Source organism: Dermacentor variabilis, chromosome 11 (genome assembly GCF_050947875.1).
Source record: "Dermacentor variabilis isolate Ectoservices chromosome 11, ASM5094787v1, whole genome shotgun sequence".
Lineage (NCBI taxonomy): Eukaryota > Metazoa > Arthropoda > Arachnida > Ixodida > Ixodidae > Dermacentor > Dermacentor variabilis.
In genome coordinates, this window is record NC_134578.1 from 5,212,063 (window position 1) to 5,500,420 (window position 288,358).

A 288,358-nucleotide genomic window follows, 5' to 3' on the forward strand; every position below is an offset into this window, starting at 1 on the left:
CTTGCGAACGGTGTGGCGCACAAACATAAAAACTGCACGACGCTAAAGTTGTGAGCCGTGCAGTACATAAACGGTAAACATTGCGTGACGTACGCCACATGTTGTATTGGATGAAAGTGAAAGCAGTTGTGGTGCATAGCATTTAGTTTTATGACATTTAATTACCGCTCCACGAGAGATTCGCGCCGCATATTTTAACACGTGATCCTCATGTTCAGTCTTGTTAACAGAGAGGCACCGAGCAAGCACAAAGAGCACACGACTCCGTTAAACGCTGTTCGCCGCTCTGAGCAATAATCTTCTCCTGGACACTTGTTAAAGCTTGGCCACGTCTATTAAGCTTCCCTGCCGGGACAGTTCGAGTGAGTATGACTTTGCGAAAATTAATTTTTGCCGAACTGAATGAGGCGGCAGCGCAGCCGCGTGCTCGTGGCGACACGCTCTGCTGCTCGTCGACAGAGCGCGGTGACGTCCAGACGGTGACAAATGGTAAGCGACTTCAAAAAGCGTGAATGCTTCAGAATCTAACAAACTGCACACGCAGTTGAAAAAACAAAAGGAAGACAAAGAATCACTGTCTCCCTACTTTTGTCAAATATCAAGAAGCCACATATATATATACGCACTTAGGACAATAAACGAATGACCGAGCGCTTTCAACTAATTTTGACCTATTGCAGTTCTTTAATGCACGCCGACGTTAGCATAGACAATTGTTTTTGCCTCAAACGAGAAGCTGCCGCCGCGGCAATTAATCGAACCAGCGACCTTATTCCCAGGAGATATAGAACATTGTGAATGGGTCATTGAGTCACAGCGGCAGGTATTTTATGAGCTACAAAAGACGCATCCCAACCGGCCGACGGGCTCGCTCAAATGGACTCGTGGACCACATTTCTGCTCATTATTTAACTTCATGGGGAAGGCAGGGCTTCTCCATCGTATGTAGAAAATGTTTTATGCCGAAGTGCAAACTAACGCCTATCGAAATTAACTTTTGAACACTAGGAAAAGTAGCTTGAGGAGGAGGTCACATCGACTCGTTGATTCTCTTTCTACCTCTCTCCTGAACGCAGCCCGTCCGAAAGAGCATTACGCTGCAAAAAGTGGCTTCCATGCTTCCTCTCCTATGTCCAATTTGTCGCACAAGTTATCCGGCAAGTACATATGCCGGTCCTTTCACATTTTCTTTCTTTCATATATATTTTTTTCCTTTCTATATAATTATAGAGGGTGGCCCCGCTATCTTTAGCCAAGGTGTTAAACGAAAAAAAATATATTCGAAAAATCTGGTGCAAGTTACAATTATAAAGCCTAAGATATTTGGTCGTCAATGGTCTGACGACTAAACACAGCATATATATATGCAACGATAGAAGAATAAATAATTTAGGAAGCACGTTGTACGATATACTCTTAAGACCTACGGTGTTGCATACTATATATATATATATATATATATATATTACCTGAGCGCACGACCTAAATAAAAAACGCCACGTAACCGCCAAGTGCGACCTCTCCGGCGCGCGTGGTCGCGTCCTCGAGGAACTACACGCAGCACCACAACCAAGCGGCGCTGAGTCACACGTAATTACGTCTCTCTCCTGTGGCGCGGGAAGGACTCGACCGTGGTGGCGAGTAGTCGACGCACGTGACCCGAAGGAAAACAAGAAAGCAATGCGAGAAGAACTGCGAAAGACGCCTGGCGATAACCGCAACGGAAGAGGTTTTCTGGGGGTATACGAATGTTCTTTGACTTCCTCCGTGACCCTTCGCATGCCCTGTCCCGTTTGTCGCGGCTCTTATTGAAGCGATGGCCGCAACATCCGCGTGCCGACTCGAAGTCGAGCACAATCTCACGGGCCCCCTCTGCTCAGGCAAAAAGTTGTTTTTTCTTGGTGGCGGTCAAGTGAAATGGTGCAGCAAACTTTTTGCGATAGGTCAAGTGTCGGGTAGTGTAAAGAGGCAAGAAAGAAAAGGAAAACTACAGACTTAGCCAATCCTCCGACTGTGAGCTCGTTTTCTGGGACAGCAGCAGGCCATGAGAAGGCTGTCATGGCAAATCCTGCCCTTATCAAGAACAAAAACTTTTTTTTCAGATGCGCACGAAGTCGCCCTTTTCCGCCGCAGCATTGTACCTGGGACATTTCCAGCGCTTGTTGGAAATATAAACATATCTAAAGAACAGCAAAGAAAAGACAAGGTGTATGTCGCGTTTTCCGTTTCCTTGTAAGGTGTTTCTTTTCCCCCCCAAGCGCTGCAGCAATGTCTCAGACATCTAAATTAGAGCATTAGGTAAAGTATTTCGTGTTGGGCCCTCCAAAATGCATGTACAGGCGCCACTGCTCTCAGTCTGTGTGAAGCGCGAAACATATCAGAAATTGCCAAGCGTCGAAATTGTCATGATCGCGATGGCTATGCGTGGAGATCCCAACTGCATGAATCCGCCGAGACAAGCGCTCAGTGGAGTCAAAGTTTAGTTTTTCTTTAACTTATGACGAAGGTGAAGCGGGTTATGGTGGAGGGGTTCGATGACGATCGACTTGTCCGCGTGACGGATAGCACACTACCTCGAGCTCCTAGCTGCTTACGCAGTGAATATGCCGGGAAATTAGGGGTCATTAGAGAATATATCGAAATGCCGAGAAAGTGCATATTTCTTGATAAGTACTGCTTGTCGGCTCAATGTGGGCAGACCTGGTGAGGGGCCATTTAAAAAGCCGTCATATAGCTCTAGGCCCTTGCCGTTCTTGGAGATAGAAAGGTGACTGTAGAGATAAAAGCAAATACAGAAAGATTTCGCAGATAAGCTACCTACGTGGCTAAGCAGACATCTCCAGGAATATGTTTTCGCTAATTACCTAAAACGCATTAATTGACGTTAAGTTACCAACTTTAGTTACCTTAGTTACCAGCCAACAAAGAGAAGAAAAATACCGAAAAAGAAAAACATTTGATAAACTGGTGAAATGAGCAATTACGAGCTCGATATAAAACCAAAAAATAACCATGGGGTATGGCGTCCCGGAACTGTGCAGTCGGTTATGAGGGACAGGTTATGAAGTGTTGACACGTTCCCTCGACACTATAGTGCGAACAAAACGAGGCTTATCGAACGAGAACGACGTGAACCAAGAAGTGATCCGCATCTAGAAGACCAAATACCACGCGAAGGCTTAGCGTAGCGCGGCCACTTCGCGGAGCAATTACGTCCGCGAGGGCCCGTCGCACAAGCGGGCGACGCTGAGTCACACTTATAATCGCCCATCTCTCGCCGAGAAGTGGCGTGGGAAAGGCTGGACCACGCGGTCATTGACGCACATGAGAAGGGGGAAGCGTAGAAAGGTAAGAAACAAAAAAAAAAGTCACATGACTCACCTCTTTCCTTCTTGCCAAGGTCAGACACAAAGAAGGGTGATGCAAATCGCGTCGTTCTTTGCCACGGGCGTCTTCTGTAACCGGCCTTTCTAAATATAAGTTGTGGGCACATTGCTACGTACGGCTCTGCCATTTGCGCAAGTGCGGAGAAGGCCGCGCGCGCTGTGATCCCTTGGAAATTAGAGATGACCGATGTAGCGCGACATATCCATTATTAATAAACGAAGAGCGCTCAAAGACGCGGGATGCCGCGACGCGTTGACACTTCACGAATTGAAATTATGGGAAAAAAGAAAAGAGACTGCCACCCACAGAAATGCTCTGCGCATGCACGAAACGCAATCACTGCAGCTTGGGTGACACGTCAAGTTATACTCCACTGTACAGGGTGTCCCAAATATCATGCACCAAGATTTTAATATATGCAAATGCCACGTAGCTGGACAGAACCGAGGTAACGTTGTTTGCCGTCGCTTGGAGGTACTCAGATTATTCTTTGCATTCCGCACAATTACCTAATTAGTCTTAATTAGTTAATCGGCTTCTCAAATATTGTGATTTAAAATTATAAAGGTGTCAATGAGAAAAATTCTAGAGCAACATGAAAAACTCCCGATACAGCTTTCTGTTGCTCAATACGTCCTACATAAGAGCGTTTTTCCGAGCTTTAAGGAAGCCCGCAAATGCACGCAAAATTGGTGCGCGACTGGCCGCTCGAGGCAGTCGAGGCCTCTCAAGCGACACCAGAAAGAACGCTTCCACTTTTTGTGGTCGGGTGCGTCGAGGCAACACTCACACACACTGATTCCCTGTTAACGATGTGAACTGACTCCACAAGCTTTATTGCGAACTTACACTTTCTATGACCTAGTATGTTTTTGTCGCGAAAAGCCGGCTCCCACCCAGATTATTTTATTGGCTCCCGTGTCGTTTTTATGCTCCCCGAACCTGTAACTTAGGCATCCGCCCGATCATCTGATATAAACTTTACGACAGCACGGAGGAAGAGGAAGGAGTGCCCAGAGCTCACTGGTGCTCTGGGCCTCTCGCTGTTATGCTTTTTTTTACGTATTTCCCATTTTCGTGAGAGTCACTTCATGAAAGATGAGCACGAAGATGTTCCCACGACCACCTGAACAAGGTCTGTCGTCTGCTTCATCGCTCACTTTTGGACGACGTGCCTTTGGAAGCTCGGACCAGCTCGATTCGTGGGAGAGCTCATCGCCAGAAGCCATTGACTCTGACCGCGAGTACACCGTAGTCATGGGCCGCAGTATTAAGAAGATGCGCCGTATGTCGACTGAGACGACTTCATCGAATAAGAGTGAGCAGGAATCCTTCATGGTTTCTTACGTGCCGCTCTCGACGTCACACAGCATGAACTCCCTCAGCAGGCAGTTTCTAACCGAATATCTTGAAAGTGTGGCCCCTGGGCAAATCAACGAGATCAGGATCAACGCTCGCAAGAACATCCTGACAATAGATGTGAAAAATTCCGCAATACTGGAGAAGCTAAAGACCATTACACAGTTAAGAGCTATCCCCGTCCGCTCCTTTATTACTTACGGGAAGGAGACAACGACTGGTGTGATTTCCGACGTGGAGCTTGACATCAAGCATGCGGACCTGAAGGGTCATTTGAGGTCATCGGTGCGCATTCTTGAGATTCACCGCTTGGGGAACTCCCGATGTATCAATATTTGCTTCTTCGACATTATCAGCGTCTGTCAAAGTGGGCTACGTGATACACCGTGTACGACCATTCGTTCCGAGGCCCGTTCAGTGCCGGAAATGTCTAAATATAGGACACGTGAGCGCTGTTTGTAGAAGTGAAGTTACCTGCTCGCATTGCGGCGGAGAGCATAATACCACTGACTGTGATGCGTCTTCATTTAAATGTCCCAACTGTACTGGCTCTCACGAAGCGACTTCGAAGGAATGCCCAAACATGAAACAAGAAGTTCGTATTCTTCGAAAAATGGCAAGAGACCAATCTTCACGTAAAGAGGCTGCTCAATATGTTCGCCAAAGTGACCAACGCTCGCAAAAGAAGCGCCACAAAGCCATTTCAGAAAAACTACATAGCGGGGCACGGCCGCCACGACGCCTGTGCATGCATCGAGGACGGTAACGGCGCCTACTGCTAATTCAAGATCGATGACAGCACGCGGCAAACATTCATTTCTATTGGCTGATAAATGCACGGAATGGCCTTTGCTGCCCTCTAGGTCCACGGCCATGCCAGCGGGCCCTAGTGGTCCTCTGCGCCATGAAGCCAAGAACGAAGGGCCAATGAAACCAAGCAAGGAGATCGACACAACGAGAAAGAGAGCGTACAGGAAATGCTGAAGCACCTGGTAGAGTCAATGCGTGTGATTCTCGGTGGTCTCAAGAATCCGGCTGCTAAAACTGCCCTGCAGGTGCTCGCCGTTCTGGAGCCGCTTTTCGCAGCTCTTCGCATGCTATAAAGCTTTTGTTTGGCGCTTCTGCTGCTCACGCAGGGGAGGCTCACACACCAGCTTCGTCCTAGCGCCTTTAAGTTCACTTGAATTGGTGACTACTGGCTAGATACGGAACCAGATAGTGGCTTCATGAACGAACTTTCTGGATGTTTATTATCAGAATGTTGAACTTGCTTTCACCGTTGCGCATCGCTCTTTCTATGTCATTATCATCCCTCATCACGCCTTTATGTCTCTGTTTCCCCTTCTCCTGTGCAGAGTAGCAGGATAGAGCGCGTTACCTCAGGCCGACCTCTCTGCCTTCACTCAAATAAATTATCTCTCTCTCATGACAGCACAAGCAAAATCTCATAATACACTTCCGCGTCACAGACAAGAAATCTCTTCGGTGTTTGAACAGATTCTTTTTTCTACTTCTATTGCCCTCTTTTTATTCCTTTCATTTTTTTTTCTTTTCTGCGCGTGTGTTTTTTTCTATGTCCCGTGTTTTTGCGCGCTGTTTAATTAGCCTTCATAAATCCGCACCCATCAGCCAAGAGTTCTTCAGTAAAACCTGCAAGTGCCAACTGGACGGCGACACAAGCGAGATAGAAAAAAAACGACACGCCAAGTATGTCGGTGCACTTATTGTGCGCAGCGAGTCGACCGCCATTTCGGACCCCTTTTGATTCGTCCCGGAGAAGCTCGGGCGATGTGAGCGTGAGTGCCACCGTAGAGCCATATGGTATAGCGGAGAGATGCGGAATAATTTTGACCAACTGGGATTCCTTAAAGTTCGCCTCGGCTGCGTTCACAATGCAGCCACCGCGGCCGGGAATCTATTCCACGATTTCGTGCTCAGCTCGAGAACGCCATAACCAACGAGCCTGTGGGTCGCTCAGGTAAGCATCCGAGGGGCTTTACGAGTCAACGCCGCGATCTCGTGATGAGGCACACCGTTGCGTTGTGCCCCGGCTTCAAAAACGAGAGAGAGAGAGAGAGAGAGAGAGAGAGAGAGAGAGAGAGAGAGAGAGAGAGAGAGAGACGTGCGATAAGATAGCTCGCCAGCTTAGGCCGCGTCAGCAGTTAAAGCGTTACTGTGGCACTAGCGATGCTGTAAAAGCCGCTGCTTCCTGATTATTATAATAAAGGGCTTTTTGGTTGCTTGTCTAAGTGGAAGGACGCACACTTCTTTCCGTCTCGTCGCGACGCAAACGCAGCTTAATTCTGACCACCCGTGGCTCTTCGTGTAACGTGCAAGCCTAAGCCCAGCGCACGAGCACTGCTGCATTTATTCCCCGCGGAAATGGGGCCGCGGCGGGGATCGCACACGCGACCTCAGCAGCGCAAGTGACGCTAAGGCGGTATATATCCCGGCGGTGGGTGACGAGAAGCCGAAAGAACAGATTAGCGTAACGATTGGCGGAAAACTTTCCCCCAGCCCCCCAAAATGTATACATACACGTCGAACATTTATTCTGCTCTAAATTATGGTTCACTCCTATGTGGACAACTCTACGGCGGCAAAAAATATCAACACGTTTCTATTGTTACAGAAGCGAGTTATTTGACTAATTTACAAACTTCCTTACCGCTAGCTCCCATACACAGCCACTGTTCCAAAAGTTTCGAATTGTTGGATGTGATATCGCTGTACGATTTTAGAGTCTCCCTGCTTTACAAGTCAGGATTAAGAAAGATCACACTCTCACTGGAAATATTCAAGGCCCGCACATCGCCACCGATAACTATTGCCCTTTAAAGAGACCACTCACGAAACAGCGTCGCTCCCAGCGGAAGGTACGCATCGCTCGGCATCGCAGCTAGACGCCCCCAACCACCCGCACCACTGCTCCCAAAGCACCCACCAATAATAACAATGAAATAATTGTTAACAGATCGCAACCACAAGACCACAGCTCCCAGTCTCCACCTTCACTGAGCCGCCATATCATCGACTCGCTGGAGTGGCCAAGACTCCCTCATCACCCAAACCTTTATCGTACAACAGCCTCGACGTCCACAGGCACCAATAAATCTAAGCCAGCTCAGTCTTATAATAAAGTTGCTAGAAAGCTAACTCGCCAAACTTGCGTGCACAGACACCTGCGGTCTCTACGCCTGGTGCATAAAAATCATCTGTCCCGCAACCAAAACCAAAACAGATGGCCCCTATGCCCGAACCCTACCGAGCAGCCTGGCATCGCTTGAGGAAAGGCTAAACCGTCGCCTACAAGACGAACTCATTCACCTAACCACCCAGTTCACTCAAACAGTGGAAAATGTTTTCGCCAGGATGATGAGCACGATTTCGCCCCTCCTAAACGTCAAAGCACAACATGGCTTCAGAACCTAAGGGAATCCCTTACGCTATCCTTCAATGGAACTGTCGTGGTATCCGCATCTAAAAAGCCGAATTCTCAGTTAGGATCGCTCACGACTCAGTCCCAGATATTATATTGCTGCAAGAAGCTATCCTCTCGCCCCTCACCCTAAAGGGTTACCGCGTCTTCAACCAGCCTTCTATACTCCGCTTCTATACTACTCAGCTATGCTCGCCAACAAACTCTGCCTCCCCCGGTTTTGCTCACGTTCTGGTGAAACGCTCAATACCGGCAACGCAAGTATCAACGTCTCACCGTAACACAGTGACTCGCGAAATCACAACAGTGATTGTGCAGTTTGGCTCCCAGCCACTGTCTGTGTCATCGGTGTACTGGAAACCTGCTCCCGGTGACACGGACGCGTCATGGCTTTCCAAAATTCCAAACCTCACTCCCCATCTCTGTGTCATTGGAAGTGACTTCAATGTCCAACATCGCGCGTTGAGCTATGGACATGATAGTGCCCGCGGTTCATCTGCTTTACAAGCCGCAGAGCGAGTTCACCTTTCATTGCTCAATCCGCTAAACAGGTCCACCCGTTATCCTCTACATGCGGCTCAATCAGCTATACCACACCGGACCTTACGTGGCTCTTTCAGAAACTTTCCGGTACCTGGAATATCCTTGCAGACGCCAGGGGAGGTATTCTGCAGGAATCCACCTAGTGGACTGTCCATTTCGGCCGCTGCTGATTGGCTGGGGCCGCTCATCTCCTCCTCCCTCGTACAGCTGCATCCAATCAGCAGCGGCCAAAATGGACAGTCCACTAGGTGGACTCCTGCAGAATACCTCCCCAGGGGCAGCGACCACTTCCCTATCCGAATACAACTCGCGTCCCTGAGGCGCGCAAAGGCCCGCTCACCTGTTCCCATTATTAAGTGGGACGCACTCAGAGCTGCTCTCTGAGATCTCTCCCCAGAACGAACATTGTTGGACCGCTTGCAAGAAGCCAGACAAACCGCCACGCGTACTTTGCAGCTTCCCGACTCTGCTCCAGTCCCCGACCAACATCTCCTCAACCTTTGGGCGGCCAGGCAAGAAGGCCAAGATATCTATCTAGCCCGCGGAAAAACCATGCCTGACATAATTCGCCTTAAACGCGCAACTGCCGACTCAAAGGAATACGCCAACCAACTGGCTCGTGAAAATTGGCAGCGGTATTGTGAATCGTTCGACACCCACACAGGAGCCGGCCGCGTTTGGCGCACCTTCAGAAGACTATCCCAACGCGCCTACCTTCGCACAGCAGGAGAAGACCTAGCTCTTTCCCTCCGAATCACCACACAAGAAGTTGCAGATATAGCCGGAGCCGCTTTTTTCCCAGTGAACCCTCCACCCTCATACGATCCTTCGAATATTACTTCAAACCCAAGCCCACCTACGATGGACGATGGCGTGAGCTCACCTTTGACAAAGGCGGAACTTCGTGCTGCACTGCTTTCCACTAATACGTCCAGTGCACCAGGCCCGGACAGCGTTACATGCGCTATGCTCTGCAACCTTCCCGACAATGCCCTGGAGGAACTCCTTGATCTTTTTAATCAGTTTTGGGACATTTGGGAAGCTGCCCACTTCGTGGCAGCTTTCAACGGTCATACCCATCCCCAAGCCTGGAAAATCGCCCTCTGTTCTGAGCAACCTTCGGCCTATATCACTGACTTCTCAGGCTGGAAAAAAATGGCATTGCGTCGCCTTGACTGGCACGTCGAAAGCAACAATGTCCTCTATGCCTGCGAAACTGGCTTCCGCCATCGGCACAGCACGCAAGACAGTTTGGCACTACTCTCGCAGGACCTTGTACACACTCGTCATCGCTTGGATGTGAAGCTTTTGGTTACGGTCGACATACGCAAGCCGTTCGACTCCGTACTTCACCCCTCGATCCTCGATTCCGCAGCTGGCGCCGGTATCACAGGCAAACCCCAGGCATACATACGCGGATTTCTCTATGACCGAGAATTTCAAGTTGCCGTAGGGCAGACACTCTCCACATCGAAGGAATCACGAGTGGGAGTGCCGCAAGGCGCAGTCCTCTCGCCATTACTATTCAACTTGGTGATGGCACCACTCTGTTATCGCCTGGCTCAGTTACCTGGACTGCCTTCAGTGTGTATACTGACGACATCACAATATGGACCAACCAACTATGGACTGGTCTCCGACGGCGACCAGTCCGACGCCATTCAAGCTGGATTCGACACCATTGCCACATTTCTGAAGGAGGTTGGACTCATGCCTTCTGCTGACAAAACTTCGTAGTATACCGAGCACGAAAGCAGCCCGTTCTGCCTCGCAATTTTCGTTCACCTTTGATGGCGAGCAAATATCTCAGCAGTACAGTGTTCGAGTTCTAGGCATCTACATTGATGCAGATGGTGGCGCAGCAACATGGCTTCGCAACATCACTCGGACCTGCCATCAGATACTCCACCTAATCCGCCGCATCGCGTCCAAAAACTGGTGAAGTGAGGAGCGAACTTTCTGTCCCCTCGTGACTGCTCTACTTATTTCACGTCCTGTATACGGCTATAACTTCTACAGTATGGCCCAAAAGCAATGACAAGAACTTCAATCGCTCCACCACGAAGCCATGAGAGTTGTTACCGGCCTGCCGCGTTTCACCCCCTTACACCACCTTGCCCAAATGGCCCAGATTAATCCGATTGATGCAATAGCCGAGGCTGCGAAGTATTCACATCTGTTCCGACTAAGATACACAATATCCCGTCGCAGCATCCTCTCGCTTCTTCATCTGCCAGTCCCCTCAACGGCTCTGCCCTCTTTCCCTGCTCCGCGGGATTGTCTCCTGATCGGGGACTTTGCACCGATTCCCCTAAAACGTGATTGCAGATCACGCAGAGGCAGATGTCGTACGCAAGGCGGCATGAAGCAGAAGTTCGCGACGTTCCTCCCCATCAACACGCTGTCTACACCATAGCGTACGCCATAGCGTACTATTGCCTGCCGCATGTGACGCCGTCCTTAAAGGGACACTAAAGGTTAATATTAAGTCAACGTGTACTGTTGAAATATCATCCCAGAAGCCTCGAAACGCTTGTTTCATGCGAAGAAGAGACTTATTTTAAGAGAAAATGTGTTCTGAAGCGTCCGCGTACCTTTAGCACAGTTCAAATCGCCCGCCCTCCCATCGAGGAGTGGTGACCTCATCGTCTTATAGTGATGTTGCGCCGTTGGTGAGTAAAACGGCGCCCGCAGACGATGCTACGGCTTTTCTGCGCGAAACGCAAACGCGCAGCCAGGAACAGAAAAAAGACAGAGCCGACAGCAGCGCGAAAACGGAACTATGGTGACTAGCGGAAGGGAAAGCGCGCGACGATAAGCTGGTTCTTTATTTTATGGCGCCAACTTTGACGCTCGTTGCAATGGACGACTCTGAAAACGACACATTGGCTCACGATGGTGGGCTCGACTTCAGCGATTTAAGCACTGGTGAATGTGACCTGCCGTTGAGGGCTCGCGCTGCCGGCGTGGTTGCGTACTACTACGACGGCAACTGTATGTCATGGCTGTACATATTCGCAGATTTGTAGCTTTTCCTTCGTGAAAACCAAATGCCGCACTCACCGCCCCATCTTCGACCTGCAGTTCTTGCGCTTCGGAGAATGCAGGCAAGACCGACGGAACAGCGCTACGGGAAAGCATTGCTTTGAAAGGTACTCCACACGACTTCAGTAAGTCGGCGTTGAACTCGTAATCCTCTGGACGAAAGTGCAGCGAGCACACTATGCGATTTTCGTCCCTTTGCCAACGTGCTGTGACAGAGGTACGGCACTTAACCACTTCGAACGGAGAGGTTCACTCGTTGGCACACAGTGATAAGTAACGTTCTATTCGCCGCTGCATCTGCCCTTGACCAAGTTCCGCGGACCGTTCGCGCATCACACGACATCGCATGGACATGGTATTCTCACTGCTTGTTCCAAATGCAAGTTTCGCGAGCCAGCAGAACCAGCGCAGCACGACGCGATAACGAAACAACTGAAACTCCAAAGCGCGCGCGGCGCAGAGTCAAGCGAAAACAAAACCTTTCGACCACCCATACTACTGAAGGGTAACGTCAAAATGCTATTTTTTCTTAGAATCGAACAGAAGTAGACAAGTAGCATTTTCTTCCGTCCTATAACCTAATGAAATTATCTTTTTAATACGAGTGGTTCAGTACTAGTGACATAAATTATGCTGAGGAGTGCCTTCGTCATCGGGCTAGTACCGGAATGTCGCTGGGGGGTCTCAAATCGTGTCATGCATTTACCTCAATTTCTCGGTTACTAAAGCTCTGTTCGCAATAATATTGACGGCTTAGACGTTCTAGAGCATTGCTTTATCACTTTAACTTGACTTCATAGTAAACTTTAGTGTGCCTTTAAGAGGAAGCTTTCTCGGGTGTTCCTATGTAAATACATGTAAAAGGATAATTCATTTTTCTCGGCAACTACTGCACCAAACTTGACGAGGTTTGTTGCATTTAAAAGAAAAAAAATAAAATCTAGTGATTGTTGGTTTCGAATTTCTGAGTTAGGTCGACAATTTTTTATTAAAAATTGGCAATAATCGAACATTTCCAAAAGACGAAACTATCAAGTTTACAACTATGTAACTCAACAACGAAAAATGATAATACAATTCTGTGAATTGCATCTATATATAATAGTACATCTAAAGCGGACAAAATTTATATGTTACACGTGAATATAAAAAAATTGTAATATGGAAATACAGCTTTTGCAGAACCCTTGTAACCAACGTAACAAATTCACGTAAGATGTAAAATGACATAACGAATTTGTCCGCTCTGAATGATCTAATGGATGACGTTTACAAAACCGCGATATCTGTTCTTGATGCAGAGCTATGAATTTGTAAACTTCGTGATTCTATTATTTTTTCAAATGGTCGAATATTTGAAAGTCTTTTTAACAAAAATTCAAGCCCTAAATCGAAATTCCGCTTCCAACAGTCACTAGATTTTAACTTTCCCTCTCAAATGCAACAAATTTCATTAAAATCGGTCCAGGAGTTATCTAAAAAAAAGTTTCTTTTTTTCCATTTTACATGTATTTGAATAGGCCACGTCGGAGTTGGGCCCGAGCTAAAGCTTCCTCTTAAGCCTCCTTTTGCAGACTTCACGCATCACACTACACAGACTCGCAGGCCTCCATAATGGCCTGCGCCGGCTGTACTCGCGCAATGGTGCTGTCCACTTGGTACACCGGGCGATGCGAATCGCCGACGAGGCTGGTCACGCTGTCCGCCTCGCATGGGTACCAGGTCACGCTAGGGTCGCTGGCAAACGAATGGCCGACTCTGTGGCAAGGGAGCTTCTTTCCTGCCCCTCAGAGACTCGGCCACATCTGCCTGACGACTCATACCCCATCGACCCGGACACAGTCCTGGCAGAGGCGTAGGCGGCTCGAAGGGCCGCGCCCCGGAACATCCTCCCAGAAAATACTACGCCTCTGCCGGGGAGGTCCACCCGCGCTGAAGCCACACGCCTGCGGCGCGTCGTCACGGAGACAGCAGTGACACCCGCGCACCGCGCCAAAATGCACCTCCAGACCTGGCGCTCAGCCACTTGCCATTCCTGTCCAGAGCTGCTGGAACATCGACGTATACTCTGGGGCTGCTCGGCTCTTGCCGAGCATCGTGGAAGAGCGACATCCTGCCTGCTCTGAGGCCTCAGGATTTGGACGCCTGGCACCTTCCCACTGGCCCCCCTAGAGGCGGCGCCTCATGTTCAGTGTCATTACTCCGATTTCTAGAAGACCCAAATTGTTGATAATATCTGACCTCACCTCCCCTTTCGTCCCTTTCCCCGCCCTGATGGATCTACTTCCTGGGGACGGAAGCTTTTTTATGGTTATTTTAACAAGCGTTTTAAAAATAACAACAACACTATCACTGACATCGCGAAGCTCATGGAGAAAGTACCAAATAATAAAACACGCCATGCAGAGCATTTGCATGCAAACACTTGCCGCACAAGTTAAGGCGCACAAATGCTTCAGTTTAGGTTACCCGCACTTCTAAATGAACTCGCTGAGAACTATCCCAATAGATCCAGAATTCAATTTTTTTTCGATGGTCCTCGTGAATTATACCTATAAGTATAGGCCACGTTTTACACTGGCAGTTCCCCCTCGGAGAAGCTTGTACAGTCATCTTCGGTCCGTTTTGTTCGAGTTTGGGTTTTGTTTCATTGCCGTATTTTCACTGGACGAATATCCCAGTTTTGGCAGATCTACAACCTGTTACCGTTATGTATGTATATCTGCGCTTTTCTTTTTTCTTGCTGTGTGCTCACCCGAACGTATGTTGTTGTTGCAGTAGTTAATATTCAAGTGGATACTGCTGTGCACTGCTCGTCCATCGAACCCTGGGGGCCACCGCCCCGTCAAGCTCCCGTATGTAGCCGCTATTGTACGGCTGTTCCTACCTTTCGGTGAAGGAAAATAAACATGACTTCACTTGATTTGACTACCGTGTAGACGCGTGTAAGGACCGCGTATGTGGAACGGTCATACCCCCAACTTGGCAGCCCAAAATTTGGGACACAAAGTTTGCAACGGAGAAGCAGTCGCTTTCGGTGCTCCGATGTCGCGCGCGTGCATCGCCCAATTTTCGTGCGTAAATAAAGTAATAAAAATAAAACGAAGAAAAACTTAGTTGAGAGTTGGACGCACGTCCAGCTCCTACTTTCCTCAGTCCTTGTCTCAGCAGCGCGGCCGCCACAGAATTAAAAAAAAAAGCCAGGGAAGAACATCCAGCACGCTACTGCTCTGTAAGCTTTATCAAGACGCAGCCTGTACCTCGAAAAAGAAAGAGCGGTGTTAATGCAAGTTCGCACTCGAAAAACAATCAGTGCGTTATCTCAACAAAAAAGCGTGCGTTATAACATATCGCCAACGAAAACACCTAAAAGACGCAACATTAATAGAGTACTCGCTTTAACAGAGGAAGCAAATTACCTCTCACATGTAATTATTGTTTTGAATGTATATTTGCATTAGGTTTGTATAACTTTGGATAGTTTGCGCATTTTTTCATATCTTGTACAACAATGTGTTGTTATTTGTGCTATCCATGCTATAAGCCAAACTATACCGCGACACGTGCACGCAAATGCCCAAATGCGAGTTGAGACGCTTGCAAGCGTCTCTTGCCGCCTGCACGCGCCGCCTTCGAGACTTTCCACACGACACCATAACCGCGCTCACCCACCGATACTCGAAAGCGCGCGGCCATACTCTCAGTATTTTTCGTGACTCCAGCTGCTCGCGCCGTAACACAGGAAAAGCGGACACACACTGAGCCACGTGCGAGAGGGCACCTTCCGAGAGCCTAGCACGAAACATGTTTTTCTTTTTTACTACGTAGATGAACGAAAGAACAAAGAAAGCAGCTGAGTCATACACTGGACTTCATTTTTAATAGGCGGAAGCTCGGTTACACAATCTATGTATCAGACGAGGGTAAGTCGTTCCCCCTTCATTGCTTTATTTTCAGTAATTGATGCTGTGGACTGCACTTTCTTCGCGACCAGGTGGCCTGGAAAACACCCCACACGGCGACCCATCAATAGTCTTCCAAGAAGGCAAAACGCAAATCGCCTGCGAATAAGCATGCATTAAGTTTTTTCCCCTCCCGGATCCTCGCGGACATCACGTGTCTCGAGAAAAGGCTCGAATATTGCGCCTTCCTTCCTCTTCGTCATCGTGAATTTCGAGCCGCACGCTGACGTTCTCCATCACTGCCGATCAGAGGAAGCCAGCGTCACGTTGGGGAATTCCCGAAAACCATAGTTTTCTGCAGTAATTACTAGATGGAAATCCGGTGCTATAGTGTCTGCAGAAGCTGCTGATACGGTGGTTTAGACAGCACAGGAAAGGTGAACAGCACATAGATTTACGTAAACTTCGTCCTTATGGTTTGAAACGAGTTTGTGACTTTTCAAATTGATTATATCAAATAAAAGTGAGAGAGAGAAACAAGCTTTAGTGACGTGCTGGAGATGTTAGTCTGGCTATTCGCCTGACATGCTACTCGAGGTTCTGTGTGATTTTTATGGTATATACAGTGAGAAATACTTTACAGCACGTACGCATACACACACACACACACCTGTGTATATATATATATATATATATATATATATATATATATATATATATATATACTATAGAGATATTTACAAAGTTTTCTTAAGGCTCGTGGCCCACAAGAACGTCATGAGCAGCGCCCTTGTGACGCGTAACGAACAAGTGGTGCTTTGCCATGGGGGCCGAGTATGTGCCGTAGTGCCAAGATCGAGTCCCGTTGAAGGTGCAGTGACGCGTTCAGAGACGCTCTCTCTCCCTCTCTGACGCGTAGCTGCAGCAGTCGCACAGAAAATGTCGCAGGTCTTCAGGGACATTGCATTCAAAGCACATTGGCGAGTCCGTGAGTTGAATCTTACGCCTGAAGTTTTGTGTAGGCCACGTTGAGTCTTATGCGGTGAAGGCATGCATTAAACAAAATACTACGGTGCACAAGTGGAAGAATTGGTGGGCTGAGTCTCATTGCCTTCGTTCCTAATATAATTACTCGGAAGTTTAGGCCAATAACGACCGACAAACAACCCTAATAACCAAAATCCACGAGAACGACTGTAGCCACAAGCAGAAAGATTAGACAAATTCATGCGCCATACTCGCCATTCCGATGGTAACTGAACGATTCTAGCGCCACAGCTCACTTTGGTGATTTCATTACGAAACTGCATGCCGAAAACTCCGTGGCAAACAGTGGGAATTTGAAGTGATTTCGACGGAGCTGTCAATGAGACACAGAACGAAGCATGGCCAACACGCGGCAACACAGCATACCAGATATTCTTTGTGTAGCGAGAGAGAGAGATTAACGAACGTTGAAGAGTGTCAACTCTTCTGCACGCAGGATTCGATGCTTTAGGAAGCTTTAGCTCGGGCCCACGGACTTCACGGACTTTACGGGCCAGAATCACGATGTGATTACAAGGCACGCCATAGTGGGGCACTTCAGGTTAATTTTGACCTCTTTCGGCTCTTTAATGTGCACCTAAATCTATGTTTAGAGTGCACCTAAATGTTTATTAACCCTCCCCCCCCCCCCCCCCCCCGTGGTAGTCCAGTGGCTATGGCGCTGCGCTGCTGAGCTCGAGGTCGCGGGATCGAATCCCGGCCGCGGGGCCGATGTGGGTGGAATGCAGAAACGCTCGTGCATTGGGTGCACGTTAAAGGAAACCAGGCGGCCTAAATTAAACCGGAGTCCCCTGCTAAGGCGTGCCTCATAATCAAATCGTGGTTCTAGCTAGCACATAAAATTCCAGATTGTTTTTATGTTTATTAGATCCTTATTACGTAGATCCGACGTAATAGGCGGGATCTGCGTAAGATATGGGAAAATAGCAAGGGTTGGTGTAATCAACGTGCCTTTCTTTAAGTGACTGCACTCGAGGTGATACACGTTTGTTGTATAATGAAACGTCACTTGTTGGAGTGTTGACGTATGTTTGTATTACGCCGTTTGGTCGAGATGCGCTGGTCGACAGTGTGCTGATCAAGACTTAAAACAGGAGAAGGAGCCGTGGATCCTCGTGTTGTGGAGGCTCCTCACGAATCAGTGACACAGTCTGTGCGTGCTGTTGGCATAATTGCCGTGTTTACGAGGTCGAGTCCCAGTGTCTCCTTTGCGAGCGCAGGAAACTGTTAGTATGATGGGTTCAGAATGCTGGACGCCAGAGTCACCGGTATACAGCGGCCGTCGACATGTTTTTATCTCGCACACACAACTCACCTGTTCATTCGAATGCGAAAGCACATAGAGTTCTCTCGCATCATGTTTCACAATGCTGTAACGTGTTTCGTGATGCTGTACCGTGACGTTGCATGTGCAATGTAGCAACCTTCTTGCGTAGTAAGCCATCGCCTCCAAGGTGCTACTGAATAGCAAAGTTACGTCTCGGATCTCTTATTGGAAAGCTCTGTGAGTCCACGCGGGTTGGCGGACTCTCGTATCCAGTAGACAATCCGTCGGAAGAGGCCCTACAGTTGTGCACCCCAATTGTTGTTATATATATATACCATGAACTTTCGGGGCAGAGTTGTGAAAGGTAAATAAATCTATAAGCGTTATCGAGAGCCACGTGGTCGAACATGAAACTTCCCCTGTTTGCACGTAAGAATTTTCAGTGATTCTACTACCTGTTTCCTGCTAAACAAAAGCTCTAGCCATATGTTTTGCTTTGAAATAAAGCTGACCGCTAAAAGCAAGAACACACGCCTGCACGCATCCAAGCACACTACTTGCAAGCTTGTTTCCTGAAATGGCAACTTTTCTGTAAGCTGCTAGAAGGCGTGAGACATGTACTTTTCGCGTTAAAATGTGTGCAGTAAGAAAAACTGACAATATAATGGCATCGTTGATATTCGACTCCACTGTCAACTTGTCGTAGCAAGCGCATAAATGTGACCCTGTGAGAGCTCGTAGTCGGCAAGCATTTCGGAATGTTCTGAGAACACCAGAAAACACGTACTTGTTGGTATAATCCAAATAACTTTCTTCAGAAAAACAGGAACAAAAAAAGAAGGTTATAAGAGGTCAATGAATGAATATAGGTTTGTGAATTTAAAACTGACACCTTTCAGGACTCTGCGAGCATTTAACAAAATATACGCGCCGGCATAGGCTTTTCCTTTTGACGACTGCTGTGTGCCTTTGGATCGTTAATCCCAAGAAGGTCCATTAGGAATGCTTTCTTCGAACGAAACATGCTGACGGTACGGCGACCCGAAGCCGTAGCCGAGCCTAGTGCGAAGCCGAGAATACGCAAGACGTTTCAACCGGTCAACGTGCCGATGAAATGTCGAAGCAATGTACCCCATGCTTGGCAGTTGAAATTTAACCGTACAAAGGATACCTTGCGACAACGAATGTTGCCTTTGTTGGACCATTTTTTTAAACCACGTTGCATAGGTTTTTGCCCGGAATATTAAGTGAAAGAGCGACCCGCGTCGAGCTGTAAATGGTGAAGCCTCTCAGAGGTGGCCGCATGGAGCTGCATTCCGAAGGTCTGTATAGCTCGAAAGGGCTTCGCCACAAGAAACCGTGACCAGGTTTTTTTTTCTTTTGTTCATCTATTCGTTTATTTATTTTCACGAGTGAGAGACTGTACAGTCGACTCTTTCATTCTGCTTTTGTCTGGGCACCCGCAAGAAATCCCTGCCGAGACATTTCAGCGGCTGACAAATTACCGAAGACGCGCTATCGACCATGACAGGTGCGCTGACGCACGTTTTGAATTAGCAAGCTTTCTTGGCGAGCCCTCCAGGACTCTGCAGACCGTGGCTGCTCCAGCTTGGTTGCGTTGCCGACGAGCCCAGAACAGGACATCACGCATACGAGTCGGCCTATAGCCGGCTGCGATATGCAGATGTGGCGACTCGGTTCTCTACGGAATGACGCAACGAAACCACTGACGCTACCTATAAGTACTCCAATTTCAACATGTCTTCGAGCGAACTAATTCCCTTACCCGAGCGCACAGCCTTTTTTGTCCCCCGCTCTCGCAGTACACGTGGGCCTCAGCGGCGTACGCACACCAGCCGCCGCCGCGGCCCAGTGGCTACGGCGCTCCGCTGCATCAGGTCGCGGGTTCGATCCCGACCGCGTTCCGATGGGGGTAGGAATTCAACAAGGTTCGTGTGCCCTGCGCCTGAAAGAAGTACGGGTGGTCAAGCTTGGTCAAATATTGCGATGATGGGTTGTACGCGGATTTACCTGAACTTCATCCTTCTGGCTTCAAGCGACATCGCGACTTTCTAAATTGGTTATATTCGACAAAATATTGTGATATAAATGCAACAATTCGCTCTGAGTATGCAAGAAATACCACGTTGTTTGACACTTAAAAAGATAAAGCGTAATAAATAACGCCACAAAAGCGCCTGAAGTTACAAGCACAAAAATTATAGAGAAATCTATGTATTATTCGCGCCATCATTGCCATGGTGGCTGAAAGATTGCAGCGCCAAAGTGGCCTCTAGTTTCGCGCAGCTCATTTTTAAAGCCGTATACTTGAGACGTAGGTTACCGCTGCGGTTTGATGGTTACATCATATAAGCCTATGAGAGAGAGAGAGAGAGAGAGAGAGAGAGAGAGAGAGAGAGAGAGAGAGAGAGAGAGAGAATGGAAAAGACAAGATAGTCAGCCAGACGTGCGTCCGATTTGCTACCCTACACTGAGGCTAAAAGAAAGGGGGAGTAGAAAGAGGAAAAGAGTGAGCACTGCGTGAACGCAGAAGGGCGCGCAGGAGAACTATAAGCTGCCCCTCACACCTGTGAAACTCAAGAACTGCGCCAGTGTGCGAAAATGTTTTTGCGCCAGTGAAGTACGTATGCAGCCACGGTCCCAATATTTGTTACTCCGATAATGATCCGAAATCCAGCCGGTTTAAAGTTAAGTAATAATTGACTAAAAGGAAGCAAAATCACCGCGGTGGGAAGAAAAAAAAAATAAAATGATGGTTATTTCTTGTAATCACCATGTTTCAAGCAACGGCATATAGTTTAGAGGCCCGTAGAGAAACAGTTCATAAGAACCGTGCGTTCAGCTATCGCTATGTCCCTTCTCGCGTATATTTTGCACTATACCTCAGAATTTTTTTATTAATATTATTCACGGGTTTCCGGCATCCGGATCATTGTACGGTGTTAGTGCGTCACAGAGTGCAGGCTTGTCAGTCGCATAACTCGCGTTGCGTCGCATTCAAAAGAGTGAACCGCAGCGATACGCGAGCGATTGAAAAGCGCATAATAGAGAGCGTGCCCCCCCCCCCCTCGTCCCTCGCTGGAGCATTGAACGGGAGAGGAGGCTATTCGGGAACAAAATGCGGTTTCACATGCCACGAGTGGACATAGTGCGTCCAGGAGACGAGAAAATGTTAAAGCGAAGCTGCAAAAGAATCGACCAGCGGAACGGCGCGCTCATTTCGAAATACTTGAAAGGCAGTGCATGGTTTTGAAATATCGTTCAAAAAACAGCCTTGACCCTTTTTCGGGGTTTGCGAAAAAAGGCGTTTCTCTAGCGTTGCCAGCAGCGCAGGCGATACGGCGTAGCTTCTGCTTAATGCTCGTCTTAACGTGCAGTTTTTGAAAACGCGGTGGTATAGCGGTCGGGGATTTTTCGCAAGACGTCCTTGTCAAGTACAGTACGTGGCTCGTCGATTTTCAGAAGCCTCGGCTTAGCCTCGAATCCACGGCTTTGTGGTTGATCGATGAACTTTACGATTAATAGAGTCATCTGTCTGCGAACGAAGATTTGTTGTAATGACTGCATTTTCGTTGGGTAATATGAAAAAAAAATCATTTCCTGACGACATTTTATAGTATATAGAAAGAACAGACGGATGCCGAAGATGAACGCCGCAACTTAAGCGAAACGCAAAGATGAAGAACATGAAAATGTACACACCGGCAACAATTTAGCCTCGAGGGCCTACAAGAAAATTATAAAGAAAGAAATATGAAGATGTGAAGAAAGAGAGAGCGAAAAGGAAAAAAAGGCATTCAATTCATGAAATAAATAAATTCCAAGAACAAGCAGCAGGAACTTAGCACAGTGGCGCGGTCGTCTGAGCACTAAAGGCTGCTCGGAATAAGAACGGGAAGCCTCACCGGCGAAAAGCCTAAAGAACAAAACGCTGCAAACCTGACGTCACTGTGAGAATGTGTGAGACCGGGCCTAGTTGGTAATCCATCATAAAAAAACAGCGCAACAGCGAATGGAGGACCGAGCACTGTGGGCACTGCAGTACAAGCGTTGTGCGTGTCAGTTGCTTAGCACGGCTTTGCCAGAGGATGCGCGACCGCTGACGCGCACAGCTAGCAGCGGCATCGCTCAGCGTGTTCTTACTGACAGCGATCATGAGTCCTCATTCTGTGCAGCTTTTGTAAAAAGACCTTAGAGATTTCTCAAGCGAAGCTTATTTCCTTGCCTAACTACCTAGGGTCTGGCGTGCCGTAAAAGGACACGCGCGTACGTGGCGGCGTCCCTCTCCCGTGCCACAACTGAGCCTCTCGAGGCGGGGCACAATAAGTGCCGCGGGCACGCACGCTGAATGAAGGCCCCTGTACGTGTTGTGGGTTATTCTCAAGAAGAGCGTGCCTTTCATAACGGTATTTTGGGCACAACCGCAGAAAGTGTTCCGTGTCAACCTGTCATTATAGGTGGTACATTATGGCACACATCGCTTCTTTAATGAGCATGCAAGACTTGACGAACGGCGTCCAGTTAGATTTAGTCGAGTCACACTGTGGACCGAGCACGCGCGAGATATCGCCTGGCCCCTCAGCTTGGGACCAACTACGATTTCCTTAAAAGAGAAAATTGTCATTCACCCGAATGTGGCACGCATATACAAAGGAAACCTATTAGGCTTTCTCAGGAAGAAAGCTTCGCAATTGAGGAAAGACTTGTGCTGGTCCGGATTTCGAACCCGGGACCAACGCTCTTCCGGCGCGGTCGCTCTATCATCTGAGCTTACCAGGTGGCTACAGAGCTTTCTTTATTTCTGAGAAATCCGTTTCTTCGGAAATACTGCTGCGTTCGATCGAGAGCATAACCATAACATGTGGTGGGCAAATTGGGCGTAGCTTCGGCCTACATTCGGGTGGATAACAATTTCGCTTTCATAACACTTTCTCCGCCTTGCGGCATTCCGCAAAATTGATTTACTAAACAATTTCCTCGTTTAAAAGTATGTGAAACGCAGAAATGCTGGCTTCAAGGGAAAAACGCTGAACTTATCTAAACAGAATTTGTTTCACTTCGGAAAAGGCATCATTCTCGCTTAGAACATAAACTTCTGCAAAAATGTTCAAGAAATTGATTTTTTAGCGAACCACAAAGTTTGCACCTTTGTCAGTTTGCACCAAAAACTTACATGAACAATATGTAAACTGTACCTGTAAGATCGTTTTCAGCGGACAAATGCGATGCATCAGTTTATTTATTTATTTATTTATTTAGTTATTTATTTATTTGCCAATAATATCAGTCTCATAAGGAACCGTAACAGGAAGGGCACCTTCGTAGCGTACAGGCAATATACTAAATGTAAAACAAAAATGAAATAACATAAATAAAATGCACACAATATAAAACTTGGACAAGTCACGTACGCATAAGGTAAGCAGTTTGCGTTAATGAAGGCCAAAGACAGTCAGAAAACTATAAGTACTAATGATTTAAGAAAAAAAAGAATAGTTGGAAAAATAGTTGGAATTTTGACAGTTTAGGCAGCGCTTAAAGGGAAAACGAAAAAAACGCTGAGAAAAACAATGTGTGTGTGTGTGTGTGTGTGTGTGTGTGTGTGTGTGTGTTTGTGTGTGTGTGTGTGTGTGTGTGTGTGCGTGCGCGTGTGTGCGTGCGTGCGTGCGTGCGCGTGTGTGTGTGTGTGTGTGTGTGTGTGTGTGTGTGTGTGTGTGTGTGTGTGTGTGTGTGTGTGTGTGTGTGTGTGTGTGTGTGTGTGTGTGTGTGTGTGTGTGTGTGTGTGTGTGTGTGTGTGTGTGTGTGTGTGTGTGTGTGTGTGTGTGTGTGCGCGTGCGCGCGCGCGCGCGTATTCAAAGAACTGCACTAATGCATGCTTCGGTCAGTAGAATCAGTTGAGGAGACTCCCTGTTCTGTTGCCTTTTCTTTACTCAGGTTTCCTTTTTCCCGTTGAGCGCTAGGAATGCTTTAGACGTTACACGAAGGTTTCTAGAGCAGAATAAGACAAAACGCAGAACGAGACACTCTAGCGTGCTAGTGCCTTTCGTTTATAATTGTCGCATTCTGCGCTAAAAAGAAATCACGCGATGAGACCGCATTTATTGATTTTGATTGTAATATCTTTTTTCGTTGCTGTGCTACCTACATAGTGGTGGTAAACTTGATGATTCATTATTCTTTACTTTTATGAATTCCGGCGATGAAGTAGTAATTCCATTACTTTGATTCGGAAGTAATTAAATTATTAATCTCATGAAACTAGAGTTGCTTTTTCGAAAATCAAGAAACTGTCGCCGGTATAACCGTCATCTATAATGGCGCACGCGTGGCGTTCGAGCTATGGCGGATACAACAAAGCCCCTTGGTGCCCCCTACACGCCCACAACAACGCAAACTGCAGCCCCTCCCTTTTTGTTTTGTACGTGAGTGAGAATGTATGGTTGCCTCCCATACAGCCTATAATTAGACGAAGTCTGCAGAGATCTCTCCACGGCAAGTTGTAGAAGGTTACGCAATTAAAAACGACGATTAAGATGTAGAGAATCTTGCTGTAGAGTGCTTTGTCAGCATCCCTTCCTTTTCATTCAATCTTCGTTTGAGTTTACACTGCTTGCCTGTTTTGTAATGTCCGTACTTTCTTTATCCTGTCTCGTCTCCTTTGCGTGCTTCCATTCCTTTCTCTTCTCTCTCTGTAGACATCCATGCAGCGAAATTAAGGAAGCGTTATTCAGTTATTTGTTCAAGTTCGGCCAGTTTTGCCAGCGTGTTTTGTCCCTCATGGTGTTCCGTAACCGTATTGTTTGTTTCAGAGCTTCGGAGAGATTTCGCTGTCCATTGCAGACACGCAGCTTATTGTTGCACTTACTGCGTTTATGCAACATTGTTTTCGCCAGCAAGCTCTTCTTAACTGTCTTCGTACGAACCTGAAGAAGAATCGGCAATTCACAACAACGAAACCCGAGGCGGCGGCAAGACCAGAACAGCCTTTTCATTCGGCGATCCGTCTTCTGCACGCACCTGTGGCCGAATCGATGCGTTCGCATATGGCGATCCCGTGTCGAGACCAGTGCGAAGCAAACAGCTTGGATGGCGCGCGGGCTGTCTCAGCAAATGCCAGGCCTAACGGTCACCCAATGAGAACAGAAATGCAATGAGATACTTCTTACGGATTGGAAATGTTGGCATCGTACATATGGTGCATCATATATATGTCGTCGGATTTCTGCAACGTTAAATTACTAAATATACAGAGGAATGCAGATGAAGTGAAATCATCATATATGACATATGGACTGTAGAAGACAGCCTTCCATAGTGTTCACGGGCATTTTATGAACAATTTTTGCACAGTCGCTTTAAATAAAAGAACAATGAACAAAATTGCGCTCCCTCACAGTTTTGCAAAAGTGCAAGAAAATGTATAAAACATTTTCAAAGAAAACACAAAGTCGCGCTTGAATAAGCAACAAACCGAAGGCAACTAGAATATAAGGAAATAACGAAAAATAACAGATCATATAAAGAACGCTGAAACGCGCAGTCTACGAATAAATTATCACTACGTCACCATCTCCTATAGAAATGTTATACCAAAAAGCCTTCAGAGCAGTTAGTGCGCTGTGTGTGTGTGTGTGTGTGTGTGTGTGTGTGTGTGTGTGTGTGTGTGTGTGTGTGTGTGTGTGTGTGTGTGTGTGTGTGTGTGTGTGTGTGTGTGCGTGCGTGCGTGCGTGTGTGTGTGTGTGTGTGTGTGTGTGTGTGTGTGTGTGTGTGTGTGTGTGTGTGTGTGTGTGTGTGTGTGTGTGTGTGTGTGTGTGTGTGTGTGTGTGTTTTCCCTAAGAGCGCGGTTGCAGTCCTTGCCATAAGCAAGAGGTTTATTGGGCGCGTCACGAAAACTAACTTCGAGGCGTGTGGCGGGTGCCTAGTGCAGGTAAAACCATTAGGAAACTCGTACAGTGCTGCGACACACCATCACTCATGACACGCATGAACGCAAAAACGATGTTCAGTGGCCACAACACCTAAGTCGAACTATATGAAGTCACGTCTGATATAGCAGCTCAATTTTTCAACAAACACGGGCTGTGAAGTGGAATCCATGGAGTGATTTGGAAGGACACGCTTCCAGAAAGCCCCAGTGCTTGCGCGCCATTCCTTCTTGTCTTTGTCCGTCCTTCATTTACGCAAAAATTACTTTTTTTCTCGGGCCCCTTCTGTTTTCTATGTGGAAATGGAATTAAAAAAAAAAAAAAAGCTAAAGCGTGATGATTGCGAACTATTACGTGATATCACATTTCAACTATTCCATATTAACTTTTCTGCCCAATGACAAGTTTAATAACTATTAAGCGTTTTTCTTGCTTGTTTGCTTTCTTTCTTTGCTTGCTTTGCTATGCTTTGCTATGCTTTGCTTTGCCTTGCTTTGCTTGCTTGCTCGCTTGCTTTTCAAATCCTCTATATTTTAACAATATTGATGTGCCGTCCGCTGTCACACGATATACTCCAAATAGGAGCTAGCGTGGAGATGTAGACAGACAAAAGAAGCATGATCTCGCTGCAAAATTTGAGCGAGAACGAAGCAGCAGCAGGTCAGGAAACTTTCAAAGTGTCGTTAAATATAAAAGCACGCAACGGCAGTGCAGTGTACAGCCGATCTCGAAGACATCGAGACGAAGCGACAAAAAGAAGCACGCTGCTATACCGTGGCGCCTCGCTGCTCCCTCTCTCTTTCCGGCTGTCAGCAGCAGCAGCAGTGGGCGCTGCTTCCGTCTGCTGCACGCCTGTCGTGAGCAGCAGCACTTGCAGCAGTAGCGACCACACTTACGTAAGCACGGCGCCTTCGACGCTCGCGCATCTGCGCGATTTCGTGCGCGCCTTCTCGTTACGTCGTCCTCGGTCGGAGCTCGACACCCGACGCAGTGTGCGTGGGCGCAGCGTGCGTCACGACCGAAAGATGGCCGCCGGTCACGCCGAGCCTTCTCCGCTGCCGAATCCGAGCAGCGTCTGCCCCCCCCCCCCCTGGGGTTTTTCTTTCTTTTTCTTCTTTCTTTGAGACGTGCATGCACTCTGCGCAAGGTTGTTGTGGGTGTCCCTCCCGCGCCAGCAGACGACGCATTCCGGGAGGCTGTTCCGTTTACATAAGCACTGCACTGGACGTATACACGCGGGACGACAAATGGGGGCCTATTTAGCGCGTAAACGAGGCTAATTTAGGCCACAAGACCTCGTACTACTCACTTCATCATGGTGCTGGCTGACTGACTCTATAGTTGTAGGTGACCCGTTTTGTAACGACGCTCATCTTCCACCCACCCACATCTTGTTGGTGTGCGCTTGTTTGTGCAGAAAGGCAAGAAAAAGGACTACAGGAGATGAGTGCGTTTGTACATTGAGCAGTCGTACGCATACGTGTACTTTTCCAGCCTCCGTCACAGTTAACCCAAGCACCCCTCCCGCGCGTTTTCTCCCGTGAAAGCTGCTGGAGGTTTGTATAGTTGGGGTGACTTTAAAGTGCAAGCTTAATGCGCCTAGAGATGCGGCTTCATAGTTCGGGTTAAGTCTGATGGCAACTGTACATACAGGGTGCTTCGAAATGCGGTACTGTCGAGGCATCCCATAGTTGTTCCGAGTGTTATAAGCGCCTGTTTACTCAAAAATTCATTATTTCTTGTTTCGTGCGAATCTACTTTTGCGGGAGAACGTGGCCCAATAAGTCTACAGAAATAGAAGAGAGTCAAAACATGACATGTGAGTGAGTGAGTGAAGAAACTTTATTGCAGGTCCGGCGAGGACGCGAACTCGTCGCGCACCCGGCTTGTCCCACGTCGGGACCAGCAGGTCTAGCCCACCGACCCGGTCGCGGGCACGCCGGAGAGCCAGGATTTGCTTTTCTAGAGCGGGGCTACGCAGAAGCGAGTCCCACTCCTTGATGAACTTGGGGTATGTCGACCCGCACTCCGAGAGCATGTGCACTAAAGTGGAAGTCTGCCCGCATGACGGGCAGGCGTCGTCGCGATACACGTCGGGGTAAGCCTCGTGGAGAACGAACAGACACGGATATGTGCTGGTCTGTAGAAGTCTAAGCGAAACGGCTTGCGCTCTATTCAACTTGGGGTGAGGGGGTGGAAAGACCCTTCTAGACATGTAGAAGAATTTAATAACTTCGTTGTGAGTAGCGGGAGCGTCCCTGTGCCCGTAGGGAGGAGGGGAGTCGGCGCTCCTTACAGAGTAAGCGCGGTCGGTGAGGTCACGCGCAGCCTCGTGAGCAGACTCATTGAGGTTCGGGGGAGCACCCTCGACCGACCCTACGTGAGCGGGAAACCAGTGGATTGAATGATGCGTGACAGGATGTGGGCTCGAGCTGCTAAGACGACGAGCAGCTTGCTTGGCGATGCAACCCTTTTGAAAAGCCCTTACTGCCGTTTTCGAATCTCTATGGATCTCGGACCCACGACCGTCTAGCAGGGCGAGGGCGATCGCGGCTTGCTCGGCGACTCTGGGGTCTGAAGTGCGAATGGAGGAGCTATTGGAAATCTTGCCGCTGGAGTCGACCACAACGATGGCAAAGGTCTTCCCATCGCCGTACTCCGCGGCGTCGACGAAGCTTGCTCTAATATCTCGTTGCTTGATCTGTTTGAGGATGGCTGCTGCTCTGGCCTTGCGACTGCCCTCGTTATGGACGGATGGACGTTTCGGGGCACAGGGGCCACTTCGAACTTGTCTCGAATGCACCTAGGGATCGGGGTACTGACCATAGGGAATCCCGCAGGGTGGTAACCCAGCTCTTCGAGGATGCGTTTACCTGCCGCTGTGGTGCTCAGGCGAGTGAGTTGCGCTCGTTCTAGGGCTTCGGCAATCTCCTCGGCGGTGTTATGCACCCCTAGCTTGAGGAGATCCTCGGTATGGGTCCTGATGGGTAGCCCGAGAGCCCTCTTGACTACTTTGCGTATAAGAGCGTTGAGCTTGTCTCGCTCCGCTCTGAGCCAGTTGTGCATAGAAATCGTGTACGTGAAGTGGCATAGTTCGAAGGCATTGATGAGCCTGAGGAGATTGTTTTCCTTCATGCCTCGGTGCCGGTTTGCATTCTGCGAACGAGGCGGAAAGCGTTATTCTCCGTCTTTTGCGATGATCTTGCGGAGAGCCGTTCCGTTCCCGCCGTTGAATTCAACAAACATGCCCAGGGCCCGATTAACGTCGACCCTGGGTATCAGCCCCCCCCCCCCCCCCGTCACATGTTCGAAGACTGATGCTGCTTTCGGAGACTGGCTTCCAATCTTTGGGTCTGCCTCCCTTCTCTTTTCTGTAAAGCAGAAGCTCCGACTTGGCGGTGGAGCGTCGAAGTCTAGTGGGCGGAGATACTCCTCGATCACGTCGATCGCCTCCTGCATGGCTTCTTCGACTCTGCCCTCGCAGCCGCCGAAGCGCCATAAGGTGATGTCGTCGGCGTAGATGGTGTGCTTGACGTCCTGGACGCGTGCCAACCTCTCGGAAAGACCAATCATACAGATGTTAAACAGTGTGGAGGAGATGACGGCGCCCTGAGGAGTGCCCTGCCCTCCGAAGGGCACGTCGTCAGAGCGGAAGTTCCCAATGCGAAGCTTGGCCTTTCTGTCCTTTAGAAAAGAGCAGACATAGCTATGCAATCTGGAACCGAGACCCAGGTCTGAAATGGTCTTTACGATGAAAGTGTGGAGCACGTTGTCGAGTCTTCTCGAGGTCCAGACCGAGCAGAGCCTTGACGTCTCTGGAACAGCCATCCACAATCTGATGCTTGATTAGTTTCATGGCATCCTGCGTCGAGGTTCCGGCGCGGAAGCCGATCATGTTGTACTTGTAAACCTCGTTGTCTTCGAGGTACCCGTTGAGCCTGTTGAGGACGACGCACTCCATGACCTTGCCGACGCAGGAGATTGGAGAAATAGGCCTGAGGTTCTCCATGTTCGGGGCTTGCCGGGCTTGGGAATGAGCACCGTGCAGGCTATCTTCCATTCTGCAGGAACAACGCCGCTCTTCCAGGACTCGTTGATCTTGTCGGTCAGAAAGACGATCGACATGTCGTCGAGGTTTCTCAGCCTTCTGTTGGTGACTCCGTCCGGTCCCGGCGCAGACTTGCAGTTGAGTGCGAAGATGGCCTGCCTGAACTCGGCAACAGAGAAGTCTTCGTCCAGCTCGGGGCGTGGAGGGCCTCGGTAGTCCGGGAGTTGGTTCGACGGATCTCCGTCGCGACGGACGGGCAGGTACTTCTGTATGAGTTTTGAGACGAGTTCATCGATCGTGTGAGACCTGGTGGCTTCGTGAAGGGCCCGGGCAAACGTATGCCTCCGGTTTGACTTCGAGCCACTTTCGTCGAGAAGGTGCTTCAGCATATTCCAGGATTTGCCTTTGCGCATCTGTCCATCGATGGATTCACAGAGCTCGTCCCACTGCTGCTGGCATAGCACCTTGCAGTGGTCATCGATGACCTTGCTGAGCTCCGATATCTTCTTTCGGAGTCTGCGATTGAGCCTTTGACCCTTCCATCGGCGGAGCAGGGCGTTTTTGGCCTCGATCCGGTGGGCGAGTCTGCTGTGCATCCGCTCGACGTCCAGATCGGTTACCACTTTCTTGGTGGCCGCGGAACCGTCGTTCCGGACGCCTTCGCACCATTCTTCGAGAGTGGCGGGTGCCCTGGCTCTTCCGGATTCTTCGTGAATCTTGCGAAAATGGTCCCAATCGATGAACGTGAATTCCCTGACTCTACTCCAAGACACCTTAGTTGGTCTCAAGAATGTAGTGGTCGCTGCCTAACTTCATGGTGGTGTTCTCCCAGCCCACGCCCTCAACGTTCCTCCCGAAGGCGAGGTCGGGTATCGAGTCCCGGGTGACGGAGTTGCCGATGCGCGTAGGAAAAGCCTTGTCAGTGACCAGAGTGAGGTCCATCTCGTTGGCGTCTTGCCACAGGTTGTGCCCCTTGGTAGTGTCGTAGACGTAACTCCAGATGCCGTACGGTGCGTTGCAGTCACCGACGATGACCAAGGGTCGAGAGCCGGCCAAGTCGGTCGCTTTATTGAGGATGGTCTTGAACTGCTGGCGCGAGTCCCTGGGGTTGCTGTAGATATTGCGGACGAACACACTGTTTCTGCGCTGATTCCGCCTCGGTACGTCGAGCAGGATCTCAACCACGACATATTCGATTCTACCACTCACAAGCTTGAGGTCGTGGGTGAGATGAGTCAGCTTTTTATCGATCAAGGTGCAAATTCCTCACCCCCCAGGTCGGCCCGACACGGCCCTGTAGCCCTGGAGCGAAGCGGAGGAGGCTAATGTTTCCCGGAGAGCAATGACCTGAGCGAAAGACTTGAAAACTGCAGACTTTTGACAGCGAAAGACTTGAAAAACTGCTGCAGAGGGGCTTTTTTTGTTAGAATACCCCCTGCAGTTCCATTGCCAAATGCGAAAATTTGATCTATCCATTATGGCGAACCGGACGGACTACCACCTAACGGGGCAGTTAGGGCTGCGCAAAAACTGGAACCTGCTGTCGCCGCGCTGGTTGGATACTTAAGTCTAGCTTCCTTTAGCATGGCGGCAACGGTTAGCGGTTGTTTGACAGAAGCGGATGAAGCCATTCGCGCCTCAATGGCGTCGATGCGATCTGCGAGAGCTCCGAGGCCCCTGTTGGGGTCTCCGAGCGCAACCTGAATTTGGCGAACGTTATCGGTGAGGCAACTGACGCTAGCGGTGACCTGTTTGATGCCGTCTGCCAGCCCATATGAGAGTTTGCTTAATCTCGCTGACTTCTGCGGACAGCGCTCCCGATTCACTTGTTTGTCTGACTACTGCCCTGCGTTTGGAGGACGTCGCAGTACCGTCTACCGGAGCTGGGATTGGAGTCTCGGTGGCCCTGCCTGACGCACCGTTACCCGACACATTCGAAACGAGTTTCCTGATCTCTGCCATTTCGTTAACTAGCATCTTGATCGTGTTCTTGAGGTCGTCGTTCTCTTTGCGCAAGCGAATGACTTCCGCATCCCTAGCTTGCTCTGGGGGCGGGTCATTAAGAGGTGCCGGAGCAGCCTCAGTATTGGCGCCTGGGTTGGGACGTGCCAGATCGGCCCAAACAAGGGTCGGCTGCTTCTCGCAACGTGTAGAGGCGGGCTGAGGTCCGGATGCTGGCTGGCTTCTGGAACCCAGGCGGCCCCTGGAACCGGATCTGGACCTGGATCGGACTCCGTATCTTGACCTCGACCTGGCCCTGGAGACGGAGCGGCTCCTGGTGCGACCTCTGGAGCGGTCACGAGACCTGGATCTTCCCCTGGACCAGGAGAGGCTGCGACCGTATCGGCGTTGAGGCGATGCTTGCCGGGCTTGATTCGCGCCCTCCACGGGCGGGAAATGTTCGGCGTTGAGGGCGTGGGAGCGTTCTCCCCGTCCGCGCCTGACGAGATGCGGCGTTTGAAATCTTCGCTTACACTCCTTGGCGGCGGTAAGGTGGCCGCCTCCGCACAGCTTGCATTTGGGATCGCACCTATGCTGAGCGTCGGGGTTTGCTTCTCCGCATCCTCTGCAAATGGCGTCGTTGGGCGAAGGGCAGACGTCGGAACGGTGCCCGAGTCTGCCGCAGCTGTAACACATGTCCATTTGCTTGCGAAATAAAGTGCACCTGACGATAGTGCCGCCGTACGAGACAAAATTTGGCACCCGGCACCCCTCGAACAGGACCACCACGGTGCCGGTGTTCTTGATTCTTTTGGCGCCCAACGCCGTGGGATTTCTCGGGTTGACGAGTTTTTTGTCGATCGCCGCGGGCCCGTCGGTAAGGGAGACGCCTCGGATGACGCCCTTGCACGTAGAGTGGGGCGGCCTCGTAAGCGCTCACTTCAAAACGTTGACCGGCGACGGAGATGCCCTCGATGCCCACGTAGCGTGTAGCGTTGTCTCTGTTTGGGTGTGCTGATCACCATTATATTTTGTTGAAAGTTGGGACACCTCGTGTCTGTGTCCCGCGACGCCGAATCGAGCCCGGCAGCCTGCCATATGGCGTCGGCGACTGTGGTAGGTCCTAACTTGCTGATACATAGGCCTCCCCTGGGCTGCACGACGATCTTTGCCTCTTCCTTGGGCAGCGGAGACATCCTGGCCCCTCGAATCATCTTGCTTTTAATGCCTGCGCGGTCGGCGCGACCCCGAGCATCGGAACCGGTGCTATGCTGAACGTCCATTGCACTGGCATTGGCTGCGTTTCTCATTTTCAGTGAAGAACGTATGGCGGCAACGACCTACCATCCGGGGTCTTTAGTGAAGTCCTCGCGGCTAAAAACTCCCCTTTCACCTCACACTCCATCACAAAGTCCTTGGAAGAGCCTCCGACGAGAAGAGGCGGGCGAGCGATGCCTTGCCGCGCGAACCCTAACACTATTAGGCTCAACACGCAGTCACGGCGTAGTCGAAAGAAAAACGGCAAGAAATGTCACAAAAGTCTACCCACCCATAAAAGTCGGGTATCGGCGTGTTTCTCTTGACTTCACGGATCCGAAAATGTGGAAAGTTCAGGGGTACACAACAGAAAAACATCCGAAAAAGTTGGCAAAAAGCAGGAGCCGAGTGAACCACGTCACATGTGGCTCAAACCCATTACATGTGCCATGACATGTGACATGGAATTAGAATTAGTTGAAGTACCAGTTAATCGAGGTTCGGGATTACAATAGCGAAAACTGCGGAATGGCGTCCTCGCGAAAATGGAGTCGTTGAATTATATTAATTGGCTTACTTGTATCTTCGTTGCCTACTGCATAATTTACTTTGACCAGGGCAGCGCGAAACAACAGAGACGAAAGGAACAAAAACACAGACGCAGCGTGTTTTGTTTCTGTTTTTCCTTGCTTCTTTGTTGTTTCATGCTGCCCACGTGAAGACGCTTTTCCAGCAAACCACCCTTCTGCAGAACATAAATCAATTTGCTCAAAGCCCGTATAGTGACAGTATTTGCGTGCTCGTGTCTTGCGATTGTGTGCCTATAAAAAACCCAACCTAACCTAACCTCACCTATCCCAACCTAACCCAACCTAACCCAACCTAAAAAGGAAGTAGTGTGCGCTGAAATTTTTGTTCTGTTTTATTCGTTATTCTTGCTTGGGTAGATCAATTGAGATGTCAGTCAGGATACCCGGTGACAAAGAGGCCAACATTTCCATCCATTATATATATATATATATATATATATATATATATATATATATATATATATATATATATATATATATATATATATATATATATTGTCGCAGCCTAGTAGAAGACGGGAAAGCCGGCGTAGAGGACGTATGGAAGCACTATAGCAGAGCAGTCAACGCGACGTCGTTGTCGTCTCTGTTTTTCCACTCGCGCGCTACTTCAGCGTCGTTCTCATCGCCTGGCACATACCCGCAGTGACCATATAGGATGTGGCATTTGCCCCCCCCCTTTGAAAAAAAAAAGGCATCGTCCCGATGCACCAACGTCCGAAGGCTGTGCACAGACGGTGCAAAGTTGAGGTCATGAGGAAACGTATGGCTTCATACGAAGCACATGCACAACCTCGGGCAGATGCCGCCGGCGTTTGGAGCAGTTATGGCTGTCGGGGACAACTTCATAATTAACATCGCTGATGCGGCGCAGAACTGTGTACGGGCCGAAGTATCTTCGCAGGAGCTTTTCAGACAGCCCCCGCCGACGAATCGGAGTCCAGACCCACACCTGGTCACCGACGTTGTACGTGACGGGTCTGTGTCGAAGATTGTAGTGTCGGGCATCGTATTCCTGTTGTGCTTTGATTCGCAAACGCGCAAGCTGCCTGGCTTCCTCTGCGCGTTGCGTAAACTCCTCGGCACCAGTCTCGTCGTCACCGCACTCGTGCGGCAGCATTGCGTCCAACATGGTTGTCACTTCGCGTCCGTAAACAAGGCTGAAAGGCGTCACGCGTGTTGTCTCTTGGCGAGCCGTGTTATATGCAAATGTAACATATGGTAAAACCTCGTCCCAGTTCTTGTGGTCGACGTCGATGTACATACTCATCATGTCTGCCAGAGTCTTATTCAGACGTTCTGTCAGCCCATTGGTTTGGGGATGGTAAGCCGTGGTCTTGCGGTGAGTGGTACCACTTAGTCGCAACACGGTATCCAGAAGCGCAGCCGTGAACGCAGATCCTCTGTCTGTTATGACCACCGCGGGAGCGCCATGCCTTAGGACGACGGCTTCGACAAAAAATCGCGCTGCTTCGGCTGCTGTTCCACGTTGGATAGCACCTGTTTCGGCGTATCGCGTAAGATAATCCGTGACGACGATTATCCATCTATTTCCGGCAATAGACAGAGGAAACGGACCTAAAAGGTCCATGCCAATTTGTTCGAACGGCGCTTGCGGTATCTGAACAGGATGTAGCAGTCCAGCTGGCTTGCCGGGTAGGGCTTTGCGGCGCTGGCAATCCAGGCATGTCTGTGTGTAACGTTTCACGATCGACGCAAGTCTCGGCCAATAGTACTTGAGCCTAATTCTTGCTAATGTCCGAGTGTAGCCCAAGTGACCAGCGGTCGGCTCGTTGTGACAGGCGTCTAGGACTTCGTCGCGAAGAGATGCGGGAATGACGAGTAGGTAGCTGCTGCCACTAGGTGAAAAGTTCTTTTTATACAGAACGTCGTGGCGCAAGCAGAATGAAGACAGCCCTCTGGCGAATAACCTCGGCACGCTGCCTGTTCTTCCCTCTAAGTAATCAAAAAGAGGAACCAGTTCTGCGTCCTCGCGTTGGTGGCGTGAAACGGCGACAGCATCTAGCACGCCTAGAAAAGCCGTGTCATCATCGTCGTGCACTGCAGTCTGAACAGGAGACCGAGAAAGGCAGTCGGCATCGGTGTGTCGTTTCCCTGATTTGTAGACAACCGTGAAGTCGAACTCTTGGAGACGAAGACTCCAGCGCGCTAGCCGACCAGCTGGATCTTTAAATTAGTCAGCCAGCAAAGTGCATGATGATCACTGACAACGGTGAAACACCGACCATACAAATATGGCCGAAATTTCAGGACGGCCCACACCAATGCGAGACATTCTTTTTCTGTCGTGGAGTAGTTTGCCTCCGTTCTTGATAGCGTCCTGCTGGCGTAAGCAATCACTCTTTCGGCGCCGTCCTGCCGCTGTACAAGCATTGCGCCGAGGCCGACATTACTAGCGTCGGTATGAAGAATCGTAGGAGCGTCGTCATCAAAGTGTGCGAGCACGGGAGGCGTCTGCAGGCGTTGCCGTAGGTCGTGAAATGCCCGTTGCTGGTCTTCACCCCATACGAAGGGGACATCTTCTCTGGTTAGATGCGTTAATGGCCATGCGATGCGCGAAAAGTCCGCAATAAAGCGTCGGTAGTAGGCGCAAAGGCCCAGAAAACGTCGCACGGCCTTTTTATCTGATGGCGTTGGGAAATTAGCAACGGCAGAGGTTTTATCAGGGTCAGGTCGGACACCTTCACGACTGACAACGTGACCGAGAAATTGAAGTTCTTCAAAGCCAAAATGGCACTTTTCAGGTTTCAAAGTTAGACCAGCTGAGCGTATTGCTTCAAAGACCGTCTTTAGTCTCCGTAAGTGTTCCTCGAACGTGGCGGAGAAAACAATCACGTCGTCGAGGTACACCAAACAGGTTTGCCATTTGAGGCCTGAGAGTACCGTGTCCATTAGGCGCTGAAACGTTGCTGGCGCAGAACACAAACCGAAGGGGAGCACCTGAAATTCATAAAGTCCGTCAGGCGTCACAAATGCGGTCTTCTCACGGTCTCGCTCATCAACTTCTATTTGCCAGTAGCCGCTTTTCAAGTCCATCGACGAAAAGTAACGTGCGTTTCGTAGCCTGTCCAGTGAATCGTCGATACGCGGCAGCGGATAAACGTCTTTCTTTGTGATCTGGTTCAGTTTTCGGTAGTCGACGCAGAAGCGCAGGCTACCGTCCTTCTTTTTCACCAACACGACAGGCGATGCCCAAGGACTCTTAGATGGCCGAATAACCCCGTCCTCAAGCATCGTCTTCACTTGCGTTTGTATCGCCTCGCGCTCTTTCGGTGCCACACGATAAGGATGCTGCCGAATTGGTATGGCGTCGGCTTCGGTGACAATACGGTGCTTAGTGAGCGGCGTCTGGCTGACTCGTGACGTAGATGAAAAGCATTTCTTAAACTCATCGATGAGCTCAAGAAGGCTGTTACGTTCGACAGGTGACGAGGTGGGACTGATATCAACCACAGGGGCCGGCATGGCCACGGTGGCCGTCACGTGCTCCACTGAGAGGCAGTCTTGTATTGAGGTAAATTCGTCGATGTACGCAACAGCCGTGCCTCTAACAATGTGTCGACGTTCCCTGGTAAAATTCGTCAGTAGGAGTTCAGCACGTCCGTCGTGTACGTTAATTACGGCCCTGGCGATGGAAACGCCTTGACTCAGTACCAGTGCGTCGATGTGTTCAGCGACACCAGTCCCGGTGTTCAAGTTGTCGCAGATAACCGGTACGAGGGCACAGCTTCGCGGAGGAAGCGTGACGTCGTCGTCGGCGATACGTAAGCGGGGTCGCTGGTGCTCCGCGGAGTCGACGTCGTCTGAGCTCGTAGAAAATGTGACGACGAGGTCACGGACATTAATCACTGCACCGTACTCTCTCAAGAAATCCATGCCCAATATAAGTTCCTTGCAGCACTCAAAGAGAATGACGAGGGTAGCGACGAAGGTTTCACCGGCGATTACTATCCTGGCTGTGCATTTTCCGATCGGCGTCATCAACTGGCCGCCGGCAGTTCTGATGTTGGGCCCGGTCCACGGCGTCTTCACTTTTCTCAACCTGTCGGCCAGCTTTTGACTGATTATCGAAAAATGCGAACCAGTATCGACGAGAGCGGCCACTTGGTGGCCGTCAATGAAAACGACAAGATCGGCGCTGACGGCATATAGGTGACCATATAGGATGTGGCAATATATATATATATATATATATATATATATATATATATATATATATATATATATATATATATATATATATATTGGTTATTTCTCGCTCCGTGGTATTATCGTCCTACTATCGACGATTACGCTCAGCTAGCTTTTTTGTTGTTGTTTCTTGCGAAAATAGACCACCTAACGGCTGGCTACCGCAGTCATTGTAAATAAACTGTAGTGACTAAAGAGCTTCAAAAATAGAACAAAGGAATTAGCGTCACCTTAGTTTTCTTGAAAGACAGTAGATGATCGTTTGAACGCTTTGTTATTAGTATACCTATTATTATTATTATCATCATCATCATTCTGGGGTTTTAGTTACCAAAAACCATGATATGATTATGAGGCATGCCGTAGTCCGGGTTAATTTTGACCACCTGGGGTTCCTTAACGTGCACCCTATGGACGGTACCACAGGTGTTGTTGCATTTCAGCCCCATCGAAATGCGGCCACCGCGGCCGGGATTCGATCCCGCAACATCGGGCTTACCAGCGCAACACCAAAGCCACTACGCCACCACGGCGGGTAACGCTCTTCAAAGCGTGTCGCAATAACGGACATCATGTGATCACGTGTAAACCGAATATCCAAAGCTGGTGCTATATTTATAGCCGTATCGACAATTGCAACAGAACAGGAAAGCAAGCGGTCCGTGGATTCGCGCACGACGTCGCTAATTGTGTCTAATTTCCTGCAGGACCACAGCTCGCACGTATGAAGATAGCGAGCTTCCTGCAGGCACTGTATTGTTCGCTGCAGAAGCGGCTCTAGTTGCACCATGCACACAAGACGACTTTTCAGCCGAGTTTCGATGCGTAGCCCATAAAAAGAAAACAGAAAAGTACTTTTATTAGATATATAAAGGGCTAAATATCCCATATGCCAAGGATCTTGACAGAATACAGTATTGCTGCAATTATTTGTGGCAGTCTGTTTAGAGAGTTTGTTGCTTCTATTGCGCATAGAGCTTGCGACATGCCATCTGTGGCTGTGAAACGTTCCATGTTGTATACCTACTGGTAGAGCGTGTTCTGTCGGCCTTGTTGGTAAGGCATGAACGGTTAAGCGCATCGATAGATAACGAGGGCGTGGAAGAAGACGCTTGTGTGCATATATATATATATATATATATATATATATATATATATATATATATATATATATATATGTGTGTGTGTGTGTGTGTGTGTGTGTGTGTGTGTGTGTGTGTGTGTGTGTGTGTGTGTGTGTGTGTGTGTGCACATTGACGCGTGTATTCTATGCAGACAACGAAGGTAGGGACATTGACGGACTTCATCTAGTGGGTCAGTGAGATTCGACGAGAACAAAGAAGACGTGTCTCTGGCCTGCTTGTTTCTCAAAAAAATCAAAAAGTAAAAGCACAAATTCATAGTTTAAATCTTACTATTATTATTCAAAATTTAACTTACTCAAGTTTAAGTATATCCTTTTTTTTAGTATTCCTATCAACGCAAGGCTTACTATAGTATTGATCACTGCTTATCTCATGTATTCACAGTTTATTTTTCATTTTGGATTATATATTTATTTTCCCTTTCTTTTGTGTTATTTATTTATTAACCAATTTCTTTTATTTAATCAATCATATACGACCCGATTCGTGGCCTATCCCCCATAGTGGGTTTGTGCCATTAATTGAGGCATCATCGATCACCGCCAGCATCATCATCATAATCTTGAAAAAGTTGTCCTGCTGTTCTTAGAGAACGTCTCCCTATCTACTGTCCGCGTTGTACTGCGACACTGGCGGAGGTGCGGGGTACTGACCGCGCCTGATGCCCCGGAGCCCGTCTGGGAGTCGTTCCTCTAGCCCGGACGCGCTATCGCCAGTTACGACACCCGTGCATCGCTTTAGTCGTCGACTGCTACGCCTTGCCCCGGAGTTCTCCCCTCTTCAACCACCTCTCTCCAGGAGCTCCACACATCTCGCAATGGCCGAAACCGGCCGACCGCAAGCACCCCAAAGCAGCCGGTTTCCCAGTCCACAGAAAGTAACCGTTCTGCATCCTTTGGTTCCCGATCGCTATCGCGGTGCAGTCTTCGAAGACATTGAAGACAGGCTTGACAAGTATGAACGCGTCGGACAGATTAATCAGTCGACTGAGCAACAAAAGCTCTCCTACGTCTATTTCGCCCTTGACGACAGGGGCCGTACTTGGTACGAGAACCGCGAAGCTATCCTAACGACATGGAATGAATTTTGTCAGAAAATAGCGGATACTTTTGCGAGTACCGACCGACGCGACCGCGCCCAGCGGATGATGGAGCTACGGGTACAACAACCTAATGAGTCGGTCACGATGTTCGCCGAGGACATGGCCCGCCTCTTACGTAAAGCCGACCCGAACATGACTGAAGAAAGAAAGCTGCGCTACCTCATGCGAGGTGTAAAATAGCAGTTGTTCGCGGGGCTTGTACGGAATCCACCAGTCACCGTTGCTGACTTTATCAAAGAGGCTACGGCTATAGAGCGGGCCCTTCATCCGAGATGCAGGCAGTACGATCGACTGTCCACCAGCACCACAATCAATGCCACCGCAGTAACTGGCGAGTATCAGAACCCCTTGCGGGAATTGATCAGCGAACTCGTCAGAGAGGAAATTCAAAAGATTTTGACACCGACAGTAGATAGACCCGTAGCGTCAATCGCCAGAGTGGTGCGTGACGAAATCAAGCAGGCGTTACCGGCAGCCGATCTTCAAGATCACCAGCGTCCCATGACTTACGCAGCCGCTGTCCGATGTCCACCACCCGTTACAACCCCGTACCACCAGCCTCCGACAGTCGCTCCTTGGTCGCCGCCGCAAGAGGAGGCTTCGAGGCGAGCACCCGTTATGCAGCTCCAGCCGCCGTTCACAGCGCCTTGGTCAACGCCGCAACACTACACCACGGGACGGCCGCAATTTCGGAGAACCGACGCATGGCGCACCGTCGATAGGCGCCCACTCTGTTTTCACTGCGGAGGTGCCGGCCACATTTCGCGTCATTGCTGGTATCGCGACACATCATTTCAACCTTTTCGTCCGTGGTCCTATGGTCGACGTGCAAATCACGACTCCACGCTACGCCGCGACGAAACTGCTTTTCAGGGACCTCCAATAGCGCACCCAAATGACCAATCCTTGCCGCACGTTCAGTCCGATTTCGGCCGTCGTTCGCGCTCTTCAACCCGTCCACATCAGATGCCTTCCCCTACTGGACGTACTTTTGCTGTCCTCCGTGGACGAAGGCCGCCCAGCCCACGCCGGGGAAACTGAAAGCGGCGACCTCTGGGGGTAAGGTTGCAGGCCCCACCGCAAGACAATAAAAAGCCCCCAACACTCTCGCCGGAGAACGACGTGAAGACGATGAACACCGACGCCGAAGAAAGTGAGAGCGCCGACATTGATGTTTTGGTGGACGGACAGCCGGTGACAGCGTTAGTCGACACTGGTGCCGACTTCTGTATAATGAGTCAGGAATTCGTCCTCCGCCTGAAGAAAGTAAAGACGCCATGGATGGGACCTCATAAGGACGGCAGGCGGGCAATTACTGATGCCTACTGGAAGATGTACTGCTAGAATTAGCATGCGGGATTCTTCTTTCGTGGCCGCTTTCATCGTTCTTCCTGTGTGCTGTAAAGATTTGATTATTGGAATGAATTTCCTGAAAGAATATGACGCCGAAATTAACCGGACCGCATGGTGACGCATTATAAGAGACCTGGTTTAGTCCATTGCTTATCGCCGCAACGCAACTCCTTTCGTCTAGCAGAAGAGAGCGTCGTCATCCCACCTCGATCATGTACCCTTATTTCGGTAGCATGTGACGCACCGTTTCACTGCGAGGAGTTGCCAACCAAATAACCACGTTGTTGCTTACTCACGGTATCTCGGTCGCACGAGGAATCGTAAATGTCACCGACGGGCGCACGAACCTGTTACTAACCAATTTTAGTACAGAGCGACGGTATACTTTCCAAAGGGCACCGCTGTGGCTTATTTTGATGGTGTAGCGGATGTTTGTGGCTGCTGTTCACTACTCGAAGAAGTCCCTACGCAAGACCCAGCTTCTGCACTTGACGTCAGCACTGCTTTGTCGCAGCAAGAACGAGAGCGGTTCCTCACGCTATTGTCGAAGTTCAATGACTGCTTTGCGTCGTTCGCTGCTTTGCGTCGTTTGCGTCGTGCTTTGCGCGCCAAAGTCCTCTACAAAAGAAACTTTTCTTCGACCGGGTCCCCCTATCTGCTCATCATTCCTGCAGCTCTTCGTACGGAAGTACTTCAAGCCTGTCACAACGAGGTGACGTCTCGTCACTTAGGCTACACGAGAACGTTGGCCAGAGTGCAGCAGAGGTACTACTGGCCGAGACTTACCACCACCTTCCGCACTTGCCTCGACTGCCAGAGGCGCAAGTCGCCTCCGTCGAAACCAGCCGGCCTCCTACAACCCGTCCAGGTTCCTCGAAGACCATTTGACCAAATGGGAATGGATATAGTGGGCCCACTTCCTACTTCTACTGCAGGGAATCGCTTTGTTATGGTCGCAACCGACTACCTCACACGTTACGCTGAAGCAAAGGCAATCCAGAGAAGCATAGCAGCCGAGGTGGCGGGCTTTTTCATTGAGCACGTTGTGTTGCGACACGGCGCACTAACCGTCGTAATAATAGACCGAGGAACCGCATTCACGGCTGCGCTTTTAGATCACGTCTTGCTGCTAAGTGGAACGGCTCATCGGAAGTCAACCACCTACCATCCACAAACCAACGGATTAACAGAACGCCTAAACAAAACCATTGAAGACATGCTCTCCATGTACATGGATGTTGTACATAAAAATTGGGGCGACATCCTACCTTATATCACCTTTGCATATAACACGGCCAAACGAGAGACGACGCGCATGACTCCGTTCACCCTTGTTCACGGACGGAATGTACGAACTATGTTGAATGCGATGCTTCCACATGACTTTGACGACACTGATACGGACACCGATGTGTTTACGCAACGCGCAGACGAGGCTCGGCAGCTCGCACGCTTGCGGATCTGCCAGTAGCAAGACTACGACGCAGGCCGCTATGACCTTCACCGTCGAATAGTAATCTGTGACGTCGGCGACAGAGTGTGGGTTTGGACACCCATACGGAAACGAGGCCTCTCCGAAAAGCTGTTAATTAAGGCGATACTTCGGACCATATCGAGTATTGCGCCGACTCAGTGATGTCACGTACGAGGTCGTTCCCGATAGTCCCAATTGTATGCGGCGCCGTACGCACCGTCCTGAACTTGTGCACGTTGTCCGCATGAAGCCGTATGTGAGCGAATAACTATGCGAGAGAGCCTTACTTCCGCAAGTGACACTTCTGGTCTAGCATAGGGACAATGCTCTCTTACGGAGGGACAAATGACGCGTGTATTCTATGCAGACGACAACGAAGATAGGGACATGAACGGACTTCATCTAGTGGGTCAATGATATTCGACGAAGACGAAGAATACGTGTCTCTGGCCTTTCTTTTAAAACAAGTTGTCCTGCTGTTATTAAAGAACGTCTCCCTGTCTACTGTCCGCGCTGTACTGCGACAATATTGTGACGAAGGTGAAGAGCAGGCAAAATTATATTTACAGTATATATATACACAGAGAAGCCACAATCAAGATGGCAGATCGACAACAACCACGAACAAGCTTTGCCAGTCGTCGTCTTGCTGAGCGCTTTCTTCATAATGCGGTAATGGCGTGTAGCAATGTATATTCAGACTATCTTGTGCGAATTCAGGCACGTGCCACGCGCGGCTTCGCGGCACCACCGCTTAATGGCGCACCGTGTCCGGGGGGAAATGCGAGAGGAGCCCGGCTGCTTACATGACACACATGAAGCGTCTCTGCGTTGGCATTACGGTGTGTCGTTACATTGCTTTAATGCTAATCACATTAACGTAGGCATTCGTCGTGAGATGGGTTCTGCCAGAGTGTTAATGCGTGAGCATTCTTGGGGTACTTCATGCAGTTTCCAGGGGCTATGTATGTTGGTGTGTAACCGTCTTCCCGCGTATACGTGGCGGTGAATGGGCAGTCCATGATAGAATGGTTGGTGTACCGGGCTGTCGTGCTGAGGCTACAGGCTTCGAGGCCGACCATCGGATCAATCATTTAATGTTGCTGTATTGATAAGTATTCATATTTTTTTCTTCTGTGTTTATACGTTGATGCACTGTAATTAATTTTATCCCAGTTTTGTTTTTGTATTCTATTTACATTTACGCACTGTTTCTTGCCTCACCACAATCTTTGCTTAAGTTCGTGCTTCGCTTTCATCTATTTTGACGCCAACCAATCAGAGCCGTTTCGCTTCCTCCGGAAAGGGAAATGACAGGAAAGGGTTTCGCGCGTGCTGCGCCGGCTTCGTTTCCGTTCAGTTGTCTCGGAGAACGGATGGAGCGGCCACGCGTTGTGCATTCCCCCCAGGAACAGGCAGCCTTCGACGAGCGGCGGCGAGAACTCGCCCGTGAAAGGGCTCGCCGTCGGCGCGCCGATCCAGCCGTCAGAGCCGCCCGAGCCTAGGCAATCCGACAGCAATGAGAAGATCCCGAGCTGAGGGAGCGGGTGGCTGAAGCGAGCAGCACCGTTGCCAGTGGTTTACTTAATTGTGACGAAGGTCAGGTGCACGCAGGAGAAGCTTCACTTACCCCCATTTTCTGGCAGGGGAAGGGTTGGCCTTCATTTATTTGTTTTCTTTTTCACCTTTTATTCCCTTTCCCCAGCACCGCGTAGTCAGCCGGTACTTACACTGGCTAGCCTCCCTGTCTTTCCTTGCATTTTGTCTCTCTCTCTCTCTTAACGTTTTGCATTTCCTCCCACCGACTTCTCAATTTGTAACAAAATTATGCATAAATGACCTCTTCTTATGAAAAAGCTTTATAAGACATGTAAATTATTTTTGATTTAACTAAATTTTCTGCAACAGCCTTCACATTTTGTAGACTGTGAATACAAGATCGTCGTCATTTTTGTTGGCAGACAGAAAGGGACCGGCAAGAATAATACCAATGTTAATGTGCTCCGTATTCCCTATTAAACCTTCCACGGTACCTAAAGCTTTCCTAGCAAGCAAAAAAAAATATATTGTAGCAATAGAGGTAGAAAGCATCGTATGTGTTTTAAAAACAAGCAGGTATTTCTAGCATACACAAAATTCCAGTATACTTTATAAAGTACACCTGCATTCATTTTTTTACCACGCTGTCAAAATTTACAGTGCGTGCAATGTCATGTTTTCATCAGTTACGGCATTATTTCTTAAAACTAACACATAAATATCAGCTTCGAGAGGCAAGCACTAAAAATGATAAAATATAGCTAGGCTGCGCACGCAGCAATGCTTACTGTATTCACTACTTCGCTAAGGTTGACGAAGAGTATACAAACAACAGCAATATAAACAAAAACTACAATGTGGTCATCATGGCAAGGCCCATTATAGAAAAAATGGCGCACACTAAGTAAAACATTATGTTTTTGTTTTTCAACAATGAAAATGTTGCTGTAGTTTAGAGCGCACAAGGCGCCAATGGGTAAATGTTGTGCACGGTCGGCTGGGCTGCAGTGGTAATCCAACTACGCACAAGAAATCTGCAACGTTGAAAGTACTGACGTTCCCTCCGGCTCTGCTTGGCGTCACGTGTGACGTGACAGTGCTTCATGTGACAATAAAGGTGAAACAAAGAGGAAGGAAAAGCCTCCGCTGAACCTACACAACAGGGCTCATATTCACAGAGAACCCTTACGCTAGAGTTGTTCGTAATAGAAAATTTCAGCCAATCCTGATACTGGACATACTATTATCGAAAGCGGCCGGCCAGTGACCGACTGCCTTCTTTCCAAGTGCCTTACGAACTCACCGGCTGCCATTCGTAAATTGCAGTGTGCCATAAAGTAATAATTAAATAGTTGGTTATTTTTTGTTGTTTAGTCAATTATGCAATTTGATTTTCGTGCATGTCCGCCTCTGATTAATCCAGCTCAACGACTAGAATTACGCTATCTGTCAAAGTCAATTGAAAAAATATATGTATCGTCTAAAAAAAACACCCTTTATGTAGATTCCTCACTGGTCCCTCAACCTCAACGAGCCAGGTACACTCATGTGTAAGGCAGCTTACAGGCGCATCTAAATGGGATACATTGGGCGCAGTAGTCTTTGAAAACAACTCACATTACGCCTGCACGCCTCCGATCACAGTCAACTCCGTTTCTCAGGCAATATTAAGAGACCAGAGAGTCACCGGTTCGCGTCACGTAAAGAAGAAATCAGCTATTTCGCCAAGATAAATTCGCAGTTGAGGTTGAAAAACATTTTTCTAAATATTTTCATTTTCCTTAATTCCGAATCTTATGAATCTATTCGAGGCGGTTGAAACTGTTATATTTTTGCTCCGGAGCTGAACCTGAACCGACTAATATGCAGAAGCCTGAACTAAAATCTGAACCTAACTCGAAAACCGGTTCTACATGCATGGATGGATGCTATGAGCGTCCCCTTTGAAACGGGGCGGTTGGTTGCGCCACCAAGGCCTTGTTCTTATTTCGCCTAATGTCCTACCTATCTCCTTGAGACAAAAAAAACGCACACATGCGCACGCACGCACACACAGAGAAGAGAGAGTGAAAATTCCCAGCATGAAACTTTCTGAACCACCACTGGAAACTGTTTTTGTACGTCTCCGTTGTTTGTATTAGCCCTACTTTTCTGCCATCAAATCTTCAACCCTTTCTTACTAATCTCTATTGCGGACATGTCCACTTTCCCCGTGCTATCCTATAACCCAAGGGCTTGAAGGAGGCAAGAGAAACCTAAACCGACAGCTGGGTAGATATCTTCACATTCTAATAAAACATGCTCCATCGTTTTCCTAGCTTTACTACCACAGCAAGCACATGCTTCTTCTTCGTTCCCATATATCGCTTTATAGGTGCGTGTTCTAAGGCACGATCTCGCTTCGAAAAGGAAGGGGCTTCCCTTTGAGTTATAAATTGTTTCTTTCCCGATTTCGTTTTTTTTTTTCTACATACCCGTGGCAGGTTTCATTTCCATTGCCGCCACCCATGAAATTGTCTCAGCCTCTCTGACTTTGCGTTTGACGTTCTTTATTGCCATGTTGCTTACTAGACCGGTCGCATACTTGCTGGTAAGCTTCCTAGTTTTTTTCCTCCACTGTGAGTCAATGTTTTGCCTGTAGAGATACCTGAAAATTCTCGCAACCCATTTACTTTCTTCCACATTTCTCAGTGGTTCTTCAAGATCAATTTTGCTTTCAGCTTGACTCACTTCAAAGCTTGTCCAGCCTGCACAGCTTCGTGTATAGTCTTCCCGTGACCGTCCAATGCGAGGCGTCCCAGTGACCTTTGGTTGCCATCGAGTCCTGATTGTGCCCTTCAAGCAAACAACCGCATTTCCAAATGTAAGTTCTGAAACCAGTACACCTTTCCACATAACCTGGAGTACCTCGTAATTACTTCCTATAGCGCTCCGTGCTTCATTACGGCCGCATTTCTCGTCGCCTTTGCTATTATTGCTTTTCCCCTCTGTTTCCATATATCTATTGTCTTCGTTTATGCATACACCAAGATATTTTCGCATTGACAGCGCAACATGGCGGCGTTTCTTACGACATGAGAACGCCGAGGCGTCACCGAATTTTGCCACAAAGCAAATTGGATGGCTATGGAAACTGTGGAATTTTATGCCAACGATGGGTTCGGCATCCCTGAGGAATTATCCTTTCGGTCTTGATGCGGTTCGCTGATGAGCAACAGTTGATGATTGTGCGCGAAAAGTTGAGAGCGAGTCGCACGAAAGGATGGCGACATGTTCCTGCTTTCTTTTTCGAAACCCAGCGCCGGTGCAGTGGCTCGGCTTGCTTACGATCGGGCCCGTGTGAATGAGATCATAGACACGGGAACAGCGAGCGGCCCGCCGCAACCAACGCGAGGCGAGATCGACGGCGCGGCTCGTTCTTTGTCCGCACTCGCGCGCCGTTCCTTCGCGGCCCCGCCTGCGCGCGACCCAAATATCGGTGCACAGTAACGAGGCCACTCGGTAGGCTACAACGGCAACTCACCGCATTCTGGATGAAGATTGAAGTTCAGACCGCGAGTTTGCTATAGCAAAGAATACATTTGCTTGGGGGCAGGGTGGCTGCTAAAACCCAACGTCTCCAGAAATACCTGGCTATGTCCTTGCTTTCTGGTTACGATTACAACGGTGCAAATAAGAACATGTGGTAGCGCACGCCACTGGGATGTTTCCTGTTCCACATTCAATTACAGGAACCAAAGATTGAGCACTCAATTCTTCCCCCCACCCCCCATGTAGGCTATGGCCCACCAGAAACTATATTACGGAATATCATATTGACCGCAAATAAAGACGGGGACAGAGGGAGAGAACACGTAAACAGCACGGGCGGTAACAAGAATATACATCAGCTTATCGTGGCAACCAATTATCAAAAAAATCTATTTCCGATTGAAACAACCTAATGGAGGTATCGCTAACAGTCTTTATTTGCGGTCAATATGATATGCAGTAAATACCAACTAGGCCAAAGTGAAGTTCTTCTATATTACGGAAATTAAACTTTTTTTCACATTATATTCCCATCATTCTAGTGTCAGTTCATCAGCTGGGTCACTGTGTTTGAAATGCCTTTCTTCCCTTGTACAGCTGATTCCTTCAGCTTATTTCAATTCTATGAGAACGTGCCTGCCACAGTAAACAGGTGCCACAGGTGCCTGCCACAAATAAGCCGGCACCAGTCAAGCACCCCTTGAAAAAATAATTTTGTTTGAAACAAATTTTTTTTGTGCATTACATTATTGTTAGTTCATGAATGTGTGTACTAAGGAAGCTGGGCAACATTTTAACATTAACAATAAGTATAGGTAATTAGTCTTTGATGTTCTGTGCAACATATCCTTCAAGATATGGCAGCTTCCAAGTGAGAGAATGGCAACATTATTATTGGTGCATAACCAAGTGGCAATGAAAAATAAGCTTTAACAATGTTGACTGAAGACAACACAAAATCATTCAAAGCAATGTCTACAGCAAGCTACGCACTTGCCTATTTTTTCATGATGATTAACTACTGTACTGATGGCTGACCCAGTTATTAATGCCAGACCCAGTTCCTCTTTGTGAAATGCCGACGCCTTATAAGTGTAACACAACTGAACACTCCCCCAGCGTGTGTGCAGGGACAGTTTACCGAGAAGGCAATGATCATGATGACCACTGGTGTGGTGCTGTGTTTCCGTTTACAGTGAATATAACCTACACAAAGGTGCACACTGTGTCCACCACACAAGTGGAGATAATTGACACATTTCACTTCTCTACGACATATCTGAAATGCTGCCTAGCGTACAGCTGAGACATGCTTCCACTAAAATTAATGCTTTATGAAGAGGCAAACATTCATCCGAAAGTTCTGCACAATGTAGCTATAATCCGTGAACTGGAAATGAAAAACGCACGTATGAACATTACTTTATTGCATTTCACTTAATTTAGTTCCCTTTCCTGATGCATTTAGCCTCGCACACTACTTGGAAAGAGACAATCTTGCTAACAGAGAAACCTAATGCAATTAAAAATACACCACACAGGACTCACAGCCTTTGAAAAGCACAGAATACTCAACAAAGAACACACAAGGAACGAGTGATGAGCTGATGCTCGCATATAACTCAAAGTGGAAAACACTTTGGTCAGCACTATGTGATACTGGAAATAGCCTACAGGTGGCACTTCGAGTGCAGTTGCTCTGAGCGAGTTAAATGTGCTTCACATCTGTAGAAACACGCCACACACTTGCTCAAGTTGCTACATTAAGATGTAAAGCTCTCTTAACTTAAAGCCAGAGTTTGAGTTGCAGCATAATTCCTTCTATAACAATGTGCTTTACCCAATGGCACAAATGCATTGAATGTCTTCATGTGCTACCCTGTTATCAACTGTGCCTGAAATGCACTTTTTTTTTACTTCATTATTTTCTGTGCAAAACACCTCGATTTGCATCATATTGCTAAAAAAATTGCCTACCATACTCACATTCACCACTTGGTAAAAAATAAAACAAAACACGGGCAGCTCCATGCAAAGAACCAGATTAACACACAAGGTTTTGCTGGCAAAGTGTTCATAGTGCTCTTGTCATGTAACATAAGAATAAGCTTCTAACATGCAACTCTATGACACTGTCGCTAATATTCTTCTTTTTGCTTGCAAGTCCCGTGTTGTGTGGTGTCTCCTTCCATAATGGAGAATGTAAATAGTCATTGCTTCCTCAATCACACAATCTGCATTCTTTATGAGGTGCTCAATCTCCTCCGCTGAAGCTTCTTGGCGGATTGCCTGAGGCACAGCATTCACAAGTATGTCCGACATCTTCTGAAGCTCGTTGGCAAGCTCGATGCTGTTCTCGCCATATATCTCCCGGATCGCATCAACAGCAGGACTCAGCACTTCACATGCTGATCGAAAGTCGCCAATTGCACAGAAGCATTTTGCTACCATATCCTTGGCTTCCAGAAGTTTTAAGTTGTGTTTATACATCAGCTTCTCCCGTGCCTTCAAGCACTTGTTGAGGCGCTGCAGAGCCTCCAAGTGGTTACCCTTTTCAGCAAGTTGCACACCTTGAACGTAGAGGTCATGCATTCGAAATGCCTTCTGCTCACGTGCAAGGCACTCTTGAGTGGTGCCACAGTCTAAGCAGGCAGCCTTCCCACTATCATCAGGCATGTTCAGTGGCCCATCACAGTATTCGCACTTCAAGGCCTGCAGGCGTTGTTCAGCATCCTCCCCAGCACCACAAGCAGTGCAGTTGCAAGTGAAGAAATACTGCTCCTGCAGTGTCTGGCGCCGTTCTGCAAAGGACATTCTTTGGTAGTGAGGACCATAGCAGTTCAAAACTTCCTCCCCAGCTGCAATATTCCTTACAGCTCTCACCACAAGAGTTGAGCCACAAGGAAAGTTTGAAATAATGTTGGGGTTGCAAGCATGGTTCATAAGGCTTGCACTTGGGTAGATGGCTGTGGCTATACGAACTTGTTCAGTTGTGACCACAACGTCATCCTCCTGCATTGTTCTTGACTCCAGTGATGTGATGGCATGAGCATTGCACACAAGCTGCTGAATGTGGCGTAGCAAGAGACCTCCTGCAAATGTTTTCAAAGCTGCCATACTGGGCTCCTTAATGGGCAGGCCAGGGTGGTTACTTGACCCATTTCTTCCAGTGAGGCTCAGTGCTGAAGCCTTTGAAGTCACTTCATCGAGGCTAAAAAACTGGACCTGATCCAGCAGCATGTAGAGTAATGCTGCTGTCAGGGAGTATTGCAGCATGTCATCAGCATACATCTTGTCATCATGCGTAACCAGCTCATATACAGCATTATAGTTAAATTCCTTAACTTCATCATCCCCCGCAGAGAGAGCTTGAGAAAACCGGACAAGGTTGGCTAGACCTGTTACAAAAAGAATCCTGACAGCCAAATGTGCAATTCCTACAGAGTACAAAAGGTTCAGATTACCACACTCCAAGTCATGATACTGACTCCAGGACTCCTTTGCACAGCTGAAAGAACAGTACCGCACCTGGTTGCACTGTGAGCACGGAACAGCGTTTTGGAGCCTTTTGTGGCAGTGATGACAGTGGGTTTTTGTGTGGCCTGGCAGCAGAACCGAAGCATACGGCTTCTCGACGAAAACTGCATCACCAGTCCGCAGCTCTCGGTTGGCCACCACGAAGCGTCCTTTCTCTGTACTGTACAGAATGTCCACGGCATTGGTGCAGTTCGGTACAGAATCGTGAACGCCGCGGACAACACTGGGTACCTGTGATTCGTCGTCGGGGTCATCTTCGTCACTTGGAACAGGTGGTGTCTTGTTACCGCTACACGCTTGTTTGAACATATCGATTTCCTTCGCCTGCTGTGCGTGCTTTCGGCTGTCCAGACCCGCGCGCCGCAGCGCCTTAGTGGCCAAGTCAAAATTTTCCAGCGCTTCTCTGGGCTTTCCGAGGCGAAGGTAGCACTGACCCTTCCGCAGATACAACTTGTAACGCAGGTGGCTGGGATAACCGAGCTCGAATGCGTAGCGGACGTCGCACAAGGAGCGTTTGTACTTGCCTGCGTGAAAGTAGGCGGCGGACCGATTTGCGAATCCTAGCGACATCTCTTCAGCGTGTCCTTCAGCGTCTGGAGTATCCGGAAAAGGAGCCGAGAGGATGCTCTGCGTGTAAAACTCGGCTGCCTTCGCATACTGCTTGCGGTTGAAGCAGATGTTTCCCTCGCTCCGCAGTTCAGAGGCCTTCTCCCAGAACTTGCGGTGCTTCGACGAGCAGAGAACTGTCAACCAGTGCTTGATGCGCGGATGGGCCACTTCGTGGCGGAGGCAGAACCTGACTCGTTCTTCATTTGTTTCAAGCGTGCTAAAGACGGCAAAACCATTTCCCTGACGTACGCGTTCCGTGGTGCTGTCGAGAACGTCTTGCCAGGTTTCGATCTTGGACATTGTGGCCGGCTGCTCCCAGGCGCTGACCTAAGCGAGTGAACGGAGAACAATACTCATAGTCCGCGAACAGCACTTGCGAGATGCCTGACCAAGCGGGCAGACGGGTCAGCCTTGTGAAACAGACTCGCCACACACTCGCGAACGTCTCTCACAAATGTCCGCGGCAGGAGCGCAAGACTGTCAGCGACTCGCGCCTGCGCACGTGATTTCTGCGTTAAACGTCGTCCGTTGTTTTGGTCGCAACAATTTTCATGCGCCCTGCGAGTGCTCGAATAGAGTGCGGCCTTCAAATCGCCGACGGAACGGCCAACGCAACAGGTTTGACTCGCCACGCTCGCCACACGACACGAGAACACCAACAGTGGATGACTTCCGCGTTTTGGATTGGCTGCGGCTCTCCGCGGCTAAGATCGGCTAGGTTCTTGACTCATTGCCAGACGGGCACTTTTCTCCACCAATGCCTTGTGTCTCCACGGCCGCTAATAGCGAGAATTCTTCGTTTTCTCCCTCCCCACGACTGCGCGCGTCAGGTTCGCCTCATTAGTGGAAGGCATTTCGGTATTGTTGCGCAACCAATTTCAAGTGCAGCCAATCTCGGCACTAAACGCTGCGTTTAAGTGCGACCTAAATATCCTTTCTGCGACGCTGTCGGGAAATTATAACGACTCAGGCATTGTTAACAGACTTTGTGTTGTTCAGCGACGGCGGACCCAGGAACGGCACTTGGCCTCGTGCTCTTATTTCAGACATAGCGCCGAGCTGCGCTCACTTTGCCATCACAGTGCAACGACTTAGAAAATGTCAGGTCGATCGAAACCTCTCTATCGTAGCTTGCACGAGGTCGGCGGAACCGGGTTTTATGACATCTGCAATTATCAAAGCATCAATGACTTCAGGGGCGGGCAATTTTGCCTGTATTCACTGGCTTCTTTCACGCTCGGAAAAACACTTTTATGTAGCACGCATTGAGCAACAGAAAAGCTGAATCGGGAGTTTTTCATGCTGCTCTTCAATTTTCTCATTGACACTTCTCATATTTGAGAAGTTGATTACTTAAGACTAATTATGTAATTCGGCAGAATGCAAAAATACTCCCGAGTATGTTCAAGCGTAGGCAAACAACATTACCTTGGTTCTGTCCAGCTACGTGGCATTTTCATATTTTTAAATGGTGCATGATAGTTGGGACACTCTATATATATATGTATAAATCATTTTCTGACACTGCATGCCAAAAAAATAAACACTTCAGTGTGAATGACTATCTCCCGCTTTCACCTTGTTCTTGTTTTGTTCGTCGTCTTGAATTTCCATCCCCCGCCTTCCGCCTACTTTCCCTATGTCCTACACCTCTGTCACATAGCTGCAGACTTATGCAGTCGTGCAGACGTCCTCTTCTTAAACAAAATCATTCATGGACGTATATCTTCAGATCTACTAGTTTTTCTGTTTCAATGCAGGTTCCGCAGGAGGCTGCCAGGAAACTTGGACCCTTGCACGTTTCTGCCTCTTCCAGCAGACACTCACCTCTCCGGAGAATGCAGACTACACAACTGCCATTTTCTCATGCTAATATCATTCAAAACGTTCATTTTCTCATGAACCTTCTTTCTAGCTACGCTACTATACTGTCATCTCATACTTTCTCTCCTTCGGCATATTTATTTCGTCTGTCAATTGCAAGTTATTGATGTATTGTTGCTCACTATGTAACTGTTTATCCAGTTCTTTGTCGTCTTCTAATTGTTTTATACTAGAACTTTTGATTGTTTTACAATTTTACATTTTTTGTTTTTGTTCCTCTGTGCACCAGCACTCAGACCTCAGTGTCACTCCTGGTCACATTGAATAAATTACTGACTGATACTGAATCACTGATTATTATTAATTATTTTGCTTTTCCTTCCCAGCAATATTCACCCAGTGGCTTCCAACTGTGGCCAAATGACAATCATGGGGCACTATTATGACCTGTTGGTAATATTAGGCTCCAAATTATGTGACTGAAAAGCCTGAATAACCATTAACCAACATAGATAGACCAAAGTAATGACTGTTTCGCTAACACTAAAAGCATTTACGCTTCTTTTTAACCTTGTTGTCTTCCCAATCATAGTCCACAGGCCGACCTAGTGGAATGTTACCTGACCTACAAATCAGGTAACAGATACTCACCACCAAACTACTGTCCGATTTCCACAACAAGCATCCCTCGCAGAATAATGGAGCATGTCATATTATCTCACATAATGTACTTTCTCAACTCTGAAGATTTCTTTTGTCTATCACAGCACAGTCTCCGCAAAGGACTGTCTAGCGAAACTCGGTCATCTTCCTTCATGATTTGCATTGAAGACCTGAATTCTAACACAGAGTGAAGCAATTTTACTCGATTTCTCAAAACGCCCTTTGACAAAGTAGCTCATCAATGCTTGCTTGCTTCAAAAACTTTCACAATTGAACATTCATCCCAATCGCTTCAGAATTTCATCCTAAGAATTTCTGACTAATCACTTACAGTTAGTGCAAGTCAATATAACAATGCTTCTAAACCACTTCCTGTGACATTAAACATTCCACAAGGTTCTTTGTTAGGTCCCCCCCCTGTTCTTAATATAGAGGGTGTCCCTACTATCATGCATCAATATTTAAAAATATGTAAATGTCATGTAGCTGGACAGAACCAATTGTAATGTTGTTTGCCGTCACTTGGATATTCAAATTATTTTTTGCATTCTGCCTAATTACATAACTAGTCTTAAATAATTAACCATTTCTTAAATAATATAAGTAGATCAAAAGTGCCAATGAGAAAATTGTAGAGCAACAGGAACTCCCGACACAGCTTTCTGTTGCTCAATACGTGCTACATAAAAATGTTTTCGGAGCGTGAAAGCCCGCGAATAAATGCAAAGTGCCTCGAGTGGCAACTTTGCGTGTATTTGTGAGCTTATTGGGAGTTTTTCATGTTGCTCTACAATTTTCTCCTTGACACTTTTCATCTGGCCATAATATTTGAGACGTTTATTAATAAATTAAGATTAATTAGTTGGAATGCAAAAAATAATCTGAGTATCTCCAAGCGATGACAAACATTACCTTGATTCTGTTCAGCTAGATAGCATTTGCAGATTTTTGAATCTTGGTGCATGATAGTTGGGACACCCTGTATATGGGGTAATTTTGAGTTTTATGGAATTTTTGAAGATCGCCTGTGGCAGATAGCAGTATTCTTGTCTTTGAGCTGGATTACTCGAAGAGGCTGACATTATTACTAGCATGAGAAATCAACATATATTCAACTAACCAGAAATAAACTAATTAATCTTTTAATTAATTACTTTAGGCCCATATTGCAATTTACAAATTTAGCCAGTGAGTTTGCAAGTCGTATCCACTTGAATTATCACGATGACATCAGTTTCAAGATATTTCCCAAACTGGGATGAAACATGAGTATGGACATTCCAGTTACTTTTGTGCTTCAGTGCATGAAAGAGCATTTTGTTAAAAAGGCAAGTGAAACAACCGTGAACTTTACCGTAAGTTTGATGGCACATATCTTCAAATTAGTGTATTTCTCTTCAAAATTTGAAGAGAAATACTGGTGGGCATTGGGAGTCAAAATGTAACCAACATATATGATGTACTTCCTGAAAACCTGACAAATAAATGGATCGGAATAAGCAGTTTAGCTTCTTACAAGATTCAATTTGCACATAGCAGCAAATGGTTATAATGGAAAAAGAAAATGAACTGCTCTGAATGCTACACCCCAATTGCAACGATGTTAACACAACTGGCATTGCGACATTAGTATGAAACATTTTCGCGTGTTTGGGCCGTTTTTTTCTTCAGCAGGTTATAACTGATTGGGCTGATCGAACCTTTGGTTTCTTCAGAATGCAATATGTAAATCTTTATCTATACATTTAGTCCCGAGCACATGCTGTACAAATCCAATGCCACGAAGAACAATGTGTGGAAACTTCAAGTCTCTCTTTCGTTTTTGCATTTTCCCTGGCGTGCATGACTCCACTCGTTCATGGCAAAACTTACACTTCTAGAATAGTAATGTTTTAAGCCCATTAAACTTCGGTAATTTTCTTTTTAGTTTGCCTCTGAGCATTTATGAGCGTTATGACATACGGGTCATTCCCAATGTGAATTGCACTTACTCTGCACAGTGTTGTCTGTTTTACAAGCTGTTTATAAAGCAGACTCAATTGTAACAAACTTTCCTCACAGCGAACCCTTTTTTCATAGAGAGGTTCGCCATAGATAAGCTTGACTGCATTCTGTGGCCATGCTGCCCTACAAGTCCACAATTCATATGGCGGAACCTTACGCCCCCTACTCTCACCCCCAGTGTAGGGTAGCAAACAGGATTATCTTCTGGTTGACTTTCTTTCCGCCTTTCTTCTCTGCTTTCTTTTTCTCTACGCCTAATACATGATGCAAAACACATTTTGTTTGTCCCAAAGCTAGCTAATCATGTTGCCGAACATTTTCGTTGTGAAGCGATTGTCACGCTGTGGACTCTGGGATGATTAACGTTTTTCTGAATTTTGAGTGGGAGAAAAAAAAAAGTATTTTTCCAGGAAAATTCCGAGAAAAAAATAGAACTCCATTACAAATAGCTTATATTTATTATTTCAGCACTAAAACAGAATTATTCTTGGATACATGCGACGCGACAACTGAGAAAGAGTATCCAAGTCACTCTCGCTGGACACTACACATTAGTATCACTCCAGGCTATTCCCACATTCATATTCGAAGAAAAAACAGCGCTACAAAGACACGGACTAAAAGAACATGTACGATGGACAGGCGCTTGCCCAAATCAAGCTTCTGCTGTTCCACATTCAAATTTGATTGTACGTAGACGAGTTCTTGAATGCACTTACTTGTATGTTGCAAAGCTTGTTACGAACATTTCATATATTTTACATTACTGTTTGATCACAAAAACGTTGCTTTAATATTTATTGCTTCAGAAAAACTATGATCATTACAGTGCTGTGTCCGTGTGCCCCTAATAAAACCCTGGCGAAAGAAATAGACAAGTAATGCGAATCTTGCCCATAAAGATATTCATGTCTATTTGCGGTTCCAATAAACTCAAACTTCGAATTCACTGAAGATTCTACGGCTCTGAGAACGCATGCGACCTGCATTAGTCATAGGAGTGGCTTGTTAGGCTAGTGGGTACACCGGTATTACATGGTGGAATGCCACCAAATGGGGAAACCAAAAAAGAAACCATGAGGCAGAAACAGTGACAGGAAGGCTGCTGCATGGACCCTTCCTGTCCCTTCGTTTCTTTCTCGTGGTACTTTCTCGTCTCCCTGGTTTCTCGCATTCCACCATGTAACTGCATTAGTCACCTTATTGAAAATTTTAACATGCAAATGCTAGTCTCTTTCCATATATATAGAAAAATGTTTGAATTAAGAGTGCAAATTAATTACACCTTTGGATATTTTTTGCTTCCCTTCACACTCATTGCAAACACATAGACTGTGCATTAATTTTATCTGAGCGCATCGTTCACAATGAAGACAAATAGAAGCATTTCAAAGCTTTTTAACTCAAGATAGCTTTTTGGGCTGGTTGATACTTGAAGCCATGCACCGCATCACACATCAAACAAATGCAAAGAACACAGAACCTGACACCACGGGCGCTAAAATCACAGCCGAATATGGCAACATTCATGCCTTCAGGTAGCATGTGCAGGTTTATTGACCAGCTGCCTTCACCCCGAAATGTTCACGTACTGGTGACGCCTGTGGCATAAAAGGGATGTTCCACATCCGCCGCCAAGGCTTGCGAGTGGTGGCACTGGCTAAAACTCCCAAGGTCAGTTCTAGTAGTGAAAACATAAATACCCAAGAAAGCGAATGGGAAAACAGCGCCGCCGTAGCTCAATTGGTTCGAGCATCGCACACGTAATGCGAAGACATGGGATCATTCCGCGCCTGCGGCAAGTTGTTTTTTGTATCCATTTTCATTGCCATTAATTTACCATTTCTTTAATTAGCAAGTACAAGCAATTTTTCCTATGCTGTCCGTGGTGTCTTCGTTGGCTTCTTTAATTGATTAAAATCGGGCCCCTCGGTTAACCCCCTTCTCGTTTAGCCAATTTATTGGTCTCTTAAGAACGCGAGGAACTGCACAATAAACCTTATCAGGTTTAACACAGCAAAGAATAAAAATTTTAAAAATGCATCTCGTTTCCAAATACACACAAAAGTATCACTGAGGCTCGATAGTGCAGTGCCCATGGTGTCCGGTCTTGTGTTCTATTTGCACTGCTATGGGTTCATCAGTGGATATTTACGGGGTGTCAAACACACAAACAAAAATAACTTAACAATAAGCATGATTCAGGCAGTTTTTACAAGCTGAGCTCACCTAACAGCATTTTCTCCTACTGGCACTTACCAAATAAGTGCATGGCGTGTTGAATCCTGAAAACAGAACTATATATACACCATAATACTCTACCAGATGCTTTGGTTTAGTTGGATTTAGCACTCCTGGCCACTGCACATCCCACCGCTTTCTCAAGTCCCTGGTACACTTGATTCTGAAGCTCGTGTCACTTTTTCTTCTTGACAAATTTGTGGTCTTCAGTTTTCAGCATTGTTACTTGGAAGCCGTTGCAATGGCATTTGTACCAGAGCGTCGGCATGGTTAGCCATGCATTGCAACTTGACGAAGCCAGCGCAGAGATCAATATTGGCTGACGGAGAAGAAAGCCTGCTGACCCCACCATATAGCTATCGAGCATGTGGCTGACACCCTGGACATTATTAAGCAGTGTGACAGAGATGGGAAGAAAGCGCATGCTTGTAGTCGATAGATCTCGTGGCAATCGGCACACCTGGCCAGGTGACTGGAATCGACTGCTTGTCACGTGAACGGTCATGTGTTTGAATGCTTTTTCCCAGATTCGTCTTTTTTTTTTTTTTACTACGCTTCAAGATTGTCATGGGGCACTCCCTCCGAAGATACGTTGACAACATTCTTGTCATTTTAAATTTAGACACACACATTTAAATTTGGTGGCTATGTCAGTCATAGTTCTTAGCAAGTGTTCTTCCTCACTGAAGTTCACGTTTGAGCTCCAGCAGGCCTATTTCATTGTTTTTAGACCTTCTGTAATGAACGTGCATCACATCTACTTGACTTACATGCCAAGATCAAAGAAAGTTATTCTACCCTTTGATTCCTCAGATTAGAAACCGATCAAAAGGGGAATCGCAAGATCATGTTTCAGGTCTGCTATTTCGAAGTCCTTCCCGCACAGGATAACGGAAAAATTCAGTCACCAAGTAGACGGGTTGCAGCAGTCTGGTTTCCTACAACCACTCCTCCAAGATCCCACAGAAAGGCTGCTTAATCAGCTGCGCAGAGAGCCTGTGATAGAAGTTGTAGGTACCCCGCAGAAGAGGTGCTTCTTCGAGGTTGTACCATATGTGCACAAGGTTTCGCACAACTTAAGGAAAGTCGCAGGGAAGTATTGAGTGGATCTTGTTTTATGCATCATGCGAGTTGGCACAATTATGCAAATGCATCATGGGTAGTCAGGAAATACTGTACGCCAAAACACGAGTATCAGTATATCCCATGTACTACTTGTGTACAGAATTCCTTTAAGCTGCAGTTGTGTTTACTTTGGACAGAACGGTCAGTGCCTTAATGAACGGCTGTGGCAGCACTTAAAGTGTGTGAAATCAGGGTCAATCTTGCTCTGCACTGCAAAAGTTGAGGTTGCCATCTGCGGTTGAATGCGGAAATTGTAGGCCATAGAAATTAGAACGAAATTAGAACACAAAATTAGAATGTGCTTCTGGAAGTGGTATTAATAGAAAGTTCTGGATATGTGCAATAACATCACTTTTGTGGCACTTTTAAACAAAGTGCATTGCATGCGTAGCCACAGCTAAGCTGGTCCACTAGCTTTGTTTTTATGCAAGTTGTGCACAGTTGACAGAGTACACATACTTCTCATGTATCATATTTTATGAAGAGATTATGCATGCATTTTTAGCAACTTATGCCCCTTCTCCTTGTTTTTCCTGATGCTGTTTGTTGCTAGTTTTGGGGTGTCTTGGCACATGTGCGTTCTGCTGCAGCAAAATTTTTCTAATGAACTTTCAGTTGTCAGCAGCGCTTCTTCTGCATGTCTTGTCTGTTATTGTTGTCTTTTGCACTTCATTGTACTTATATAAATTTGATCTGCATCAGGTTTCGCTTTTATAAAGGCCCAGCATACTTTATAAAGCACACTATTATAATAGTTTCAAAGAATAAAGCGCATCTCATTAAACTTTGGCAGTGCAGTTGCAATGTGAAAAGATCACCTGGTACCAAAAATTAACAAAACTTAAATGGTACATTTTTCTTGCGTCTTATAGTGAGTTAAGGCATCTTAGAAAGGTTCCAAATTTTTTTTGCTGCATTGTTTGTGGAGTGCTACACAATTTACAAACTAGTGTGTGCACCAATTTTTTGCTTTTGCTTGAAACTGTATGGCAAATAAAAAAGGGGGGCATAAAGAGTGAGGTTTGCACTTCTTTCTTTAAGTAAAATGCTTCCAACTTGTAAAATTACTTGAGGACCATCTCCATGAACTTTCTGCAAAAATGTGTCGCTAATCTCCATTAATAATAAAAGCATTCAATGTGGACTAGGAATTTGGCTCTGCTTCACTTTCAATGGCATAAATAATTACCATGGTCGACGGCGTACTTATCCAGATTGTAAAGCAACAAACTTCATAGTGGGCGGTCCTGATTGCAATAATACACACGCATCCTGGGCATTATCACAATACGGGGCTATTTAGAAGCTATCACAAGGCTAACAGAGTTTAATTTTATCAATTGTAACACTGGTAGAAAGGGTGAAAAAATCATATGAAAGTGCAAGGACTACAGCTTCAGGTTAGGGATTTTTAAGTTTATTTGCATCATCCACAACCAGTAATAATCAGTCAGGCAGGCAAGCTTTGTAAACTGCTGGTTCAGTTTCTTCCATTCTTCCTGTGCACCACGCCATTTCCTTGGTCAGAATTCATGTTCTTCCACATGTGAGTTGTTTAAATTGCTTGCATCTGCCCAACACATTTCTATACTTTCTTCCGTTTTCTGACGGCTTCTACTTCATCCTTCATGTGCAATAAGAAAACATTTTTAACAGCCAAAATGTTCACAAAATCACTTGTGCGTTGAATGATCTCGGTGGATGGTGATCGCAGGCCATGTAGTGTGGTTTGGTTTGACATGCCCACCAATACCTTTGCAGGCATTTTCGCTATGCCCTGTAGCTGTGAAAAGCCACTTGGTCATTTTAAGCTCACTGCATTACAACTCGTGCAGTTGGAAGCGACACTTAAAATGGGTGGATGCTCCACTGCTCACGTGTTGGGTTTAAATTGGAGCATAATCCTCAATGTTCGCATTGATTTTTTTTTAGAGCCATGCAAACATGTGGAGTCGTGGCACACGTCATCACCAATCAGGGCATAGTTCCATGTCAATTTTCTTATCATAGCACTATGGCAGTGTCATTTGATGCGCCTAAAAATGCTCTAAGAATGCTCCAATGACAAGCATCATTGTTTCCTTGTTGGTCCCAAGCTAAATGGCTCAGTTCTTATTTATGCTGTTGGGATTACCACAGGCTATGCTCATGAATATTGCAGCCCTGCCCAAAGCGTTATTGTGTGCATACCATACAAGCACGTAAAATACTCGAGTTGCATCTTTTCTTATACTACCATCAAAATTGGTTTTAAATCCCACTATTTCCACCTTGTCCTTTAAAGAACATTTGCAGCGTTTTGCACTGCTAACTAAATTCAAATTGCCTTAATTCCATGTGAAAGGTGGTATAGATGTGGAGTAAAAGGGTTAACATGTAGAAAACTGTTCTCTATATTGCGCAACTTTAAAGTTTGCAACGCTTTGCGATTCGATAACGAGATCTTTGCACCTTGTCTCAGTTAGGGTTTTTTGCGTGTGAAAACAAATGCATTGTAAAGGTAGTTGCAGTTCTGTGGTGCGGAAAGATATTTATGCCTAACAAAAGTTTAAATGAAAATGAATATTCGGGACCTAGTTTGTGACATTCTTCTGAACATGCCCAGCTGGCTCATTCACTGCTGTGGCGTCACTGCGCTTTCCTACTAGGCTGGTGCATCGTTCATGTACACATGAGCATTTCAGATAGCAGATGCAATTAGAGAGAGAGAGAGAATAAACGTTTATTACATAAATGAAGCTTTGGAGAGGCATCATTTCAGAATGCCTCGAGCCGCGTCCTGGGCCCTCTCAATGAGCCACTGCTGATCCTCGAGGTCAGGGCTGGACAATGCTCTCTCCCAAAGTTTGTTGGTTTGATATAGAACAATGCCAGAATTAGGTTCCCCCAATTAATCTTAAAAAACTTGCTGTACACGCTCTTGCGTTCCTACACTGTAAGAAAAGTTTACACCCTTTGGAGTGCTCCTTCTGCCATGCAACGATAATCGTCATCTGCCTTGATGCATTTCCCTTCTTGAAAACGCCGTGCTCGCTACTTTCCTGTCGGGAATGCTATCAAGCTGATAATGCGCACGCCATTCGTTACTGGAAAGTACCGGGCTCGCAGCATTAAAGAAAGGAAACACATCACGGCAGATGACGATTATTGTTGTGTAGCAGAAGGGGCACTCCAAAGGGCGTAAACTTTTCTTTGAGTGTACTACCTCAACATACCATAGTAGGAATATGGATACACCCGCCCTGAAAACTCGAGCTCAAATTATTTTGTGGCTATGAGGCAAAAAGACAATGTTGAGTCACTGTACAAAAAGGGTGAGTTCAGAATTCAGTGTGATCTTTATTTTATTATTAGAACAAGATTGGGATGGCCATACATGAGCCTTTTTTTAAAATAGGCTCAATTTCCTCACTTAATATACAAGGCAACAAGTTTTTGCAGTACTAGATTTACCATTCCTGGGTGGGTATTGAATAAAATGTTTTTAAAAAATGATGTTATCTTAAAACATCCCTAAAATGTTCCAATTTTCACCATTTTTGCATTTTGGGTTTCTATAGCTAAAATAAAGTGGTTGCACACTTCCTTTTTTTAACGAGAAGCCTTTTGCAGATTTGTTAGAAATATTTTTCTGATTCATTGCTTTAGTTAAATTGGCCCCCCAAAACCCGTGGTTTCGGGATGTCGGCAGTTGCTAAAAAATTAAAATTTGGTATTTTTTTAAACATACTCTGAGTGACGCAAGAACTTCCCATGGACCAATAGTACTATTGTAGATTGAGAAAGAAAATTTTGGTGGGGTACAATGCATTAATTTTAGCGATAGACTTTAGAATTTCTAAAATCTGCAAGTCGTTAAAATGCTTTTTGACCTTAAGTGAAACAATCTTTTTCAAGAACTATGTGCCAAGTTTCACAAAACAATGGTTGATTCTTTTTTACCAAGATTTTCCCATCCAATATAAATATTTGGCTGAGAACTGCAAATAGTCGGGACAGCCCTTTGTCTCTCTTTATCAGAACACATGCACACGTAGGCACAGTTGGCTTTTTCATCCAGCCCTCTCAAGTGCAAACTGCACACTTGTTTCTAGATTGCAGCAAAACAAGAAAAAATCTGTCCACTGCTTTTTTTGACTGGCTAGGGATCAGGACAGAGCAGTAGAAGTGAAGATGAAGACAATGCAGGTTTTTTCAACATTTATTTCCAAAGATTGTGAGCAACGACACCATTTTAAACATGAAAAATAGAAACAAAACCCTTTTTATGAACTGTACCTGAGAAATGCTTCATAAAGTGGTACGGGAGGAGAGCTGTGTGCTCACTTTCCACAAGCTAGCTACAGTTTTGCTAAATGCAGACCGTTACACTACTTTAAGGCATGTGCACATGCACAAAAAAGCCACACCACCAACCAGCGTTTTTGATGGCAGCCACTTTTGATCCCGCCACCACTTGGCAATGCGTTTGCTGCCTGATGCCACGGCCAAGGTTTTATAAAGTGTCATAAAGTGCCGTCATTCAGTTGAAACTGTCTATACGAGCCATATTTTCGTAATGAATGCATCTCACCGTGCTCTTCGTGCACCCGCGACCTGCTACTCTCTTAGTGGTGTCATGTATCTAGCTGTGTCCAAAAAATTATCACTTTTACTGAAGTGTGAATTGCCTTGCTGAAACATACCAGCCAATCTCCTTAGCAATACCTGCAGCCCTACTAATCCCTTTAGCCTCATGACTTTCACAGAAGTCTCGGCACATGCAACCACACAAATTAAATGGTAACAGCTGCTGACACTTTATTGCGAGTGCTTGCAGCCTTCCATGTTCACTGCCTTGGGTGTAAAAGATGGTCCAATTAAAACCATTTTTACAAAATTAACCTCTAAAAGCACTTGTTTCAATGATAATTGGTTGGTATGAATTCAAGTGACTAGTGTATGAACCCAAGTGGACAGGGAAAATTAATTTTGCTGTAGTTTACAACAATGTGGTTTGCACATTGTAATTTTGTTCACTGCAGCACTTTGCACACTTAGTAGAGGAAAAACCGGTGTTGCAGCTGTTCAGTCAGTGGTGCAGTGCCATTGCTCCACTTGAAAGGGTCAGTCACAATATATCTAACACAGTCACAACATTCATGAGAAAAAAGCGCTACAAAATTTTGGGCAATACTCATCTACAATTATTATACAAGTATACGAATAGCATTCTTTTGAGAGGGAAATGAATAGAGTGCGAGACAGTTGTTAAGCCTCAATGGTTTATTTCTCAGCCCGCGTGCTGAAGACAATGACGCTGGCCATGATGATGAATATATACATATGAAGAAGATGAAGGGGTAAAATAATGCTCACACAATTTCCCCCGCGCGTGGAAGCGGTCAACCTGGCCGCTGGTTATGGCGGGAAATTTAACGCCGTATGAAAGGCTTTAAACGCGAAACATGCACAATCTCTGTGGTACGGCAGCGGCCGTCCAAAGGCGGAACAACTGGAGTGACACGATAGTTAACTGGCGAGGTCTGTTCCCGAACAATGTAGGGCCCGATAAAACGAGCCTGAAATTTCTCGCACAATCCAGGAGCGCGAACTGGGGTTCACAGTAACACTTCTTCTCCTGGGTGGAAGGAAATGACGCGGTGAGATGCAGCATAGCGAATTTTACGGTCTTGTTGACTGGCGTCGGTGTTGAGGCGGGCACGTTCACGACACCAGGCAATGTGCCAAACGAACTGCTCACACACTGATGTGGACGAAGGCACGGGGACACCGAAGAAAGAAACGTCAAGGATAGTGAGCGGTTGGCGACCGTACACAAGGAAAAAGGGCGAGTACCCCGTAGTGCGTTGGACGGCCGTGTTGTATGCGAAAGTGACGAATGAGAGAAATTTTAAATAATTTTTTATTGAAGAGCACCAGCATTAAGCAGACATTTTTAGACTGAACTATCTTCGGTATCGGCTTATCAAAATGGTGAGATATAAAGCAGGAAGAAAAACTGGTCTGACAATGCTAAGAATGCTATTCACCTTACCAGGACACACACGAAATCCGAGAACAGCTCAGCGCTGTTCCGTATATCCACATCCAGTTTCTTTTTAAGTGGACGCAAACTATTCTCAAATGGCACAGTTTGTAAGGTTATCTCAGCTCACCATACTGAGCGCACGAAGCCTTGGTATATGTGATAATCTTTTCGTAAAAACCACGCTACTATCACAACTTTAGAGCACTCTTAAAATGCACACGATTGCACATACAACAAATTGAACACTGGCTCTGCACGCAGCGAGGATTCTAGAAAATGAAGTCTTCTTGCACAACATAAAAAAATGGGAAAACATTGCAATGCTGTATCCGTAGAGGGCACACTAACCCTGCTGTCCCTCTGTGCTCATTTTGATACTTACCATAACTTTTGCTTGAACAAGCAATACAAGAGACGTAACTCAGGCATGAGGGTACAGCCAAAGAGGGTTCAGCTCTACGTCGCCATTGCACCAGTCCCACACCTGCGTATTAAAATTAGCTAGAAAGCACTTTCGTTTCGTGCAAAATAAATTGGATTGAGGTATGGTCTGCATAGCCACTACGGTCAGCAACTCTAGGCTGGCTGGGCGCCAATCATGAAAGTCGTCTGCATAGACATAAAGGGCGAAGGCATTCGCAATAGACGCGCCCACGCGAGCTGCTGACGAGGTTGCTGCAGCTTTCGCGAATGGCGGCAAAACAAGAAAATCCTACGCAAACAAGCACACCAGCGCTCTTCGCCACGTGGACAGGACAGGCCAGTGTCTGCCCATCATCGCCGAGTTGTTTGCAGGCTGCGGAAAAGAAACAGTGAGCGAGCAAGCAGAATCACAAATGCTTGAGCACAGTGCACCTACTCGACCAAGCAGTATCAAATTATCAGCTAGCACACAATTTTGTTTGCAACGATCGGTTTCATAGCAACTCTTTTTGATCAGTTGTCCAGAAGATTAAGATGTACAATTCAGTACAACTTTTTAAAATCTTAATGTTTTGTAACAGCAGTACAATTGAGCCCAATACATCAAAATACACCGTGTGATAGTCCTGTTTTAGTAGAAAGATAAAAAGAAAAGGTGTAACAGATGAATCTTTTTCTTCATTGCTCATTATTTTAACATGGCGGCCACTAGGTCGAGCAGCCATTGAAGTCCATTCACTAACAAAGATTGGTTTGTTAAATTTTCAATTACAGGATTTAGAACATACATTGTAAGGCTAGTATTGGAAGTCAACTATGCAGAAAGCAAAAGCGACTTAAGCAATTTGAAGTCTGTTGTCAAGATATTTGTGAATATCACTTTCCCACTGTGATACCGAAACTAGGTGCACGAACAGCACCGGAAAAACTGCCCACGTGATGCTTCCCACCTTGTTTGGTTTAGTCAAGTAAATGGATTGGCCACCTGTGCACATGCTATCATTTTACCTCCCGAAGATAAGTTTTTGACTTAGTGTCGCCTGCAGTACAAACACACGACGATGAATTGGATGCCTTATCATCGCAGCAAACTGCTCTACTTCATGACAGTGGTGAGAATGTGGGCACTGTTTGCATGCACTGTTTTGGCATGGGAGTGAAAGAAGGCTCATTTTTGTCTATGAATATCTCAACCAATGATGCTCCTAAAATTGCACACACTTTTGCTTCCTGCGCTGTCCTCTCAACACTACCTCTGCAATGCCGACGTTAAAACTAGCAATAAATGTGTTTATAAAAAAACATTGGTTAATTAGCAAATGCAGCAAGATGGTTACTTGACAATCAATTGTAGCCTGTGCTGAAAAAAAACAAACAGCAAAGAATGCATCCTCACATTGTTTAAATCCTTTTGTAAAAAAAATGTTTCCACTAAAGTATATTATGTATTGCTTGCAGGGCAGCTGGCCACCACCCCTGCTGGACGCAAACTAATAATGGAACACAGCTGCAATAAGCAACCAGCGCTGAAACTTCACATTCCAACAGTAGTGCCACAGCACAGACTGGCGAGTGGAGAATGGAGTTTCGTGCTCACATGCTCACGAGAATCACGTGCTGCAATTTCACGTTGCGGAATTTACCGCTCATCTTGAGGCACACGCGCCCAGCTCCTGACCCAACTGGACGGAGCTTAGCTGCAGGTATTGGGTTAGAGCCAATGTTGATACAGGCGTGTCTGTTAACCATTCAATAAGTTGTGCAATTTTCATAGCCTGTCTACTAGACAGCACGACCATACTTCATTTGCCCTTAAATTGCTTGGATTAATTGTTTGGATGCCACTCTGGCATCGAAACATTTCAAAATTTTAATATCCAAAATTTTTGTCCAGCCTTAAAATACTCAACCCTGTATAACAAGCTCAGGTTGTACCCTTCCAGCACCCCTTCCCTGGCCCTGCTCACAAGATTCAGATGCTTTCCTGCCAGTCACTCCTCCCAATTTTCTGCTACACCATGAGCAACAAAATGAGCTTGCTTTACAGCAGCTCTTGCTTCTGCCAGCAAAATTTCAAAACAGAACCAGTTCTATATAAAATAATTTAATTGCACCGAGTTCCATGATGATCTTGGTAACACCCAGCAGACTCAAAACCCCTCAAAAAGGAGAGATGACATCCTGAAGGTGCTGATGATTCTTTCCAGGTCTTAACGCAGACAATGAACTTCTCTGTGGTGATGAAGGTGCCATAATTTGTCTTGAAAACCTACCTTGTGACACCGGTTCTTTTTTTTTTTTTTTTGAAAAGGACTGTCTGCCCGTTACTCTGTCACAGAAGTGTAAACAAGAAAAAACAAATGCTGAAAAATACACTCCAAAATTTTTCAAAGGTCAAATAAATTCAAATCAGAGCTGACAAGTCACAGAAGACATGCAGCTAAAGAGACTTACGCTCACAATCTTCTTTTTGTGCCGTGCTCTTGAACATACTGGCTTCTTCACGCAGGGCTTCCCCTGCTATTCATATTCTACAAAAATTATCCCTTGCAATGGCTCTCTGCCATTCTCCAGACAATGCCTCACAATCCAAAGCATCATCACACAAATGCTATGGTCTTCCAGTTGGATACTTCAGATACGGTCTTGGTATAATGTCTTTATTGAATGCATGAAAGGCATATTACACAATCAGGAGGGGATCACAAAAGGGGAGACTGGTTGCACAGAGCTGCTATCACACATAGCTGACTGAAGGCAAGGAGTAATTCCCAATGTGTTTACCAGCAAAGGAAATTCAAACAAATGCACAATGTATGCAGTAACAAATGACATAACAAAATAAATGTAAGAAATGCTTTAAAAGATGATGAAAAGAAAGAACGAAACACAGTCAACCACGTCTGTCCCCAATTCATGCTTGATCCATGACAACCATGCCATCGTCGTCTTCATTAGGCGCCACCTCGTCCGAGCATTCATCCACCACCGCGAAGTCTCCATCCAGGACACATTCATCTGCGATTTTCATTTTTAAAGAAATAACACTTTTTAAAGTTGCGTACAAATCTGAACAAAGAAGTGCATAGGTTTACGCTTAGTTTGTATCCAATATTAATGCCTGTTTCTGACTAAATACAATAGCATACATAACAAAAATACAGAGCACGTGGTAGCAACCTTATAAGCAATGCACTATTCCTAACCTACCTATAGTAGCACAGATAAATATTATAAATCAGTACTGTAAGTATTAGCAATAAACTGATAACATATTGTTGCAATATAAAGTAATTGGTGAAGGTGAGCTACACAAAGTTTTAGCCTACCAATTTATCAATGTGAAATAACAGTGTTGTACTGCATTCAAGTTATTACTAGCTGCCAAACCCTCAATAGGGGATATTCAAATGCTTAATGATCTGGCAACACTGGCCGCACCAGCCATTTTCCCAGAGCTGCAGTTGCAAAGAGCCTGTATGGTGTGTGTTTACTCAGCAGCTTGGTGATTATCCACTATGTCACCATTCAGATCACTAAAATGAAACAAACTGCTTTATGAACCTGCGATTAATGAAGAGTGAACTTCATTGTTTTCATGTGATACAATGTTGCACATGTTCTCTCTCATTTGTGTCCCACGCACTGCTTTTGTGCTTCAGGTATTCGAAAGCATTGAAGACTTGTTTACAGGACACTGTTTACAGACCCTGTGGCTTCAAGCACAGGCAAAATCATGAGAAAACCCTGTAAACGCACAGTTAGGCACACTATATATTGCACTGTCTCAGTACAACAGCCAGGAAATGAAGTACACGATAATTAAATGCTACATGAAAGTACCAGAAACAAGCGCACACACTATCCAACTGTGTGCTGCTTGGTGAAGCAGCGACGGCTAGAAGTCAGAGTACGCGGGTCTTGTCTATTCTTATGACTTTGCTTAACTGCTATTAAGTGTAGAGCGACGTGCACTGATGCCGCACCCCATCTTCCATGGTTTCTCATATGGCAAAACCTGCTCTGATGGACTTTACTGAGCTTTCACAACATTTGAGTGAATAAATGGCATTATTAATTACCCAGCTGCACGCTTATGCAAAAATGTCAAAGCGCTTTTGTTCACATTTCTTTCAGTAGAAATCAAAATAAAACTTTTGTTGACGTGCTGTCTTTTAAGAAGTTTCCTTTATTTTTACTTCTTTTAGAAAATATTTAAAGGTGTTTCTCATTCTATTTCCCAAACTATGTTTTGAGCTCGAAGTGTATAAAACCGCAGTGCCTTCACATAAAAGGTCAAACAAAATAGTTGCACTCACATAGACTAAACAAGTGTTCATATTTCCAAAAATTTCTTCTATGGAAGCAAGTGTTTTCCAGCTTGAGCAGTAATTTAAATGAAGCTGACGTGGCAAAAAAAGAATTATGATAATAAAATGAAATAAACTGGGGAGGATACTTTTTATGTAGGGATAGTAAACAAGCAGAAAAGAGGGAACGAAATGGAAAATGTCTGTGCTGACTACTGTTTAGCATGCAGATTTTATATTTTATTCACCGATTTTATTATGCTTACTGCCGAAAGAAACAAGCCTAGCTTGTTGCCAGCATTCCCACAAAGCCCTTGCTTTGCCTATAGCAACAAACAGCACTGGGAGTATACCACAGAACAATGATGAAAGCAGCAGCTATGCATGTAGCCACGCTGTTGAGTGAGCGATTTTCTTGTCGTGCCTTAGGCTTGAAGGCGAATGGCACTTTGATACATGTCAATAGATGGTGCTTGACATTTTGAATATCCCCTATTATAAAAGAGCTTCCACCGGAAAGCATTAAATAAAGTGACAGAACCTGAAAAGGATCTTCAAAATGAATCTCCACATGTTTAGTCAGACTATCTCTGAAGCTTATTAAGTATGCAGCATGTGGTGTGTACATTTTGAAAAAAGAACATTGTAGCTAAAGCCCAATATGATAAAAAGCAGGTAGAATGCACAGATATTATAGCACTTCAACAATAAGAATTATAACTCAACAACCCTGTGTTGTCTAATTTTTCAGACAATTTCTGTTTCAGTAGATCAGACAAAAGACGCTGATGTTACCAGCAAACACACTCCACATCCTGACATCTTTAAACATTTTACCACTATTTTGCTCTTACAAGACTAAATAAAAGACAACTAGACGCACATCATCAGCAGATATACCAAGAGAGTAGTGGGCCACATATGTATCTTTGTGACTGACAAGGAAAGAACTAAATGCACCAAAGATGACAAACAGGACACAACATGTGCTTAGTGTGGACTTTCACCTGACAGTGACATACAAGGTAATTGCGATTTTGGATTATGGTAAATTACTCCTGTTTGAGCAATGTATCCCATAGATACTCACATAATACAACTCTATGCCTCATTAACCATTTAGATGCTTCACTAAAATTTTTGAGAGGGGTATGAAACAAATAAATAGACATCGTTATTAACTTTATTTTTGAGTGCTTACGCGCATACTACTATAGTCCAGTTCCTGCAGTATTACAGGCTAACTGCATCAAAATTTCAGACCATGTAAAACGCCTAGTTTCAGGTAGTGCAAATGTAGAACAGCCAACATTCAAAAACTTTTGAGTTATGAGTGGATGTGCCATGAAAAGCAAAGAAAAACATGTTTTTGACACTAAAATTGTAAAAAAAAACCAAATAAAAGCACCATTGTCATTATGGTTTGTTGCAATTGACACTGGAACCAGAATACTGAAAACCAGTACAACATGTGGGCATAACTTTCGTAATCCGGCAGCGCCTACGGAGTGTTGAAAATCGGAGGTCACTTACTGGGATTTAACAACTAGGTGCACGTGTCCTCTACTTCGATGCTACTAAAAGGCCGTTAATAAGGAAATTCAGCAATTATCACCCTTGCTGCCTTTTCCAAGACTGCTTCAGTAGCTTGTCATATTCATTTATCACTGATTATGCAAAAATCAAATTTTGTTGCAGTTAGCCTTTAAGGGGTCCCTGAAACGGTTCGGACAAATTTTGTAGATGCATAGGGTATAGCTAGAGTAAAATATCAGCACCACAATTTAAGTGAAGCATCTCATATTGAGAGCTATAGATGATTACAAGCTTCCCTCCTCCCTGGTCATGCTTTTCCTCCTCAACTCATTCACCAAGTGATTAGGGCTAAGCTCCACCTTCACTGGCTCTGCGTCATGATGTGATGTCATCTACTTGTGGTTGTCTTGGAGCCAGCACACTAAGCCTATTCAACCTCTCCACTAGCCCACTAGGCATTGATCACCCATGACAGTTATCTAAGCGGCATGCACTGCAAGCATTCTGTCGCAGCACCGAGCGTGTCTGGCATACTGGTAACTGCAGGCGACCTGGGCGTTTTGATGGATGTCTGAAAGTGTAAAGTATAGCCCCTCCATACTACTACCACTGTGATGAACAGGCTTTAGTGTAAATGTGTGTGGCCTGAGTAGCCTGCAAAGGCCGTCCACGTTGGTTACTGCCATATTAGCTTTGTGCTTGTCTGATTGAGCTCAGTGCAGCCGCCTGGTGGTGCAAAGCTTAACCAGCCAAACACAGAGCTACTACTGCTGTAATCAAGTGTAAAACATATTAAACATTTAAAAAGCCAATGTGTTCGATCACACTCCTGCTGAATATTTACGCCAGTAACAAAATAGAATATACTTGGTTACTGCTATATTAGCTCTGTGCTTGTTTCATTGAGCTCTGTGGCTGCATTGTGCAGGCTGTCCCTGTTTGTGCCTCCACTCATTTGGTAAAACGTCCAGTTCACTTGTGCTCACGTTCACCTGAATACTGGACACATCAAAACTTTCTACAGCTGAACACGTTTATAACAAACTCGATGGTTCCACAATAAGTGTTCATTTTATCGGTAGTTCATTATAGTACATGGACTGGCCCTTACAAACGAAAAAAAATTAACCACACTGAAGCTGGCATCAGCAGTTACAATTCGGCAGCACTATGGTCCAAAAACCAGATTTTCAGTGTCATTTTTGTTCCTGGTCCGTTCCCACACCCAGCTGCAAACTTCCGTTAGAAATGTCTATCTAAAGAACAAAAAGCGGCGTTGTGTAGCTCTTTCAAAACAGCACTCTGTTTCGATCACCTGTCATTCAGAAACTGCAAGTGTGGCCACCATTTTTTGTTCGAGAGCTTGTGATATATTTTACAAACAGCGGGACATGACTGTATTCTGCACACAAGAGAGAAGCATTATAGTTGGCTGGAAGCGTAACCTTCGGAAACTACTGCGGCATGCTGCCATTGTGTGAAGGTCTTGGACATCTCGGTCTCAGCATTATGACTGTGCAACAACCACACAAGAGCTGTAAAATTACGCTATGTTGCTTCGGGAAAAAAAGATGTTCGAAAGGTGAAAGATCATCACAAACCATTATCAGCTATTGGCAACTCATAAATGAAGTGCTGCCATGCCAAATCGTGATCTCCTCATAATGGCATAGTAACTGCCGACCATTGCGTGGCGGCATGCCTTCACCCTGGAGGCATGCCTTGAAAACGTTTGACCTTCTTCGCAGCTTCCAGAATCTGCATGAGGCAGTTGCTCGCTCATCTCAAAGGTCGCACCATTGTTGCAGTTGGACTGGAATGGGACGCACTGCTATGCGTCCAGTTTGGTCACGCTTCTGTGCTTTTGGTACTTCACATGTGCCTTTTTTTACCGTGATTGGGTTCGAAGCATTTGTTGTAGCAGTATGGCGATGCAAAAAATGTATGCTATATCTGGAAGCAGTTTCCACAGGAAGGGTAGCGAAATTATAAATGCACTAAATGTGGTCGTTATAACCGATAAATAGTTATAATTGGCATCGTTATAAATGTGTTCGACTTATATTAGCAATACACCAGCCCAAAATGATGGCTGCAAACACGTAGATGCTGGTGCCCACTGGATACCAACAGCCTGATGCGCTGCAGCCACTCCACCCGCATGTTTCATTGCAAAGGGACGCGACGTCGCAGCTTGACATGTCACCTATTGCTATATTTGCAGTCCACAACATAAGGACTGGTTCTCGCAAAGAGGAAGCTCGAGACCAACACTGACGGCGCCGCTCGCGTCAGCGTGAAGAACATTGTAACACAAGCAGACCACAACTGCTGTGTGCCAGAAGTGCTTGAGTGTAGTGATAAATTGTTGTTGTGTATCCTCTGTTACTTCCTTTACAGAAACAAATTAAGCAACATTCCAACTATTATGAACAACATTGTTAACCATAAAGTTGGAAAAATTATCTATGTGGCCTGGGTAGCCAAATGGGTAGGTCGCCCAACTGACATTAATTGGGCTAACACCGTGAATTGGGAGGGGGCTGCTGAAAACTGAGGAGAGACGAACCAGTGCAATCAGCAGCGATACAGTTTTAAAACCTTATAATAAATTACTTTATGCGGCGCACTTAAATCCATCACTTAATGATCAAAAGGACCTACTCTAATGATTCGGTATGTTTGTACAAGATCATCAAAATCGTTTCAGGGTCCCTTTGAAAGGTGCAAGAAACATAAAAGCACTAAATAAACATGGATTTTGTACAAAGTGAACTGCACTTTTTTCTACAAAAGTTCTACAAAGGTTGTTTTAACAAAGCGCATGCCTAGCATAAATGCGTTCGCCAACAAGGCAATATGTGCTTGGTGATATCGCACCTTCAGTAGAAGTTTTGGCATCATCAAGCACTGGCTCAGCAGCACCTAGTGACGCATCTTCGAGTGGCACTTCACCCTGTCGGATTGATCGTCCCAAATGGTTTTGCAGGGACATGGGACAAAAGAAAGAGAACAACAAAGATGCATTTCACGACAACCCAAAATATCATGTGGAGAGTCTAATGGCACAAGTTATTAGGGCAAGCACAATGTATTTCACAAAGAGCACGAAGTGCATCCACTTGAGGGAACAGAATGTGTTTGTTCCTGAAATACTACAGTGCAACCTCATTATAATAAACATGAATATATTGAATATAACAAAGTGAATTTAATATTGTCTTGCTGATATCAGTACGTAACAAATACATGCTTATAAAAAATATTGAATATCCCGAAGGTACCTTCATGTCCCATGCAACTTTGTTAAATGTCCTTACAAAGCTGGCATTGAGGAGAAAGTGGACACACTGTTCCCACAAGAAGGATACTAGCAAAACACACTTGACAAAAGGCCAAGTGGCAATAAAAACAAGTGACCGAAGAAGATACTTACGCTAGGCCATCACATCGAAACATATCGGTTTTAGTGCAAAACAGCTACTTCACGATTCACCGAACTGCTTTGATGGCATCTGCAGTCTAAACCATCCATTGGTGCTTTGCACGAAAACCATCGGCCAACACGCCCCAGATCAGGTGACCTTGCCACATCTTTTTGATCGCTGCTCGCATTGTTCTCCCTGACGACGCTGTTATAAAAACTTTGCTTTACTAATGGAGAGCCAAACTTGTGGTGAAATGATCACGGCAGAGCGTAGTTTTTTGTAAGCTTAGGCGAAGGCAATGTGGCTATGAGGACGATCATTAACGCAATCGCGCAATGCAAACATCACTTCTGGTCGAGGAGGCGGCAAGGTGCCAACATAGACTGCCACCTTGAGCCTATTTGGCATGGACAGATTTTGAACAAACTGTCCAATATTTGCTGAAAGAGAAACAAACGTTATGCAACATTTCCAAGGCACTTCAAACATGACACACTCAACTGCTAACATTCAAAACGCAACATGCAAATGTAACTAGGCAAGCCAGTTTCTCACATAAAACAATATACTGGTGGCTGAAGAATAAGAAGATTGGTTCAAAATTTGTGAACAACATATGTCAACATACAAGATGGTGTGACCTCCAATTTGGTCATTTTACTAGAAGGGGAAATAGATATTGCTGTTTCAAATAATCGTTTGGGCCCAATTTGGGTATTTTAAAATTTTAACATGCAATAAGTCGGGTCAAAAGATGAAATTATTTGTAACAGCTGATTCAGAAGTTTACCACAGGCAAGTTCTAAACTAAAAAAAATGCATTCTCATATATGTGAGCTGTTACTTTTTTAAGCAGAAAGTGGCTTTCTTTTGAATAGTGTGAGAACTTCAGACACAAAGTTGCAGTCGACTTAAGGCAGCATTCTTCACAGCAATACAAACTACAAAAATCAACTCTAGCTGCTAATGAGTTTCTTCCTTGCATCATGAAAATATCAGAAGCATGAAAACTGGATCATGACCATATAGTATGTGCTTAAGACAGCCCTTCCTATAGGGCACAAGATGAAACAGCTCTGAAAAATTAAATGTTGTGATTACTTCGCTACATGCAGCATCATGGAAGTCCACAGGCTGTCATTACTATAGATGTCAACGTTCTGCTGTACGTCCTCAAACTACACACTTAATTATGAGGGATGCCATAATGGAGGGTTCTAGATTAATTTTAGTTACCTGGGGTTCTTTAACATGCAACCTAAACATAAGTACACAAGCATCGTTGCCTTCTGCTCCCGCTGCAATGTGGCCACGGTGGCCAGGCATTGAAGCTTTGACCCTGGGGTCAGCAGCAGAGTGCCATAGCCACCGAGCCACCATGGAAGTTCAAAGTGCCTTATCTACCTCTTGGCGTACCACTTCATATGTTAAATACTCTTGGAAAACGCAGAGAGCAATGAACATAAAAACAGTAACCCACCAGAAATGATTAACGGTAGAGACTGGAAATAATGAAAGGTAAGAATGCTGAGATGCACAGTCCTGCTGGGACTCACCAAATCTGGCTGCAGCAGCTGGCCGCTCGCCTCAAAGTCTCCGTCGCTGGGCTTGTCTTCAGATCCTGCACTGTCTCGAGCCACACCCCCCACAGCCACTGCGCTGACCAGTGGCTCCGCTGAAACAGAGGCGCTGTTAAAGAGTCCCTCCCCTGGCATACTGTCGTCAAGGGTGTCAGTGGCATCCAAAATGGCCGTTTTCCAGTCTGGGCAGTCGTCCAGAAGGCTGTCCAGGCCCAGTGTTGTCACTACGGGCACAGAGCAATCTCCTGCGGTGGACGGCTCATCAAATGATACAAATGGCACCACAGCATCAGCTTGGCAATCAAGCGTTTTGCTTGCACTGCCAAACTCTAGGCAGTTTTCACTTGCATCAGCCATGTGTTCTGCATGTTCTCCTGCTTTGGCTACGCTGCTCAACACTTCCCCCTCTTCCATTACAGTGCTTGCCTCTTCTTCACATTGGACAAACTGTGTTGTAGTGGCATCTTCCATAGCCACCTGTGTGCAGCTGGTGGCACTGGCTGCTTCTACATCTTCAATGAATTTTTCACTGTCTTTGAAATTACCGACAGGTAGATCTGCATAATTCTCAGTGTTGCCTGTACTGTCTACACACTCTAAAACAACTTTTTCGCTCGTGACTGTATTATTTTCCGATACATCTGCAACAATTAGCCCTTCAGTGTTCATGTCTAGCAGCTCTTCCTCTTTGGTAGCGAGCATTGTACTCTCTTCATGAAACATCTCATTCTTTTCAATTGAAGGCTCCTCACTGTCTCCATATTTGACCTCCATTCCACTTGAAACATTTTCCTCAATCTCAGTGGTGGCACTTGAACATGAATCTCCCTCAAAATTCTGGTCTTCTGGAATCAATGTCTCGCCCCTTAAAATACCTGAACTTGTTACAACGTTCTTTGCTTCATTTTCAACATCTGACATATCTTCAGCAGTGTCAGTCTTGTCCTCCAAGCTGAAGTCTGCAATCACATTCTTGCCTGCCGAAAGCTCCTCAGGCTGAGTGTTTCTAGTTTCAGCAAATACGGTTTCCTCACCTGTTCCTATTGATGCTGGACCAGCTTGCAAGCTAAAATCACAACTTAACAGATCGCTTTCTGACAAACTAAAGGCAACTTTTTCTGAGTCATAAGAGGGCGCTGTATGACCCTGTCCCTCACTCACTGTTCCTAAAATGTTTAGTAAACTTGAGCCGCTGCTTTCAATTACCATGTCTGCTTTGTTAGCTTCAATGGTTGCGCTAACAGCTGGGATTTGCTGCCCTTGCAAAGCGGAACTAGAACTGCTAGTTCCAGACTGCTCTGTAACTTGCATATTTTCTGCATCGCTTGTTTCTTTACTATACAGCTGATGTGTGTTCTCATTCAGTTTCAAGTCCTTCTCACTTGTGGAGCTAGCGGTGGTGTGTTCAGCATTAGCTTCAGCGGCTTCTGTCTGAACAGAAGGGCATGGCACTGCCTCGCTCTCCTGATTTAGGGAAACATCGGCATGGACCTGCTGTTGAGAGATCATAGAGGCTTCAAATTTATCTTCGGTCTTATCACCTTCATTTTCAATGGCAGAGCTAGGAACATCAGCCATGGTTGTGCCCACACAGCTTTCGCTTATGGCAAGTGAACTGTCTGAGGATATTGGTGCAACCTCTTCAAGCCCTGTCACTTCATGAGGTTCAGGATACTGTAAGGCTTCACCTTGTGATGGCTCTGATGGTTTCGTAGCCACAGCTTTATTGACTGACTCATTAACAGGCTGAGCGGCACTCTCCAAGGCAACATCAGCAGCAGGGGGAGCAACCTTCACATCCACATCTTCTGCTTCTGGTTTCACAACATTGGCAGCAGTAGCAACCTTCCCATCTACATCTTCTGCTTCTGGTTTCACAACATCAGGAGCAGTAGCAACCTTCATGTCTGCATGTTCTGCTTCTGGTTTTGTAACATCAGCAGCAGTAGCAACCTTCATGTTAGCATCTCCTGCTTCTCGTTTCACAAGATCAGCAGCAACTGCAACCTTCACATCTGCAATTTCTGCTTCTGGTTTCGCAACTTCGGCAGCTCTAGCAAGCCTCACATTCGCATCTTCTGCTTCTGGTTTCATAACATCAGATGCAGTAGCAATCTTCACGTCCGCATCTTCTGCTTCCGCTTTCACAATGTCAGCAGCAGTAGCAACCTTCACACCCGCATCTGCTGCTTCTGGTTTTGCAACGTCAGCAGCAGTAGCAACCTTCACGCCCGCATCTGCTGCTTCTGGTTTCGCAACGTCAGCAGCAGTAGCAACCTTCACGCCCGCATCTGCTGCTTCTGGTGTCGCAATGTCAGCAGCAGTAGCAACTTTACTGTCCGGATCTTCTGCTCCTGATTTCGCAACATTAGCAGCAGTAGCAAACTTCACGTCCACATTTGCTCTTGATTTCGCACCTTCAGTAGGCAGCTCGGTGGCTTTTGCATCAATCACAGTTGTTACAGGCTTAACATCACCTGCACTGGCTTTCTCCAACTTTGCAGCTGCTTCGGTAGTTGTGGCACTTGCATCTTTCCCATCACTGGAGTCAACGGAAGGTTCAGCAGCTTGTGTCAACTCCTGGGGCTCTTTAGCAGTGGGTGTTGCACAACTGGTGGGTGCAGCCTTCTGGATGGGAGTGAGGTTGGTGGGCCTCTGAACAGTCGTGTTTCCTGTTGTTGTTACTGGCACTGCTGGTGGCTCTGGCTCATCAGGTGGTGGCGGGGGTGGCAGCCGCAACACTTGCAGGGGCACCACTGTGTTACATGTAACCCTGTTGTTGTTGGGCTTGACGTAGCCAGCATTTTCCACAAAAGGTCTGCCATGGGTTAGTAAATGAGGCCTCACATGCAAGGTAGCTGAAATGAGTTTTATGGCACCTCATTAGCCGCTGAGAAAACTGGTAGAATGAAAAAGACATTACTGCATTAAGAATAATGCACAATTACCCAAGCGGCACACAGTGTTACTTTTGAATAATTTCTCTAACTGATGTGCTTTGTTTTGACTTACTTTCGAAGCTGACAGCTACTGTTTCAAATGTGTTTGAAGATAATGTCTTGCAAAGACTTGCAGAAATCAAAGTACTGAGCCTAAGCACCATGCACTCATTACATGCCACTGACCTTGAAGACTTCCTATTCTGATGTAAAATAAAGCACAATCAGCTTTGACAAGGTTAGTGCATTATGTTACAATGCTGCATTTTGTTTCAGGACTATCTAGACTGTATTTAGGCTAGGATAGCTTGCATCCTATGCGAACCTGTGCGTCTGTTGCACATGCTGAATGTCAGGTTGAATTCCTTACACATAAAGCTACGCATGCCTCCCAAACTCACAAAAGCAGTCAGGCACAAATCTACTGCTGCAACCTAAGCATTAAATTTTGTGTGGTCATCATGACTACAGCTATTTAGGTTCCAATGCAAGGCTGTAGATGATAGAGAGCTTTACAGCCTAACAGCAGATGTTGGGAAATGATTTCACTGTTTTGGGATGCAAGCACATTATCCTAATCATCAGGGAGGAAGGAAAAGGAACTTGAAAGGGACATTAAAGAGAAAAATAGGTTAATCTGTATTAGCAGGTTAGCCTGAAATACCAAGAAAAGCCACTCTTACTGTAAGAGGAGGCTTGATAAGCCAGAAAAAGCACAATAATGAAAGACGGGCGGTGCCACCACCTTGAATTTCTCACAGTAGCTTGCTGTGACACGATGGATTTTGACAGCTTCTGCTAAGGCCTAGTTAATTTTTTATATGGGCTACACCAAATTCTAAAGGAGCCAATTACTGCACTCAGAAAGTTTCAACAGCTTTTACTCTGCCATGACAGCCCAAATACAAAAATACCTTGAAACCAGCAATGTCACACTTACGTATCAGCACTGGTGTTTCGATGCGAAATTAAAGAAAATATCTTTCTTTTTGACATTCTCTTCTAATAATCAACCTATTACCATGAAATTACCAAACAGAGTTCTGATAGAATACTTTATTAGTCTACGCTGATTTGAGTGTTTCTCCTTGTGTCCCTTTAAAGTGCAGCGTGACAGGTTCAACTGGCCACCTCATTTAGAAAATACTGTAATGAGCTTCCTCCACTTGTCTGCCTTAACCTCGAAGGAAAACCTGAAGCTAAGTGCAGCATCTCTGCCTCTAATCCTGATCTGTATATGCAGCCTTTCATTCACTGGTCTAGCTTGGCAAAGAAGAAGAAGGCAAAAAATTCCAGCGATGGAACTAACATGGCAGCCTGTGCGTACAGCGCAAGAACAAGAATCTCACCTGTGGGTGGCGGTACGTTCAAGGGTGCCAGAGTCGGTGGTGGCACAGTGGCCAGGTACTGTGGTGGTGGCAACAAGGTACGCTTCGGTGGTGGCACCGGGAACATGGGTGGTGGCACCGATAGGTTTGGCAACTGTACTGGTGGCGGGGGCGGTGCTGGACCATATGCTGGTGGTGGCTTTACTGGAGCGATTGGCTGAATATCATCCCGCTCAATGCCAAGAAGCTTCAGGTCCATGTCCTCTTCAGTCATGCTGGCCCCAGGCACGCTTGGCAGTGAAGTGACCTTGGCCACAACTCCAGACTTCAGGGCCTGCTTGCGTGGAGCTTGTGCGACAGACAGCGTTGGAGCCGAGGGCGGCTTGACTGTGGCTGCGGTGGCCGTCGTTGGCACCTGGGCTGAAGCTGCGCAGCAAAAGAGAGACCATATGTCCCCACCTATTGCAGCAATAATATTCCAGCTATTACGAAGTTGCATCTGACACGAAGGTGCCTTCATTATGTCTATATATTATACATTCATTACATACCAATATTGGTGAAAAAAATTTTAAATTTGCTCCATTTTATTTGAGTTCATTATAATGAAGTTTGACTGCAATATTTAAGCAAAAGATTGCAACAATTTTAAGGCACTGAGCATACTAGGAACAATACTTCTGCCAAGGAATTGAGGATAAAGGTGACATGCCACCTGAATAGACTTCGTTCCCATGCAATGCAAACAGCAGAAAAACAATTCAACCATGTTTACCAAAAATAAAGACATGATGGGACTGTAAAGGTTACACCATCAAACACCATCAAAACAAAACAAGCAGGCCCTTTGTCCCATCATGGGAACTCACTTTACACCTTTTGAAATGCACACCCTTCATTCAATTTATGAAACAATTAAGATAACCCTTTAATGTTAACTCTTAGCTACCTTTTACACCCTTTACGGCATCACTGTAGTCACTATACACTTTAAGAAAAATTTGCACTTTTTGAAGCTTACCTTTTCTCCATACAATAAATTATTCTGCAAGCACTCCCTTTCTTTAATGCTGCACTCTTGCTACCGTCACATCAAAAGCTGCATGCACGTTTCCGCGTGACATAGCATGCTTAAGAGGAAAGTATTAGGCATGCTGCGCTAAATAAGGAAAGTGCATGCAAGATTGACAGCGATTATTGTTTGGGGACAAAAGGTTAGCCCCAAAGGCTGCAAAAAAATTTTAGAGCATACTTTCAGGCATTCCCCTTTCACCTTGAGTACACAATGGTTTCCTGTCGAGGACAGCATGAAACAATCTGACATGCAGGGCATTTTCAACCTCAATGCACCGTGAATGCATATTTAAAGAAAGGAAAACCTTCAAGAATGCAGACAATTACTTTTGCACGAAGAGAACAAGCTCCTAGAGGCATAAAATTTTACAACTGCTGTGCACTACCAAACGCATGCTAGCATAACTTTTTTCTATGACCCAAAATAATGGGTGGCACCACATAAAATGCCTGCACAAGGTTCAGGTGATGAAGCGGAACACTCTACATTTGCTTTGACTGTGAAGGAAGCAGATTATGAACGGAAGGTAAATGAAAGGAAGGAAGGAAAGTAGGAAAGGTTTTTGCACCAATTCAATTTCAAAATGAGATTACTAACAGCAGCTGCGGTATCAAGATTAAAAAAGCATCTGCAGAATAGCTCTTAGCTAGTATGAGTGAGCAGAAATTTTATGTTTAATGATGCCTTAAAGCAGTACTGCCATTACATTTACGACTTGTGATCTGATTGTTACATGAAGGACTAAACCCTTTAAACCTTAAAAGGAATGGTGGTACGCATCAGTGTGGCCTGAACAGTTTACTATGATACTTATTATGATCAAGTTTTGTTTTAACTGGAAAGTGCATGCGTCATGATGTCAGACACACTGGCTCACTCCACTCCTGTGATTGCTGCAGCTGCCAAAGCAGAAGATTGGGTGAGTTGGTACAATAGTTGGGATGTTAAAACAGCGAAAAACAATGGGAAACCAAAGAAAGACACACACACAATGCTCACAACTAAGGTTTAATAAGCACAACAGTGCAACATATGCTTACGTAGTCTAAGACAAATGAAGGACAAAAAGGACTTAGAAATATTGTTACTATATAGCTGTACAGAGCATGTGCATAACCCATGCAAAGTCAAGAAACCAGAAAATCAATCTGTTTGCTCAACAAAGCAACTGAAGGCTTCCCGACACGTGTTACCTACCACGATTCTAAATCGAAGACAGCGCAACACCGGAAGTTCCTGGGCAGAAATCTGAGGACATTTTGCTGAGGACTCTTGCTTTTAATGTGCATTTGCATAACTACTATGGAGGAGGCTGCGCTTTGCACTGTTTGTCCCCAGCCTAGCTGTACTACCCCACAATGGATAAATACTGTGGTATAAGCTCACTCTTCATTCGAGTTTCGTGGCACTCTGCCAAAGCATTGCTCTCACGACTAGGATGTCATTCGTTCGAATTGTGTGTTCAATGGATTTAATTAAAAAAAAACATTTCTGCATTATTATACCACCTTCCCCTATGACTTTTGCAGTAGCTGTTCCTTTTCCTGTGCTTCATCACCAGGCCTGATAGGTAAGGTTGCTGCCAAGGGGAGCGAATCAACCAGGCGCAAGATGCAGGGTTTGGTTAGGTAGGTGCTGTTTTAGACGCCATAGACTGATGAATAATAGCATGTTGTTACTGCTAATTCATTTTATTGTAAAATATCCATTCCTGCGTTACACTGGAGTTCTTCGTGGTTGAGTGACAAATATGCAGAGCAGTCCTATGTCCTGTCACCGACGACCCTGCCACTTGAGAAGTGCCAAAGGCGCACTGCGAAGCAGCAAACCTTGTGTGTGCCCCAGTGGCACGGGCCTACCACCGACGACAAAAAACTTTCAATTTGCCATCTACAGACTCTGTATTAGCCACTATGATCACATATGGATGCAAGTTTAAGCAGTGCATAAACACGCCAAAGTGAAACAGTCCTACGTAGTACCTAGGCAAATGCACATTAGAAGTCTCCAGCAAAAAGTCCCCAGATTGCTGCAGCCGAACTTCCTGTGTAGCGCCGTCTTAGATTTGGAATCGCGATGGCGCCTAACCTGCCAATTTAGAAGGCCTAGAGAATATCTTGTGTTAGCTGGTCTTGGTGATGTTTAACAACCTCATTGTTGCACTCATGGAAATGAATGCCAAGGTCACAAGATGTCGCCAAGGGTGCACTACAGGTATGTTCCCTTAACTGCTCATTAGTTTCGAGTCAGTGCTGCGTCTTTCTTCAGCTGGTCTCCTGCTGTTTTGAGCTGTTTTAAAATCTCAATTACAGCTGCCACTTACAAGCGCAGTCTGAAAAGGATGTTCGCACCGCTCCCTTTCATGTTTTTTACGAGCAACATGATCATACCTAGCTTCACTGTTACACGACACCAGTAAATTTTGCTCTGTCATGACATTACAATAGTGTCGATGACATTAGGTCTGGTATTGTGAGACAATTTTGGTATCAACTTCAGCAATGCAACAAACAAGGATAGTTGGTACTTGTTCAAGTTGGTACTTGTTCATAGTTTTTGCGCTTTTGTACCTTCTTTCACATCATCTCTTCCTTGATTCTCTGTGTAAAAATGAAATGCAGGCCAACTACATATTTTAATATCAAATTAAATATCTTTTGCTTCCCAAGCTTCACACTTTTCCTAACCATGCACACCAACTCACCCAACTTTCAGTTCTTGATACATACTAGATTTTATTATTTTGTGCATGAGAAGTGTATGGTAGCTTTTACAACTTCAAAATTATGTGTATCAGTACGCCTTTAATCTCAAAATGTTTTGGGCAGCTATTGCCCTTTCAATTCAAACACAATATAAGAGCAGTACTTGTCAGGCTTTGTATGACTCACCGATGCTGAAAATATGCACATATATATATATATATATATATATATATATATATATATATATATATATATATATATATATATATATATATATATAAATTTCACGGCAACAACATACAGCCTGAAATATGAGGTGCAGTACACAAGTATGTATTCAAATACATGCCTCAATTCCTGGTCGTTGCACAGCCAGCATAAAAGAGAATAAACATGGTTTGTGGCTGCTGCTGTCTCCAAACTTGTGCTTGGGATGGTAAGTAAACAGCCTGCCCAGTGATTATGGTCACAGCAAGTACAACGAAAAAAGGGAGCATGACAGAGACTTTTGCACCTTACCAAATGGAGAAAGTGCTAATTTTCTGGCTTACATGCCGTATGAACAAAACCTACCATAAAAATTTTTTTACTCAACTTCTGAGTTGAGTAAAAAGGCAGAATGAAATATCCGCTCCCGCACTCCAAACTCGAACGCGCGCAGGCGGCCGCGTTTCGAATGCTACAAACGGACTCGTATCCTTCACGAGGCCTACTGAGTCACTATAACTCAGACATCCCGGCAAATTGCCCAGACTGCCAAGAACTCTATTGCTCACTCTCGCACATGCTATGGCAATGTACCGCGTTACCAAAGGGCCCTCTCTCTAGTGAGCCCGAATGGGAAGCAGCCCTCAAAAGCCCGGACCTCAAACTCCAGCTCAAGGCCGTCCAGAGGGCCCAAGACCTGGCGGAGCGTCACCACGTTCCCGTCCCGACTTGGGCGTCGCCTACGGTTTCGGCCCGAGGAGCTCCCCGCATGGGATCTCTAACGGCTTAAAACTCCTCAGGACCTCACTGAAGTTCTTGACTGACTGACTGACTCAACTTCTGAGTAGATGGCTCGAACACACTATGGATGTTTTGAATTAATGAATTATCTCAGGCATGGTCAGAGGTGTGCATTTGTGGCAAGATGAATGTACACAAGTACGGCATTCAAATGGTTAAAGAATGCCAAGTGGTCCAAGTTAATTACAAGCCCTTTACTGCAGTGCATCTTGTAGCCCAAATGTTGCACAGAGATTTTTAACTCAAAGTAACCATCACATTAGGAACATTAACAGTACCTAGAAGCCAACCACTTTACAAAAATGAATAAAACCGAAGTCAGTGAATGTATTCTCTATCAAATGTTACAGCTGATTTTTGAATAGTTGCTCTTAAAAGTCCCCTCACCAGGCCCCATAACAAATTTTGGTTATATGGTGGAAGTTGTTACGTGTCCTCCAGGGAGCGTACTGCTGCAAAAATTTTTCAACTCGGCTCATTAATAGCCAAGAGAGAAATATTTCAGTGCCACAAACCCATGATTTAAGCAGGCGGGCTCCAATGCATAGCGAGACTCTCTCCACTCGCCTCGTCTAGCTTCCGCAAGCGAAATTCCTTCAATGCATTCTCCCATGCTGGACCTTGAAGATTGCGTGACACATACGTCAAGGGCCCCGCCTTCTCTTTTTTTCTGCTCGCCATTTTTTCCGCCGATGCACACTTTCGCTGGTGGCGTTGCACGCGAGCTGTTATCGTTTCGCGCAGCACACGATTTTGCGCGCTGTGCACAAGGACACATGACTAGCGGTATGATTCAGTGCTGCATGAATACTGATGCAGAACAAGCAGATGGCAGAGCATGATCACACGCTGGAACACGGTAGAAAATGGCATAGTTTTGGTACCTGTGCACGTAGCTGCACGACCGTGGGAACAAGCAGACGAAGCGGAAGTACAGTGGAACCGAGATTATACGACTTTCTCGGGACCGCGAAAAAGCGTTGTAAAATGTGGGCTACGTAATATCTAAACATAAGTTATGCCTATAAAAATACTACTTATTTCGCGCGACGGATTTATGAGAAACTTCAATGTAAACTACTAACATACTCTGTAGGGCTTGGAAACCCAAATTACCAAAAAAGTAAATGCGATAAGAATTAATGTTGCAGTACAGGTACCAATCATGCTTTATTCAAACGAACCTTTGTGGCACTCCACTGCCCACTGCCGCAATTCCCGCCAGCCGGCACGAACTTTAAAAAAAGTTGGTAAGTTTCTTTCGGACGTTGTTTGATCTGTTAACCAAGAGCTTTCACTCGAGTTGGGCAACGTCCAAAAGGAGGTTCTCTGCGCTGTTGTGTGAACAGATGAAGTTCCGGATGACGTCTATGTGCCGTGGCACCTCGGCGAACGTGGTAGGCACAGGCACGGTATCTGTGGCGTCGTCGTTGTCCTCGTCCAATGTCGCAGCGGTGTCGGCCCTAAGCAAACCCTCCTCGATGGCGTCATCCAGCGACACCTCGCTGCAGATCGCAACATTGTCGTCGGCCTCCACATACTCGGTGAAAGTCATGGTGAAGTTTAAACGATTGAAATCGTCATCGGCAAAGCCTGCTTCGGCCTCGAGCGGCATCGAGGGTGTTGCGTACCCAGCAGAGGAGGCAGTCTATTGCTTAAAGCCACAGTGCTTGAACGAGTTAGCGATTATGCTTCGCGGCACTGCGTTCCACGAAGTGGTAATAGAATGCATGGTGTCGAGCACAGTCATTTTTTTTTTTCACTCGCTGCGCTCCATAGCCGCCAGCCGACGCTGCACTAACCACTTCCTGTACCCTTGCTTGACGCATTTAATGATGCTGGCATGCAGTGGCTGCAGCTGGCTTGTGCAGTTGGGCGGAAAAAAAGAAAACCTTTATACTCCTCAGGCTGGACGTATCGGGTGGGTGGCACGGTGCGTTGTCCACGAAAAGCAATATTTTCCTCACCTTAGCATCCATTTTGTTATCCAGCTGCTGCAAAAAATTGCTGAAGAGCGAAGACGTCATCCACGCCTTTTTGTTGAAGCTGTAGCTGCACGGCAGCGTCTTTAAGTTCTTAAGCACTGTGGCCTTGCAAACTTTCCAAAAAAATAAAAACATTAAATTTTGGGGTTTTACGTGCCAAAACCACTTTCTGATTATGAGGCACGCCATAGTATAGGACTCCGGCAATTTCGACCACCTGGGGTTCTTTAACGTGCACCTAAATCTAAGTACATGGGTGTTTTCGCATTTCGCCCCCATTGAAGTGCGGCCACCGTGGCCAGAATTCGATCCCGCGACCTCGTGCTTAGCAGCCCAACACCATAGCCACTAAGCAACCACGCCGGGCAAAACTCCAACGAGCACTGGCAGCCTCTTGGAACCGTCCTCGTTAGAACAGAATTGTGCCATCACACGCTCTTTACTACGCTTGCCACCATGACAGTTGTCACCCTTAAAAGCAAGGGTTTGCTCGAGCTGCATATGGTAAAAAATACCGCTCTCACTGGCATTGAAAACGTAGCAGGGCTTGTATGCAGCAATCATCTCCGGCAGCGACTCGTTCCACTCGTTCACCGTCGAAACGTCCACGGAAATGCTTTCTCCGCAGGAGCGACTGTACACAATCCTGTTTCGTTTTTTAAAGTGATCCAGCCATCCGTTCAATGCCTGAAAGTCATTGATGCCCAGACGCAATGCCACAAGGTCCGCCTTTCCTTTAGAATGGCGGAGTTAACGTTGATCGCAGAGCTCCATGCTTGATGCAGCCACTTGACGAGAACTTTTTCAAACTACTCATGCTGTCCTTCCTTTGCTGCTTTCCGCTTGAGCCTTAACTTGATGGCATTCTGCAATATCACCGCTTCATTTGCCAGGATCGTCATAAGCGAAGATTCGGGTATCTTAAGGTCCAGGCAATGCTGGCTTTCGTGGCTCCAAGTTGCTTTTCCGCTTTCTTGATAATATTCAGCTTATAACCGAGCGACAGAACTGTCCACTTTCGGGACATCGTGCATCGCATTGCTCCACACAACTCACAACCTCCACTGAACGCTGGTCACTAGGATTACGACAAAGAACACGTGCGATAAACTTAGGCCTCTCCGCGCTACCTTGTCGGTGATGTGCTGCTGGGAAACTGGAAGAAGCGAAACGCTTTCCCAGTGCGACGAGAGGCAACGCCGCCGAGAAGAGAGGGAGAAAGTGATTGTGGAGAAGAAAACGCGCTATCTGGTGTGGGGGGCAGAGAAACGCTTCCCCAATGCGACACCATTGAGATGAGAGGGAGAAAGTGATTGTGGAGCAGAAAAGGCGCCATTTCAGCACAGCGAGCGTCGTGGGCGGCTGCTGGTAGGGGAGAGAGAAATGAACAATGAGACGAGGCAGGGAAGAAAGCTGTGCCGGAGTGAACTGGTCGAGCGGTGTCAAGCGCTCCGCATGAAGAGAGACGGAGCGAGGAAAAAGACCCGCGGCACTTGTCTTTCATCCACAATTCCGTCCCGCACTTCGCGAGGGTTGTCGTGTAACGCGGGTCAGGCATAAAATTGCATCGGATAACCGGGGTTTTTAATGCACTGCTTCTATGGGGTCTTTGCCGGGACTGCGCTAATCCGTCGTAAAACCCGGGTCGTCGCAAAACCGGGGGACGTATAACTGGGGTTCCACTGTACATCTCTTGCTTCGGTGCAAAGTAAAGGAAAAAATACGCAGACATTTCATTTGTGTGTTTTATAATTTCTCTAAACTTCAATTTGTCAATTCAAGCATCAGATCACACAAATAACAGATGGTGCCTTAAATAATTCTCAAAGTCACGTGCCACCACGAGTGCAAAAACTGATACAGACACAATCGTAGCTGGTATCCATTTTTGTTGTACGTACCCGTGTTAGTTCAGCAAATTATTCCAAGTTAAAGAAAAGTTTACCTTTGCATGAATTTGTTTGTGTGCGTGCTTGTGTGTGGGGGCGGGGGTCTGGAAGCATTCTTGTCATCTCATTTCGGAACCCAAAGATGCTGAAGCATATAGAACTGAGGTGAAACAGCGCGAAAAAGACGAGGACACATTTGTTTCCTTGTGTCCTCGTTTTTTTCGCGCTGTTTCACCTCAGTTCTAATGTGAACCAACTAGCCCTCATCAAGATCTTACTAATGCTGAAGCAAAATGGTCCTTGCAGATAAGTGACTTTCTACAATAAAGCCAGAATTGAAAAATTTTGTAGCAAACTGGCAATAGGAATATGTATTCTATGGCATGTTCCCAGCTCATCAGGTCTAATATGCCAAAGCAACATAGATTCTGTGAGAGACGCCAGAGTGAAAGGCCCTCAATCAACTTAGACGACCCCTTTAATATGCAAGCAATGCTCGACACCTATAGTTAATAAGCAAGTGTTTCTGCATTCCTCCTGAACTGAAATGTTGCTGCTGTGGCTGGAATTTATACCCACAACCTCATACTTGCCAGAAAGTCCCTAGTGGTAAAACATGGCATATTTTTAATGACATTCCCTTTTATGGTCATAAAATTTGCAAATATGATAATGCCAGTACCTGTATTAGAGATAGTCCACACGATCTGCACAGCTCCCAAGTGAGCAACTCCCTCCCTTGCTTTATGTTCTTGACCCAGAATGACACAAAATGGTCATCAACTCCCAAGCAGCCTAAACTTGCCATTCACAAGTGATTGAGGAAGCTTGCACTAGTATACTACACTATTACACACTTCTATACAAAAATGCCACAAGGTCATGTAGGCATATTACGAATATGTGTAATTATGCTGTACATGTACCAACCAAACAGGAAAAAAAACTGAGCAGCCTTCCTGGTAACAAATAAGAAAAGTACATACAGAGAAAAAATTATGGCAGAAACCATCTTTGATGATTATCTAAGCTAAAGCGAAGCATTTCTCCCTAGCATACAGCCTGAAGCTCGAATGAACTTGCGTTTTCACTGAGATACGCTCGCTCAAGGACCGCCACATGTGCGAGCCGTGACACTCTGACAACGCATGATCAGAACTAGAGGCAGTCGTAACCTGCCACACCAAACTAATTTTCAACAAAGTGCCTTTGAAAGCACACGTCTACACCCCGCAAGTGGCGGTCCTCCAATCGGCACCGCTCAGACTCGGCGACCTATTCAGTAGCTGTCCGCTTGGTGTGCCCCTGTTCTATGGACATGCATCGCTTCACTCTTCGCTCACACTCCACAGCTGCGCATGTCTCGTCAGCCCGTCGGTTGGCCTCCTGCCTTTCTACTTTAGCACATATTGCACACCTCTGCAGTTTTTGCAGAGCCTTTGCACTCTTAGGCTCTTCTGCTTGACACATTTGAGGGCTCATTGTTGTATCTGCAAGTAGAGGCCTACGCACAACATGGTGAGGCTAGCACAAATGAATCATGCCTATTTATGGGGCACATACCCACACTGTCAAGTGGAGCAAGGAGAGGAGGCGCCAAGCCAGTAGGGTTGTGCGAGCGGGCGCTTGGGAGAGTGCGCACATGTGCTTGAAGCAAGGAGGGGCCGAGCCAACAGTGGCCAGGGAGCGGGTATATGCGGATCAGGGACAAACTATGCAACCTTGACCTTGGGTGGCCTTGCATTTGACCTCAGCTCCAACACGGCATAAAAAGGCTTTGCATTTAAAGCACCTAGAATTAATGACAAAAAGCTCCTTCTAAATTAGGATAAAAGCGTCTCTAAAGACAAATGCGAGTTTCTCAAGCAAGCTGTAGAATTATGACACTTCTTCCTTTTGCTAGAAATGATCTGCAACAGTTTCTTTCCTGAATTCCAGGTGCAAACATGCTCTCACATGTCAACATATGCATGCTGACGGTTGAACAAGCTTGGCTGGGTCCAAATGATAAACATGCACTTTTAAAATGATGCTCACCTTGGCAAAAGTAGCTGACTGCATGTAGATGACAACTATACAGTGTCGTCCATTCTTAAACAGAACACCTCATTAGCATTTGAAGTGCGAACCTATGCTTAAATTAGAACACAAGGCCTGCAGACCATTCCGTTAATACTTCATGTTGCATGAATAGGAGCACCAGGTATTCATGACTTCCTGCTAAACCACTGGCTAATTTGAGCTCAAATTTCATCTAGAAGTAGAACTATTTCGCAGCAGGTTCGGTTTAATACTACATTTGCAAGAATTATTTGGCTGTTTCATTCACAATAAGGTTTGTGACATCTACATGGACGCCACTAAAAAAAAAATTTTTATATCACTGTAACAGAATGATGGTGCTCCCTGTTGCCACTGCAATGAAGAACACATCCTGCTACAGCAATGGCAGATGGCTCCACTATTCCATTACAGCAGTGGCATCATTACAGTGGCATCATTACAGTGGCATCACCGCGAACTGCATACATTCTAGCTTTATTGTGAACAAGACAGGCAAGCAATGCTTGCAAAATGGTATTAAACTGAACCCACAGTGAAATGTTACCACTGAGCAAAATTTCAGCTGAAGTTAACCAGTGGTTTAGCTAGTGCTCCTATTTATGCAACACTCGGTAATTATACGCATTAGACTACCAGCAACATTATTCACCAAAAGGATGAGATGAGGCTATGTTGGACTGAATAAACACGAGGTGTTTTTCATAACAGTGGAATACCCTGTATAATGCGAGTGTGACCTCTTGAACCAAATCCAAAAAATAAAATCCTTTGTTTTCAATGTTATTAATGTTTTGCTTGCTGCCTTTCACGCATATGCATGGACAGCAGTATAAGCTGGGGAACACGGCATAGAGGAAAATACCCATGCCTGCCACAAATGCACATCAGGTCTATCAATATTGCACCGAGCATAGCATTGAGTCGCAACCTCAATGGAACTATCACTAACAGGTGTCGCTACTCATGAGTGTTTTTCACCACTGTGAGTAAAATACAGTGTGCAACTATATTCTAAAGAAGTGGTTTAAAGGATTTACAACATGGTGCACTGGCCATAAGCACCTTCACAATGCAAAATACAAGAAGCAGCTATGCAGCTCTCGTTGACCACCTTGTTTTTTGACTTTTTGCCAGGGTTCAACTGTTTGACATGATTTGCAAATGTGCCCGACATGGCCTATTTCAAGGCTGCACACAGCCTACGCAATCAAGCTGCCATCACCTAAGGTTCGTTTGCACTAACGAAGCCCTGCCTCATGCCCAGTATGAGCACTCCTCAGAGAAGTGGCAGCTTGCTGGAATGTACAGCAAATTTGGAAAGTGCTTCCGGTGAGACTAGCAATGGTCTTTGTATGATGAAAGATGCAGTTCATGTGCTGAGTGTTGCACAAACAGGAGTGTCATGTGTAGATTACTATTCCAGCAAGACCCCTTATGCTCAAATTTTTGATTTTGCAAGGGTTCATTTTGATAGTACATTTGCGACTACCCCTTGCCAGTTTCATTCACAAGTCTCAAGTGCACATCGCCTGTTGCAATGCCACAAAAAAGATTATTTTGTTTCAACAAAACAGTGGGCCTGTCTGTCACCTTTATAATGAAAGATGTATTGATTATAGTGGTGAAAGATGGCATTACTGATCCACTGAACCAAAATCAAGGTTTATTTTAGTGGTGTTGCCGTAAACGAAACACACTACGGCTGTATTGTGAATGAAACAGGCAAGTAACGCGCAAAGACGTGAAGCTAAACTGAACCCACTGCAAAATGCTAACTGCGTGTGGAACTAGAGCAAAAATCAGCTAGGGGTTTAGTGGAAGAGGCACGAATATCTGGCACTCATATAATAAACACTCAGTATGTGTGTACATACATAAAGCGGTCTTGACAAACCACTGCATATGAAAACACAGCTATCCGCAGGCCACGTTTTAGAAGCAGCTCAAGAAACATATTTAGTAGTATCATGAAGACAGACGTATGCTTTACAGTGTCTTGAATATGTTGTATGTGGGTATCGTTCGTGCAGCTGTGAGCTCGTTACATAGTTGATCAGGGCCTAGAGTTGTTTAACAGGGCAGAGTGACCCCCATAATTAGTATGAATATTAGGATGTTGTGAAGTGCTTCACTTCCTAAAAAATTTCAAAGCGGAGGCTTACTGCTTTTCAATGCAGTTGAAAAGCACATGTCATGTAATGTAAAGGACTACAAGTGTGCTATGTCTGGAGCATTACAATATTTAAAATTGCACACAGCCCTAATCCACTTTGTGATCTGAAAACCTCAAGCACTCGTGGAAATACATCTAAATAAGCTGGATGGAGTGAAAAATATTTAAGGCAGAGTTTAGAAAAAAAATATATGTATGTATGGCAACATTCATCGTCTTAATGAAGCAACCGAGACAAGATGATACATATTTATAGGTGCATAATGGCTGTTAGCAAGTTGTGGTTTGCTTTCATATATTCACTTGTGGCAGCTTCCAGACACAGGACACCAGGACGACATGGCGCCGTGCTTCGGAATGTAATTTTTCTGTGTCAGTGGATTGCGTAGGCTGTATACAGGAAGACAGAGGCCGAACAGCTGAGCATGGGCAAAAAGACAAAAACCAGGTGTTGAGTGTTTTAATTTATGTACAAATCAGCAGCTTTTATTCCTAAACCACATGAAGAATGGAATACAGGTTGAAATGGGGTGGGTCCCACGGCTGCATTTCTAATGGAAAACATAACAAAATGCACTGATTTTCTTCCTCAATAAAACACGCAGACAGAACCTGACAGGTTTCTGACAGAACCCCATCAGAAAAAGATTTTAGTAAAAGACTTGTCAAGTTTCAACTGACCCTCTGAGGCAGAAGTGGGAAGCGGGATCTCCATGGCTGCTTCGTTCTTCTTAGCCTCCTCCACAAGGTCTGCAGCTGAAGCCGAAGCCAAATTTGGCGGAAGTGCAGGACCATACGGCTTGCTTTCCTCTTGCTTTGTGGTCGCATTTGAAGATGATCCTACTTTAGCCTTTCCAGACAGGAACGAAGGCCGGAAACAAGGTGCCTTGCCAATGATCACAACTGGAGTCTGTTTAGCTGGTTGCTTCTGCATTTTCTGGCCCTTCAGAAGTTTAAGCTTGATGCCACTTCCGCCTGAAGTTGGCCTGGAAGGTGGCGGTGAGCTGGCCTTCACGCCCTTCTTCGGATTCATTTCAGCATCGTCCAATTCCTTAACTGAACGGCTGTTCTCACGCTCTGCCTTTTGCAGCTCCTCATTCTTTCGTCGTATCTTCTCTTGCTCTTCTTTACGGTTTGACTTGTGCCGTTTCGAGGAACCGTGCTCAGATGGAGAGCGCGAGCGTGAGCGTGACCTTGACTTGTCCTTCTCGCGGTCTTTTTCCTTGTCTTTCTCCTTGTCTTTTTCCTTTTCTTTCTCCTTATCTTTCTCTTGTTTATCCTTTTCTTCCTTAATGGCAGCACCAAGAGCAATGTCTTTCTCCATCTTCCACCGACGCTCATAGAATGGATTCAGCAGAATGTACTTCTGGAAAGGGAAAAAACTCCAAGTAAAAAAAATGCACGGCCGAGAGCAAGGAATAACCTCTTCAGGCACTGCACGTACAACTGTACACGAAGAAAATGCCTCAAAATAAGAAACCCTAATGAAAGTATTGATGTCTTAACCATGTCACAAACATCTTCAGACACTTCTGATGGGACCTATGCTCTAATATGTGCCAGTGCCTTAGTCAAAAGAGTTTCAACATTGACGATCGCATGTTTGCTACAACGTTTTACATTGCCACGTATTAGGTTTTCTTATAGTTTTCTTATTTTTGACAATAATAATTTGTGCTAGGCAAATTTATGAAGTGGCTTGCTTTAGCCCATGCACTATTAGCTCGAGGTTGATACAGCTAATAATGTTTTGGAGTTCAAGCATCTCGTCCATAACAGTGCACCCAACAAAACTCACTAAACACTTCAGGATTCCATATCTGTTCTGCTGCTGGATGTCTTTAATAATGCTAAATCTGCAACAAATAAATGACAGCTATATTCTCAACAGACAGAATTAGGTGGTCTGAAGGGATTAGCAGTGACAATGAATAGGAAGTTAAGATGGTCTAAGGGCTCGCAATTTCCTAGCTCTGGCATAAATTTGCCTTCTGGTGTCTCACTGTCATTGAGATAAATCTTTAAAGAAAACAACATCCTCTGGTGCAAGCTACTATTAAGAAAATTTGCTCTTTTTCCTGACAACTACAGGCTTTCCGTGAGCCAGCTGCATTCAAGAAATTTGATCCAAATGGCGCTCAATAGCCATCAAAAGTGCCTTGTGTGACTAGGGTATTAAAAAATTGCACTTTCCAGTTATCCTGAATAAAAAAGAAGTGCTTTCCCATCTTCGTTGCAGGTGGCCTCTGTGGGCGATTGTCAACGCGTTAAGACCAATTAGCCTGATAGACGAAAGTGCGGACTGCCGATCATGTACCTGTATCTCGCCACTTAAACGCAGACATCGTAGGCGCAGCTTGGGTCAACAGCATTCTGCACCGACCAGGTTCAGCATTGTTTGCTACCTGTTGAAGGTTCTGAAAAAGGCCACAAGGGCCATTGAAAGGGCCACAAGATCGCGCGACGGGGCCTGCTTCATGTCTACCTGCAGTCCGCTGTGTCAGACGGCCGATCAGCGCACTAGAGCAGTCTTGTAATGGGCTGCTCAAAAATATGAGGAGCGTGTAATGTGAATCCACGAATGGCATCTGGAACGAGAGGTTGCCACGGAGCGTCGTAAGTTATGTCGTGAGGATATTGGCTGCACGTAGCATGTGTAAACTGGTGTAAACTTCGATTGCTGCTAGCTTTCGTTGGCGAGGCAGTTTGTCGATTTTTCAAGTGTTCTCCAGCCACTCCGAATATATCTGCGTTTATTTGGCCCCAAACTGCAACTTTAGTTGTTGACATCTGACGAAGCAATGCCAATCGGCCTGATGGTTTACGCAGTGTGCCCATGACAAAAATTTACTGACTGATGTGATAATAAGTTCCTAGCCTTCGCAGAAATCTTGCCGCTAATATGTTTGTGTGGGAGGCTCAATAGCGAGGGACTGATATCATGCATACGAGCTTGACTGCCGCCACCAAGCGCCGCTTCAGTCCATGGGCGACTAACTCTCAGCAACCACAAATGCACTTAGCAAGCTTGTCTGTGTGTTTAAACTCAAGTGTAGAAAAAGCTCCAAAATGTGTGCACAAATTTATGAACTTACATGCTTGAACACGTGTATCTGATATGATCTGAGAGCCTTCTGGTGGCTATAATTAACTAAAAACTGGCAGAAATACAGGCAGGCTTGGTTGCATGTAAGTGGACATGCGTGCAGCAATGCATCGACCACTTATTTCCATAAATAAAGTGATATTTTTGAATACATTAGTTTTTCGGACATTCGATAGTCCAGACTTATTTACGTTCCCCGTGGAGTTCGAATTATTGGTCGTCGACCGTATCCAAAAAAAAAAAAAACACACACACACAGTAAAACCTTGTTATAATGAAGTTGAAGGAGCCATAATTACTTCCACTATAATTATTATTGCCCTTTACTGTAATATACGCCCAATGGGGTGCACAAGTGTATCGAAACATGCCTAGAATAAAACAGCATTGTGGCCCACAGAACTGCCATACGGACACAGATTTAATGAAATTTTAATAAAACAGCCAAACACACCACTTTTCAGCACCTGACCTGACTGCCTTTACGATAGCTGCCTGCTGTTCCAGTGTGACAATCTTTCGTTTCTGCTTTCCGCCTTTGCTCGTCTATAATGTCATGAACCAGTGAAACAATGATGCTGTTGACGAAAACGTACTGCTGTCATGGTCGAGCAGCATGTGGAGCACAACACAGCACAGTGAATATGCAGCTTCAATTTGTGTAACAAATCGCTGTGTTAATTTTACTTCTTTCAGTACACAAAAGTTTTGATGTCAATCACACATTCCCTCTCTCTTTTTCTTTAACCATCTGGTTGACATGTGTTTCCGCATTTAGTGCAATGTCTTGCGTTTGCTGCTATAGCTGAATGTATTGTACTGAGAGGGCTGTGGTCTCCTGTCAAGCTGCTCTTAGGGGCAGCTTTTACCTATAGCCTCCTTCATTATTTTGATGGAAATAAAAATTCTATTGTACCTCTATTGAACCAGGCTGACCCTGTGCAACATCACAGCGAGAGAGAATGGCTACAATAATCAGCCGCTGTTTATGCTCAGTGGTGAGAAAAACCAGTTTTGCTCAACGGCACATTCAACACGAGCACAGAGTTATTTTGAACTTGATCACCGAATGCCGCAGAAAGCAATATATTCGTCGTGCAACCCTCTCGTATTTTTTGTTTCGGGCAAAAATCTAGTCTATATATCCAGTGGCAGGATGATTTTAGTACTTCGCTAGAACACACTTTCAAATACATAGATCTATATAAAAATTTCAGTTAATTCGTTATATAGAATCTCGTTCATGCATTTTGGGAAGAAACGCGAGAAAAAGCTTACTACCTGGGAAGACGTACAATCCGACGTCAGTAAATATTTGGCACGCTAAACTGTTAGCTGGCATCTACGCAGTAGAAAGCATTGTGTGAATAGTTGTAATATGAGACACTCTCAAATTCAGCCTGGGTCAGCAGCTTATTCAATCATGGCTCCTTGGAGGGAAGTTTTCCCATGCTCACTCCGTGCGAATTGTTGCGACTCGAGACACCAACACGCATCGACCTAGTGGGGCCCGAGATGTGCATTGTGGTTCTTCTATTGCAAGTGTTTTAAGACGGCGATCGAAAACCAAAACAAAATCGCAAGATTGAGCTGGTGGGCAACGCCAGAATACGATGCCGCCAGAGTAAAACGTAACATTCACTACGTGCTGCCTTCAGCAGGGAACGGCAGTGAGTTTGGGTTTGTCATCTTCATCATCAACAGCCTATTTTATGTCCATTGCAGGACGAAGGCCTCTCCCTGCAATCTCCAATTGCCCATGTCCTGTGCCAACTGACTCCAACTAGTGCCTGCGAATTTCTTAATTTCATCACCCTGCCTAGTCTTCTGCATCCTCGATTGCGCTCTCCTTCTTTTGGTACTCATTCTGTAACCCTAATGGTCCAACAGTTATCTAACCTACGCATTACGTGGCCTGCCCAGCTCCATTATTTTCACTTAATGTCAATTAGAATATAGGCTATCCCAGTTTGCTCTCTGATCCACAATACTCTCTTCCTGTCTCTTAATGTTACGCCTAACATTCTTCATTCCATTGCTCTTTGCGTGGTCCTTAACTTGTTCTCAAGCTTTTTTGTCAGTCTCCAAGTTTCCGCCCCATATGTTAGCACCAGTAAAATGCACTGATTGTACACCTTTCTTTTTAATGATAATGGTAAGTTTCCAGTTAGGATCTTACAATGTTTGCCATATGTGCTTCAACCCATTTTTATCCTTCTGTAAACTTCCTTCTCATGATCAGGGTCCACCCTGTGAGTAACTGATCTAGGTAAACATATTCCTTCACAGACTCTAGAGGCTGATTGGCGATCATGAACTCTTGTTCCTTTGCCAGGCTATTCATCATTATCTTTGTTTTCTGCATATTAACCTTCAACCCCGCTCTCTCTGTCAAGGTGCTCAATCATTTGTTGTAACTCGTCCCCAGTGTTGCTGAACAGGACCATGTTGCCTGCGACTGAAGGTTGCCGAGATATTCGCCGTCAATCCTTACTCCTAAGCCTTCCCAGTTTAATACCTTGAATACTTCTTTCAAGCATGCAGTGAATAGCACTGGAGAGATTGTGTCTCCTTGTCTGACCCTTATCTTTATAGGTATTTTTCTATTTTTCTTGTGGATAAATAAGGTAGCTGTGGAATCTCTCTTGACACTTTCCAAGATATTTATGTAAGCCTCCTGTACCTCTAGACTGCGTAATGCCTCTATGACTGCTTGTATCTCTACTGAATCAAATGCCTTTTCATAATCCATCAAAGCCACTTAAAGAGGCTGACTGTACTTGGCAGACTTCTCGATTACCTGAGTGATGACCATGGATATGATCTATTATACAGTATCCCTTCCTGAAGCTAGCCTGTTCTCTTGGTTGACTGAAGTGAAGTGTTGCCCTTATTCTATTGGAAATTATCTTGGTGAATATTTCATACAATACTGGAAGTAAGCTAATAGGCATATAATTTTTCAATTCTTTACCGTCTCCTTTTTTAGTGGATTAGTATAATGTTGGCATTCTTCTAGTTCTCTGGGACCCTTGAAATAGTGAGACATTTCGTATAAAGGGCGGCAAGTTTTTTGCGCATGATGTCTCCTCCATCTTTGATTAAATCGACTGTCATTCCATCCTCTCCTGTCGCTTTTCCTCGTTTCATGCCTTGCAAGGCCCTTCTAACTTTATCATTAATTATAGAAGAAGCTTCTGTGACCTGCTCAATACTACTTCGAATGGAGGTATCGTGGCTGCTCTGGGTATTGTACAGGTCAGTATAAAATTCTTCCGCTGCTTTTACTATATCTTAAAAATTGCTGATCATATTGCCATGCTTATCTTTCAATGCATGCATCTTGGCTTGTCCTATGCTAAGTTTTCTTCTCGCTGCATCCATTTTTACTGCTTCCCTCAGTCTTTCTTTTAATTATTTATTTTAATTTCTTTAAGTTGTTATAATTTCGAATATCCCCTATTTTTTTCCTTGTTGATCAGTTCTGACAATTGCGTAAATTCTATCTGATCTCTTAAGTTGGACACTTTCATTCTTTGTCGTTTCTTTATTAGGTCCTTCCTTGCTTGGGAGAGCTTACCTATTGGTTGCCTTGGCGAGTTACCTCCCACTTCAATTGCTGCTTCTGAAGCCAGCCTAGTTACGGTTTTATTTAACGCGTGCAGTACGATTCCAATGGCACTGCACCCCTAGCGCTGTGACACAGATAGGTATCACAATAGGGTGGACGATGATAACGACCTGCAAGAAGATTTGCTGGTACTGGAATAGAAAACTGAGTGCGCACCGGCATTGTCGCGTGTTTAGTAGGCAAAAAACGTTATCATACAATTGCAGTTTGACTATGTACTGAATGTTAGTGCCGAAGGATAGCATTGTCCAGGAACGTATCAAGCAGTAAAAAAGAAGCATAGCTGTAGCTTGCCATTTTCTGTGCTCTCGATTGCAATGTTGGTGACAGAAAAGTGTATGAAACGGGATCACATCAATTAGGTTCTAACTGTATCCATTATTTCGCTGCATCCCGTTTCATTATAACGAGGTTGGACTGTAGTATACATTCAATTTGCAAATCAATTGCTATTGAAGTATTTGCACGCCCCTACTAATTTCACATTCATGGAAGGAAATCTTGAACCGATACCCCCTCCATACAAATGTAGTTTATTGTGGGGGGAAAGGAGGAAGTGATGCTTTTGGCATACCGAGTGGTAAATTTGATGATAAATACATTAGCTGAACTCGCTTTTTTTTTTTTTGTAATATCCAAATACTCTCATCCAAATCATCTCAGCTTCTATGGCCGTCAGCTAGCCTGTGATTACACGCCTGATCAATAAAAGGTCTACTGTTCCGAAGATACTGACGGCCAGCTTGTCCCAATGGCTGAGCGCTCTCCACCCCATTGGCAGGCAAATTTTTATCATGGCCATACTATGCAGCTAGGCCTAACAGTGTTGCTTAGTCAGTTCCCACCGGTGAAAGTTGCCATTTGATGTGGAGCTGCCGAAAATCATAATAGCGGATCTATACAGCATTCATAAAGCCTAGAAAGTGTCTCGTTCAACAAAAGGGAACATAGGCAACACGCTGAATGGCGGCAGCTTTGCTAATGGCTACCATGTTAGCAACACTGTGCACATTTATCATTGGCTGCAGACATTACAAGAAAGAAAAAATATCAGCAGAACCAATCTCACGATGACTGTGAATGGTAACGCATTTAGCATTGAATCAATATAGCAACACAATGTATTGCCGCTGTCAAAATGATTATATACGAGACATCTACTGTAGCAGGATTCCTCTATCGCACTTCCCTAAGAACACTTGGCGCCATCTAGTGCCACCACTGCAAAGCAAGCATGGCCTTAAAAATGTATGTTTCATTGAAGACCAGCACAGAGCGAGTGGCCCATACCAAGTGCTCCAAGTTGACGTCAAAGAGTTTCTTCAAACATCAGTACCCACCCACTCCCACATCTACAATCACTCATGTCGGCCTGAAAGAGGCTCGTACAAGAGCAGCATGTATGTATACATTGCCACATACTCAGTGACCCAAGCTGGTCTGATGGTTGGTTTCGAACCCTGTTCCCTCAGCATAACAGCCCGACACGCTACCTATTCGACTCCAGAATACTCAGTAACCCAATTAGGTGGGAAAACAGTTAGATACAAACATACATAGATGCATAGATTGTTAGCCCCCAGGAAGTGCATTCCCTAATGCATTAAATGCTATTCCTTTGCCATTAGCGATGGAATGCAACTTGTCTGACATCCTGCCAAGCAAGGTAGTGCAATCAGCAGAGTGGTTATGTGTAGCAAAACTTCCGACACATTAAACTGAAATGCAGCCATAACGAGTACAGAGGATTCAATTTACCCAAATCTCAATGTTCTTGACTTTCTTTCTCTTGCCAGTACCGGCAAAAACAAGTTGCGCATACAAATGCAACCACTGCTGGGAGAAGAGAGCAATTCACACAAATGTTCCTCTATGACTAAGTACCAATGAGCCACAGCAACACTTTTCGTGTAGGCCCTGCTCACGCACCGTGTAGTTCTGGTTGTGCTCAAGGCTATGCAAGTGGGTGCGGGCCATGGCCGAATCTCCACTCATCACCTTGCAGAGCTTGCAGTAATAGCCAGAGGTGCCAACCAGGAATTGAACACCTGCAAAGTATAGATAGTGCGATGATGATGGGGCTTGATAGAACTCAATGGTAGCACAACAAAGTTGCCTACAAATACCGCACTTACTCTTGTAAGGCCCACAATTACTTTTTATGTATATTTTGCAGGTTGTGGGATTTACACGAAGCAGGCTTTGGCTATTCACTGAAGCCATGAATTGCACCCAGACTGCTATGCAGAATAACGCTTAATAAATAAGAATAATAAAGTATTTCGTTTATTAATGATTTTTCATAATCTACATCTGAAAAATGAACTTTCTGATGAGCCATCTTATTTGTGTTGTTGTACTAATCACCGTCATAAAGTTGAAGCCCCTTTTCGCTCCATACTAATTTTCTAATTCATTTTTGCTAAAGACATCTAAGGAATGGTACCACCTGCCCACCTCCTTCCTCACCATTTCAAGCACTTCTGCATTTAAGTCCACCGTCGACGATTATTATTGCATGCACTAGTAGCTAAAAATCCTGACTATGTAATTTTTTTTCTTCACTCCTTTCTGTAATGCCTTCAGGCATTAATGGCAATGAAAACGCAACCACTAGGGGACAACTATGTGAACACTTCTATTCAGTTGTCCTCGTAGCTTCTGCTGCACTCATTGTTTGACTAGCTCACTTTAACGGTGCTGTCTCAATGCTGGCTGCCTTCCGTGCCTTCCATTACTGCTTGAGCTACACATCACATTTGCGCTCTTGAAGGCAGTCTTACACGAATCCACACGACAGGTGCCCAAAATACATGTGCACACTTTTTTAGCAATGCCCACTTGATGCATCTGAAAGCACACTGCAGATAAACATGCCTCAGTACAAACTTTGAGGCATTCTGGATTTATGTTACAGTGCAATCGCAGTCCGGCATTGCCATGTCGGTATAATGATGCCATTGTCGGTATAACAGAACTAGTGCCATCTTGTAGCAGTTTGCAAAATTTAATCACTGCAGGCGTATGACCTCGCAGATCAGAATGGCACACTCATGCAATATTGGAAGCACCAAACCCAGCTATGCTCATGGCATGTGAAAACAATTTTTCACATTTGTGCACTCTGAAGTGAGGTACGGACCTTACACAAACAACTAAGGCACTATCAACTAAGAAGCAAATGTGGCACTACCATTACTACGCCTTAAGAGAGTCCTGACAAGCATTTTCAAAGTTGTAGAACCCACCAAAGGCAAGGATTACATTTAGGAAATGTGAAAATTGGGAAACATAATTCATTGTTCTTGCACTATGTACATCAAATCCTACACTAAAAGAGGAACATTGGCTAGGAAGGAAAACACACTGACATAAACTTGCATTAGTGCTTGCCTTTCTAGTCGGTGTTCCTCCCGTATGCCAACTAAACTAATTAATCGCTCTTGGAAACACAAGATATTTTAATTTGACATACTAAAGCCATCTTGTAATGCCAGACCTGGCATCATTGACAGACTGTTGCCATCAAGACTCAGACCAAAATTTACTGTCATTATATGCAATAAGCAAGAAGAAAGGGGGTTAAACAAGGGGCCCAATTTTTATTAATCACTTCCCCCTTCACCAAAATGCCACGGGGCAGAATTAGTGAAATGCAGGTGTATTAACAAGTGTTTACAAGTTGCAGCAACACTGGGTGCACAATATGGCTGCCTGAACCTGCTGCACACTTTTCTTGACAAATAATTGTCTTTGTTCATAGTCATACTATGACTTGCCCCACTGCTTCACAACAATATCATAAAAAGCCAACAAACAATGACACCAAGGAAAACATAGGGGAAATTACTTGTACTTACTAGTTGAGTTAAAGAAATGATAAATAAATGGAAATGAAAGTGGATGAAAAAACAACTTGCCACAGGTGAGGGACAATCCCATGTCTTTGCATTATGCGATCCCATTCACTTTCTTAGGTATTTATGTTTTACTAATAGAACTCTGGTAGTGTTAGCCAGCGCCACACCTTGGCAGTGGATGTGGAACATCCTTTCTGCCGCAGGCGTCATGAGTACTTGAATCATGTAGTTGTGACGCCTGCGGCAGAAAGGATGTTCCACATCCGCTACCAAGGTTTGCGAGTGGTGAGTCCCGAGTATGTGAGTTGTGTACTCGTGACGCATGTTCCACATCCGCTGTCAAGGTGTGGCGCCGGCTAACACTACCGGGGTTTTAGTAGTAAAACATAAATACTGAAGAAAGTGGATAGGAAAATGGTGCCGCATAATGCGAAGACGTGGGGTCATTCCCCACCCGCCGCAAGTTGTTTTTTCATCCACTTTCATTTCCCTTAATTTATCATTTCTTCAATTCAATTAGTAAGTACAAGTAATTTTCCCTATGTTCTTCTCGGTGTCATTGTTTGTTAGCTTCTTATCATATGCAATAAGGTATATGCAGTAATCAGCCTATGTGTCCCGACGCATCCACCTCCTTGGTGCCAAAACTAAAAACTGCTTTGTAGAAACAAGTACAGTCGCAGGGTTCGTACAGAACATCTGATTCAAACTCAAGGACATTTCAAAATTGAAAGAGGGGAAAACAACTCATATTTGTACACACACCATACTGAAACATAATGAAATCTCCTTAGCTGCAATTTCTTGCACCTAAGCAGCTAATGAGTTAGACACGCTGCAAGCTCTTCGGGTCACTTTTCTAAATTGACATTCTCATTATAACATGTCAATTGCCTTCTGGCATGATGGTAAGTAGTGAGCCAGATACTTGTGTAATGCCAAGATAGTTGAAACTTACTTTTCGCCAGGCATTTCTAGTGCCTAGAGTTCAAAATTTGAGTCATGATGGCTGTTGTGTGAACCAGCTAGCGACATAAAATGGTGGCATGTCTTGGTCGCTTGATCTGGCTTTGTCCAGCTCTATAATGGCAATGGTGATTTAAACTAGCCTGTGGTTGATGGTAGTGGACACACCACTTTGCAACTGTTTTACAACACTTTCAGAATAAAATACTAGGCTGTTTCTTGATAGACAGTGTCTGTCGTGTAGACCCTGAGAAGCGTTTATTACTTTAAAACTGCCTCTTTATCTTCTTATCTTGATGCATTTTTGATGCAGGACAAATTGGGCCGATTGCAGGAAATCGATGCACGGAAAAAGTACATCAACGTGTGCAGACAGTGTGACAGTGTGACAGACAGACAGTGTGACATTGCCCCATCGACCGTTGTGACCATTTTGAAAGACCGAGACAACATTGTGAAGCTTCACCGGGAGTCGCAACTCGCGCCTATGAGGAAACGGCTGCGACTGGGAAACATTCAAAATGTGGACCAAGCTGTTCTCCCATGGTTCAAATATGCCAGACTGCAAAACGTTCCCACGTGTAACTCAATATTCCCAAAAAAGCCCGCAAATTTGCCAATGCATTTGAAATAACTGGGTTCAATGACAGTGCGGGTTGGCTTTTTCGTTTCCGCCAAAGGAACGGAAAACTTGGCAGGTAGTCTCGGGCGAGGAAAAGACTGCTGACAGAGAAGGTGCAGATTCCTGGTGCAATTATTATTTCCTAAAGGTGGCTGAATCGTACTCTTAAAACTATATTTTCAATGCGGATGAGACCACATGTTTTTATCAGCTCGTGCCAGATCGGACGATGCACATCAAAGGGCAGCAGTGCAAAGGAGGGAAGAAGTCGCATCATCGCATGACAGTCCTTCTCTGCTGCGATGGAACAGGCATGAATAAAATTAAGCCACTCATCATCGGCAAGTACGCAAAACCTCGCTGCATGAAAAACGTCATGTCAGTACCGTACGACTACTGCGCCAACAAGCGAGCCTGGATGACCAGAGAACTTTTTCCGAGTGGCTCACCAAATTCGACGACCAAATGAGAAGGGATGATCGAAGAATTCTACTAGTTGTCAAAACTGCTCTGCTCCCGTTGCGAATCTTAGCTTGACGCACGTTTGCTTGGAGTTCCTGCCGCCAAACAACACGTCCTAGCTGAGACCCCTAGACCAGGGCTTTATAGAAAGTGTGAAGGCAGAATTTTGTAAGCGCCTTGTGCAGTAGTTGATTATTAACTTCTGTCTAAAGCAGCTGATTGCAATCAATATTTGTCAGGCAGCGGAAATGCTAACGGGAGCTCGGTGGACTTTGAAGGCGTCCACCATTAGCAATTGCTGGCGTAAAGCAGGGCTTGTCAAAGCGCCTGTGCAGCTTGAAGATGACCTGGAGGTGACTGACAACAACCTAAAAGACCCGTGGACCGAGGTTGCGGAACTGCTGCCCCCTGTCTCTTCCTTCGACGACTACATGGAGAGCAACAGCGCAGCACTAACGGCAGCGGACCTGACATTGAGGAGATTGTTAACTGCATTCGCGACGTCTCCAGTGACGATGACGACCCGAAGGAAGACGACTGTGGGTCACCGAATACAAAAGATGAGATTGTGTCGAACATGGATGTTTTTAGTGCACATGAACAAAGTCCGCACGCTCATCGCTTGGTGCCCGTACTCGATGACGTACCCGATGAGGTATTACGCAAAGTGAAAAATGTAGACACATTTTTATCAGTCGTGCGTGCTGCACGCACAAGAAGAAAATCGCTGATTTCTTCAAATAAAGCACCTTTGAAGTGAGTGAAACATTTTTATTTGAGAGTATGCTTGTCTGTACACATGTCTACTGCCAAGGTACGTCACTTCCATTTCTAGTTTTGACCACTGGCTTATAACCGCAATTTTTTCCTTACAATGATATTTCAAAATAACGAACGATTTTTGGCGGTCCCACATGATTTGTTATATCGAGATTTGACTTTATATGGTAGCCAACGTGGCACATCCAACTTTAGAAGGGGTGCAAGATTGGGCATGCTGGCAAAACAAACTTAATAAAAAGAAAGGACACCAGAGGGGAGCAGATACTGTAATTACTCGCATAATGCTCGCACTTTTTTGTAAAAAAAAATTGATGCAAATTCAGGGGTGCGATCATTATGCAGGTTAAATTTCCCACGAAAAGAAACATTTTCTTTTTTCATCCAGCATTTGCTTCAGGATGACAAGCAGGCGGCTGCCGCTGTCAGTAAGGGACCCCAAAACGAAAATGGCGGCTGGTGGAGCAAGCCGAACACACCGAATGCGATTATTTTTCTTGTCATTATTACATTACGCACATTGAAACAGTTTCTTCCGTATCAGTAATGAATAATATTGTTAACATCGCCTAGTTTGGGACAATAACGTTGCCATGTCCACTTTGAGGGGACAGAAACAGGGATGGGTGCGCTTAGCTGCTAGTGACATAGAAACACGTGGCGGGCATGCTGCGGAAACTGCGACATTTGTCTTCACTGCTATCCTAATACGGCACGTTTCCGCTAAGGGTGGGCATTTAGCTGCGTTACAAGCCTCGGAGTATGAATAGGGCACACTTCCAACATATAAGTGCAAACGTGGCCACTATCGTTTCCACTCACGATTTGCTGCATGCCCACCAGCGCAGACGAGAAGAATCGAAAGGCGCCCTTTATGCTGTTGTTCTTGATCAAAACAATTATGAAGCCTACAAATAATAAAGCCAAGGCAAGCTTGGTTGTGGCTTTTTTTTTTTTCATGGAAGTGCGGAAAGTGATGAAACGAAAGAAATGGGGCATCTGCTTAAGAATGTTGGGTGTGTGCAAACCGCTTGGTATGATTCAAGAGTCGTTCGCATAGCATTTAACAGATGGTAAGCGCAATCATCATTAGCTAGACTTGGCACACGACATATCGTTGCGACAAGTTCAGGGTGCAATTGTTACACAGGAAAGAAAAAACAAAAACGAATTTTGACGACAAAATTCAGGGGTGTGATCATTACGCGAGTGCGATCATTATGCAAGCAAATACGGTAGTTGGGCTAGTTGGTTGAAATGCATACTGAAAAAGTTTGCGTGGAAACACGATGACAAGCCAAAAAAGAAAAAAAAAAAAAAAAACAAGGACGAGCAAGAACGAGCGCTAACTCACAGTTGAAGTTTATTCCAAACACATGCATGATTGTCTTATTTTTATTTTTTGTTTTATATGTATTCGTGCATGTGTTTGGAATAAACTTCAGTTTTGAGTTAGCGCTCGTCCGTGTTTTTTCTCCGCTTGTCCTCGTGTCTCCCTGCAAACTTTTTCAGTAGACACTAGAGGGGACAGAAGAGAGAACAGAGTGCTGACTTCCAACAGTTTATTTTCTTTTCAGAAAGCATCTCTCTCTCTCTCTCTCTCTCTCTCTCTATATATATATATATATATATATATATATATATATATATATATATATATATATATATATAGGGGTTTTCTTCAAAGTTCAGCACGCAGGACCCGACGTAAAATACGCAGGAAAGAGACGACAAACTTTTCGGGAGACTTTTACTTAACGTTTTCGGCTGGTGGACCAGACTGTACTCTGACGAAGGCTGGTCCACCAGCCGAAAACGTTAAGTAAAAGAAGTCTCCCAAAAAGTTCGTCGTCTCTTTCCTGAGTATATATATATATATATATATATATATATATATATTATGGCAAAGAAGTCCGACACGGCTGTGGACGACACGAAGGACGCGGACAAGAAGACGCAACAGCGTAGGCTTAGCCAGTCACGCCAGGAACAGCGTCTAGCCCGAGCCCCACTTCCGTAGCGCTGGCGATCCGGCTGCGGAGCTCGGCACGGCGCACTTCTTCTTCCTTACAACTTCCCCACTCGCTGAAGACGGAGCCGCACAAGAGGCCTAAGGCGTCGTGAGGACGAAGGGCTCATGATACGGCTTGAGCCGATCTACGTGCACAATTTCGCGGCCTCGGCGACGCAGGTCCGTAGGGGGCGTCAGAGGTTCGATAACGTAGTTCACCGGAGAAGTTTGGCGTAGAACCCGGTAAGGTCCAAGGTATCGGGATACGAACTTGGAGGAGACACCTTGTGTCGAAGTAGGAGGAACCCACAACCAAACAAGAGCGTCAGGCGAAAACTGGTGGTGGGGGCGCCCATCGTCATGACGAAATTTCTGTAGCACTTGTTCTTGCGTTGTAAGGGAGCGAGCTAGTTGCCGACATTCTTCTGCATACCGGGCGGCTTCGGAAACCGGTGTACCCTCTGATAAGTCGGGACGGTAAGGGAGAATAGTGTCAATAGGAAATGAAGGTTCGCGGCCATATAGAAGAAAGAAGGGAGAAAAGCCCGTCGTTGACTGGGGTGCCGTGTTGTAGGCGTACGTGACATAGGGAAGGATGAGGTCCCAGTTGGTGTGGTTGGAGGCGACATCCATCAAAAGCATGTCGCCAAGAGTCCGGTTAAAGCGTTCTGTCAATCCGTTTGTTTGCGGGTGATATGCAGTGGTACAGCGATGAATAATGCGGCATTCAGCGAGAAGTTCTTGAATGACATCGGCGAGAAAGACGCGGCCACGGTCGCTCAGGAGTTCGCGGGGAGCGCCGTGACGTAGAACGAAGCGTTGAAGGAGGAAGGAGGCAACGTCACGAGCCGTCGCGGCTGGCAGAGCGGCCGTTTCTGCATACCTCGTGAAATGGTCTACAGCTACAATGACCCAGCGATTGCCAGCAGCTGTGTATGGCAGAGGCTCGTAGAGGTCTATCCCAACCCGGTCAAAGGGTCGCGAAGGGCACGCCAAAGGTTGCATTGGTCCAGAAGGGCGGCAAGGATCAGGCTTCCGGCGTTGACATTCTGTGCAAGAGCGAATGTACTTTAGCACAAATGTGTACATACCACGCCAATAAAACCTATGACGTAGTCTGGTGTAGGTCTTGAAGAGACCAGCGTGTGCGCACTGAGGGTCGGCGTGGAAAGCGGCGCATACATCAGTGCGGAGCTGCCGAGGTATTACAAGCAGCCATTTGAGGCCGTCGGAACTGTAGTTACGGCGATAGACAATTCCGTCGCGGATGGCGAAGTGCGAAGCTTGTCGGCGTAATGCTCGGGATGGTGGGCGTGTAGGTGAATTAGAGATGTAATTTATCAAAGATGAAATCCAGGAGTCCTTGCGCTGCTCCAAAGCCATGTCGACAGAAGCGAATGGGAGAAGTGGGTCGTCTAGGACGGACACACTGACAATGTCGGCGTGGACAGGCGAGCGCGAAAGAGCATCGGCATCGGCGTGCTTCTTGCCTGAGCGGTAGACAACCTGGATATCGTACTCTTGTAGCCTCAGCGCCCACCGGGCTAGGCGGCCGCAGGGATCCTTGAGAGACGACAACCAGCAAAGTGCGTGGTGATCGGTAACGACATCGAAGGACTGGCCGTACAGGTATGGGCGAAATTTTGTGATGGCCCAGATGATCGCGAGACATTCTTTTTCCGTGACGGAATAGTTGGCTTCAGCTTTCGTCAGAGTGCGGCTCGCGTAAGCAACAACATATTCTTGGCAGCCAGGCTTTCGCTGGGCGAGCACAGCGCCAAGACCAACACCGCTAGCATCCGTATGGATTTCCGTGGGAGCAGTTGGATCAAAATGGCGTAGTATCGGTGGTGTTGTGAGCAGGCGACGTAGCGTCGCAAAGGCATCATCGCAAGCCGGGGACCATGAGGTAAGATTGGGGTCTCCTCGAAGAAGTGGTGCTCTGTAAGTGGTGCCATAATCGAAGCGAAATTGCGAACAAAGCGGCGGAAGTACAAGCAGAGGCCAATGAAACTGCGCAAGTCTTTTAGTGACGTTGGCCTCGGGAATTCTGTCACAGCACGGAGCTTAGCGGCATCAGGGAGAACGCCGTCCTTCGACACGACATGTCCGAGAATTGTCAGCTTGCGTGCGCCAAAGTGACAATTTTTCAAGTTTAGTTGGAGGCCAGCGTCACTGAGACAGCGTAAAACCTGCTCCAAGCGATGAAGGTGAATAGGAAAATCTGGTGCAAACACTACTACATCATCCAAATAACACAAGCATGTGTGCCATTTGAGGCCTCGGAGAATAGTGTCCATCATTCGCTCAAAAGTCGCGGGCGCGTTGCAAAGCCCGAATGGCATTACACAAAATGCGTATAGGCCATCTGGTGTGATGAAAGCAGTTTTAGGCTTATCATCTGCAGCCATAGGCACCTGCCAATAACCAGAGCGCAGATCGAGGGAGGAAAAGAACTCTGCGCCTTGTAAGCAGTCTAGGGCGTCGTTGATCCGCGGCAATGGATAAACATCCTTTCGGGTTATTTTGTTTAGGCGATGGTAATCCACACAAAAGCGGATCGAGCCATCTTTCTTTTTAACTAAAACTACTGGTGATGCCCATGGGCTGTCGGATGGTTCAATGACACCACGCTTTAGCATGGCACCTACTTGCTCATCAATGACGCGCCGTTCGGTCGACGATACGCGGTATGGTCGCTGCCGTAGCGGTGAGTGAGAACCGGTGTCAATGCGGTGACATACAGTCATCGTTCGGCCCAGAGAAGTGGTATGGCTGTCAAAAGCAGGGCGAAATTTCTCGAGGAGACGAAGAAGGTCATGGCGTTGCGTGGGGTTTAAGGCATTGTCGATGACATGGTTGAAAACGCCTTCAGGCGATGTGGACGTCACGGGACTACAGGAGAGGGTGTTGACCTCTGACGCTCCAATAGGAAGTTGCAACGTGGTAATGGCGTCGTAAGGCTCCACAGTGCCGAGAGATTCACCGCGAAGCAACGTGATCGGGAATGGGAAGTAATTGTATACAGGAAGGTGAGTCGCGCCAGCTTGAAGGCCGAGCAGAGCAGTTGGGAGCGGTGAGAGGTGGCAATGAACGAAAGCAGTCGAAGGTGTGAAGAGTACGGTAGCGACGGAGGCAATGAAACAGGATACAGGTGCCAGAACGGATGCGTGTGGAGGTATTTGGATGTCGTCAGTGAGGGACAACTTGGTGCAGGAAAGCGAAACGTCATCAGATATGGCATCGCCAAGCGAAGAGAAGGCGACTTCTGCACGGGAGCAATCAATGACAGCTTGGTGACGGGAGAGAAAATCCCAACCTAAAATAATATCGTGGGAACAGTGGGGAAGAACGATGAACTCGACTGCGTAGAGCACTCCTTGAATTTCAAGTCTGGCGGTGCACGCAGCCACCGGCTGGACGTGCCGGTGGCTGCGTGCACGCATATATTTAGCACGAAAAGGGACACTACTGTGTCTATCCATGTAAGGTCTGCACTTTCTTTAGTTATATTTCTTTCAGTCCTCACTTGAGGCAGGCTTATGGAAACTAAATGAAACCTCGAACTGCACTCAGACTGCTATGCAAAGTAACATAACTACGGGTAGCCAACTATGAACACATTTACAGCCACTGACTTATTTCTGTGACAGGGACAATGTGCAAAAATGAAGACATTTGGACAGTCAGGAAAAATGAATTGCGAGATAGATTTCTTTGCTTTTTAAAGTGCCAGCAGAGTGGAAATTTCATTTACATACTTTTCCTCAGTGTTCATCAGGACCAACATAAATGTGAAGGTGCTCACCTTTGACAGTTGAGACAATTGTACGGTGGAATTTTTGGTTTGCGGGAACTGCCTTCTCGATCTCAGCCCATGGTCGATCATGAGAAGGTGTGGCCTGAAGCAGTGTTGCAATAGCTTTTGTCAACATCTCTTCAGTCAAAACGAAAATAAACAACGGCGTAGTTATACCCATACAGGTTCGTACAATAATTACTAGAGCAAGCTCTGGTGGTAGTGTCTATGGGAGCTACAAGCATGGTGCTTCACCAAGTGTGAGAATTATGGTTAGTACTACATGGATTTGCCTAAACTTCGTCCTTCTGGCTTTAAACGGCTTCGTGACTTCGTAAACTGGCTATTTTCAACAAAGTGCTCTGTTATAAACGAATAATGAAGCATAAATAAAATTGTGCGATGGTGGGTTCAGAACAGAGAACCCCCTAGCACAAAAACAAATTATTTAAACAATTATGCACTGAATGCATGTTTGGAGAAGCAGCATAGAACACCTTCAAGCTTAAATTCCCAGCGGGCAAGACCTCGCTTCAAGACGTTTGGTGCATTTTGATTTACCAACCTCAACAATATAAACCTTTGCAATTAGTAATCATTACGCATGTTTGCAGAGTCTTATTGCCTTCTGCATTTAGAAAAGTATGAATTGCTTTGAAATAATTGCAGACAAAATGTAGTAGACAAAGACACAAGATCCTCTGAAGCCACAAGCACGAAGATTAGACCAATTCATGTAGCACTAAGCATCATCTCTAGGGTACCTGAACGATTGCAGCAACAGAGTTCCCTCTAATAATTTTTGTAGGAAACTCTATGGTCTATACCACCCAAAACATAGGAAACTGTTAAAGAGGTCCTGAGCCATCCCTCGGGTTTGGTGAAAAAAAACAGTTCACAGATACCATACGCTGCTGTAAAAATCTCAGCCAAATTTTGCAGTCGTGCATGGTGCGTGGAGCATGCAAGCGGAGCCTGAGGTCACCTTTTTCTCAAACACTCTCTTTTCAACACAAGCCTGCTCCTCACTTTTTTCTGGACACTTTATTTCGTAATATAGCAGATTCCTATATGCACCTGCTATTGGCCAATAGCTGGCATCAATCAAGGAGGATGTTTGGATCAGTGCACTTATTTCTGTCATTGTGTATATTTATTGATGCAGTTTAATAGGTAGGCTGAAGTAAGCAAAAATCTGCTTTAAAATTTCTATAGTAATTACATACTTCCAGTAGAAGCCAACAATCGTTTGCTCACGCTCGGCCACAGCCGACCGCATAGGAATTAAACTTTGGCCACCTTGCTTATCGGTGTTGTGGCCATCGAGACTCACTAGTTTTCACTTATTTTGAACACTTAACTAGCTTTGAACCATGCAAAACTTGGGAACAGACAACACAGGTGCTTTCCAGCTCGCGCTCATCTTGGCCGCTCCTGGTCAGATGCCTTGGTGAACCACGCTTCTTACTGAGATATTGATAGTGCTTCAAAATGCATAAGTTGGATGTGGCTACCATCCATCAGTGAGAGGGTGCAGGAGAAGGCTAGTCCACACCATTCAGCACAGCCAGACTGCAGCACATGAGCACAAGTGCACACTCAAGCCCTGTCGTGCACAAAGCAAACATTGTGCATCAGCATTACAGTTGCATGTAGCTGCGGTCTGCTACGTAGCATAGATACTGCGACCGCTGCAGTGTGCCGTGAAGAGTCCACTGGCTAAGCACACTCGCTGAAGACAAATGCGTTTGGCACGTTGTAGGTGTCAAAATCGGAAGTAGTGCCGCTTACTTTAACATCCACAATCAAATTTGAAATGCATGCCATGGCGACATTCAGCAGACAGAGCGTTGCAGGGACGCCCCACTCCGCCGTAGCCTTCGCAGTGCAAGTAATTGAAGAAGGAGCGGAAGCACCATGAATGGGATCATACGCAACCTTTCATTGCAAGTAACTCTGCTTCTGCTGAACGCAAAGTACTTTTTACAGCAAAGTATTTCTGAAATAGCCTATTTTAACTTCAAATGCATTTCTCGACTTCGAAAAAAATGGCTCAGGGCCCCTTTTACAAGGTTGTTCGGAGCCCCTTTAAGGCTGCTTTTTATGGCGTAAGAAATGGGGAAAAATATTAAGAAAGAATGAGACAATATGCGCAATTTCCTGTCCTGCTGTCACTTGTTATCATTTCGCACCTTTTACACCCTTACAAGTGTGAACTGACGAGCCTTTTCTGTCCAAACCCATGGCCAATGTGCAAATGCGCCGTTTTTATAAGGACCCTACAGCAAGGCCCAGTCAGGATTCTGGTCGTACTATATGATGATGGCACCGCATCGAGTCAGGGTTATGAGCTGTGCAAGCTATTTAGTATGACAATATTGTACTCTAACACTCTGCCTATCTCTGCTTTACCTTGCAATGTTATCTATGACAATCCTGTCTCCACCTCTTCCCTGATTTTTTTTTTGTACACTGACATTCCAAATGTATTTTATCTATCTCGACTGCTGACCAGTTACCATTCTCATTAGCTTTGAACCCCAATGCCTTTGTAAGGCTGTAATGCCAGAGGTTGTACAGTGCCATCCAGACAGTATTCACTGGAATAACTTTTTTAAAGGGTTTAGGAATAGCTGAGATAGAAACAAATAAAAGTTTTGTGAGGCACTGGTGCAGGGAGGTGAGCTGCCCTCCCCACAGTGGGCACATTCCTCACAGGCCTTTTTAGGGTTAAGGGACTGCGTGGCATTCACGCCAAGACCCCACCTTTCTTTTGTTTTTGTTTTTCTCGCTGTCTCTCCTTTTTCTATCATTGCATGGTGCTTTTTCGGGGGCAGTTTTGTGCACTCGGTGTTTCACATGAAGTACCCACATTGCACGTTGTCTGCAATCTGCTGGCTATTTGGGCCCTGCAGTCATGAGGCATGGAAAAATAATTATGGAGTTTTATGTGCCAAAACCATGATCTGATTATGAGGCACGCCGTAGTGGAGGACTCCGGATTAATTTTGACCACCTGGCATTCTTTAATGTGCACCTAAATCTAACTACACTGGTGCTTTTACATTTCACCCCCGTCGAAATGAGGCATGGAAGGCAACAGCTGTCTTTCCTAGCAGATGGAGTGCCTCTCCCGAGAAGAGCTAAACAAGGAAGAGGCTCAAAGAAGGATGGAGACAATGACATTAATAGAGGTCAAACAAGCAATATCTCAGATTGGAGCCAACATTTTTCTGTGCAAGTCTCCTGGTCAAAATGTTGGTTCCACCCTGAGGCATCCTGTGTTCAGCCACAGCTGATCACTTTAATGGTAAATGTGTTATATACAAGACAGAATGCAATATGCAATCTACACCATGCTAACAAGTCAGCAACTACAGAATTCATGTTGCTGAACCAAATGCACCAACCTCAATTTATTTATTTCTCTGTTTCAGTAACCCACCAGCAATCCCATGTGGAACTTAGTCCCGATACACACCGCCGCAACGTACACACAATATAATGCCAGATGCAGTAAATGTATACACTGATATCTAAACTGCTCTTACTACAAAGGGCTTAACTCACGCAAGAGGCCCGTGTGAACGCCACAAATTATATTTAACTAATGAACGGTACACCACAGACACATGAATACATTCTGTATGTACCCATCTTTCTTCCCCCGAGCGCCACACACAAACACCCAATTTACACACTTGTAACTTGCAGCTGATTTGATGTAGTGTTTAAATTTGTAAAACCTGCATTATTTTTACAGATTCTCTATAGACCTAACCTTTCTAGCTGCCATTAGAGCAATTATATTTTTTTCTTCTGAACTTATTTTTTCCAGACTGCTTATTTGTATTGTAATTCCCCACCATGGTTGAAAAATTGGTAAAAACACATTGTTTATGTCCTAGACCATTAAACATTTTTGTATAAGTGTCAAAACTGAGAAAGTTACAATGGCAGAGAGTCAACAAGAAAACAACCCAAGTGCCAGCATGCAGGGTTACGTCTACTCACTACTTGGTGCTCTTTGGCCAATTCTGGTCCTTACGCTAATAAACTCTGATCATCATCTAATCAATACTCTCAACACTTTAACTACCCTTAATTTCTTCATACAATCTTATCTTACTTTAATTGTACCACCTGCTTTTTGGTTAATCCCCCAAGGTGGGTACGTGCCATGTGAAGGAAATAGTCATCATCACTACACAAGTAACTGTTCCTCCTACCCAAACAATGCATTTCCTTTTGTACTGAACCGCACCCTGTATGTACGCTCCTCAGCAATGAAATAAATGCCTTCTGCAATAGCATGGGAATGCACTTCTTTGAAAAGTGGCCAATGCATCCTTACCTCTTTATGCTTGGGTGAGTGCAAATGGCGAAACATTTCGTTCATTGTTGGCACCACCACATTGCACTGCTGGCACCAATGGTCTCGTGGGTCCTCATACACAAACTTGATGCCAGCCGTGTCCGGGCTCTCGGCAGCCAAAGCCTGTCAGAGCCACATCCATCCGGTGATAGTTGGCAACATAGTGTTGCAAAAAAAAAACTCAATTGAGTCTCTGGAGTCATTTCGAGTAGTACACAACACTGTGGCCAACATATGCTTTCTAGGTTTCCCGACGCCATTTAAAAGCCAACAGCAACAAAATTTCAGACCACATAAACAGCTTAGTATCACATTGTGTAGGTATAGAGCAGGCCTTCAAACTTGAGTTTCATGTTTGAAATACGAGTAGATGCATCGAAAAAAAAAAAAAGCAAGCAAGAAAAGTTATCCAAGATCAGGCGGCACTTGCGGTGCACTGTAAATCTTGTAGACAATGCGGTGAAATTTGCGTCGTATCTACTAACCGCCATGTGCACAATTCGTTTTCTTGGACACTATTTAAACGCTGTTAACAAGACAATTAGCAGCTCTGCAGCTTTGTCAAGAATGCTTCAATAATATATATTTTTTTTAAATTATGGTGTTTTACGTGCCAAAACCACTTTCTGATTATGAGGCACGCCGTAGTAGAGGACCCCGGCAATTTCGACCAACTGGGGTTCTTTAACGTGCACCTAAATCTAAGTACATGGGTGTTTTCCCATTTTGCCCCCCATTGAAATGCAGCCGCCGTGGCCGGGATTTGATCCCGCAACCTTGTGCTCAGCAGCCCAACACCATAGCCACTGAGCAACCACGTCGGGTGCTTCAATAATATATATATACTAGCCTTGGGTAACCAAGTTAGCCAAGGTGAATATTCGTTGCACTTGGCCTGTAAGGCACATTGCATACAAATGCATAAACTGTGAGTTTGTTTCCACACTTGCAGGGTTGCAAAAGTTTGGCTTATATTAGCTTTTGTACAACAACCTGTTTCATCAGCACCTCTAGTGTTTTTCTAAAGATTACCTAATTAAAGAAGGCTGTCACAGCACTAAGAAAAAGCTTAAACCAATGAGGCATCTGAAATTTTTTTTGATGACTGCTTTGCCCACATTCGACAAGTGCAAACAATTCCATTTTCTCCCTTCTAGTGTAAAAGAGTACAGCAAAACAAAGAGGATGAGACTGTTATTTTGTTCCTCATGAGTCTACTTTCAGCCACTACATTGGTTTGTACATGTCCATGTACCGGTTGCAAAAAAATTAGGTTCCTATATATATATCTCGGTACAGAAAGGCAAGCATAATAAACATGGCTACAAGAAGGAGGAGGACGACACAGAGTGTCTTGCATTATCCGCATTCTTGTATCCATGTTTTGCATGCTTGTCTTTTAGTACCATGAATTCCTCCCAACTTGCGCAGCTTTCTTTCATTTAATATTCCTATTAATGCTTGATATTTCTGTTTGTCAGACTTATGTGGGTACAGTTATCTTTCTTTTATAAAGAGGTGATACCGGAAGGGTTTCACAGTCACAACACTGACAAAAAGAAAAAAAGAAATAAAGATAGCAATAAAAGAAAAAACACCAGTAATCCTTTGAAAGGCTACAAAAAGAGATGTGCAGTTTCCGGTATGCCCATGCACTTTCACGCTCACGCAGCGCCCCATTATTTTATCATTTCTAAAGGAAAGCACGGTGCTAAAAGCTTCATATGATTCGTGCATTCAATGGAATGCTGTATGGTTAGGTAAGAGTATCCAAAACGACAAGTTGGATCATTCAACTAAGCAATGCAAGCAAATTGAACTCGGGGCTGCTCCACATGGAACCTTACAGAGACAACCCAATCATGTCAAATGCATAATTTTATTTAGAATTGTTCAGAGAATCAACATAGCAGCACCCGAAGCTTGAATTTTGTGCCATCAGATACTGCCTGTGGTTGGATACCATTCCATGCCTTTCCTTTTTGTGGCTTAGTATAATAATAAGGAACAAATACACAAATAACAGAACAGAAAAGGCATGTGAATGAGGACATATCAAATGGACTTACATAGGCATTTTTTTTTTTTTTAGAATTGTGGCACAGCAATAGACAAGGGATGACAGAACATGAACAGCCACATCAGCATGCACACTGTAGAATACTGTGTCACCAAAAATAATTGTTAAGTAAAGACTCATGTTTAACTCTTTCCATACCGCGCCCACTGGGCGTCATTAGCCCACTAAAGATGATTTGAAACACCACTTTCAAGACCTTCGACGGCGCTCACAGACACACTGTGCTGCCGTACATGAAGGAGGAGAACTATATTTTTGTTTTCTAAGCAATTCGCTTTTTTCCTGCCAGGAGTTCATTTTTGAATGCACTGTGCAGTTTCGCAATCGTTGCAGTAGAAAGGAAAAATGGCCACCTCTGGGAGCGGCATGCACGCTTCAAAAGTTCGCAGATCTCGCGATTGTACACATACGGTTCATGCACACAATGAATGTGTGCATGAAGCATATATGTAAAGTGTAAATATATAATTTACTTTATGTAATTGTATGTTTTAAGGTATAGATTTTGATAAACTGGTTTTGTAATCATTTTTTGTAGCTGCTTCTATATGTTTACAGAATACAGGACTCCACTAGCCTTTGGCTACCAAGTCCTGACCCAGCACATTCTTTGTACAAGTTCACGATAAGGACGACAAATGAATGAATTAATTCATGAGTTGCCCATCTGTGCCTATGCCAATGGCAAGTTTCCCCTCCTATGCAACATATAAGTGTTCTCGCCTTACTGCCATGAATTATAACCTGCCATTGAAGACAGTTTCACAAACGAAGAAACACTCAAACGACAATGAGTTCACTGGTTGAATGAGCTCACCTCTTCCTCCTGCTGCTTCTTGTAGGCAATGGCCTCTATCTTGACACGTTGCGAGACCTTGAAGATCTTTCGAGACACCTCTTCCATGTTGCTGTTCACCTCCATCACCTGCTTCTTGACATCTTCGTACATGCTGCTGCTCTCCAGCAACAAGGGATCCCTGTGGCCGTCCCTTCAACAGAGCACCAACAAACCACGACCCCCACGAAACTGTAGCCAGGCTATGCACCCTGCCAGCAGCTGTCAGGCACTTGGGTGAACTCTGAGGCAGCAATGGTAAAATGCAACTACGAAAACGTCCGAAAATATTAAGGCAGCAGTTATTTCAGAGCTCATCCTGTCCCATGTTAAAGCTCAATTTGACTACAGACTCGGAGACAGCATTCGTCAAATCACATGCGGCATTTCTTAGGTCGGACTAGAGAAGCATTCCGAGTCATTCCAGTGATGTCGTGGCACAGTGTAACACAGAATGCCACACAAATGAATGAAAAGAAAGGCTAGTTCATTGGTCAAATTGCCTATTTCGCGATAAAGCAGGTGTGTTGCCACCTCAAGTAATCTAAAAAAGTTACAGCCACAGATGCTGAAAGATTTCAGAATCAAGAAAACTGCCCTTTGTGTTTGCACTACAATCACAATCATTCTTTTATTGAAATGTCTGCCATAAGATACACAGAGGTGTAACTGTAACCTAAAGACTATAAACATTTGTCACAATGTGAGCTCTTTACTAAGGCAAACCTTTCTTTGATTACATTTTACACAGTGCACTGCGAGGTGGAAGAAAAAAGTTAATTATACACCTCGTGCAAGCGATCTTGCACGCGACGACAAGTGACGCGATGTAGATGGCTGTCGTGTTCGCTCGACACCTGCAAGTCTAACCCTATGTGAGCGACGACTTTGCGCGACGTTCCCTCGGTGTTTATGGTGTGACAGCAGCAAATACGCGCCGAAACTGGTGTGATGCATGCTTTATTAATTTAGGTTGATGCATTTTATTGTAAAGAGCAGCATAAAATATTTTTGAAGGTCTTGCAGTAGGCTCTTATCCTTTAAGGTACCAAAATTTAGTCATTTGCTCGTTCCGTGAGACAATCGGTAGTACTGGACTGATGTACAGACAATTCCAGCTTTACATTATTGGCTAGTCGCTCATAGCACTTTGGAGTGACGAATTGTAGATTTCCTGAACTGAGCGGTCAAGCGACAAGACAGAGTGATCTGCTTGCGCGACGGCCCGTTTCGTTATGCACAAAATAGCTCTCATAGGGTTTGGGCATGGTTACTGACTTATCAGTAACAACCAACTTGGCAGCGTGGCCAGTTTGGGGCGTTGCCAGATAGCTGACAGCTTGCAGGAGCTTCCAACAACTGATTCAGATGAGTTACAAGCAGTGTCATGAGCCGCCAAATTTCGGCTCGATCGACGCAAAATTATCAGTAAATCTTCACTCTCGACTAAAACAGGTTTGTTACATACATTTACATGCATGGGCTTCTATGAGAATTTCAAGGGGAATCGCAATTAGCTCAAAACAAGTAAATTTTGGAGTACTACATACCAACATCAGCATGTAATTGTGAGGCACACCGTAGTAGGGGACTATGGAAATTTTGACCACCTGGGAATTTTTAATGTGCAACCAATGCATGGCACATGGTCATTTTTGCATTCCACCCCTATTGGTACTTTGTTACATTCATTATTATTTGTTCTATGCTATTTCATTATAAACAGCCATGTATAGATAGCGCTATGGAGCTCAATATTTCCACAAAAATATCACACACATGCAAGAAGACAGCCACTGCCACAGTTCAAAGGGCAGACGACACAGTGCAGTGCATCGTGTGGAATAGGTTCTGCACCAAGTCCATCTGGGAAGTATGCTGTCTTACCTGTATTGTCAGGGTACTTAGCAAATTATTTCCACATTTCCTATTCCCCCAAATCATAAAAAAATTTTTGCGGATAAATAAATTGCAAATGAAGTGATATAAATGTGCAGTACAGAGGAGTGCATGTGTCCACCTGTGATGTGCGCAGGCTTGTAATTACATGCAGCCCTTTGCGTTTCCAAACTTCACCATTCCTGTTTGGGCTCATTCATTCACAAGCAAGTGATGCACAAAAATGACGTGAAAACTGGCAAGCCACGTGGCAAGCCATGTAAAACAATGTGACAGAGGAAGGCATCAGCAGGGCATCATTTTTTTTCAGCGCGAAAGAATGCCTCGCTTTGCCACATCTAATTATATGAAACGCACACTGAAACAACAAAGCAAATTTTGCGATAGTAATTTGGGAACTGAGCGTGCTTGAGACATATTGGCAGCAAATCTGAACCCCATCTCCTCTCGGTGGGCATATTTCATTCACTCCTGTAGCTTGCTTGCTATGTCTAAACATGGACTGGACGGTGCTGGCCACTGCGCAGCGGCGAGAAGTGTGTGCCTGCGCAGTGCTTCTACATGCCGGCCACACATTTCACATGCAATGCCAACAGAAGGCAGCGAAGGTTTGCATGTGCAGGGCACTGACTGCTTAGGTGCACCTGAGCCTTTTTGGGATTTGCTTCCTTTAGCAGCGGTACACGTAGATACCAGAAAAAACTTTATTTTTCAACCAAATGTGCAACACACATCAAGAATAAGCATAATCAATGAAAAGAGGCAAAACTACTTTGCGGAAACATTTCCAGCAATCGGGAACAAACACCAGACAGAAGACGGGAAGATGGCTGTTCCCCAAGCCACCCACAGCTCTTGTCATACGTGAACTACTGGTGTGCATTTCATTTGCCTTACACTGTGTATGACACTACAGCTGGAGGCCCTGTATCGGTCTGTCTCCTCTGACCGTGCTTTCAAAAGAAAACGAGTCACATGCAAAACTTCCTTGTCCCGTTTTCCTGCTCTAAAGCAACAAATGATGCTTGCTGCCAATCATTCATTGTTGACTGAAGACATCTAGCCAGAAACTCACTCAATACATAAACTCATCAAGAACTTTCTTTTTTCTGGTTTGTTGCCAACACTCGTCAATAAAGGATTAATTGGCTTCTGTTGTGATGCTTTGCTATGCACTTGCGTGGCACTAGTAGACTACACGCCACCACTGTGTCAACATTGTTCATGCATATTTTGTGCAGCCTGCAGTTGCAAAAGAGTAGCCAATTCATTCTGAACAGCTTTGGGTGTATGAAGGCCAGGTATGTGAATACATACTTGAAGGTCACTTGTGGCGTTCAACCGCTACTGTTTGTGAAATTTTCCGGATTCCATTACAAAAGTATGCAACTTTTTTGCTTTTTCTTTTCCCTACATACAGTCCAGCTATACACAGTTTTTGGGCTTCGTGATCGGATGGTGTCCTGCCCGACTGCTAGCAGTCTGAATGAATGCAACTGTATTGCATCACATTAATCAACCATATGACAATGGAAGACAAATCTCATGTGGTGAACAAATGGTAGCATAAAGAAGCTGATAACCTCCACTTAAGGTCAAATCTGGAAACAAGTGTAAGCTTGTGTTAGGCATGAAAGTGCAAGAGACAACGCACTACATGTAAATGGTGTGGTGCTATTGTGTGCAATAAGTTCACACGTGCCTTCATGCCAATACATGGTGTTGTGACCACGAGATGCCTGTGTTTTAGTGGTGCTGTACATGCACAAGCAAGTTTGCAGACCAAGGCATCAGTGAAAAATAGAAATTTCTTCTAGCAGATCCATGCAACCTGGAATTGTTTTAATTACTTGCACTGATTGTGACCAAAAAAAAAATTTTTCTTGGCATCAGTAATCCTCAGCCTTTTGCTCATTACTGTATGTACATCTTAGGGGCAGCTGTTTGCTGATGTCTTAGCACTGCTGTTGATTCTGATGCCATGGCAGGCCTGCTCCTATCATCAGCAGAAATGAAGCTCCAATATCAGATTTTGTTTGCGCCTGAATGTTTTATTTACTGTATTTACTCGCATAATGATCGCACCCCTTAATTTTGTCATCAAAATTCAATTTTTTTAATTTCCCTCGTAATGATCGCACCCTGAACTTCTCGCAGCCATATGTCGTGTGCCAAATCTAGCTAATGATGATCGCACTCGCACATGCTTAGGCAATGTACCGCGTTACCAGAGGGCCCTCTCTCCAGTGAGCCCGAATGGGAAGAAGCCCTCAAAAGCCCGTACCTCACACTCCAACTCAAGGCCGTCCAGAGGGCCCAAGAACTGGCGGAGCGTCACCACGTTCCCGTCCCGACTTGGGCGTCGCCTACCGTTTCGACCCAAGGAGCTCCCCGCGTGCAATCTCCAACGGCTTAAACCCCCTCAGGACCTCAATAAAGTTCTTGACTGACTGACTCACCATCTGTCGAATGCTGCGCAAACGACTTTTCAAATGTTACCGAGCGGACTGTACTCACCAAACAGATTCTTAAGCAGATGCCCCATTTCCTTCCCTTTATCACTTTCTGCATTTCAAGAATAAAAAAATATCTACAACTAAACTTGCCTTGGCTTTATTATTTGTTCGCTTTATAATGGTTACCAATTTAATGATCTTATTCATTACTGATACGGAAAAAGCTGTTTCAATGCACGTAATGTACTCACGCGAAAAAAAAAGTCGCGTTCAGCTTGCTCTGTCAGTCACCATTCTTGTTTTGATGTCCCGCATTGTTACAGCGGCAGCCGCCTGTTGGTTGACGTGTTGTCATCCCGCGCAAACGCGTTTCAACATGTTTCGACACGTTTCGACGGACACTACGTTTGCTGCATTTTGCAAGGCGGCCGTGGGCTTTGTGATTGGTTTTTCTGTGTTGGTGCCGTTTCACCATGGGACACTATGCGAGTTTTACGGCCGCGTTTAAGCTTAAAGCTGTTCACTACGCGCTGGAGCATGGCAACCATGCTGCCGGCAGGCATTTCGGCGTCGACGAAATCAGAATGCGCTATTGGAAAAAACAGCGTGAGCAGCTGATGGCTACCGATAGGACGCGCTGGGCTCTCCGCGGACCCAGAACCGGCAAGTTCCCTCACGTTGAGGAGGCGGTCCTTAAATACGTGAAGTGCCAGCGGCTCCCATCCGTGTATGTAGAAAAGGTGGTTGACTTCCATCACTTTGTTACGAGAATCCGCGAGAATGGCTTCCTCTTATTGCAAATAGGGAACGCTGACCAAACTCTGTTGACCTTCGACATGCCCCGAAACCCGACAGTCAACGAGATGGGTGCTCGGAGCGTCCTCGTAAGGACATCGGGTGCTGGGAAACTGCGATGCACTGTAATGACTGCAGTGACGGCAGACGGGCGGAGGCTTCCACCATATGTCATTTTCAAACAGAAGACTATTCCGAAGGGAAACTTGCCCCGTGGCATCCACATCCGCGTTCAAGTTAAAGGATGGATGACAGCGGAACTTATGGTCGACTGGATTAAGACTGTTTGGGGACGAACACCAGGAGCGCTTCTGCTTCCTTCGCTTCTTGTGCTGGACAGCTTCCAAGGCCATCTTGTGGATAGTGTTTGAGCCGAGCTGAAGGAGCGACGCATGGAAATTGCAGTCATCCCTGGAGGTCTCACGTCGCTGCTACAGCCCCTGGATGTGTCCCTGAACAAACCGTTCAAGGACAACGTTCGATGATTGTACGCAGAGTGGATGGCGGCAGGCAAACATGATTTCACGTCGAGTGGCAAAATCAGAAGACCGTCCTTGGAGGTGCCTTGCTCCTGGATTGTCGAAGCGTGGAGTGGTGTCTCCAACGAGGTAGTGGCGAAGAGCTTTAAGAAGACCGGCATATCTAACGCACTGGACGGGACAGAAGATGACTTTCTGTGGGACTCCGAAGATGCCCCCAGTGACGAGGTTCCAACTTTGAAGCTTACAGCGATAACTGTGAAGATTCAGACTCTGAATAAAGTGAGGCGCCCTTTATTCAATTAGAAAAATAAAAGGGCAATGTGCAATTCATGTAGCGCCTATGTAATGTGTGCATTTATTACAAAGGTAAGCCTTACTAAACTTGTATGTTTGGCTATGTTTACCATAGCCATCGTAAGAATTCTCACCCGAAACTTGCCCTTTTGCGTCTTCGGTGCTCAAAAAAATTTTTTTTCTTGAAAATTTTAACCCGCGTAATGATCGCACCCCTGAGTTTGCGTCAATTTAAAAAAAACAAAGTGCGATCATTATGCAAGTAAATACGGTATTGTATTATTTTTATCTAATTTTAATATTTATGGCAAAGACTCTAAAGGTTTGAGTTTGAGTCTGCTATATCTTCAGGTAGTGGTGCAAGCTTTATCCTCACTTACATTTTTGTTTCTGATTTCCCTCGAAGAAGTTGAAAGGTGCCTTAAAGGACAATTTACATTTTTGATGGGACCTTTATTCCATGGTAAATCTGCTCCAAACCCATTTAACCATAACTAAAAGATTACTGGCAAGTGCCAGCATACACAAAATATTTTACTATAATATACTTATATTTAGACCATTTCTGAATAAACAAACAGCAAGAAAGGTGCCTACATAATGAAAGAAGTGGAAAGAAACGGAGTTGTTCTTTTTTAAGTTTCTTAAACATGGTTTTAAACTCCAGTGCTAATCTTGTCCACTTCCTGTCCCTTCTATACGAATTTTTTTTTTACTGGTTTCCTGTTTATTCAGATGTGCCCACTTGCACGAGAAGAAACTCTGTAGAACCTTTACGAATCAATTACAGTTTCACAACACCGGTGCTGGATGCTTCATGAAGGCACAATACATTGGCTCTCTCCATTCCTGTGATCACTGCTGCCATGGAGGAAGGAAAGGATCTCCATGCCCTCGACATTTACTACAGTCGTTACTCGCCACCCATTCTACTCTCCCTAATACTTTCTGTGCATAACATGATGTTCCCTCCCATACTTCTTTCCTACATGTCTGCAGCAGTCACACGCAAGCACCGCCAGAAGAAATGCATGCAAGGCTAGACTTCTTTTGTCTTGACCCTTTTCGTGGCGATCCCGTGGGTGCTGCCACGTTTTATCATGTGGTGACGCGTCCATTGCTTGCCTCAGCTGTCTCTGTTGTCTCTCTGTTTATAATGGATGTGTATGACGCTGTTGCGGCTCAGCCAACCAGTTTCGGGAGATATCATAGACGGTGACTGGGTGGATAACACGAAGCTTTGGCCACAGCTTCAAATAACATGTAAAAGCACTTTGGGAGCTGATTAAGCTATGTCCAAATGGCGCGACCAGCATATATGATGCTTGTTCTAAAAGCTTGCATAAATATGTATTCCAAACTATCCAAACTTTCCGCTTATGAATTGAATCAGGATCAGTGGGTTTTGCGCTTCGTTCTTTATTTGGCAAATACTTTGCAGCAGCGGCTTGCCACATTTATGACTCAGTAAAGTTCCTCGGTGCGTACATTTACGACAGATTTTTTCCTACTGAGCACAAGGCTTGAAACGCAACTGTTCTATACATCGTAATACCTTGTAGCAAAGATGTGATATCACTAGTAACTCACTCTTGTGGACTGTCACGAAACATTCAGTTTCGACTATTGCAGTACAGCAGCAAGTTGGGCTAGTTGGTGGAAGTTCACCTTGTAATGCAAGGGTTACTGCGCTGTAAACACACGGACAACAGTAGTATAAGTGGACAAGACGCGCGCAAACTCACAACTGAATTTTACTGGGTGAAAGATGACATATATACATATACAATGATCACCATGACGTCATCGTGCTGATAGGCCATCCAAAATCGCTGCCGTCACAATCTTGCATCCAGAAATTGCACCTCACAATCAGCAAGCACAATGGAAGGATCACCAACACATACACATGCTTTCTTCTTTATAACATAGGCCTCGAACAGAACCTATGTACGATAATCCCAATGACGGTATAAAACGCTTTTTTCTAGAAGCGGAAGGCACACATTCTTTCTTTCTTTTTCACAAGCCCGGCAATGTTTTGCTACGAGGGAATCTTCGTCAAATGACTTACTCTTAAAACATTCTTTTAAACAGATATTAATACAGCATCCAGTCTGACCGACATAAACACAGCCGCTGGAGAAAGGGAATTCGTAAACCACACAACACATGCAGGGAACGAGCTGTGACCTGTGGTTTACATGGCAAACAAAAGGGCTATGGCTAGGAATCTTTTTAATCTTTCACAGGACCTGTGCACACAAACATGCCATTCTTAATGGAGCAGAAAACACTACATTCACCCCATAACGTTGCGCCATGTTCTTCAACTTATGTGACACCTTATGTTGGTAAGGGATCACAGCATTTCTCTTACGCTCCTGGTTGTTGTCTTGAGATGAAGCTGTAACGTTACACTTGACTTTCCTGATCAATTTTTCACAAGCCGCTGTTACCACAGAACTCGGATAACCAGCTGTATTTAGCCTAACCAATTGATGTTCAACACTCTCTGCTACTGTGAGGCCACATGATTTCATCAGGGCAGCACCAATGCTGGACACAACAATGCCGTTATTCACTTCTTTAGAATGACCTCAAGAGAAACTTAACAGTGCTTTGATGAATCTGGGACGAAATAGCCAGCAGGCATGAGCCGCTTCAAAGCGCAGGCGAATATCCAAATACTGTCACTTGTTCTCATGAGGGTGTTCAACTGTGAAGTCCTAGCCCCGATTTATTGAATAGCTTAAAAGGACGTCTTGTTGGGTGAGTTGGTCACAATTAATCTTGGGTACTAGGCACGGTTTCTTGAATACTTTCTGAGCGTCAAGAATGCGGTCCTCCAGCCCTCCCCTGTGGACAAACAGCAGGTAGTCATCCGCATAGCAAAAAATACGGACAGCTATTCTACCCAGGTCGTCACTGATGGCCCTATAGACTTTTGACAGAAAGATGTCGCTAAGTACGGGTGACACTCTGGAACCAATACAGACCCCCGACTTCTGAATGAAAAGCTGTCCTCACTAGGAAACGTAGGTGGATGACAAATACACAGACAAAAGTTCCAAAAAGGCTTCCAAAGAGATATGCTGCACAATAAACTTCTGCTCGTCATTATATTCCCTAATGCACTCCTTTACAGCAATCTCATATTCAGACAACAACCAGGAGCGAAAGAGACCATGCTGTGATCCCTTACCGACATAAGGTGTCGCACAATTTGAAGAACGTGGCGCAATGTTATGGGGTGAATGTAGTGTTTTCTACTCCTTTAAAAATGGCCCATTTGTGTGCACAGGTCCTGAGAAAGATTGAAAAGATTCCTAGCCATAGCCCTTTTCTTTGCCATGTAAACCACAGGTCACAGTTCGTCCCCTGCACGTGCGGTGTGGTTTACGAATTCTCTTTTTCCAGCGGCTATGTTTATGTCGGTCAAACTGGACGCTGTATTAATATCCGTTTAATAGAAATTTTAAGAATAAGGCGTCTGAGGAGCATTCCCACGTAGCAAAACATTGCAGGGCTTGTGAAGAAGAGACAAAGAATATGTGCCTTCCACTTCTAGAAAAAACAAACATTTTATACCGTCAAAAGGATCGTCATACACGGGAGTTGTTCGAGGCCTATGTTATAAAGAAGAAAGCATGTGTGTGTTGGCGATGCTTCCATTGTGCTTGCTGATTGTGAGGTGCAATTTCTGGATGCAAGATTGTGACGGCAGCGATTTTGGATGGCCTATCAGCATGATGACGTCATTTTGATCATTGCATATATATATGTCATCTTTCAACCAATAAAATTCAGTTGTGAGTCTGCGCGCATCTTGTCCACTTCTACTTTGGCTGTCCATGTGTCTAAGTGCAGTGACTCCCGTATTACAATACGTGCAACTATTCTTGTGGTGTCGGTGTAGTCCATCATTTATTGTGCATATATATATAGTGTGCGCCCATTCACTTATTCTTGGCACACTGGCGATAGAGTGGGTGTAAATTTACATGCTTGTTGGGGTAGGTGTATGTAGATAATGTGCACGAAACTTACTATGACACTAAGCAGTGCTACTCTTTTTGTCTTTGACTAGCGGTACTCACTCTTGCCGACGTTCCGGGGCTGAAGCCCTTTGAAAGTTAGAGATACAATGCTGGCGGATGAGCAAATTTCTGTATCCTCAAGGAAAGCCGTAGATCTCGAAGTGCCGGTAACATGGACAGTTCTAACACATGTCTGCGAACTTGGCCACATAGATTCCTTCCATTCCTCAACATGCCAGTCACTATTTTTGCAGCGAACTACTGCACACGTCTGTAAGCCACCACTCGATAATTTGCAGCATGATAGGAGCACAGTGCACTAGCAAAAATTCAGTTGCATTTCCAACAGCTGATTGCACAGAAGCAAAGTAGCAACGATAATGGTTTCGCATTTGTGCGCTGTCGCTGAGGCCAGGTGCAGTGCACCGCCGAAAGGACCATCATGTTTTTTTAGAACAAAGTACTCTGCGAAAAGGGTCCATAATCAATGTCATCGTATCAGCCTTATTGCTACACAACGTCAGAGAATTTTGCTTTGTGTTACGACACCAACTCCAGCATTTCGAGAGCAACTTTAGTATCAATTAAGGTATCTTGTTTCCCAACCTTTATACTTCCTAAATGCAATATTTTTATGAGTAAGGAGACTGCCGTAGAGTTTCTACCCCTTGAAAATATCCTTCCATACTCCTCTAACACATCCACAAAGCAATCTGCAAGCTGGCCAGCCATATTAATCTTCATGCAAAGCGTTGCAAAGCATTGCGACTGTTTTGTGTGAAAAACAATTCTATTTGATGTTTGTGTCAACAGCGAGAGCAACAAGCTTGTGCCGAGCAGCTAACGTGGAGCTGGCTGCAACGGCAGAAATGTTGCGTTAACCCATTTTTTTTTTTTACTGACATGACAATTTTGCCACTGTGCAGGAAAACTACAATTTGTCGGCAGCCAGCATCCAGAAGACAACGGATAGTAGGGCACTGTGCCACTAATGTGTTTGGATGATTACCGGATAACTTCGGTTTTCTTCTCCCTCTTTCTATTTCTTTTTCATTTTACTTCTTATTTTCGTGTTTGCAGTCACCTCCGTGTTCCAGTAATAAAGCACCAGACTGGTATATATGAAAAGTTCAGCCATTTCACAACATACCAGGTTTTAATTTAGGATAGGACAAACTTGACATTGATAGACCTCTCGCGGGATTATTTCAAGTCCGTTGTAATGAGTGTCGACTGAGTCACATTTTCACCTACCAACATACGTTGATCTACAGACATAACCAATTGTCTTTTGACTGCATGGCACCTGAGGAAAAAAAAAAAGTGAAAGCATAGCTAAAGGAAAAAAATTCGTTTCGGCATTAGCTTTTATCTCATCTGCAAAATTGGCTTTCAAATTTAACTAGGTTTACTTATCACATTACTACTAGCACAACCTTGGCAAGAAAAGTTGCTATGGTAATTGTCCAAGAGACAATGAGAACTATAAATCATGCCCTTGTGTGGTACGCAGGAGAAAAACTGTTGACTGGCGTGAAGTGCACGTAGGATACCCAGTGGCATGTCAAAATTCCTTACAAGCCACTGTAGTCTTTGGGAAGAACGCAGACGAGTAGTGCAAAAAGGACAGATACGCATCTGTCCTATCCTTCTGGATGCATGCAATAATTTCAGGAATTGGTACAAAACAAATAGCCATCAGAATATTTACAAAATCACTGCATGGCACAGTGTCGCCGTTCCAGTGTGCTCGTATGCAGCGATACTATAACTCCACATCACGTTCAAATGTGGCTAAGGGACTCACCGCTTGTGCTGCCGCCGCCGCATAATCTCGTTCTGGATCTTGCCGAGGCGGACCAGCTCCTGCTTGAGGAGGTTGAGCTTATCCCTGTGGCTATCCTTGGTCTCTACAAGCCGCAGGTAGTTGTCAATCTCCTCCTGAGTCACTGGCGGCAGCTTGTTTGAAGTCAACTTCTCCTCCTGCTTGACATTAGCAGGCGAGAAGCCTCTCTCATCCTTTGCAGAAGACATGGCTCCGTCCATGGCGCTCTGGAGTGGCACGACACGAAGGTTGGAGCGCACTGCCTGCTGCTGCTGCTGCGCCGGCGGAGGGGGGTAGGAGTAGTCAGGCGGTGCCTGTGCAGGTGGAGGGTATCCTGCAAAGTACGGCGCTGCCTGGGGAGGCGGCGCATTCATGGGAAAGTTCGGTGGGGGCACAGACAAGTTTGGTGGCGGAACCAAGGGCGGCCCTGAGGGCTGGCCGCTGTCATAGTATGGGGGCTGAGTAGGTTGTGAAGACCCCTGGTAGTACGGCGTCTGCGACGATGGATGTTTGGGAGTTCTCTCTAGGCTGCTTCGCCGTGGCCGCAGCGGTGGGCTTTCGGGACTCCATCGGCGACCCGGTGTCCGGCCCTCCTGCCTCCTGTGTCGCGGTGTCCTCGGCGGCGGGCTTGGCGACCAGCGCTTTCCCATGGACCTGTCCGAAGATGGTGAGAGACTGTTGACTGGCGACGGGGAGTACCGGCGGGCAGAAGGTGTTGCAGCACCGCGGTAGTAGGGGCTCTCGCGTCGTTCCCGGCGGTACGAAGGAGGTGACGGCCGCCGGTAGCTGTCGGCAGGGCTCCGCCCACGTCGCCGGTGGCTGGGGGAGTAGCTGTCCCGACGGCGCTTGACCGGGCTTGGGCTGCGACCCCCACGGCTGTAGGATCCCGCGTCGGAGGGCGTCCTCGGCCTTTTGCGTTCATAGCTTTCTTCCTTGGCTTCCTTCTCTCTGCTGAGCATCATCTTGAGCTCACGAAGCTCCTGCTTCATAGACTCTATGGAACTGTAGCCCAGCATCGACTGTTTTGACGACTGCTTTGTTGCCCTCGATGACAAGGGTGGTGGACTAAGTTCAGGCGATGGCGTCCTATGCCGCTGCAATGACTTCCATGACTCCTTTGGCGATCGGTCATCCAGAATGCGATCCGGGGCACGTCGGCCACCTCGCTGGGGAAGCGGTTGTTCCTGGTGTTGTTGCGGCCTGCTGTCCGAAAATGCCTTTCCCGGCCGTGCCGGCTCGGCAGTCTTGCGGCGATCAAAAGGAAGTTTTAAGTCGATGGTCAGGTCTGACTCATCTGGTGAGGAAGGCCCTCCTCCGAACCGCTGGGGCGCTGGCATCCATGAATCCTGCGTTAGGTGTTTCTTCCTCTCTTCCATGAAAGGCTGCTTTTCCTGCGCAGGGCGTCTCTCTTCCATGAAAGGCTGCTTCTCCTGTGCAGAGCGCCTCTCTTGCACAGACGGTGGGCGCCCCGTGGTGAGAGCTTCGTCACCGTAAAGAAATGCGTCTTCATCATCAATATTTTCATCAATGCCCAGACCCGGGATCAATGTGGATGACTGTCGTTGGCTTTTGCTGTCCTCCGAGTGAAACCTCGATTCACTCCGCAAACTGGCATGGCTCTCTGACAGCAGATCTGCGTACAAGTCTGTGCGCGAGTCGGGCCGATGTGAATCGGAATGTGAATCAGGACGGCGATCTAAACGTAGGCCACCGCCCTTACCATCCCTGCGGTCATCCCAGGCATCGCGCCGTGAGTCGTATTCATCAACATCGGGGAAGATATCGTCAATGGGTTTCTTCCGTACGTCCAAGGACGACCCTTGCTTGCTTCCTACTGCCTTCCACGCTGATTCTGTGCTGCCTTTATTAGATATTGGAAACAGTGGCTTTGGCAAGTCATCATACAGGTCCTTTGCAACCGGCTCCTCTTCATGGTCAGACTCCTCTGGTGACCGTGCCCCAGAATATCCCTGTATTGCCTTCAGTGCAGAACTGGAGCTGCGGGGTGAATCCAACTTGTCAAGACCCAGTTTCTGTTTCTCCTTCAAGGCTAGCTCCAGCAGCTGGGCCCTGGAATAGTGTCAGAGAAGAACAAGCACTAGTTAAACATAAAGACAAAGCAACATTTCGGCTTGACTATGGTCGAAAGTATAAGGTTTACACTTGTTGTCTTGCTCTGTATTCAATATCCATCCTTCTTTTAGGCCATTAATTTATGCGTAACCCTTTGTGGTCCCACGCAATTATCTCACAAATTATAGTCATCATGCAAGGTACCACTTCAGACAAGAACTGTTTATTTGGGTGTTGTGACCTGAAAGCCTGAATACGCTATGGCACTGGCGATATCAGTGAATAATAGTGTGTGCGTAAAAAATAGAACATGCGTAACAGGTACAACAGAACAGAAACACAGATGGAAGTCCCCTAGTTGTGGGTGTATATTTCACTACCTCCAGTCAGCAGTGAAATAAAAAAGGGACACAAATTCTGTGGTAGTAAACAAAAAGGTAACAAAAAATTCAAGAAACTGACATTTCGGCCTCCACGTGGAAGCCTTATTCGTGAGCCTTGTTCCATAAGGGAGCCTTGTTGTTCACTTTTTATCTTTTTTTTTTGCTACAACTCCACCCAATCAGACAAAATTTCGTCACACTCTCAACTTCAGAAAGGTAATAAATACATCAAAATAATGATTAGAAAAGGACTACAATATAATGACAAAATAGTAAGAAATTGGAAATTTAATTCTGACGTTTTACATGACAAAAATATGGTATAAATATGAGCCATGCCATGGTAGGGACTCCGAAAATGACCTCCTGAAGATCTTTAACGTGCACCCAATGCACGCAGGCATTTTTACATTTCGCCTCCATCAAAATGTGACTGCTGCAACCGGGATTTGATCACACAACCTTTTTCTTAGCCACTAACACCTTGGCCGCCAAGCCACCACAGCAAGTGCAAGATAGTAATGACACTAATTAGATTTGCTTAAATATTATGTACATACAGTCAAAGCTGTTTATAAAGAATTTCATAGTTCCACAAAAAGTGGTCGTTATATGTATATATATATATATAAATAGTTCTTTATATATAGACTCGCCCTTAAACACACTAAAAAAAAAAAAAAAAAAAAGCCGTTACAATTTGACAGCACTTCGGTCTGAAAACCAAATTTTCAGTGTCCTTTTTCTTCCCGGTGCATTCCCACATTCCGCTAGAAACATCCATCTAAACAGCAAAATGTGGCGTAATGTGGCTCTTTCAAAACGGCACCTCATTCCAATCACCTGTCATTTTTCAAACTGCAAGCGCAGCCACCATTTTTTAAGGCGAAAGCCTTTCTAGGCTCACGGTGAAGTTTGTGTCAGCAGACCTGACCGCCAGAGTATCCGCCGAAGCGTCATCACGTCATATGAAGACTGATTAAAGACAGATTAATGAATGAAAAATGATTGATAGTGACAGTTAGTGAATGATAATGTTGTAATAGTTATAAGAGATTGGTAGAGGTTAATCATGACTAGTAATGACTAATAATGACTACTAATGACTTGTAATGACTACTGATCCGAAATGACCAATATGTCTAACGCCGGTTTGTAATGACCACAATTGATTGGAAATGACTAGAAATGTCTAGTAATGAGCAGTAATGACTGAATGACTTGTAATGACTACTGATGACTATGATATGACCAACATGTTTAACAACGGCTTGTAATGACCACAATTGATTACAAATGACTAAATATGCTTAGTAGTGAGCAGTAGTGACTAATAAAAAAAAAAGAGAAAAGGCAAATGATAACAGGAGGAAGAGCAGGCTTTAGCCATTCACCTTTGTGGGGATGCGTGACTCTCACGCCTCCCCTGAGATCTAGTTTTCCAGCATGGCTCGTCTCCTGCAGGGCGGCTTCGCCCGCCGCGTGGCCTGGCGCCCGCGACGGTAGGAGTGGTACAAGCGCGGTGCGAGAGATGGCGCGAGCGTCGCGCCGCTGCGGGGTTACTCGGGCGCCGGGAGACAAGGCGCTCTGGCTGCTTGGGTTCGAGACAGCAAGCGGGACGCACGTGCCATGCCGCACGTGCAGCGACCCTCTTCCCCGGCGGGTCGGCGCGCGGCGTGGACGTCTCACGCGTGCGCGCGGCAACCCATGCTTCCGCGAGACCGCCTCGCGTGGCCGCCTGCGAACGCGCCACCGTTGGCGTGACCGAACACGCGAACGACCAGGCGTTGGGATCCAGCATGGGGCGAACATATTCGCTCGCTTCCGGTCGCGGTGAGTCGGACTTCTGGATTTGTCGCGCGCCCATCGGCATGTTTTGCGGATAGCAACTCGGCTAGCAGGCATTGATTTATGAAAGGTGCAATAAATGCCCTTGTGATTGTTTGCACTACTGTGTTGTCGTTCCTTTGTCCCAAGAGTACGGGTGTGAGAGTCCCCACACCTTTTAAGAGAGATCTTAAGAGACCCTGTAATTTTTTATTCAGGAGCTTGTGATATATTTTACTGCCAGCGGGACATAACTGTATCTGTACACGAGAGAGAAGCGTTGTAGTTGGCTGGAAGCGTAAACTTTGTAAACTACTGTGCCATGCTGCCATTTTACATGGTCTCAGCATTATGGCTGTGCGTCAACCACACAAGAGCCATAAAATTGCGCTATGTTACTTGAGGCAAAAAAAAAAAAAAAAGACATGTTCGAAAGGTAGAACGTCACCACAAACTGTTGTCAGCAATCAGCAAAGCATAAATGAAGCACCACAAAACCATCATTTACTGATAGCGGTGTGCTAACCGCCAACCCTTTGCAACATTTAGTTACAGCAGCACGTAATGCAGCACCACGCTGACTGAGGCCGCATAGGGCCACGTCAACAGAAATGCTTGAGCCGCCATTCCCATGGTAGAAAGACATAGATGGTCGCTCCAAATCGTTGAAACAGGCATAATGCAGATGGTGCCGCATGGTGGACAAATGCAGAAAAAAAAAGAGTGATGCTGTTGTGGCATTCAATATCGCACCAACGCATGGCCCGCGACATGCTTGTATATGCTGTATGCAACACGCCTCCGTCCTGGAGGTATGTCTTGAAAACGCGTGACTACATGTGACCTACTCCGCGGCTTCCGAAATCTGCACAAGGCAGTTGCTTGCTCATCTCGAAGGTCATATCATTGCAGTTGGATTGGAGTGGGATGATGCACGCTACCATGTGCCCAGTTTGGTCATGGTTCTGTGCTGTGGCACTTTACGAGTGCCCTTTTCAACTGCGACTGGGTTCGAAAGGTTCATTGTGGCAGTATGGCAATTTTAAATAATGTTCATTATATCTGGAAGCAGTTCCCATAGGGAGGGTTGGAACATCGCAAATTCACTGAAATTTGATCATTATAACCAATAGACCATTAAATCTGGGATCGTTTGGGATCGTTATAAGTGGGTTCGGCTGTATACAGTTTCAAGCAAACGTCGGGGGACTATGAATGCTGTTCCTAAGAAAAGCAAGTTCCTTATTAGAAAAGTTAACAGATGGGGTACTTACACATTCGGGATCTAATCTCAAAATATTTTCAGCTTAATGATGCTTCACGCACGGCAAGAGAAATCATTGAGGCTGAAAGTGTTCTGAGATTAGGTCCTGAGTGCATAAGCACCACATCTGCTAACCTTTCAGATAAGAGACTATCTTCATATTTCAGATATAAGGAGGTAATCATTTACACATGTGTGGTGGCTTTGTGCACATGTATAAAATTGTGCTCTGGAAAAATAAACCTTCGTTGGTGGTACACGCCTTGTGTGTCGTCTTGTCCTTTTTTTTGTGTTTGTTCCCTCTGGGCTATATAGAACCTGAAGATCATTAATTAACAAGCCCAAATTTCTACTATTTTAAATCGAAAAGCATGGTGTCACATGCGCACAAGTAAACATGAACACATCTCCCTTAATGACTGCGGAAACTCGCTGTCAGATTCTGCTGGAGTGAGGAAGTGCGGCAGCAGCAGTGAGCAAATTGACTTTTGTGCTGCCTCTCATTTGAACGCAAACAAAGTGCCAAAAACACATCGTACACAAAGCTATCAGCACATTGGGTCCCCGTCGCAGATCGCTTTCAAGAAAGGGCCCACAGGGTCCAGTACGGCAGCACCATGCGCAACAGTGATCGAAATAGAACACTCCCTCCTCGGTGCCTTGTGCGCAATGGAAGACAGCATGCTTCCTCTCCACTTTACCCCGTTGCATGCACGAGAGCTGCCATTGTTGGCTCACCCTCACATGCTTTCACTCGCACATACAGCATATGGCACATGGCGACAATGTTATCGCCCTTGGACTTTACACGGAACATCACGGCGATGGCAGAAATGCGCCTGGAAAGTCCACATACAGTGAAACCTTGTTAAACCGTAGTTGGCCGGAGCTCGGAAAAAGTATGTACTAAACCGTAGTACTGCTTAAACGAAATAGCATGAGGTCGCCCACTAACCTGTCTAAAACGTGACCCAGAGTGAGTGCGATGAAAGAGGAAAAAATTTGCCGTATTTATTCACTTCGCACGACAAACATTATTTTTGTTTGATGCCACGGCGCCCTAGCAGCGACAACAGCGGCCTCAAACTTGCTGAAGCTGTGAGGCAGTTTTTCAGCCAGCCCCCTCTTCTAGGCAAATACTCGCTTGGCATTTTCCTCGTTGGTGTTGCATATTCTCCGTGCACAGGCGCGGTAGCGTTGCAGAAGTCGCGGGGCACCTTTTCATTGCGGGGTGCTGTTCTCGTAGTGACGATTGCATTCATGAGGCTGAGGTAACACGCAGCTTCTGCCACTGTCAGGCCTGAATCGGCCATGCTGTTGCTTTCCGTGTCATCCTTACCACTGTCGCTAGGCGACACTCCGGCAACAGAGGCAACGATGGCGAAAAGTCTAACCTCGTAGCCGACATCTCTTCGCGGTTGCAGCAGCGCTACTGTGCAACTTCTTTGCATTCCAAATGCCAAGCGCCGTAGTCATAAGTAGACCCATGTCACGTGCCAGTGCCAACTTTTCGTGTCATGTTCGATAGCACGAATGATGTCTAATTTTTCTTCTATACTGAGCACCCGGCGTCATTTTTATCAGAGTTTCGGCATGACGCGAGTTCTCGCTTGCACGACGCCACAACACTCTCTGGCACCGTGCCGATACAATGTTGATGTGGCTTCATGTGCAAACACATAGGGCGCTTGGAGGTCGTTGTGCTGATCTCTGAGGCTTGTTGTTCTGCCGGGCCACCCAATAGAGAGCACCGCCGTGCTCGTGCGACGAAAAGTGGGAACCACTACATGTCAACCGATACGTACGCGATAAGCTGGTACGGTTTATGCGGATACAAGATACATTATGTTGAATGGCCACTGAGTCGGGGATTTGACTTTACAACTTTGAAAATGAAACTACTGTTTAAGCGGGTAGGGTTTAACAAGGTTTTACTGTAATTGCTGTTGCAATAAAACAGATTACAAACATTGTACTGGCCCTGAGTACAGAGACGCCCGCCCACTGAACCCACTGCAGCACGCGCCTTCCTAATATTTAGTTCGTTTGCGGCACCCTCAGCCTACTTTTCGTTGCTTTGCACCTCAGCTAGGGAGCGCCGCACCACTTGGCCCACTCAACTGTATTCTAGTACAAACTAAATACAGCCGCCCTGACCATTCCAAGAGCAGCGGCGACAGCCGGGAATGACCGTAAGTGCCAGGAAGTCCAGTATTATAAGCGTGAAATTACGAGAAACTGTGAGAGAGGCACTGTCGCACGCTCTGCGGAATTTGAACGGCTGCACTCTTTTTCAGGGAACGAGTCTGCTCACTGTTTGCGGCCAATACCGGAGGACATATGCCAAAACCTATCTGGAGTAGAGTAGCGCAATTTGGGTCAATTTTTTGTGTTTGGCGCAGCATGGCGCAGGAATGTGCACAAGAGTCCCGCCCCTTCAAAGAGAAAGACATACAGTCGCGAAATGATTTTCCGGACTCCAAAAATTCGGACATGCTTGATTATTCGCTCTGCTTCGCGGCACTGCCATTCTCCCCATAGACCATAATGTATAACAACTGCCGAAAGTTCGGACACCTTGCAACCTCTTGTCTGATTTTTCGGACACTCCTTGGGCCAATTCGATCGAGAGCACCATGCACTGACTCTGACCGGTGCATGGCTCGACTTGCTGAACGCCATTTTTGTTTTGAACGGAGCCTCCTTGCTGCCCCACGAAGTGGCGCTACTGCAAATCCCCGCTCATCATCATCGTTTCTGCCTGGTTCGATAGAGTGATTCTACAGCAGTTCCGGTTTCAACTTAGTAAGCCATGTCAAGACAATCCAGCAGCTGATTTGTTTCTTTATGCACGACGCTGCGAGTAGGCCACGTTTTTCGTTTGTGAGACTGGTGTCTGCATGGCGGTGCTTGCTTTGTGTGCTGTGTCGAGGTTCCGGTGATCCAATGCGGCATACGGAAACATCGCGTCAAGTGTCTAATGGCGCCGACAGTGCCAGCGCAGACTGAGCTGGGGAATGCCGGCAAGCGGGTGCCGGAAGGCCCAAGGTTTGTTGCCTTCCGATGTGCTCTCTCGATAGCTGTGTCTTACCAGTACTCACCTATGGGGCAGAAACCTGGAGGCTTACGAAAAGGGTTCTACTCAAATTGAGGACGACGCAACGAGCTATGGAAAGAAGAATGATAGGTGTAACGTTAAGAGATAAGAAAAGAGCAGATTGGGTGAGGGAACAAACGCGAGTTAATGACATCTTAGTTGAAATCAAGAAAAAGAAATGGGCATGGGCAGGACATGTAATGAGGAGGGAAGATAACCGATGGTCATTAAGGGTTACGGACTGGATCCCAAGGGAAGGGAAGCGTAGCAGGGGGCGGCAGAAAGTTAGGTGGGCGGATGAGATTAAGAAGTTTGCAGGGACGGCATGGCCACAATTAGTACATGACCGGGGTTGTTGGAGAAGTATGGGAGAGGCCTTTGCCCTGCAGTGGGCGTAACCAGGCTGATGATGATGATGATGTGCTCTCTACAGACGTGGAAAATGTTCTGCCGAGACCTGCGCAGTGGTTCCATTGCGATTCTGGACATTGTCTCATTTGACAGTTTCACAGATGCTGACACTGCTGTACTGACATGTGCAGAACTCGACGATGGCGAGATCATTCGGCAGGTTGCACTGCCGGACGATGACTCTGAGTTGGAAGATGAAGCACCATGTGCTACGCTGCCGTCGCATGCGGAGCGTGTACAAGCAGTGGCTGTGCTTTCAGCCGCCTATAGTGACCGTATGACCCTCTCCGAGATTCAGGCTTATCTGATTGCACGTAAACTGCTGAGCCGGAATAAGTGCGTGGAAATAAAAGATTTCACTTTTTTTCTTAATCTGCTTTTTCGGACACCTGTTTATTCGGACATTTCCGCATCCCCGTGAGGTCTGAATAAACGCTTGGCGACTGTATGTGTACACAAACGTGCGCAGCACACCTCAAGGACCACAATCTTTATAAACATATGGAGGTTGCTTACGCGACTTATGCACATTGTACTGATCTGTTATGCTTGTTTTGCGTCTGATATGTCTCCAAGATCACTCCTGCTCAAGGATAATAACGACATTATCAGCTGAGCAATTTTTATTAGATATCCCAATGGAAACGTGTAGAATCGCGACTTCTCAGACAATGAGCTGGATGAGACTGTAGATGTAACTACTGTGGTTATCCAAATCTAAGCCAATAGTTTTTTTTTCAGATAATCGTATACCAAACTAGGCTTAGATTAGAGGATTTTAAAAACTTAAGGCCATGCTCCATGTGAAGGACGTTAGCAGTTCAAAGGTCCCTACAACAGAGAAATTTTCGAAAATAAGACCAATAATCAGTGCAATACAAATCCCATGTGTCAAACATGTCCCGTTTCCAGTTCAAAGCATCGACAAGCAAATGATTCCGTTTACAGGAAGGGTTATGACCAAGCAATTCGCGAGGGGAAAGCTCAACCTGGAAAGGACCAAATTCTTCCTCTGCTGCAGTGCTGACAGCTTGGCCCACAACCTGGAACTTTACCAGGGAAAAGGCACTAGCGTGTTGTGTTGCAGTTTGTACAGCATGTTCCACATGGGCACAACATGAGGGTTTATATGCATAACTATCCTTCCTTTGTGCCCCTCTTCCAGGAAATGAAAAAAGAGGTTAGAATCTTAGCTAGCGGGACCATCCAATCAAACTGTCTCGTCGAATTCCCCTTGAAAAGTGACAAGGAACTAGCAGACAGGGCAGACAAAAGCAAATGGAAGGTCAGCGAAGGAGATATTGTCATTGTTAGATGGCACAACAACATGGGACAACAGTCCCATGAACATGGTGTCTACAACTGTTGGCATCGGGAAGTTGTCAAAAGTGAAAAAGTGGAGTGAGTCACAGAAGCAGCACGTCGAAATTGATTGCCCGGAAGTAATTTATGAACAGAACAGCTACAAGGGAGTGTGGACAAATTCAATTTTTTTAATGTCTTTGTATCTCTTGAAAGTCAATGCGAAGAACTGGTCAGTCCATGTGATCTCACACTTTGTGACATTTGTGATTTGCAATGACTGGATAGAGTACATTAGTGATGCAAAAGAAAGCATCTCAAGGAAGGCATTTCTAAGAAACATATAAAAGATGGCATCGCCTTATAAACGGAAGTAGCCCACAGTCTCATCGCAATCAACAAAAGTGAACGGCCCAAAAGGGGACGGCCAAGCGGCACTGCACGGCCAAATAATTATCAGAAACATAACCCTACACCAATACCCAAAAAGCTCCACACGGTGTGATGCCATTAACCACTGGCCAAGGCATGTCGCTACGAACTTTGCTCAACGCTGCAAGGACCACAGATGCACTTCGAGATTCCAACTTTGCTGCCGCAAGTGTGAAGTCTTTCTTCGCTTGTTTGCTATAAACGAGTGCTTTTACAAATTTCACAACAAAATGTGAAATCCTGTGTTCTAGTGCTCAAATGTCTCCAAAAAATGTTTATCTGCACAAGCGAAGGTCGACCTGGTGAAAGCCTACCACCAGATTCCTGTGGAACCCTCAAATATTCCCAAGACTCCCATTATAACACCCTTCGGCCTGTTCAAATATCTGCGCATGCTTTTCGTTCTTTGTAATGTGGCCCACACCTTTCAGTGTTTCGTTGACCAGGTATTATGTGGCTTGACATGCTGCTTCGCCTATCTTGATGACAACCTCATCTACAGCACCACTGCTGAAGCTCACAACCTCCATCTACGTCAAGTGCTCACAAGACTCAGTAAGTTTGGTCTTGTTCTTAAAGGTCTAAACGGAGAGTTTGGTGTTAGTGAGTTGGATTTCGTCGGCCATCGCGTCAACGCAAACGGCATTCGTCCACTTCTAATTTATGGATGGCAACACAGCCATCCATGAATCATGGTTCAGGACAACATTTCCATGAATTTCCTCAGCCATCCACCACGAGGCAACTGCGTGAATTTCTTGGCCTCACTAACTATTACCCCTTCTTCATTCCTCGCTGCACTAATATACTGCAGCCTCTCCACGACCTTCTCTCGGGCCTCAAGACATCAAACACCCCCAGGGCCTGGAATGACACGGCTGACAGTGCGTTTAGAGGCATCAAAGAAGCCATTGCTAGCGCGACGCTCCTCGTCCACCCCAAATGTGATGTCCAACCTCTGTTGTGGTTGACGCATCGGACACTGCTGTCGGCACAGTTTTGCAGCAGTTTGTCGCTGGTGCTTGGCAGCCCATCACCTTCTAAGAAGCTTGTGCCCCCGAGTGCTGCTACAGCATGTTCGGCTGAGAGCTGCTCGCCATCTATTTGACTGCGAAGCTCTTTCGTCATTTTTTCGAGGGATGCTCCTTCTATGTCCTTACCGACCATAAACCATTGACATCTGCCCTAGCGTCCAGCAGCATCACCTACGCACCCTGTGAAATCAGACAGCTTGCCTACATTTCTGAATACACCAGCAACATTCGTCATGTCAGCAAAAAATCCAACGCCGTTGCCGATGCACTTTCTTGCGCCGGGAGGATGGTGTTGAACGGCAATGTGGGGTCGCTACCATACAAAAGATAAAAGGGTGAATATCCTGTGGTGTCATGTCGGGACGAGTTATACACGAATGTCACATAGGCCAGCATGGCGTCCCAGTCGCAGTGATCATTGGAGATGTACATCGACAGCATCTCTGTGAGTGTTCGGTTGAGACGTTCGGTAAGACCCTTCGTTTGACGTGGCATACGTGGTGGATACTTTGTGCTCAGTAGCATAGGAGCAGAGGAGGTTGTCGACAACTCGAGACACGAACGAGCGGCCGCGGTCTGTAACTGTCGAGGTGCAACGTGGCGGAGAATGACGTCGTGGAGAAAATCGGCGACGTCAGTTGCGCAACTAGTCGGAAACGCCTTTGTTATCGCATAGCGTGTCGCATAATTAGTAGTGACGGCGATACACTTATTCCCTCTAGTCGTCGTCGGAAAAGGGCCAAGCAGGTCAAGGCCTACGCGACAGAGAGGTTCAGAAGGAACTTCAATTGAGTGGAGAAATGAGCTGCAAAATTCAGCAACCAAGCCGTCCTGTTGGCTCCTGGAGGGAAGACAGCCAGCAGAGTGTGTGGTGGTCTGTAACAACCGAAAACATGTGGCCGTACAAATATGGTCGGAACTTGGCGACAGCCCAAACTAAAGCCATGCCCTCCTGCTCAGTGATGGAGTAATTTCTCCCGGCAGGTGACAGCACACGGCTGGTGTAAGCTATCATGCACACGGTACCATACTGTTGTTGGGCGAGAACAGCGCCGATGTCATGGCCGCTTGCGTCAGTGTGGACTTCGCTCTGTGCACATGGATCAAAGTGGGCAAGTATGAGAGGGGTGGTCAGAAACCTGATGAGAGCAGCTAACGCATGAGCCTGCTCCGGAACCCACGAGAATGGCATGTTCTTCTTTAATGGTCTGTCAAAGGCCGAACAACATCAGCAAAGTTTTTGACGAAATGGTGAAAGGACGAACACAGGCCGACAAAGCAGCGCACGTCAGAATCAGAATGTGGCACAGGGAAACTGCGTACGGCGCGAACTTTTTCCGGATCAGGTGGTAGACCGGATGCGTTAACGAGGTGTCCAAACATGGTAATCTGACGATGCTCGAATTGACATTTCGTGGAGTTCAGTTGGAGGCCGGCTTTTCGGAAGACCGCAAGAATGGCAGCGAGTCGGGTAAGGTGGCTGTCGAACTTGGGGAAAAAACAACGTCGTCAAGGTAACAAAGACAAGGGGTCCATTTGTAGCCTCGCAAAAGAGAGTCCAACATCCATTCAAATGTTGCAGGAGCATTGCATAGGCCAAAGGGCATGACTTTGAACTGATATTTTCTTCTATTTTGTTCTCCGGGGAGCTGGGAACTAGTCAAGCTGACTTGTCAGCTTTTTTTCCCGCACTCCCTCACTTCATGAGTGAAATAAAGATTATTATTATTATTATTATATAAACCATCCGGCGTGATGAAGGTCATCTTCTCGTGGTCCATTTCATCAACTGAAATATGGCAGCAGCCGGATCGGAGATTGATGGACGAGAAGTATTTAGCTCCGTGCAAGCAGTTCACGGCATTATCGATGTGTGGTAGTGGGTAGACGTCTTTTCGCTTGATCTTGTTTAAGCGGCGATAATCAACGCAAAAACATCAGGTACCATCTTTCTTTTTCACAAGGACGACAGGCAAAGTCCAAGGGTTGGCTGATGGCTCGATGACCCCTTTGCGGATCATTTTGTCCACTTCTGATTGGATGACTCGACGTTTAGCGTGCGATACACTATAGGGACACCGACGAATAGGATTCGTGTCTCGAGTGTTTATTCGGTGGTGAACAACAGATGTTTGGCCTAAAGTTCAGTTGCCAAATCAAAGATGTCACTGTACGATTCGAGCAGAAGACACATGTCGATGCCCTCTGCAGAGGTGAGGTGAGGTGCAATCATTTTCGCGAAGCCATCCGTTAAGGAACCAGAGCTGTGAGCTGCAATTAGTGCTGATAAACCTCTCTCGGCATTCAGACTTCCAATGTTAAATTCGGAACTACTAGAAATGCTGGAAAAGAACACGGCAGTAGGAAACACTTGAGGGCACAGGCTGAAGTTCAGAAGCAGTAGAATGACGTCGTCATTAGTAACCGTGACCAGCGTTTACGGAACAACAATGTTCCAGTTCAAAAGCATGTCAACGATCGGGCGAAGCATATAATCACGGTCCGGAACCTGTGGCTTGGCGGTTCTGCGACTGGGGGTCCAAAGACGTGGAATCTACTTTGCTTGTGGAGGAGTAAGTGAACGTGGTGCTGGGCTCGATATTCAAGACGTTTGACAAACACGTTTATATTTACATATTTACAAGAAAATTCAAAGTAATACAGAAAAAGTTCATGATGAAGTAGTAGCAGCCATTCACTCCAGCCGTCCGTTGCTTCTTTTATGCCCTGCGTGGTCGTTGTTCACTCACTTCCCCCAATCAGGCATCAGGAGACCGATGACATGAGGTCCCACCAATCCGGAGGTCAGTTGCCCTTTCCCGTCGAAGGGAGCTTTGTCGGAAATGCATGCACATCACTGAGCACAAACAGAGGAAGCTTACTTCGATCGTACACTGACTTCGTCCCCAGCATGGACGTGCCAATTAGGGCGGCTGACAAATGATGAATGCTATCAGTGCACTGGCTGCGTCTCCGGCGTGGATGTGCCAATTTGTGCGGCTGAAAAATGATGGCCTTATCCTTGCTAATTGCCCAAACCTCTCCTGACCGAGGTACTCCTGTGTTGGCCATAAATAATCCGTTTTGAGAACCATTTTGACGAGGCCGTCGGCCCGTTCCCCATAATCACATTAGCCATGACCGGAGGTTGTCGCGGGGTGAACAGCCGATTACAACAGCGGTCAAAGTGACGTAACTGCCTCGGGTGACAGACGCACATCGTGAAGAGAGCACAAGTGCGGTGGGGCGGTGCTCGGTGTATTGGCGAGTTGAGGCAGTTCTATTTGAAGAATGCCGGTTGCGCAGTCGATGAGAGCAGAATGATTGGATAGAAAATCTAAACCAAGGATAACGTCGTGAGGGCAGTTGTCGATCACAGCAAAGAGAACAGAAGTGGGGCAGCTGGCTATAGTTAAACGTGCAGTGCACATTCCCAAAACAACCAGCATGCCACCGTCGCCCACATGAAGCACTCGGGCAGCTGCTAGAGTGAGGACCTTCGTTAAACATCTACGTACGCTAGCACTACGACATACAGCTACAAATTCAGCTGCCCTGGCCGGCTTCCCTCATATGGCAGCGGTGGCATGAACAGTACGGGCAGGCGGCTCACAGCTTCGTCTTCCCTTCTACTGCAGGATTTCGTCCGTGGGCTTCGCCATCGACCCGGTACAGTCTACCACGCTGAATCAACATTATCGGGCCGGCTTTCCGCACAAGGACCGTCGATTGCCTGCGTGATAGCCCCTCGCCGCTTCCACTGGACAGCCCGGCGACGTCATCGACATACAGCTACAAATTCAGCTGCCCTGGCCGGCTTCCCTCATATGGCAGCGGTGGCGTGAACAGCACGGGTAGGCGGCTCACAGCTTCGTCTTCCCTTCTACTGCAGGTTGGTGCCTGGCACTTGCTTCCGCAATACATATTGACCCTTGCACGCCACTGCTGCCATTGGGGAGTCAAATCTGTGTGCTGTTTTTCATCATGTCAAAAATTAGCAAAGAGTTGAGTGTTGCTCTTGACGACCTGAAAAATGAATCAAAAATGACTTGAAGCTTTTTCGAGAGTCCTTTGAACGTGATATTCGCAGTGAACTAAGGGAGATTAAGGCGAGCCTGTCTTTTTCAGACCAAAAATTTAATGAAATGACCGTGGACCTCAAGAAGGTGTTGGATGAAAACAAACGCTTACGGGTAGAAAATGAAAGTTTAAAACAACAATGTAATCTCTTGAATGTTCAACTTAACAAAGCAGATGTAAGGATCATGGAGTGCGAACAGTACTCGCGAAACCGCAACCTGGAAATAAAAGGAATTCCCATGAACCGCGCAGAAAACCTGCTTGAGTTAATCGGCAAAATCAGCGATAAAATTGGAGAGCCTATCCTACCCACTGATGTAGAACTCTGTCACAAAGTGTCAGTCCCTGGCGGTTCAATGAACATGAACGCTATTGTGCAATTTGCTCACCGCCAGAAACGCGATGCTGTCCTTGAGAAAGCCAGAAAGAAAAGGATCACATGTAAGGACCTCGGTTTCACTGCGTCTACCCCTATCTACATCAACGAGCACTTGTGCCCTGAACGGAAGCGTCTACTTGGGCAGACAATCAGTAAGAAACGGGAGGTCAACTGGAAATTCGTGTGGGTGCGCGGTGGCCAAATATTCGCATGCAAAGAAGAAAAAAGCAGACTGCTGAAGGTGATCAGCAGTGCGGACCTCGTTAAAATGATCTACAGTCGCCGACCGATTTTCCGGACTCCAAAAATTCGGACATGCCCGATTATTCGGTCAGCTTCACGGCACCGCCATTCCCCCCATAGACCATAATGTATAACAACTGCCGAAAGTTCGGACACGTTGCAACCTCTCGTCTGATTTTTCGGACACTCCTTGAGCCAACTCGATCGAGAGCATCATGCACAGACTATGACCGGTGCGTAGTTCGACTTGCTGAACGCGATTTTTGTTTTGAACAGAGCCTCCTTGCTGCCCCACGAAGTGGCGCTACTGGAAATCCCCGCTCATCATCATCGTTTCTGCCTGGTTCTATAGAGTGGCTCTACAGCAGCTCCAGTTTCAGCTTAGTAAGCCATGTCAAGACAATCCAGCAGCTGATTTGTTTCTTCGCGCACGACGCTGCGAGCAGGCTACGTTTTTCGTTTGTGCGACTGGTGTCGGCACGGTGGTGTTTGCTTTGTGTGCTGCGTCGAGGTTTCGGTGATCCAACGCGGCGTACGGAAACATCGCGTCAAGTGTCTAATGGCACCGACAGTGCCCGCGCAGACTTCGCTAGGGAATGCCGGCAAGCGGGTGCCGGGAGGCCTAAGATTTGTCGCCTTCCGATGTGCTCCCTACTGACGCAGAAAATGTTCTGCCGAGACCTGCGCAGTGGTTGCATTGCGATTCCGGACACCGTCTCATTTGACAGTTTCACAGGTGCTGACACTGCTGTACTGACATGCGCAGAACTCGACGACGGCGATATCATTCGTCAGGTTTTTGCTGCACCGCCGGACGATGACTCAGAGTCGGAAGATGACGCACCATGTGCTACGCTGCCGTCGCATGCGGAGCGTGCACAAACAGTGACCGTACGACCCTCTCCGAGATGCAGGCTTATCTGACTGCGCGTAAACGGAACAGCGTGCAACGGCGTATTCACGATTTCTTCAAGCCTACTGCCGAGCCCGAATAAGCGCGTGGAAATAAAGGATTTCATATTTTTTTTCTTAATCTGCTTTTTCGGACACCTGTTTATTCGGACATTTCCGCAGCCCCGTGAGGTCCGAATAAACGGTCGGCGACTATAGTATAACTTACCGTTCTGATGAATTGTCACGAACTTTTAGCTCCTTCGGTTCTCAAGAAGTTTGCAAGTGAGAATACACTAGGAATTTTTCATCTTAATTGTCGCTCAATTAACAATAAGTTTGAAGATTTACAGTTACTTTTTGAATCTCTGGGTTTCTCCTTTAATGTGCTAATGTTCAGTGAAACGTGGTATACTGATGAATCTGAATATTTTGCTCTAGATGGTTATAAGCACTTTTTCCTTAACAGATCCGGTCGCAAAGGTGGGGGCGTGTCGATGCATATTCATAATGCAATAACTGTTGATCAAAGCGAGCAATTTACGTTGGCAACAGAAGATCTTGAGTTATTGACTGTAGAAAGCCATAGTAGCATTTTCAGTGTTGTGTATCGTCCCCCTAATGCAAGACTAGACACTTTTTTTGAAACACTAGAAGCTCTTTTTGATTACGCGTCTTCTAATGGAAGATTGCTTTATCTGTCGGGTGATGTGAACTTAGACATGAAATGTGTATCGAAGCCAGGAAAGGAACTTGTGGCCTTAATTGATGCATATGGGTTTTGCAACGTTATCGAAGCGCCTACGCGCATAACGTGCTCCACGGCAATGTGTATCGACGTTATCATCACAAATGCAGATAAGTAAATTTTCGGCACTGGCGTAATCATGTTGCTGTCAAAAATGTACACCCGCAGCAAAGTAGAATAGACTTGGTTACAGCAATATTAGCTGTTTCTGTCTGTTTGAGAACTGCGCCACCAGGTGGCTGCACCATGCAGGCCGCTCCTTTTTACGGCTCCGCCCCAACGGCATCCGCCTGCGTTTACCCGAATACAGGACACACTAAACTTCTCTATTAACTGCTTTTAAGAAGAATAGTTTTATGTGCTTTACTTTATATGCATGATTTCATATTTTAAGAAATGATAACGCAGCAGAGGTCAGACGTTGATGGTGCTACGAGCGCATCTGACTTCAATGCGGCTTGCGTTTGGGGCCACTAACATATAGCGTGTTTCTGCTTGCCAACACAAACGTAAACGCACCCAAGCGCTAGGGGCCCCAACGCTTTGCGTCCCCTAAACTAGAACTCTCTATTGTTACGGTAGAAGGCTAACTTACTAATACATCAACTTATTTTTCTCTTTAATGTCCCTTTAAGAGCAAGGTGTTCACACTAACCTGAAGCCTCCATCCCCCGAATCCTTGGGTTTGAGTGACGGGGTCTTGGGCCTGGACATAGGGTAGTAACATCCATGAAGTCATAGCAAGTCTTTTGTTTTTGCATATTAACTGATACTATAAAAGCTTCTCTCGTGATAAGAGTAGCTTTTCTGCTATTTGTAGAAGGCTATCACTAATACAAATACTAATTTTTCTCTTTAATGTCCCTTTAAGAGCAAGGCATTCACACCAACCTGAAGCTTGCATCCCCTGACGAATCCTTCTGTTTGAACGATGGGGTCTTGGGCCTGAACACAGAGTAGTGAAAGCCATGAAATCATATGAAGTCTTTGTTTTTTGCATGTTTCCTGACTAATCAAGCCTTCCCTCATGATTAGAGTGGCTTACTTGCTATCTTTAGAAAGCTACATTACTAATACAGATCAACTTATTTTTCTCTTTTACGTCCCTTTAAGAGCAAAGCATTCACACAAACCTGAAGCCTGCATCCCCTGATAAATCCTTCTGTTTGAACGATGGGGTCTTGGGCCTGGACACAGGGTAGTCCCTTGAAGAGGAGTACGGACTGTTTCCACCATCTCCTCTGATGGGACTCAAGCTACGTCGCGTGCTGACCAACGCTGGCGGTGAATCCGCATAGCCAGACCGTGTCCTCACAGGCGTCTTTGACCTTAGTCGCTGATCCTTTTCCTGCACTATCGTCTTTGTAACAGCTGCGGCAATCTGCATAAAGGGTAAAAAACAATGCAGCACAACACAGCCGTGAGTCAACTACACAAGCACTATCAACAGTTGCGCAACAGCTCAAGGAACTCGTCAAAACATGAGAGTCACAAAGAGTCATACTTTCCCTTGTATCTTCCTCTATATGCACTGAAAAACACCAATTTCAACACATTCGGAGCATAGGCACAGCAGCCCTGTTGGCACACCACCACAGTAGCCCACCACAGTAGCCCTCACTGCACTTGAGTTCAAGGCCACACTGTGGGTAAGCTGACAACGAGCAAGGCATAGAGAATTCTTGTGAATTTTAGGGGCAATTTGAAGACTGTTGTCTCTTAAACCCGGCTCTTACTGTAAGATCTTCGTTTCTCACTGCCTTGTCTTTTGATCTAGTCGTGGAAAACAGCATGAGGGGCAAAGACCGGATATTATTCGACAAATGGAAATGCATATATATGAAAAAATACAGGAAGCAACGAAGATAGCAAAGTAAAAAAAAATATGACTAAAAACAACAAAGGCTGTAGCATTATCAGACACCAAGAGCTACGGCCAGACAACTAATGCAAACTACATGATACTGGCATACTGGAAGCACTTCCAAACCAAAAGCAAGAACTAAAAGCAAAAAGAAAAAGATGACAGGCAACGCATGCAAACAACTAAAAACCACAAAGACAACAAATGCAAATGTAAACGTGACAATGGCAAAAGCGTAGCCCATAAAAATGAACATAAAACAGAAAAAGAGATTTGAAAACGTTAGCAAGACAAAACTTGCTTTTTTCAAAGCGTCCATCGCACAGTCAAATTGATAAGGCATTCTAAGGACTGCTAAGACATTCAATTTCTTTTTTGGTAAGGGTGTTCTGGTCACAATGGTGACACAGGCAACAGCTGTGCCATCACATAGTGTCATAACACAGTTATCGCCTCATAAGATAATTTCATGTGCTTTGAACGCTAAATATGCAGGAGGGTCCTGAAATGGCTTTACCACTGTACACTTTTTTAAAATCCAGTGTGCACCTACAGGCCTTGCAGTGGGTGGACATTGTGCTTCCGCTCCTGATTCGCCTAGCTCAGTGTTGCACCTTTTCGATGGCTTTTGAACTTGAGGGCCAAGAAGGTTTGTCATGACACAAACAACACTGCTGTCATGACACAAACAACATGGTTACCGTAATTGCCTTTCACCCAGCTAAGGACTACTGCTACCAGCATGCATTGCAGCAGTGGTGGCTTAGTAAAACTCATCACAAATTAGTCTATTGAGGACCCACCATGGTTGTTCAATGGCTATGTCATTTTCCTGCCAAGCACAAGGCCACAGGTTCGATTCCTGGCAAAACCACATCATGTGTTTCACACTGGTCTGTGCTGAAAGCACCGAGTGCCATAAGCTTCCCTGTTCACATTTAAAAGGTTCAAAGTAGTGCTTGTATTCTTTCAGAACAAGTTTTGCTGAAAATTGAAGCAAATGAGAAATTGTTAAATTTTTGGCATCAGTACAAGAATCATAAACGAGCTCTAAAGAAATTGGGTATTAGGCAATAAAATTGTAGAAGCTGACAGGTGTGTAGAAAACTCAAAGAGGTGCCCATTACTTGCACAAGAAATTGAAATGTACAATGACTAATCAACACAATTTCGCAAGTGAGCTTTTGAATTACTTTAGGGCACATACTGCAATTTACAGATTCAAGCCAGTGAGTTCTCAGTGCACATCTACATGGAAATCATTTCTTTAACAATGACTTTCCTAAACTCAGCGAAGCTGTAAAGACGGTTATAGACACCTTGTCTGCTACAGTCTGCACAAACTCTCTCTCCTATTACGCTTTAAATATTAGGGGTGTCAAAGCGGACAAAACGTGTATATGCATTAAATATGGGAAGCCGGTCACGTGGTAAAGCTTAGCAGTGCACAGGAATGTCTGTGCGTGCATGTGTGTGTGTATACAGTGCAATTGACTGTGGTCTGCCTTGTACCACTGTCAGTTACACTTCTCTCTTTTAAAAGTTAGGATGTGTGTTGAGTGAACTCGTGAACAATGCTTTGAAATGTTGTGAACATGGTTTAATCATGGATCTGGGGCCTCAGAGGGGTGCAATGTAATGCTACCCGGTGTCTACCAAGTTGACACTTCCAACCCGATTTTTCCAGGTTTTCTCTGGGTGATTTTGCAAAATTTTCTGAATGAGACTGAACTTTGTTATATGTCAAGAAAGGCTGACACCATTTTGCCCAATGCTGTCACTCTCTACTAAGCATGTTGAAATAAAAAATGACTTAATCCAGTTTGAATAGCAAGGTGCAATGTTTATTTTATTCAAGAAGAAAACAGAAGCAAGGTGTTAGTAAAATGCACAACAAATAAAATATATTTTAAAAAAATGGTAAAATTCATTCCAAATCGAGTCAAACATTTTCAAATACCAATGAAAAGGAGATAATACAGAATCAAATATTTTCGAATATGAGCTATTTCTAACAACTGATAGCAAGCTCATTGGTATGAGGCCTGAACTTTGTCACAACTAAGGTTCTCTCTCAGCAGCTGGAAAAAACTGTGCTGACATACCCTCACAGCCAGTACACAACATCTCAGTGTTGGGTCACACTGCTTAAAAGTTTATTTGTTTATTTTGGTTAAGATGAGGGAAACCTGCATCTTGGCGTCAGCCAACACTTTGTTTTTCAAGCGGCGGGACGCTTCCTTTCCCGTTCATTCCTCAATGCATGCATCCTTTCTGTTCTCGTTCTCCTTCCACCATGCGTTCACCCCACGGACCATTTGAAGCACCCTCTCGGTCAGTTGTACAGTCAACGTCAGATTTTTCGGACTCTTTAAGGGCCGCGAAAACGTCCGAAAAATCAGGCAGACCAAAACAGCTCTGGAGGCCTGCCAGTAAACTTATTAGGTATATCGGTGCTCATAGTGCGACAGGAGACGGGGATGCATGCATGTATAATTAAGGAATACATACTGTGTCCCGTGACAACTGCTAAATTTCGAAAACCGGCATTATGCAACACGTAATGTTTTCCGAGCTTCGAAACCAATCTGGAGGATTACAACGACGAATTCTTTCAATGAAAAACAAGGCACCGCACAGCAAGAAGCTTAATAGCAAACGCAGAAGCAGCTAGGCCTGGCATTGCCACGGTGGTGGTTATGGCTGCCAGCAGATCTGCGTGCTACAGCGTCAGTTCGAGGCGGCGAGATAATTAACATGGCGGTGGTGGTGGCTTCGATTAATGCCGTTTCGGACCTGTAGTCAGGCAAAAAGTTTGAAGTATCGGTCGGCAAAGCGTTCTTGCATCCCAAATTTCAGACGTTCTTTTACACTGACTTTATGGGGTACATGGTGGTGCTGCGAAGCCATGCGAATTATCGAGCATGTCAGAAAAATTGGGCATCAGGAAAATCGGTCGTTGACTGTACTCTAGAAACTCCTCAAGCCGACGACACGGCGTCAAATACGATTTGTTGCAGTTCCTCTATTACTGGAGCCAGCATTAGCACAACTTTCGTTCACTTTCAATAATATTACAGCGAATTTTTCCTGAGTTTTCCCTGAGTATTTCCAGGCTATTCAAATTCCCTGAGAATTCCCGGTTTTCCCAGTTGGTAGACACCCTGTGCTAACATGCTTCTTTTGCATTTAACGCTAAATCTCCACTGAATTCTTGTTCTTTCTTTCTTTCTTCCTTTTAATCCCTCATCCACTTCTACCACTGTAGGGTGGCAAACCAGACGGCCATCTGGTGAACCTCCCAGACTTTCCTTGCTCTCTTTCGAAACCAGCGCCAGTTTTGACACGAGTGCTGTCAAACATTCAGTAAACATACACTGGTCTGCTTACTTTCTTAAATATTGCTTATGTATTGTGGGACAAAAAATAACTGAAACACCAATGTACAGTTTGGGAACGCATCTCTCTTAACTGGTGCCATTCTAAGAATTATTGTAAAAGGATATCCCTTGAAAACGCACAGGGTACAATATGTAAATTGTAATAAGTGCCTATAGTAACTATTTTAGAAGTTTATTATTCAATTATGCATTTTGACTTCTTGTGCAAGTAATTTCAGACTCCTGAAGCAATCCAGATCAAACATTAGGATTGTGCTATCTGCCATACACAATTTAAAAAATTCCATAAGCTAATTTTGAAGCACTTTTTAAATGAACCCAAATGCATGCTGGAACTTTTCTGTGGAATATACACGTTTACCATCATTAATGCCAAAAATTTCCGATTTGCCCAATTCCTAATCTTACGAAATCCATGCCACTTTATTTACAGAATGTATTTATTAATAGTACTTTAATAGAATAATAGTAATTTCGTCCTTGATGAAATGAGTAACATCGTCATCCACCCGAATGCAGCATGAAGTTACAAAGAAAACCCATATGGGTTTCTGAGAAAGAAAGTTTCGCAGTTGAAGGAAAATCACCTTAGTCTGAGACTAAAAGCTGACATCAACACCTTTCCAAGGCTCTACCATCCGAGCTAACCAGGACACACATGATCCCTCAATCCTGGTTAGCTCAGAAGGTAGAGCGCGACTGCCCCACAAAGGATGTTGGTGTCAGGTTCAAGTTGCAGACCAGAACAAATTTTTCTTCATCCGCAAAGGCCTCCTCCTGAAAAACTGTATAGGTTTCCTTTGTAGCTTTGTACTACAGTTGGGTGGATGACAATTTTTACCTTTCATGGAGCTTCCTTCACCTTGTGGGCTTACACAGAACTAGAGTGACTCTACACAACTGATTTGCAAACTTTAGCCCTTCTGTTCGATGCTGAAGCAATCCTGTGGGTTAAATTGGGGGGCTTATGATCCAGAAGCTGCACAGCGGGTTACGGGAGGTGCCACTGTGGAATGCTCGGTATTAATTTTGATTGGCAAAACTTCTTTAATGTGCAACCAAAGCATGCTACAACAGCTTTCTTTGCATTTTACCACCGTTCATAATGCGGCCGCCGCAGTCGGGAATCGAACCCATGACATCATGCATAGCAGTGGAATGCCACAGCCACCATCATGAGCCTGTTCCTAAAAATTTGATTATAGGGTTTAACCATCCAAAGCAATGCATGGGATATGAGAGACGAGGTGAAGGGCTCTGAATGAATAGGTGCCAACTGGGTTTTTCTGATTTCATTTTATGTGCCAGCAAATTCCAGTACATGAGCTTTTCTATGGCCCCCCCCCCCCCTCTCTAAAGGACTGGGAATTAAACCCATGTCCTAGTGCTTGACTAGTGGGCTTTAGGGCCAGGAAGTGTGCTCAACAGGAGCACACAGCTCATGGGGACTGTGTGCTACTGCCTAGGCATACGAATACCTCATTAAAATTAAAGGGCAGCACCTTTTCTTCAATACTGAGAACACATTACAGCCAGTGTGGTGCTGTAAAATGAATATATTCCGTAAGAAATTTTTGAAAGGAACCTAGTAGTAATGGAGACATAAAGAACACAATGTTCCAACTGCAAAGATGACCGTGAGAGAGGCAGAGGCCACTCACAACTCTCCACAGCTACTCTTCAAGATCTTCAAAAGCGTTACTGACGCTGCATCGTCGTGAGGGGCCACAGTGGTTGCCCTCTCCTACGTGTGTTATTTTCCATTAATTCTCCACAAAAACTGCAAACTAACAAAGTATGCAGATCCAATGCACATGTTGGATCTGTGATTCCTTCTTTACATGTTTTCATTAATCTGGGATGACGGAGCGCTTGCAGTCTATCATATCGCAGACCATGGCATAATAGAAGGGGCCTCAAATACCACACAAGAGAGCAAGCCAGAGAGCAAGCCCTTATTAAGGCACTTGTGGTATCTATCCCTCTCCATTCTTGCTTTTTTCCACTACACACTACCCTCACCCAAATGTCACGCTTGCTATGTTAAGGTGGGATCACTGCTTCATGTAACAATATTTGGCTTGCATATTCATGACAGCCATGTCTGCAAACTGCAAAGGTTTTTTTAACATTGCCAGTGATAAAGCGTTGCATTGCCTTTTTAAGTACTCTATCTCACAAACATAGCTGTTAAAAGCCGAATCAGTGATATCGTACATGGTCTGTTTAACCAAACTATACATTGCTTCGAAGAGGTAATAGCAACACAATACAGCAGACAAACCACTGAACAAGGTAACAACACACAGCTTACTTAAATGTGATGATACAACAGCTAAATTTCGCAAGTTTATGCCCGAGACAGTTGACGACGAAAAAAAAAAAACATTTCTAGCATTGATGACTCACTGCAGATGGCCACAATGGTGAAAGCAATGGCTTCACAGTTCTTGGCAAGTGGTAGTATGAAGTAATAACCAATTATTTTAAGAATCACTTCTCAATACTCAACACAAACCACCCAAAAGATGGCCCGCAGAACTTGAACTCCTAAGAGAGTCCTTCATGAATACTTTCAGAATTTCAAGCAACCTGGTGAAGAAACAGTTGCAAATTTTGCTAGAAGTATTTCGAGTGGTTGCTTCTAAGCCCTCCTACAAAGCTTTCAGGGGCATTAGGTAAGGCAACTAAGCTTCATCACAACAAAGCCAGAATAATGCCACTAAAACCCTTTGCCAGAGTAGCACGGCTTCATCGATGCTTTGTAAAACCAAGTGCAATACGTCGCAAATAACATACTTAATGGCAAGTCATTATGAGAGCAATTAAACAAGAAACACCTTAGCATTTGGAAAGAGGTCATTCGGCACTTTCCTCGAAATTTGTTGCATATTCCTGTCTTGACCATGTCTGGGCTTCCAATCAGGGAGACTAATGCGTTGCCTCATTGCAGACACAAAGTTTGCCAGTGCAAGCCACGTCAGAAAAACAATCTCTTTATGGATATAGAATTATATTTGCCTGAGGTAGGCCTGCTAGCTAAATATTTCAATTTCTGGAAGGTAAAACACACCCTGACAGATTGAAACATCACGTGAGACACGAGCTGCTTTATTTTTGCCATTCTGACGGTGCAGCTTTTGCAGGTGGCCAAGAAAAACGGCCCTTTTCATTGAGGCTATTGTACAACAGATTTATGGCAGCACAGTTTTGGGCAGGTTCCATGGATATTTTATAGTTTCAGATACGAAACAACTGCAATGATAAGTAAATGGTGCTGCTGAGGATAAAAATTAATTGCTTGGCATCTTCGGACATAAACTAGTACTTCGTCTTCGTAAGCAATCGGCAGTATAAGAATTGCTAGGAAGCTTTCATTACAAAATGTGCTAAACAAACAAGACCTATGCTTTCAGGAAACATTTACAGGTTTAATTATTGTGCAGCGGCATTTAAATCAATTTTTTTAATGGTTCATCATGTACAACCCGCTTGGAGTGCTTGTGTCCAAATGTTGATTGTGCCATGCAGCAACTAAGCGGACGGTATCGCAAAGTACTTCACCCGCACACGCAGCACATAGAAGAGGTGCGCCTAAACCAGTGAAACTAACGCTCTTCATTGCAGACTACATGCAAAAAGCGATTGCTTCGACAACAGACACCAATGATCCGTGCTTGTGTCGAGCGCTGTGGACTATACAACACGACTGTTGCGACCGATGCACAAAATTAAACTATGTGACATTTCCAAAGAGTGGGCAATCAATCAAACGCAACTGTAGCTCTTGGTGACGGAAAAGCATGACAACAAAGTAATGGCAGCGGAAGCCAAAAATGAGCGGACTACTCACTTCCTGCAGTTCCTTCTTGGTGGGGACCTTTCGTGCCCTGGACTCTCTCTGCGTTGGCGGCGTCTTGGAGCGAGAGCGGGAGCGGGACCGCGACCTGGAGTAAGATCTCGAGCGAGACCGCGACCGAGAACGCGATCGAGACCGGGAGCGCGACCTCGAGTAATAGCGATCCCGGCTGTACCTGTCTCGATCCCGGTCTCGATCATCGTCGTAGCGTTTGTTGTACCCGTAGCTGCCTCTACCTCGACCACGACCACGTCCTTCGTACGGCCCCCCTCCCCTAAAGCCCCGGCCCCGACCGCGGTACGGGGCCCGTGGAAAGAATCCGCTGCCTCGCCGGCCGCCACGGAACGGGCGCCCAGACATGGTCTATCAGGGCCCTCTGTTCTTTTCCTTTCAGACAGTTCCGTGACAGGGTCCGCAAGGACCGCGTCCAGTCCAGCGTGAGCTCGGATCCGGGTTACATAGGGAATTATTGTATTAAGCGCAGTGCACACTTCACTCCTTCTTTTCGAAGCGCAACAAACCGAGAGAAAAACCACGCACCACGCACATCAACAATGGCGTCGATATCAACGATTCAGTGTTTTCGGCATGTGAGGAGTGGTTGCTTTAGTGTGAACCTCGCGCGAAAATCAACGCTTTGCGGTACATCGAACAGCCTGTAGGCTCCGTGTAGACAAACTGCTTTAAAGTACCCGGAAAAAAATGCACTAGCCAAGCAATTCTCAAAGCAGGAGCAAAATATTAGTTTGGTTTTTGTCGCAACGGTGATATCCAGCGCGCCAGATTCGGCGGGCTACGCGGCAGAAAGTTGTAACCACGGCAACAACAATGCATTTTGGTTTCGCTTTCGTCGAAGTGCGGTTTGCGGTGGTCGTGTGGTCTTGCATCCGTTGTCAGTCTACATCACGGCTCATACATGTTGGCTGAGGTTGACGTCTTTGTGGGGAACAACACGTTGATTGACCCAGAAGTATTTCAACTATGGCTCCAAGGCTACTCAGGTGAGATTGCACTTGCGTTGATCAACATTTCTGCTAGTCGTAGCCTGCCATTTGTAGCAATGTCGGGCATCTTTGAATGGATATTCGTGTACTATCCGCAATAATTGTGCGCGGAAGATACGTTCGCCGTGAAATTGTACGTCATTACCGTTACAAGTTTGCACGTCGACAAAAAAGTGCCTCTCTCTCTCTAGTTAAAGGAGCAAAAAGGAAAACACCTTTTACGTGACGTATGACCGAATGCCCTGTGGTTTCAGCGCAAGATGCGGCTGTCACACTGCACCATAATGAACGCATGAAGGAATCTGATATACCTCTGGACTTGCTAAAGAGCGATGTCCTAGATCACTACCGGACACTCCAAATGCTTGAAAGACTCCTACACAGTCCTGTTCACCTCGCCGAGCAATGGACGTTCCAGCTAGCGCCGCAGACTCAGCGAATGCTCATTGCCAGGTAACGTTCGCCAGAAGCGCGCGATGCATCAGAACTTTTTCGAACGGGGATTCTGCTGGAGCATAGAGTGGGCTTGTCGCTTCTTAACGAAAAGATAGAATCGTGCGAATGCTTCTAGATAGGAGGACAGGATTCACATTCAACTATATATATATATATATATATATATATATATATAGTCGTAATTAAACTATTATCTAGGCTAAGCCAGTATATGTTTGTTTCCTGTCTCCCCTATTTATAATTGTGTCTTATAGTTAGTTTCCATATGTTCTTGAATACATTGGTGAAGTTTCCAGAGTACTGTAGCATATTTCCGCATGTATTCGATTGAAATTTGTCTCAGCACATTTCTTTGTGCATCCAACTTGCATAATGTCGGGGTGTCATTGATGTAGAGTTACATTTCAGGTACTATGACTTCGACCAAAATGTTGTGAGAGAGTTCCTAGGAAAGAAACTGTCTTCACGAAACCGTAAGGACCTGGATGAAGTCAGTGAGAAGACTGGCGTTGACATCAAAAGCTGCAGGCGTCAGGTCTGTGATGTTGCATGGTGTGAATGGACGCAGCAGCACATAACTAGTTTTGATAGCACAGCATGAGGATAAAGAGTATTTATTGACAGAAAATGTGCTGTCCTACATCGTCTTTGTTGTGTTGTCATACTACCCAAGCCAGCTGTGAATCCACCCCAGCTTGCTCATCTTTCTGTTCTTTTGGGTTATACTCCACCTACTCTGTACTGCACCATTTTTGGTGGCTGCAGTGACATTGTAAATTGTAGTGCTAGAAAAGAAAATAATATTTTTCATTTTTTCACACAACAAGAGTACTGTGTTTTCCGATGTATAAGACGAATTTTTTTCCCTAAAATTTTAAATGGTGCGTCTTATATATGCTTAAAACCAAGCGTGGTGGCACGATGAATATACAAGTATTTCTTTAGGAGTGCAAGAAACTGTGCACGGCAGCATTCTGAAATAAAAAAAAAAAATGAATCTTGTTTTAACATTGTAGCGACCTGGCAACAGATGCCAGCTCCAAGGGCTTGCCGTGTAGGCAGTGCGGCTACTAATGCAGCCGTGCTAAAATAGGTGTGTCTTATACACAAGTGCATCTTATATACCAGTATTTTCTTAGAATGTTGCAAAAAGTAGCGGTTACATCTTATGCAAAGGTGCAACTTATACAATGAAAAATACAGTATTCATTTTGCTCAAACCAAACAAGAAGGCTGGATTTTTTAAAGACGTATATGAAGCAGTCTCTTTCGCATTCTCATACAAACACTGACAAAATGTAAACAACAGCTTTAAACAGCGCAACACAGGATGCACAGAATAACCACGAGACAAGCTATTAACGAACGCTATACTGCAGACAAATCTCAATCATTGAAAAAAGAAGAAAGCAAAGCCCTTTACTGGAATATATATGCACCTTGCTATTGGATAGTCTCAGGCATTCATCCCCCATCTATTATACCTGTGTAGCGTCTAAATTTAAAAATATTCGCAGCATGTCCTCGGGATGAATGAGAACCAGCATGGACTCCAATGTGGAATCTTGTTCGATCTAGTGATAGGTGTACACTGTTACATATCATTATCTGCCAACAGTTGTATTACATTTTGTTACAATAGGAACAAGAACCAAATTGTGGAAAGGGTTTTAACTGCATTGCCACATTCATGCTGTTGTAGCTTTTGAAAGGAATTGTGGTGGGCAAGAACTAGAGCCTCTAGTCATGACCACTATTTTTTCATGTTACAATAGAAAAACAATTATTTCTCCACAAGAAAAGTAGAAAAATACCTATAAAAGAGGGGTCAGACAAGGAGACGCAATCTCTGTAATGCTATTCACTACATGCCTGGAAGAAGTATTCAAGCTGTTAAACTGAGAAGGCTTATGAGTAAGGATCAACGGTGACTATCTCGGCAACCTTCGTTTTGCAGATGACATTGTCCTGTTCAGCAACACTGGGGACGAGTTACAACAAATGATTGAGGACCTTAACAGAGAGAATATAAGAGTGGGGTTGAAGATTAATATGCAGAAGACAAAGATAGTGATGAATAGGCGGGCAAGGGAACAAGAGTTCAGGATCGCCAGTCAGCCTCTACAGTCTGTCAAGGAGTACGTTTACTAAGGTCAATTACTCACAGGTGACCCTGATCATGAGAAGGAAATTTACAAAAGAATAAAAATGGGTTGGAGTGCATACGGCAGACATTGTCAGATCCTGACTGGAAGCTTACCATTATTATTAAAAGACATGTGTACAATCAGTGCATTCTACTGTGTTAACATATGGGGCAGAAACTTGGAGACTGACAAAGATGCTCGAGTATAAGTTAAGGAACGTACAAAGAGCGATGGAACAAAAAATGTTAGGCGTGACATTAAAAGACCGGAAGAGAGTGGTGTGGATCGGAGAGCAAACGGGCATAGCCAATAATCTAATTGACATTAAGAGAAAAAAATGGAGCTGGGCAGGTCATGTAATGCGTAGGTTAGATAACCGGTGGACCATTAGGGTTACAGAATGGTGTCAAGAGAAGGAGAGCGCAGTCGAGGACGGCAGAATACAAGGTGGGGCAATGAAATTAAGAAATTTGTAGGTGCTAGTTGGAATTGTTTGGTGCAGGGCAGGGGTAATTAGAGACTGCAGGAAGATGCCTTTGTCCTGCAGTGGACATAAAATAGGCTGATGATGATGATCATATTACATGGTTCTTGCTCATAAAATGATCACACTTAGCAAATATGAACGTTGGGAAACAATTATAAGACATTCTGAATTTATAATGAAGTTGTTTTGAAATGCCGTAGCTGGCATCATTGAAATTTTGAAATCGTGACACAGATAAAAATTTCCTGACGTGATGTATCATAAAGCTAGGTATAATATGTTATTCATAAAGAATTACCAAAGTACTGAACACGCTTCTTACTGCTGTTCTCTGTACTTGTTGTTCCAGTTTGACAACATCAAACGGGTCTATAAATCAGTCGAAGAGCTACCGGGGCCTTTGACCAAGAACATACAGATCCATTTTCTGCTTCCCGAAGAACTGGCAAGGTGATTGCTTACATATTGAAACCCTTCCTCGCGACATACAACTTACAAGTCCCTTGTGTGTTCTTGTTGAGCGCCTCAATGATGCGCTGAGCTTCTACATGGAACGCCCAAGTGAGAAGAGAGCCTGATTTCTATACATGTGTAGTCATCTAACAAAGACATGTTGACATGTCACCATTTCTAACTAAAAGAAAATTCTGCCGGAGCCTATCTCACTATAAATGTCGACAATAATGCAATTAGCATTGAAGCAATGTAGTGGCATGCTGTATAGCCACCGCCGAAACGTGCCATGTATGAGGTGTGTGTGTGCAGCCGTGCTCCCCCGTCCGGACACCTTGCACCACCTAGCAGCACCACCACAAAGTCTGCGTGTGGTGTAGGTCTGAATACACCCAGTATCCCATGTAACTTGTGCTAGAATTAAAAAATATGCAAGTGCCACATAGCTGGACAGAAGGGAGGTAATGTTGTTTGCCGTCGATTGGAGCAAGTCAGACTATGTTTTATATTTTGCCTAATTACATAATTAGTTATCAATTAATTAACTTCTCAGATATTATAATTGCATCAGAATTGTCAATAAAGATATTGTAAGCAATCATTAGAAATTCCTGATCCTCAATATGTGCTATATAAATGTTTTTTCCCAGCATTAAAGAAAGCCCGCAAAACATGGGAAAGTACCGTGCGAGTAGTCGCGCAGCATTTTTTTGCGGGCTTGTTTCAGGCTTGGAAAATGTTTTTATGTAGCATGTAAAAATCAATAATCAAATTAGTAGAACAATAGTCAAATTGCTGATTACTGACAATGCTAAATGTTTAACAAACATACATGACACAAGAAAAAAAACTATGCAAGACTGTTTGTTTTTTGTTATTGGTAAAGGTGCAATATATAGAGTCGAGCCTTGATATGGCGAAGTTGATCACGTTGATATTAATGTGTAATGAATATATGCTTATAACAAATATTGGATATAACAAAGGTATTTTCGTTCTGGATGTAACTTCATTATGTAACCAGGTCCAACTATATTATCTATTAAATAACTATTTCAACAGCATCAAAATATTTTACTTCATCTTGCTTCAAGCATCGAGTTATGCAGACAAACAATGACAACAAAAAATAAGTTAAGTAGCTAAGCATGGACATAAACAAGGGCCGGTGTAACGTAAAACTATTCCAATCTGTTTTTGTTCCAAATCAGCCATTAGCCTCCTCTGATAGGACAAATAGGCCCAGGCTTCGCCCGGCATAGCGCCCTCCCATATGGGCTGTACCCAAACTATTCTGACCTATAGCGGAGAGCTAATGGCAGATTTGGTATAAAAATAGATTGGAATAGTTTTATGTTATGCCGGCCCAGACTAGCATAAACTTATTTTCTTCTGCAGCATGCTGTTGTACATGTGTACCTCAGTGCATGCAGTGCCCAAGTTTATGTATGTGTGCCAGACATTTCGCATATAGCAAATATTTATTTTATTGATAACATCTGGCTGTTTACTTGGCACCTCTTTTAACAGAAAGTATGCAGCTATTGTGTACGTAACTCATAACCGATTTGAAACTGGCAAAAAGAAGCTTGGTTACCTACGTCTAGAGGACTTCATCTTCTGTGCTGATCACATGATCAAGTCATGGAGCTGCAGAAACCCAAGTAATCATGTTTCTTTTGTTATTGTTGTTGTCGTCATTGTCCTCAACTTCTACGATGATCACATGATCCACTTGTGGAGCTGGAGAAACCCAACCAATCATGTCTTTTTCTTTTTTTCACTTTTGAGCTGCTAATGAAATTCATTTGTTTGATTGAACATACACCATATTTCACACGTCTAACCCGCAGCAAAGATGCAAAAGTGCAAAGTGAGGGTGCAACTTCACGGCAATGCATATTTGATTGCCATGGTGCCACATCTAAAGCAAAATAGCAGAATGCGTTGTTGGGCAAGTTGGTTCATTGTATTTGGAAAAGTTGGTTGCAATTTGTAGACGATCACAAGGAAGAAGACAGAACAGGCGCAAACTAACAACTGAGGTTTATTCGAGGAAAACACTTAAATATCAGACCATGCCAGCGCTGGCGCATCAGGGTATCAGCAGCAGAAAAGAAGAAAAACCCAAAATCAGAAAAAACCAATGGCGTGCCTCAGCTAAACATATTATCTAGGAAACGTGCCTCCCTATTGTAAAGCATGGCTGATGTGTCACTGATGCATGCTTGTCCCTTCTTTTTTATATAATATGCCTCTAAAAGTTCTCGTGCTTTTTCGTTATTGCACTTGCGCAGGATCTTAACCTGGTTGAGCAGAGGCCTGCATTTATGATCTAAGCAATGCATGGGTAAATGGCGTTGCTCCCGGTTTATAATTGACCTTTCGTGTTCTCGGATTCACACATTCAAACAACGGCCCGTCTGGCCTATGTAGGTTTTGCCGCATGTCAGGGGAATCTGATAAATAATGCCAACTTGGCAATCTACATGGGGGTTCTTGTGTTTCACGCCGCAGCCACCTTGCTTCTTTCTGGCATGAAGTCTCCCAATGCAGGCGCAAAGGTGACTCAGCTTGCAGGGAGCCGAGAAAGCGAGTGGGTCACCATGCTTGGTTGCTATCTTCTTCAGATTGTGTGCAGTTCTGTGAACATATGGAATTACGACTGGCTTTGAAGCTTTGTTAATAAGTGTTAAGTGTTTTCCTCGAATAGACCTCAGTTGTTAGTTTGCACCTGTCCTGTCTTCTTCCTTGTGATCGTCTACAAAGCGCAACCAATCTTTCCAAGTAAAGCAAAATATTTACTTCACAGTAAATCTGTGCTTCAATAGAAGAGAGAGAGAGAGTAAACGTTTATTTTAAAAGAGACTGTTTGGTTATAGTGGGTGGAGCCCCTCCTCCAGGGCCCCACTGGTTACAGCGGCTCGCCGGGCCTGGTAAATTTGTGTATGAAAGCTCTCTGTATTGCTCTGCAGTCACACTGTGTTTCCACAAAAAAGCAACTGTTAAAGCGGGTTTGACAGACCATACAAAATAAAATCACTTATGGAACTTTGCTTTATGCCCGAAGAGTTGCCTCATTGCTTTTCTAAAGACTTGAACATAGTTACACGCCATTATATAGGTTTTCCTCATTTTCTAAGGGGTGTATTTCAGGGGTAGGCTATGCGTACAAATATATGCCGCCTGTTTCTGCAGTGCAACTGACCGGATACCACACACAATGCAATCTCGTAGCATATGATCTAAAATAAAGCACTGCCAAAATTTCAATTGTCAGCTACTCTGTGAATGTCTACTAGGAATTCATTAATTGGCTTGCCTTCCGTTGACAACGACTGAAGAATTTGTAGCTTTCTGCGATTTCGTGTCTCTTGGGACTGTAGTGCTCACTCAAAACTTCTACGACTCCTTCTTACGTCAAAGCATTTGGCTTTTGCAGAGCCACCTTCCCTGCCAGCACTTGCATCACATGCGCATATAACATGGCAACCACCAATGCTTTTTTCTTAGTCGAGTCTTCAGTCACATTCGCTTCGAAGCATGCTTCTACTTTAATAAGGCAAATTTGATGAAGTTAAGGTCAACTCAAAGTATTTTCCTACTCGTTGTTTGGCTAGTTGGTTCACACTTCATTCCAAGTCATTTACACCATTATCAAAAGGTCTTTCCTTTGCTGCCCATAAGTTGCTGGGCACATATTAGAGAGTGCAAAGGTTCCCATATGATGCAAGCTTGCGTTAAGGCAAGCAAATTTTTGCCGTACCTGTCAAAGCCATAAAACATGCAAAGCTCTTAAGTCACTTGATGGCATGAAATGTTGCAGACTGCAAGTACGAAGAATCTGGCATGGAGATGGATCGTGAGTTTCTTCAGCATCTCCGTGAGATGAAGTTGCTTCTGGACAAGGACCACATAGACAGGCTCAAGGATTCTGTTCTCTTCTCACTGCGCAGTCAGATCTCCAAGCACACCTTGCAAGATGTTGAATCCAATTTTAAGGTGGGCAGCATACAGCACCTGTTCTGTACAAAATAAATGCAGTGTCTTTGTGTGTCCTCTGTTAAATGGCTGATGTTTTAAAAGTGTCACACCTCAATTTGACCATACATTTAAGAGGGTGCTTAAGGGGAGCCTTTCGCTTGGAGCCAACACCCATTTCTCTTTTTAAATACATGTATCATGCAGAAATGCTCTCATGAGATAACCGCCAGACTGACTTGAAGTAAATTTGTTGCATTTGAGAGAGAAAGCCGATTTCCATAGACTGAAGCAAGCAGAACTTTAATCTAAGACCTCACACTTTTTAGAATATCTGCTTAAAATTGCTTAAGTTTAAAAATAATTGAAGCTTGAAGTTTACAAATACATCACTCTGCATCAGACATATCGCAGTTCTGTAAATTGCATTTGTTAGAGAATCTCGAGTGGGAAAATTTTCTACACAAGCTAACTGCTAACGTGAAATTATTACAATGCTTATGAGCATCTTACAACAATCCTGCTCACAATTTAGTGAAAAATTTCAGAGCGGTATACAATACAAAATTGTGATATCATTTTCTACCGCTATATTAGAGTTGTAAACATGACACTTGAGTGGTGTCTTTTTTCCTTTCCAATTTCTGATAATTTTGTTTACAAAACATTGATGGCCTAAGTAAAGTATCTGCTTCCTACAGTCACTAGATTTCAACATTTTCTTTTAAGTGCAACAAACCTAATCAAATTCTGCGGATTCATTGCCAAATAAAATGATTTTTCCATTCTTATGTATTTAGAGGCACCAATTTAAAGCTTTATCTTAAAGCCTGTGGGAACAGGTGAATGTTCTGCCCAAGCAATTCAGTTTGAAATATCCACTCTGAGTATGGTTCACTAGTGCTGGAAAACAATATTTTACCTGTATAGCTTCTGTAAGGACACCTATGTCAGGCTTTGTTCCTCAATGTGTAAGCATAAACTGCACGATACTGCTAGTATAGTATCAAGTACTCTGCTGTTTCCCAGCATATAGAAGCATTATAGAAATTACATGGGACACCTTTTGTGGTAATGAAAGCTATTAAGCTATATTTATTAGCTATTAAGTGTATCTTAAACTATGGTTACTGTGTGGTTATAGAGGCACCCAAGCTCTTGTACCTCACAGCCATTGCCAGTCTGTCGTTTCATAACTCCTTATTGGTTTTCCAGTCACTGACACGAACGCTTGTCAACATTGCATATGGGCTGAACCACAGTAAAGATCTCAGAGATTTCTTCATCGACATTGTCGAGAAAGTAAGTGCACCCAGCTACAGCAGAAACTTATTACTAGAGCTCTGCACATGGTAAAGCTGCAATTACTGGACATAAATGCGCCAGTCTTTTGTTGATTGCTTGTGCTTTTCTGGCAAAACCCCAATGCAGTGAACAGCCATGTCCGATGAATCCACTGTCATAAGCACCAGCATGTCTGGCAGTAGTCTCTTTTAAATGTATGTGTGTTAATCAACTAATGGGCAATGGCATCTGCTGATGGTTTCCTCAACAATGTTTAGTGACATTCCTAGCTACTTTCCAGTTTAAACACTTCCTGTTGGTGTCAGTGCACCAATGTATACTGGTAATATAGACAGCACATCCATGCTATCATTCAGACATGAATAGTTGCAGCAGACTAATTGAGTACCTAATGAACTACCTGCATAGTTTTGAAGAAATTATATTTGCAGGTATAAGGCTTGGAGCAAGCCTGCCTATTGGTAAACTGCAATTATTATTATTGCATTTGTCTAGTTTTCTATAGCATGCACTTAGCGTTATCCATGCGTGAATGCTCGTTGGTTCTGAAGCTGTTGCCTTGCAGATCATAGAACCCTGTAGAACTGCCCACTGGACATTGGACGAAATGCAATTAGTCATGGATGCTTTTGTGAAGAGCCCACAGAGTGTCACTTTTGCACAGTAAGGAAACATTTCAATCTTGGCTCAGCTTGTTCTCTTCATTGCTTCTTTAATTTAGTTCTACAGGAGCCTCACTTGCTCTTTGCAGCGACCTTCATCTCCATGAAGTCTGGGTTCGCTATGCAGAAACAATGGCCAAATGTGTCTACAAGCTCTACTCAGCATAGACCCGCCTGAATATGTGTGCCACATCAATACAGCATTCAAGATTAGACAGTGAAGCACTTTGAAAATAAACTATGCAATAAATATGTCAATAGGCTGGATAGGTAGGCTAGCTGGTATTGCATTACTGTATTGAAACTTAGTGCAGCAATCGTCTGTCGTCTTTTCCTGCACTCTGAGTTTTGATACAATAATGTACATCTCACAGGCTAATTTGTGGCTTTGTGCCATATTTAAATTGATTTGACCACAGTCACAGTGAAGTTCAGTAGCTTTATTAAGTTACTATTTAATCTGTTTGATAAGGCTGTCTCTCTTATTCCTTGTCTTAACTGTGTGCGAACTATATATGTTGTGTGTACATTTAAACCTTGATATAACGAACTTTAATATAACAAAATTTTCGGTATAACAGAGTATTTTACTTTTCGTACCTCTTGCCCATAGAATACCATGTATTTAGAACCTCATATAAGGAACTGCGCTTCAGTCGCAAAGGAATGCCTAGACAACAAATGGAAACTTCCGTGGATGCAGATGGTCAAATGGTTGAACTACAAGCGCTGCTTGCAAACGCACCTCTCAAATCGCACGGCAGCCGAAGTGGAGCCACATCATGTTCCGTATTAAGTCCAACTGCGATAATATCCTATCACGGCTCGGGCACTTTGTGCTTTAGGTGCGAGTGAAAGTGTCCGAGGGTGACAGAAAGATAGTGGCTTCACGAGTGCCGCCTTCCCGCGTGAGCAAAGAGGGGGAGCGGAGTGAGCTCGTGGTAACCCGGTCAAACGCGCACGAAAACTGGAGGGGGGGGCTAAGTTGATGCTTCGCAATTGCTGGTGCATGTCACAGCCGTGGCTACACATGGCTGTAAGCGCGGCTGAGTGCATACGCAGCCTGCTTTAGAGGTAATCTGCCACATGTGCAAAGAGTGGGCATGCCGAGACAACATGGTATCATGTTAGCTGTCTTCCCGCGTGCTTAATATCGGAGGTTGCGTAATCTCGAGTCTCGGTGACTTGTTGGAGCAAGAGGCAGACGAAGCATTCGCTCCCCGCTGCGGACGCTTTTTATGATAGCGTCGTCCCAGTGCGGGTGACGCTATCAGCTGTGGGGGCTTCACTTAATTCGTACCGCCGATGTGGCATGAAACCGTATTGTTCGTCGCCGACTCCTAAACTCAGCAAAATCAATTGTTTTCCAATTCAAATTTGCTTCCTTTGATTGCCCAATAATTTGGAAATTTATACGGCCCCTTGTAAAAAAAATCAATCCGGTGAACTGTACTTGTTTGCACAAAAGTTCGAATTTCAATACAACGAAATTTCGATATAACTAAGCAAATTGCCCATACTTCATTATATTGAGGTTGAATTGTGTGCGTGTGTGTGTGTGTGTGTATATGTAGTAGGCAAAGAGGAATTCTTCAGGCTACCTTTCAAACGTAAAGAACTTGAGTGGTGCTACAAGGTAAACAGAACAAGTATTTACTTACTTGTTCTGTTTACCTTAATAATAATATCTGGGGTTTTACGTGCCAAAACCACTTTCTGATTATGAGGCACGCCGTAGTGGAGGACTCCGGAAATTTTGACCACCTGGGGTTCTTTAACGTGCACCTAAATCTAAGCACACGGGTGTTTTCGCATTTCGCCCCCATCGAAATGCGGCCGCCGTGGCCGGGATTCGATCCCGCGACCTCGTGCTCAGCAGCCCAACACCATAGCCACTGAGCAACCACGGCGGGTAATTTATATCAATCAAGGTATTCCACAATTCCACTCGTGTGTGTGTGTGTGTGTGTGTGTGTGTGTGTGTGTGTGTGTGTGTGTGTGTGTGTGTGTGTGTGTGTGTGTGTGTGTGTGTGTGTGTGTGTGTGTGTGTGTGTGTGTGTGTGTGTGTGTGTGTGTGTGTGTGTGTGTGTGTGTGTGTGTGTGTGTGTGTGTGTGTGTGTGTGTGTGTGTGTGTGTGTGTGTGTGTGTGTGTGTGTGTGTGTGTGTGTGTGTGTGTATCATTTATTGTCCCTTAAAGGCCCCCATTGGGGTATTACATAAGGGGGGAGCGTATACAAGGTAGATAATAAAAACAAAGGTAATAAAAATATAACAATGCAACACAAAGACATAAAAAGAAGCAAAGAACGCTATAGTTAAAACGGTGCTTGTCAATATTGCCTTTATGCCAAAAGTGCTACACACGTCTGCGAATGGTTAGGGCAGCAGGGCGAGTACACCATGGTTACAGGGGAAGAAAAAAAATCAATACAGGAAAAAGGGCAAAATTTCATATGAACACAAATCTGAGCAAAAAGAACATGTTAACCCAGATGATTTAACAACATTGCCTTAAACCTTGTTGTGTCGTGCTCATTAGTTAGTGAATCGGGCAGCAGGTTCCATTCTTCAATTGCGGTAGGGAAGAAGGACTTGTTCAAAGCATTAGTGGAGCCATGAAGTCGTTGGACGTTATTTGAATTGAATAGGCGGCGCGATGTATGAGTATGCATATATAAAGAGAGGAAGAGATAAGGAGGGAGGGAGAGATATATTGTAGCAAAGAAGAGGAATACTATACTGGGTCGTACTCTCCAGTGCTGTTCTCGGGGGAACGCCGCTCATTCTGAGAGTCCGTGCCATGTGCTGACAGCTGGCCCAACCGTTGGTGGCTAATGAACACCTTTACAATGTATGTATGTATATATTTATATATATATAAAGTCCGGGAATGAAGAAGACAAAAGCAAAACCTAACGACAGTCTTTGGACATTATCATTACCTTGCTTATAACTAAACCCCATTTAGCTGCTACAGTTTATGGTAACTGCCAATAACTTGACTACAAATCAAATGATGAAAAATAGGCAGCAGAATGTGGACAGTCAATTACGTCGTCAATTTGAGGATATACATACTCTTTGGTGACTGTGTTTAGTCTTCTGTAATTGATACAAAACCTCCATAATCCATCCTTCTTCTTGACCAAGATTACTGGTGCTGCCCAGAGACGGGAAGACTCTTGAATAATTCCTTTATTTCCTAGCTTGGCCGTCATTTTCTCAGGGATAACTGTCCTGCATGTTGATAATGCAAAATAAAGCTTTTGTCAGATGGGCTGTGCAGATATCCGCTATCTATTCTGTGATGGACATGGGAATGCAGGAGTGAAGCCTGTTTGTCGCCTTGCATGAAATCAAACTTGGAAAGATATGCCAAAAGAACTTGTGTGCGAATATGACACTCATATGAGGACAGACTTTCTAATCATTCTTATAATTTGATATTGGAACTGTTTCAGTGCATAGGAGAGCTAACACCAAAGTGCACCCCCTCACTTCGATGAGGATAGCAATAGGGGCTTGTTGGTACGGCATATCTTATTTTGTTCAGCTAGGCTCCTTACTTCGTGTAGTACTGGAACTATACGCGATTTTTTCAAATCCAGCAAGCTTCATGTAACATGGAAGAAGAGTGGGGATGGAAGAACAGTTAAATGCCCACAAATGCGAGGCTTGATTCTTCATAGTCATGACAGAATGTAGCACAAGTATGTCCTTCCATGCAGAATTCGCCGCAAGTGGCTGGGCAGCAGTGTCAAATGATGAAAGGTTGGCATTAGTAGCAAGGACAGAGACTCAAAAGGGACCATGGTACCAGCAGCAAATCACCCAAAACAATAATTTATCTTTTTGCTGAATTATTTCAGCAAGGGCAGAAAGCAGCACGCTATTCACAGCAATTTCCTCTGTGACACAGTTAACAGAAGCCCCAGAATACTGAAGAAAATTTCTAAAATGACCTCGTGGGTACAGCACTGTAGTACCAGGAATTTTTTTCAAAACTTCTTCACTCAATAAAACGCTTGCTATACAAGTGCCACAGGGAGGAAGACGCCTCTTCAGCCACTACGAAACGAGACACCACCGTTCCAGGAAAACTTAACTTTGCAACCAAGCCCATCCTTGAAGGCCATGCTCGCGACAGAAAGTGTAAAACCGGTGTCCACTAATGCAAACCAACGCATGCACTTTGTTCTTTAACATTATAACAGGCAGATGAATGTTTGGCCCAGGCGACTGTCCGGTGATATTACCTCTATCGGCGGCGCTATATATATATATATATATATATATATATATATATATATATATATATATATATATATATATATATATATATAATGGCATTATGATAGATTATAAAATACAAATACAGGGCCTTTCCTGCCGCATGACAAGGTTTTTACCACTGTCTCCAAGTGTTCTGCTTCTAAGCGACAATGCAGTTCTATTCCTAAGCTGATGGAAGCCTTGACATAAGTGAAAAGCGGTGTACAATTCCAAGTCAGTGCAAATATGCAATGCATAAGAGGTACCACAAACAGAAGAAAAATCAAACAACCACAAGGCGCGTTGTGCGTGCCGCAACCTGCAGTTTCAAAGAAACAATGTGGTTGTGGTTAAGAGCAATTTTAATGGAGCCGGCTACAGTGTAATGTTCACGGCGGTGCTCGAACACCCGTGCACAACACAACGTCAAAGAAAAAAAAAAAAAGAAAAGAAAAAAGAGTTCGCGGGCGCGACTCCCAACTTTCGGACGACGCATTGGCGTTCAGTCTTGCAACTGTTGCCGGGCATTAGGGTATTCCCGTGGGAGTGATGAACGATATGGCATCACCGAAGGCTCCCCACTGGACGCGGTTGAGCTGGAAGTACGCCACCCAGGCGACCAGCACAACGGTCCACAGCGAGGCGCCTATTGCAGACCTGATCACATACGCCTTGATCATCCGCTGCTCCTCGAACGGCTGTCGGATGAAGGCTTCTCGAAAGAACCAGACTGCATTCACCAGCCAAAGGAACGGCAGCGCGAAGAAACCGCCCCGGTAGTACCACCGACATAGCCGCAGCTTCTCGTCGTCCTTGACTTTTCGCAGGTCCATTTTTGCGATTCTTCCTAGCGTTTGTGGACCCGCTGGCCTAAGAAAACGCTCGTCACGCGCACAGCAAGAGCTTCGAAATGTGATAAACGCATCTGACGATCAAAAGACAGTTGGAACAGGCGTAGTAGGGGCCGCGACTTCCCTGGATTGCATTGGCTTATTGTTGGCTAATAAAACCAAAATTACGACCAATGCCTCCTTTACTACATGCCTGCCGCATCGCTAGTCTTCCCATTGGAGCGGAGGTTCCCGTAGTTCTGGGTGGTCGCGGAGAGACGGCGCTCGCAGCCGACCCACTTCCTGTTGCAGAGGAAGTGACGATTACTAGGCTGGCGCGCGCTCGACCAATGGCTTGACGAGAGACCGCGAATCCTGCCTCCGGGATCGCAACAGACGCCGCTAAAATCTCGGAGGCAGGGCTACGTGATTTAGGTTTGCAGTGGCCACCGCAGCTAGCGCTCACAGCCAACCCGGATAAATCGGGGTGGGGAAGAGTACAGAGGAGAGGGGCAGGAAGCAGCTTTTCGGCTCACGCGGCAGGCATTTATGGCGTTTTTCACTGGTCGATCTGGAGCGGCCGCCGAAATCCTCGAGCGAGCGCTCGGGTTTCAGTAATCCGAATCGGCCAGCGGAGCGCAAAAACGCTCCGCGGCGGATCACACAGGAAGTCTGCGTACACGTTGCACGAACCGGTTCCGAAAACCATGCCCTACTTCCGTTCTGTACGTTTCCACGGCAACCAAACTCGCCGTCCCCCGTGTGTAATTTGACCGTGGCAGTCGCATAGCCCGTCATTTCCATGTCGCGCCAGCAAGGATTGTGCATGGACAACGTGCATAGAAGTCTTCGTACAGCACCTGCGTCACTTCGTAATCGCTGTCGTCCGCGCTCTCATCGCTAAACGCGAGCGCTGCAGCAGCACCGAACGCAGCCATCTTGCGAAGCAACACAATGTTGTGCGCACCAACCGGGTACCAATTTCGCTTGAAGTGACGCGAACTATTTCCGCCCGAATCCGCGCCTCGGCGGCGGAGCAAGTCAGAGCGATCCGGCGCGGAGCGAGTTGATCCGAAACGACCAGTGGAACGCGCGAACCCGCTCCAGATCGACCAGTGAAATTCGGATTCGTTGCCACGGAGCAAGAAATCCTGCTCCGAATCGACCAGTGAAAAACGCCATTAGAAAAGTTCGACCAATGGGTGTTAATGTCTCTAGCGATGCCGACGAGTCGGGGTTTACAGTTTCGTCTCGCATTCCAGAAACGCCTGTGCGTTCTTCTTTCCTTTTTTTTTGGCACTAGTTGAGCAGATCAAGTGTATTCGTACATGTGCAAATAAAAGTGCCTCAGAAATGCTTCTTGGCCAAGTCAGTATGGTCAGTATTTCTATCATTCTGTGTGTTCTCGTCAAAAAAAAAAAAAAAAAAAAGTCTTTCGAAATACAAATAGGATTTTCAAAACACACAAACCATTGGACTGCCGCTATCCGATGGGCGCTAGGATTTGCGGGATTGCGGCCATCACTTTGCACTGGAAAATTACCAACGCAATAGCGTTTCGCGAGCCCGGTATTAGGGTAAACGGAAGCGCAAGGGGCAGGGCCTGGCCGTGTCTCCTTGCGTGTCGTTTCGGGGGATGAACAGAAGCACAAGTGTGAACGGTCTGCACAGTGCAGCCACCTGGTGGCATAGAGCTCAACCACCACAGTAGCAGTAACAAAACGTATTCTGCTTTGCTGCTGGTGTAATTTTTTCGCAGGAGTGTAATCGTTAACACATTGTTTTTGTAAAGTTCTAAAATGTTTTACACTTGGTTAGAGCAATATTAGCTCTTTTTTTGGCTGGTTAAGCTCTGCGCCAATGGGTGGCTGGACCGTGGAGACCGATGAAGCAGCTCGCGTACGTCTACGCTAAAGTTACTTCATCAGCTTGAGTTTATGCCTCCACCGTTCCGTCGAAATGTTTTGCTAGTGTGTGATTACCGGAATACCAGACACGTTCGGTGCTACGACAGAATGCTTGCAACGCACGTTGCTTCGATAGCTCTCGCTTGGGGTTGACGAACAAGCAGCTAGCGGAAACGTTTCGCGTGGGCGGGATCCAAAACAACCGGAAGTGGACGATGTGGCGTCGCATCGTGACGCAGAACTAGTGAAGGCGGAGCTTAGCCCCGATCACTCGGCGAACGAGTTGAAGAGTAAAAGCATGGCTAGGGAGGAGGAGGGTAACTTGTAATCACTTGTAGCTCCATTATTACGTAACGCTTCACTTAAATTGTGGTGCGAATGTTCTACTTAAGCTGTACCCTACGCGTCTACAAAATTTGTCCGAACCGTTTCAGGGGCCTTTTAAATTTTATTTGGTGCGAGGCATGCACAGTGGGTGGCCTGCACTCTTCTCTTAAAAACTTAAAAGAAAAAAAAAATATCTTGCACTCATTGCTGCGTTGATTTTATTTACAATTGAACCTTCTCAGAATGAAGTTGCATCCTACATGAACATACCTTTGTTATACACAACATTCATCATAATCATATTTGTTACATACCAATTTCAGCGACGAATATTTTAGATTTGCTTTGTCATACCCACTGATTTGTGCTTGTTCACTGAACTGAAGCTTGACTGTATTTATACACACTACAGCCCTATTAGGACTATAGCATGAGTGGCAAAATGCAGAGAAAAGAGTAAAATCTGCAAAAGGTAAACACAAGCAAATACTATATCATGAGAAGAATAAATACTAGAAGCAAATAAAAAAATAACACAGGTAAAGCAGCTTACATATTGGAAATGTTCTCGCATATACTAAAGACTCATTTAATGGCGAGCAATTATAAGTACTGGGCAGCGAATTTTATCAATTGCAGTGTACAAGCAACAAAAGGCATTAGTATGTTCAAAGTGTGAGAATTATGAGTACAACTTTTATTTTGCCTTTGTCGAAGTTCCATAGCTTTAAGTGGTGACCTAAACATGGCGGGTATGATGTCACCTGGTCACTCCCGCCATCTGCTGTATGACAAAACATATCCTTTGAGATCGGCATCCATTACTCATGTAAGAGAGGGGGAAGGAGGGTGATGCAAACATCACGAGCGCAGACAAAGGCAAATTTACATTTCTCTTTTTGACAAACCAGGCAAGTAACAGTGCTAAGAGTTACATACAATGATCCAAACCATAAAATGCAATCTTACATTTACTGGACCATAAATGCAATCTTTATTTGAGCAAAAGCAAAGCAGCAGTAAGTGCAAGACCTTCCTTATAATTTTTAAGGGAATAATGCAGGTGATCACAGTACGAGAGTCTCCATTAAACTGTCCACAAATAGAACGATGGTGCTTTAAGAGCAACAGGTGTGCAGATGCTGAACATGCTTGGTGATCATGACTGACGATTATATTGCAGGCTGGCTCACTGGTGACAAGACAATCAAGAGACTTGCTTGGCTGTTTTATATAAAGCACACTTATTTAGATAAAGACATTGCAAGGCCATCACCAATCTTTACCAGTTAAAACCTATGCAGGCTCTCTCATTAGGAAGGCCATAAACACTGTAGCATCTGAGCGAGCTGTAGAAGATATTTAAGCACACAGATGTCAAGCAAAATTCAAATGGGAGTAACATAGATTTTTTCACTACACAAATGCAACAAACATCCGCTGACTGTTTTCTCTGTCCATTTCATAATCCAACATTCGGATAAGCGAGATAATTCTTCTGGTCCCACGAAAATCAAATTAATAAGGTTTTACTGTACTGGGCAAACAGCTCACAGGCACTAACTGTACAAGTATTTGTGCAGTCATCTTCATCCTTCCGAGCCTATGGCTGTACAGTTGAACCTCATTATAACGAAGGAACATTCAACATGATAGTACATTTGCTATATTCTATATTCATTACATGCTGATAACAGTGAGAAATTTTTATTTACTTTGTTATATCCAATAATGAGTTATGTCTGTGTGCATATTGATGTTCAACTGCAGTAGATATATGTGATACTAGGTAAAGTTGTACCCATAACAATTTATTATTTTCATCTGAGATGTCATAAACTTGGCTCCCACTATTATATTAGCGCAAACACAAAGCTTAAAAAAATAAAATAAAAAGCGCAGCTCTCCAGGAGGTATTTACACGCAGTGAACCACATGTCTGGGCTACAAAATAGCACACAATCCTGTTTCAATGCACAATCAGGAAGCAGATGCACCACAGCCGATGGCCAGGTCAAACACCGGAATAAAGTGAGAAAAAATAAACATAAAGTAGAAACACGGGATACAAGAGCAGTGGCCTCTTGTTCTGCAGTTCCTGTACACAGAGCAGCGAGCCAGCACTGTACGTTGCCCACAGAACGCCAAGCAGCTGAGGAGAGAGAGAGAGAAAGGTGAGAACTAGACTCAATCAATTCTCCTGTCTGCACACAAAATAGAAGCAGAAGCTAAAGACCATACAGACTGACAGAGGCTTCTGCTTGTACAATGCAATTTCCAGTTTCGTAATGGCTCGGTAGTCGTGTTGGTTTTATATGGTGAACAAGTTGCAGCATGAAAAAAAAGAGCGACAAGTAGAGAATGCAACGCTCGCGATTGCTCAACTTTAAAGCAGACTACTTTTTCATGCACACGATAGATGCGCAGCAAATCAGACATAAAAATAACTATCACACATATGTATTCACTACATAATTGCAACTGCGATATTGTGTTAAACAGGAACATGAAAGAGTTCCACCTCCTTTAGCTTGAAAAAAGGTGAAATTTCTTCTTCAAACAGGAACATGAAGAAAACAGGAACATCTACGAGAACCCCTTGAAATAGAAACAAAGAAATTTCAGCCCTAAGAGTTAAAAATTTTCCATGTTCCTATTTATTATGATAGTTGTTCTTATGTCTAATGTACCGTATATACTGGGTGTTGCTGCGAAGAACTTAAGTAATTCTTAAAATCATCTGGGGCAGATAGCACAATGATAATCCTTGAGTTGGATTGCCCAAACTGGCAGATAATATTTGAAGGAGAAACAGAAATACATAATTGAATTACTGACAATTCACTAATTAAATTGTTAACTAATTCCTTTACAGTACATATTGCAAGTTACAAGTTGTAGCTTGGGAGTCCTCAAAGTAGATCCAATTGGAACGAATTCACAGCATGACACCAGTTTCAATATATTAATTCTTCAACTTTGTGATGAAATACATTGGCAGTCCAGTTACTTTCGTGCTTTAATGCATAAAAAGGCATTTTGTTAAAAAAGTAAGTGGAATGACAGTGCATTTTTACAGCTAGTCTGATGGTGCATATTTCAAAAATGATGTCATCCACAGGAATCTTTTCCAAGCGAATACGCCTTGCAGTCTCATGAACCACAATTTGCAAATTGCAATATGTGACATAAGGCAATTAGTTAAATATATAATTAGTTTGTTAATTAGTAGATTATGCATTTAAATTTCTGTTCAATAATGTCCCCCTCTTCAAGTAGACTGGCTCAAGGACTAGAATTGTGCCATCCGACACAGGTGATGTTTAAAAATTACTTAAATTCTGCACAGAAACAACTGGTATACCATGTACTGTACTTGCAAAAGTAAAGTCTACTTGAGTGCTACACCCCCCACCCCCCCCACTACTGTCTTCTCCCTCAAATTTTTATGCTGTAAAATGTTCACCATAACGCGTGGGTTGTGTGCAGCACACAAATCCTAAAACCTCATCCTGAAATAACAGTAAGTGTCACGGTGTAGAGCTATTAGATACAAACATGTGCACAACCCAAGAAGAATACACTCAAAGTGCACTCTGTTACAACATGCAATTGTAACACAAGAAAGAAGACAAAACAAAAGTGCCCATTCACAATATAGTTTCATCAAACAAATTCGGTGTTTGCTATGACAAAATAATCATCTGAACCTGCCACAATGTCACCAATAAAGTTATGTAGGCCATTTGACAAAGGTACCTCGTAATTGGCTAAATATTTACTGTAACTGGTTCTAACTTTTGACATATTAGTCTGCTCAAGTGTGAACATATTGCACACATATCAGTATTCACTATGGTAACTTAGCACAAATTTGCTGACAGACACAAGCAAAAAATGGACAAGGATTTGTTTGGTTTGTGTCTGTCTGCTACTTTTTGCTAACTTACCATACTCAGAATACAACACCAACTACAACAGTCAGTCCTCTTGCTATAGAATTGGCAACAACACTAAAGACATTTCAAATACAGCAGGCACGTCTTGCACCAAGTGATAACTGGATAACAGTAATAATTTGGCAAAAAATAATCACAAGAAAGAAAATTGTGATTGTTAAAGGGGCCCTGAACCATTTTTATCGAAGTCGAGGGATGCATTTGAAGTAAAATAAACTATATGAGAAATACTTTGCCACAAAAAGTACTTTAACACGTTCAGCAGAAGTGGAGTTATTGGCAATCAAAGGTTGAGTATAATCCTTGTTGCAGTGCTGCCATTCTTTCTTCAATGCCTCGCACTGTGAAGGCTACGAAGGAGCAGGACGTATCCACTACGCTCCACCTACTGAACAACACTGTGGTACACAGTTCAAATTTGATTTTGGATGTTCACATAGATGCCACTACTTCCAATTTTGGCACCTCCGACGTGCCAAACACAGTTGTGAGCTCAGTGAGCCACAGTGCACTCAGCCAACGGATTCACCGTGGCATCCCGTGGCTGCTGCCGTATCCACACTACATGGCAGACTGCAGCTACATGTGATTGTAGTGCGTATGCACAGCGTTTGCTTTGTGCACGACAGGGCTCGAATGCGCGCTCGCACTCATGCGCTCCAGTCCAACGATGCTACGTTGTGCAGACCAGCTTTGCCCTGCACCAGCTTGACCAACGGATACAACTTGCTTATTTTGAAGCACTGTCAATAGCTCAATACGAAGCGAAGTCTGCCAAGGCACCTAACCAGGAGTGGCCAGGAGTGAGCACATGCTGGCAAGCGTTCATGTGCTCTGACCTTAAGTTTCATGCGGTTTGAGGCTAGTTAAGTGTTCAAGGCCAGTCGCAATTACCGAGACCCGACAGCTACGACACCAATGAGCAGGGTGGCCAAAGTTCAATTCCTACGCAGTCAACCGTGGTCGAGTGTGAGCACACAATTGTAGGCTTCTTCTGGAAGTAGGCAACTATTATGAAAATTCAAAAGCAGATTTTCGCTCACTTCAGCCTGTTTATTAAACTGCATCAGCAAATATACACAGTAACAGTAGGAAAAAGTGCACTGATCCAAACACCCTTGATTAATTTCAGCTATTGGCCAATAGCAGCTGCGCATGGGAATCTGCTATATAATGAAATAAAGCAGCCCGAAAAGAGTGAGGAGCAGGCTTTTGTTGAAAAGACAAGTGTTTGAGATGAAGGTGACTTTGTGCTCCTCTTGGGAGCTTCACATGCCACGAACGACAGGAAAATTTGGCTGAGGTGTTCACAGCAGCGTATGCTACCTGCGGACTGTTTTTTCACCAAGCCCGAGGGGTGGTTCAGGGCTACTTTAACTAAAATGCTGCACCGTGGTAGAAAAAAAAAGTAAAGGAAAGATTCAACGTTACCTCTGCATGTTCTAGTAAAAGCAACACTAATTTGTCAATCAAAGATACACTTGCTTGAACTCCTACTGTATTCTCCTTAAAGTGAACATGTGTGTTCTCGGTTGTCAAATTTGTGCTACCTTTGCTGGAAGATGTGCAGACAGAGTCAAGTGTTTGCATCTCCCTTGTGTCCATTTCTTTTGATCCTGCCTTTAAAGTAATCACTGATACTATCCAACTGTGGATTGTGAAAAAAAGCCTCAGGAGTCATAAATGTGTGGCCCATGAAGTTCTTGTGTATGTGGAACTCTACAGCTTTCATAAGAACTTTCATCCTTGGCTAAATTAACTTGTTCAATACAGATCTGCCAACAATAAATGTGAGAAATGCTGCAGTCAAAGCCAAAAAAATACTAAAATTTGGTGAAAAGAAACTAAAAATGTTTCATTACTCTAGACGTTGACTTTCTATGAAAAAACGTTTGCAGACTATGTTCTATAGAAACTCTGTGAACAGGCACTCCGCTCTACATATTCACAGCCAGAATGAACTGCACTACAGACACATGAAAATATCCATGAAATATTCTTGCAAGGGCGGCCAAAATTTCAGCTGCTCTCATAAAGTTGTTTTGCGAAGTGGAAGTGCTGCGGGTATTCTTCTGAATAATCAAGCAGATCTGAAAAATCAGGCTCTGAAAAATCTGTCAGCTATAGTACCTGCATTTATTTAATATCAGTTCTGCCATAAACTGAACGCAAATAAAGAACTAAAATTACTGATGCTGTTAAGACCAACCCTAAACAAGTTCTGAATATTGGGCAGATTAATTAAGATGTTCTCAGTTGTCTTAATGCTGATTTTGTGTCCCTGCAGATATTAATAGCTTCATAATGTGCAACATTTGCACAATGCGCTGTGTATCTTCTGTAATTGCTGAAAGTCAGCATGGGAAAAATGCCTGGCCACTACTGCTTGCTAGACCGTGTGCAACGATGTTGTACCATGACTTTTGCTAAGCCTTGGATGCCTTCCACATACCATGTAGTTACTTGATTCTAACGTGCCCTCAATTGTAACGCACACCTGTTTTTTGCGAAAAAAATAAGAAAGAAAGCTCTCGATTGTAACTCGTTTGTTGCGAGCTAAAAAAAGAAAAGTCCTTTAGAGTACCGCAAACCTCATTCTTTCATGCAAAAACACAACTTTCTCTCATTTGGAAAAAACAAATATTTACTCCCAATGCACTAAAGTTGCGATAAATAAAAGAAGTTGCAGTTCTCCACGGAAGGCAAAGCATCGATTACGATAGAAAATTAGTAGACGGCTATACGAAAAGCGAGGATAGTAGTTTTATCAGCTGTATAAGCTTTTAGACATTCATTACTAGCTAAATTAACAAGCATGGTGTCATGCGTGCACGCATGCACATGAACTCGTCTTACTCAATGACCGCAGAACCCTTTATCAAAGTGCTGGAGCAAGAAAGTGCGGTAGCAGGAGCGAAGGAATTCACCTTTGTGCAGCCTCTTGCTTCAATGCGAACTAAGCAACGAGAACACAGCATGGTGCGCCTAGATTCATAGACTCTTGTCTCTGTCACAGATCGCTTTCAAGATAAGGGCCGCGCGGCCACGCCGTACGTAGCAGCCGCCGGTGTAGAATGCCTTTCCCATTTGCGCCAGTCCCGCGCGAAAGTTTTGGAAACTGCGAATGCCTGTGATGCGGCCAGACTTCCGCCCATCTCCGCAAACGTGATCACTTTCCTCTTAATTGCGGCATCGTGATGAACTCGGCATGTCTTTGCAGTCGGCACTTCCATGCTGAAGAGCAAATGCAAAAAACGGGGAAGACTGGGAAGACGGATGGTGCACTAACCTAAGCCAAAGGAAGCATTGCCTAAGCACCCGTACTGCAGCACATGGAGAAAGCTACGGCAGCTAAGCGTGAAGCGCATACGAGACGGCCATTTTGAAATGCCAATGGAGATATGGTAACGCACATTTAGGGTCGTACTCGATTCTAACAGGCACACAATTTTAGGGACCGTTTTATCGGAAAAGAAGTGCGCGTTAGATTAGAGTAAATGCGGTACTTCTCTGTAGCTTTTCATATAAAGCCCATTCTTCAACGTTTTTAAAGGAACATCACCCTTTTACACCTATAGGATGTACAAGTTCCCACAGCACTGGCACATGAAGACCCAGAAACAACTTGAGCTGTGTCATAAATTACCCACCTACAATAGCAGAAATAGTCCCCTTACTACTACTAGAGGAGGCCCGACTAGCATACCTACCAACCTATGTACTTGAAGATTTATAAAAAGGTTTATTCGATTCAGCCATGTTTCTCTGCACCTATTAACAGAGCACTGCACCTAGGCCTTCGATTCCCTGAGGTGCATCCTACACCTCGGTGCTCGATTAATGGGATGCAAGGAAAGGTGCTACCGCGATGCAGTGCACCTTTGAACCTTGCAGTGAGTGGGTGCAGCCTGGCACACCATAACCGCACCTTTTTGTGTGTGGTACCATGCAGCTTTTTTGAATCGAACAAACATAAAGTCTTGCAAACATAATCCCGCCGGCAAGATAGAGAGAGAAGGGAGCGAGGGGGCACATATAATATTTTTTTTTCCTTAGTTTGCCAGAGCACACAGCTTTTGTGGGATAGATATACACTTTATTCATGATGACTTACCTCTAGATGCACCACACAAGCAGCAACAAGTTTGTTGCTGCTTGTGTAGGAGCAGACAGACAAGCAGGGCATTGTTTTGAGGCTAACAGCAAATTAAATTGAATTCTGGATCTTTTTTTTTAGCCAGAACTATATGATAAGGCACACCGTAGTAGGGGACTCCAGATTAATTTTGACCACCGGGGGATCTTTATCGTGCCCCCAATGCACAGAACACAGGTGTTTTTGCATTTCGCTCCCCTCAAAATGCGGCCGAGGGCGGCCAGGATTTGATCCTGCAACACCACTGCAGCTAAGCCACAGCAGCAGGCGAGACTAACAGTGACCTTTGCACGACTTTGCTGCAAATGTCACAGTTAATTTGGCTGCAGTAGGAGTGCGCCTGAATAAGCTTGCTCGAAGCAACTATCCCTCTGGTGTTCTATATTTATCAGAAGATTTCAAAAAATATCTTTGGAGACCAATGGCTGAAATTTTTTTGCTAACAAAATTTTTGTAAAATTTGATGCAATGTTTCTAAAATCATAGAATGAGCCCAAATTTGTGCACTTTATGGAATCCTGTGTCCCGTGCATTCGTGGCACGCTAAAGATCCCCTGGTGGTCAAAATTAATCCGGAATCCTCCACTACAGTGTGGCTCATTATGAAATTGTGGTTTTGGGCTGTAAAACCCCAGAATTCATTCATGCACTTTACGAAAAATTTGGGCGGGTTGGCAGGTACAGTAGCCGACCGATTTTCCAGACCCGGAGGAGATTGAAAAATAGTCCAAACAAATGAACAGCCCGAAAAATCCGTGAGTCACAAAACCGAACTTTATTCCAGCTAAATTGAACTGAAAAAGTCGCAGATGGTCCCTTGTTTTAAATTCCTGCTTTTTGTAACGACGTCTGTTTGCATCTGTGCAAGCGTCATGTTCTTGTCATACACACTAGACAATATTAGAGCGGCGTTGTGTTGCGTTGATGGTTGCTGGCGGCCAGAGGTGTCATCGTCAGAGTCGCTTTGCGGCAGTGCGGTCCCCTGGCGCACAATCTCGTCATTCGTAAGCTTTGCGCACAACTCGATGATGTTGTCGATCGCGGCAAACTCATGAAAAGTAACAGCAGTGGGAAGGTCCATCCCACTGCTGTGCAAGTCGGCAATCAGCTGCTCGCCGGTGTCGATGTGTTCAGCAGTGCCGTTTGCCTCTTCGGTCACGGGCTCTTCAGAGTTGCAAAATCCAGCATGCCCAAAACAATTTGCAATCATCAAATGCTGAACAGCCTTCCAGACATCCGCTAGAATGCCGAGTACCGAGAACAGGTTAACGAAGTATGTCTTCCTGTTGTCAAACTACATGAGTGTATGGCCAAGTAAACGGGCCCGGTAGTACACTGTGAGGTTTTTAATGACCCCTTGGTCCATCTGCTGGAGCACACTGGTATTTGGTGGTAAGAATTCAAGACGAATAGATTAAAGGTTGTTTATGGCGCCATGCGCCCTGCAGTTGTCTACAACTATTACCACTTGCCTCTTCCGGCGCTCAAACATCCGGTCCAGACGGCGGACGTAATCTTCGAACAAGCTTTGTGTAATCCAGGCTTTTTTATTGGTGCTGTACCACACAGGCAGGTTCTTCGCACCCTTAAAGCAACGCAGATTTTTCGCCTTCCCTGTCACTAGAAGGGGCAGCTTCTCGATGCCAACCGCGTTTGCCCCGACCATAACAGTTACTCTCTCCTTACTATGCTTCCCACCAGCGCAGGCCTCGTCAGTAAAGGAAGGTGAATGGTCTGGCAGCATTTTGAAGAATAGGCCTGTCTGGTCACAATTAAAAATGTCTGCAGGAGCATACTCTAGTAGCACACCCTTCAGCTTACTAACTAACTAGCTTACTCGTCTGGTAATTCATGACAGTAGATTGATCCAAGGCACCACTCTCCCCGCAAACTTTCTTGAAAAAGACTTCATGCCTTTTCTTAAACCCATGGATCCACCCATCGGTGAGCTTGAAGTCCTGAATGCCCATTTTTAAAGCGAGCATCTCGGCTTTCTGCTTGAGCATGTTCGCCGAAACTGGGAGGTTCTGTGCTAGGGTTCCTTCCAACCACAGCTGCAGGGCCTCTTCAAGCTTCGGATGTTGTCCTTTCCGGTCATGTTTTTTTTAGTTTTGCAGTGCGACTGGTCGACTGCAGACAATACTTTTCTTTGTTTTTCACGTAATCAGACAAGGTCTGCTTGGAGAAATTAAACCCCTGCGTGACGTCGACTTGGGTCCGTCCTTGCTCGATAAGCCTGATGACGGTGGCTTTCTTGTCCAGCGTCATAGTCGAATATTTTCCATGTTTCTTTGACACATTCGGTGGAGGCGGATGAAGAGCAGGGGCCATGGCGTCGAAGACACGTCGGCATTGTGCTGAATGAACGGCCGCAACACACCAAAATAGCGATAATATGTTGTGTGGATGCTAGTGATAGCAGGCGATGATTTCAACTGCACTCTACTGAATAAAAGCTGGTGGATCACTGCTGGACAAAAACTTGCCCAACACCACCTATGACACCGAGGCAAAACTGATGATGATGGTGGTTATCGTAAGCATCACCTGGCATTCATAGGTGGTGTCCAAAACTGGCCGTGCCTGACTGGTTTCCGGCTCTCAAAATCGCTTCCACAGCAGCCTACAGGCAAAAGCATGGCCTTAAGATCGACGTTTCTTGCAACAGGCACTACGGTTGCTGCGTGGATTTGGACGCCTCCTATACATGATAATAATGCTAATAATAATAATAATAATAATAATAATAATAAACACTTTTATTATTTTATAAAACCTAATACATTCATCAGGCCCGCCAAAGCCACATTGGGCTTGACTGGCAGAGCATGACAGGCAGCATACAAACTGTTACAATATCAAGGGGGGAAAGAGAGAGAGAGGGAAAAAAAGAAATAAAGAAATACAGGGAAGCGAATCTAATCAAATTACTATACCAATCCAAGCCACTTCACATCCGATCCGAAGGTAGTCAGGCAGCTCAAGATTCAAAATGGCGTCCTCCCCGACTCGTAGTGCTGGTTCGTCGCGGCAAACTTTGTCCAGAAAATCGAACTTCTGGCTTTATGTTGTCCAAAACATCGGTCACAAAAATGAATTAGCTCTATGGGAACCCTAATGGTGCATTTATGAAGTTCAAATAATTGTTTGGCTACTGTATGGATAAGCCAGAAAAAATGCAAAAACTTCACCGACAATCATGATACTCCCTCATGCAAAATTTGAGCACAGCTCTATACGCATTTTCATTTCGCGATATATTGGCTGGCATGGACAAAGTTGTCTTGTGTGGCACGTTGCAAATGGAGCAAAGTACGGCACGACTGATTCGCTAATCTGGAGATTGCAAGAGGCAGCACGTGGATGATGTGCGTGGGCGCAATTCGCAGCAGCCACCGCAGACAGAGCTCGCAGACGACATGCGCTACTCTGGTGCTATCTTGTCGCCATCATTGCTGCACTACACTTTTCTTCTGATGCTTTCACCATGCCGTCCTCCTTCACTTTTCATCTCGTGTCTTTTATTCCCAGCTGCGCTGCATGTTCGCTTTTTCATGATTCACTGTGCTCGTTTGCTCAGTTACGCCAACGCTTGCCGCAGGAACAAGCATCTAAGAGCTGCGCTCTAAAACGAGAAAAGGGTTGAAGTTCCCACATCAGCTCGTTGTGGCATCATGGGTGCAGACAGCATCTGCTCAGGCCTGGCTAATTTTTAATTATTAAAGATGGAGTACATCTAAAAAGAGCCAAAGACTGAACTTTGGTAAGTTTCAAGAATATTTACTGAGTTACACCAGCTCATATGTGAAAAGATACTCTGAAATCCGCAATTCCACACTGATGTGCTAGTGACAAGCTTTTGGCCAAAAATAAGAAAATAACCTTGACCTTCATTTCTGCCTTTCAATAATCGAACCATTACCAGAAAATAATTAATATAGACCATTGAGAAAATGCTATGCATGTCTAAACTGATTTAGGGTTCCTTTAACCCTTTCCGTACCGCGTCCATTGTGCGTATTTAGCCCGCAAACGATAGCCTGAAACGCCGCTTTCGAGACCTTCCGAGCCGCTCATGGACACACTGCACTATCAGACGTGAAGGTGGAGAACTACATTTTCATTTACTAAGCAGTTTGCTTTTGCCCCGCACAATCGTGATTTTTGAACATGCTTTGAAGTTTCGCGGTCAAATAGAAAGCAAAAATGGCCTCCCGCTATGGAATGCTGGAAATGCTGTTTCTGAGAACAACCGCATCGCTCATGGACAAACTTGGCCATTTGACGTGAAGGAGAACTATATTTTTCTTTTATAAGCAGTTCGATTTTGCCCCAAGTTGTGGTAATTTTTTAATCCGCTCCGAAGTTTCGTGATCGTCAAAGTAGGAAGCAAGAAAGGCTGCCTCCAGAAGCAGCGCGTGCGCTTCAAAAGATCGCAGATCTTGTGATTTCGCTGTGTCTGCGGCTCATTTTATCGATGGACAGAGCAGCAGCTAGTCCGAGGATGCTGCCTTTTCGTCGGACTTAGACTGAGAGTGACGATGACGCAAAGCAGCCCGGAACATTGGTGGCTGCAGCCCGGCACGCCCAACTCTAGTGCTTGCAGTTAAATTTTTGTTGCGGAATACCTCTTCAATAAAAAAGTTTAATTTTTTTCACAGACAGTGCCTATTAGACGGTAATACATTTCGTATATCTCATAATTTTTGTTAAATGTTTTCTTTAGTAGATACAGGCATGTCTTAACAAAATTTGTTAAATTTTATCCCACAACCTTGATTCTGGCAATTTATATCTTTTTTATGACATCTATCTCGTTAACAAAACTTTTATGCTTGAAAAGTGCATTCATTCTGGTTTTTGTTTACGTATTACATCAAATATTCAGTACAGTAGTTTGTTCAGAAAAAATATTTGGCATAACCTACAAAAAACACCTATTTTTCCCATGGTAGGAAAAGAGTTAAAAGCAATTCGTAACAATACCCACAATTCCTCTCATCCCAATGTCAAAAATATGCTAGTTGAGTAGGAGCCACGACTCCCACTCAAGAACGACAAGCAGCGTGCAATGAAGATGTACACTTAAACAAGACTCGCAGACGGTGCCAGCTAATCACCTTGAACGTCAATTCCACATAGTAGAAAGGTCTGACCAGAGGCAAAGTGGTCGCAGTGACTACAAGGGGCAGGACAGAGTAGCCAATCACTCCGAGGCACTGAGAGTAGCTCACCTGGAAAGAGAAGAAATGTGCGAAAAGCTTGAGCTTGTTGTAATCACAAAATTGGCTACAGTTGAAAGCAGGAAGGGCAGGAAGATTTAGCAACTGCCACATCCTTATTTGCTAGAAGATTGAATGGGTGTGCAAAACATGTGTAAGCTTTCCCATTGTCCTGAAATATTTAGTAAAGCAATGAAAGGGGCTAGTTGGTGAACGTTCATGGCTACATAGCGCTCAGTTTTACACAGACGATATTAAGTGAAGGACGGGACGTGGACGGATGTAGCGCAAACTACCAACTGTTTAATACTGTTAAAGAACGCGCTTATATACAAGGAGATATGGCGCTTCGTTCATGGTTATATAGCGCTCAGTTTTACACAGACAATATTAAGTGAAGGACGGGACGTGGACGGATGGCGCCATATCTCCTTGTATATAAGCGCGTTCTTTAACAGTATTAAACAGTTGGTAGTTTGCGCTACGTCCGTCCACGTCCCGTCCTTCACTTAATATCGTCTGTGTAAAACTGAGCGCTATATAACCATGAAAATCCTGAACTATCACTTAATGGCTAGTGGTTTATGATGTCATAGACGGTGCATACTAATAGAGGGAGTTTTGAAAGCCAGCGAGTGATCTTTTGTGTGAGACCATGGTCCCCACTGCATGCAACAGAATAGTATTTGGTTAGCATGTTCATGGCGGCATTGCCAGTAGGTTGTGAATGTTTATGTTTAAAAAATAGCGCAGTGTACCTCTGAACAGGCAAAGTACAAAGGTGCTACACAATTCCAATTGCAGAGCCCAGCTAAGTACCAAGAGTCACAGCAGCTAGCAAAATATTTATAGTTGAACACTGAGAGAGTCTCTTGATTAGGCTTTAATAAAGTTTTAACACTACCTGTCAACCTGTGAACATTAAAGTTCTTTAAAATCCTGTGGGCATGAAAAGGGGCAAGGGCGGATAGCACAAAATATTTAAAACTTTGGTCTAGCACGCACTTGCGGAATACATACATTTTCTTCAGGATTACATGTAACATTAGACACAGCGTGCAAGCGGCAGCAAGCTTGGAAAGCAAAGACTGAAGACGAACCGGGAGCTTTAGATTAGTGACTTTTCCAGCGACTTTGCTGTTGCCAATTTTGCCTGTTTCAGGAACCTGCTTGAATGAGCTTGCTTGAACAAAGTACTCCTCTTGTATATGATGCCTTGTGCTGCGGCAACAGGGCAGCACAGATACTATTACAATTTTTTTATGTATGAAGTTGTTGTAATATTGTGTAGCCCTATTCTTTAACATCTTTACAAGTTTTGTTGCGAACAGAATATTCTTTTGTAAAGCTTGACGTAACATTTGTAAAATTGTGAGTCCAAATTTTTAGACTTTAGAAAAGCTGACATTTTTCATTTTATGTGAAGTTCAAAATCATACACTTCCCAGATGCAACATGACATCAGGTGACACATCTCACCTCTCCACCCAGAACTCGGGCCAGAAGAAAAATGACTAGTGATCCAAAGATCCACATGGTGACAATCCATGAGACCACCTGCAAATGATAATAGCAGTGAGTAGGGGCACCTAATGGTGCTTCTATTCTAAGCTGCAACAGGATATTAAAGCAAAGCTTTCGTTGGTTTTTCTTGCGTGGATGGCTGTGTGGCCAAGTAAATTGGGCCAATCCTGAAGACAATAATGAAAGAGGACGCCCTTGGCGGGTCAATCACGGTACCAGTTCAAGATGCTTGTCCTCAGAGGCGTTTAATGTGCTTCATAATGTGGGGCAATCCTGGACACAATACAATGTCAAAACACCCACAGCCTCACAGCATTAACTAATATATTTAACCAATAAATGTCGCCATCAGTATATCGCAGGAAGTTTGCTGGGAAGCTATCAAGTGACTTTGAAAATTATCATCAGATGGTTTCTGCCCAATTCTTTCCTAGATCATATGACACAACGCAACAATTATGAAAGCTCAGGATCACAATGCAATCATTACAGAAACCAAGGCACCCATGCATCTGGGTGGAGTCCTACTAATGGTGCTATGCTGTATGCAAAAGGCAATTTAGCAGTCTTCACAAACTACCATTAGCATAGACACTATTAAATATCACACAATGAAGCCTGTTTTACTATGCATAAGCAGGAGCATTCAAGGTATTATGAGATTGCTGATGTGTGGCACCGAGCTATGTACAAGTACTGTCCTGTACAAACAAATGTCAGGGAACCAACAGTTCACAAAAAGCATGCAAAGAGGACCACAAAAGACAAATTCTCAGCAACATGTGACCTCACCAAATGAGGGTATGAATGAAAAGCCCCCCCGATTACAAAATTACGATAAGAAAAGCTCACACCACTGTCTGTCAGAGTATTACTGGAGCAATCTTGCAAGCTATCCTTATGAACTGTCACAACTCTTCGTAGAGTTGTAACGTATATATATATATATATATATATATATATATATATATATATATATATATATATATATATATATATATATATATATATATATATATATATATACGTACACACACACACACTCCTATAATTACATTCAAACACTACCTCCGATATTAAATATATTCTTTGTGTGCACTATTAGTCTGCCGTGTATTTATTATTTTGCACAAAAGTGCATCTGTACTAATGTACCATTCTTTTTTTTTTATTTATTTTCATGTGGATTCTATGTCATGTGTATTCCTTGCTATTTTTTAACATTGCTTCTTTCTTCAAATTGTCACCTGCCTGACAAAGCACATAAAGGTATGGGTTTTCTTTGTATCTTTGTGCTACTTTCAGGTGGATCACTATTTTTCCCTTTCATCTATCAGCATTTCTTAAAAACTTTCATATAATTTTGAATGTAGCTATGCAATGAATGAGAGGTAAGGCCTACATTTCTTGTTTCTATTACCTGCTTTTATGTATCATAATTTTAGGCCCCTAATTAGCCTCTAGCTATGGGTCTCATAAAAAGGCCATCTTAGGTATGAAACCCGTTTAGTATTACAAATATTGCCAATTCCAGCCCAAACAGGTTTTCTGCCGACAATAACTTTCTTTTATCATCTGTACATACTAACTATGGCAAACATTTCATGACCTTTTCAGTGACTGAGTTCTACAAAAGGATCCCATTAGGTATTAAGCAATCATTATTATTATCACTGTTTAGACAAGAGCATTTTTCCTGTGTGCTAATACCTTATAGATTTTATAGCCAAAGTTGTATCTTTGCTCTATGCTGTGCTCACTATTACACTTGCACGCTTGGCTACTTGATCACTTGTACACTTTTCCTCTCACTGGTATATTTTATGTATTCCTCTCATTGTAACTTTACCTGATATAGTATACTGCACAGTTGCACCCTAATCTTGTACCAAGATTTTGTATTCAGTAACAAGAAGCTTATGCTATGGGACCTCCCATACACTCACATGTCCATCCATTTGTTTATATAGTGTGAATAAACGACTGACTGACTGAGATTGCTCACTGAGAACTGGCCATAGATGGAGACAAGGGAGAAGAGAATGACGACCAGAAGGGGTCCCCAGAAGTCAGGGCTGTCCCTGACCAGCTGCCGCTTGTAGCCCATAAAAGGAAAAGGCAGTAACACGCAGCACACTTTGTAGTAGATGTCCTTCAGGTCAATGTCCAGCTCCTCCCTGCAAGGAAGGCATCACCTTACAATGGTACAAACTTCAACTGATGTCTACTTCTCCTCTGCAGGTGGATATTAGAGCTAGTTGGTTATTCATGATCATCTAATAGCAGCGTGTAAAACAAGAGACAACATAGAACCAGAAACACACAAAGCACTCACTTCTGGTTCTTTTATTTATCAGAGGGTGCACTGCATAAAGAACAAAGTTCACACTATGAATAAAAATTAGCTTTTTCTTGAAAAGAAGAACATTAAGAAAGGGTGCTCACAAATTTCTCAGTAAGTCTGCCTGTCAATCAATTAATCTGACAGAGAATAGAAATTATAGAAGCAGATTTGATTTTTAGACTCCGTGAGCAATGCCAGAGAAGCAACATTTTCATTTCGTAACTATGCATTAGATTTAACAGATATGGCAAATTAAGTGATAGTCTCTGTCAGCCACATACAGTGCAAATTTTTGCTGAATACCAGTCACTGCTAGGCTGTGTGTTATGGTTGTTTGCACTGTAGGTTAGCCAAAGCTTAAAAAAAAAAAAAAACTAATTGCCTGCTTTGATACCCGATTTATGCTGCCTAATCAACGCATGTTTATAAAGCTGTGGCAGTGGAATTACGTCAAGTGTTTCAAAAGCCTGCATAGTGTGGTTGGGAAGGAGAAACTCAGGATGTGCTGCACAGTGCACTCCAATGTACATTTCAATTTGACGCGGACACATTGGCTGCTTAGAAAATCTTTTGCAGCTGTGAGGGGGGGTATACAATTGCATTGCAAATTTGAAAGCAACTAAAGTAGTAGACCAACCCGGTTCTGTATAATAAGTGCGGGACAATACAACAAGAGCTTGCAAGCTCAGATACTCACAGGAGAGGTGCTTTGTCATCATCATCTGCATCATCCACCTCAAGCAACCAGCCAAGGCCTTTTTGATGCAGGAACGATGAGCCGGGCATGGAAGACGCAAACGAGGTGTCTCCTTTGCCATTGTGCGGGGAGGACCAAGGGTCCATCGTGCCGGTCAGGTGGCTGTAGTCTGTTATCAAGTGATAAGAAACCTCTACATCATAATAATATATGGACACAGAGAGAGCTACTAAATGGCTCCTCAGCACTTTTATATGAAAAGCAGAGAATACAAGTTATGGTTATAACTAACAGCATAGTGAAGATGAAGGCGAGCAAGATGTCAATGCCAAGTGATGCATCGCCTTTGCTGCGATGTTGTTAATCATGAATGATTATTAACTTGCCTGTTTTTTCACCTCCTTGAAATATGACCTTTGCATACAGCTGGGAGCCTACAATTTTACCTGAATAGTTGCCTGTCCTTTCTCCAGTTTTTCAGAACCCTAAAATTAATTTCTTTACTTTTATGTAAGAAAACACATAATGGAAACCGTCCAGTTTCAGGAAAGTTCGCAACTACACAGTGTGCTCAGTAAAAGGACGAAATCTAATCCCTGACTGGGTGATCTAGTGGTAGAGAACAATACTGCAACGCCAATATTATTGCCTATGAGGTGGATGGAAGTAGAGTGTACTCTAATGGAAGGAAGAGTCGCGGCCCATTATCTGCCAGTCATGCCACTTACATAAGCTTGGCACACTGATGGCCAGAGCATGGCGAGCGTCGTTTTACGAGCCTTGAAAACAGTATTGAAGACAAAAAGGATAGGAGATAGAATAAATAGCAACAGCATTTGCTAGCCAATGACTTTGTTAAAGGACAACTACAACAAGATTTCACTTTGGCTGAATTGGTTATCAATGAGTACTACACACTATCGAAGCAATCATGGTAAAGCTTCAGGGCTGGTACTTGTCTAAGTTTCTTATTAAAAGCCTTTTAGGAGAACCTCAGAAAGTCAAGTACGAGGTGCTACCCAAAAGTTCCAGGAATTCTAGAAGCATGGGCAAACTGAGCGTGGTACACATTCCTATGGCTAGATGTGGCTAGAAGTATGCCTTGCGGATCAGTGTGCTGAAAAACTCGCATCTAAGAAGAAATATTGTTGTGCGAAGTGCTGTGTTGCTATGCAATGTTTCACTGATCTGGCGCATCCCTTAGCAACCAATATGGCAGACTTCAAGGAGCAAAGGATTTGCATCAAGTTTGGCTTTAAACTTGGCAAAACTGCGGCATAAACTCATTGTATGCTAGAGGACGCTTCTGGGGTCGACGCCATGAGCGAAAGTAGGATATTTTTATGGCATAAATGCTTCAAAAAGGGTAGAATGTGTGTTGATGACAATGAACATTCTGGATGTTCGTCAACGAGCACAACCCCGGAAACGATAGCAGAAGTTCGTAAGGCTATCTTTGGAAATCGCAGGCTAACCATATATGATGTCTGCAACATTGCAGGACAATCGTACGGCACAGTTCAGCGATTTTGTCAGATGTTTTGAACATGAGAAGTATTACTGCAAAATTTGTGCCAAGACTGCTCAGTGACAAGCAGAAGCTGCACAGTGTTTCTGTCTGTACGGAACTGACGCAACAAGTCAGAGACAATCCCATATTCCTCTCCAGTGTAACAACCGGGGACGAGACATGGATTTATGGCTACGATCCTGAAACCAAACAGCAGTCGTTGCAATGAAAGCCACCCAATTCCCTGTGGCTGAAAAAGGCACGTCAAGTTCACGGCAATGGGAAGTCCGTGCTCAATGTTTTTTTTACCTACATGGAGTTGTCCACAGGGAATGTGTACCTCTTGGACAAACCATGAATAGCGAGCTTTACTGTGACGTTTTTAGGCACTTAGGAAAAAGTGTTCGTCGCAAATTTACATAGAAGTGGAAGAACTGGCTTCTTCATCACTACAACGCGCCTGCTCACACATCACTTGTTGTTTGACAGTTCCTGACTTCCAAACAAATCACAGTACTTCCGCACCCACCCTATTCACCTGACCTCACGCCTTGTGACTTTTTTGTGCTCCCAAAGTTGAAGTTGAGGCTGAAAGAATGGCGGTTTCACACTGTTGAAGAGATCCAGTCGGAATCGCAGGCGGTCCTCATCACACTGTTGCCTGGAGAGTTCCACGGATGCATAGAATTGTGGCAGAAATGCTGGGAACGGTGTATACATGCTCAAAGGGACTACTGTGAAGGAGACAGTGCTGATTAGGCGTTATGGTTAACACATTTTTTTTGCAACTGAATTCTCGGAACTTTTGGGCAGCACCTCATATACACCTGATGGTCAACGGATATGATGCAAATCCTAGCACATTGTCTTCAAGGTTTTCAGCACACCAAAGGTACCACATAATCTCGGAGGTCACGTCAAGGAGCTACGCTCGTTCTTAACATTCTTGGTTCTGCATCCTTTCTGGCAAGTGGTAATGGCAACTTTTGGTAAGCTATATTTCTTGCAATTTTATTGGCACATTCACTGGTATTTCAAATGTAAAATTTTGTACTGAAGTTGCAACTAGGCTTTCAACACTGTTCAAAAGTTTTGTTGCAGTTGGCTTTTAAGACAAAGCTCTCCTCAAAATTTTTTGTTGGAAAAGGCTTGTAAGAAGATTCCCTTTAATACCTGACGAATTTCACACTTTTCATAAAAAGCATTGCAGAGCCCTTATAAGTTGGCCAAATGAACACTTTGCCATAGTCAGATTTTTACATGACAGCAATTTTGACATGGTTTTAGATGATCCAAGAAGACACTACCACACTCTGCAATTTTCAAATGTCATAGTCTGCAAAACAATTTCCATGAGAGCTCTCAGCAAGAACCACCTTGAAGCACAATGACCCAGTAAACCATTGGCTTACTAGAAATTGACAATATAATTATAAAGGTAGCCTCAAACATGCTGATAATAATAAAGGTAGTTAGTGGGGACATAAAGGCATTAGGCAGCAGTATTTATATTTTAAGTGCAGCTAAAAATACTTCGATCTATAAATACTAATTTCAAGCTGTATTTATTAAAAACTAACACAAAAAATGATATGCTGGCCTCACAGCAACTAGCATTTACATCTGCCAACCATGGCTTGCAATTTGACTCCACTTAATCAATCCGTCGCTGTCATTGATAAAATGAGTGTGACTGATTGAAAGACATTAGTAAAAACATAATGTTGTACCAATTAGTTTGACATGGCTTGCAAACAGTTCCAGAGAACACGAAGGATAAACAGGAAGACACCAAAATCACAAGGCATGCTAACAATTTAAAGTTTATGTTGCAGGAGAATCTTGTACCAGCATGCTCTAAGTTATCATGGAAGTGTGTGCTTCCTATCGGGATCTGGGATTAACATGTCATAGTTTCTTGCTTTTCCTTCATACACTTGTGCTGATGTGTGTCTTTGGCCTATTGCGCATTACCTAGCATTTATTTTGCACAATCAAGAAATGAACCTTCACTTGCTAGTGCGCCTTATGATTGTTTTGTCTTTTCCTTGTTTGTCCTTGATGCCCATTAATGTCATTTGTAAGCCAAAATATCCATGATGATGAGGATGCTTACGCGGCATTTCAATTTCACATGTCCTTTCTGACTACTCTTTAAGTTACGGACAGCCCTATTATGTTTAACCTCATTAATTGTGGTTGTGTGACAGTGAAAACTAACGGAATTGACAAGTTTAAGGCATCATGACATCAGGGCTCGGATTCACAACGCACCTTTTATGTTGGGATTGTTTTTCATAGCCCAATGCACTAGCTTTGCGAATCACTGGCCGTTACGCCTCGCCTACAGTTGTCAAAAAGGTGGTGCTTTTGAACAACGAAGACCGCATTGAAAAATCGCGCTTTAGAAAAAAAAAGAAAAAAAGATGTGCGTAGTGGTGCTTGCCACCTGAAACAGTATGGGCACTGAGCCTTCCGAAAGTGACGTCACGGCCCAAAGCGCGCAGACTTTCTGTTGTCTAGTGGGTGTTCGTGTGGCCCAAGGTTTCGTCTGCTCTGCTGGTATTCGAATTGTTTGCATAGGACCTTGTCAGCCTCCGGAAGACAAAGAACGATTTCCAACGTATTAACGGATACTCTGCACGATCCACGGTTACACCGCACTACTGACAAGGGCTTCTGCACAAACTGCCGTACCCGGACTCGAGGTCGACATGAAGACGAACTCCTCCAGAGGCTTGGCCGGTGCCTGCGACGAAATGGTCGGTACAGCAGCTGTCGCCGTAGCTGCGGCGGCTGCTTGGACGATGGGCGAGTCAGCGTCATAGCCGTTTGGTTCGTCAGTGTCCATGGAGATTTTGACGTAGCTGCCAGAGCCCGTAGAACTCGAGTCCGAGCTCTGTCCGTTGTCGCTGTTGCTGCCGTGAACGGGAATATCCATCATGCTCATCGCCAACGTAAGAAGTATTTAAACTAAACAGTTTTGCCAAATCGTGCTGTCAGCCCCTGCAGTGGCGCTCCTAACACGGCGGGAGCTTACAGAAAGATCATCGCAATCGTGGCTCATTCATGTTGCGTCGACACGTACTGCCACGAGGCGACTTTGGTATTTTTCCGACGCAACCTGTGAGCAGCGGCTGTATTACGACGCCATCGTTAGCATTTGCTTATGAAGGTCCACGTCGTCACCATAGAATAAAGAACCAACTTGAGAGGTCCATCGCCACGGTGAACTTGCACGGTAGTAAATAAACGACGTCTTAATACACAGACACACCGCCTCACGCACAACAAAAACAAAACAGCAAATGATCGAGTTGCCAGGCGCTTGTATATAACACCCGTTCGCCGTCAATATTAGCCTAATTAAAGCAAACGCACTTTATCGTTTTCAAATACACTTTGACTACATTCACAATTTCACAACAAAATTCACAGGTTAAAAAGCTTACTTTATTGATTGTAGGAAATAAACGCCGCTGAAAGTATCTTTATGACGTTGGTGTCGTCACATCCAACGTCACAAAAAAGTGCGGGGAAAAAGAATGCGCGAAATGGGTCGCGAGATTTAGCGCGCTTTCCTGTCAGCCACTTTATTCTATGCTACAACCACCACAACAGCCACTATGTGCTTCGAGAACAACTTGACCGAATGCTTTTAATATAGCTGAATTATTTTAAAGAGATACAGGAAAACGTGCGTGGGTACCCAACAAAACGATGGGAATCACAGGCTTGTTGCCGTTCGTCCAAAAGTCGACGAGGCCGGCGAACTTGAAGGAATTTAGTGGGAAAACTGCAGCCGTGGATACTTACTGCTGGCTTCACAAAGGCGCATTTTCGTGCGCCGAAAGGCTTGTGAAGGGCGAAAAGACCGATGCGTGAGTAACTATAATTCAAATTGCGGTATTTGTCTTCCTGGCTTTGGTTCTTAATTACGTTTGATGATCACAGACGCAGGCGATTTTGTTCAGACGCCAGGCTGCAAGAAAGCCCAGCATGCCGCTGCTTGTTTGTTTATTCTTTATACTGAAGAGTAATTGGCCAGAGGCCGCACGTGCTGTTTACGTTGTTTCCGAAGAAAAGTTTATGGATGTGATTAGCGTTGCTTGTATGCTGAATCTCTACTTATAGATACGTGAACTACTGCATGAAGATGACAGACTTGCTTATCGCGTCTGGCGTGCGGCCGATTTTGGTTTTCGACGGACGGCACTTGCCATCGAAGAAACTGACGGAGAAAAAGCGCAAGGAGTGAGTGACAATTTCTTCTATTTCTTTAATTCTGTGCCCTTTCCCTCAGGTACTTTAATCTCTGATCCACCCGAAAACAACTATTTCACCACACTTTTGCAGACAGCGGGAAATCAACAGACAGAAAGCAAAACAGTTCCTCATTGAAGGAAAGATTCAGGAAGCACGCGAATGTTACCAGAGAGCTGTTGACGTTACGTCTGCCATGGCTCATGAAGTTATCAAGGTGAGCTGTCATTTTTCTCAACTAATTCGAATGACAGCACTTTCGAAATACGTCTTATATTTCTTTTCGTTCTTTTTTTTTTTATAATCCGTGTTTTCTTCCAGGAGTGCAGAAGAAAAGGCATTGACTACATAGTAGCACCGTACGAGGCAGATGCGCAACTTGCTTACCTGGCACAATGCAAGCTGGCCGAAGTCATCATCACCGAGGATTCTGACCTTATCCTCTTCGGATGTGAAAAGGCAAGGAGTACAATAGAGACTGAAGTTTTCACAAAGATCAATTTCGACCTGTATAGAGTGTAGTTTGCCATTTTGTTTTGTTTCCCAACAATGGCTCCTATCCACAACTATTGACCAAGAATCAATACACCGTGCTGGTCCCTCCAATTCGTTTAGGAAATAATGATGGTACTGCGTTCAAAAACGGAAGTACGCTTCAGACATTTCAGGCAATGCTAAACATTAAGCAGACCTTGGCTCAAACCTTGGTGGCGGATGTGGAACATTCTTTCTGCCGCAGGCATCACATACTCATGACGCCTGCGGCAGAAAGCATGTTCCTCATTCGCCGCCAAGGTTTGTGAGTGGTGGCGCTGGCTAACACTCCCAGGGTTCTAGTAGGAAACATAAGTATTCCAGAAAGTGGATGGGAAGATGGTGCCGCGGTAGCTCATTTGGTAGAGCATCGCACGCATAATGCGAAGACGTAGTATCGTTCCCCACCTGCGGCAAGTTGCTTTTTCATGCACTTCCAATTTCATTTATAATTTCTTTATTTCAATTAGTCAGTACAAGTAATTTCCCCTGCATTGTCCTTGGTGTCTTTGTTTGTCAGCTTCTTATGATATGATTAATAAAAAATTGGGCCCCTCTGTTAACCCCCTTTCTTCTCGTTCATGTAGATTTGTATGTTGCTTCTTCCAGGTGTTGTTCAAAATGGACCGAGCCGGCTTTGGCAACTTGTATGAGAAGTCGAGACTAGGTGAATGTTTCGGGCATCTTGCAGACCGGTTCACCCACGAGAAGTTTCGGCAGATGTGCATCCTGTCTGGTTGCGACTACCTCCCTTCCTTGCCAGGCATTGGCTTAGGAAAAGCCAGCAAATTTTTCAAGCTCATCTCTAATCCCGACCTCCGAGCTGTAAGTGTTACTCCCACTGACAGAGCACAGTGTATTTGACCAGTTTCTTCCATAAAAAGATACTGCATAGTTAAAAGCATGTCCATTTTTTAACTATTCAGTATTCAAGAATACCATTCTGTAAAATTGTTGGGTTTGAAGGCTAACTGTAACAAAATCAAGCTTTGGCTAAAGTGGTTATTAATGAGTTGTCCATGTTACATGACAAAGCCGCGGGGCTGTTAATTGTTAATTTTTTTAATAACAGCCTTTAACCCCGTGGGGGATGAAACTGAATGCATCAAAAACTACCAGTATCTCCTTCACACACAAGAAAAATGCGCTTCAGTTTACATTCACAATAAACAATATACCACTAAGAAAATACGAGGAGGTCACATATCTCGGGGTCACTCTTACAACGAAATTAAATTGGGAAACTCATATAAATAATATATATGACAAGGCTCTAGGTAAACTACATTTCTTGAGAAGAAAACTTAGAAACACCCCTCCTAGTGTTAAATTAAATGCATACAGAACCCTCATTAGACCCGCTTTAGAGTATGCTGACATTATTTGGGCCCCGCACCAGAAGTATTTATCCGAGAAACTAGAACGCATACAGAACTTAGCATTGAGATTTATATATTCACAATATTCACGTCAAACGAGCATTATGAACCTGCGCGTCAAGGCTAACATTCAATCACTGGCTCAACGTAGAATGATTTCCAGATCAAAATTTCTATACTTACTTTATCACGGTTCCTATCGAATACTGCAAGCAACATACATTCAAGCGCCATTCAGACTTTCTGCTCGAACCAACCATAATAAATCAATACAACACCATCCCAGCCATAATAACACTCACAAGTACTCTTTATTCCCACACGCCATTTCCCATTGGAACATACTACCCTCTAGAGCCGTAAATTGCCCATCTGCCAACGCATTTATTGACAGTATTGAGAATCTGGAATTCGAATGGTAATATTACCTGTATTTCATATGCAGCCTCTGTAGATGCATTCTTATGGTAAACGCTGTTTCTCCTGCTTGCTCATGTAAACAGAGTGTATATATTTATTGAGTATGTTCATTTTTGTGTGTGCTAATGCTCTTCGTTTTGGATACACTAGTTTCACTTTATTCTTTTTTTGTACTGTATTCCATGTTGTAACCACTCCTGCATGGGCCCGACGAGGGCCTGCAGTATTGTAAAATAAATAAATAAATAAATAAATAAATGAAACTGCTGGGACAAATTCTGAAACAAATTTTGGAAGTGTGAAATTTTTTCAGGACCTGCATATTTTGTGTCATTTTCTTTCTAAAATTTCTTTGCAAATATGTTTTTTTTAAATTGCTGAAAATTTGCGACGAGTTAAGCCCAAAGCCCATTAGAGTGATTTTGTAAGCTATGGCGACAAGCGGCGGCTTTGAGTGACGAAAAAGGTCATTGCTCGAACAAATCGCTTGTTCTTGTTGCTCGATTGCTCGGTTCTGGAAATCTAAAATTTGTCACTCGTTGCCCGGAAGTGCTGTGAGCGACTAGCCGATAGTATGAAGCCGGAACTCGATGTACATCAGTCAAGTTACTACAGACTGTTGCACAAAATGAGCAAACAAATAAATTTTGATACGTGCAAAAATAAGAACCTACTGCAAGACGTTGAGAAATATCTTATGCTGTTCTTTACAGTAAAACACATCAACTTAAATTATTAAAGCACGCCTCACACTAGTTACAGCCCGTATTTGCTGCCCTCATACCGGCAACACTGGGCAGATGTCACTAAAAGTCATAGCTTGCGTGGGGTACAACTTGTAGGCAATGAGCGAACGCGACAGTCATCTCAGTCGTGTCGCTGTTGCATGCAAGATTGCTTGCATGGGGTTTATGCTTTAAGGAGTGAAATGACTTATAAGTGGACAATGTGTGCTCCGGGTGGTTAGCGGATATGACCCAAATACCAGCATATTACCTCTGACATTTTCAATGTGCCATGTGCACCGTCTAATCTCAGAGGTCTTGCCGAGGAATTGTTCTCGCTCTCAGTGTTGTAGGTATTGTGTCATTTCCAGCTAGCAGTCATGGTATTTTCTTTTTACTTTTCTTTTTTCTTTGGTTAGTATCAAAACTGTCTTTCTGCAAGCTTTTCATAATGCATCCACTCGTATCTTGAACATAATTTTGTACTGATAATAGTTTCAGATAATGTACATTACTGAAACTAGGATTGAAACTAAGTCAAAAGGTTCGTTGCAGCTGGCTTTTAACAATTAATAGTAAACTAACTGAGGTCCATATATTTACAATATATGTGCATAAGCATTGGACAAACTATGCTTCTTCATAGAAAACTGAGGAGTTTTCTTTCTAGTGTTATATGCATGGCATATTGCGTGTTGGTTCACCCAGTCTTAGAGCATGCAGCTATTGTCTGAGGTGTGCATTATATTAATGTTGTTGCAATGATGTGTAGCCAGATTCCCTTTTATCAAGCTAGTTAGCTATGTGGTCTGTCTCTATAATTCTAACTAAGCTCCAATTGGAACCTCTGTACCTGTGACGACTTAAGGTAAGGTTACAGTTTTTCATCATGTCCCATCATGACAAAATAGGTCTGCAACATGCTAAGCATTTGTTTCTTCTGTCAACATGATTGTTGACCTTTAAATGTGAGAAACTTGCATGTCCGTCCAGAAAGCATATATTTTAAAGCCATGTTAGGAACGATTTTAAGTGCATAGATGATGAGGACATGAAAGAAAGGGCATCTTCTGTCATATCCTCATGATCTGTGCCCTTAACTGTTCCAACAAGGCCGAATGTCCACGCTCGCCAAGTTCATTTTTAGATAATCTTGTACAGCGGAGCTGCCTACCCAGACCTGCTGTCGAATGTGTTAGTGTACCAATGTTTGAGGCTTTTTTACTGGTGTATGCCAAGAAACCTCTCCTCTTAGGCAATGCAGCTGCTTGCAGTAGTGTGAAATACAAAACAAGATGAGCGCATCATGTGCCACTTGCAATGCACTGCAGGGACAGTGTTTCATTCTTGCTTGATGGTACAGAGTACGATCCACTCTTAAAGGGAGCACTTTACTAGTACTCCAATGTTGATTAATGGTCACATTTCGCATGAATGCCTGCAAAATAATATATTGTCAATGAGTACTTGTCTAAAGCTTCATATCGACCACTACAAGGTTTGAAAAAACTCTTTTAAATTATATTTTATTCAGTACCACCTCAGAAGCCAACTCTGGTATAATCCCTACCCAAGCACATGTTAGAGCATGTAGAAATGCTCTCATAAAACGACCCATACAAACCGATTTCAGTGAAGTTCGCTGCCTTTAAGAGAGCCATATAGCGTTTACAAAAATTCTCAAAAGATAGTAAGTTCGAAGAAAATTGAAGCACAATTTACAAATTCATAACGTCACCAAAAGCAGATATCTATTCTTTACAGTGCATCTGTTACAGCATGTGAAGCAGACAAATTTCATTTGCAAGTTCACAGCTTACGTGGGATTGTTAGTGTTTACAAGGGTTTTGCAAATGTCTTACTAGCGATCTAACAGCATATTTCAGAGCACTTTAGAATTAGTTTTGTCCGCTTTAGATGTCTCGATAGTTGCGGGTTACATTGTGATTTCTTTTCTTCTTTTATTGCTGTGTTACAGAGCTGTACACTTGATGCTTCACTTTTTGTAAATTTATCAAGTTTTGGCAATTAAAGATAATGATGGCCTAAATAAATAATCTGCTTCCTACAGTCGGAATATTTTAACTTTTTCTTCTATATGCTGCAAACCTAGTAAATTTCAATGCAGTGGATGTTGAGCAAAACGAATTCTATGTTTTCATGCATTTAGATAGCAGCTCCGACGGTAAAGCTTCCTCTTAACAAAGGATTGTACTCTATAGATTTGAGTGCAAAGCAGGGCTTTTCTTGAAAACATTTTCACAGTGAAGAAGATGATTGCTGTTTCTCCCTAGACGTTGCCCAAGCTGCCTTCATACCTTAAAATGCCTGCACTCACTGTGGACAATCAATACATTGAAGATTTCCTTAAGGCTGAGAACACATTCCGCCATCAACTAGTCTTCTGCCCTATCCGGAACGAGCTTGTGCCACTGAATCCTTACGACCCCAGTGTTGACCCCACAGACATGACCTATGCCGGACAGTATCCTTTCCTGAAATGCTATTTTGAGCTCATTAGCTTTCATATAAGGCAGAGTCTTTTTGAACTAGAATGCCTTTTATTGTGGCTACAGAACTGCTGCCCTGGAAAGAAGCTGGTTTTTTTAGATATTAACAAAGAAAAGGCAGTGATTGCGTCTTCAGTGTCAATATGTCAAATTGAAAAACTTGCCTTTAGTTTTGCAGCTTGCATAATACATACAACTAAAAAGAGTATTGCTTTGCAAGATGTTTTTTTTTACATCTGTGATTACCTAAACGTTACTGTGGCAAGGAAAGAAGCCAATAATACCTTGAAAATTAATAGATGTGTAAATGAGAGACAGCTAAATATTTGCGTTTTCACTCCAGTGAAGTTGGAAACGGTGTCAAAAACCGGTGCATAGTCATGGATGTGGCGTGACAAAACAACAATGGAAAAATGTGAGCTTTCAACTCCTACATAGGCACTGAAACATAATTTTTTATTTTTTTTGTCACTATTTGACTTGCTTCGTCGCATGTGCAATATAATGAGCAAAACGAGAACAAGGTGAAAGCAGGAGCAAACGTTTTGACAAGTGGACTTGTCTTTTTCAAGGCGACGTACGCTCTCTTCGTCACAGTATATATAGGTGCAGTTCTTCTAAAGGGGGGAGAGGGTTAGGTGGGTGGGCGAGGCAATGACCGAAGATGTGTTAGCAGCGATGGTGCAGAATTGAAAAGAAAAGTGTGCTGCTGAAGGTGGGTGGAAGAATGTGCAGTAGCGCCATGTGTCAGCCGGTTGTCGTGTGACTGTAGGTTCCTACCTCACATTCCTCCACCAATGTTCAGTAGCAAACTCTTATTTTCAATTCTACACCCTCACCACTAACACACCCTCCGTCATTGCCTCGCCCTCCCGCCTTACCTTCTGCCCCCTTTAGAAGAACCATACGTATACATGCTTGGACAGGTGTCCACTTAGACCAGTCAAACATTTCATGTGCGATTTGACAGATCACACCTGTGCTCTGTACAAAGGTGCATATAGCAAATGTATTTGTAGCTGTTGTTAATAGCCTGTTTAAAGATAATTTAAAGCACTGTAAAGGATACATTACCCAAAGTTACTTTTAGAATCGCTGTATCAGTTGCATAATCTGGTGCTGTGTTTGAGCAGATCTCTCGATGAAAAGCATTAATTCACCTAAAAAATGTTTACCATTAAAGATAACCTGGTATCTGCAGATATGTCGTGATTGCCGGTATCATATGCGACTGCTCAGGGAGTGTATTTAAATGTGACCTGCACCTGAAATGGCTTTCAAATGTAACCCTTGACTGCCCTTGCCTGTACAAGACAGCTTCCAAGGGAGCAGGCTTTTGACATAGCAGTAGGGAATATTGACGTCAACACTGGGCAGAAGATTGACAGCTATTATCCAAAAGACGGAAAGGTAAATAACTTTTTTGTTTACTTCTGCTCCCGTCTCTTGCTGAGTCTTTCAAGGTAACCTTGTCTCATTCATTGCTTTGCTCAGATACTGAAAGAGAGAGCTACCTCGGGAAACACACAGGATCAGAAGGTGAAGCGAAAGAATGACGAAGGAGTAAGGGACAACACTCCAAGAAGACTTGGTGCATTTGAAGTTGCTGAGCGGAGATCAGCGCAGCCTACAACTCCAAGGACTCTAGCCAGGCTGCCGCAACGTCCCTCGAGACCTTTGACTTCAGTGGAAAACATTGGTGAGACATATCTCAATCCTATGAGATGTTAAGTGGCCAGCTAGCAATAATTGCAACACTTTTTGTGTGGATTTAAAAAGACACTGAAGAGAAACGGTAAGTTTATTTAGTACAAGTACATTTTAGGTATGCGGTATATACAGGAGTATTTATGACAATAGCAGCTGATTTAAGACCGTAAAAAAAATGCACCTGACTTCTGTACACTGTTCGGTTTATTTCTGTTGGCGTGCTGTATTTGTTATGTGCCTTGGCTGCCAGTACTCCGGGGTGCAGACCTTGTCAAGCCTGATAGATGGCTTTTTGTCTGTACCCACCAAGTGTCTTTGATACTGAAATAAATAAATGATTGATTGATTGATTGATTTATCGATCGATTGAGGTATCAAAGTCAAGGACTCTGGGTCTTTATTTTTATTAGTACATTTATTATTTTTATAGCACTTCTTAGTGTTTTTAGTAGTCAGAAACACGTCTTGTGAAGTACGTGTTACTTAAAGGGCCCCTCACCATGCCTAGGTGTTCAACACAAATAAGTGTCATGCGTAGATCATGCGGTGGCAATTGTGTCTCCGAAGTATGAAAAGGTTGCGTGGTGGGAAAATGAAATTTTGAGCAGAAGACCGCATGCTCTTTTTCTCGAGGGAGCTGCATTTCAAGCGAGAGAGTCAAGGTCCTATGCACAGATGCCTCTAAGCAAGACACATTGCTTTGAACGTCACTGACAGTGGCACTAACTTTGGTTAATCAACCTATTCGGGAGGCACAATGCCGCCATCGGAAATGTGCCACACAGCCAACGAGGAAGAGGAGAAGAAAAAAAAAGAGCCAGGGCTCGCCACATAAACCCAACGTGTGGTCCCTCAGTTCCGGCATGGGAGGAGATGGGGAATGTATGTCCCTTACTGACACTAGTCGACGCAAAGGTAGTGTCTCTGTTTACAGTGACACTTGTCTTTTGGCTGCATGGTTATAGGAAGTATAATTTCTTCTAGTTCTTCCAGTAATCAACCGATTTGAAACATACTTTTGATAAAACGCTCCCTAGACGGCGCTTAACAACTTCCAGGGTACCAAACCAAAATTTGCAATGTGGCCTTTTTCATTTTGTTTTTTTGTTTTAGCTAGTTGGCTCTGTTGGAAATATTTCTCCTATACTCTATACCCTTGCTATCCTCTCACCCTGTTCTTTTTGCAGTGAAGCTGTACAGAATTCCACAATGATTTTTGTGTGGTGGCATGGTTGCTGTCAAGGAGGATCAGGCACTTTGTAAAGAATAGAGTGAGCAACATGCAATAGAGCCATAAAGCAACATGCAGAGAGTATAAAAGTAGTAAAGTTGTATATTGTGAAGCGTTTGCAAAGTCTCAGGTAAATTTTTGGCAGTGGAAAGGACTTCCGAAGAGTGTGAAAACTCCCTCATTGTTGCTTTGCTGTACGAGTTGCTTGGATTTACATACAGTTGAAAAGGTTTTCCATTTATGTAGCCATTTCTCACTCGTTATGCTAATGCAACAAATCTATTCAGCTGCAATTGAGTATAACTGAGAGTTGGGCAAGTGGAATTCCATCTATTGCAGATGAACATCACGACAGGCAAAATGCTAATTAATCCTTTGATCATTATCTGTTGTGCTGCTTAACCACAGTGAGCTGCAATTTCTCTTCCATGCTCCAGATGCAGAATATGACAAGCAAGAAAGCCCTCGGCAACAACTGGAGGGAAACTTGTCAGGAAGCAGTGGGCCATCACATGATAATAAAGCAATGGATACCTCCCTCAACAACCTGAATGAAGTGGGAAATGTTTTCAAAGTGACACCTAAGCGAGTGGTTCGCAGCAGGTACATGTGGATTTTCTTTAATTCATTAATTTGAGAGCCATACTCAGTGTGTTGGCTCTTCATAAAAATGGTATGTGAACACTGTTTTATATAAAGCACTGCCTTTTGTTATATGGAGCACCTTTTCTTTGCCGCTACTGAATGAATGTTAGTATTCACTCAAGAGAGTAAAGATTCATGCTGTAAGAGGTTAAGAACTCTTTATTGGGCAAACTGGGGTTGAGAAAGTCAAGCAACACTGTGATAACTGCGACTACAGTCGTCAGTCATCAAATGTAATTTCACAGCTCAAGTCGGTCTGGTAGTTATATAGTAAAACCTTGTTAATTAGATCCTTGTTAATTTGGAAAATTGGATAATTTGGGACTCGTCTTCTGGTCCCCACAGGCATCTGAATTATTCAGTGGACTGAATGGCGAAAAAATAATCGGGACAAAGCATTTTTCCGCCGAGAAATGCTTTGTGTCTTGCATGAACATATGCTCTGTGGCTGAACTTCAAAGGAAGTTGCGAGGCCCTTGCCGCTGCAAGTGCTAATCTGTCACGAGATGACAGAAATTGCAGCTTCTACACTGCTTTTGTGCAAAATAGGAACAAGATTCGCTGATTCATTCAGTAAATAAAAGTGTGTTGACGTAGTAAGCATTTGATTATTGTTCTTTTTTTTATACCCTCGATGATTCGACAGTCGGTCAATTGAGAAATATTTTTTGTTTCCGTGAAATCCCAATGAACAATGTTTTACGGTAAATGCATAACTGTACATTTTAGAGCAATTGCTAGTGCTCAGGTTAATTCAGGAATGTGCAGCACTGTTTGCATCACACAGGCAGTCTAATTAAACATGCCTTTTTGCCATTAAATTCATGATAATATTAGTGTTTTGAATACAGGAATCCTCTTATGCATGAGTGTTAACCCAATACAGCAACAGTTCGATAAAGCGGTCATCTTCAAAAGGTATAACAGTGATGCATGGCACTAATTCCTACCATATTTTCACGGATAAATGAACCTTTCATTCAGTAATGAATTAATTTGGTCAATATCATTTGTAGCTACATCTCAAAGTGAAAAGCTTCTCTCATGGTTAAAGGGCAACTCCAGGAATTTTTCTATGTCCACCGACCTCAATAAAATATTGAATATACATTCTCTTTTGTGCTCTGATTATTTAGATTTCCTGAAAATGAATTTGAAAGATTGATTACATGTTCCCGACTCAAGCCCATGAATGTATGACACTTTACTGGCCACGCTGTGTTTGTGATGTCGAAGACTATGCCGCCGATTTGCGCAATAACAATGAAACTGGCTCCTTTTTCTACAAGACAATGGCCAACAATAATTGTTTTGACAGACGTGATACCGGTGCTTCTCTTCGTGTTACCACAGCACAATGCCTTGAGCTTGGGCACGTCAGCTGCCTCTCGTCGTGGCGATGGGTAAAAAGCAAACGGCGGTCCTTCTGCGGTCATATTGTCGCTGTCTAGTTCGAAAGAGTTTGAGAAGCTCCCCTTGTGTTCAGAAGACACCGTCAGCTTTGCTTTTTGGTTTAACACCACGTGTACTGCGTGTTTAGCACGCATTCTGGGTGTTTACATTATGGTAGTGTAGGATCTGATGTCATAGACTTATCACGACATCACATGACGGAGCTACCTGTTTCGGTTTTGGTACCTTGTTCATTGCTTATTTAATGTTACTAATGAGTTTCTAAGCAAATTCAGCCACCCTACTGGCGACAGGACTGTCACTGCCATTTGAATATGACAATATCCTAGTATGGCTGAAAAAGAAAAACCGCCGTAGTTGCCCTTTAGAGGGAACCTGAACCACCCCTCGGAGTTGGCGAAATAACAGTCTGTGGGTAGCACATGCTGCTGTGAACATCTCAGCCAAGTTTTGCTGTCGTACGCGGTGCGTGAAGCTCCAAACAGATTGCAAAGTCAGCTTTCTCTCTTTTTAACAGAAGGCCGTGTCCTCACTCTTTTCTGGATGCTTTATTTCGTCATCAGGCACTTTATTTTATTATCCCTTAGATGGCTGCTACTGGCCAATAGCTGACATCAAGCTGCGGTCAGCTACATGGCATAGATACCGCGGTCACCGCGGGGTGCCGCTACGAGTCCACTGGCTAAGTGCACTTCGGCTCGCTGAGGACAACCACATAGGCACCAAAAGCAGAAGTTGTGGCGTCTGCATTAACATCCAACATGACATTTTAACTGCACACCACGGTGACATTTAGAAGGCGGAGCATTTTGGGCACGCTCGTTTGTGTCGTAGCCTTAGCAGTGCAAGGCATTAAAGTAAGAACGGGAGTGCAGCGGAGGCTGTGTTTGATTGCCAATAACTCTGCTTCTGCGCAACGCATTGAAATACTTTTTTCGGCAAAGTATTTCGGAAATAGCCTATTTTCATTTCAAATGCCTTTCTCCACTTTGATAAAAAGTGCTTCAGGGCCCCTTTAACATACAGTTTGACCTATGGTATACAGGAAAGATGTTCTCCTGTACCATTCCTACAGATTAGAGTGCTAAGTAGTAAACTGCGAAAGATCATAGCTTTTAAACCTGTTATTTTTATTTCCATTGACAGGTTTTTCTCATCACCAGCAGCTTCTGTTTCACCGAAGAAAAAGCTTGCAGAGTGGCAAATTCAGCTTTCAGAACCTGTTTGTGATGGTGGTCAAGTTGTGTTGAGCAAGATCCCACAGAACAGTGCGTCACAGGGCAAATTTCAATGGGGTTCGAGGCTTGCACCACAGGATCCTGCAGTAACACCAGTTTCAAAGCAAGTGTCAACACCCTTTAAGCGATTGAGGCTGAGCATGTCTGCACTAGAAAGTAGCAAGAAAGCTTCATGTGTCCTTGGCCCGACAGTTGGAGAACATGAAAAAAATTTTGAAGTGTTGGAAGGAGGTGGCAGTGCTAGACGGTGTGGCAGCTTTAGCCAGCCAGAGGTCTCAAATTTGCCAGAAAACAGCTTCAGCAAGTCACCAGCATCGAATGGTGGCTCAGTTTTAAAGAACACAGATGACTCGCAAGCTGTGCAGCACCGCAAGTCACTGTTTGAGGTTCTAGAAGAAAAACGCCAGTCTGCACAGACACCAATTCCTAGTTCTTCTCCCGCCAAGTTCAAAAACCCCTTTGCAAAAGCATCGGAAAGGCCTCCTACGAGTGACCTTATAGTTCCGGAATCAGATGAAGAAGACCCAATGCCCCCAGCTTTTCGAGAGTCATCAAAACTAAAGCAGGAGTTTTCTTCGACAGAAAGATGGCAGGTCACTGCTGCCATGGCAGATGACCTGCAAGAAAGTGAAGAGTCTCCAATTCCCAAGTTTAAAGCCAGCTGTAATTCCTCCGAAGTGCAAGGGAACTCATCACAAGACTTAGATTACCCAAACTCGCTGGAAGATGATGAGTCACCATGGCCTTCAAGACCAACAATCAAGCAGGATCCCAGTGCAACAGAAGTGATTGAAGAGAGTGATGATGATGACTTAATGGTTACAGGCACTGTCATTGTAAGAAGACCCGCTGAGACACCTAAGCACCTCATCGTCAAGCCACGAATTCCACCTAAACCCACTAAGAAAGGTAAGTTGCCATGTTGTATTTGACTACATTTACTGGTACTTTTAATTCTGGCTCTTGCACTCATATTTAGCACTAAAAGTGCATCTTTTAAACTACTGCTTCTATTTGACTTTGCATCTATTTGAGTCTATTGCATTTTGTTGGCTTTGCTGCTTGCCAAAACACTACACTGTAGCATAATACAGTATGAGAATGTTTTAGTGGTTAATGATGACCATAGCGACAGTCTAGAGCCTGTTTCAGTACGCTTTGAATTTATATTTTTAAATATTTTGACAAATGCAATGACATTTTTTCATTGCGATGTTAGGTTGCTCTGGCTTGTAGCTGTGGCATTCTACTGCAGAATGTGAGGTTGCAAGTTTGACTCCTGGCCACCACATTCCAATGGAGGCAGAATCTAAAAATTCTCACGTACCATGCTTCTGGTGGATGTTAAACCTAATCTGTTAATGAATCAGTCTTATCTTCTACACATCTCTCATAACCTACTGCACAGTTTTGGAGTGATAAAATACATAATTTAATTTTTGTTTCATTGCTATATTAGTTTGTGAAAAATATTAAAGGGTATGGATTAGCAAGCAGGAAAGAATGGCTTTATTAGCTCATTAACTCCCTTAGTGATAGTGAACCCTACCTCAAGTTGGAACCATGTGCACTGTGCAACTATAGTCATGTCATACCCCTCATAGCTACCATTCAGGTCTCAAGTTCATTCATCAAAGATAACAACATGGCTCTCTTTAAGCAGTTTCTGTTGAACTGCTGGGCTTTCTTGCATTTGACTACATTCTAAAGCCATATTAACAAAGTACTGTTGTTGACTTTGTATGCAATATTCATCTCAGATTTCTTGCCCTTGTTATCCCTGATGGGATTTACAGTGTATAAATATAATTTAACACTCCACTGGTAAGACCTGTCTTGAAAGGCACTGCATTACTGTGTGTGGTGATATTCCACATCAAAGGTGTTGAATTTTATGCTTGCTGTGCGCTTGTCTGCATTATTCATGTTCTTTTTCTTTTTTTGCAGCCTTATCAAGGCAACGGCGTCTTGGTCTTTCAAAGTCTGTAATGAAGAAGGACTCCAAACAGCAAAGTTTGCTGGAAAGCCTCGCCAAATTCCAGTTCAAGAAATCTTGTCTGTAAAGTACAAACTTTGTAATGTAGATGTGATATAGACTTTTCACTGGGGAGAACCTATAAAGTGAGCTTTTAAACATCATGGCAAGTTGCGCCAGTGCTTTGATTTGCATGTGTTTCTGAAACCCATCAATTCTGTTTACGATAAAGGGAAAAGCTTGCAGAAGCACAAAGCTATATAAATTCTCAGATATTGTCATGCTCATCTTTATGGGAGCTTTCATGTTAACATTACCGTATTTACTTGATTCTAAGCCGACCCCCTCAAGTCCAAAGCCAATAAAATAATATATATATATTACCTCGAATGTAGGCCGAACAAAAAAGCGAGGACAGCGTTTATTGAATCGGAACGTGCAGAGCTCATTCAACGTCGTCGTCGCTGCTAGACTTGTCACTGCCACCTTCAAACAGTGCACTATCTTCGGTACCGTCAAGCGCATTAGATAGGCTGCACTTTTTAAAGGCACACACGATCAAAGTACCTGGGATGTCGTCCCACGCTGCAGCTACCCAGCCCGCCAGCTGCGATAGCGATGCATGTTTGATGCGGCCCATTGCCGTTGTTAGCAAGTGATCTTCGTCAGTCAACCAGTCCGTGTAATATTTCCGCAGACTATCCTTGAAAGGTTTGTTGGTTTGTTGATGCAGACATCAAGTGGCTGTCACTGGCCCGGTATGACAGCGAGATCCGTGTTCGCTTGGGCGAGCGCAGCCTTTACGTTGTCGGTCAAGTGCCCACGGTAAGAGTCGACGACAAGGAGCGAGTTCTTTGTCAAAAGGGCTCCTGGACGCCATCGCCACACAATCTTAAACCACTCTTCCACCATCGCACCTGTCATCCACCCGTTCTCATTTGCCCGCACAATGACATTTCTTGGGAAAGTTTCTTGAGCAGGCAGTGTTTCTTTTAAATATCATATAAGGAGGGAGTTTATGTCCATCAGCTGTGCATCACAGTTGCGCGCTGCTTCTCGTAGCCCGCAGAGCACACCTTCACCTCCTTGGCACCCTTTTCATTCACGGTGTACGCCACTTGTGTATCAAGATACACAGCCGTCTGGTCGGCGTTGCCGATTTGTCCAAGGTTGTAGCCTGCCGCTTCTCTCTTTCACAGCATGTAGCGCTGAAAAGCTATCAGCTTTTCTTCGAAATCGCTTGGCAGCTTCTGGGTGATTGAAGTGCGACGTCGGAGGCTTAAGCGCTTCATGAATTTTCGAAGCCAGCCCCGACTCGCTTTGAAATCCTTTGGCGTTAGGCCTGGCTCCCTCGAAAGTTCCCTAGCTTTCACTTGGAGCGCTTCTGTTGTCACTGGAAGGGCAGCTGCTCTCTGGGTCTGAACAAAGTCGGCCAAAACTGTCTCCACTTCGTGGCGACGGCCTTTCTTTGGTCTGCTAAATGCCATCCTTGTTGCAGCGCACACAAAAAGCTGCTGTCATTGTCCCCTCCAACAACGAACGTTTTTCTCATCGGCGCCGAAGTCCCGCCTGTCTTGAAGGTTCGACGATGCCTCTGCGGCTATCACAACTTTTCGCTTGAAAGCGGCACTGTAGTGGCATCTCCTGCTTGGTGCCATCGCGATAACACCACGCTGCACACTGATACGGCCGACACGACACAGGTCAAAATGGCGACCTCGCTTGTGTATGGTTGGCTACTGGCACGGCTAGTAGCGGCTGCGATACTGACTTTTCTAGATGGCACTAGCTATGCACCATATTTAGCAGTTTCAATGAAAAACTGGCGTGTTTTTTAAAATCCTCGAATCTAAGCCGACCCTAGAGTTTGAAATATGATTTGAAAAAAGCTATTGGCCTAGATTCGAATAAATACGGTATTTCAAAAACACCATTTCCTTTTCAAGAATGGTACGTGACGCTGATAACGTCCAATTACTGGGTGCACAGCGTTAAGGAAAAGAAAGGCACGCAATATTGGTGGGGGTTACTGTTTGGGGACAAGATTTCTAAGCCCCAAAGGGTGTAATCTTTTCTTAGAGTGTAGTCGTAAGTTTTCACGCCACGGTTGAGAGATACGAAATGTTTAAAGGTACGTCGGACGTACCCGAATCCCAGAAGTTAGAGATACGTCGGAGTTCCTGTTTCGCTAGATCTGCGGCTCCCGCCTACCAATCTCTGCACATGTTTTTGCAGGAAGATGTTTTAACCCAAAAGGGATCATTAAAAATGCATTTGAAAAGTCACGGAGAGCAGCATACTAAAAGCCTGGCATGAGCAAAGATACTGCTCCAGTAGAGCAGAGCCTGTCTGTACTACGGCCCTTACTGCCTCCACGGGAAAGTCAGCGCTGTTATTCGTTCTTGACGTCCTAGCGGCAGCGTTAAAGATACCGTTGCCCATAGCGACCGTCCATCTTGGCTATGAAGATGCATGTCTCAACACCACGTCTCGCAAACCATGACGCCAGCATTAAGACATGTGCCCTGTATGCCGAAAACTGTGTTGCCGCTCACCTTGCAGAGCAAGACCACTCGTGAACCATTAGCTTATGTACGAATGGCTGGCGGCACACAACATCGTACAAGCGTGCTTGAAAGTTTCGCGTGCTGACACCGATACATAGGAATTGCCATTAATCAACACCACAAATTTGATTACAATGTACTTAGATCACGGCGACTGTTCTTTGCACCGCACAAGACTAAGGGCTCATGTGTAGTGCATCAACATGTCTTTTGAGAAGCAATCAATTAGTATACACAAAATTTGCGAGAAAATAACTGCTTGCAAATAAAAAATTGTGCATGGCCATGTTGGGTGAACTAACACAACACTGCCATGGAGGAGAGAAAGGGCTAGGAGGGATCATTGCGCAACACATTTGAAGCCAAACATGTCGGCCCGACGCGTGATCCTGACGTCAGCGGGTGTGGAAGGTTTTAGCATAGTTTCCTACTTACATGCTATATGGTTTGCGCTCCCACTCTGTAGGCAAAGTGCAACTGAATCACAACACCCAACTGACTGAGTTTTTCAGGTGGTAGTCGTTTCACGCCACCACGCGGACTGAAATCGAAGCGTCTTTCACTTCGCTTGCAAAAGCTTCCGCGGCGTCTGTGGACCTTGCATCTTAGAGTTAGTTTAGTTATTCTGGGCCTCACATGAAATAAAAATGAAACTAGAGACACCGTCGTCCATGCCATCATTGAATGGTCATATTCTGGACACTGTCAAATTGTTATATTGTCAAATTTAGCAATGACAGTATCAGAGCTAATGCGAGGAAGACCCAGCTCCGGCAGCGTTGGGTTTTGAACTGTTCTTTTAATTTTTTTTTTTGTATTGCAGTGCGCACGCTGCACGGCCGGGAGCTAACTTCTTCCTCCTTGACGAGCACTGCACGTAGAGCAAGTTTTGGCCCGGGCCTGATGCTAGGGGCGCTGTAGGGCTCCTCCCTGTAGAGCGGAAGCCAGAGGAACCGCCCAGTGAACACGCATAGATGTGACCACCCGGAGTGATGAAGGAATCGAGGCCAGGTTGAGTGGAGGAATCACAGGCACAAAAGCAGCAACATAGGAACGTTTGAGTTGGTCAGCAGCCATGCCTTCGCGACTGTTAATGTCCAGTGTGAATTCCCTGGCCTACGATCGTAGGCCAGGGTGACGGGTGGACGAACTTGGTCACGCCAAATGAAGACATAACTGCAGGAATCTATATCCTGGCTGACAAATACAGACCGGTGGTGCCGGTCAGCAGGAATTACAGGAGAAAGGTCACGAAACATGGTGCACAGCTCCTGGATGTGGGTGAAAGCATCAAGGGTGCAATGTGGCGACGACTGCGCAAGGAATTCTCCAGGAAGGCGCAGAGGAATGCCGTAGACGAGTTCAGCTGATGAGCAACCTAGGTCAGCCTTCAGTGCTGATCGGATGGCCAGAAGGATGAAGGGAAGGTGCACGAGCCAACATTTCCTTGGCTGATAAGTGGTGAGCGCAGCCTTCAGTTGTCGATAAAGTCGTTCCACCATGCAATTCGCGGAAGGATGGTAGGCGGTCGTATGGATGTGTAGAACGCCCAGTATGTTGGCAAGCGCAGTGAATAGGGCCGATTGAAACTGGCGGTCTCAGTAGGTGGTAACGACAAAAGGGCACCTGAAACGTGAAACCCAGCCGATCATGAAAGCTGGAGCAACTGTCTCTGCCTTAGTGTCTATAATGGGGAAACGCCTCTGGTGATCGGGTGAAGCGGTCCACACATGTGAGCAGGTAAGAGGCCCCATGTGATAGCGGGAGAGGGCTGACAATGTCGAGGTCCACATGGGAAAAGCTTGTGTCTGGAGGCCGAAATCGGGAATTAGACGTGACGGTATGGCGGTGAACTTCAACATGCTGGCATTGAAGGCAGGTTCGCGCCCAGCGACAGACGTCTGCATTGATGCTAGGCCAAAGGAAGCGAGTGGTGACTAGCTTCTGGGTCGCACTAATTCCAGGGTGGCTCATGTTGTGCAGTTAATCAAAAATTGTGCGACGAAAAGCCAAAGGCATGAAGGGTCGAGGAACACCAGTGGATGCCTCGCACATTATCAACAAGGAAGAAAACGGAAGCGAGCACTCGGTGAAGGACAGGGACGTGGATGAGGAACGAAGGCAATGCAGCTCAGGGTTGTTGCGCTGGGCGGCTGCTAGCTCCTCCATGTCCACCGGTGGTTAGGCCGCCAGTATCTATGGGGGAGAGTGCATCAGTGGCAGCATTTTCCAGCCCATGCACGTGGCGGAGATCCACTGAGTACTTGGAGATAAAGTACAGTTAGCGAATCTCCCGTGCAGTGTAGTTGCTGTGATTCCTATGGAAGGCACACGCCAGGGGCTTATGGTCTGTGACGACGTGAAAGACCCGGCCCTTCAGAAAGTGGCAAAAATGCTTGATGGAGTGGTACACTGCATGGAATTCTCAACCGAATGTCCTGTATTTAGTTTCAGGTGGCTTCAGTTTTTGCAAAAAAGAACCAAGAGGCTGCCAACCAGATATGTATTGCTTGAGAACTGTGCCGACTGCCATGCTTGACGCGTTGGCGATGAGACAAATTGGGAAATCAGGAACGGGATGTGTGAGCATAGTGGCGTATACCAACACTTTCTTGGCAATAGCGAAGGCAGATGCAGCTTCCTCAGTCCAGTCAAGTGGCGCAGTCGGATCTTTTTGATAGCCAGTAGGTCGGTCAGAGGCTTCAGGCAATTGGCACACTTCGGAAAAAAGCGGTGATGAAAGTTCACTAGGCCAAGGAATTTTCTAAATTCTTAGTGAAGCCAGGGGTGGAAAGTCTTGCATTGCCTTCACTTTGCTGGAGAGAGGCCGGATACCTTGTGGAGTGACAAGGTGGCCTAAGAACTAGATGGTAGCGATGCCAAAGAGTCACTTGTGCGGATTAATGACGAGACCGTAATCATAAGGTCGAAAAACAGTGTGCAGGTGAGCTTTATGCTCGGGGCCGGATGAACTTTCGACGAGGAGATCAAGGTAGGCAAACAGGAAGTCGAGACCTTGCCTGACCTCGTTGATAGTGCGATGAAAAGTCTGCAGCATTGCGCAGTTCAAAAGGCATCCTGATATACTCGAAGAGGCCGGAAGGGGAGGTAATGACCATCTTCAGAATGTCAGCGGGTTCCACAGAAATTTGATAAGCTTTCAATAAGTCAATTTTAGAGAAGATCGTGCACTCAGCCAAATTCCATGTGATGTTTTGTATGCGAAGAAGTGGATAGTGGTCTGGTAAGGTGTGGGCGTTCAGGGCGTGATAATCCCCACATGGTCTTCAGTCGCCAGGATCTTTCTTTGGCACCATGTGGGGTGGCGATGCCCAGTTGCTTGAGGAAGGTCGCACAATGCCGAGTTGAAGCATATGCTCAAACTCGTGGCGAGCGATGGCAAGGCTGTCTCCAGACAGTCTGCGTGGCCGAGTAAAAAGGGGGGATCCAGTGGTCACAATGTGGTGAGTGATGGAGTGCATCACCGCTGACTCTGGTATGCGGCTTCGGAAGATTGGGAAAATCGGCGAATATTTTTGCGTGCGGTGGAGCGAATGCGAGCGCTCGAAGCCCTGTTGGCGAGGCGGTGCAGACTACACCGTTAATGGAGAGGCGTGTGCTGAGATCGATGAGGTGATGAGCATGCATGTCTACCGCAAGGTTGAAGAAACTGAGGAAGTCAGCACCGAGAACAGCTTGCGAGACATTAGCAAGAATGGAAATCCAGTGAAACGTCCGGTGCAATCCAAGGTTAAGTGTAAGAGACCGTTGACCGTATGTGCGGATGGCGGAATTGTTTATCGCTTGAAGCGGGCAGGTCTGTTCTTTGCGACGGCGATCTGTACAAGAGGCCGGTATGATGCTAACCGGGGCTCCTGTGTTGACAAGGAAGCGAGTGCCACCGATCTTGTCAGAAACGTAGAATAGGCGGCATGTCCTTCGACCATACCACTTGCTGCCGTCAGTGGCCGGTCGCAGCATTTCCCGACCAGGAGGACAGACGGGTGAACTTGCGAGCTAAGGTGCCGAATACATGGGGGTACCAGCACACAGCCGAAGACGAGCTGTCGCGTCGTGCGTCGGATGGTTGAAACTGGAGAGTGCGGAGGCACCGGGGAGCGACTGCACGACCGGAACCTTGAAGATCGGTGTGAGAAGGGCGCAAGGTCATCGAGACGTCTGACAAAGGCATCCAGACGGCCCTCTATGTTTGCGAGTGTAGGGGCTGAGGCAGTAGCCGGAGACGAAGTCATAACGGCGCTGAGGCTAGGGGCCCGCGAGTAGCCCGCAACTCAGTCAACCAGTTCAGCAAGCTTGTCTAATGGCACATTACCCGCAGTCACGAGAACTCTGACCATGTTCTGCGGGAGGTGCTGGAGGAACAACTCAAGCAGCAGCTTGTCCTGTTGAAAGGCGAGGTCTCCGCCGAAAATCTGGCGCATGCGTTGAAAGCTGTGAAGGGCAACTGTCACCGAGATCCGTAGCTGTGAGGAGTTGCTGGAGTCAGCTGCTTGGACTGACTTGCGGGAAATGATAGCCACTGTCAACGTGTCAAAGGGATGGGTCGGGTCCGGCGAGGTGATAACATCCGCTAAGTCCTCGGCGAAGTCCGGAGGTAAGGAGGACACCTGATGTAAGAACTTAGTCTGTTCACTGGTGATATGGCGGAAGCGGAAGTGTGCCTCGCCCTGCAGCAGCCAGATGACAAGGCTGTTGTGCCAAAATGGTGGCAGGTTGATGTGTTGGTACGCGGCCACCGCGGCACCGCCAGGTCGGGCGACCTCCTGGGCATCATCACCGGCAGGAACCATGCTGGAGAGTTGGAGCTGCGTGTTCTTTACCGGGTCGCCAAATCTGTCGGAGCTAGCGCGAGGAAGACCCAGCTCTGGCAGCATTGGGTTTTGAACTGTTCTTTTGTTTTTTATATCCACTGCACATGCTGCGCGGCCGGGAGCTAACCTAATTCCTCCTCCTTCACGAGCGCTGCACGTGGAGCGAGTGGTGGCCTGCGGCAAGGGGCGCTACAACAGCATTTTGAGCCAATCAGAAAGGCTGTAGCCAGTGGCGTAGCTAGGTCTGGCACGCGGGGCCCATAGGTCTTCTGTCAACCCTCACACCCCCCCCCCCCCGGGGGTAGTCGAAAAAGGCGAGGATATCAACTATTTCCGTGTGTCTTCAGACAAATATGACACCCCCCCAACCCCCGCTGCTATGCCACTAGCTGTAGCAGCTTCGTGGGCCAATCACAACTGACAAGATGACGAATTGGACATGTCCAGAATACGGCCTCAATGAATATCTCAGCTACAAAGCAAGACTGGAATAAAAAAGTCGGTTTCGCCCAAAAGGCGAAGCATCGATTGCGATAGAAAATTTGTAGACAGCTCCAGGAAGTAAGGATTGTAGTTTTATCGGCTGTATAAACAGAAAACAAGCAAACATGAACACATCACACTCGAGCGCGGATACTCGCTGTCAAAGCGCTGGGGTGAGCAAGCGCTGCAGCAGCAGCGAGCGAAGTCACCTTCGTGCTGTCTATCACTTCAACGCAAGCGTGGCAAGAACACAGCACGCATAAAGGTATGAGCCGTCTGCGGATCCTTTTCAAGGTCTGGCGCGCGCAGCCGTGCGAAGTACGCAGATTACTACATATATTTCCCTCTAGGTAATATAGTGAGAAAATTATGGTATTGTGAGAGTATGTGTACGTCTGGTTGCCTAATGTCACGTCGTTGGAAGAAACTGGGCCTCTTCACAGGCAAATGAGCAATAATTGGATTTCATCACATAGACAAGCATACGCGTGTGCATGTACCGTTTATCGTTGGAGAACATATGGAACCCCTTCTCTGGCTAAAATGAATATTTGCATCCGGATATGTGCGCCTGGTAACTGCTACAACAGGTGCGTCGAAGTGGCTTGGACAGATCAGATCACTGGAAGTGCTAACATATTGTCTCAGATTGATATGATGATGATAGTGACCTAATATATCAGACAGGCATTGTGTCTGCCTTCCTTATTTCATCTACCTCTCCCAAATCCAATACAGTCGAACCTGAACGAAGTCGCTTCCTATAGGGAATACCTTCGTTATAACCGGAATTTGTTGTAAGCATGTACGGGGTCGTCCACTCAGTACGGCGCAGCGTGGCCACGCTCCGCGGAGCGCTAGCGCCGAAGGTGAGGCCGCGCATCGAAGCTAAGCAATGCGCCCGCACAGGGGCCTGGAGGCGGGGCTTCGTGTCTGCTAAATAGCGCGAGCGCATCGTATCAGCTTTGTTGTAAAGCGCACCTAACTCTCGGCAAGCTGGGGGCGCCTGAGCGTGCGACAACGGCGTTGCGGGAACGTGCACTTCACTCACTGCGGCGTGTTGTGTAGTTTCCGCGTACCCCAACTGAGCGGTTCCTCTGTTCAGTGCCACAATCCCCGTTAAACGCATGTATATGGTTGTAAACTTCTTAGGATTATAGTTTGGTTTCGTTTATCGGGTTTTACGCCACAAAGCGACTCTACCTATGAGAAACGCTGTAGGGGAGGGCTCCGGATAATTTCGACCAACCGGGGCTCTAACGTGCATTGACATTACGCACCACACGGTCGTCCTTCCATTTCGCCTCCATGAAAATCCCGTGACGTTGGTCTCGATGTCTGTTGGGTTTCTTAATTCATATATTTGAATATCGCGAATCATCGAGATGGTTGAAGCAGTCTCCCAACAAGCGGGTCTCACGCACCCAGTAGGACCGTCCTACTCTCTGACAGAGGCCTGGACCGGCCTCACTCTAGTCTGCTGCATTGTAATACCTATATCGTCGCTTGCACTGCCTACCTGGCTAGTTACTGGGGTGCAGTGGCCCTACCCTTTAGTGCCACCTGCTACATATCGTTCTTTCTACCCCGACCCGTACTTTCCCGCGATGGACCTAAGCGAGTAATGAGCCTGCGGTCACCAGTTCCACGTGTCACCGTTGTGGATCAGCTTCTCCGTTCTTGAGGCCACAACGCCTGTATTATTCTCTTTATCATCTCCAAACACATAACCTAACCAAACGCCACGAACAGAAAAAAAAAATCAATATGTTCAGTATGTTCTCAATGGGGAATCGAATGCCAAGGACTGCGACAGCGTCCTGCCGTTCATCACCTCCGCCTTCCAACACCGTACGTTGCGAGACCACTGCTTTAAATTCATTCTTCTCTACACTTAACTCCAGAGCTATAATTTGGACACTACCTTTCAATTTTCCAGTGGCCCCCTCCTGAAGAATTCGCCCCACCCGCCTCGTTTTGTCTTCCCAAGGTAAGCGCGCTAAGGCGGCTGCAAATGATTTGTAAGCCAACTGTCTCGTCAGGGAAATTATTAAGGTGAAAGCTTTAATTGGCTCATGCCCCCGATGGTCTGGAAAAAGTGGCGTTCGGTACAAAAAAAGTCACGCGAGCTCGCCTCGCGAAGACACGCCCGTGCCACTGCTCGCGCATTTGTCATCGTCTTCCACAGCTGGCTCCAATGCTGCTCATCACGCGGGAAAAAAAGGTAAGTTAATTAAGATAAGAGTTAACTGAGGCACTCGAACCGACGACCATAGGTGCGAGCCAAACCTTGTGCTTATGTGGAAGGCAAACCCACGACGGCGAAGGTAATTAAGGCACAGTTAATATCGACTGGATTAAGACACTCCAACCCACGACCTTTGGTGGGAGTCGAACCTTGAGCTTACGTGGAAGTCGAACCCATTACGTTTTGTGTAACATATGCTTAATTAGGGCACTCGAACTCACGCCCCTTGGTGGTAATTATAGGCGAAGTAGGGCAGTTAATTAAGGTAGCGTCAATTACGGCACTCGAACCCATGACCTTTGGTGGGAGAAAAGTAATAAGTAACAACGCATTCAAATTAGAATGTCAAGTAATTTAATTAACGTCTCGTGAGCGCGCAGGCTTTCGCTTTCACCCTCTTTGGTGTATGCTAAGCTAAAGTGGCTGTCAGTTTCCTTCTCTTTTTGTCACACACGCACACACACCAGTGTGTGTGCGTGTGTGCGTGTGCGCGCGTGTGCGTGTGTGTGTGGACAGTCCAACTGCAAGTGTTGAAAACTAAGAACAGTGCAGTGCTAGCACACGTGTGTCGACCGTGAAACGTCGTCTTCGGGGCTCAAATCTAGAAGAGCGGCTCAAATGCCAGTTGTGAGGGCAACGAGTAAAAGCGCCTCGAATATGCTCGGCAGCATGATTAATGGACCGAGGTTCACTGGGCGAAGGTGGTCTTTATGGACGAATCTTCATTTTACTACAAGGTGGGATCAGCGGCAGCGAGTCTGGCGGCCCCAAAACTGCCGGTAAGCACGATTTACAGAAGCTCTCGTGTCCTCGAAAGTCCTAACTTAGATTTTGCACGCTAGTATTGATTGTCCAGATGCATATTCAAACTGTAAAAAAATGCATTTATTCCACTAGCCGCATTGCACTGACACCGCACTTTGTGCTCGCTCCACTGCATATCGCATTCGTGCCGGTTAGAAAAGCGTGCAGGTCCCTGAAGCCAGAGCGCAGCACTACAGTGCCTGCCATGAAATGAGTGCCTGGGAAATATTTGTAAAGTACCACAATACTCGCATTCAGGATGTACTGTCTTCGCGATAAATGAGTCGTTTGCGTTAAGTATATGTAATCCTTCAGTTTGAACGTCCCAAAGCTGCACATATGGAGTAAAAGATGCGATAGAATGGAATATAATTATAATTTACGTTGTTTATCAGGCTACACATCTTAAACGGAGAATTGAGCGGACATATCTAATCAACGGGGCTTGCCGCCAGAACAGCCGTTCGGGTTGTTCAAACTATGACAGAAGTATACTCGCACTGAATGTAATAAGACATGCACAAACTTGTGAATCCCGTGGAATATATTGCTCCTCAATAAATATTAGCAATTACGGAGCTGATTTACATGCACTGTGGCATACGTAGAAACGATGTTCTGCCAGCATCTGGGCATAGGAAATTATGATCACAAATGAACCGAGAAAAGATGTCCCGTTTGCCATATTTTCCATGGCAGTGTTCAGGGAAAATGAGCCCATCAGACAAAGCTAAAACCGTTCAATACATGTTACTTGTAGCCAATGCTTTCATTCACAATATATACCAACGCCAACTAAATATTGTAATTTTTTATGTGTATCTGCCGGTGTTCATGCAGCGAGTCCCAGCTAGCGGTCACTCTGCAATGGGTGCTTGGGGCGTCGCGACAGCCGAAGGCCTGGGACCCCTCGTGACAATCCAGAACCGCTTCAATATAGATTCGTAATGTGCCCTCCTGGACGATGTGCTGCTCCCATACCTTGGCAGGGGGCGATCTCCTGAATATGCTTTCGTCCTGCAGCATGATTACTCTCCCATACACAAGTCCCAAAATGTTGCTACGTTTCTAGAGAGTCGTGACGTGGCAGTCCTCGAATGGCCTCCACAGTCACCTGACCTGAACGTAATTGAAAACGCCAAGGGAAACAAAGGCTGCTCTCGCCCACCGACAGATACGTGCCCTCTCAGCGGACGCGCTGCGGGCTATTGTCCAAGAGCAGCAGGAGCGGCTTAGATAAAAAAACAACCTTTGTCGGTCCTTAGCCTGCATTCAGTTCTGCAAAAAGCTGATGTGATAGGTGCTTGAGGTGAACCACCCCCCCCCCCCCTCCGCTACTGATGTTGGGAAAGACACGCGAAAGTAAGATTTCGCACCAGAAAGCCTCAGTGGCCTCAGCAACAATAAAACCTTTGTTGCTATTTAGCAGCTCTCCTTGTGGTTATTTACGCTTGTTGCCGATGGCGTATGCAACGTCACTATACTCCCCGGTAATTGGGTGGCGCGAAATGAAATTTCGGAAAGGTATTCAGACCCTTCAGATGCAATTTTCTCGTAAACCAAGTCTTTCTTTGCATGGAACAAGCGTTGCGAGGTTTCCCGAATGGTATTTATACAGTCCACACCGATTTAGTATTTGCTTTTAGTGTCCCTTTAAAAGCAGAGAAAACGTTCGAACGTATGGCTTCTGCAGGCAGCATGTACACGACTGTAACGCACCCCCCCCCCCCCCCAATCAAATTCGCACTGAACTTTATTGGTTCGTAATACAAAACAAGGTACACCTAAACTTAACGTGCACCCGATTGTATACTAAAAATCTGGAATACCTCGGATTAATGCACCAATAAGCTGAAACGTGTGGAGCTTGTACTTCACAGAATGCAAATTTGCATTTATCGATCGCAAACCGCATTTTATGGGTGTATACGGACCATCACGTGCATACAACGTGTCGCCCTCCGTGTGGTGCACTTGAGACTCTGCAAGCAAAGGGATGGTGGCCTGCACCAAAGTCCTTTCACAAGCCTACACTAACCAAGTTCGTTGCGGTGGACTGGCCGCAACGCAGGTGACGAATGCATCCGAACCGCCCTCCCGTCGTTCAGCATCGGTGAACGTTATCGGGTAGAGTTAGTGCGGGAGGGGGCATAGTGCGAGGGGGCCCGGCCGAGGTTTGAAGGACGCCGAAACCGAATCGGTTGCTCGCGGGTCTTCTCCAGTTGCCTTAGCGTCCTGCGACACGAGTCTCCGCAGCGCCGAGAACACGTGACGCGATCCTATAACTTATCTGTTGAGTAAGCCTTCGTAATTAAAGCATAAAAGAAGCGTTGTTTTCGCCATTTTATGCAAACTTGTGCCGCCATATTGTGATGACGCTGGCTTAACGGAAAGCAGTTTTCGTACCCGACTTTAACGCACTGACAAATTTCACGATTTATTTTTGTTAAGACATGTAGGCGTGCATCGGAATCGGGTAAAAAAATGAATGAATAATCAGGACTAATTTTCATTGCGAGCCCCGGTTGTCGCTTGGAAATATACCGAAGGCATACGTAGAAAACCAAGGTTTTCTGCGGGGAAACACTGCCTCCGACGTACAAACTGACAGACGCCGCAACCATTGGCGTCACGGTTAGTGTTCCCTTTGGGGGTCAGGCATGTGCGCGCTGCTAATTCGAATTACCCGGCGATGGGTCGAAATAACGATAGTATTGGTGCCTACCGGGCTTTGCAACGAAGATAGTTTGGCTAGTTAGTGTTCATTGATGCAATTGCTGCGACAGTTGCTAGCGCGAACAAGGCTAACGGAATAAAGCTTGGGACAGGGCAGAACTAAGTCGTAGCAAGTGCGGACCCTGCAGTCGGGATCGAATTAACCGGAGTCGACTACGTTGTCCACATGACGGCATCGGCGAGAAACTGCTTATATTTCGTTATGTCCGATAATTTTATTCGTGCTCGTTATATCAAGGTTTGACTGTATGCATATCCATCACTGATTTGTAAGAGATTACCAACGTTAGCGGGGGAAAGTGATGCTGGTAGCAGCATTATAAAGATTTGCCAAACCGGTTGTTTAGGAAGTTTCTTGCACTGCACAACTTTCCGCAGAGAGAAATGACCGCCTAATAATTAAGTCACTGTCAGAAATGTCACACTGGCAGCTTTACAATTGGCGACGTTCTTTAATGGCCTTTCAGAATTTCAGAAGACCGAACGTTTCTGTGAACTGTAAACCTCAATATCGCTGAGCAGCTCCTATATATCATTTCTGGATAGCTGTACTTCTGTTGATGCATTTTCTTTCGAATTCTGTCTGCGCAAGCGCAGAGAGCGCCTATATGTGTGCATTTTGACGCGAAGCATACATTAAGCTCATTTGGTAGTTTCAGCTTGTTATATCCACGTTTCATTGTGCGGTTTGCGTAAATGCGCTGTCAACCACGCCATACCGCAGGGTAACGAATTAAGTTGGAACGAATGTACAATAACGCCAAGTAGTGATGCTTCGCGAGCGCCGAAGAACGTCCATGAGAAAACAGTCAGGATGTGAAGTTTATTGCGGAGTGAGTATAACGCACTTTATGTACATGCCCGTTGACACTTGCAGCGCTAACGAGGCCCATGGCCCAGCATTCCTCACCCGCAAGGGTTACAAAGGCTGACTAAGAGTAACAAGTAGCGATGCCTTATAGACAGTTATGCGGTAACAGTAAACAATTATATAATTCCCTAGAGTGTGAAGGGCTTAAAATCTAAAATCAAGCGGTGCTCAGCTCCGCAGTGTCACGTCGCTGGAAGACGCCGGAATGTTGCTGTTGCGCCTGCAATAAAAATGAAGTGCAGTTGGTTCCGTGTTTCTGATAAAAGAAAAAAAAAAAAAGAAAAAGCCCAGGTCGATCAAACGGCACTCCCCATCACTAATGTACACCCGTGAGCAAAAGTATATGGACCACATCCTCGTCGAAAAAAGTTGATTCGTAGCTGAAATGGGCGATAGAACCGGAAAGCATCGCCATGCCAAGTTTCCACTGCAGTCCTGAATTTCGAGTTACGTGCAAATAGGCAGCGCAGAAAACTATCGCGGAACCCCTGGTCCGTGTGCGTTTGCCCACGAGTATATGCTACCTCGCTTCCACCTCGGTGTATACCGTACTTGTAACGGTACAACTGACGTATTTGAGTCATCGTGGGCGGAAATGATCCGCTGCAGTTATCGTGTACACATCTTTGTACGCGAATTTTTTTCATTTCTGCTCAGTAGTTGCAAGGGGGAAAACCACAGAAACTGAGCTTCAGGTAAGCTACACACCGAGATTGCCCACTATGGCTCCAGTTCACTTCATTGTGTAGAGTGCTCATACATACCCACGACCACTTCGCTGTGGGCATTATACATATTCGACGTGTTGCGTTCCGCTAGAAATATTGAATTGTTCCTTCCTCAAAAAGTACGCAATGAATTAAGTTGTGCATGGGCTGGTGATTAAGTGCTCTGAATAAATGCGACATGACGACTGTACACTAAATTAATATTAAATTACTCGACACCACCCATACGATGACTTGCATGACCTGACGAATCCCGGATGCCAGCTAGGAACAACGCTAAATTATGGAGTGTTCTTCATTCCTTTTTATACAGCTACACGAGGAGCGACAATGGCTCCGTCTCCTCGTTTTTTTTTTACATCAACAAGCTTCAGTGTGCACTACCAATATAAAAGCACGACGCGACCGGGGGCGGAGCATGGCGGGCGTTGTTTCGCGTGGCGTACAGCTGCGACCACGGCAAGGGAGCGACGAGAAGGAGCAGGCCGCGAAGGTGCGGCAGGGACAGTGTTTAATTTCTGACAACTCCGTTAATACACGGTGCAATGCAGAAGCTTATTGCTGCAAGAAGTTCGTGGGGAAATGGCCTAGAATACAAATGTTTTTCACACTGTTCTTTTAATAAAGGAGTTGTAGGGCACCGTTAATAGGACATTAAAGAGAAAAGCAAGTAGAGCCGTCTGTAAATTAGGTCAGCCGTCAGTAAACCAGCTCGCCTCGGCGTCATGAATTTTGACAGCGGCTGCAGTCGGGAAAAGTGTTTTATCGTTAAAGGCACAGACTGCATCAGATAAAAAGGGACCACATGGTCCCAGCACGAGAAGCTATGAAAACAGACTTCACATTGAAGTACAGGCGCTCGGTTGCCGGCACGAAATTGAATAAAAAGGACGTTTAATGATGAATGCACTACTACAAGATTAACGAAAATAGGGTCTTGATAGAACACTTCACTCTTAACCGATTTAGTTTCTTCAGTGTCCACCTTTAAGGGGAAAGCTTTAGCCTGCGAGAGAGCTCCTGCATGTACATGTGAACATAAATCGTTTCTCGGCAACCAGAGCACCGATTTTGATGACGTTTACTGCGTTCGAAAGAAGTTAAATTCTAGTGTATTTAGGAAGCAGATTTCATTAAGTAGTCTTTCGCGTAAGAAATTGTTAACTTTAAATCGAGGAACCTATGTACCAAGTACACAACTCTGCGATAAAGAACGATATCTGAATTCTGTAATTTGCATCTAATACATCTGGAAAGGACAATATATGCGAAACATAACTTTGAAATATGCCAGTAATTTGTGAGTAGGACTTTCGGAGAACCCTCGTAAACGCAACAATTCCACGTAAGATGCATATTCATAAATCGAATGTGTCCGCTTAAGATGCCCTAACAGACGCAGTTTACAGAACTGCGATATCTTTCTGGTGGCGAGTTACGAAATTGCGAATTTAGTGCTTCAAACTTTTTTTGAAGCTCGCGAATTTTTGAGAAGTTTATTCCACGCCCGAAATAGGAAGCAGAACTTTAACTTCCAGATGCAACAGATTGCACTCAAATCGGCCCAGCGGCTGTCAAAAGCGTTTCTGCATTTTACATGTATATTAATGGAAGGAATCGGAGTTGGCCCCGGGCTGAAGCTTCCTTCACTCGCTGGTTTCGAATTTTCCCACCAGGAACGTCATGGTACACTAAGACGTAAAGCCTCTCAATAAATTTTATTTAGTGGCATTACTAAGACGCGTACCGTATAAGCACAAGTTCAAAAGTCGAAAATGACTATGGAGGATTATGGAGTAATTACAAGCCTATGTTACGCGCAACAGGTGCGATCAGTTTTTTTTGTTCTGGTTTAATGCTGATGGTGCTTGTCGATCCCGATTGGAAGGTGTCGGGCGCGCAGGATTATTGGAAACAAACTCAAGTTACGGCAATGGTTGCGTTACAAACTGCGCAATTTTTTTCAGGGCGTAAGTACTGATGTCAGCGCTGCGCAGCACGCAACGCAAGTTGCCTTTTACGCTATCCGTTTTCGAAACTGAACAGCCGAGATAGCCACCACACAGACAAGAGTTGCGAGGAGGAACTCGGGGACGCAAGGCATTACCTTGCGCGACAGCCTTGTAGACTAGGCTCTTTCCGGTGCTGTGTCCTTGAGCGACGATGAGGTAGAGGGAGCCTTCCAGAACAGTCATCTTGATGTCTGTCACCAACTTGACAGCGATGGCCGAGTGTAGCTGGAAGCCGCTCTCACCTAAAAATTGCAAGCGTCATCGGACCTCATTTTGAGTGGTCTGCTAAAAAGACGTTGAGGCACGTGTGCCGTCTTGGTATGACAATTTTTTGTCCACAGCGTCTCATGCGGGAAACAGTAAGCAAACAACGCCACGGTGATGACGTGCGTAAATATGTCCCTGCTTCAGTAGTTGAACACGGTGCCCTCTTTCCGATACTTCCAGGAACAATGATAAAATTTTCAGAATTTTGGAAAAGTTGGAGTTCACAAGCTGCCTGATTGAAGAGCTCCGATTAGTACCGGGTCCGTGAGACTTGCTGGCGGCAGTTTGTGGTTTATGTAACGTAACCTACGTTTTTCACATGCGTGTTGCCAACGCGGCCAGCAGAGATCAGCATCCAGCATGCAACCGCAGCTGCTTTTGGCTGACAGCGGTCAAAAGCAGCTTATCCACCACGTTTTTAAAATTTGTTTTGCGTTGTACTCATGTTGAACTGTCATCCCTCTGCGCAGGTGTATGACGGAGTTCGTACGTCACAAATACAGACCTGTAGGTGTGTACACATTGTTCGTTTTGTTCATCATACGTTCACTTGATAACACATTCGATATTTTTAATTAGGGATTCAGCGCCGTATGGAATCACACCCACGTCACCTAGTAAGCCAGCAGCTGGTATGCACACGGGGGACACAGAAAGTGAAATGTGTCGCACTGTTAGTGCTGTGAAGGGCACGTTCGCCGCGCGATTGCACGAATTTAAATGCTTTAGAGCACGGGGGGGGGGGGGGGGTATGTACCTGAACATAGCAGGCGTAGAATTTGATAGCCGAGGGAAAGAAATACTACCGTTGAAGGTGTAGATTTGAATTGAAGTTCTGTTTGCGGCAGCCATGAAGACGCCCAGCTGCGCGCCGTACTGAACGAGCTCCACTTTGGAGACCGAAACCATGGAGATGGTCTGGAATAGCTCGAAGGTAGATCCCACTCGACTGCAGGTTCGATAAACCTGCGAGAGCGCAGTAGGTCGCGCGGTAAGTTTAGTCGACGAGGTAAAAGACGCGTTAAATTGCCACATATCACTTAGCATGTTTACACCTTCATGGGTGTATAAACGGCGTTTGGTTGTCGCATTGCTAACGCCGTCACGTTTAAGGGCTAAGATAGAATTTTCGGTGAGAACCAACGATGTCTTGCATGCGAACTTTTTGTGCCAAATAAAAACAGCTGCGACACGTGGCACGAAGAGTATTAAGCTTTTAAAGCTGTTGCTGTCAAGTTCTGACCCACCTTATAGGGGCAGAAGGAACATCTGACAGAATAATCAGATTGCAGCTACGATTTTCTGATCGCGCGTGTAGTTGGGCTTCGCTATCGTATGCAAAAAAAAATTGTAGCCCTAAAGGTAGGGGTGCTACCCATGGGACAAGCCAACACCCTCAGGTGTGTAAAGCTTTTTAGTATATAGTATAGGCTTTGGAGCGCTGTGGCGTTGCCGAGGCCATATTCAATCACATGAAAGCGCTGCTAGTATTGAAACGTTTCATTAAATAAAAAGACAACACCGAAAGGCGATAAGTCGGACGCAGTACGTGATATGCCGATTGACAGCAGCATTAATCATGGTGGAAAGTTCTAATTAAAAAATTGAGCCATACCACCCTGTGAAGATGGTCGACCAGCGAAGCTGCTATCCATGGTGGTATAAATTATGTTGGTATGTACACCGCTTGCAATAAACACCGGAACCAATCAACTAGGTGCCTTGCTGGTACAGTACCAGTGCGGTATCTACGGATAATTATTCTATGGATAAGACACGAACGCGCTCTGTTAACAGCTGATCGAGGCAATAACGCGTGAGGAGCTCGGGAAGAAGTGCCGAAGCGGACAAGAGCGAGAGAGAGAAAACTAGGGTAGGAAAGGCAGGGAGGTCAACCAGAACAGCATCCGGTTTGCTACCTTACACTGGGGGTGGGGCAAAGGGGAATAGAAAGAGGAAGAAAGGGAGAGAGTAAGCACTGAGTACGTGTGGGAGGGACACCATACACAAGGACACTATAAACGGTCTGTTAAGCCCATGCACTTCAAGTACCGCACTAGTGCACGAATCGCATTTCGAGCCAGTGACGGGTGTGGCCATAATACGTAGTGAATACTTTATTACGTGCGCAGTGCTCGGCGATTGAAACTCGATATCGGCCCGCGTCGAGGTCAGCGCTTTTTGTGCCACTGGTGAGCGATCAGTGGAGGGTCAAATGCAGACAGAATGGCCAATTGGCTCGCGCTGTCATCGCGTACCGTTCCCAGCGCCCACGTCGAGCAGGCGTGTACAATGAGTCCTCTGCCCTTCTATTTAGCAATGCGACTCGCCTTGACATTGTGAATCAACAAGCCCACATCAGAGCTTTGGTTAAAACGAAAACCGATGACAGTCAGTTTGATCTGGTACCGCGTTGTTACGGAGAAGAAACTAACGCATTGTGCGCAGCACACGGCGCTCTCTAACTCAGCTCCTGGTGGAAAGTCCGGAAGCATGCTCACGGGCGCGCTTGCCCAAGGTGCACTACAGGCCGGGTAGTGAACTTTAGCATTACCAATGAATTCGAAACTACGTTTTCTGCGCATCATGGCGTTTGCATTTCGACCCAGTTGCCGTCCATCGACAAGCACTTCCCAAACTCTTTGCACGTACCGCCGCCGTACGGCTGCTCAGCGCCCGGCTGCAGTTCCAAGCAAATTCCACTCGTAGCAGCGCTCACGTGATCGACTATGGATGCGCCGGTCACGATACAGCGCTGCAGAGCTTTTGTAAGTGTTGCAATTAATGGGTTTAACGAACATTCGCTTGTGCGCTTTGGGGTCGCGGCACGGTTTCAAAATCGATTGGACCCCATTTCGAGGCTTACCTTCACCAGGCTGGGCTCAGCGCAGCGGCTGCGTGTGTCAACGCCGGTGAAGAGGGCGTAGAGAAAGCCATGGCGAGCGAAGGAGTTTGCGACCGCTGCCCCGTAGAGCGTCTGCACGAGGCGCCACGTGTGCGCTCCCTGCATGGTGTACACCTTGGAGTGGTGGTGCTCTGTAATGCAGGCTCGGTGGTCGTACACAGAGGCGACGACGTACAACGAGCCTTCGAGGGAGAGGACCTTGACTGTGGTGGCGCCTGGAAGTAGACAGGCAGACAGCGCGCGGTACTTGTGATTCTCACATTGGCCGGATAACGAACCGCCCGCGACCGACATTGCGCAAGGAAGGGGCGGAGCGACGTTTAGCCCGTGGACATTCTTTGAATTATGTCCTGCGCCCGTCCTTGTGCTCTTCTCGTCCATGTTTGTATTGCGCAGCACCTTTCTTAACGATGCACGACCGACTCGCCGACGAACATGCACTATTATGACTTGTTCACGAGGAAGTCTGACGTGCCTCCGCAGCAAATTTTCGAGAATAGCGGATACAGGAGCAAATTAAATGTTGCGAGGCGATGTTACAAGCTGGCGAGCAACCCTCCCTCACCGAACGGCGTTCCTCCCCCGCCTTCCTTCATATCACAGCCGCGAGCATACGTCATGTCTATGTTATGAACGCCGCCGCCTGTCATGCTGCGCATTGAATCGCAGGTAGCTCTTTAATGTCCTTGATGTTTTCCGGTGCTCATTGTTGCAGGCGGAACCCTTCACGTGGTAGGAGAGACCCATTGTTAAAGCGCTGAACTGGGCGAGTTGCGATTGTGAATCTGTATTAGCAAACCAGCGCAGAAATTCATACGCTCTGACGTTTTCTGTCCTCGTGCAAATTAATTTCTGCGCTGGTTGGCTAATACAGAAGCGGCCTCCGACGTGTATGCTGCCGGGAAGGCTATAGCGGGCCTTGGAATATAGGTGCGCACGCTTCCGTCTGAACTTTCCGCTGTTTTCGTGGCATAGATCGACACAATGTTCCGCAGACACTATGGTCATATTTGTTTGCAATACCCAATACTAGCTAAGTGTTGAAGAATCTACCTCGATGTTCCGGTCCCCTTGCCCCTCCCCCAGTCTCCCTGTCTTTCCTTTGCCGTTCTCTCTTGATGTTCCGGACACTAGATTAATCTGAAAACGCATTTCTTGTACATAAATTACACCTCAAAGCAATAGTATACGAGCGCAATGAACGCCTGCGGAAAGGACACCGCGCTGGACTTCAATAACACAAAGGTTGAGGCAAGTGTAAGTGCACCTTCTGCGTCTTTGAAGAAATACCCTGGGATGTGGTAGGGACCCTTGGAACGAATGCATAGTCAAAGTCATGTTCTATTGGCTTTCTGCGATATGCTACTACACTGAAAAAAAAAAGATCGCTTAGGTTAAGCTGCAGCCTGCATGCCGCCTGTGCCATCATTCACCCACCGGCCTAAGCAGTTTTATAGAAAGTAACTTGCTAAAATATCTAATTGCGGCCTTAATGTGATAGTAAAAGATTTATCAGAAAGGCTTGATGTACGCATCCGTGCTTGTTTGTCAAAGCGGTAGAGTATTTTCCAAACTGCAAATTAGCGCTCTTGTTTCGTACAGCTCCGTTCTGTGACAAGTCTAACCGCGTCCGAACTAATTCGCACCCGCCACGAAAATACATTGGTTATATATGTTATATATATAAGCATATTTCTTACATGCCGATATTGGCGAAAGACGTTGACTTACTTCGTTTTATTTAAGGATTCGTTTTATCAAATCATTCCTTCTATAATATTCGTTACATTAAATATTTCGTTGCATATGTTCGTTATATTGAGGTTTGACTGTACTGCACCGTTTTATCACTGACAATGCCACAAATGTATTGCGCTCTTCTACACTTCTGTAAGCGCTTCAGGGAAGTATCCGTGCCTTCGCCAGGATCGATCGTGCCGATGAGAGCGGGCTCGAAGCTCTGCAGGGTGTATGCGAAGAGGTCCAGGACACCGTGCTTGGTGAGGCTAGCCAGTATCGCGGTGTTGCCGGTCATGGCAACAGCAGACATAACCAGCACGTCACCGAAGTTGAAGAGCACCGTCAAGCCGTCGGTCAAAATTGCACCTGTGAAAGACGGATAATGACGTTCCTTGTTATTGCAAATAACAATTGCCACATTTATCTGGCAGGTAAAACCGACCTACTTTCTAGCGAGTCATTTTTAATGCGAATCATTATTGGGATCGATTTCCCGGTGTCGATGTTTGTCGGTTCGGTTAGTGTGGTTCAAATTGAACCGAGAAAGTGCCAGTGAGCGCAACGGTTTGCGTAATCGGGCAAATTAACACCTGTAATGTCAGTTCTTGAGCATCTCTGAAGCACGGACATATTAATGGAATAGCACGTGAATAGGTCACGCGGCGGGGTGAATTTCAGCAGCACACGGGCTGTTTGTGTTGCCCATTTATCGTACAGCTTCACATATCCACTGCAAAACTAAGGCCTCAACCTGCGATAGCCAGTTATAAGTCTTGCGGGAGCTCAGCCAGTGCAAGGACCTGTAAGTTTCGTAATCTCGGCACACCATTTAATTCTTTGCCCTCTTCGACGGCGTATCTCCTCTTATGGTGGCACCCGTTTTGTTAGTCTAGACAACGAGTTGTCTAATCAGTACTAACCTTTCTAGCTCCACTGCCTTTTATAATCTTAAGTAGATTATCAGCTACACCATTTTGTTCTAAATGTGGCAAATCAGTTCTGCGGACTAAGCTTCATGAAATCTAAAACCCCTTATTGGTATTTTTTAGCTTCGTGCTACGCTGGGGTGCAGGACAATATTTTTTCCAATACGCCATTTTGCTATTCAATTCGTACTACTGGAGTCTTGCATTGTTAGGCACATCGCATGCATTATGTTGTACATTTTTCGCTCCATTGCTTGCTGCACTGTCAGTTTCTTTTCATCTTATCCTTGAAGACTCGTCATTAAGACTTAATACTGATAGAACGCACCGTTTCTACACTTTCCTCGTCGAGGATGCCAGTAAGCTGCCGTTCAGGACTTCAGGCTTGCCATTCGCGCTGAAACTTGTTAGCCTGCATACTATCACGATTCAGATCCCCAGTGATTGCATGGCTCCTTTCATAGCTTCTAGAGACATTCTACCAATCGTGAACTCTCGTCCCTTTTGAACTGTATATAACAATACTGCAGTTCAGGGATAACGTGCAATGGACTAAATCCTCAATCACTTCTTGCAAGTCAGCTCCAACGTTTCTGAAGAAAATGTCATACGCTGCTCCTTTGCTGAAACCCAAACGCTTGGCATAGCAACGGGCCGGGAGAGCGGGTTACAAAATATTTTTTGGACTGTCGCGAGAGGTTGTAAGGAGCTCAAACCCACAGACTGTCTGCGCCCCCCTGAGATCCCCGAGCGCACCGCCGAATTGGAAGCGCTGCATCAGACTACACGTACGGCCCGTGTGGCTGTCCGGAAGAGGGAGCTCGAGCCAGAGGAGTCGCCCTTCGAGCGCGAAGTAGACGCGCGCGCCCTCGTCTGCGGAGACGACGCCCTGCATGCGCCACTGAGCTTCGCGCTGGCTCCAGGCGAAGTGGAACGCCTGCGCCACGGCGTCGCCCCCGTGGTTGTCCACCAGGCGCAGGAATCCCACGCCGGGCGCAGTGTCCACGGTCGTGGCCTCCACGTCCAGGTATTGGTGCAAGACGAAGTAGTCCACGGCCGAGTAGGAATCTGAAACCGAGGAGGACGTTGATGCGATGCTCCAACGCAAGGGTGCGAGTGCGAGTTGGTAATTTGTAGTAAACTTGCAAAAGCTTGTTACGAACGGGACACAAGTAAATAACCTGTTCGCTGTACCTGTTACTTTTGTTTCGTTCGTAACGCGCTTCTGTAGGTACACGTGAAGCCACGAACAGCCGGCTGGACTTGGTACATGCCAATATAATAAGGTTTTTACACGGGCATGTATAATCGAAGGTCCTAACAAAGTCTCATCTGACATTAAAATACATTGGTTATTTGGAATATTCGTTACAAGCCCATATTCTGTACGCATCGATATTGGCGACGGAACAGTCTATTTACTTCGTATCCATTAATTTGCTATCTCCGATGATTACTTATATCCGCTATCGAAGTCAGACTATACGAACAGTGTTCATATGGCCTCAGCAGTTCAAGTGGAACTGCAATTTTGTTACGAATGAACTTCTTGCATTGTAAGCATCGGTAATTTCAACGGCGGCTCTGTCAAATACCTATAATCTGAACAACCGCGTTCATGCGTTTGTACGATGGGTGCGACTACTCGTATCGATAATGGCTGCGATGTAGGCATTGTGTACGCTATGGTAAAATAAGATGTAGCGCAGGCAAGACGCTGGCAAGATGGAACCGCAGCCGTTATGTCACGTTCCCTTCTTACTTCAGCTTTGGGCTGTTGTAAGGTTGCATGAATAGTTGCATAAAAGCGCACCTATCGTGTGAGCGAAAATAGTGCGATACATTCGGGCACAGAGTATAAGCCACATGCGAAAAAGCACTCAAATTCATTGCACATCTACTTAAAGCGAAGCATTATTGGTGTGACTGGCTCGTGAACCAAGTGGCTGCGCATATTGAGTTGTTTTCGAGGTATAAATATCAGTGTTAAAGTATTAAATAGCATGTTATATGACGAGTGTTATTTACAGTGAATTATAGGCAGGCTGGATATTACATATACATTTACATGCAGGACATCATACATGTAGTTACAAATACACACACACCGTTTCGTACGTCAGGTGTAACGCTTTGGAGGCTATAGATACTTTTTGCAGTGGCTGCGTGTGCACTTAGAAATAGTTCGGCGTATTTTGACCGATTTTGTGAAAAAGTTCATATAGGCTCAGTTCCGAATTTAAAAAAATACCTTTAGAAACAAACAGACCATATACTCATACGGCTGCTAACATGTCGGTTTAGATCATTTTGCTTTTCGTTGTTTGCAGCCCGTCGCGGCAGTCTCACGGGCGCAAACACCGCTGGCGCGCAGAGAAGCACAAGGAACGCGCAGAGTTAAATTTTGGTGACCGTACTTGCGTAGCTTCCACAGCACTGCACGTGATGTATGAAACGGGCTGTAGCGCAACTGCGGATAGAAACGCGCCAAGCGTCTCAACGTGCTGGTTTACCGCGGGAAAGCGTGTTCAGTGCCTCTTGGCGAAGCAGGCATCGTTTGGCGCCCTGATACGCACGGAAAAACGCCTGGAACTAGGCAAGGAAGCGTCGCTTTAAAATATTGTCACGTTGAATTACTTTTTGCCGTTGCAATCACTGTCACCAAGTTGCTGTCATTTCGATGCGCGACGCGCTTCCCGAACCAGATGTTGGTCCCGCCTTATATAGGCTGGTTACCGCGAATGGTACGTTCTATAGAATTGACACGAGCACCACAGACGGATGTGGAACTTACGATGACGCGTGTTGAATTCTGTGGTTTTTACGTACGAAAACCGCGATTTGATTTAAGGCACGTCGTAGAGGCAGACTCCGGATTAATTTTGACCACCATTGGATCGTTAACGCACCCCCAGTGCGCAGGACACTGGCGTTTTTTGCATTTCGCTCATATTGAAGTGCTGCCGCGGCGGCTGGGATTTGACCCCGCGACCTCATGCTTAGCAACGCAACACCACGTCCGCTAAGCCATCGCGACGGCTAAATGGCGCGTGTATAGGGGACATACTTGCGCAGGGCCGAGTGAATCCGACGATTGCCGATTGGACTGAAATATTGCAATTAAATGGGTAGAGTACTTTGCGGGCACAAGTTCTCGGGACAATCAATGTTAGTTCGTATGGCTGTCTGCCATAACCCATAACTACCGCGTGACAATACGCTGTTTTCGGAATTATCACGACTCGTAATTAACCGTTGAGCCCCGATAGCAGCACATAGCGTCAGCAAAACCGCCCGCTCACTCAACCGTATACGTGCTGAGGGACATCGAAGCTGTTAGAGAAGGCGCACAATTTAGACATATCTAGATTTGATTCATGGAGCGCACATATTTCAAAAATGTACAGAAGCGAAATCTGATCATGATTAAGCATAGACAAGAGCATATGTGCGTGTGTTAATTTGCTCCTTTCGGACAGCTATGTTGAGACATCGAAAGTACCTTGAAACATCGAAGGCATGTGTGGCAAGCATGTATCACGTACCCGTGAGGAAGCAGGATAGCTCGTTGAGAAGGCCTTCGTGCTTGGCCATCCGCTGGCCCAAGCTGCGCCCCAACTGCGCGGCGGCGTGCTCGAAGCGAGACACTTTTCGAGCGAGCAGATCGAGGTGGACGTCGTTGAGCGTGCCCACGTGACGGATGTTGTGCCGAACCACGACGTTGTTCAGCGCTAGTGGAGCGGCTATGGTCTGGGGCACGTTCAGCAGCACCGTGCTTCGCACAAGGCTCAAGAAGTTGACGTTGTTGATCAGACCTAAAGATTACGGAAGTACAGTGAGAAAAACACCTGAAGTGCGAGCGAATCGGTGCCAGAAGAGCCCTTGAGTAGGAACCATGACATTCAGAAGCTAATATTGATATGTAACGAAGCTGTATAATAAAAAGTAAAGAATCAACCTAGACAAATTGATCATTCTTTCAGGGTGCCGGATTTGTCTGCCGGTTGCAGCCAGGTGTGGCTTTTGCCAAACCAAGTGACACTGCTGCACGCGATGTCTAATGTATTGGGACGACCGACCTCGAACCGCTGTGTTCACTGAACACCGGCCTATAATGCATACCGCAGACATTCGTACTTCCGGGCACAGAACTATTTGCCTGTGTAAACCCGTTTCCCTCTAGCAACCAGGTGCATGCAACCAACGCTCTCGGAAACATTCGGATGGTACATTGATTATCTTAGAGCACTGATTGTTCCGTGCAGCTACGAGTAACGTGAACTCCGAAACTTTAGCTTCGAGTTCAAACCGATGCGGTGATTTGCTCTATGTGAAGTCACTAAGCTTGCTGCATTTCACACATCTGGATTATTTTTGCATGAAAGAAGTGTAGAGATAGCGAAATTCGAATGCATACTTGCAAATGCGCTGTCTTCGGCCAAAGGTTGCCGTGATCTAGTGTAAGAGGAAGCGGCTACCTGATAACTTGAAAGCGGCAGCACCATTCGTCTTCCTTAGGTGTGGTTCCTTAGCATATCGAGCATATATGGTAAAGGTGAAGGCTGTTTACCCCACAAATGTAATTAAGAAATATTGGTTAGTGTAATATTTTCCGATAGTGCCTGAAATGACTTCGAACCGATTCCAAGAACGAAGATACGAAGATTAGTAAAGTCGGTCGCTATGCATGTTTCGAGCCACGCACTCAGCACATTCCTAGAAGGCCAAGCTACGGTGTACACCACGAACCATGGCACCACATATGAAATGTTGTACAGACTCGGGCAGGAATCTTACTTGCAGCTCGGTATAAGGAGTCATGTGCAGATACCGTCACAGAACATGAAACAGCAATTGTAAATAGCGAGAGGGTGCAGGGCTAGTTTTAAGCGATTAAATTATATAAAGTGACTAACCTCGGACGACCACGTTCGGTGTGACAACGTGGCGATAGGCGAGCTTTCCGTGCAAAGTCTGCGCCGTGTGCAGAGTGACAACGTCGTGACGGAAACGCTTCCCGTTTACGCGATCGGGCAGCACGTTCTGTTCGAACGTCACAACCTGCACGAGACGAAATCACCGAGGGACATCCAAATACAGCGACCGTCACAGTGGGAACCCCGACACTTGTAATTGCGAAGCAGTGATGTATACACGGCGTTGCACGTAACTTGAGCCAAGTTTTAAGTATATGCAAATGGCATGTAGCTGGACAGAACCAAGGTAATGTTTGCCGTCGCTTGGGGATACTCATATTTGCGACTAATTAGATTATTAGTTTTGATCAACTTCTCAAGTAATATACTTAGATGGAAAATGTAAACGAGAAAATTTTAGAGCGACGTGAAAAACTCGCGATACAGCTTTCTGTTGCTCAATACATGTTACGTGAATGTTTATCGGCGCGTGAAAGAAGCCCGCGAATACACGCATAATCGCCGTGCGGCTAGCCGCACGAGGCACTGCGTGTATTCGCGGGCTTCTTTTCCGCTCGAAAAAAACAACATTTAAGTAGCACGTATTGAGCAACAGCAAGCTGTATCGGGAGTTATTCATGTTGCTGTACAATGTTATCATTGACACTTTTCATCTAACTATAATGTTCGATGAATATACTGTTGCAGAAACAGGAAGTGAAGATTTGGGAAACGATAGGTCGAGCGCTGATGTATTCATCAGATCTCAATTAACTCACCCATGAACAAGTTGTACTCAACTATAATATTTGAGAAGTTGATTAACGAATGAAGACTATGTAGTTGGGCGGAATGCAAAAGATAATCTGAGTATCTTCAAGCGACGGCAAACACTGCCTTGGTTCTGTCCAGCTACGTAACATTTGTGTATCTTTAAGGTTTGGCTCAAGTGAAACAGGACAGTACGAAAGCAAGCTGCAGATGCAGTAGAACACGTTGTGGGGCTAGTTTGTTCATAGCTTTCAAAAAGTGGAACAGTGGCAGCACCAAAGATGAAGCGCCAAGCAGTGCTTCCTCTTTATTCTTCACCTCTCTCCATGGCTATATAATCAGCCGCGTTTGACCTCCATAAACACTTGCAAGTAGCGCCTTGTCCCGTCTTTGTTCCTTGGTGTGCTGTCACTGTTGGCGCTTCATCTTTTGCAAGCTGTACACGACGGACCGCGTACATGACGGACCGTGTAGCCGACTACGCAAAATTAGATGGCAGCTATAAATCGCGTTTAACGTCCTATACGAGACAATCGAAAGCTACCCCCATGCAAATTTTGACGGCCTGGTGTACCCGCTGTGCTGTCTGCGCAAGTGCACTCATTCGCCGCATTCTTCATTCGCATTTTCCCTTTCCTAATGTAGGGTAGTCAACCAGACTTTCGGGCTAACATCCTTGCCTTCTCTTTTCTCCCTCCCTCTCTCGAGAGCGTACCCTAAGCATGGTTCCAGAAAGCATGGTTGCATTCCTCCTGAACGTGGTCGCCGCGGCCGAGAACTAAACATCCCACCTCGTGCCTCGCAGTAAAAGCTGCGCGTTTTCAGTGGCGCGCGGATTTGTTAACGACTGTTAAGTAGGCGTACGTAGACATGTTTCATCGATTTGCTTTCCGACTGGAAAGCGAGCTCAGCCAGTGCTAGTCTCGAATACTTCTGTCACGAGCTGACGCCGATAGGATCGTGCATGTTTTCACGGATATTTGCCTCGGTGTGACTGACTGAAGGACATGGTGACGTACCTCGAGGTGCTTGGTTCCGCGCACGGTCTGGTTCGTGGTGACGAACAGGGTATCTTCGAGCACGTGAGGGAGGGAGTGTCCATTGACTGCGCCAGAGACTGGCAGATGGCCCGGAACCTGGACGTTCTCGAACACTGGACTGTCCAGGTATTGTTCCGGGCAGGCTGGGAGAATTGGAACAACTATGTTTCGGAAACCTGGACTACACCGAGTTTGTCAGTTGTTGCGTAGCTCGAAAGTGAAATTTCTCTTGTTCATGGTTGAAACCGCACCCTACGCCTACTTGTGACTGCAACCAAGCTGCAGCGCATACTACACAGAAGTTTAGCAGAAAGATCACAAGCAACATAAATGTGTCGCTAACAAGGCGCACCCCTAGCATTCTCTTGCCTCTTGCACCGATTACGCGAATAGGCACTCAAGGTTTCCGTATTCGAATTATTTGCGGAAAAAAATTTTGTTATGCACTGCAATTTATACTTTCCGCGAGAAATTTTTGCTTTGTGCTGCGGAACAGATAACGCGAGCTCACACGGAGCCAAAGTTGACTTTGCAAAAGACAACCAAGATTGAAAAGTTTAGCTTAGACCATATTCAATTTCTCTATTTGAATACGCATGAAACGCAGACATCACTTACAACCGCTTTAAGTGCTTGAAGAAAAAAAGTACCGTGTTCAAAAAGAAAAAAAAAAACACTTGCACCTGTGCGAGTTAGCCTTATCAGGATTGACGAATTATGTACGTCAAGATCAGTTGAAAGATGCCGCCGCATCCTTTCAGAAAACGAAAACGCTGAACTAGTACCTTTATTGTGACAAAGCTGAAGTAGATCGTCAGGTATACGAAGTCCATTTAAACGGCCGAGAAGAGTCAGATCCTTTGTAACGGTAAAAGTGTCGCTGAAGACATTCTCTCCTGAAAAAAAAAAGAGAAAACGTTTAGAAAGTTTCTAAGACATTGTACTGGCAACACGAGATGCAATGTTTCTGCTGGAGGTTTTCATGCTTAAGCATTTCAGCTGTCTGTAGAGATGCACGACAAGCACAGTAAAATATTGTTACGTTTAAATTGTTTAACCTGGTTTCGTAAGTTGTCTCAAGTTATCATAGAAATAAGCATCGAATTATGCAATGCCGCTGAGGTGATTGCAGGAACTTTCTTGAATACCCATTACGGTATAACAGCTAAAAATCAAAAACTTAAATCACTTGACACTTACAGGGAAGATAACCGATGGTCATTAAGGGTTACGGACTGGATTAAGGGTCACGGACTGGAAGCGTAGCAGGGGGCGGCAGAAAGTTAGGTGGGCGGATGAGATTAAGTTTGCTGGGACGAGATGGCCACAATTAGTACATGACCGGGGTTGCTGGAGAAGTATGGGAGAGGTCTTTGCCCTGCAGTGGGCGTGACCAGGCTGATGATGACACGTACAGTTCGCGTCATCCTCGTGCAGAGCAAACACCACCGAGACTGGTAGAGCGCGGGAACGGCGGCCGCCGAGGCGATCAGGAGGCAGCCAGCGACGTCTAACGGTAGCTGCTGGGCTCCAGATAAGCATAGAGGAAGGATAGGAGGGAGCACTACGTCGCGCAGCCGGCCTTGGCAAGCAAACGCTCCGTGAAGCCACAGTGGTGGCTCAGCACGTGACCCCTTGCGTCGAGATCATGGAGCAAAATAGAGATTTGCCGAGACGTTTGGTTATCGGTAGCTTTCATTCGGTGCGCACTGGTTCCGACTCGCTTGAAAGGTTCCCTCACTGATGCGGCTCGCGGAACGGACACGCATAGCGCAACACCGCGATTCGATGCCACAATGCAGAAACTTGAGCGCAGCATCAAGCGAAAGTGCCGCGGTGGTAGCCATGTTTATTTCAAGACTTTCAGATGTTTTTTTAACGGGTATCTGAAAAAATCAACCGGAAGTACTAAAACCTATCGCGCGCTCTGACGGTTTCAACACGTGCTGGGCCACCACACTGGCTTCAATTACGTTGCATTATGATCCCTGCTATCTTTTTCCTTCGTCTATGGAGATAAGAGTCTGGACACTCGCGGCAGACGCATCTAATCTCGGGCCGAGTCACTACGGTTAAACGTCACCGGCTTACGCTGGAGTTCGCACGTTTTACCCGAGGGTGACGCGCACTGTACAATGCAAATAGATTTTAATTTATTTAGAAACACGAATCGAGAATAACGCACCCATTTACCCGATTCCATCTCAATGCTCGACCGTCTTCAGACGTGTGTAAGATCATACTTACCGAATAGTTCGCATTTCCCGTTTCCCCAGACGGCGTCCGAGAGCACCGTATTGATGGGGATGCCGTTCACGAGCTGGTCGAAGTGCGCATTGTTTGTTTTGATGCTTCCTTCTATGAGCACATCAGTGAATACCTTTGGTGCAGTCGTCTGCGAGAGCGGTCGCAGCACAAGCGAAAGCATGAGAAAGACTTGACAAGAGCATGCTCGAAATTGCGAACACCACAAGAATTACCGTACTCGTATCCATAGTAAGCAGTAATAACTGAAAATTCACTGCCGTATATTCATAATTATAACCATTTGGAACTCTCTGAACTATAGTCTAATCGTGATCACTTCATTTTATGATTATCTTATGTTATATTTAGTTCAAACTGTTTAAAGTTGCACGCATTTTGGCTGGCAGTGCATTGTGTATTTTACTGTTCTCAATGTTTTGCTGTTTTTGTAGTCGTAGCGTTGTATCGAATTGTTTATTGACTATTTGCTAATTACTCTTACATATACTTTATGCTGGTTCTACAGAAGGTCTCACGACAGTCTTCGATCAACAAACCTGAAACCGGGGATCGACACTAGAAATCAGCATACCACGCTATTGCTTGGCGGCGGTTTGATATGGCTTCAGGAAAACCGGATTAATCAAAGCTCGAAAGCGGATGCGGCGCTGTACTACGGCACTGCGTCTTTCCAGAGATCAGCTGGAGAACTTACGAAGTGGCCATCAACGAAGACAATGTCCTCCAGGATAGCAGCAAGAGTCCTGTTTTCAAAGTGACGAACCTCGATGGAATTGAACAAGTTAACCGGACCTCGGATGATCTTGGTGGCGGTGAGTTCGTGATGTCTGGCGGTACATATCGCCTGATCCCTGAGATGCCGGAGTTTGTGACCGTTCAGAAGGCCTTCGACGTTGAGGTCTGTGCCAACTTCAGTCACCTGCGCAGTAATCAGTCTATCGTAACATCAGGGGCTGAGATGTGGACCGCGTGGACGATAGACGAAGTGATGCTGGCGTCTTGGCATACAAGGCAGGGAGTATAGCACTCCACAAAATACGTGAAAGATGGCTCCATTACAGAGCGCAGCATAGTTTATGTTTACTGGTTCAGAAACGAGCCGAAACGAACGCGAGACAAAAGGTACGTCAATCCACGCCGTCCGCAAGAGCTACAGATGTCTGGTGAAGTAATTTAGCAGAGGATTTAGCTCCCAGGATGCAATAAAAATAAGGAAATGTGGGCTTTGGCGTCCACAAGCGACACATGGTCAAGGAGGGCCGCCGTTCAGAATTTCAACCATTATGGGTTCTTTAAGGGGAGGTGCTCATCGAAAAAACTAATGTTTGTACTATAAATATGAAAATCCACCCACTTAGAGCATTACAAGCAGATTTCAAATAAGTCATTTTTTATGTAGCCACCGTAGTTCTTCAGTTTTGTCCTACACAATGGCAAAATAGTGATTTTGTGGGCACCTTATTGGGGGGCGTAATAAATTTTGGAACAAGCTTTGTACTGTAGCTTATTAAGCTCTTTGTAGACCGCTAAGTGCCGATATCTATTCGAACAGCATCTACAATTGCTGCAACTATAACGAAATTATGACACTTAACTAGTCTTTTTGACAATCACATGAAAATAACCATCTAGATTTATAATTATCTTGCACTAATGAAATTTGGCACACACACTCTTACAGGTATGTACAATGCTGACACCTACTTGAAATTGCAATACCTCCCAGCAGTAGTTGTGGAAGTACAAGGTTATATTTCAGGAAATCGATAAAAAAATTAGTTGAAATGCTCTAATCTTTGCATAGTTCCAGTAATTGTACACGCTGTTTGGCTAGATATCGGCATTTTGTGATCTACAAAGAGCTAAACAAGCTACAGCACGACACTTTTTGTGAAAATTTAGTGCATAAAAAGGTGCACACAAAGGACTATATCTTGCTATTGTGCAACACATAACTCATGAACTATAACAGCTACACAAAAAGTGATGACATATTTGAAATCTGCATAGAAAATTCTATAGCTGGCTGAATTTTGAAAGCCCTAGCACAAGTAAAATAAAAGTTTCGAGGAGCATCTCCCCTTAACATGCACTTTTTCTCATCGGAATTTCTCCGCCTTGGTGGAATCGAACCGGCCTTTTTGTGCTCAGCAGCAGGACGCCACAGCCATTAAGCCATCGCGGCAAGTCTGAGGATGCAAAAATAGCTCTGGCTTTTTATTCCGAGGAGTAACCGCCTTGGATTCGGACGATGTTTAAGATGAAGCGAATCTCGCGAGATTCGCTAAGCTGGCGGGCTGTGCTTGTATGGTTGGAGCTGGTTGGGCCTGCCCTGTTGGGAGCATCAGAAGCCTATTCATCGAAGAGGTGCCTCACATGGGCAGATAGTACCGAAATATGTTCTCTGCATACCCCCTAGCCACATGCATATTATATATTGCGTGAAGTGTCGCGCTCTAGAAAGAATTTTTACTTTTCTCGCCATGCTACTTTTGGTTCTTGTTTAGACACGAGACACATATGTGCAAGTTTTACAAGCGGGCGCCTCAATGTATTCCATGCTCACACATCCAAATCCATATATCGACTCCAAATATATAACCCCAAAAGGCCTTGCGGTATTGCTTCACTGAACGATGCCTATATAGACCAATACCTGCATCAATACAAACACTTCATCCTTCTAAATGGAACTCCACGGTTCTGCTCGAGTTTCCCAATAATAGCAACATCAGCTGCCCAACGTACGTCGTGGAACTCCAGGTCAGATTGAATGACGTTCTCTCTGTCCAACTTTGCCACCAGCGTGTCGAGTACGGACAGATCCACGCCGTTGATGTGCCCCAAGTGAGGCAAATCTCCCAGCACCTTCACATCACGAATAAAGTGATAATGACCTGAAAGCGAAATAGTCGTTAAGTGTTAATTTATTTTCGCCATGCATTTAGAACATGTGGAATCGTGCGTAACTACCGTAAATACCCAGAACCCTGGAAATAATGAAGGCTAGTTCAATATTAACTGCATTACTAGACCTGCAGCGAGTACATATTGAAGCTTTTCGCGTACAAGGCAAGGATACTACTGTCGCGTGGTAGTGACGGTGAAGAAAGCAGGAAAACAGGATAACGAAGCTAGTGTTTTAGTGTTTTATTGGGCGAACCGGTGCCCTCAAAAACAGGCTATACTCAAAGCACAACGACAGGGGCGAACACTGTCGGCGATCGTCGAAAATCTGATCAGCGGGTCAAGCGCGTCGGCTGTTATGCATAAGCCATCGAATGTTCTAGAGTAATCGCTGGTGCCCGCGTGTCTTCCAGATAGTTCGACACCATTCGCGTCACGCATACATGCAGTCAGATTCTACAAGGTTCGGTGACAACAGACAGCGGATAGAACCATCGATAACATTCCAGAAACTTCTGATACATGCAGGCGCGTTTTGCGCTTCGCGATAACATTTGTTAGATGAGGCGCGGTCACTCGATAAAGTACACGTGTTACTATATAATGTTTGAAGGGTTCATAAGTGGAGATTGCCGTACACTGAAGCGATGACCCAATAGGAAACGTTCTTTACATTAGCTCACATATCAGCCACAATCGGCGGCGAAAACCCTAAATAATGTCAAAATATTGTAAGGACACGATGGTTCACAAGTGCCCCGCTAGGGAGTACCCACGAAATCATTTCGATGCTGTTCTAAAGTAGAACCCTCAGCCGACATTGAAAACACAGCAGGGGATGGTTTAGGAAGACTATATACGCATTAAAAGTACCCTAATATGGCTAATCAGGGGACGCGTTATCGGAAGGTCACTTTCGAAGTTACTTTTAGTGCCTGCTGGTTGGCTGGTTGAGCAAAACCTCTAATCATACAACGTGCTGTGTACTACGTCACGCGAACGTGATAGTATCCCTGGAAGTGATCGTCCGGGAATACGTCATCAGTTCTGCGGAAGCCCGCAAAGTGGAGGAGGGCTCACGAGAGGTAAATTTCTAATCCACCTGAATAGTACGAAGCTATGAAGGCAACCCACACACGTTTCTCAGAATTAACTTCCCTCAAAAATACCGTAGTAGCAAAAAAAGTGATCGATGGCGTTCACCTCCTCGCAACTCTGCACATATCGACAGTGGGTTCTGGAATTTTATGCCCCTGCTGTTTTCAACGTACACAAAGCTCGGTACAATGGAGCTCGCACATTACGAAAGTGCTGGGAACACGGCTGGGAATTAAAACCACGACCTCAACGGAACGCCACACACCGAGTCGGCGCGAAACAGTGAACAGAAGATGGGAACTTGCCCTTGATGCTCTGGTCCGCGTTCTTGAGAAGCACGTCATAGGAGAACATGAGGTCATTGACCGTGTCGGCGGCGATGTTGCCACGCACGGAGAAGCCGCGGTAGAAGACGCAGTTGCCGGTGACGGAAACCCAACCGCGCTTGGGTACCGCATCTGCCTCGAAGGCACGAAGGTCCCGGCCATCCAGTGTGCCATGGATGCTCAGGTGACCCATGACCTCGAACGGGTCTCGTAGAGCGACAGGGGCGCTGACCAATGACTGACCGCGCAGTGTGACTGCGTTAGAGTTGATCTCTGCCAGGTTGACGCCGTTCACTCCTTGCACCGTTGTTACGGGAGAGACCGCCTTCAGGACCGCTGGAACAAATCCACGATTACTCCTCGATTGCACATAGAGGCGGGATTGTGCTTAGCTATGGCGATGAAAAGACTTCAGCGATTCCTTCGGTAACGACGGCAGCGCTTAGCCGATTGACAATACCCATCGACTATAGAAGAATGCTGGTGCACCGCGTACCAGCCATGTTACGCCGTAAGCAATACAGGGCCCCTCTCCAGGCCACATAGCAACTTTCGGTTATACGTCACAAGTTGTTACGTATTCTCTAGGGAGCGTTCAGCCGCAAAAATGTTTTCATATCGGCTCATGAATAGCCGAGATGGAAGTATTTCAGTGCCGCGAACCCACGATTTCCCCGTTCAGGCTCCGCAAGCGAAATCCCTGCGTTCTTCCATACCGGAGCGGGAGGATCGCATGATTAATACGTCACGGGCCCCGCCTTTTCTCTCCCGTTTTGGCTGAGGGGCCACGCAGCGGGCAATGTTGCGTGCGCTGCACGAGAACACCTGCTTCACAAGCACCGAGGCAGCCGCGAGAGGATGCAAGAGCATGATCGCGGCGCCGGAACGCGGTACAAAACGACGGTTTCGTTCTCTGCGCGCGCGAAACTGCATGACATGGGGACAAGCAGACGAAACGGAAGTATACATTTAGTGTGCTACGGTACGAAATAAAAAAATACACCTAGACATTCGGATTGTATGCTTTATTATTTCTCTAAACCTTAATTCGTCTACTGAAGTAACATTAAACAACTGATGTATTGGATAATTCTCTAAGTCACGTGCCACTGACTGACGTCGCCGCGCAGCTATCTACGTAATTAGCGGGCTTGCGCGATTGACATCGACGGCTGGGAGCGTGGCGCACGCAAGGAGAAAGGCAAGCAGCGTTTGATTTGAAATTTAAGCTCTTTCTGTGGCGCGTAGACATGCAATACTTATCAGACACGATCGTGAACGCACTTTGTGCACTTGTCTGCTCAAAATGGCCAGACCTGGTGAGGGGCCCCTTAAAGGGTAAATTTTTTGGTCTCCAGACGAGTGCCCTTAACAGATAACACTTATGTAAGGGTGTTTAGATGGAACTAGGAGCAAAAAGGTGGGGGCTTTGTAAGCTCGTCGTCCTTAAGCTATTTTTGAACACTGCGACGTATTTTGTATTAAAGGACACCGAATTCATCTGCTTCAATAATCCCAGAAAATACGTTCGTTACGGTTGAAACCTGTCCTGAACATCCTATGGCTCTCCTAGGTATACTTTGTGGCACAAATTACATTTCTTACATTACAGTGAAGCGCCAAAATTGGCGCTTCACTGTCTTCCTTTCTTATGTCCCTTTTCAAGAAATGCATTTGCGCCACAAAGTATACCTAGGAAATAGAAGCGCCAACTTGCCCAAGAAGTCCTTTTCGAACACCCTTATGGCTGCAGGTACATGTTTCCACAATAGCAAACAATAGGTATAAGCACCCTTCTTTGGTGTATATACACACCCTAAACATAAGATTCTTCAGGATGTAACAATGAGTGTGCTTAGAAATACTAATTTTACACTAAGGAATGTTAATCTGTTTACTGTGTATTTCAGTTTGCCTTTCAATTGTCCAGTTTAGTGAATACGATTACGCTTATTATCTCACGACCTTGAAATTCCGTATTTGAGGCTTTAGGCTGTGCCATCTCCGTAGACTTCCTAAGTTTGCCCATTAGAATCGAAAAACGCTACTTGAGCGTCCGCAATGTCGCGCGTAGAACGCTCGAAGACGTAAATTTCTTTGAGTCAAATATCTGAAAGCGAGCACCGACGTGCTGCTAACAATTCGAAAGTAAGTAGAGATTTCGAGCAGGAGATTCATGTAGCGCTTGGCGGAGAACAAGAGTCACGTGACACTTTCATCCTTTGTCCTAGTCCGCTCGTAATGCATCACGAACAATGCCAGTTTATGAACTTAGTGTCATACCCTTTCTCGCGACAGTGAATGTACACGAATACTAAACCAAAAGCATCTCACCGGAAAAAGTTTTTGGAGCAGTCACTACTTGGGGCTTGGTCTTTGACATGACATTCCTCAGGAACGGCTGAACTGGCCGCCCATTCAACCACGCGGCGTTGAGGAACGGCGTCGTCACGTTGCCAATGGCGAACTCCCCGGTAAGCAGTTGACCAGTGGACAGTGGGATACGGCGCCTGTTGATGTCCACGATGTCGACGCCACCAAACAAACCTCGAACGGTCGCGTGCATGCGCGAGTCGACGAGTGCGGCCGACATGCCACGAGCCATGTGTTTCAGGCCGTAGATCTTTTGCGGAACGGACTTGAGCACGAAGTCACGTGGCACGGAGAGCCCTTGAACTGCGCCCGACACGTAGAGGTGTTGCACTCGCACGGTGCCGAGGAACAGCGGCTCGGCTGTGATGTTCTGCTCGCTGTTAAGCGTTATTCGGCCGGCGAACAGCTTGAAGAGCGGAACTTCGTCGATGATGCCAGGGCCTGAAGCAACGAAGCAGTGAATGATCCAGAATAAAAATCCTGAGGCTCTACGTGCCAAAACCACGATATAATGAGGTACGCTGTAGTGGGGGCTATTATTTTTATCACACGGGATCGTTACCGTGCTCCCAATGCACGGGCACTTGCATGTCACCTCCATCGAAGTGCGGCCGCCGTGATTGGATCCCGCGACTTCGTGTTAAGCAGCGCAACACCACGGCCGCTAAGCCACCGCGGCAGGTAATTGACCATCTGATGTTCTTTAACGTGCATATAAATTTAAGTACACGCGCGGTTTTGAATTTCGCCCCATTAAATTTGGCCGCCGAGTAGCCAGGGTTCGCACTTCGCGGCTGCCAAAGGCGTAGATGCGGTCGTGGCCAAAATTTGGCCGGTCTATGTTCCCGCTGGTGGACCGTGTGGCATGTGCTTACAGCCACGGTTACTGCGAAAAAGTTTTTCACTTAGACTGGGCACAGCCGCGAATTCCAAGTTTCACGTGTAGTATGTTTTAGTGCAACCGGACCACTGATCACTAAATTAGAAACGCCAAGCCTTAGTGGAGCTGAAATTCACATCGTAGGTCTTATGTTCTGCGCGCTTTTCTGCCCGACTGTACTGACGATTCAAAGCTACAGGGAAAACGAGAGCTTGAGCGTTTTATACGCTCTTCCAGTTTCGCCAAGAGGGAACGACAAGACATCCGAAGCGAATGAGCTTCCCGCGCCTTCTCTCTCGGCTCGCCTCGACCTATTTAAAGCAATGGTCACCGTCAGTTGACAGCTTCAACCGCATCTCCAAAAGGTCATGTGCGATGACAACACTGCTGCTGCTGAAAATCCTTGTGCAAAGATTTCCCTTGCAACATGTGCACAGCCTGGAATTGCGCTGTTGGTAAACCAGTGGAATTTGGGTTTCTGGCTTTATGAAAAGGACTCAAAAAAATGGTTGCCGATACCATGTCCTCAAATTTAGACTGCACCTTTGAGGCAGCAATTTCGTAAGAAGTTAGTGAAGAAAATGCGAGATTTGTATGCGTTGAAATCGCGGGTAAAGGTCGAGCTTCCTCATGGATGAGTAAAAAATATCACTAAGCGCTGTGATTTAACTATACGAGCACGATTCAACAAGCGTTGAGCATGCAATGTCAACTTACTTGAGGTGAGGTCCTTTTCGAACACGGCCGGTCCGGAGAATGTTTTTATTCCTGAAATCAAAACTGTGGATTATTATTAGGTTGCGGTACTTAAGTTCAGGGCACCTTACCATGAATGTCTTGGTGGTCCTCCGTGGCTACGAAGTCCTCCAACAAGTTGTAACCGTTCACACTGCCTTTGACAGTCATTCCAACTATTTTGGCTCCTTTGTGGAAAGTCTTCTGGCCAGTCATGACCAATGTAGACTCGTTAGTAGGAAAAATGGCGTCCTTGTAAAGGGCATCGAGCAATACGCTGTTGACTTTAGCGAGGACCTTGACGGACTTCTTAACAAAAACAGGTGCCTTGAACACTACGTTGTTTTTAAAAACCTTTTCAGGTTGCTTGGCGGCGTAGGCAGCAAACTCTGAAATGTCTACGCTGTCGACCGTGCCAGCAACGACCACGTCTCGCTGCGCCTGGATGCCATTGACGAAGGCAAGCGGTACGTCAATGGGGCCGTCATCTGTGAGGCGGTAAATGTCTGCCGGCAGTGATACATCGCTAACTTTGCCTTCAACGTTGGTCACGGTGGTAATTAGCTTGCTGAACCTTTTAGGCGCCCGCACGAATTGCTCGGCATCTTTGAGCAAAAGATCGTCAGGTATGGCGAGTTGGTTGAGCCTGCCCCGGAGATGAATGTTTTTGAGTGCGTCGAAATTACCGACAAAGTGCTTGACACCGGTGATGGTTGCAGGCACGTTGATCCTGACGAAGCGTTCACCAATATCAGCAACTTTGATGCCGTTGACGAGTGGCGCAGAGACGGACGCTACGCGCAAATTTCGGGCAAACGTCAAGGATCCCTCTGCCATCTGCTCATCGATCGCGTTCATAGTAGTCGCGGCAACTCTCGTCAGGTCGACGCCGTCTACCATTTGAGCCGACAATTCTTGGAGGATCTTGACTGAGGTCAAGTTTTTGGGTGCAGTGATGTAGTGCGTCCCAGTCAGTGTCACGAGATCACTCAATTTCAGGCCGTTCAACCTGCCTTCCAGAAGAGAGTCCTTGGAGATCACTAAAGGGCTCGCAAATGTTGTAGGCCCTGAAGAACGAAGAAAAAGACTTTAATTTTTGACGTACTTCACAAGCGAAAGCATGCAGACAACGAACTTACCGCTTATCGTGTGATGTCTATCTGTTGTGACTGCATTGGCGAGATTGATACAGTTTATTGATGGAGACTGGAGTGACGACCGTACTTTGGCAGCCTTCGTCAACGTTATTTTTCCTGTTATGGTGGTCGGCTTGTTCATCCTACAAAAAGCATGGAAAGCGTGCGCCGTCGTAGTCACTGTATCTGTTGCGAAGCTAGGTAGAAACGTTCTTACCAAAGCGGCAATGTCTATCAGAGTGGCGATGTGGGTTTGGTTGTACGTTTTGAAACAAGCGAGTTCTAGCACGGACAGGGGACAATGACACGCGAAGTTGTGTGCATTTTTTCGTACCTTCTCGTGTCCCTGTTCCTTGAAACGCGAGCACATTGTAGCGCGGACAAGAGGGAAGACTTATAGTACTGCTGTCTAGAATTAAACGCAATATTTTAAGCTGAACAAAATGCGTTGCTGGGATAGTTGGTTCATTAATGAATGGGATAAAGAAAAACGCAAACTTCAAACGAGACGGAAAGAAAGACGGGACAGGCGTTGGTTCTGCGTGTAATTCTTTCCATCCTGTTTGAAGTTTGCGCGTTCCTTTATTCCATTAGGAGTTAAAGAAAAGGAAGCAAAACGACCGTTGTACAAAGAAAGAAAATTGTTCTTAATGACTCCAGAACAGTCACCGATTACAGATGCTGTCTGAAGTGTTTCGTGAAATCTGTCGAGTGAGATATTCAATAGACATTATGTAGCTGTGGAACAAGGTCCATGGACGTCAACGTATGAAAGTTACACAGGATCGAACAGAAACCACTATCTATGTTGCACGATGATGGTGTGAAACGTACCAGTAAAGGTTCCTGAACAGGTCGCCTACAGGTACACCGTGGAAGGAGCCGATGTTTGCTTCAGCGGATTTGAGGAGTGGTGTCGACAAGTGACCTTGTAATACCTTCGGTGCAGTGACAGTGGCTGGCTTATTCGTGAACACAGCATCTGTGAAAGCGAAGAAGTGGGAAAGTCAATAGCCAGAGCAACGTGAAAAATGTTCCAGGAAGAACTTCACGCTTACAGTCCCCATGGCTGTCAATAAGCTTGAAGCATTTGGACTGCTGCGATTTTGTGATGCGAACGACGAGCGCGGCGAAATGGAGATCTGCGCGACCGTTTACGAATCAAATATTGCGCGATTGTATGAACATATACAGCGTGCTAGATGCAAGTTCAAGCGTTGTCAAGAAACCTTAAGCTATGTAGTAGCAGTATAACCGCGGTCGTTTGATAAAACGAAGAAAAGGAAAAGAAAATTACCGCTGATCACACACTATAGCTACATCCGCCGACATCTGACCGGTGGTCAGCAGTGGAGGGAAAGGGAGAAGGTAGATTAGGATGAAGGGAACTATTACACGAAGTGCAATGTGGTAATAGATTTGTTCAGGTGTGCTGGCCTTTTCGAGCGCGATCCAATTTTGGCGAAGTTAGGCGGCGCTTCTGTGGCATGATAAACGTTTAGAGGAAGATGCGCATAGCTCGCACGATTCTTTAGACAACGTATACTAGGTATAGTAGTGACTTACCAGATAGACAAGGACATCAAAAACAATGAACCCGCTTCACCGTCGGTGTCTTTTGCGAGCGTTTGCCACCTTGTAGCTTTCATCACAAGGGCGTTTAGAGGCTTTGAAAGCCCAGTGATATGACAACCTGGAATTTAAGCCAGGCTCGCTAGAATTTTGTCAGCAGGATTAATGCTATGCCTTGAAAATTTTCAAGGACCCTTCCTTTGTCGCTACTGCACTGTTGTATCTCTTGACTTGGTAACGATTTTAATAAGAGATCAAGGGCCACGTTCGGCGGAAATATGTTTAATTGGAATGACTGAAAGTTGCCATGTGCGATGGATCAAGTTATCAAATTGAGATAGCTCAGCAACCGAAACCTTGGCAAGTTCTGAAAGTTGAAATGATAGGCAGGTTCTGGAGCTGAACATGTATGAAGCAGCTATTGCGACAGGAAACCTGCTCCCTTGCGCTCCACGGTTATATTTGCACGACGGGGACAGTAAATGTAATGAGTGCATTCACATGTCCAGACTACTGCCTAGAGGGGACGCCGCTAGAGTAAGGCACCTTGTCTTCGCCCTTCCTTGCTCACTTTAGTGCAGCGCATGGAGCTACGTCCTGGAGAGCGCCAAGGTGGCGTACCGAGGGCGGGAATGTACGACTTGAAAGCGACGTGAATTTGGCAGTTCGCCAGGGTGGAAGAGGACGTAAAAGGCAATTTTAGTCAAGTTATGCCGCACTGTCAAATGTCAGTAATTGGATTGATTAAGTTTAATGTACAGTCAGTCATTCGCATTTCTTCATAATGAATTGTCGAACCACCATTACAAACTACATACACGGGTTCAATGGCTGTAGGCACTGTAGGCATTCATACTTAACGATTTGGACACCTTGTCAAACACTATTGTGTTTCGTATACGGTGGTCGTGCGTAGCTGTACTGTGCAGTCAAGTGAACAGAGCCGCAGTGAGCAAGCAGATTTATCAATTCAACCGCACCTCAATGTGCGCGAATTTTTGCTGTCATTACTGGAACTAACAGAAACAAATGCCCTGCCCAAATGTGTATGCCGTGATTTAAGGGGTTAAACTGCGGGTCAATCACCTTTGAGAGTCGAAATGAGCTTGTGGATCCGGAACCCGATGTCGCTCATCGCCTTCTGAAGCTCGGGCATCCTGCTGTGGAGCTCACTCATGGAGACCTTCGAGCCCTCCATGGTCAAGCCCTGTGGTAGCTTCGCGAACCCCATGGAGACTGGGCCATTGACGAGGACGGACCTAATGACTTGCTTGACCTGGACCACGTTCACTGTGGCTTTAGTAGATACGGCGTGCCGTAGGGTGTTAGATGCTTGTCCGAGGAGAGCCTGCTGCTTGTCCAATTGATCCTGGTCGGCGAGAGGAAGCCTAGTAAGAATTGACCCGGCGAAACATGTCTGGAAACTAGCAACAATGGTGGCGACTAGTTTTGCCATACGCAAGGGGGTTGGTCAGCGGTTTCTTGAGAACAATAAGTTACGGGTGAATACATTATGTGATGTCAGAATTTTGTATAAGTTGTGCGTTATCTACTGTGGCTGCGAGTAACTGAAGTTTGAGGTCGCAGATTGCACCTGGCACCAGTAGATGCATTGCAGTTGACATTAAAGGCAGGTCCGCAGCTGAAGAAGTCACTATGAACTGTTGGTCTTCAATGTGTTAGGGTTTTATGGTATTGTGGACGACTGAATGAAGGGCAGCATTGATGCTTAATTTCTCACCACTGGCTGTGAAGTGTTCAGTAGTATCTGCCGCATGTTACGGTGGAAAACTCGCGGCGGAAATTTCACAGAGGCGCTGTTAATCTCAATGAGAAACGTGCACCAATGTCATCGTATAGAGTTACACGTAAGAAAAAGCAGCATGCGCACGTGAATCCAAGAACAACAGAGCTGGAAACCAGGCGAACGAGCCCACACAACTCTTTAGCAGGAAACAAAGGTTAGGTATGCGCAACACTGACCTTGAGCATTGTCATGCGAAGCACCAGTTGCGAGCCTTTGTCTTGAACCGGGTTTGACAAAAGTATGACCTTCGTGGACACCATGATTGATTTGGGAGTGCCCTTAGTGGCATCGGTGAAAAACATCCAAGCGTTGTCCTTGACGCTAAAGGATGATAGACTGTCCTTGAGAATGACAAAGCCACCTAGGGGGACTGTACCTGCAACCAAATTATAGAAGATCGTCACTGGTTCTTGCCAACACTTCGCGCGAGCACATTGTTACTTATTGAGGCAAGTATCCGAAATTAAGTAGCGCATGTCGATGCCTACAGAGCCGGCTATAGATTGTTCCTTCCCCTTCCCCCAGAGCAAAGTAGCTCGCTAGAACAGTACCCAAGGACCCAAGGCCGACCTCACTGCATTACGTATCATTAAGCTTTGTACCATGTTGCATACAAAACAACAGCCTTTTCATTTAGGTTTCTCATCTGTATGTCCAAAATTATAGCTTTGAAATACAGCACAGACGCTTAATAGTTGGGACTGCTCGACTAGCGATGAAACTAAGCGTAATCATTAAGATACCGAAAGAGTAAGCATATGTTAGAGCAACTAGTGAGGGCGAAAGTTCCTTACGGGGAGGAAATGTAGTTGCGCATAACCCGGTGTTTCAGCGAACACGTCTTGTAACTGGGTGTGGCAGATCACAATTTTAGTCCATGAGCTACTCGAAGAGGCAGACATTGCTTGCACTAAAAAATTCATATGAATGATCAATTATTCAACGAAAATTTCCCGATTACGTTTTTAACTAATTATCTTACGCCACATATTGCAATTTACAAATTCTAGCTGGAAAGTTCACAAGGTGGATACACGTGGAACAAGTTCTCAGGGTGACACCAGTTTCGAGATATTAAGTCTCGGACTTCGCAGAGAAATGCATTGGCATTCCAGTTACTTTTGTGCTTCAATGCATGAAACTGCGTTTTGTTAATAAAGTAAATGGAATGACAGTGCATTTTTACCGCAAGTTTGACGGCGCATGTCTCGTAGATGGTATAATCCACACAATTATCTTAAAGTAGATATGTCTAGCAGTCTCGCCCGCTAGAATTTTTAAATTGCAATACGTGTCATAAGGTAATTAGTTAAATCTTGATTAGCGAATTCTTAATTAATCCATTATGCAGTTCAGTTTCTTGTGTGTTCGCTTTATCGAGTACATCAGCTCATGGACTAGAATTTGCTATCTGGCAGAGGCAATTTTAATTTTGAAAGTTCATTGAGACACCATGTAAGACAGACAGTCCGCTGTAGCCACGGAGTATAAAGGGAATAGTAACATAGAACGACGGAACACGTGAGCTTGTGCAATTAAGGCACATGTGATTCGAGTGTCGGCAGGAGACCGACTTAATTCAGCCGCAATAACTGCGAAATGCGACGTTGTGACGAACAGTTAAGGCCCAGTAGCAAATGTTGCCAGTTGCAATTCAGCCGTGACCTATCAGCCCTGCAAACGAACACAGGAGACTGCAGGCTACCATTCTACAACACAGCACTCGGCCGCTAGTCACTGGGGAGCACCTAGGGCGACCAAGGTGAACAGCGCATGGTACGCAGCGGGATGTTTTAGTCAGATCTGCGCTTGTCGCTTCCCGCATCGAGAACTGTTCGAATAGCGAAATTTTCTAATCAAGTCGAATAGCAGATACTATTCGCTTCGTAATTTCGATTGTTCACGCACCCCTAGCCACAACGTTCCGCTGTGTGGACGTCAGAAATAATGTCCTCAACATGGCCTCCTTACGTGTCATAGCAATGAAGTGCTGCCCTCGTATATCCGAGGATGTTCCTCGAATCGACACCACCTCTACGCAAGTACTCTTCGACTGAAGTGGTCACTGCGCTTTGACGACGCTGCGTAACGATTCCCGAGCGAAATTTGGAATCGCGTCCCGCCGGCGCCTGTTGAAACCTACTGGAGAGAAGGGCCATCACGAGCAGCGGACGTGTAGTCGCGGTCGAAAACAGGCGAACAACGGTAACGCTTGGAGCTGTGCAGTGCCAAGTCGCGTTTTTTTTTTGTCCTTGTTCGAAGCACTCTATGTCTATATACTGCTCGTCACTGATCAAGCGAGTGCGAGCGAACTACTTCCGATGCAAGATCGAGTAGACGGACCGATGCCCAGGAAGAATGACCGCCGCGGGACCTTAATTGGTAAAGCACCGCACCCATAATGCGGAAGATACGACAAAACGTCAATTTTTATTACACTTTTCCCTAATTCTACATTTCAATTAAACATGACACGTAACCTTCCGCATGCTTTCCTTGTATCTACTGTTTACTACACTAATTGTAATTAACATACAGTCCCACAATTCAACCTTACTCTGCACTCATTACTTGGAGAGGAAGTGCGTTCTTGTCCGAAAAAACTCCTAAGGCAGCAATAACCGAAAACTTATTGAATCTAGTTGTCTATGAGCAGAAGTTTCTGTTTCCAAACTCTGGTTTCGCTCAGCTGTCGACTTGCCTCTGTCCACCTCCTGAAACCGCCTGAGCCTGGAGGACCAGGTGTGAAGCCGCACAGGGTACGAGGCGTCCATGGTGGCGAGAGCGAGGATGACGTCATCGCGACAGGAGTCCACGCCCACTGGGTGCCACTGGAAGGCACGCGGGACCTTGAGAACTTGGCGCAGGAAGAAGCCTCCGCCACGCCAGACGTAGAGAAACTGATCCCGGAGGCCAGCCACGGCCAACACGTTGTCGAAGCCCACGCGGAACAGGGACACGTCCGTCAGCTCGGCGCCGTGCAACCTGCGGCAGGTCGCGCGAAAGGTAACACGCCGATGGGCATCCATCAGAAGGTGTGCGGCGCTTTTCAGAATGCGGAAGGACGAAAACTGAAAAGTGGACAGTCTGAACCTGGACAACACACAATTATGCAGCTGAAGTACTTGGGCATTCTGATCAACACTTCAGTGCGGCCAAATAGCTTGCCACAGTAGATACTGAACGCAGTAATGGGAACGTGCTGAAGTACACAAACTACACGAAACAGCGTGGTGCTTATTTACCTTGGTCTATCCCCCCACATATAGGTACCGAACACTCGCGGAATGCGCAGGTATTCGCCGCGCTGTCTTGGCAGCCGCGGAGCTGCGCTACTAAAGACGAGGATGCGGGTTAGATTCTAAACCAGGCCGACCATATTTCGACGGGTATAGGAAACGAACTATGTCCCATAAAGCCCTGCGACGTACTTATGATAGCTGTGGTGGTGAAATTTTGCGCGTAGCCATACTTTCCTTGAGGCAAGCAGCACAAAAATACCGTAGAAAGGGAACCATCCCTTCAGCGTCCTTTGTAGCCTACGCAGAGTGATGTGGTGAAAACTGTCCGAAAAGGTCATACTCACACGTCGAAAACTTTGAAGTTGCTGGCAAGGTCGTCGGAGCGGTAGACGAGCACGGTCGTTGCGTTGCTGACCGCGACGTAGCCGTAACCGGAGATGGTAGTGGTCTCCATGTCCACGGCCATCGGAACGTGAATTTTGACTACGTGGCTCAGCAGGGTGCCGCCTGTGTTGCATCGGGAGCGACTCTGGTTATTGACGGCGGAGTGAAAGGTTTACAAAACCAAGGCATGGCTGAGGTTTCGGTAGTCGTCTAAAAAAACTGAGGGAAGGGGTGGGCAACCGAACCAAGGAACCGCGACCCTTACATAGTATTGTATGTGAAGGCATAGCTTCCTCACTCCTCAATCATTTTCCCAGAAGGTACGCACGTAAAGTTCACGTTCCACAATTTCTCAGCAGTTAAGTATAAACACCCAAGCGGTAGCCATGCCGCATTAGTTGTCGCAATATGACCTAACGGCAACAAGTTTCGTTCAAAACAGTTTGAAGGCTGCGGAATCTGAACACCGATTAGTCGATATTAAAACGCAGGTTAGAAACAGCTGCGTCTGAGCTAAAGCACTCCACTGCTAAGAGGCCGGGAAATTAGCGTCACCTTGGCGTATGTCCGTGAAACCGACGTCCGCGTATACGGAAGGAAACAGAAGGACGAGAGCTCCTTCCTGCTGGGACTGGAGCCATCGCACCTTCACGGGAACTTCGGTCAGCTGCAGCGAGTAGAGCTGCAACCAGAGAGGTGCGAGCGGACAAGACATTGCGCAGAGCCCCTAAAAATAAGGCACACACGCATCGACGATTTTCAGCTGACGCAATAAAGGTCATTTGCTTGCACAAATACAGCGCAACTACGAGCATAATGCGAAGTGAAGACAATTACAACTCGAACCGACGATCCGTAACGCGACTGTAGGCCGCGAGCTTGAAATGAAACAAACTGAACTTGAACAAATGGCGCTAGAAAAAAAAAAGGACAGGCACTTTTGTATGGTCTCGCGCTTAGATTTAGTGCAGGTATGTACTAACTAGACTAATAACAAGATCTTGAATAGAACGTCTTGCGCGAAACGTTACAGCCGTGCGCTCCCGCGCAGGCCCGCCCTAGGAGCGCGGCTAGTAAGGGTGTACCGCATCGCGGTAACTGATCAGGCCATTTGTCAGCTTTGTCCGGCTGCCCCTTTTACTGTTGCGTTTCCCGTTCCCAAGCAGGCTCGCCCACACTCATGTTCACGTGCCGCCTTCCAAGAAGAGGTAGGCTTTTTCGCAAAACGCGGGAGCGTGGTGGTTGAGCTTAAACACCAGGCGGCAAAGAACCAAACCGCTGGGCAAATGACGAACGACCGGGCTTTATAACTGTCTGGCTGTTCCCTATACTTCAAGTAGAGGGAACAGCCACAGACAACTAGTCGCTCGTTCGGTTAGTCGAATGCCTGCACACCTTCACACTCAGGTCACGTGCATCTAAAAATATGGGTTTACCTGTGGAATTCGGCAGCAGTAAAGCTTGCCCGTGTTCAAGCGCGACGTGTGAAAATATCAGAAGGGACTAAGTTTGGGCATGTTGGTTATTCATCGTAATGCAAGTAACATAGCGCAGTAAGGACGAGGAACTAGTCGAGACAGGACAAGCGCTATGTATGCGCTTGTCCTGCCTTGACTTGTCCCTCGTCCATACTGCGCCCTGTTACTTGCATTACGGTGAAAATATAGTCTAATATTCGTAATGCGATTACAAGTACAACGCAAGCGCTTCATTCGCACTGGGATGACGTACGTGACCGGTCTCAGTGGTCGAACTACATCCCAATTTCAATCGGAGAACTGAAACAGTTCGCGCAAAAAAAATCGCGCAAATGCGGCAATAAGGGCGGTTTTTATCACATCAAAGCGCAGGAAAGGTGTGCCGTGTGAGTGATATAACAATTATGTTTATCACACGTGACTGCAACATATATCGCAGTTCAACTAGCACGGAAGAGTGGCCAGTCCTGTTCATTCATTTGACCATAAGTCCACAACCAACTGACTGAAAAACTCGGAACTACGACATTCTATCGAGGAGACAGGGATTAAAGGCGCCCTTTCGGCACACGTATATAGCAAAGCGCGCAAAGGCACAGGGCACACGTTGAGCCTATGCAGGGACTGACCAACGATTCTCCAGCGGCGTCCACTTCGTAGGCGACCAGCTTCGCAGTCAGACCAGTGCGGATGATGAGGACGAGGAACATGCTCTGGAAGTTCCTTTCGTTTCGGAGGAACACTGTGGCATCAACGATGTCATCTGCAAAGCGTGTACCAGAGGGTGAAACATTTGTATATCCGAATCGTGCCCAACATGCTTGCGTTAGTAGCAGTATAATAGCACGCAAATTCACGTCACCGGCTCTAACGAGAACTACATGATCAGGGTCTAACCGTAAGTAAACGCAGTGAACAAATTAGGAACACGAAAATTAGCACAAATCAAGGAGATGTAAAGTCATCTGGCACAACACGATCGAGACAAAGAAAACGATACTGCTATAAAAGCCAAATATTCGATGTATAAGCGTACGTGGAACATTTGAAGCCCCTGACCGCGTTGATATTTTTGTTGTAATTGTGACAGATAACCACTTCAAAATTCAGTTCGAGAATCGGCAAATGAGCTTCTGAGCAGGAGAACTTCGGAGCAGCGCTAGTGTGCGCCGTGCGATGAACGTTCAGCGTGTGCTGCATTATCCAGAAGGCCCCTGTGGATTGATGTGGAATACTCAAGGGAACATTTGCACTGTTGGACAGACATTCCCAAACATTGGTGCAATGATGAAAAAAAGATGAGCGAGGTGAAGAAACTGTACAGATTCGTACACAAGTGAATCGATTTGCCTCACAACGAAAGTCCGATTCCTTGCCAGTCATCCCAGTGAGAAAATTCACTGTAGATGACAAATACATCAGCTAAATACCTCCACGAGAACTTATTTCCATGCATATTTAGCCACCTTTAATCCCCTGTCGACCGTGACTGCGCTACGCGATGAGTTTACGCTAGAGGTAGATGGACACCCAACAACTTAGTGTGAATGCCTTCTACGCGCACTGTCGAATAACGCTTGCTTACCGGATCCGGAGCTGAAGCGGAACATGGCGTTCCGAGTTAGCAGCTCCGCGTTCGGGTTGGTGAATCGCCAGAGGTGAACGTTGTTTCGGGCCACAGCCATCACGTGATCAGAGTGGTTGTGATGCAGATGCGTCCAGCGAACGGCACCGTACACGTCGGTCTTCACTCCGGAAAGCATCAACTTTGTCACTTCCAGCTCTGAACGAAAAAGGAAAAGTCGGCAATCAACAAATAGAAGCGAGTACTACAATTTAACGCACTATTGAATATATACACCACGTAACCAATTCTACTCCAGAATTTCCCTAAATTCTTTTAATTTCCTTAAAAGGACAATAAAGACACTAAATCACTGCAGTATGGCCAAGTAGGCACGGAAGACTGCTAATATATATACATACATATACATACATTTTAGGATCACATATCATAAGAAGCCAACAATGACACCAAGGACAACATAGGGGAAATTACTAGTGCTTATGAATGAAAAAATGAAAAACGACAAATTAATGCAAATGACAGGGGACGAAAAACCAGCTTGCTACCACGGCGCCGTTTCCAATTCACTTTCATGGGTATTTATGCTTTACTACTAGAACTAGCCCTGGGAGAGTTACCCAGCGCCACCTAAATCCCCTTAAACTTCGTAGAGTAGCGACACGATTTGAAGAATGCCGCCGCCTCCTCGCGCGCTCTGGCCGAGGCCGACGCCGCGTCGCTATTGGCCTAATAGCATCACGTGGGCCCTCGCGCCGTGCATCAGCGCCATTTTTGCTCGAGAAGCGTCTACGGAGTGGCGAGGAGCGCATGTTGGCGCCGTTGCTACGCTCGAGCAGTGTAGGCAGCGCGACGGTCGAGGAAGATGCGCGAAAGGGAGGAGAAACTAGGAGGAGTGAAGGCGGAGGAGGAGAGTGTCAATGCTTTACGAAGTTTAATTAAGGGGATTTAGCGCCACCACTCACAAACCTTGGCGGCGGATGTGGAACATCCTTTCTGCCGCAGGCGTCACGAGTGTGTGATCTTTTTGGGTGAAGTCATCATCAGCAGCCTATTTTATGTCCACTGCAGGACGACCGCGTCCCCTCCGATCTCCAATTAACCCTGTCCTGCGCCAACCGATTGCAACTAGCGCCCGCGAATTTCCTAATTTCATCGCTCCATCTAGTCTTCTGCCGCCCTCGACTGTTTCCCTTCTCTTGGTACCCATTATGTAACCCTAATGGTCCAACGGTTACCCAACCGGCGAATAAATCCACATGCCACCTGAAGGCATCAATGTTCTCGGACTCTAGACCCTCGTTAGCTAACACTCCCAGGGTAAGTTCTAGTAGTAAAACAGATACCCAAGAAATTGGATGGGAAAACACCGCCGGGGTAGCTCAATTGGTACAGCATCGCACGCGTAATGCTGACATAGGATTGTACCCCGCCTGCGGCAAGTTGCTTTTTGGTCCACTGTCACTTCCATTAATTTATCATTTGTTTAATTCAACTAGTAAATACAAGTAATTTCTCCTGTGTTTTCCTTGGTGTCATTGTTGGCTTCTTACATTATGATTAATAAAAATCGGGCACCTCGGTTATCCCCCTTCTCGAGAGATTATATATATAACTTGCTAATGTCAGATAGCTTATTTCGCATGAAAATTTGTTTATTTTTATCGATAAGCAGTAAACTAGGTCCGAGCAGACCACGTCAAATCATGACGTCACGGCAAGATGGTTCGATAACTTAAAGGCGGCGTCGCCACACGCCTCTAATTTTAGCGTTTTTTCTGGCTTCTGAAGCGTCTTCTAGCAGTAAGAGTGACTTCTTTTTTAGTATTATAAAAATAAGTAATATACCACTCTCACTTTGCTGCATTCACACGACGGACGTGATCGCGGACGAGTCAGTGACGTGACGCGAGACATTCATAGGATCACTGCAGATAGCATCCGCACGACAGAGGCTCACCACACGGATGAAGCAAGTCTGTTCCAATTCCAAAAGTACGGCTAACACGGTTCCAAAAGTACGGCTAACAATACGGCTTTCCGCCGTATCGCTAAGCGCGGTCCGAAGGAGCATTGCGGCCAGGACCGGTTTACGGGTGATCACGTGATGTGCAATCTGCAAGCTCAAATCGCAATTTGCTCCATCGTGTGTATACAGCTTAGAAGAACTTATTGGGCGAGTTGGTGCATATTGAATACAGCTCGAATGAATACAACTCAAATTTGCCAACCACATTAGTCTCTTCATTCACTTTCATTTCCCTGCTCCCGAATTCTACATTTAAATTGAACAGAACAATTCGCTTCCCTGTGATTCCTCTGGCTTCCTTGTCCGTTTTCACATCTTAAATGTTTCACAATGTGCAGCACTGAACTGATGGCTGCGAGACGTTCTTGGGCTTGAGCCTGAGCAGACGACGCTATAGGCGCGTGGATGTGTGCGTTCGCACGATCTCGTTCAACGTCTTGTCAGCTGACGAGTAGTCTCGCTGCTCTGTATAACGTAAGATGACTCAGTCCTTCCGATTAGGGACGCGACATCGTGCCAATTCACGTTATTCGACCAAGCGTATCGGTGTTGCGTGAACCAACGCGCTTTTGCAGACTACACGCTCTAGAGGTGCTTTGCGTATAGGTCAGCAACTGTTTCTGTACGGCAGCATCAGGCGAATTACAGTAAAGAGCAAAAGCATCACGGGCGACGGGCACATTGGCGGCGGCCATTTGTGATGTAATAAAATGCAGAAAAATGCAGTTCCGCTTCTCAGGAGACTGCATCAAGGGCACCCTACACCAAAACAAAACGAGCGCAATGGACTTTTTTTGCATGATTAACACACGCTCAACTATTTAAGATTCCTCATCCTACCCAATAGAATATTCGCTGCTTGGACACCGGCTGAATTGCCGATATAGGACTCTTACTGCGTTTCATAAAAAGGGAAATTAGAAAAATAGCGTGCAGCTACCACACTGCTAAGTTACCAGTTTTCTTGATCCTTGTACAAGTTTCTCACATTGCTATCAAAGTTCAGTATTAGAGGTAACCGGAACAGACGCTTGGTCAATACAGGCGAAAGCAGAAACGCCCCAACTCATGCATCCGAGAACTGACAAAGATGTCAAAATAAATCGCTGCGAATCCATTACCGTGGCGGGCGTGTACCTTCGCGATCTCCGATGCTGGACTTTGTCCTGAAGTTGGAATGCATGAGTCGCTCGTCACCGACGAACTGCGGAACGACGCTGGAGCTCGGATAGGACGCCGGCGCCGTGTGGCTGCGAATTACTTGCAGCGCAGCCTGCGACAGCCGGGACTCCATCGCAGCAGGCAATTCCGCCTGAAAGAGAGGGGAGAAAACGTGTTGCCAGGGGTTTTAGACTGCTAGTTCAAACGCTAGGTTGACCAATTGAGTTTATTCGTAGCGTATCATATGCTGTTCTAATGCCTCAAAATTCTGATTTAAGCGGGAATTTTAACATCGTGTTTTTGGTACGCTGGAGAAAGCTTTCAGCAGAATAATTACCATACTAATTAAGGTATAACTCTAATGACCTTTCATTTCTACAAATGTGCACTCTATGGCCAGAAAGAAGAACAAATAGTTCTAATTTTCCTAAGTACGAAACTGTAGGCACTGCACGGGTCACGAGAACTGTCAATCCGGGCCGAGGACGAGCCAGAGCTACCGCACCCCGTGACAAATTACAAAGACATCCAAATGTACAGAGGCGGCAGATGTAGGCTTCCCCGTCGGCATCCGCAACTCAGCCGAAGGCAGCAAACGATCGTGCGACGCGCGCAAGCGGGGTCGCTAGCGCACCCCATGCTCTTGCACAAGATGTTCCCAGCAGAGCATGACACTTCATGCCCGTTTTGCAGACGATCGGAAGGCACTCTAGCACACATCCTTGCAGAGTGCACTAAGCTCAAACCCCCCCCCCCATCCCCCCCCCCCCAGCGATGGGAGACCTTGTTGTCCAGCCCCGACCTACCGACCCAGCTCGCGCTGGCGGCTAGGGGCCAGGAACTGCTGGACGCATATGGGACCTGAGAAGAAGGTTCCACCCCATCTGGTGCCAGCGTGCACCAACATTTACTAAGGGCTCAGTAAAAGTTTATTCTCTCTCTCGAACTAATTTTCACCACCCGGGCTTCTTTGGCGTGTACCCAAGGCAAAGTGGACGAGCGCTTTCATATCCAATCTCCAAAATGCAGTAGCCGCGGTCGGGAATTCACCCCGCGACGCTGTGCTAAGCGGTATAGGAAACACCTCGAGCCACCGAACAGCGGGTGGGTCACTTGCTTTCTGCAGTGTTCATATATACGTGCAATCGCGACACCCACTTTGGTCCAAGGGCCGCCCTTGTAAAACAGTCACGCTTGCTCACGAGAGCCACGCACATGTACGGTGCACACGGTATTGTGCCCTCGGATGCAGCGCCGAGACGAGTAATAACAGCTTGCCACCGAAGCTGTGCGCTCTCAGATAAACTTAATTGCTAACTGGAAGCTGTATAGCCCAAGAAATTTCAGGTCACAGGCGGAAAGTAATGAAATGTGTTCTGCCAACGCGGGAGGACGATCCTCAAAAAACACGTATCTACAAAGCGGACGCATTGTTGGCATTATGTTCGCTAACGTAATTCCTGATAAGCAGAGAAGACTAAGGCCGCTTATGGCTAGCACCGAATATAATGTAGGCCGCACACTTCCGGAAGACGGGGGAGAGGGGGAGAATGAGCTGAATAGCTCTTTTCGGCTACTTCAGTTCACTTGTGGAAGCAAACGTTCAATGCCTACAGGTACTTACATGCAGTACGCGGCAGATCTAAGACACTTTAAAGCAAAGGTTCAATAATAACTTTAATTGAAAGCTAACGGGGAGGACATACCTGCACCAGCAGTAAGATGCAAGCTGGACGAAGATGAACAGAAGAGCACTTCAGGTAGTTATACGATGCGCACGTCGCATCGATACGTGCCCGAGCTAACAAAATCACACTGCGCCCAGGATTCCGGAAAGGAGGCCTGAGTGAATAGAGGAAAGTTTCTAATGGAGTACGCTTATTTGCTCACCGCTGCAGCGCAGTTCCATAAGCACGCCAGGAATGCCCAAAGTAGGTACATCTTCAGGTCGTCCATGCACGTCAGCCTCCACGGCTTCGTCGGAACAGCGACCGCTGCAAGAGGACCGCGAGTGCCTCGTTTTCCGTTCAGCATTCTCTCGTCTTTTTGGCAGAGGCGTACACAAGGGCTCGTCGTCTGCCCTTGAACTGTCGCGCGAGTCTTCCGAGTTTAGAGTCCACCAGAACAGCGCACTGTTCCAGAAGACTGCCGCGGGGTACCGCCGCGACGCCGGACAAAGATTGAAACAGCGGCAACGCCCCTTGGCTAGTTTTTAAGTGAGCACCTGCACATTGTGGTAGCCAATCATCGTTCTCCAGGGCCGGCCGACGTCAGGAGGAGCGTAATCGTGGATGACGTCACGTTTATTCGGCGGTAGAACTGCAGTGAATTCTTATCACTTTTTTGTGATACTTCCGGACGGTGAGTGCAGCAGTTTCTTTTTGCTTGGTAGCCATAAAATTGAAAGGTGAACAACAAGTCCGCCCTGCACTATTTCCGTCCTGTAATCCTATCCATAACGAAGCGAGCTTTATAGCCATGAAAATGCAACATGTGTTCTAGTCGTGATTTCTTTCCTTATACGGAGACCATATTGTACGGGGGAATACGGGAAAGTGTGCCGAGCTTGAGGTCTTTTTTTGTTTTTTTTTATGTATACACAATGTGTCCACTTGTACAGCGAACTTTCCATGACACGTGACCCGAAAAAAGTACAAATGCTAAGATGGGCTTTCGCACTTTGCTGTTTACCGATGGCTTTTATGGCGCCACAGACATTGTCGTTTGTAGAGAAATTGGAGAACAGTTACAAGTACTTCATAAATGTGGTTTTAAAGAATTGTAATGCATATCTGAGTTCTAAAATGCGTGTCACTTTATGTAAATTACGGTTAACTATCCGTTGACAAACACAGTACTGGAACTGGAATCTCCTTACCAAGGATATAAAACAATACAATACACTTAACAGATTGTAGTAGTAGCACTTAAAGTAGACTTACGATTATTTTAGTTGAAATTACTGTGACGCTGATAATCAGTCGCAAAATTATAACAATAAGTATTACTCATGTCAGGCCGTACGATGTTCGGTCTGACGACCAAACATCGTTTAGGTCTTAAAATCGTATCTTGCCGCTATGTTTTTTTACTATTTGTTTTTCTTTGAGCAGCTTGGCTAACGTTAGCTAGGACACACGGTGTACTTCCCTGTAAGACCGGCCATTGCATCAGCTGAGAAAACGCTTTCATATCTTGTCAACGCGTACCTGCCTCAAATCTTGGTCTTTTTCCATGTTTACCATATGTATATGTATAGCGTTCGAATATTGCCGAATAGTGCTTGTTCACGCGCATTAAAAATGGTAATTTTTGCTATTACTCTTCCTGTAGCATACGTGTGCTGTTAGGCGCTTGATGCGCATTCTTTGGGAAATCTGGCGTGGTAACTAAAGTGTTGCAATCTAAAGCATTTTAGATGATGTAAATGTGTGCCCGAAAATTGTCTTGCAGGTTGCGGCCCTTGAACCACAAATGTATCTGCGATGTATGAATGCGTTCCTAATGTCTACAGCTGTTGTAATCGCGCCGCTGGCACGAGTTGTTGGGAACTCGGCGCTGACGCCCGTTGTTGCACCTGGGTCGCAAGCCCCAAGGGTAGCGTTGGCCTGGCGGCCTGGGGTACAACTGGAAGCATCCGAAGGTCCCGGCAAAGCATGAGTCGACTGGTAACAACAAAACAACTTGTTTATTCTAACATCGCAAAGAGTTGGCGGTCAGGTTGACCGAAGTAGAGAGACGGGAGTGCACTTTACTCAACAGAAGAAATCGGAGCCCTCCTTTGGCGTCCGGGGGCAGCTGCTTTTATACTCTCGCAGTTGAGGGCAAGAAGGAACCCCTCTATAGACGAGCACGTGACGGTGCCGCTCGGGAACAATGGGATAAGGTGGCGCAGCGTCGTGTCGGCGCCACTCGGACCCCCCTTGCTTCACAGTTGTTGGGAGCTCCTCTCCCCGGCTGCCGCGCTTCGACAAGCGTGGGCACAATGGGAAGAGGAGGAGGAGCAGCCGTCGTGTCGGCGCCGCTCGGACCCCCTTGCTTCACAGTTGTTGGGAGCTCCTCTCCCCGGCTGCCGCGCTTCGACAAGCGTGGGCACAATGGGAAGAGAAGGAGGAGCAGCCGTCGTGTCGGCGCCGCTCGGACCCCCTTGCTTCACAGTTGTTGGGAGCTCCTCTCCCCGGCTGCCGCGCTTCGACAAGCGTGGGCACCAATATGCACATACACTCACACACGCACATGAAGACACGTGGCATCGGAACATGCCTGGACGCGCTTGGCAGGGAGGCGTAGCGGCGGCGCCGAACGGGCCAAAATGTCTGCCGCTTTGTTGCAGCCGCGCCGGCTAAACCGCGCGTCGTAGGTGAAACGTAACACAGCCCATGCTTTGACTTAAGAAAAGTAGACGGCCTATATATTTTATCACACAACCCTTATGTGTATCGTAACAACTTGACATACGACGTAGTAGTTCTGCGGAAACCTGACATACAGATCTTTTTCAATCCCCACATCAATATTTGTTTTAGCAGAGGATTTACTTTGGTTTTTCTAAGACAGAATTACATTTTCGCATTTGTTCAAACTATAATTCGAACCTATCATGTTTGCAGATCATATGTGTGTATCTACTTTGGATATTTTCTGACACAATTTATACTTAATACCTACCTCCACTGAACGAGATCAGCAAATGCTTCCTGACGCTTCGTATCCCGTTCATGAAGATCAAGCGCCTGATGCACGGTTGGTCAGTTCGGTATCGTCGGGCAAATCGTTAACGTGCCGGTGGAAATTATGCGAATCCCACGCACTGTGTGAATCTATGTAAGCGAAGCTTAGTATTGTTGCGTTTCGCCTGCGACACGTGGTTTTGCCGGCGCGACTGCGGCGGGGCGGCAGACATTTTGGCCCGATCGTCGTCGCCGCAACACTCATCGGCAGGTGTTTCCAGGCGCGACTGCGGCGATGCGACCGCAAAAGATCATCCTCTCATTCCAGTCATTGTGCCCGAAACAGGCGATGCCAAAGCAGGGACCATCCTCTCATTCCAGTCATTGTGCCCGAAACAGGCGATGCCAAAGCAGGGACCATCCTCTCATTCCAGTCATTGTGCCCGAAACAGGCGATGCCAAAGCAGGGACCATCCTCTCATTACAGTCATTGTGCCCGACCGGCAGCGCTACAACAGGGTGCTACGAGATCGTGCTCGACAGGGTGCTACGAGATCGTGCTCGTCATGGTGCTACGGCATCGCTACGACAGTGTGCGTCACCATTAGCCCATTGTACATTCACGTGCTCGTCTTTTGAGGGGTTCCTTCTTGCCCTCAACTGCGAGAGTATAAAAACAGCTGCCCCCGGACGCAAAAAAAGGAGGGCTCCGATTTCTTCTGTTGAGTGAAGTGCTCTCCCGTCTCTCTACTTCGGTCAACCTGACCGCCAACTCTTTGCGATGTTAAAATAAACAAGTTGTTTCGTTGTTACCAGTCGACTCATGCTTTGCCGGGACCTTCGGATGCTTCCAGTTGTACCCCAGGCCGCCAGGCCAACGCTACCCTTGGGGCTTGCGACCCAGGTACAACCACGGGCGTCAGCGCCGAGTTCCCAACAGATCGTACCAGCAGTCCGATCCAATCAACTGTCTGCCAGCGGTGAGATCGCGACAACGGAGGCCAGCAGCGAAGAGATGCAGTTGACTGTATGCTGAGCAGCTCAACGACGATCCGGGAGCAGTGCAACGAGCCCTGTGTGATGACTGGTTGCCTGCAGCGGAACGACTGCGCTGGACTCTTGGCTGCGAGGTTTGGTGAGTGCGGGACTTTCTTCTTCTGAGCTTTGCCAGGCTTTTGTTAGTGTCAGAAACAGAGCTGGTAATTGTGGTTGTCGTTGCTGCCGGGTTAGTTTGCGGCAAGACAATAGTAAGCAGTAGAGAAAGCAGCATTCAGAGCAGCCATGGATTTGAAGTCGTTGCGCAAACCGAAATTGTTGGAGCTTGCAAGAGAGTTGGGTCTGGATGTCTCAGACAAACTAAGAAAACCAGAACTGATAAAGGCTATTCTTGAGTTAGAGGCTGAGGATGACGAGCTGTCGGAATGCCTTGAGACCATTGAAGAGAGAGAGACTGCAAAAAGACAGGAGCGCGAACTTAAAGAGCAAAAAGAAAAAGAAGAGCGCGAACGTAAAGAACAGAAAGAGCGAGAGCAACAAGAGAAAAAAGAAGAGCGTGACCGTCAACACGCTTTGGAAATGAAGCGTCTCGAGATAGAGATGGAACGCGCTCGTAATGGAAGTCAGGCACACGGTGCAGGAGAACGAGTATTGTTCAAAATGACTGACCTGATGCGGCCGTTTAAGCTTGGAGAGGACATTGGTTTGTTCCTGGTTAACTTTGAGCGAACGTGCGAGAAGCAGGGGTTCTCTCGGGAAACGTGGCCACAGCGCTTGCTCACTTTGTTACCCGGCGAGGCGGCCGACGTAGTCGCTCGCTTGGATAGAGAGGAAGCAGAGGATTTCGACAAAGTAAAATCGAGTCTGCTAAAAAAGTACCGGCTGTCTGCGGAGGCGTTCCGTCGGAAGTTTCGGGAAAATGAGAAAGGCAGAAGTGAGTCATATACAGAGTTTGCGTATAGGCTTATGTCAAACATGCAGGAGTGGCTCAAAGAAGAGAAAGCGTTCGGTGACCACGATAAAGTTCTGCAGTGCTTCGGGCTAGAACAGTTTTATAGTCGGTTACCGGAGAACGTGCGATACTGGGTCTTGGATAGGCCAGACGTGAGTACGGTGGCTAGAGCCGCTGAGCTAGCCGAGGAGTTTGTGACGCGTCGGGCTCGCGGAGCTAAGGACGGTCAAAAGGGTGAATTTGGCTCGAAGTTTGAGAGGCCGAAGTTCACACCCATGAGAGCAAAGGGGGACACGCGTAGTGCGGATGCGAGCGAAAGCAGTCCGACCAAACGTAAAGAGACGGCGGCAGCCAAACGCAGAAAGCGGTTCGAGATGAGGCGAGCGGGCGTGTGTTATACGTGCCAGAAGCCGGGTCACTTTTCGGCGCAGTGTCCGGAAACAACACCAAAAGTTGTGTTTTTTTCAATAGGCAGCACTGACGAGAACATGAAGCTTCTCGAGCCTTACATGCGAGACCTCCTCGTGAACGGGAAAGAGTGCCGAGTGCTTCGCGATTCCGCAGCTACGATGGATGTAGTTCACCCGTCTTACGTAGAACCCCATATGTTCACGGGCGAGTGCGCGTGGATCAAGCAAGCCGTGGAAGCTCATAGCGTGTGTCTGCCGGTAGCAAAAGTGCTTATTGAAGGACCTTTCGGAGCGCTTGAGACGGAGGCGGCAGTGTCATCTATGCTGCCACCCCAGTACCCGTACCTATTTTCAAACAGGTCCGATCACCTCCTGCGCGAGAAGGGGCTTTTGTTTGGTGAAGCTAGTGTTCAGGCCTTAACCAGATCGAAGGTTCGGGAGCTCGCTGCAAAGGCGGTAGTTGCGGGGCCGACGTTATCAAACAACGAAAAAGGGTCAGAGGCGCAGCAAGCTGATATTCCGAGCACGCCCGAACTGAATAAACTTGAGTCTGTAACGTTAAAGGCGCCAGATACTGGAGAGGAAATGCCCGACGCGGGAAAGTTAGAAGAGCTATCTACTGATTTGCTCATCGCGCCTACGTCAGACGGACTTGATAGGTTGCTAAAAGTCAGCCGGACGGCTTTGATAGCCGAGCAAAAAAAGGATGGCAGCCTGGAAAACGTGCGCTGCAATGTCAAAGAAGGTATCGCCAGGAAAACTGCGCGTTTTGTGGAAAGAGGTGGAGTCCTGTACCGGAAGTATCTAGACCGCAGAGGAGTGGAGTTCGATCAGCTGATCGTGCCTCAATGCTATCGTCAGGATCTGTTGCGCTTGTCACACGGGGGTTCGTGGTCCGGACACCTAGGAGTTAAGAAAACTAAGGACCGTCTCTTGCAAGAGTACTATTGGCCAGGGTGTTTTCGGGACGCAGACCATTTCGTGAGGACATGTGACACTTGTCAGCGGGTGGGCAAACCAGGGGACAAATCAAGGGCGCCGTTGAAATTGGTACCTATCATAACGGAGCCTTTTAGACGGCTCGTTATTGATACAGTGGGACCTCTGCCGGTAACAGCCACGGGGTACAGACACATTTTGACTGTGATCTGCCCAGCGACAAAGTTCCCTGAAGCAGTGCCGCTTAAAGAACTCAGCTCAGTTGAGATAGTTAATGCACTACTGTCCATATTTGCGCGAGTTGGTTTCCCTGCGGAAATCCAATCAGATCAGGGCACAGTGTTTACTAGCGCTTTGACGACAACTTTTCTCGAAAGGTGTGGGGTAAAGCTGCTACACAGCTCAGTGTACCACCCACAGTCGAATTCCGTTGAGAAGCTCCACTCCGTCATGAAGCGCGTGTTGAGAGCGTTGTGTTTTGAACATCGAACTGACTGGGAGCTGTGTCTGCCTGGGGTGATGTTTGCTTTAAGGACCGCGCCGCATGCGGCTACGGGGTTTTCGCCAGCTGAACTGGTGTACGGTCGCTCGCTTCGATCTCCGCTTCGCATGCTTCGAGAATCGTGGGAAGGTAGGGGCGACGACCCAGTCGTGGTGGAGTACGTGCTTAAGCTCCTCGAACGCTTAAGAAGGGCACAGGAGTTGTCAGGTGAAGCAATGACAAAGGCCCAGCAGAGGGCCAAGGTTTATTATGATCGGACAGCCAGGGCCCGTCGTTTTGAGGTTGGCGATGAGGTCATGATATTGCGCACATCGCTAAACAACAAACTAGACGTGCAGTGGGAGGGCCCAGCGCGAATTGTTCAGAAACTGTCGGACGTTAACTACGTGGTAAGTCTGCCAGGAAAGCGGAAAGCACAGCAAGTTTACCACTGTAATCTGCTCAAACCTTATAGACAAAGGGAAGCAGTGGTGTGCATGATGGTAAACGTTCCTGAAGAGCTTCCGGTCGAGCTTCCGGGACTAGGCTCAGTGACGAACAGGGAAGACACCGGTCAAGTCATTAGTGACCTTATCAGTAAAGCACCGCTGTCGCCTGAGCAGAAAACCGAACTACACCAGCTATTACAAGAGTTTCAAGGTCTGTTCTCTGAGAGGCCTGGTAGGACTTCGGTACTTACTCATGATATAGAACTTACCTCCCCAGAGCCAGTACGATCCAAGGCGTATCGGGTGTCACCCCGCCAGAGCGATATTATGGAGGCTGAGGTAAAGAAAATGCTACAGCTCGGTGTTATTGAGGCAGGTGAGAGTGATTATACCTCCCCTTTGATTTTAGTTGAGGTACCGGGCAAGGAACCTCGTCCTTGCGTCGACTACCGCAGGCTTAATTCCATCACTAAGGATCAAATTTATCCGATCCCTAACATCGAGGAGCGCCTTGAGAAAGTTAGTAGCGCTCAGTTTATTTCCACCCTAGATCTTGTCAGGGGTTATTGGCAGGTTCCACTTACAGAAGAGGCTAGTAGGTATGCGGCGTTCATTTCACCAATGGGAACATTCCGTCCTAAAGTGTTGAGTTTTGGTTTGAAGAACGCGCCATACTGTTTTTCAAGTCTCATGGATAAAGTGTTGCGGGGACAGCAAGAATTCGCTTTACCGTATCTAGACGACGTAGCGATATTCTCCGCATCCTGGTCTGAGCATATGACACACTTGCGGGCAGTGCTAACCCGCCTGCGCGAAGCAGGCTTGACAGTAAAGGCTCCTAAGTGCCAGTTAGCACAGGCCGAGGTTGTCTACCTCGGTCACGTGATTGGTCAGGGTCGTCGCCGCCCCTCTGAAATAAAAGTGGCCGCTGTGCGAGACTTTCCGCAACCGCGCACAAAGACCGATATTCGGTCGTTCTTAGGTGTCGCCGGCTACTATCAGAGGTACATCCCTAGGTACTCTGATATCGCGGCTCCCCTGACGGATGCTCTAAGAAAGACAGAGCCTCAAACAGTCGTCTGGGACGAGACAAAGGAAAGAGCTTTTAGCGCCCTAAAGAGTGCCCTAACAAGCCAGCCTGTGCTACGATCGCCAGACTATACAAAAGGGTTCATTGTTCAGTGCGATGCTAGTGAGCGAGGCATGGGCGTTGTACTGTGCCAACGGGAAAATGGAGAAGTAGAACACCCCGTCCTGTATGCTAGTCGTAAGCTGACCAGTCGTGAGCAGGCGTATAGCGCCACCGAGAAAGAGTGTGCGTGTCTCGTGTGGGCCGTTCAGAAATTGTCATGCTATCTAGCCGGCTCGAGGTTTATCATTGAGACGGATCACTGCCCTCTCCAATGGCTGCAGACCATCTCTCCCAAAAATGGCCGCCTCCTGCGCTGGAGCCTCGCTTTACAACAATATTCCTTTGAGGTGCGTTACAAAAAGGGGAGTCTCAACGGTAACGCCGATGGCTTAAGTCGAAGCCCCTAACGTAGGAATCAGCCTCAAAATTGTTTGTTACTGATGTTTTTTTTCCTGAGGCAGGATTTTTTTAACATATTGCTTTTGTTTAGTGTTTCAAAGTGATGATATGCTTTCTAGTGCAAGTTTTCAATTTGTGGACGCGTTCTGAGTGATGCTAGACTACTGTAAGGAACTAGGCAGTGGTATAAAAAGGGGAAAGAGCCTGGCAGGGCTTAGTGAGGGTTGTGCCGTGCTTGCGGACTGAACGGTTGAGTTTCAGCGTAGTTCTAACGCTTACCGGGAACGAGAACAAAAATGTGAACTCTCCCGAAGTCACTTTGCAGTGTCCCGTGCGAACCTGAACAAGAGAACGAGGCCTTCTCTGTGCGCTGCGCTCAAGAAACGTCGAGGGACGCCCGACTTCGGTTATGAGCATCATCGAGCGACATCCCTCCGGACAGCGGATGCAGTCCCCTGTCCATCGGGATCTCCTTCCCCCGGCGGGGCGGTCTGTTGCGTTTCGCCTGCGACACGTGGTTTTGCCGGCGCGACTGCGGCGGGGCGGCAGACATTTTGGCCCGATCGTCGTCGCCGCAACACTCATCGGCAGGTGTTTCCAGGCGCGACTGCGGCGATGCGACCGCAAAAGATCATCCTCTCATTCCAGTCATTGTGCCCGAAACAGGCGATGCCAAAGCAGGGACCATCCTCTCATTCCAGTCATTGTGCCCGAAACAGGCGATGCCAAAGCAGGGACCATCCTCTCATTCCAGTCATTGTGCCCGAAACAGGCGATGCCAAAGCAGGGACCATCCTCTCATTACAGTCATTGTGCCCGACCGGCAGCGCTACAACAGGGTGCTACGAGATCGTGCTCGACAGGGTGCTACGAGATCGTGCTCGTCATGGTGCTACGGCATCGCTACGACAGTGTGCGTCACCATTAGCCCATTGTACATTCACGTGCTCGTCTTTTGAGGGGTTCCTTCTTGCCCTCAACTGCGAGAGTATAAAAACAGCTGCCTCCGGACGCAAAAAAAGGAGGGCTCCGATTTCTTCTGTTGAGTGAAGTGCTCTCCCGTCTCTCTACTTCGGTCAACCTGACCGCCAACTCTTTGCGATGTTAAAATAAACAAGTTGTTTCGTTGTTACCAGTCGACTCATGCTTTGCCGGGACCTTCGGATGCTTCCAGTTGTACCCCAGGCCGCCAGGCCAACGCTACCCTTGGGGCTTGCGACCCAGGTACAACCACGGGCGTCAGCGCCGAGTTCCCAACAGATCGTACCAGCAGTCCGATCCAAACAGTATGCTGTTTGCTTTGATTGACGATAATTAGCGGTGATCTCGGTGGCGAATGTGTAATTTCTTCAGCGTTTAGTCCAACACGAGAGTGGCGAGTTGATGTTAGACGTTACCTTGCCTGCACCCCGGCTCTTTGTCTGCGTAGTTCACAGAACACACCGGAAGACGTGTTTACTTGAGGCGCTGTTGAGTCATTGTTCGTAATCTCTGAGAGTGGAGCATTATATTCGCCTCACATGACACATGGCGGAAACCTGACACCATTGCCAATGGCAATTGGTTGTGTCGGAAACACCACGGAGGCACACAACTCGTACTCTGTTGTATGAATGTTTGTTTATTAAATGCCTGCAACGTCGTTCTGGACGCAGTGTCTGTTAAAGTAGTTTGTAGCCGCCTGGAACTGTCGCAGCGCCGTTTGTGGATCAGGAGGAGACGCGTCTTCCATGGCGGTGTCGGGGTGTAGTTGACCATCTTCATCATCCACTTCGCTCGATTGACTTGTACTTGCTCGGCTTTCCGCGGCAAGAAGGCGGTCACGGCGCTTCCGAGCTTTATTTGCCTTGGTACCTGGAAATGCAGCGAGTCGCTTCAAACGCATTGCCTCTCTTGCGTTGGCCCATCGCGTCCCTGGACTCTGTGGTGCCGGACGCGCCTCGCCGCCCTGATGCATGCGACGTATACGCTCAGCCTCCCTTGAGCGCTGCCGCACGTCGCGTGTTGGGAGACATTGGTTTGGCGAGATGAGGCGTCCTTCCCACACGATACCGCAAAGTAAACTGCCGCCACTGCCACCGCCACACCACACCCAAGCAGACGGTCGCCACGCGCGCCTCGCGTCAATGACGTCAGGCCACACAGCGCCCAATCGGGAGGCCACTTCAAGCGCCTGACGACAGTGACGTCAGGGCGCACCGTCGAACACACGGCCGCCACGCGTGCCGATGTGATGAGTCATCCCACGTGGCACCGACCCACCCCGACACCCGCACTTGACGACAGGGACGTCACGCAAGCGAGCCAACCAGAAGGCGCACACCTACGCCTAGCGACAGTGACGTCACGACACACAGGAGACCAATCAGGAGGCCGGAAAGCTGTGACAGTTTCTGCTAATGGCAGATGACCTTGACAATGAGCCATTAAAGGCTTCCGCCTTAAAATTGTTTGCATACATTGCAAATATACATTCGTGATCTGCACCATGTTTCGCTGCGTACCGAAGACGCTCCTGTTCCGCGCGACGCTTCTTTCGGGCCTTCATGTCTTCGACGCTGAGTGCACGCTTTGGAGCCATTTTGCTGGCGCATGCTTACGTGCCCCTTGTGCACACGCGACCAGCACGCTATTGAGACGCCAGCTCCAAGCGCTCTCTTGAAGTTATGGACGATTGTAATGTTTATACCGCAGCCCAGCACCTGCATTTTTGTCGCATAGGAAAACAAGCACAGCACGTGCCATACGCACAAACTACGCACCTCGGCTTGTGGCGGCGCCGGCCGGGATGCGTAGTGTCCCTGCATCTGCTACAGGAACATTAAGAATGCACGGAGGCGAGCGCCACCTGGTGGTATTGCAAAAAACCCAGCGGCATGCACGGCAAGACCATCGCAACAGCGCTCGGAAAGACGGGAGACGAGACAAAGAAAGCTTCGATTTAAATCTCGTTGTCTCAACATGCCACGTGTGCCTGGCGGGAAGTCTAGAAGCATGAGTACGCTGCACTTTCTCACGCGCGCATGTGCACATACGTGTGCGCGCGATGCAATCTGTTCCCGACGTGTGGTCGTCCTGCCCAATGCATCCGTCACACAGCGTCCGTTGTGAGCGTAACATTCATTACAGGAAACACTGTGCAGAAGCCCCTGATGTGCCGATCATTCAAGCATGGCCGTGACAGTCGCAGCACTCCCCTATGCAATGTAGACCTGACATGTCTACCCTACACGGGATATCTATAGTGCGCTTGAAATATCCTGATGTTAAATATAAGCAACATTTCTGCAACATGATTTAAATGGTTGTTTATCGGTTGTCGGAACGCTTATCTGAAGTAAAAAGATAAAAAGAACGTCTTATGCACGTGTCTTAGGTCCAACTAAGAACATCTCGTGGATGTTAATGTATTTGACGTATGTGGTTTACTGAGACATACGACCTTGGTGAAAGACATCGCGCTCATTCCAGATGTGCTCTCAGGTTTGAAGAACAGGTGTTACAGAAGCACTTTAAGATGAAGTCGATGGAGGTCGGCAAGTATAGTTAGAGTAAAAAAAAAGTCTGAGCGCTTTGGTATAACGACTTCTTGATAGTAAGATTCGAAAGAGATGTTTTGATCTTTCTTCTTTCTTTAGCGTCATTGTGCATTTCGGCAACAAACGTTTTGCTAGGCGTAATTGTGAAGCCCCGTCTTCCACCTAAAGTAGAAGAAAGAGCGTAAATGTGATGCACGAGTCTAGTGTAGTGGGTCTGGTGGCTGGTTGTGATAACGACTCACACGGCACGCGTGACGTCGAAGCAAAGTTTGCTGTGCGGGAAATGCTCAGAGGTGACGGTGCAGGTTTCCCTCCCGCACTAGCGCCCGACTGAGCGGGCAGCTCGAAGAGGTGTCGATATATATCGCCGTTGTGCGCAGATTGACGGTGCGGTAAACGCACTCACCCGAACTCTCGGGCGCGATGTCTTCTCTTGGTGGATGAGGCCACCCGTGAAGTCAGAACCGCACGGCTCGTTTCCTTGAGTATGTACCTCGCGTATTTAAAAGCGTGCCAGTGATGAAGTAAGCTTCATTATAGTTTTGCATTTGAATGATACATTGAAGCTGGGGATAAGGTGAGGATATATATGATTTGATTTATTTCTCAGGAACAAGTAGACCCATGTACACCCGTGAGCAAAAGCATACGGACCACAGAGTCGCTGAAAAAACACAATGTTTTTGTATTTAACACGCATAAACAGAAACTGACGCGTGAACGAGATAATTCGTATAATGCCAAGCGTGGACTGCAGTCTTTAATTTCAAGTTGCTTTCTCAGACAAAGGAGAAATGAGTTTTATCGCGCAATCCCTGGTCCGTATACTTTGCTCACGGGTGTATAAGATGTACGGAAGAAACTGGGACATAAGAAGCCGATCAATGAGTTAGCGGTAAGAGGGAAAATAGAGGAATTCCAGATCAAGCTACAGAACAGGTATTCGGCTTTAACTCAGGAAGAGGACCTTAGTGTTGAAGCAATGAACCACAATCTTGTGGGCATCATTAAGGAGTGTGCAATGGAAGTCGGTGGTAACTCCGTCAGGCAGGATACCAGTAAACTATCGCAGGAGACGAAAGATCTGACCAAGAAACGCCAATGTATGAAAGCCTCTAACCCTACAACTAGAATAGAACTGGCAGAACTTTCGAAGTTAATCAACAAGCGTAAGACAGCTGACATAAGGAAGTATAATATGAACAGAATTGAACGTGCTCTCAGGAATGGAGGAAGCCTAAAAGCAGTGAAGAAGAAACTAGGAATTGGCAAGAATCAGGTGTATGAATCAGGTGTTAAGAGACAAAGCCGGCAATATCATTACTAATATGGATAAGATAGTTCAAGTGGCTGAGGAGTTCTATAGAGATTTATACAGTACCAGTGACACCCACGACGATAATGGAAGAGAAAATAGTCTAGAGGAATGCGAAATCCCACAGGTAACGCCGGAAGAAGTAAAGAAAGCCTTGGAAGATATGCAAAGGGGAAAGGCAGCTGGGGAGGATCAGGTAACAGCAGATTTGTTGAAGGATGGTGGACAGATTGTTCTAGAGAAACTGGCCACCCTGTATACGCAATGCCTCATGACCTCGAGCGTACCGGAATCTTGAAAGAACGCGAACATAATCCTAATCCATAAGAAAGGGGACGCCAAAGACTTGAAAAATTATAGACCGATCAGCTTACTGTCAGTTGCCTACAAACTATTTACTAAGGTAATCGCAAATAGAATCAGAAACACCTTAGACTTCTGTCAAGCAAAGGACCAGGCAGGATTCCGTAAAGGCTACTCAACAATAGACCATATTCACACTATCAATCAGGTGATAGAGAAATGTGCGGAATATAACCAACTCTTATATATAGCTTTCATTGATTACGAGAAAGCGTTTGATTCTGTCGAAACCTCAGCAGTCATGGAGGCATTACGGAACCAGGGTGTAGACGAGCCATATGTAAAAATACTGAAAGATATCTATAGCGGCTCCACAGCCACCGTAGTCCTCCATAAAGAAAGCAACAAAATCCCAATAAAGAAAGGCGTCAGGCAGGGAGATACGATATCTCCAATGCTATTCACAGCGTGTTTACAGGGGGTATTCAGAGACCTGGATTGGGAAGAATTGGAGATAAAAGTTAATGGAGAATACCTTAGTAACTTGCTATTCGCTGATGATATTGCCTTGCTTAGTAACTCAGGGGACCAATTGCAATGCATGCTCACTGACCTGGAGAGGCAAAGCAGAAGAGTGGGTTTAAAAATTAATCTGCAGAAAACTAAAGTAATGTTTAACAGTCTCGTAAGAAAACAGCAATTTACAATAGGTAGCGAGGCACTGGAAGTGGTAAGGGAATACATCTACTTAGGGCAGGTAGTGACGGCGGATCCGGATCATGAGACGGAAATAATCAGAAGAATAAAAATGGGCTGGGGTGCGTTTGGCAGGCATTCTCAGATCATGAACAGTAGGTTGCCGTTATCCCTCAAGAGAAAAGTGTATAATAGCTGTGTCTTACCAGTACTCACCTACGGGGCAGAAACCTGGAGGCTTACGAAAAGGGTTCTACTCAAATTGAGGACGGCGCAACGAGATATATGGAAAGAAGAATGATAGGTGTAACGTTAAGGGATAAGAAAAGAGCAGATTGGGTGAGGGAACAAACGCGTGTTAATGACATCTTAGTTGAAATCAAGAAAAAGAAATGGGGGCATGGGCAGGACATGTAATGAGGAGGGAAGATAACCGATGGTCATTAAGGGTTACGGACTGGATTCCAAGGGAAGGGAAGCGTAGCAGGGGGCGGCAGAAAGTTAGGTGGGCGGATGAGATCAAGAAGTTTGCTGGGACGACATGGCCACAATTAGTACATGACCGGGGTTGTTAAAGAAGTATGGGAGAGGCCTTTGCCCTGCAGTGGGCGTAACATAATATAATAATATTTGGGGTTTTGCGTGCCAAAACCACTTTCTGATTATGAGACACGCCGTAGTGGAGGACTCCGGAAATTTTGACCACCTGGGGCTCTTTGACGTGCACCTAAATCTAAGCACACGGGTGTTTTCGTATTTCGCCCCCATCGAAATGCGGCCGCCGTGGCCGGGATTCGATCCCGCGACCTCGTGCTCAGCAGCCCAACACCATAGCCACTGAGCAACCGCGGCGGGTGCAGTGGGCGTAACCAGGCTGCTGCTGCTGCTGCTGCTGATGATGATGATGTATAAGATGTAAAAATTTTAAAGCTGGGGATAAGATGATGATATATGATATGATTTGATTTATTTCTCACAAACAAGTACACCAATGTAGTACATGATGTGAGAATTAAAAACAGAAAGAGATGCGCGTCCCAACTCAGCTTGACACGCCCTGTCTTTCCTTACAAGTTTGGCAGAACAGCCGGCGGGCAAATGAACAGGCTTTTAAAGTGCACGTAAGAGATTTATCAGCGTCAATAGTGCACAGAAAATAGATAGAAACGCATGATCGCAAAAGACCTAATTAACAGATTCAGAAGGGTTTGGGTGCGAGCTAGTTGGTACGGATCATTCATATTTAAAACAGCGCAAAAAACACAGACAAGGGAGGACACAGGACGAGCACTATGTGATAAAGAACTTAAGTTCCTTAGAAGTTAAGCAGTTTGGCCTTTGTCCACCATGTTATGGTTTCTTTTATATTGTTTAATGTCATTGACGCATGCGCAGCAGTAGTTGACCGACGATGACTCGCCTTCCCCTCCCCTTCTTTCACTCTCTTTATGCCTGTTGCAAATTGTATATATTTGCGCAGGCTCCAATAAAGGTGTTGTTGGCACAGCGCTCGTCCTGTGTCCTCCCTTGTCCGTGTTTTTTGCGCTGTTTTAAATATGAATAATTAACAGATACAAAAAGTAAATACTAACATATAAATAACACCGCGACAATATTAAAGCAAAAATGTGCCGTAACATAACAAAAATGTTATATCGCTTCATACACTTTACAATAGCATATTACACAAAGTTAGGTAATGTTTTCAACTCGTTTTCAGTGATGCCAATGTTGTTTAGTATAGCCGGTATAGC

General features: G+C 45.7%; 7 protein-coding genes and 1 long non-coding RNA gene across 11 annotated transcripts in view; 3 read left to right on the forward strand and 5 right to left on the reverse strand.

Moving 5' to 3' along the window:
- Positions 1 to 245: 245 nt before the first annotated feature.
- On the forward strand, positions 246 to 54,444 carry LOC142564103 (uncharacterized). Its single transcript, XR_012824487.1, has 2 exons — positions 246 to 362; positions 54,034 to 54,444. It is a non-coding gene; the product is annotated as an uncharacterized LOC142564103 (long non-coding RNA).
- On the reverse strand, positions 49,538 to 53,137 carry LOC142564098 (protein-lysine N-methyltransferase SMYD4-like). The gene has a single exon (XM_075674954.1). It carries the CDS (start codon positions 52,571 to 52,573, stop codon positions 50,252 to 50,254), a length of 2,322 nt encoding a protein of 773 aa, XP_075531069.1. The 5' UTR covers positions 52,574 to 53,137; the 3' UTR covers positions 49,538 to 50,251.
- A 14,783-nt stretch (positions 54,445 to 69,227) lies between the features above and the next one.
- LOC142564539 (uncharacterized) lies at positions 69,228 to 160,793 on the reverse strand. 2 transcript variants are annotated; one of them, XM_075675563.1, is made up of 14 exons: positions 160,205 to 160,793; positions 152,220 to 152,467; positions 151,978 to 152,031; positions 151,742 to 151,792; positions 132,905 to 134,992; positions 121,114 to 121,285; positions 118,196 to 118,339; positions 113,851 to 113,944; positions 103,271 to 103,389; positions 95,286 to 95,970; positions 81,727 to 82,131; positions 77,415 to 80,194; positions 75,311 to 75,386; positions 69,228 to 69,602 (listed from the first exon to the last, which is right to left on the reverse strand). In XM_075675563.1, the coding sequence occupies exons 1-14, from the start codon at positions 160,568 to 160,570 to the stop codon at positions 69,499 to 69,501; spliced, it is 7,386 nt and encodes a 2,461-aa protein (XP_075531678.1). In that variant the 5' UTR covers positions 160,571 to 160,793; the 3' UTR covers positions 69,228 to 69,498. The 2 variants fall into 2 exon arrangements, with proteins under 2 accessions (XP_075531678.1, XP_075531677.1); XM_075675562.1 differs by having other exon boundaries at positions 77,415 to 80,296.
- Positions 160,794 to 161,035: 242 nt separating this feature from the next.
- On the forward strand, positions 161,036 to 170,970 carry Fibp (acidic fibroblast growth factor intracellular-binding protein). Its single transcript, XM_075675564.1, has 9 exons — positions 161,036 to 161,211; positions 161,469 to 161,667; positions 162,079 to 162,205; positions 164,654 to 164,754; positions 166,288 to 166,421; positions 168,584 to 168,759; positions 169,954 to 170,040; positions 170,609 to 170,706; positions 170,795 to 170,970. The coding sequence occupies exons 1-9, from the start codon at positions 161,127 to 161,129 to the stop codon at positions 170,871 to 170,873; spliced, it is 1,086 nt and encodes a 361-aa protein (XP_075531679.1). The 5' UTR covers positions 161,036 to 161,126; the 3' UTR covers positions 170,874 to 170,970.
- Positions 170,971 to 175,321: 4,351 nt separating this feature from the next.
- On the reverse strand, positions 175,322 to 177,179 carry pen-2 (presenilin enhancer, gamma-secretase subunit). The gene has a single exon (XM_075674514.1). The coding sequence runs from the start codon at positions 175,808 to 175,810 to the stop codon at positions 175,505 to 175,507; it is 306 nt and encodes a 101-aa protein (XP_075530629.1). The 5' UTR covers positions 175,811 to 177,179; the 3' UTR covers positions 175,322 to 175,504.
- A 1,062-nt stretch (positions 177,180 to 178,241) lies between these two features.
- LOC142563851 (protein YIPF4-like) lies at positions 178,242 to 200,757 on the reverse strand. The gene is made up of 6 exons (XM_075674512.1): positions 200,151 to 200,757; positions 195,944 to 196,112; positions 194,908 to 195,079; positions 192,858 to 192,935; positions 191,277 to 191,390; positions 178,242 to 180,193 (listed from the first exon to the last, which is right to left on the reverse strand). Exons 1-6 carry the CDS (start codon positions 200,401 to 200,403, stop codon positions 180,056 to 180,058), a joined length of 924 nt encoding a protein of 307 aa, XP_075530627.1. The 5' UTR covers positions 200,404 to 200,757; the 3' UTR covers positions 178,242 to 180,055.
- Positions 200,758 to 200,974: 217 nt separating this feature from the next.
- tos (Exonuclease tos) lies at positions 200,975 to 215,670 on the forward strand. Its single transcript, XM_075674511.1, has 11 exons — positions 200,975 to 201,334; positions 201,588 to 201,707; positions 201,810 to 201,933; positions 202,038 to 202,175; positions 202,860 to 203,075; positions 207,069 to 207,259; positions 208,598 to 208,694; positions 208,779 to 208,983; positions 210,663 to 210,828; positions 213,430 to 214,430; positions 215,469 to 215,670. The coding sequence occupies exons 1-11, from the start codon at positions 201,174 to 201,176 to the stop codon at positions 215,582 to 215,584; spliced, it is 2,535 nt and encodes an 844-aa protein (XP_075530626.1). The 5' UTR covers positions 200,975 to 201,173; the 3' UTR covers positions 215,585 to 215,670.
- A 14,298-nt stretch (positions 215,671 to 229,968) lies between these two features.
- LOC142564157 (uncharacterized) overlaps positions 229,969 to 288,358 on the reverse strand; it is a 263,799-nt gene continuing 205,409 nt past the window's right edge. The window contains exons 1-28 of one of the 3 annotated variants that reach the window (XM_075675032.1): positions 272,214 to 272,507; positions 270,300 to 270,474; positions 267,134 to 267,331; positions 266,178 to 266,311; positions 264,626 to 264,752; positions 264,031 to 264,193; positions 263,146 to 263,429; positions 260,621 to 260,820; positions 259,724 to 260,006; positions 257,900 to 258,047; positions 257,069 to 257,208; positions 256,022 to 256,996; positions 255,912 to 255,962; positions 254,276 to 254,755; positions 251,921 to 252,277; positions 250,359 to 250,507; positions 248,305 to 248,529; positions 247,590 to 247,737; positions 246,128 to 246,238; positions 245,322 to 245,485; positions 243,532 to 243,676; positions 242,161 to 242,430; positions 239,408 to 239,683; positions 237,867 to 238,055; positions 235,911 to 236,164; positions 233,851 to 234,010; positions 232,873 to 233,019; positions 229,969 to 230,257 (exon numbers count right to left, since the gene is read on the reverse strand). In XM_075675032.1, the coding sequence (XP_075531147.1) occupies positions 230,220 to 230,257; positions 232,873 to 233,019; positions 233,851 to 234,010; positions 235,911 to 236,164; positions 237,867 to 238,055; positions 239,408 to 239,683; positions 242,161 to 242,430; positions 243,532 to 243,676; positions 245,322 to 245,485; positions 246,128 to 246,238; positions 247,590 to 247,737; positions 248,305 to 248,529; positions 250,359 to 250,507; positions 251,921 to 252,277; positions 254,276 to 254,755; positions 255,912 to 255,962; positions 256,022 to 256,996; positions 257,069 to 257,208; positions 257,900 to 258,047; positions 259,724 to 260,006; positions 260,621 to 260,820; positions 263,146 to 263,429; positions 264,031 to 264,193; positions 264,626 to 264,752; positions 266,178 to 266,311; positions 267,134 to 267,331; positions 270,300 to 270,474; positions 272,214 to 272,357 (6,135 nt within the window). In that variant the 5' untranslated portion in view covers positions 272,358 to 272,507 and the 3' untranslated portion in view covers positions 229,969 to 230,219. Of the gene's footprint in view, positions 230,258 to 232,872; positions 233,020 to 233,850; positions 234,011 to 235,910; positions 236,165 to 237,866; positions 238,056 to 239,407; positions 239,684 to 242,160; positions 242,431 to 243,531; positions 243,677 to 245,321; positions 245,486 to 246,127; positions 246,239 to 247,589; positions 247,738 to 248,304; positions 248,530 to 250,358; positions 250,508 to 251,920; positions 252,278 to 254,275; positions 254,756 to 255,911; positions 255,975 to 256,021; positions 256,997 to 257,068; positions 257,209 to 257,899; positions 258,048 to 259,723; positions 260,007 to 260,620; positions 260,821 to 263,145; positions 263,430 to 264,030; positions 264,194 to 264,625; positions 264,753 to 266,177; positions 266,312 to 267,133; positions 267,332 to 270,299; positions 270,475 to 272,213; positions 272,508 to 288,358 lie in introns of those variants that run through there. The other 2 variants (XM_075675031.1, XM_075675033.1) reach the window with 2 other exon arrangements.

Bases quoted from the DNA above. Each gene is read 5' to 3' on its own strand.
- LOC142564098 (XM_075674954.1), bottom strand. From the start codon at position 52,573: ATGTCCAAGATCGAAACCTGGCAAGACGTTCTCGACAGCACCACGGAA.
- LOC142564539 (XM_075675562.1), bottom strand. From the start codon at position 160,570: ATGTCTGGGCGCCCGTTCCGTGGCGGCCGGCGAGGCAGCGGATTCTTT. The intron at 95,971-103,270 runs GTGCGTGAGCAG...TTCCCTTTCCAG, and splicing joins AGCACAACCAGAACTACACG to AAGTACATTCTGCTGAATCC. The intron at 75,387-77,414 runs GTGAGTCCCAGC...TCAATCCGACAG, and splicing joins AGCTGCTGCAGCCAGATTTG to GGTGAAGTGCCACTCGAAGA.
- Fibp (XM_075675564.1), top strand. From the start codon at position 161,127: ATGTTGGCTGAGGTTGACGTCTTTGTGGGGAACAACACGTTGATTGAC. The intron at 161,668-162,078 runs GTAACGTTCGCC...GTTACATTTCAG, and splicing joins CAGCGAATGCTCATTGCCAG to GTACTATGACTTCGACCAAA. The intron at 162,206-164,653 runs GTCTGTGATGTT...TTGTTGTTCCAG, and splicing joins TCAAAAGCTGCAGGCGTCAG to TTTGACAACATCAAACGGGT.
- pen-2 (XM_075674514.1), bottom strand. From the start codon at position 175,810: ATGGACCTGCGAAAAGTCAAGGACGACGAGAAGCTGCGGCTATGTCGG.
- LOC142563851 (XM_075674512.1), bottom strand. From the start codon at position 200,403: ATGAGCATGATGGATATTCCCGTTCACGGCAGCAACAGCGACAACGGA. The intron at 195,080-195,943 runs GTGAGTATCTGA...CCTTCCTTGCAG, and splicing joins GATGACAAAGCACCTCTCCT to GGAGGAGCTGGACATTGACC. The intron at 191,391-192,857 runs GTGAGATGTGTC...TTCTCTTTCCAG, and splicing joins CCCGAGTTCTGGGTGGAGAG to GTGAGCTACTCTCAGTGCCT.
- tos (XM_075674511.1), top strand. From the start codon at position 201,174: ATGGGAATCACAGGCTTGTTGCCGTTCGTCCAAAAGTCGACGAGGCCG. The intron at 208,984-210,662 runs GTGAGACATATC...TCCATGCTCCAG, and splicing joins GACTTCAGTGGAAAACATTG to ATGCAGAATATGACAAGCAA. The intron at 210,829-213,429 runs GTACATGTGGAT...TTCCATTGACAG, and splicing joins AAGCGAGTGGTTCGCAGCAG to GTTTTTCTCATCACCAGCAG.